General features: G+C 46.7%; 2 protein-coding genes and 1 pseudogene across 2 annotated transcripts; 2 read left to right on the forward strand and 1 right to left on the reverse strand.

The window, feature by feature from the left end:
- Positions 1-5,716: 5,716 nt before the first annotated feature.
- Positions 5,717-237,911, forward strand: Tmem132b (transmembrane protein 132B). The gene is made up of 9 exons (XM_051204993.1): positions 5,717-6,052; positions 92,703-93,594; positions 107,197-107,343; positions 160,266-160,452; positions 200,763-200,906; positions 227,889-228,094; positions 232,629-232,899; positions 235,691-235,882; positions 236,668-237,911. Exons 1-9 carry the CDS (start codon positions 5,992-5,994, stop codon positions 237,802-237,804), a joined length of 3,237 nt encoding a protein of 1,078 aa, XP_051060950.1. The 5' UTR covers positions 5,717-5,991; the 3' UTR covers positions 237,805-237,911.
- Positions 24,773-25,101, forward strand: LOC127236983 (cytochrome c oxidase subunit 5B, mitochondrial-like; annotated as a pseudogene).
- Positions 237,912-284,739: 46,828 nt separating the features above from the next.
- LOC127236950 (spindlin-2) lies at positions 284,740-285,760 on the reverse strand. The gene has a single exon (XM_051204944.1). The coding sequence runs from the start codon at positions 285,700-285,702 to the stop codon at positions 284,914-284,916; it is 789 nt and encodes a 262-aa protein (XP_051060901.1). The 5' UTR covers positions 285,703-285,760; the 3' UTR covers positions 284,740-284,913.
- Positions 285,761-288,358: the final 2,598 nt, after the last annotated feature.

Here is a 288,358-nt window from a genome sequence, read left to right on the forward strand (position 1 = left end):
ATCAGAATTTCAAGGAAGCAGAGAAGCTAGGTTTGGAGCCATGAAGTAGCCACTAGCTACTGCCACTAACAAGTGGGGATTTGAACATGCACATCTCCATGGACTTGTATTGGGCAACCCCTGGGTTGTTTTCATGCTTTGAGCCACAGTGTGGATTTGAAGCCGCACCCTGAGGCCTGGCCTCCCACAGATACACCCTGAAGGTTGACCATGCATAAGTAAAACAGCATCAACAAGGCTTTTCCCTTTCTGTCTTCCTTCCTTCTTCCTGTCCTGTGTGTTTGTGTGCTCATGTGCATGTCTGCCTGCCTGTGCATTTGTTCACACAAAGGCTGAAGCAGGACATCAAATGTCCTTCATCACTTTCCTTACTACCTTGAGGCAGGATCTCTTGCGAACAGGAAGTCCCTATTTCGGGCTAGGCTATCTAGCTGTCTCTGCCCCACAATGTTAAGGTCACAGACATTGGTGGTTACATCTAGACTTTTCCACAGGTGCCGGGGTTTCAAACTCAGTGCTTCATGGCTGCACAGCAATTCTCTTACCCACTGAGTCATCTCTCCATCACCTTTCCCTCTTTCTTTCCCCTCCCTCTCTCCTTCTGCAACTCCAGCCCCAATCTATGGCCTTTCACCAGTGAAACCTTGCAGGTGGCCCTTCCTGTCGCTTCAGGGAAACTGATTAGACTGAATAAGGACTACTCTAAGAGTAGGACCACATGCATCTTTCAGATTGCCACATAGAGAGAAATACATGGCATGAGAGATGCTCTGAATAGAATAGAGAATTTGGAAAGAAGCGAGGGGCAGGGGGCAAAGCAATGCTATCCCATGATGCCCTCACTGGGGGCGGGGGTTGGGGGTGGATATAAAATGAAGGGAGACGGCATGAGTGCAAACTAAGATACTTCAACTTGGGCCCAAGGTTTTTCTTTCTCATTGTCTGTGTCTTGAGTCTCTGTTGGGAACATGTGATTTGGAAAACTACTTAACCCTCAAAAAGTCAACACAGCAGAAGATGCTCTTTGTGTTGTATTTTCCTTCTGACTTTTGACGTATGGTTCTGAGTTGATCTGCTGGGTGCTAAGTACTCATGACTGACTGTCGATTCAGGGATCTCCCTGAACCTGCATCTATCACCCAGGCTGCTTTGGGCTGCAAGTCATGGACGCCGTCCAAACAAACAGCAAACATGTACTACTGTGCAGCATCTATCTCAGAGGATGTCTGTGTGGAATCAGCTCTGCTGCAGATGGCTAAGGATGTCAGGATCTGTCTTCCTGCCACCTGTAGCTATCATACCTGTGTACTAGCGCCCTTTCCATCACACCCTCACTCAATGAGGTGTCAAGAACCTTTGCTGCTCATTCAGCCAAGGAGAGAAACCTTTGCTCTTCCTGCCCTTTCTTTAGTTCACATTTGGGAGGTTGAGGCAAGGGCTGCAGAGTGTTGCAACTATTCAAAAGGCCCTGAAGGGAACACATCCTGGTGGTCCAGGTGGGCAATGTGAAGTTCTGTGGATTCTGCCACCTTGAGTGTGGGTATACTCTGGCCTTGTCCATGCCTGTCAGCCTCATGTTCTTTCTAGTACATCTTACATTTGTTCTAAAGTCCGAACCAGGGGGTGCCTTCACTGCTGACACTTTTCAATTATTATTTTAAAATCAGTATTTTATGTATTGATGGGTGTTTCGTCTGCATGTGTGTCTGTGCACACATGTGTGTAGTACCCACAGAGACCAGTAGAGGGCATGGGATTCCCCCTAGAACTGGAGTTACAGATGGTTGTGAATGGGAATCAAACCTGGATCTTTTGGAAGGACAGCACTGCTCTCAAATTCTGAACTCAACATCTGAACTCCAGACCCCTGATCTACTCTTTCTTATACTCCTTCTGTCCTGTTACTAAGCAGGGGAAGGGCTGCAAGGCATTTCCTGCTTAAGTACCTCACCCCCATTAGCCAGGTCTTTGTGTGTGTGTGTGTGTGTGTGTGTATGTGTGTGTGTGGTCACACTACTCTCTTCTGTGGCCTTTACATGGACTCCAATCCCTTTTGAGTATATATGTATGTATGTATGTGGTGGCTCACACCTTCAACTCCAGCACTTGGGAGGCAGAGTCTGTCCATCTCTGTGAGTTTGAGGGTAGCCTCATCTACATAGTACATTCCAGGACAGCTAGGGACTACACAGTAAGACACTGTCTTAATTAAAAAACAAAACTGTTATTGTGTATGACTATGAATTGGGGGTCGGAGTGGAGTGTCAAACCTGGTATATGGTCTAGCCAGGTCCCCAGCTATAAGAGATGAACAGAAGGTAGCATTCCAGTGGGGAGTGGTAACAAGTGTTCTGTAGGATAAAACCAGGAAGGAGACTGGGGATGTGGCTCAGTGGCTAGAGTGCCAGCCTAACATGCAGCAAACCATGGTTTCCATCCACATACATTTGTAGGTGCAAGGCTGTCACCTCAGCATTCTGGAGGTGGAGGAGGCAGGAGGAATCTAAGGCTTTAAACCCCTCAGAAAAGAAAAGAGGGTCCCTTTTCTCCCTCTTGTAGCACAGACCCTGAAATACCCAACTCATAGTGCATTCTTTTTTATTTAATTCATAAACAATCTTATTTTATGTATCAATCCCAGTTCCCTCTTCCTCCCATCTTCCCATGTCCCATCCCACCCTCCATTCATTCCTCAGGGAGGGGATCATCAAAGTCTGTCACATCATTTGGGGGAGGGCCTAGGCCCTCCTCTGTGTATCTGGGCTGAGAGAGTATCCCTCCATTGGAAATGGTCTCCCAAAGTACATTTGTGCACTAGGGATAAATACTGGTTCCACTGTCAGAGGTGAGTTGCAGGAAGAATAGAGAAGAGCAAGAAAAGAGATACTTTATTAGAGGGAGCCATTATAGGTTTAAAGAGAAATCTGGCACTAGGGAAATGTCCAAAGATCCACAAGGATGACCCCAACTAAGAGTCTAAGCAATAGTGGAGAGGCTACCTTAAATGTCCTTTCCCTATAATGAGATAGACGACTACCTTAAATGCTATCCTAGAACCTTCATCCAGCAGCTGATGGAAACAGAAGCAGACACCTACACTTAAGCACTGAGCTGTACTCCTGGAATCCAGTTGCAGAGAGGGAGGAAGGATGAGCAAAAGGGTTAAGACCGTGCTGGAGAAACCCACAGAAACAACTGACATGATCAAGGGAGAGCACACAGACTCCTGTTGTTAAGCTGGGGAACCAGCATTGGACAGAACCAAGTCCTCTGAATGTGGGTGCCAGTTAGGAGGCTCTAATGGCATTCTTGATCCCTATTATATAGATGGTTCCCAGGGCAAGAACTTGTGCTGCCTCGAGATGCAGTTCCGGCTATGGCCAAAAGATGGCAATGTTGCTCTTTGACCGCAGCCCAGTAGCATGGGGGCAGCCTGGGAGGATTGAGAGAGGACTGCCACCTTCTAGGTAGGGGTGGCTGGAGCTCCACACCTGGGGGGGCCAACCTAGATCTCCCTCCCCACACAGGTACAGACCAAAGCAGGGCTCCCACCTCTCAAGGAGCTCAGAAAGGGTTAGGAGTTTATATAAAGTCACACAGCAGCTCTCTCTCTCTCTGCCATCTCACAAAACAGACTCCTTCTTCTTTGTGGGATTAAATCATCACCTTCAAGGATCATGTGAGGAGAGCATTCCAGCCCAGGTCTACCTGGATAAACAGTGGCTCTCTGGGGTGTGATGAGGTGCCTCTGAGTGGAAGTGTATCTGTGGGAGGTAAGGCAGCTGATGCCTTCCATCACACCTGGGACTTTGTGGTCTTGCTGGGTGGATTCATTCCAGCCTTCCATCGTGCTACCCCTCCACCAATGAAGGCACAGAATGACCCCTCACCCTTTTTTATAATAATAATCTCTCTTTGGTCACAGATCCTAGCTCTCGATGATCTTGGTCAAGTCCACCCTGGCCTTCCTCTGGCTAACGTTGCAGGCTAAGTTACCTGTACCATGGGGCTGCTATTTACCCCCTGTCCCTCAGGAATGGCTGCCTGTCCCTCAGGATCTGTTGCATTCCCTTTCTGAGTTAACACCATTCAGCCCAGGCCTTGCACACAGTTGGTTCTCAACTCAGCGTTACTCATAAAGAGATGAAGGGGGACAGACGAGGTGTCAGAAGCAGCACACAGAAGGTCCTGAGGCTGGGCAGCACCCCCATAGGCACAGTCACTGACAGGGGACAGATAGGCTCTCCAAACGCAGGGAGAAGCTGAGAAACCAAACTCCAGCCATTGATGCTGTTTCCAGGAGCTCCTAGGCCAGGACATGAGCTCCCGTGGAAGGCGGGCTGCAGGCAGAGCCGAATTCCTTCCTGGTAACTAACCTGGCCTAGGACCAGGCACCTGCTTCTTGCTCTTTTCTTCTTTTATCGTGGGAGAGTCTGGAGCTGCCTGGGCTAATGAGCCCCTACTAATGAATCTGGTCTGCCAGCCCCCTCACCAGCTGGGAAGGCTGGAGTGTTCTGATGCCCGCCCTTGGACGGGAATCCGGTGCTAATGGCTGCAGCAGCGGCTAGCAGGAGGGTGCTGTCCTTGCTGGATCAGGTCAGGGGCTTCAGGTGCATTATTGGGGACACCAGCTATAGGCTGCCAGGACTTCATGTTTCAGGTTGGGAAACTGAGGCTTCTGAGTTCTGGCTGCCCTATGTTGCACAGAGGCTGAGCTATGTTCTCAGCTAAGGACTCTGGGCTGAAGTCTGCATCACTCCAGCTGACGGGTTTGAAGTTTGACCCATTTTTCCACGCAAAGCCGGGATATCAGAAACTGGTGGCAGATGTGACCAGGGTGGGTAGAGCAGGACCCAGGTAGGCGGACTCCAAAGCAACTGGCCTTGCAGCCTAGTGGAGGGAACTTCAAGGGCCTCTTAGGGAGACTAGAGAAGCCCCTGCTTCAACCTGTCTCCTGGACTAGGCTAGGAGCGGGTTCTTCCAGAGGGACAGTAGTTTCTGGGCCTCTGTTACCTGAGACTGCATTTCCACATTGGCTGAAGCCTCGCACACCTCGTGGACAAATCCGATGACCCGCCGTGGTGGGGAATTCGTGGCCTGGGCTTAGCACATTGCAGACACCCCAGCACCCTATGAGCTCCCTGGTCTGCCCTGTGCTGGCAGACACTCTTGTGGGCCCTCAGGCCGCACCTCATCCGTCACGTGCCCTGTTGCAATCTGTCCCTAGCAGACACCTCTTCTGGGAGCCCTCCAGTAGTTGCTTTGCCTCTCGACCTCAGGGACCCGCACTGTTGCAACCCCAACACACCCTGGAAACCCCCATCCACACTCTAGACGTTCTCTCTGTCCCTACCGAGGCTCTGCGCCCTCCCCTGCGAGTGAGTGGCACGTCCTGCTGCTTAACCGCTGGGTGGCCGCCTGCTGTCTTGGCCCTGGGGCAGGGGAGGGGCACCTCCCCGCCTATCCTTTCTCTATCATTTTCCATCCCCGGGTGTGTTCCTCCTTCTATACCCCATTCCTTTTCTTCCTCCTTCCCTTTCCCTCTCTTTCCCTTCCCTTCCCTTCCCTTTCCTTCCCTTCTCTTCCTCCTCCCCTCTCAACTCCATCCTCCTCCCTCTTCTAGCCCCATTCCTCCTCCTCCCTCCTCCCTTCCCCTTTTCCCTCCTCCTCCTTTCCTGTCCTCCTCCCTCCTGGCTGCTCCCCTCCTCCTCCCTCCTCCCTCCCCTCCTCCCTGCTCGGCTCGCTCACTCTCGCGCTGGCTTGAGGGGCGGCCGGCAGCTGGCGCTGGCCGAGGCGGCGGCGGGATGGGACGCGCGCTGGGGCTCAGGAGCCGCGGCGCCGGCGGGGGCCGCGCAACTCCGGCCAAGTGCAGGGCGGGCGCGCGCTGATCCCGGGCGCCGTCTGCAGCCGGCGGCCAAGCGCGGAGCCGAGAGGTGCGGGAGGCGGCGGCGCAGGAGCGAGCGGAGCCCGGCGCCGGCTCCCTGGAGGACCATGCGGGCCCCGGCCGCGTCGCTCGGGCTGCTGCTGGCGCTGAGCGCGCTCCGCTGCGCAGGTAACGCGGCCGCGTCCCCTCCCCGACCCCGCGCGCAAAGTTGCTGCCTGGGTCCCAAGTCCCGGGCGGCCGCCGCCTCCTGCTCTTGGCGGGGCTGGGAAGCCCCAGGCAGCCCAAGCCCCGTGCGCGTCCCCTTTGCCTCCTCTCAGTCCCAGTTGCCCTTCGCATCTTTTTGGGGCTCCGAGAGCCATAGGAAGGGCTCCCCGGATCCCCCTCCTCACTCGGCCGGGCTTCCGGGCCCCGGGGTTTGCGGGTGATGTCGTGGCCCAGCTCCCGTGGACCGCTCGCTGTCCTGTTGCCTGGACACCTGCGGGGCCTGGAGGTCGTCTCGGCCGGCGATGTCTGGCTTGGTCGTAGTCCCTCCCGCGCCTGGTTGTCTTCCTGTCTCCAGCCTCCTAGAGACACCCACTTCCCCAAGTGATTCCCGAAGGCAACCAGGTGACCCCACCGCTCGGCCCCTGAAAGCACAGGTTACCCCAGCGCCCTGACCCGTGGGCTGGTAGGACCCGGGAGCAGGGTCCAGCAGCCCCGGATCGCGCGGGCATCTGGTGATGTCTAAGGTGCTGATGTTCAAAGCCTTTGCCCCGGGATCGGCTAGCCCGGCTGTAGGCTGGGACCCGCGCAGCTGTCGCCTAAAGCCCGCGAACCGGGAAGTCAGAATAGTCAGGTATTTGCTGTTTGCAGCCCGGGCTAGAGTTGGCTCAGCTCGGCCACCTCAGTGTTGCTACGTGTTGGTTGTAGAGGAAGCTTATCCTAAAATGACAGCACCTCCCCCTCCCCCACCCGAGGCAAGTGGAGACAATTCCAACGGCTGGGAAGAAGCGACAGTCACGAGCCATGTTCATGTGCACGCGAGGGCTATGTTCTCCAGACCTTTGAAACACATTTTGGGAGCAGGTAGCTTTAGACTGAGAGCATCCCTTCCCGGTTCCTTAAACCAACCAACCACACAGATACCCAGAATGCAGAAGGAAAAAACGCAACCTCAACTTTGCGGTTCTGACTGCCTGGGTGAGGTCGCACTTAGGAGAAAGCCTGGATGCTGACTTGTTTATAAGGATGACTGTGCATGGGGAAAAAGTAAATATTGCCTTCCTCCCCGATGCCCTCAAGTGACCCCAAATATTTACTAAGACTTTCCGCTTGGAGAGATAGTGGCTGGCCTTGGGATTTGGCTGGGCCCTCGAAGGATGGCACCGGTCTTAAAGTGGAGGGTTCTTCCTTGGCGTGGTTAATGAGCAGCCGCGAGCTGTTTGGCTCTTGGCACTGATCTGCGGCCTGGAGTGGGGCACTGACGGGGTCCAGGCCGCTTCCTCAGAGCGGAAGCCCCGAGACGCGTTTGCCAAAGTGCACAGTCTCTGGGACTTGAAAATTGCAGTGTTGTGGCTATTTTCTCTCTCCATGGGGGTCAGCGTTCGCCTGGCTGTGTTCAAGAGCGGTTCTGGGCAACCTTGGAGGAGGAAGCTGCCTGTCTCTTGTCTTGTGCCAGAATGAGTCCCTCACCCAGTCCAGCTCCACCCAGCCACGGAAAAGCCTGTGCATGGCTCTGGGCGGCTTGTGGTGGGAGGATGTGCCATTCCCGAACCCATTCCTAGCCCTCGGAGGACACTGTCAGCATAGCCACCAAAGCAGAATTTTTCCATGCTTGGGGTCCTTAATCGCCTATGTCTTCCACCGGTTCCCACCAGGGACATAAAGAGAACACAGTTTGCTAAGTCTATATTTAGCTCCAAAGCAAGGGTGATGTTCCTGAAAGAGCTGCCTACACTTGGTTGATTGGGAGTTAACCAGCTTCATCTAGAACTGGCTGCATTTTCTAGATAATTTCTGGTCCAACCTTGGACTGGCTGAGGTCCTGGGAGAGGGGCTTGGGAGACTTCAGCTATGAGGAGGTGCTCCCATCGCACGCCGCGCTGTCGCCTGTGCCCCCTTCCTGCGTGGGCAGCTACCCCGGGAAGGAGAGTGGTGGGCGGGCTTCTTGGAGCCTCGTGAGGACTGAAGCATACGGAATTGTACTTGGTTGGAGTCAGCACAAATCCTCCAGCTTAGCGACCAGGGGAGCCCGTCATTCAAACCATGTTTATGCATGATGTGGCTTTGGAAGTTAGTGATGCAGTTACAGGACCACATCCCCTGGGGGAAATTGACAAGCCTTGCTTTGTTGACCCTTGATGCTTTTTTGGGGGGGGTGTCTGTGGAATGGGGTGGGTGGGGTGCACTCCCCAGAGCCTTGCTAGTGACAAGTTTGCAGTTGTAGGGAAGGCGCTGTTGGCTTGCAAGTCAGGGATTAGCCTTGCCTGGTCACCAAGCAGTGGCGAGTGGTCTATTGGTTTCTCATTACACAGGGTCTGGAGAAGGGGTGGCCCTGTGGTGTGGGGAAGTGGGGGTGGGGAAAATGCTAATTAAGTCGCAGCCTCCAGTGATTTAATGGCCTTGGGGGCCTTCCCAGAGTAAATCATCTGGCGCCCCTCCTCCCGCCAGTGGCAGGAACCGGGAGGCGTGGGGCTTCCTCAGGAGCTCCGCTTCGGTGACTGGAGCCAACAAAGAGCGCAGCGGTTGCCATGATCCGGACAAAAAGAAGCCCCTCATTTGCTGGCTCGGAGTCTGAGAGGGTGGTCTCGGTCAGTAAAGCCCTTGAGGGTTCCTTCTCAGAGAGCTCTCAGTTCCGGGTAGCCCTTTCTCTCCTGGTTCTTAGTTTGAGAAGGGTGGAGAGAGTCCATTTTCCTGCAGGCTATGGCTCTTGGTCCCCTAGGGCCAGTGAGGAGGAGGAGGGGCTTAGGTGCCATCCGCAGCTCTAGGTGAGGAAGAGGTCCAGAGCAGGAAGGCGCCCCTGGGCACAGTCCTGCGCCAGGTGGGATGCTGGGGCCAGGCAGAAGGTGTGAACTCAGTGAGACTGAGATTCAGTCACTGGCTTAAGCTCTCACTTCCCAACTCGTTGCCCTGGACTTTCTAACCTCACACCTAGTGCTTTGCTGGCTAAGGCGTTTTCCACTTAAAGAGTACCAGGCTATGACAAAGACAGCCCTTTGGCTGAAAATTGGCCCAAGCAGCAACCTGAAAGATAGGCACAAGAGTCAGAAGGGTGCGGGTGCTGATGGGAGTGGGAGCTCCAGGGCAGCGCTCTGTGTGACAGGCTCTTTGAGCCTTTTCTGCTAGGAGCACCAGAGAGCATGCTCCTCTGCAGGTGGGCGAGGGCCTCTATTTGCATTTATGGGTGAAGGTGTTTATAGGGGAGGCTAAGCCACACAACTTCCATTCGTGCCATGGCATATGCACCCTCCCAGATAATACTTCTTAAAAAACAAAGGGCAAATATTGGCAGGCACAGGCGTGCGCACCAGCCTCCTGGTTCTTTGTGGTTTCTTGTTCTCTGTTCCCACCCCTTTGTCGGTATGCATATGGAGGTCAGAAGTCAACATCAAGTGATGTCCTCTGCCACACTCTACCTTGCTTTTTGAGACAGTCTCTCACTGAATCTGGAGCTCACCAATTAGTCTATACCTTCTGGCCAGCGAGCCCAAGGGATCCTCTGTCTCTAGGGTGCTGGGATTACAGAGTGTGTTGCTGCACCTGGCTTTTCAGGTGGGTGCCGGGGATTGAACTCAGGTCCTCATGTTTGCCTGTAAACACTTTAGGCCATCTCCACAGCTCTGGTTTTTTTCTTCTCGAAGGTGTCCTGGAATCAGTAGGGACATAGGCTGGCTCTGCCTGTGGTCTATCCTAAGCCCTTTCTAGCTGCGGTTTCATGGACTTGCAGCAATTTCAACAATCCTTTTGGGGCAGGCACCTCAGGGTTCCATTTTGCAGGTGAGGAAACCGAGGCTGGAGAGGTGCTGGGTTGAGTGGCCACCACAGATGTTCATCCGCATTTGCATCTCAGGGTTTTCTCTTAGCTACTGTGTTCTCTATTGAACATTAATTTCAGGGTAGTTTATTTACTCTTAATTGATGATGGCTATGTGTGTGGGGCCTCAGCCACTGCAGTGCATATGTGAAGGTTAAAGGGATAGCTTGCAAGAGTTGGTTCTCTTCTTCTACCTTCATGTGGGTTCTGGGATTGAATTCAAGTCACCAAACTTGTACAGCAAGTGCCTTTTGCCCGCTGAGCCCTCTTGCAGGTCCTGAGCTTTTGGGCTTTGGTGTTGGTTTAGACCCAGGAATGTAGGTTTGTGTCTCTTCCCCAGGGGAAAGTTGTGTCTGTCATGAGTTTGGGAGAAATTTTCTTTTCTCAAGTCTGTTCAGTGGAGGCTCCCGTTGCTGGTTACAGAGGTGCCTGGTTCTGGGGAAGATGGAGCAGGTGAGGAAGGCCCACTTGTGGAGATGTTGGCCACCTTTGGGGACACCTGGCATGGCCGTCTCACTTTTTACTTGCTTGCATGGAAAAAAAAAAAAAGAATCCCAGTAAGTGAAAGAAGTCAGCGCCAGAGAGACAAATATCGCTCACTTTCTCCCATTTGTAGATTCTCGGTTTTATATGGGCACATAAAGTCATAGATTTTATACAAGCACACCAAGTCCCACCCCATGTGAGGTATGAAAGTAGAAGGGAGTCTGTGGGGATGAATGGCAATTATGAGAGGGGAAGGGGAGAAAGGGGAAGGCACATGAATGTGACCAAAGTGTAGATGTACTTATTTGAAAATGTCTATGAAAGCTGTTACTAGTTTCAATGAACATATGCCACAAAAAAAAAAAAAAAAAAAAAAAAAAAAAGAAAGTAAAGAAAGAAAGAAAAGAAATTTAAAACGCAAAATTGGTGGATGGGCATGGTGGTGCATACCTTTCAACCCAGCACTCAGGAGGCAGAGACAGGCGAATCTTCATGAGTTCAAGGGCACTGTGGTCTACATAGTGAGTTCCAGGCCAGTCAGTGCTGTACAGTGAGACCCTGTTCAAACAACAAAATCTACAAAAATTGAGGGGCTGGATAGAAGGCTATATTGGTTAAGTTCTTGGCTTTTAAGTATGAGGTCTGAGCGAGTTCCCTAGGACCCACATCAAAAAGCCAGGTGTAGTGGTATATGTATATGTAGTGGTATATGGTATATGTATATGTAGTGGTATATGTATATGTAGTGGTATATGTATATGTAGTGGTATATGGTATATGTAGTGGTATATGTATATGTAGTGGTATATGGTATATGTATATGTAGTGTAGTGGTATATGGTATATGTATATGTAGTGGTATATGGTATATGTATATGTAGTGGTATATGTATATGTAGTGGTATATGTATATGTAGTGGTATATGTATATGTAGTGGTATATGTATATGTAGTGGTATATGGTATATGTATATGTAGTGGTATATGTATATGTAGTGGTATATGTATATGTAGTGGTATATGTATATGTAGTGGTATATGTATATGTAGTGGTATATGTATATGTAGTGGTATATGGTATATGTATATGTAGTGGTATATGTATATGTAGTGGTATATGTATATGTAGTGGTATATGGTATATGTATATGTAGTGGTATAGGTATATGTATATGTAGTGGTATATGTATATGTAGTGGTGTAGTTCCAGCATTGAGGATGTGGAGACAGGAGGATCCATGGGCTCAATGGCCAGTCAGCTTAGCCTACTTGGGCAATTCTAGGTCAGTAAGAGACCTCTCAAAAAACAAACCAAACCAAAACAAACAACAAACCAAAACCCAAGGTGAATAGCACTTGAGAAATGACATCCCAAAGTAATCCTTTGGTCACCAATTGTACATGCAAACATGTGTAACATCCCCCTACACATATCAACAACTCCTTCCCTTCAACTGAAGCTATCAGTATCTCAGTTCAGGTCTGAGATTGGCATTATTGGCTTAGCCCCTTGGCCTCTCCAAAACCCCATTTCCCATTTGGAAGACTGGCCCTGAATTACTTCCTTAAGGATCTCATTATGGGACTGGGGGTTCCCAGCAAACACAAGGCTTGTGATAAGTTTACAGGAGTGAGGCCGTCCTCACAGGCAGAGCTACAGAGACAGGAGCCATAAGCCAGGAGCCAGCTACCAAGCAGCTTAAAAAAATGATGTGTCTTTGGGCTGGAGAGATGGTTTAACTATTAAAAGCAAATTTCCTGTTCTTTTGGAGGACCCCAAAGTTCAGTTCCCAGCACCCATGTTGACTGGTTCACAACTTCCTGTAACTCTAGCTCCAGAGGAACTAATGTCTTTTTCTGACTTCCTCCAATACCTGCGTCATACACATGTTTTGGCGCACACACATGCACACATGAATAAAAATAAAATATTAAAAAGATAATACTGGGTGTTGCATACAGTCGAGGCTGGCCTTGAACTTGAGAACTGAGGTTACAGGAGTTGCACCACCATGCCCAGCTCACCAAGAGGCTTCTTGATGCCAGACTTCACTGGGGGGGGGGTTCTTGAGCAGCTCTTGGGATGAGATTGGATGCATCCTAGGTAGGGTCACCGAGGTATAGGGAGTCCGAGGGATGGATGGCATGGCCCATGTGTGCAGAATGGGATGTCTTCCTTGACATTCCCGACTTCTGCCCTGATGGTACCTCCTTGGTTGGGAGCCTGCTCTGTTTCCCTGACCTCAGTCTTGGGTGGACGATGATGGGCAAGCCCAGGGATGCACCCACAGAAGTGTCTGATGGGGAGTGACTGGCTATGGACTTGATGAAATGTCTTGGTAGAAGGAACACTTTTAAAAGATGTTCATGGGGCTGGAGACATGATGTAGTAGTAGGGCCACCTTTAACTCCAGAGGCTCTAACACTATCTTTTGACCTCCACAGGCACTAGGCATATATGTGGTGCACAGACATGTGCAGGCAAGACACTTCATATGTTTAAAAAAAAATCGGGGCTCTGGAGAGTTGGCTCAGTAGTTAAGGGCACTTGTTGCTGCAAAAAAACCTGGGTTTGATTCCCAGCACCCGCATGGTGGCTTGCCAACCCCTTGGGAACCAAGCATGCAAGCAAAACACTCATATACATAAGGTGATACAAAAAATCTAATAAATAAAATTTCTTCCTTATTTTCTCTTTATTTTTATCTATCATCAATCAATCTATCTATTATCTATCATGTGTGGTGCTACAGTGCATGTGTGGAGGTCAGAGGTCAATTTACAGGAGTCAATTTTTTCCTTCTATCATGTGGGTCCCTGGGATTGAAGTGACTTTGTAACAAGTTAGCCATCTTGCTGGTCTCTCTCTCTCTCTCTCTCTCTCTCTCTCTCTCTCTCTCTCTCTCTCTGTCTCTGTGAGATATTTACCTCATTATTTGTTTATTTGAATTAATTTTTTTCTTGGCACATATTTAGAGAGGCAACAGCTTTTTTTTTTCCTGAGACCTAAATTAGCAGAAGGAACAAACTCCGGAGAAGCGTTCCAGGCAGGCAGAGGAACGGGGCCCTGGCATCTCTCTGCAGAGTGCTTGGAACACAAAGGCTCCGGATGCTGTGTCCGTCCACTCACCCACTCACTCAGTACTCACTCGATCCTCATCCAGCAATCACTTACATACTCACCATCACTGGGCACTTGGGATGACACTGGGGACCAAAGAGCTGATTCAGTCTCATGAGAGGGGCTGTCAGTCTCAGAATCAGGCGACAGAGCCAGGGAGAGATAGACACCTGCTCAGTGGCACGGGGAGGGGCAAGGGTGGGGCCACTTGGCTTCTTCACCCATCACTTAATTCTGCATCCTTTCTGTTTAATTCCAATGCCTTCTCTTTGTGCAGCCACGTCATTCTGCCTTTGGGGTGCTTGAACCTCCCTGATGCCAGGCTCCTTGGCTGATGTATGCCCTCCCTCTCCCTATGCTCCAAGGCCCAAAATAGTTACATAAGAAATCAATGGGGTCTAGTTGGGCTCACCAAGGTTTATGACTAAGAGTGATTGATTGTGAGCCTCACTCTGAGCCTGGAGTTTTAGTCTGCATTAACCCACTGAGAACTCACTCTGATGGCTGGTCCAGTCTCCTGAGCTGGGGAAGGTTGGCTTGTGAGCATTGCTCCTCAGGGTCAGCTCTGGGCTCCTGTCCTCCAGCTGGGTGGGGGGGTAGTGGTCCTGGTGTGCTGTGCCATTCTCTGTGGATGTTCCTGGGGTTGCTAAGGAGCCAGGTTGCTGGGGTGTGGGGATGGTCCCAGTTTCCGCTGGCTACCTGTGGGTGGGCATCTGGCCTGCAGACCAGTTGATGCCATTTAAGAACCAGGTGCTGTCAACATTGCAGGTTTGGGGGTTCCCACAAGAAACAGGGAGATCTGAAGTCCAGCATGGTGGGTCACTATTGTATTCCCAGTGTGCAGGGGGCAGAGGCAGGATCACTGCAAGTTCAAGTCCAGCCTGGACTACCTAGTTTCGGAATAGCCTGTGCTACGTAGTAAGGTCCTGATACACACACAGGGATACACGCATGCACACACGCAAGTGACTCAGTTTCTCTATTTATAAAGTGGGCTGCTGCCAACTTTCTTCCTCACAACCTTCTTCCAATCCACCTCACCTCTCACCCACATTCTTGTGAATTCAGATACATTTTTTTTTTTTTATTGCACTTGAGATGAGTGACGCCAGTGACAGGCCGAGGCCCCTGACTTAGGCTGCGGCATGAAGGCTGCAGGTGTTAAACCATTGATAAGTGGGGGGGGGGGCATGGCTTCCTCATAGGAGGCTCTGCAGGAGACACTGCAGACAAAGAGGAGGATGGCTTGTCATCTTCAGTGGGTTTGAACAGTGGCATTTGAGCCAAGGTCTAAGAGGAGAGTGGGGAGGCTAGGTGTGTTAATCAGGATTTCCTAGAGTAACAGAACATTCAGAGTGAATATCTATCTATCTATCTATGATATGTATCCATGTCTCTATGTATATATTTATCTATCTATTATGTACATATCTATTCTATCTATCCATCTATCTAAAGGTATTTATTAAAATGATTTACATCCAACAATGGCTGGCTGTGAGTGGAAAGTCCAACAGTCCAGTAGTTGTTCCTGCCACAAAGCTAGATGTCTCAGCTGGTCTTAAGTATACACTGGGACCCTGACGAAGTAGGCTTCAATGCCAGTGAAGGAATGAATGTGCTAGCGAGTCGAGGGCAAGCTGCCAAAGAGCAAAAGATTCCTTCTACTGTGTCCTTATATAGGCTTTCAGAAGGTGTGGCCCAGATTAAAGGAGTGTGTCTTGCTACCTCAAAGGTGTAGGCTAGGAGTGGATTCACCCACTTCAAACCAAGCAAAAAGTCTCACAGATGTGCTCCCCTCCATTTCTGGGTTGTAGCCCATTCCAGGTGTAGTCAAATGGGTAACCAAGAACAGCCACCATGGTGGGGAAGCTGGAACAAAGTGTTGAAAGGGACAGAAGGTACAGAACCCCAAGGTGGGAGTGTGCTTCGCAGCGACACAGAGCAGAAAGGAAACTGGCTGGGTTTGTCTAAGTGAGGGAAGGACAGGAGTTGGGCATGAGGGCTTTCCAGATGGCTCAGTGGGTTAGGGAGCTTGCTGCCAAGCAAACGCTTGTGCTTGCTTAGAATCCACATGATGGGAAGAAAGAACAGAGTCCTGCAAAGTGACCTCCACACATGCACCGTAACACACTTGTGCACACACACACACACACACTCACACTCACACACACACTACTACCAAAAAAAAAAAAAAAAAAAAATGGGAAATGAGGCCAAGGAGGTGATAGGGCTCAGAAGGCCTCTGGTGATGAGTGATGTTGGCAGGTGTGAGAAGGATGGAGATTGGAGATCCCCCTGGCTACTGCAATAGTCCAGGCAAATGATGGTGAAGACTTGGGTGGGAGTCACAGCTACGGAGACTTGGGCACATTTTAAAAATCAATCCTTGGATTTACTGATCAGATTTCTTCAATAAATATTTCCCTGGGTGAGCTCAGTTGGCAAAGGGCTTCTCTTACAAACTTGAGGCCTTGAGTTTGAGGACTTATGTTAAGACAAACAGACAGACTGGGCATGGTGGTCTGCACTTGGAATCCCAGAACTGAGGAAGCAGAGGATAGCGAGTTCTAAGCCAGTGTTAGACCTTGTCCCTAAAACGAGGTAGATGGCACCTGAGGCATGTGCACATACATGAACCTGCATATACTTGCACAAACATGTTCCCTGTGTTCTGGCTGTGTGTGTGTCTGTCAGTGTGAGTAGAACTGGGACCACGTGGACATGTGTGAAATGACAGACTCTGTAGAGAATCTCACCTGTGAGTCATGGTCTTGCTTTTCTAGCTATCCCCCAGAGCCATAGAGAGAAGGCTGTGTGAAGCCAAGCCAGAGGCTGGCCGGATGGCTCAGTGACAAAGAATACATACTGTTCTTGCAGAGGACCCAAGTTTGATTCCTAGCACTCATGCCATATGGCTTTTACCTGCCTGTAGCTTCAGCTCCAGGGGAACTGACACCGTCTTTGGCCTCCGCTGACACCTGAACTCACATGGTGCACATACACACACAATTCAAAAATAAAAAGATAAAAACTAAGCCAGGTGTTGTGGTGCACACCTGCAATCCCAGCACTCTGGAGATGGAGGCAGGAGGACCAGGAGTTCCAGGCTATTCTCAGTTACATAGTAAATTCCAGGCTAAGCCTGGGCCATCCACCCAACCCTCTGCTGGCCTTGGATCTTTACATATTGCTTATTATTTCTTGTATTCTTTAAACCAGGCATTTGAACTGGTGATATTGCTCAGCAGGTGGGGATGCTTGCCACCAAGCCTGATAACTTGAGTTCAGTCCTCAGAGTCCACATGATGGAAGAAGAGAATTGGGTCCCAAAAGTTTTTTTTTCCTGACCTCTACATATGTAGTAGGGAACTCATATCCAACAAATTAAAAAAAAAATTTAAATTAAAGCAGGCATTAGAACACATTAACTGCATGGACTGTTTTTGGCCCTCTACTTGCTATTTATAAATAAAGTTTTATTGGGGCTTGGCCCTCCCTGTTTGTTTCAGTACCATGGGAGTCCAGCAGTTGTGATAGGAGTATGGCCTCCCAGTAAACCACCTAGTCTCTGTCCTTTTTAAAGATGTGTTTTGCCTTACATAGTCAAGCAGGCCATTCTCTGTGTGTTCAGGGGCACTTCCACTGTGGAGAACAAGAGAGAGACCCTTTCTAACGTCAAAGAAATGATCCAGCTCAGGAGAGAGGACAATGGCTGCTTTGGTGTCTCTTGGTGGGAAAAGAACAACATATTGATCCAAAGTGCCTGTCAATTCAGCAGCTTTTGAAGGCGGGTCTGGTAATTACAGTAACATTTATGTAACATTTTAAAAATAGTAGCACATGTGTAGGCTAGCTATTTTTTACTCTGCAGGCACAGCCTGATGGCTTACAGCTCAGAAGACCCCCTCGTGGGGCTGCCGCTGCAGCACAAGCCCTGATCACGGAGACTCCTAGCCACCGGTCTCATCTTTGACCTCATGTTTGTTTATTTCTTGCTGGATTATTTTAAAGACATGCACCCCTATAATATTTCACATTTTCACCTTGGAGACTCTGGGTGTACTCTTGGAGATGGCACACCAAATGTGGAAATATGTCACCACTCCAGTCTGTACTCTGCAAAAACCAGACATGGGAAGTGCATGGTGGAAACAGTTCAGGTGTGGATGGGTCCAGGCGCTTGATACTGTCCTAATCATTGCTCCCCTCCCAACCCCTCGCTCCTTTTGAGTTCTCTTTTCGTCTTTGCCAACTTAACTCAAACCTAGGCTTGATCTTCTATATGGCCGAGTGGGCCACAGTCCTCTCTGGCGTGTCCTGTAGCCAGTGAGAGGTCAACTGTCTCTTTCTGAGCCAGCTCAGCATGAACTCCAGGTCTGCTTTGATCTGGACTGTCATGGACCATCTTCCAGCCCCACTATCAGGGACTGTGCCCAGGGTGTGGAATGCTGTGTCTGGCCAGCCAGAAACTCACCTCTGAAGGGGAAGGGGTGCTTCCTCAGGAAGCATGGTCAGCAGCCTGCAGGTAGGGCTGGCTGGGGAGGAGGAAGGGCTGATCACAGGCTTGTGCTGTCTCGGAGGCCATTGTCTACCAGGAGGTGATTCTACTCACAGACTCTGGCTGCCCCTTGGACAGACTATTGAACTGTGAGCCTCCTCCCCCACAGTGTTTGCACATGGGGTTTGACTACTTCATATAGTGTCTTAGGGTTTCTATTACTTCGAAGACGCACCATGACCATCACAACTCTTATAAAGGAAAACATTTAATTGGGGTGCCTTACAGTTCTGAAGGTTTAGTTCATTATCATCATGGAGGGGCATGGTGGCCTGCAGGCAGACATGGTGTAGAAAATTCTACATCTTGATCTGAAGGTAACAGGAAGTGGACTGAAACACTGGGTGTGACTTGAGCATATATGAGACCTCAAAGCCCACCTCTACAGTGACACACTTCCTCCAACAAGGACATGCCAATTCCACCAAAGCCACACCTCCCAATAGTGCCACTTCCTATGAGCTTATGGAGGCCAATTACATTCAAAGTACCATATAGAGTGCACAGAAAGTTTAGAAAACGGGGCTGGAGAGCTGGTTTAGTGGTTAAGAGCAGAGCACTTGTTGTTCTAGAGGACCTATCTGAGTCTAGTTAGGAGCACCCACATCAGGTAACTCCAACTTCAGGAGTTCTCACACCCTCCTGATTCTGGCACACACACACACCTGTACACACAACCTGTACACACACACACACCTGTCTACACACACACCTGTACACACATACACAACTGTCCAGACACACACCTGTCCACACATCTGTCCACACACCTATACATACACATACCTGTACATACACACATCTGTCCACACACACACCTGTCCACACACACACCTGTACAGACACCTATACATACACCCACCTGTACACACACACCTGTACACACACCTGTACATACACCTGTACACACACACACCTGTACACAAACACATGCACACACACGCAAATCTTTTTAAAAAGTTTGAAAGACAGTCTGTATCTGCCATAATGGTAGCTGTCTAACCCCCATTGTCCTGCTCCTGGAGGTCTGTACTTCAACTCAGGAGGACTCCCATGGTACCAGATACACTTGCTTCAGAGGGGTTTATCTGGTAGGGGTGGTGCTATTTGGTTTTTCCAAAAAGCATCTTTTATTACATTTTATTATTATTTTTTTAAATGGTTTGTCATGGAGTGTGTGCAGACATCAGAGGAAGACTTGCAGAAGTTGGCTCTCTCCTTTAACCATGTAGATCACTGGGACTGAACACAGATCCTCAGATTTTGTGGCAAGCACTTTTACCTACTGAGCCATCTTGCTGGCCCTATTGTCTGGTTCTTAAGCGCTCCTGGGTGCTGATATAAAGCCCATGCTGCTGTGTGTGTGTGCGTTGTTTGTGAATGTGGAGGAGGTGGGGTGGCCTCAGGCAGAGAACTGGCATTGTGGGCCTCACTGAAGGAATGAAAGGGCACTGGAAGGAGGCATCAGGGAGGGAGATAGCCAATGTCTGTGACAGGGGTTGTCCGTCACTTCTACCTTCCTTCTAGAATAAAACCCCTAGTCTAACCCCTCACTGGGAGATTCTAGGCAGTTGCTCTACCACTGAGCCACACCCCAGCCCCTCACTGGGGGATTCTAGGCAGGTGCTGTGCCACCGAACTACACAACCAGCCCATGCTGATTTTTCTTTGAGGAACCCCAGTCCCACCTGTTCCAAAACTCTGGCTTCTACGCTGCTAACTTTCCTCTCCTCTCATGGGTGGGCTCATGATTTATACCTGACCGACCGATGAGAGTGTCCCTGTTTTGGGCCTCAAGGATAGGGTCAAGGTTAGCGACAGTAGCGTGGCTGGGATGATGAGCATCAGACCCAGGAGGCTTGTTGCCACTCTGGATTGGTGCTGCCTTGGCGATCGGAGCCTGTAGGAGGTGTCCCTATCACTATTATACTCAAATGAGCACGAAGAAAGCACTTCAAGCAGCTCACACTGTGATTTCTTGGTCGGGGCAGGGTCGGGGAAGGGTGTGTGTCTTAGACATCAGGCTGTCCAGGTACTGTCAGGGTTTCTGGCTCCTTTGAGAGCTAGGTAGGAGAGGGTCAGCTTCCTGGCTTCTTGGCTGCATCTTGCCTGCAGGGGTTTCCCATGCTCAGAGCTTGATTTCTTGCTTATGGTGGTCCTTCATCATCCTCAGCCCCTTGTGCTTGCTCTGGGGCTGGGGACATGGCTGGGCTGTCAATAAAGTCCTTGCTGTGCAAGCATGAGGACGGGAGTTTGATCCCCAGGGTCCCTGTAAGAAGCTGGCATGGTGGTGTGTCCTTGTAACCCTCGGTGCTGGTGGGGGGGGGTGCTGGAGACAGGAGTGTCACTGAGAAACCCTGTGTCAAAAAACAAAAGCAAAACAAACAAAAAACAAGGTGGAGAGAGAGGTCTTGGGGAACAACAGTTTGATACTTTCCTTCCCTGTATCCCTAGCCATCTTGCTACCCCTAAGCCCTATTTTCTTTTCTTGGATCACTTTGTACTGTGTTCCCATTGCAACCAGGAAATTGTGACAAGCTTCAGGTAAAGCATCTCAGGTGGCTCTGCCTCCCAGTGGCCTTGGCCTCTCCCACTGGACCTAGCTATGGCATTATGTGCTCCACTGAGAGCCTGTTTAGCTAATGGGCCAGTCGGGCCTGAACTCAGTGAGGGCAATATCGTGTGTGGATTTTTATCTACCCCATTCCCCTAGCCTATTCCCCCTCCTTGAAGACTGCAGGGCGAAGTAGATGCCATCTGCCAGTGATGACTGATGTAAGAGTCTCTTTCATGCCCCTTCCCTCCCCTTGTCAATCAAAAGTGCTTCTTAAGTGCTCTGTCTCCTGCACCTGTTTGTGGTTGTCTCTGAATGTCAAAGATGAAGACGTTATTGACATTTGTACCTCAGGGCTCATGGGGACTTCAGCAGGCCAGTGAGTCTCACAGAGGCCCTGCTGGTTATTTATGTATTTATTTATTTATTGAGACAGTGCCTCACTATGTAGCCCAGGCTGGATTTGAACTTGAGATCATCCTGCTTCAGCTTGCCTGGTGTTGGGACATCTGCCATGATTTGGGTGGATTTTTTTTTTAATTTTTGTTTTTTGAAACAGGGTTTCCTCTGTATCCCTGGCTGTCCTGGAACTCCTTATGTAGACTGGGCTGGCTTTGAACTCAGAAATCTGCCTGCCTCTGCCTCCTGAACGCTGGGAATAAAGGCATCCGCCACAACCACCTGGCTGATTTGGGTGAGTCTTAAAAAAAAAAAAAGAAGGGAATTTAAAAGTGGTCCCAGGAACCCTAAGAACCTCTAGGTTCCACTCGTTCTTACATTTACAAAATGATCTTGCAAGTGTGTATGTTCATTGTGTGCATGCAGTGCCAATGGAGGCCAGAAGAGGGTGCTGGATCCACTAGAAATGGAGTTATAGATGGTTGTGAGCCATCATATACATGCTGGGAATTGAACAGAGGTCCTCTGGAAAAACAGCCAGTGCTCTTACATGCTGAGCCATCTCTCAAATCCCAGAATAGATCATTTTAGATTTGAGTATCTTTATAATTCCCAGCTCTCTGCAAACCCATTGTTCACCTCAGCATGTTCATTTTTCAACGACAGGATTTTGTAGTTGATTTTAGGGTCAGTAGAATGTCCTTGTAGCATTTATGTTGCCAAAGGCACAGATAAGTACAAACCATCATGTTTCCTTCACAAGCCACGGATATGTGCTGTACATGTACACTGGGATTTACTTGGTTTCTGCCTGCCCTTTTTACTTGTCCTTCTTCTCCATCAACAGATGTTGGGGCTGTACCAGGCTGGAGTCAATGACAGGGTTTTGATTACCTGTCTGGCCATCAGGTTGAGACAGGAAGATTGCAAGTTCAAGTCTAGCCTGGGCAACTCATGGAGATCCATGCATGACTCAAGATAAATCTTCAACAAAGGTTGTAGCTCAGTGGCAGAGAGCTTTCTTAGCAGGCTGGATGCCCTGGGTTCCATCCCCAGTCCTGGAAAATAATGAAGGGAACTTGAGGAGCCAGTGACAAGGAGCTGCCCCTTCTAGGGTGGGGTGGAGCTCTCAGGGTGATGGCTTTCCTGAACTCTCCCCACAGAGGAGGACTGTACAGGTGGGTGTCTCATTCCACACTTAAAGTAATCACAATTCAACAAGGGTTTACAGGGGGCGTGGCTCCGAGAGGGCAGGGCTCAGGGAAGGTATGGCTGGGAACAGTGTGGAGGTTTGTCTGATAAGCAGTGGGGTGGCTGGGACTTGGGGGTCAGTTCTCTTTGAGGAGTCCCTTTGTGGCTTAGCTGTCACCCACCTTCCCACACAGAAGAAACGGCTGCCAGTGTATTGCCAGAAGGATCTGGAGGCTTGGGCAGCCGTGTGTGTGTGTGTGTGTGTGTGTGTGTGTGTGTGTGTGTGTGTGACAGTGGGGGAGGGAACCCAGGGCACACTCATCACAGCAGCCCCGGCCTGACTCCACTTTCCAATCTGTGGGGAGGCTGGTGATGGGTGGGGCCTCAATAACCACATCTGCCGACCTTCCTCTGGTCCAGAAGGGTGGATTCAGAGTTGCTGGAAAGGCTGTGAATGTGGGGGGTGGGGGTGGAGGTGGGACCGCTTGCCCCCTACTATACCCCTGTTTCCGTTTCCTGGTCCCTTGGTCCTCTTGAGTGCACAGGTGTCCTTAGGTCCTTGAAGGAGCTCAGGAGCTTCCAGTCAGTCTCTGGGTTGACCTGTGCAAGCTGTCTAGATGGGGCACTTCATCTCCTGCCACATGCTTCGGGAGCCCAGCCAGTTTTGGGGGAGCCACTTGCCTCGGCTGGCTTCAGTGGTCTTGTGTTCTTGCTTCTCAGATAAACCCTCCCATCTTTCCTCATTCACGCTTGCTCCCCAGGGCTTCTTTCTGAGCTGTTAGCATTCCAAGGTGGCAGCAGCAGCCTTCATCAAGGCGAGAAACTTGAATTAGAATATGAATTTCACCTGGGGCCTGGGCTCATTGTTTCTGAGCAGAGCGCACACTTGCTGGCAGGAGGTGAACCGTGCTGTCTGGCAGACACCTGGGGGAGGGTGGGAGGTTCTGAAGCCCCAGCGATCTGCCAGGCTCTCTGTGGGTATCCTAAGTGCCAATGCCTTGTAGGAAGGAGTCTTTGCCAACGTCGGCTCCGAGGTAGGGAATTAGTATCTCAAGACCAGCACCGCCCCCGGGGGCATCAGACCGCTGTAATCATTTTTGAAGATTTAATGTAAAAATGCAGACTTTCTGCTTTTCTCTCAAGAGGTGCAGGCCAGCAGCACTGAGTTCTTTCAGAGTGGCTGTGGGACTGGAGGTCGTGTGTCCCCGCTCCTTCCCCCATCCCCCGCCCCTGTGCACCCTCCAATTCACTCAATGGACACACACACCCATTTACCCACAAGTGCGTGTGCATTAGTGTGTTGGGTAGTACTAATAGTTAACTTGCTACAACCCAGAGTCACTTGGGAAGAGTCTCACCAGGGGTGGTCTACCTCAGGTTGGCCCTTGCACACTTCTGTGGGGGATGGTCTTACCTGACCCAGCCCACTGTGGGCGGCACTATTTGCTGGGGAGTGTAAGAGGAGAAAACTTGTTAAAAGTAAGCAAGGATGTGTTTATTCACCCTGCACTTGACTGTGACGTGATGTGTGACTGGCTGCTTAAGTTCTTTCTCGACTTCCCTAAAATGATGGTGTGTGATCTAGAATCCTAGCTCAGATGAACTCTTTTTCCCTCCGAAGATGTTTTATGGTCAGGGTTTTTTTTTTTTTTTTTTTTTTTTTTTTTCCCCTGAAGCAACAGAAATGTAACGTAGCCACAGGATCTCCACCAGTTGCCTAGATTGGCCTTGAACTCACTCTGCTTCCACAGGGCTGCGGAAGGGACTCCAGAATACAGGAAGTAGCAATCTCTATAAGAACACAACAGTGAGGGTAGGAAGCCTGCCACATAGCCACACAGAGTGAACTGACATCAAGGTCAGGCTCCCTCCTTCAGGGCTGCATCATACCCCACCATGTATTAGGGTCTGGGATGTTACATGTGTGAAGCCCTTTGAGGCTCCTTGCTCTGAGGTGACTTTGAGGGGGGGTTGAGGGAAGGGGAGTCCCCTTCTGTGGCCCTGTGATTGTGGGCTGGGATCCTTTCCAGGTTCCTAAGTGGAGCTCGTTCAGCTTTGTTTCTGGGGTCCTAAGTCTGGAGCTTCTCTGACTCCACCTGACCCTCTTTCTAATTTAATTCAAGCCGGGTAGCTGGGTTCCCTTCATGTGCTAAGTTCACCAAACCACACAAAGCAAATGTTTGCAGAGTATAGTAAATTGAGGGGAGGGGGGATTGGCGGAAAAGGGGTGTGCATGGGTCACTGTTTCTGTTAGGAAAGGGGGGACATGAGTGGTGGGGAGAGTTTGGGGGGTCAATGATGGGGAAGGAGGCTGAAGATGACAGACGTGAGGGTGTCCGCAGGCCAGGGAAGTACAGAGGCTTTGCAGGGTTCATTTGTTCCTATTCAGGAGAGCTTACAGCAGAGGGGGCTTTCCAGGGGTGCTGGGGGCAGAGTCCCTTTCTGCCTTTCTGCTGTGAGGCTCAAGGACAGGTGGATGTGCCAGGGCTGACCGCAGGATGGGAAAAAACGGGGTTGTCAGTATTTAAGTTTTAAGCCTTTCTGATCTGCTTGTCTCCGGCGCGATGGCTTCAAGGTTACTTCGCAGAGCAGGCACCCTGGCGGCACAGGCCCTCGGGCCCGTGGTCCGTGGGAGATCATGATAGCCGCAGAGAAGGGACTGGATCCATACAATATGCTGCCCCCAAAGGCGGCTTCGGGCGCCAAGGAAGATCCTAATTTAGTCCGGTCCATCACCAACAAGCGAATAGTGGGCTGCATCTGTGAAGAGGCTGCATCTGGTTTTGGCTGCACAAAGGCGAGACCCAGCGATGCCCAAGCTGTGGAACCCATTATAAGCTGGTGCCCCACCAGCTGGCCCACTGAGCCCCCGCGTTACCTTTTCAGAGTGTGATAGAAAGCTTATCTCTAACAAAGACCCGCCATTGTGTTGGCTCCTCCCCCCCCCCCCCAAAAAAAAAGTTTTAAGCCTTTCTGGGCTCTGGAACCTGATGATTGAAACCACTCTCTAGAGTTCCTCAGTGTTAGGCACCACTGAGGTGGAACCCCCAACAGTGCCCTATAGGTGACAGCTGATACCTGTAAGTGTGCTTCTGCCCTTGCTCTATAATCATAAAACCTAGCTGCCTCTTCGTCTGGTCATGCTTTCATTCAATTCACTCACTCACTCACTCATCCACTCACTCACTCACTCACTCACTCACTCACTCACTCACTCACCCACTCTGATTAGTCTTCAGGGGAGGGAGTCACCAGTCCTTTTCTGGGCCATGATAGGAGTGGGGGCTGTCCTCAGGGATGTGGTCACTGTGGTTGGGAACTGGTGGAGACATGGCCATTTCTTCTGTGTGCTGGGTGTGTGGCTTCGGGCCGTGATTCTGGCTTTCCAAGCTGGAGGTTACCTGTACCACCGCCCCTTACGCCAGGGCACCCCAGCTTGTAACATAGGCACCCCTTGCCCTTGTGATAGGGTGGGACCGGCTGGCCTCTATTGGGAAGAAATCTCATTGAACTGTAATTAGTAGCATGGGGTGCTGGATCAGCTCTAATAAGGTCATGGTGACAGATTCCGATGTCATAGCCTGACAGTCAGACAACAGATTCTAGATACCTGGGGTAGCCGGGAGGTGGTAGCACACACCTTTCATCCCAGCACTCTGGAGGCAGAGGCAGATCTCTGTGATTTCGATTGCCAGTTCGGTTGATCTACAGAGGGAGTTCCAGGACAGGCTCCGGTGCTACAAGGAAACCCTATTTCAACAAACAAACAAATAAACAAACAGATCCCTGGGGTGAGGTGGGCAGAGGGCCAGCCACCTCAATCCCTGATTCAGCAGGGATCTGACTGGTCACTCAGCTCTCTGAGCTTCCGTTTCCCTTGTCAGTATTTAAGTTTTAAGCCTTCTGGGCTGGAACCTGACGACTGAAAGCACCCTCTTAGAGCTCCTTCAGTGGTAGGCACCTCCCTCATGTGCATGTGGCCCCAGCTCTGTCCCCAGTGCTCTAGAGTCCATTTTATGTCACACCCCTTGGTAGAGCCTATCAAAATGGACGCATCAGCTCCCAGAACTCATTGTCCTCCTGAGGCAGCCTTACCCTTTGTAGACGTTGTAGCAGGGGTCTGTGGACAGTCCATCCTGGTTAGATAATAACGATGGCAGCTACAGAGAACTGGGCGGGTGTGCCTGTGTACATGGGGTTCTTGGGGTTCCTGTGAAGCCGGCATTGGCAGATTTCCTCCAGGGAGAGGGTCAAGAGCAGGAGGTAGGTGACTTAATGTCCCCTGTACTTTGAAAAAAATCTTTGTGCTCTGTGCATTTGTTATTTAAAAATTTTTTTTTTTTTTTTGGTAAGTGGGGGCAGGGCCTTCCTCTGTAGTCTTGGCTGTCCTGGAACTCACTGTGCAGACCAGGTTGACCTCAAACTCACAGAGCCCTGCCTGTGCCTCCTGAGTGCTGGGATTAAAGGCTTGTGCCACCACTGCCTGGCACATTTGTTATTTAAATAACTGAAAAAGACTGTAAAGGGATAAAGGACACTCCCTAGTCCCCTCCCCACTGAAGGGGGGGGAGGCCTATTTTAGTGCTCTGCATAGATTGTGCCACTTGGTCCTCCCATGGAGCTTTTAGAACCGTTTCCCTTCTGGGGACCTGTGGCGTTTGCTAAATGATGTCTCAGTTTCTTGTGCAGAAATGAAATCTAAACATCTCAAACGCCCACAGCCTGGCATTCAGGGTGGAGGAGAGGGAGGCATCACCCGATCCATTTCTCCCACCGTCAGCTGTGACTCAGGGTTGGCCTCGGACCAAGACTGTGACTATAAAACCATGGAAAGGTCAGTGTGAGCTGTTCCAAGGCTGTTGGTGAAGCTTGAGGAATCCATATGTTTCCTAATCTGTACCCAAGAAAGGATCGGAGTAGGGTGTTGTTGCATCTTGCAAAGCTGGCATTTTTATTTTCTTTTAAATTTAGCATTAACCGGGAGTGTCATGCCTAGGTTTGTATGCCTAAACAAAAAACCTATTTACAAATACTCACAGTAGCTTTGTTTATAGTAGGTAGTCAAAAGGCGGGGACACCCCTGATGTCTACCCATTGACAAGTGCATTAACATTGTGGTCTGTTTAGATGATGGAACGTATGTAGCATTGAAAAGGAATAGTGCTGACAGGTCACGTGATGAACGACCCCATAGAGCACACCGCTGAGCCATATAAGTCAGGGAAATGCAGCTGAGGCACAGGGACCTTTGGGGGCCTCAGAGCATGGAAGACACTTTGTTAGGGAGCCCGTGAAGATGCCCTTGGGACAGCCTGCATTAGATAGACAAATGGCTGTCAAGGCACCAGGCTGAAGTATCTAGGAGTGTTGTTCAGTTGTGTACTGTGACCAAATATATACCATGCAGACAATTTAAGGGAGAATAAACTTCAGAGGTTTCTGTCCATGTTGGGGGGTTTGGGTGGGGTGAGACACACCAGAAATATATGTAAGCAATTGATGGTCAGTTCAGTCCTGGGTATCTTGGCAGCCAAAATGACTAAGGAAATAAATCCAGGCTTTTCATAGGTTTAGGAACTCCTGTAGCAACATGGGGATTCCCCATAGTCTGAATATTATTGGAATTCCTTCTGGGACATTGTCTGCATTCAAAATATCACAGCATAAAAAGCTCATAAGTGAACTGACCATCGATGACGGTTCCTGCTCATCATTCTCAGCCTGGGGGGGGTTGGGGTCAGGACTGGCTTGTCACTGGAGGGTGCTTCTGCCAGCTAGATGTTTTCAGCATTACTGCCCCACCCCAGGGTGATAGAAACTGCAAACATTCACACATCACTGTGAAAGTTCCCCGGTCAAGGACAGAAGGAGCATCTGCCCTTCCCCTTTCATCTTATCAATAGTCCATGCCGCTGAAAGGATCCGGCAGGAACCACAGATTCAATGGAGCTGTCTACTCTGCAGAACAGAAAGCAGATGCTAAGTGTGGTGATAAACGGAGGGCAGCAGGAAGGGATTATTAAGAAATGGCCGGAACCACAGCAAGCCCACAGATGTAGGAGGGGGCCCCCAGGACCGGAGCAGTTATCACTTGAAGGATGTGAAATCGACCTTCTGGGGCCCACTTAATGGATGGTCCAAAATAGAATGATGTACATATTAAAGGATTCACCATGACCTTGGGAAGACTGATGGTGTTCTGAGACAGTTAAGTAAAAATCTGTGCCCTGCCAATCATCTTACAGAAGTCCAAGAAGGAGAGCAAGACATTGCATCCTGATGGAAGTGATTTTGCTGGTGGGATTAAATGGTCCCCCCTCAATGTTAGACTCTTGCAGCAGTTACTGTAAACCTCAGATTGTGGGGAACCCCTGCCTTGCTGTATTGAGTCCCTGAACTTATGAAAATGTCTGGATTTGGGGAGTATTTCCCTTGTCTCCTTTGCTTCTGGGATAACTGGAGCTGAATTTACAGGTGGTCTTTTACCGTGTAGTTTGGCTGTGGCCCACCCTATGCTGTACTGAGTCTTCACTCCTTCCTCATTTTCCTCCTGCTCTGCGTGTTTTAGTCACATCAGATAATGTGACTTATTTCTGATGTGGCAAGAGGGTTTTCTTCTTTTTTTTTTTTTCTTTTTTCTTTTTTTGTCAAACAGCAGACCACAGACTTATTTGTTTGATTTTTGTCTTTTAAAGATAAAGTCCTAGTAGTCTTTTGGTTTTTGGTGGTACATTCACTGTATAGATCTCAAATCACACCAGTCAGTGTGTGTGAACATTCTCACTGCCCCAGAACTGTGTACATTAATACTCTCACCAGTGTGGTGGTGCACGCCTTTTGTTCCAGCACTTGGGAGGCAGAAGCAGGTGAATCTCTTGAGTTTGATGCCAGATCTAATTCCAGGACAGATGGAGTTCCAGGACAGCCAGGGCTACACAAAGAAAGTTTGTCTAGAAAAAAAGAAACCTAATACCAAAACCAAAAAAACCTCGCACTCACTCTTTCTCTCCCTCCCCAGCCCTTAGCAATCACATCATAGTATGTGTCAGCTGTTAGCACCTTTTCCTTTTTCGTGGCTGAGTAATATTTCGTTGTATGGGCATACCATATGTTATTCACCCATTCGTCTATTGAATACAGATGCCTGGGCTCATGAACATTTGGGTTGTTTCCATTTTGTGGCTCATGTGAAAAATATTTCTATGACCATTCTTTTTTAGAAATGTGTGAATGCAGTGTCCACAGAGGCCAGAAGAGGGCATCAGGTCCTCTGGAACTGGGGTTACAGATGGTTGTGAGCTTTCATGTGGGTGCTGGGAATTGAACCCAGGTCCTCTAGAAGAGCAGCCAGTGCTCTCAACCTCTGGGCTGTCTCTCCAGGTCTGTCACTTTCTGGTTTTGAATGGTTTCATTGTGGAAGTTTCATTAAAGAAATCTTACCTGTGAGGCTGGCATGCAAGGCAGAACAAAGTAGCCTTTGCCATGGTATCCAGGAGGCACAGTCTGCATGGCTGAGATCAAGGCTGATACAGGCCTCACTGCAGTGTTGGTCATGGGAACTGGGAAACTGCCTGGCCTTCTCAGATATGCATGGCTCTGCTACACTGTAGAGCTGGGACCCCCTATGATCTGTTTTGTTTTTAAGACAAACTCTTCCGAACTGGCCCAGGCTGGCCTTGGACTTTCCATTCTTCTGCCTTAATTCTGGAATTGCCAGCCTGTGTTACCATGCCTGGCTTTGAAACTGCATTTGGGTTGCTCATGGGCCTGTTCCTCCCACCCCTGTCCTGTGTGTGTGTGTGTGTGTGTGTGTGTGTGTGTGTGTGTGTGTGTGTAAGTTTTCTGTGGCTGACACAACAATCTGTCAAAGATCTACACTTCCTCACAACTGTGAGGCCAGTGGCTCTCTCTACCCAGGTGCCAGCTGGGCCATGTTCCCTCCATTGTTTTCAGTGTTAATGTGGGAAAGCCCAGCCCACTGTGGGTGGTGCCACTCCTAGGTTGCTGGTACTGAGTTGTATATATAAACAGAGTAAGCCATGCTGAGCAAGCCAACAAGCAGCATCCCTCCATGGCCTCTGTTTTAGCTCCTGCCTCCAGGTTCCAGCCTTACGTTCCTGTCCTGACTTCCCTTCATAATGAACCATGAGTTATAAGCCAGATAAACCCTTTCTTCCCTAAGTAGCTTTGGTCAGTGTTTTATCACGGCAACAGAGAAGCAAATTAGAACAGTTCATGTGGGAAAACTTGGGCACAGTGTTCTCAATAAGAAAAACAGAGGAACCCAATCAATGTGGCTCTTGTTTTTATTGGGGAAAGAAGCCTTTCGTGTTGTTGTTGTTTTGTTTTCAGTGTGACTTGACTCTTCCCCAAATAAACACTTTGCAGAATTGCAAAAACCATGGGCTCTTGTGCTAAGAACCAGGGTATGTTCTGCCAGCCCCTTGTCACTCTAGGAGCCCTGGACAGGGTTTGAAGTCAGTCTCTGAACCAAAAAGTAAAAAGAAAAGAAAAGTTTAAAACCCTCCCACCCATCATTTATTTGAGACAAGGTCTCACTCACACAGCCCAGGCTGGCCTCAAACTCACTCCATAGTTGAGAGTAACCTTGAATGTCTGATGCTCTAGCTTCAATCTTTCAAGTGCTGGGATTACAGGCATGAGCCACCATGCTTGGCTTGAAAGGACACTTCTTAATTTTTGTTTTTTGAGATAGGGTCTCTCTAAATAGTCCTGGCTGTCCTGGAACTCACTCTGTAGACCAGGCTGATCTTTAACTCACAGATCTTCCTGCTTCTGCCTCCTAAGTATTGGGATTAAAGGTGTTTACCACCTTGCCTGGCCAGGAGATTGTTTTTAGAAACAAACAAAGCAACTTTTCTAAATTTCTACTTTTCCCCCAATACCCTAGAAATGATCCATGGAAGAGCATATCAGCTCATGGAATTTTCCAAATGAGCTCTCAGCAATAAACACCTCCTGATTAGACAAATTATAAACTGGCACTAGGAGAAAGTTTGTCACAAATATAGAATTGACACCTGTCCGCCAAGACAGACGGGAACACGCTGTAAATATTGGGACAGGGTTAGCGTTCAAAGTCTGCACCCTGCATGCTTCCCCATCATAAATACATAAATAGCTCCCAAGCCTCTCCTAGGGACGCAAGCTTGGCTTCTCTGGGCAATTAATTAATTGAAGTATTCAGTGAAATTGTTCTGTTGTTCTTTTCTGTGTCTGGGTCTGGCGAGGTGTTATTTTCGAATCTGCTGCCTCATGAGCAGAACTTTGTGTGTGCGCGCGTGTGTGTTTTCAGTTTTAAAGTTGGAGAGCAGAGCTGTGGGTCCCCAGATGGCACCCTTGTATGCACTTGTATGCCATGTGCTTTGTTGCTTTTCCCCTTCCTGAGCAGACCTTGCCCATGGACGTTTCTTTGGCTTTTCTCAAGGTGCCTGCTCCTAGAGCCTGGGGTCAGATGGGGTAGATGGATGCTCCTCAGGTAACCCAGGCCAGATTAATTTTCAATGATAGGTCGCAGACCCAGAAGGCTACAACTTCCTATGGGTGGTGGTGGGGTTGGCCCTGGGTTGGCAGTGCCTTTGAGGTCCTGTTAATGGGACACTCATCCCAGGGCAGGCAGCAGAGAAAGCAGGTGGCTGCTTCGCACATAGTGTTCTGCCAAAGCTGGGGCCTGGCAGGACCAGACAGTGAGCCTGTAGGGCCACCTCAGTCTACCCCCTTCTCTCCATCTCCACTGACCTTGCCAACTGCCTGACCTCTCCAAGTTTCCGTGGGCTGCTCCACCTCCCACTGAGACAGGTTCTGTTTATCTCCCATGTGAACTTACATAGTGAGAAACAACAGATTCTGATCATGGAAGGAGCGGCATCGTCTGTGGGTCCTATCTGTGTGAGTCACTATTCTTGTTGCCGTGATGATATGTCTGCCACAAACTGCTTTGGGAAAGAAGGGTTAATTTTAGGTCACAGTTAGAAGTTACAGTCTGTCATGATGGGGAAGCCATGGCAGCAGGAGCCTGAGGCAGCTGGTCATGCAGCATCCACAGTCAGGAAGCAGAGAGGGATGGATGCTGGTGCCCAGCTCACTGTCTCCTTTCTATTCAGTCCTGGACCTCACCCCATGTTTGGCTGTGCCCACATTCAGGGTAGGTCTTCCCGCCTCAGCTAACCTGGTCTAGATAACCCCTCAGAGGTGTGCCTGGAGTCTTACCTACTAAGAAGATTCCAGATCCTGTTGACAAGCCATTCCTTTGTCCCTTCCCCCAGCCTTCAATGGCTATTGTCTGCTTCTGCCATGGATGTGCTCTACTTGAGACATCTCCTAACAAATGTAGCTGTAGGGTATGTGAATGTAATAGAACATTTGGGGTTCATTTACGTGTACCAGACAACTGTCCTTCCTTCCTGTTAGTGGTTGAGTAGTGATCCATGGCAGCATGGGCACATTCTGATTGCCCATTCATCTACTGAAGGATGCTTGGGGCTCCTGAGTTCTCCCAAAGAGGAAGCTAGGCCCTGCCTCCCACCTGTGTGTGACACCATCATACCCCACCTCTACGGTCTCCAGATGATTTCTACTCTCATGTAGGTCACCTCAGAAGTGCCTTCGAGCCTGGTCCTGGCTCTTGTCCCCTGTGACCTGCCTTGTGCCCCAGCATGGCTCTTCTTCCCTTTGGAAAGCCCAGATATTAGCTTTGGGGGCAGGACTTCAGAGAGCTCTTCCTGTCTCATTATCTTCCCATGGCTATTGAGTTTTGGTCCCCATATACTGAGACATAGACTTATATGCAGTAGTGTATTGTGGGTAATGGCAGGCACCATGACAGAAAGTGGAGAAGGGGAGGGAGGAGACAGTTGGGGCTTGGGATGTCTAAGCAACTGGTTAATGTCATGGCTTCTGGGGTCTAAAGATGCGGGGCAGCTGACCCACTGACTCCCAGCTTCTCCAGCAGGGCTTTCTCTGGGGGAAAGCTGCTGTCAACTCTGTTTTCTCCTGCATTCAGCCCTGTGTGCTTCTGAGTAGAAACCCAGACAGAGCAGCAGGTGCTTTTGGTGTTCAGAATCTGGGTCCACTGCTGCAGGTGCCTTCAGTGGGCTCTGAGTGGCTTTGATGCCTCTACTGTTTCCAGTTGCCCTTGGGTCCATGCCTTGATGCCTTCACTTCTCATAGGCTGTTTCAGATTACTAAAACCCAGTGAGCCTGGCAGCTTGTCTCCCAGTGTCCTGTTCATCCCCTTCATTGGTGTGATCTCAGCTTTTCCTCTTCTTTTGTGGTGCTGGGTAAGATCCTAGGGCCTTATAGGTACTAGGCAAATACCATCAAGCCACGCCCCCAGCCCCTCACTGGAGAATTCTAGGCAGGAGCTCTACAGCTGGCCACACTCTCAGCCCCTCACTGGGGGACTTTAGGCACTGGGGATTTTAGGCAAGCACTAACATTAAGCCATACCCCAGCCCCTCATTGGGGGATTCTAATCAATTACTTACCATTGAGCCACGCCCCCAGACTCCCACTGGGGGATTCTAGGCAGAAGCTCTAGGCAGAACTGAGCTATGTTGTCATCCTCAGCCTGCCAGCCAGTGATGCCTAGTTATTTGGCACCAGTGTCCCCTTGGTGGGGACCTCTGCAGTGTAGCCTTCATTGCTCTGTGCTCCTTTCTGCATCCTATGTACTGAGTATCCTCATGGGTACAGTGGATGCTGCACGGATGTCACTAAGTGAGCACACTGGCAGCCATGACTGCCCTTAGCTGTCCCGCCCTAGTCCCCAGGAACCCAGTGCCACCATCCCTGGGACTTACTTCCCCTGGGAGCGTGCCCACAGCCTGAGCTGTGATGAATACCTGCTCATATTTGCTTTTCAAACCAAGCTTGATTTCATTTGACTTTGGGGCGTCAGCTTTTTCCTTTCAAAGGGCCTGGCTGTGGAGGGTGAAGATGCTGGGGCATTCGGGAGCTCATTATCTGTTTTCTTTCACGTGGCCACCTGTTTGTGAAAATAATCTCAAAGCAGACTCAGCTCTCACTGCGCAGTGAAATTTAGTTTTCTCTCCCCAACTCCTTCTCCTTCAAGCTCCGGGCTGTTCTGCTACCGCGAATTCCCAGGAGGGCTGGGTGTTGATTTTGTGTTATTTTGTATTTGTTATTGCAGCGAATTCAAATAGCTATTTTTATAAGCCTGGTGGCTATGTTTCCTTGGGCTTGATTCTTGAGAGAGTTTTTCGCTAGGAAAACTCTGGGAGCCTGAGAAATATGAAGAAGTAAAAAGATAAGGGAAGTTGGGGGGTGCTGGGCGGAGCTGGGATAGAAAATGAGAGACATGCATCCTCAGATGACCTGCCGAATTCCTTCTGGGATGAGACAGTTGGAGTCTCAGCAGTTTAGGATGTCTATGTCTTATAGGGGAGGTGGGGAGGGAGACAACAGGCAGAGGGAGATGTGGAGCTTGGATCCTAAGGGAGAAGTATGGGATTTCTACATCTCCTTTAAAAAAATATTTTAATTAATTTCATATGTATTTGTGTGTGTGTGTGTGTGGGTATGTGCACAGGCACGCAGGGGTGAGGAGGCCCAAAGAGGGCTCAGATCGCTTGGCTCTACAGTTACAGATGGTTTTGAGCTGCCTTGAGGGTACTGGGAACCTAACCCAGGTCCTCAGCAAGAGCAGCCAGTACTCTAACCACTGAGCAATCTCTTCAGCTCTTAAAGTGTGAGGTTTCTGTGTTTGGCTGATTCAGCACATGCAGGGATGTGGTGTGTACTCTCTGATTCACACTGACTAGAATCTCATACTTAAGGTTAAGCTTATCTGGCTTTGGGGGCTATACTCTTAGAATTGTTTTAGTTGTAGGAAAAGGAAACTAAGAGAGAGAGAAAAAAAATCTTCCCTTTTGGTTGACATAAGAAAAAGTTTAGTGTTCTAGCATGGGGCATGGTTGGATCTAGGGGCTAGGGCTTAGACCATTTACACAATGATTTGGAAGGAAATGACCCCCAAAGGGAGTGACACTATTAGGAGGTGTGGCTTTGTTGGAGTGGGTGTGTCTTTGTTGCAGGAAATGTGTCACTGTGGAGGTGGGCTTTGAGGTCTCATATATGCTCAAACCATGCCTACTGTCTCAGATCACTTCCTGTTGCCTGCAAGATGAGATGTAGGGCACTCAGCTTCCTCTCCAGCACCATGTTTGTGTACAGGCATACACGTTACCATGTGGCACCATGATGATAATGGATTAATGTGTTCCTTTATAAGAGTTGCCATGGTCCTGGCATCTCTTCACAGCAATAGAAACCATAACTAAAGCAATTTATTTTCATTTCTTGGATCTGTCTTTCTCTCTGTGACCCTCATTCTCGGGCATGTGATATTCCCATAGTGACCTGGTGGGTGTCACTCATTTATGTGTTTATGCTAGTTTCCTTTATGTTCCTGTGCCAAAACATCCTGCCCAAGGCAACTCAGGGGGAAAAGGGTTGATTTGGGTTCCTTGTTACAGAGGGAGAGTCCTTCATGGTGGGGAAGGCATGGTGGCAGGAGCATGAGGCCAGCTGGTCACATTGCTGTCCCATATATCCATAGTTAGGGAGAGGGAGCAAAGAGGGCATTCATAGTTACTTCTCAGCTCCATTTCTTCGTTCTTATACAGTTCAGGTTCCCCTGCCTAGGGAATGTTGCCGCCCACAGTGGGCTATGTCTTTGCTTGTCAGTTAATATAATCAAGATAGTGCCCCTTAGACATGCCTGCAGGACAACCTGATATAGACAATCCCTCCTTGAGACTCTCTCCTCAGATAACCCTAGATTGTGTCAAGCTGATGACTAAAGCTGACTAGCATACTTGTGTTTCATAGGCTCAAGAGGACAGGCTGCTCTTTCCTGGTGGTATTTTCATCACCGTTGAGCATGCCTTGGTAATCTAGCTGGGGATGAAGCCAGGGTCACTTTCTGGGTGAAGCCTTGGCTGAGGCATGCCTGACTTTGAAGGGTGGAGAAGTGGACTGTGTGTACCCTAGTAGGGATGGCCTTGTTGTGGTGGCCTTCAGATGGTGGCTTTGGTGGCATGATTTTTGAGCTAATGCCCATGGTAACAACTTCCTGGTTTGGCTGGTGGCTTCCTCATATGAGGGACAGTGGCTTCCCTAGTGACCTAGATCTGCAATGTGGTATGACGGTCATTTCTGAAATGTGTGCGTGTGTGTGCATGCGTGCCTGCCTGCCTGCCTGTGTTTTTCCCCTCTTTTCTCTTTGAGAAACTCTTTTCTGTTTCTGCTGGCCCAAGTTTGTCTCTGTTCTCTGCAACCAAATCCTGACCAGCATGTTTAGCATCTCCAAGCTATGGCTGTCAAAACACCCAGTCTCAGGAGTGGAGAAAAATGTCTATTGTTTCCCTAGCATCTGGGGCAGAAGGTGCCCCACAGAGATGTGGCTTTGGCTGACTGCACATGCCCCAGCCACCAGCTGCCTTGAGACAGAAACTGTGATCAGATCTGATGTCTTACAGGGCTCAGAAGGGCATCTCACAGGGCCTAAGCTCCCATGGGAGAATGACATAAAGTTAGAAAACACTTGAAGGTTGGGCTCCCATTACATCACATGCAGATCTGTTCAGTTCAGCTCAGCTCTCCAGAGCCCTCACTTCCTCCCACACCAGGTCTGCTACTCCTGGTGGCCTTCTTCCTCCCTGGGGTCTGGCATTTGTTATGCTTTGAGTATAGGGTATCCCCCACAGGCCTCTGTGTTTTAACACTCAATACCCAGCAGGTGGCGCTGCTGGGAGAATGTGAAACCTTTAGGTTCAGCTGGAGGAAGAAAGTTACTGGTGGGCAGACCTTTTGGGGGTTATAGACAGGGTCCTCTTCTGACTCAGCTCTCTGCTTCCTGGTTCCTGAGATTTGGGGAATCACCTTGTAATCTCCTACTTCTGTGATTTCCCCACAAGATGGAATACACCTCACACTGGGAGCCAAGCCCTTCCTTCCTTCAGTTGCTTCTGTGAGGTATTTGGTCCCAATGATGAGGAAGTAGTTAACAACATTTCTGCAGTCGTGGTGACACGTTGCTGTGCCTCTATTTCTCTGAGATTGCCATTGTTTCCTATGCAGTTACATTGCAAAAACCATTATTAAGTAAGTCCCATTCTCTTCAGCATGGATACACATGCGATACCTGTCGTTTGGGAACAGGCTCACATCTTCATGTGTGTTGCCATTTAAAGAGGCAGCCAGATCCCCACTTCAGCCAAGTGGACAGATCCATTTGTTGATTTTCCTGTTATGGGCTCTTTTCTTCCCCTGAGAGATGCTTTGATTCTTAACTGGGAGCCACCTGCCCTGCGCAGTGCATTCCCTCTTGCTCTTTGTTCTTATGGACAGACGTGATGGATTTCACCATCTGGCAGCATCTGTCACTGTGACATCATCGGCTTGTTAGGAGTTTCTGGTGTGCTGGCTGCGACACTGGTTGGGGCTTCAGCATTTAATCACAGTCATAGCCCAGGGGTAGGGTAGAGGAAGTGGGCTGGGGTGAGCAGGAAGGGACAAGATTTATCACCTAAGTCATTACCATGCCAGGCTCCAGATGGATATTTTTTAGGAGATACTAAGGCTGGTGACAGGAACTTGAAAGGGACTCTCTCCTAACATGTGCATACTCTTTCCTGTTTGGTTGTTCCCAGTAACAAGGTAGTCACTACCTAAAAGGTCACCTCTTCCATCACAGAATAGGTCTAAGTATTGCAGTTTCTAGTTTTCTGTCTGTGTGTCGCTAGCTGTTCACCTTTGAGGTTGGAGGGTTGTTCAGGAGTCAAAGCCTTACTTGTTGAAAACCTGTTACCTTTTATCTTCAGACTAAAAAAACTCTCTATTTTGTTTTTAGTTTCACGGACATTTGCCTAGAAAAGTGTCTTATTACTGTGTGTTCCTATGACAAAAATATAAGCTACAATCAGTTATAGAGAGGGACTGAAGTTTGGCTGAGGGTTTCAGAGGGTCGCTGGACCCATGCGCTTGGGTTGAACATTGTAGTGGTTGGAACATATTATGGAGGTGGTTGTTCACATCCTGGCAGACAGGGAATAGGGAGAGAATACAGGAAGGAGTTAGAGCAAGACACAGCCTCTTAAGGACACACCCCTGATGACCTACATCCTCCAGCTGCCTCCTGCCTTCCTCCAGCTCCCACTAAGCTGTGGCACTTATGATGAGACAAGAATTCTCTGAAGATGTCAGCTGCAGCATTGCCCAGTACAGAGCCCACTGGCACACGTGCTTACATCCAACTCTAACAGCTTCCCATGGAAGGCTCTGTATTGTTTTGAACCTTGCAACATGAGTTCAGGGGGGATCTCTGGGGGTCTCCTATGATTCTGACCATCCTCTGTTCCTCCATTCCACCTGTCCTCACTCTGGACAGATGTTGGAAGATGTTCTTGAGATGATTTTCCTTTTTTTGGAGCCTTTCCATATTTTCTGGGCTCCTTCCCAGTGGTCACATTTGGATCAGGGGTGGCTGACATACCTCCATCTCTGGGTGGCAGGTGACCCATCAGAGATAAGATCATGGCCAATCAGAAACTAGCCTTTTTACTGACCAATCAGAACACAGCAAATCAAAAAACCCCTCTTTTGGAGCCAGGCATTGGTGGCATATACCTTTAATCCCAGCACTTGGGAGACAGAAGCCAGCCTGTTCTACAGGACAAGTTCCAGGACAGGTTCCAAACAATACAGAGAAACTCTGTCTCAAAAAACAAAACAAAAACAAACAAAAAACCCAAAATAAACAAACAAAACAAAAACAACAACAAAAAAAAGAAAGAAAGAAAGAAAGAAAGAAAGGAAAAACCCTTTCTTTTGGCTAATGAAAACAGGACTTCCCCTTGGACCAGTATAATTTTTTTGCTGACCAATCCATTGTCTTGGTTCAGGAGTAGGCCTGACTTATAGACAAAATCTGTCTGGGAGCATTTGGTTGTGATGATGTGGGAATATGCTGCTCCCTTCCACAAACCAGACAAACCTAGATCTCTCTCTTCCCTGTGTCCTTCCTCAATCAGCTCCCAGCCTTTCTCACATAAGCCAGTTTGAGTTGGTTTTCTGTGATTTGTTGCTGAGAGCTTGGAAGGGCTGGTGTTTCAGGACACAGACTTCCTCCAGACTCTGGATTTACACATGGATTTGGCAAGGGCAGCATGCAAGCCCACTTGAAGTAAACTCCCAGCTGGTGTGGTCTACTCTGGATGCTAATCTCAGAGGTGGTGACCAGGGAAGTAAACCTGCAGCTGTCACCTGTACACACGCCAGTGCCCCTGGCTGGGAGTCCAAGCCGGGGCTATGTAGTTCTGTGGCCATTGATCGTATTTTCTACAGTGGGGTCATTAGGAACTGATTGGGATAAAGCCACAGAGTCAAACTTCAGAGGCCCCTTCTGAGTATCAGCCAGACATCTGGTTTGCATGGTATAAAGTTCACCCCAGCTAATCTGGGGAGAGAGGCTGAGGAGGAGATCTCTGCACCTGACTTGAGTTATTGCTGTGTTTTCGGGAGGTTACCAGGGGCATCAATTACTGCATCGCACAGGTCTTTTACAACGTTGACTTTATTACCTGGGTCTGGATTTATATAGCATTTGATAGTGCTTATACTGCTAGATGCATAAAACACTGTTTGGATGTGCCTATGGCTTTGTCTGAGTGTACCCCACGGGAGGCTACTAAATTACAAGGCAATCTATCTGTTCCATTTACAGGGATGCACCAGTCGATCCGGCTCTTAGTTTATGCGCTGGGGTGCACCTTGGGCTGAGGTCTGTGGTGGGAGGGAAACTGGAATGGGAGGGGGGAGAAGTTGGAGTTAGTGTTAGGCCTGCATCACAGCTGTGTCTCCCCTGTCCTCTGCTATTGTCTCTGAAGATTCTGGCCTGAATGTATGTGCTAATAAAACCCTTGCACTCTCCTCTAGTGCATTTTTGTCCCGGGAATGCAGCCACGACTTTCCCTTGTAATAACTATCCGCCTGACCCTGTTCTTTGGAGCCATGTGGCCCAGGGAGCAGTTGGGGAAGGAGCCACACCACCTCTCTGGGATTGATATTTTTAATATTGTCAAGGGACCAGTGACAATGACACCTTTTATCAACCTTTACCAAAAAAGAGTTATTTTATTTGTGTGTGTGTGTGTGTGTGTGTGTGTGTGTGTGTGTGTGTGTATGACTACAGATGCCCATGGAGCCAGAAAGGGGCGCCAAATTCCTTGGAGGAAGAGTTAGACACACTTGTGAGCTATCCAATGGGGGTGTTGGGATTGGAACTCTGGTTTTAACTGTTGATCTGTTTCTACAGCCCCAATTCTCAACCTTTGACCATAGGATTCAAAATGATCTTTTAGACAATTGAGGTGGGGTTGTGTGTGCTTATGTTGATCTGTGGCTCTCATATTTGAACAAGTGTCTGACTGCCCCAGGGTTTTTTTTGGCCCCAGCCCAGGGTTCATGATGGAGTAGGGGCTGGGTGAGTCCCAAGGTTTTGATTTTTTGCAAGTATCCACTGCAAAGGCCCCTGACTGGAGAGCTACACTCTGAGGACCACTGAGTCACATGGCTAAGGGGCTCTTGGGTGTTCCTTGGAATCATCTTGCCATGGAACTTTCTAGAAAGCTGATCTATTAGCTGAGATTGTGTGGGCGGGACATAAAGCCCCCAAGGCACAACCCCTCACCCTGTGCTATAGGGAGCCAGTTTACTCTTGAGAACCAGAAAGATGAGATGATGTATTTTCTGTTACAGAAGGCCCCACATTGTCATTCTGGTCATTCCTGGCAGTGCCACTCAGGACTCTACCCACTTAGAAGCAGTTTGACAGCCTTGATCAGCAGTGGGGGGGACTGAGGACTGAGTGAGTTGAGGCTCTTTTGGGTCCTGAGATCTGTGATGGGATGGGGGAGTGTGATTCTGATATCATTGTTAGAAATACAAGGCCAAGAGAGTGCACAGCCTGGCTTCCCAAAGGGCCTCAAAGCTGTCTGGTTTTGAAGCTTGTCTGTCATCTTGAAGGAGCTTGGGAGAGGAGATGACTGCTGGCAGAGGTGGCATCTGACCCCTCCCCAGGTAGAACCCAGGCCTGTCACCTGTGTGTTCCTTGCACGGTCTTCTAGCCCTGTTTTCTCTGTGTGTATGTGCACACATGCTATGGATAATAACCCTTGCTATTAGCTGTCAGGTCTATTGCTCTCCACCATAGTTTTGTGAGACAGATTCTTTCAGTGATCCTGGAGCTCCCTGGCTGGGCAGGCAATCCAGTGAGTCCCAGGGTTCCCTCTGTCTACACTTCCCCATACTGGAATTACAGACACATGCTTCCATGTTTGGCTTTTACATGAGAGCTGGGGATCCGCCCCTTTGTTTGGGCAGTAATCTCTTGACCCATTGGACCATCTACCCTGCACCTGTGTTTTAGTTTTCTTGAGACAGGCTCAAGTTGTACAGCTCAGGCTGCCACCAAACTCACAACGGTCCTTCTGACTCAGCCTCCTAAGTGCTGGGATTTCTGTTGTGTCAATTTTCCATCTTGTTCTGAGAGCCGAGTCCCTTTGTAATGTGGTGTATAGTGGTGGTTGTGACAGGTGTCTGTGCCCACAGAGCCTTTGGGCTGTGCTGGGATATGCTGTAAATGAAGCCTGGCTGGTGTTTGCCTGTCCAAAATCTATGATTCAATGTCAATATCACAGTAATATTGTGTGTTTGGGTGAAGCTCACTCTTCCCTTCCTTCTTTTCTTTTTTGAGGCAGGGTTCCTTTGAATAGTCCTGGCTGTCCTGGAGCTAGCTCTGTAGATGGGCTGACCTTGAACTCACAGAGATCTGACTGCTTCTGCCTCCCGAGTGCTGGGATTAAAGGTGTGCGCCACCAGCACCTGACGTCCTTTATTTCTTATCCTCACAAAAGCTTGTCTGGTTTTTCCTGGGCCAGGACTTCAGAAAGATGAAGATGTTGAGGGTCACTTTACTAAGAAGCAGTGGGATGGGATTTGAACACCACATAAAATAAATACATCCTGTAGCCTCTTCCTTTTATGCAATTAGCTTCTCACCTCTGTTTTCACCCAGCCCGGCTCCCAAGGGGAGCTTGTGATCAATGGGGAAGGAGACAAAATTCCAGAAAGGCACACCAGCTGAGAAGGGCAACTCTAAGGCAGGTGCTGCAGCTTCCAGACACATTTGCTCTTGAGGTGCCAAGAGGGGAGCTTGGGTCGGATTTACTTGATGCTCTTTGGCTTCCAGGCTTTGGGAAGGCGGCAGAGGTACCAGCCAGCTTCTTTGAAGATTAGTTCCTTGCCTATTTGAGAGCTGGCGGCTCTGCCAGGAGCACCTTACCTTTCCCTTGATTGGAGCACTTAGGACCAGAGATAGAATCTCACTTCTGTTGAAATGCCTCCCCACTTTCTTTCCTCTGGGAATTTTGCAGCATGTCTTAAACACACAGGATTGTGACAGGCAGGCTGACGGGGAGCACCCTCCTCTGTGATGTGGGGGGACATGCAATCACAGCACTCTGTATCCCTGAGGGAGCTGTGGAACTCTGACTCATCTCCACCTTTGTCACCTGTCATCCCAGCCCAGAACAAGATAGGGTGGGGCGGGGAGGCAGCTTGCAGAGCCAGCTTCCCCGTCTCTCTCTGTGTATGTGGGTGCGTGGGCTGCGGAGCCACAGTTGCCCACTGGGGTGGCCTGATTGTGCCATGAGCTTCAGGCAATGACCAGTTCTTGATCTAACTCTACTCAAGGCCACTGTTGAAAACCACAGAAGAGTCTTCTAATGACATGGGAAAGTATACAAGCATATCCACTCATACACCAATGGGACGCCTTTTTTATTTGTTAATAATTCTCCTCCAGATTCAATCTTATGATATCAAAGTGGCATTCCTTGTTCAACAATTAGTAGAAACAGCCTGTCCTGGGTACCTACTGGAGTCTAAGGCTTGATGGGCAGGAAATGGGACCTTCATCCTTCCCTTCCCTTCCTGTTTTTGCCTTATTTATTTTTAATTAATTTATTAATCTTTGCCTCATGGGGTGGTTTGAAGACAGGTGAGATGAGGTGTTCTTGAATCATAATATGTCTGAGGGGAAATGCATGTTCCTATGGAAGTTGTCACTGCTCCTGGATCACAAGGTTTGATGGAACTCATGTTTGATGCAGAGGACAACTAGGAGCGTCACCTAAGTGGAGTTCATGCTTCTACTGTTGACCTTAATCCTTGAGGTGGAAGCCATCTGGTTGTGTGTTAAAAAGCATGCAGAGGAGCCTGGAGAGGTGGCCTAGTGGTAAAGAGAACTGGCTGCTTTTGCAGAGGACCCAAGTTCTTTCTATTTCCAGCTTTCTGATGGAGGCTCACAGCCATCTATAACTCCAGCTCCTAGTGATCTGATGCCCTCTTCTGACTTACATGCACAGGGTGCATATGCATATATGCAGGCAAAGCACCCCACACATAAAATAAAATAAATAAATCTAGGGATGGAGAGATGGGAAAGACAGCTCAGTGGTTAAGAACACTTGTTGCTCTTGCAGAGAACCAGATTCAATACCCAGTACCCATTTGGAGGCTCACAACCAACCATAATTCCAGTACCTGGGGATCTGATACCCTTTTTTGACTCCAGCAGGCGCCAGGCACACAAATGCAAGCAAAACACCCAAGCACATCAAATAAATAAATAAATAAATAAATAAATAAATAAATACCGTAGCTTGGTATTATGGCACACACCTTTAATTTCAGGACTTGGAGGTCTGAGGCAGTTGGATCTCTGTGAGTACTGAGGTCAGCCTGGTCTACACACAGTGAGTTCCAGGATAGCTAAAGCTATGTAGATAGACTCCCATGTCAGGCAATAACAACAAAAATCTAAAGACAAAAACAAAACACATGCAGAGATTCAACTATTGCACTTCACGGTAGCAGTGAAGTAGGGTCACATGATGCCTGTGTCAGGTCCTGCCATCTATCTCCAGACCGTGAAGAGCTCAGCTTGCGTATATGGGATGGCTCCCATGACCCCCCTTTTTTGTACCATACAGCAACCATTTTCTGCTGCTACCAGCTTCTGTGGGATCAGAAGTGGGCAGAGCACAGTGGGGAGCCTGGTTTCTGCCTCCTTGTTTGTGTACCTCAGCTGGAGGGCTCTGAGGTTGCTGGAGTCAACATCACCAAAGCATGGTCTACTTATGTCTGGTCCCTGGGCTGGGTTGACTGGAGAGTTATTATCTTCATGTGGCCTCTGCTTGCTACTGGGTTTCCTTACACCATGGGACCCTTTAGGCACCAGCGGGAGAGAAGTGGTGTAACCTCTGAGAATCTAGCCACCAAGACACCTGTGAACAAATGTACTTTAACAATCACAGCACCTAGGAACCCCCACACAGACCGTGCTTCTTTCTGGGATGAACCTCAGGACAGAGGAGAATGGGATGGGGGATGGTAGCTTTGCTATATATACCGTCTTGGAATATACACCTGCTGAAAAAGATAATATTAAACAGGGAGGTTGGCAATGGCTACAGTGTGGCAGCTTCTTGGGCTGGATGGTAGGTAAAAGCCTTTCTGCATTGTCACACTGTAAAGAAGCCCTTGGGAGATCCAGGGGTATAGGCTCAGACCACAGGGCATCTTTGTATCCTCAACAAATAAATGTAAGAGGAGGCATGGACCAATCAGCAGCAAAATTTAGGCTGATGAGCTCGAACACTCAATACCCCAGCCAATCAGAATGGATGCCCAACACCTCGGCCAATCACAATGGATGCCCAATACCTCAGCCAATCAGAATGGATGCCAAACACTCCAGCCAATCAGAAGGGAAACAACCATACACTGTGCTGATTGAGTGTATGTGGTGTTACAGGAAGAAAGAGAGAGCAAAATCCAGGTAAAGGAAGGGCCTGGGTTCTTTCCCATAAGCCTATGGGATCAGCCTAACTCTTTTCTTTGCTTTTACCATGTTCTGGAATGATTCTTGGTGCTTTGTCTCCTACGGGAACAGGTGCCTCTTTTGTCTTGGACCTGTGTTTTGAGTGTGCAGCAGTTACACAGTAGGTGTCTGATAATGTCCACGGAGTGATATATCTGTGAGTCATGGGCTGTCCGGCAGATAGCTCCTATTTACCATGTCTGCTGCTGCAGAATTGTCACAGGTGAGGTAATTAGATGAATGACGAAGATGTGATGACCTTCTGAGTTTGTCAATGGGATCAAATTGGAACCCAATGGTGAGGTTACTCATGGCCGTTGGTTTTTTTTATATGAAATTCTCTTTCCTTGGTTTGAAAAATGCTTCAAGAACTGAATCTGTGGAACCCTTCGTAAAACGAGGCTGTAATCAATCTCTTGGGACCGGTTGGCAATGACACCTGCCTGTTACTCAGGCAGAGAAAACAAGATGAATGGGCCGGATAATGACCCAGGGAAGAGATCAGTGCTGAGCTCATGTTTGTTTGTTTGTTTTTTCCTTCATGTGTGAACACGCCTGTCTCCAGGAGGTAAGAGGAGTATGTGACTGGCTGTCCAGTGGCTCTGGGCTGAGCTTATTACAGGACCTTCTGGCTGGTTCCCAGGGACTGATGCTTAGCAATATGGCTACATTCCAGGACAAGATCGTTTGCCTCCTCTGATGTAGTTTTTCGAGACTGAATGAGCTAAAATGTTTATTCCATAAACATGAGAACCAAAATTTAAACCTTAGAACCCACACTGAATGAAAGGAAAAAGAACCAGGATCTTTGGCATGTGTTTATAATCCCAGTGCTGGGGAAGTCGAGATGGAAGGATCCCTGAGGCTCATGGCCTCATTGGCACTGGTCATGAACAATATTTATGCCCCCCCCCCATGTTCCTCTTTTGTATAAGCCTGGTGCTACATTGGCTGCCCAGGATGGGGACTGTGTGCCAGGTAGCCTTAGGGGTTCTGGCATCATTGTCTGATGGAGTGATCATGTGCTTTCTGTCCTATGTGGATGCCAGTATTTACACACACTCACACACATGTGCATACACATGCACATACACATAATGAGACTCTGTCCCACAAGCCAGCTCTCAAATAATGACATGGAGACTTTTTATTAATTTTGAAGGCTCAGCCAAAGCCTATGGGTTTGTTCCCAACTAGCTCTTATATCAAAATTAGCCCATTTTTTTGGTCTATGTTCTACCACATGGCTTTTTACCTTTCTTTCATTCTGTACCTCCAACTTGTTCTGCATCTCCTGGCATGTCTTGTGCACCGAGATTCTCATCTTCTTCTATTCTTTCCCCTGAAAATTCAGCCTATACCTTCTACCTAGCTATTGGCTGTTCAGCTTTTCATTATACCAATCACAGCAATACACCTTCACACAGTATACAAATATCCCACGATGTACACAGGTGTATACACATGTATATGCACCTGCACACACAACTTTGGGAGAGGGATGAAAGAGACAGGGGAAAGCAATGGAGAAGAATACAGTCAAGTACATATAGACATGAATGAAAGTATCAGATGGAACCCATCCCATGATACACCAGATGCTCAAAAAAAAAAAAAAAAAAAAAAAAAAAATAACGAAATCTGATGGGGCATGTTTTAATATTTAGCTGAAAGACAGCTTTGGGGGAGGAATGTAGCACAATAAATAAAAGACCCAAAGAGATATTGGGGTTCAAACTTGAAGCTGAAGATCAGAAAAGCAAAGCAGCTGGCCACTAGCTCTTATTCTACCTCAGACTGAAAGGCGATCTTGGTTCCACCAAACCTCAGACTGCTGCCTCTCAGTGTGGCTGGAGAATCCTGAGACTTCAATGTCATTCTATCCTCTGTGTGGCTGGAGAATGAATGCTAACTCTGACTGTCACCCTGTTCCTGTATTAAATACCTCTCATGAGTCCTGGGATTAAAGGCATATGGTCCCAAGTGCTGAGATCATCATTGTGTGAGCTGTTTCTCTTTAGGACTGGATGGTTTTCTTGTAGCTCAGTGTGGCCTCAAACTACCTCTCAAGTGGTGGGATTAAAGGTGTGTACCACCACCGCCTGGCTTCTATAGCTTGTGGCTTGCTTTGCTTTCTGAATCCTCAGGCAAACTTTAATAAATCATAAATAATTATCACCACAAAGGAAAGGGTTTATTTGGTTTTTGTATTCTGAATCACGGTCCATAGAGGAAAGACAAGACAGGAACTCAAGCAGGGCAGGAACATGGAGGCAGGAACTGATGCAGAAGCCATGGAAAAATGTTGTGTGGCTTCCTCCCCGTGGCTTGCTTAGCCTGCTTTCTTATAGCACCCAGGATCACCAGCCCAGGGGTGGCACCACTCACCATGGACAGGGCACTCCCTCCATCAATCACTAATTAAGAAAGTACCCTACAGGTTTGCCTATAGTTCTATCTTATGGAGCCATTTCCTCAGTTGGGGTTCCTTCATCTCTGATGACTCTTAACATATATCATATGTTATAAAACTAGCCAGTGCAGTGCCCACTGGTGGCATTTCCTGGGATACACCATGAATTTATATCCTAGACTTCAAGACTGAATGCAGTTCCTGAGTCACCTCAGATTGTAACTAGATGTACCACTGTGCAATAGATTTTATTTGATTCATTTTACATCATCATCATCATCATCATCACACATATGTTGGAGGGCCAGGTGGACCTTAGGCGCCTTGCACCTTTAAAAAATATTTGTGTGTAAGTGTTTGCCTGCATTTTTCTCTGGGTACTACATATGTTCAGGAGGCCATGAAGGCCAGAGAAGGGTGTCAGATCCCTTGGAACTGAAGTCACAGGTGGCTGGAAGTCACCATGTGGGTGCTAGATGGTGAACCTGGGTCCTTTGCCAAGAGCTGAAAGTGTTGTTAACTGCTGAGCCATCTCTCCAGCTCCCACCTTGCTTTCTGAGACAGGGTCTCACTGGGACTGGGGATTTGTTGATTAGGTGGAGCAGGCTAGTCAGTGAGCCCCAGGAATGCTCCCCTAGTACTGGGATTAAAAATCTGCATGGCTTTTTTCCATGGGCTCTGGGGATTGAACTATGGTCCTCGTGTTTGTGTGGCAAGCACTTTACTCATCGATTTTAACACCAGATGAAACTGCGGAGTGCCTCTCAAACCAGAGGAAGGTTGGGGAACAGATTGATAGGCCTCTAGCATTTTCTCAGATAATCTGTCATCCTCATTCCTAGCCCCTTTCAGCTTTGGTTGCAGAATGATGCCTCTCAGACTGGACCAGAGATGCATTTGGTCTTGCTCAAGGATTGTCTGGGGGGAAAAATGAGTCCAGTTGGACAATTGCTCCTGAGTACTTCAATTTTGGGTATGTGTAAAAGCAGAGAAAGCTATGAAGTACAGCCTCATAGTCCCACAAATGTGGGTTGCATTGGGCTAGTATACACTCCTTTATGCAAAGCATTGGATCCCCACTTCCAAAGCAGCTCCCCCCAAGTTACCATTTTTAATAAGCCCTCCCCTGTAGCTTCCCTCAGGCTAGACAAGCCATTCTCTGTTCCCCAAACCCTGTCAAAGACTGCATGTATTTCCAGAGAACGGTGTCCCTAGTACAGAGAAGTGTGACCCTGAGAGTTTAATATTCAAATGTCTGTTGGTCCCCTGACTTCATTTGGTGTTGCTTTCTGATCCCTGCAAGGCATTTGTCTTTCTGACCCAGGATCCTGCCAAGATTCAGGGAGGGGCTTCTGAGGAGCCATTCTGGGAGCACCTTGGAGAGACAGCCAGCCAGCCTCCTGTCCCTGTGGGATGCTCTAGATTGGAGTCTGTTTCATCCTTAATGAATGAATTGAGCAGCTCCCAGCAGGGGAGGCTTTTACCCAGCAGTTTTCCACTTAAAATCACTCTTTCCTTCTCTCTTCCAAATAACGCCTTTGCTCTCAAGAATTAGCCTGTGGCTTTGGGGGCAACGGGCTCACAGGTCTTACATTGGTGGGGACAGTGATCTCCCCAGCTTGAGCTCTGTTCTTCCTTACATAATGTCTGCACCTTCTGCCTCCCCTGAGCAGAATGGATGTGCTTGGTAAAAAACAAGAGCCATACAGAAGCATCTAGAAAACAGTGACATGGAGGCTCCTGGCTAGCTCCTCCCCCCAAACCTCATTCATCATTTTCTTTTGTTCTGGATATTTTCCTCCATTTGTCTTGGTTGGGGTTGCAGGTCAGCCTGAGTTGGGGTAAAGCCTTCCTGCTCCACATAGTGGGGAAACAAAGCCATGTGGCTTGTGTGTATCTCACATCTATGATTTCTTTTAATGTGTTGGGCATTTGTTGTTTGTGCTAGCATCAGAGTGACCCGGTGCTCCCTATCTGAACCCCAACCCTCCATTATTAGTGGCACAGTAAGGTGTCAGGCACATGGCTGTCACATTCTGTCATTTCTGACTGTCACAGTCTTTCAGTTTGAAAATGAATGTCAATGGTATTGAAGATTATTACTTGGATCTTGAGCATCCCACAAAAGCTCCTGTGTGGAGGGCTAACAGTCCCCAGACTGTGGTTAGTGTGAGGCCTGGAACCTTCCTTCAGCAGGTGAGGTCTAGTGAGAGGAGGTTAGACCACTGGATGCCGAGGCTGAGGAAAGGTCATTGGAAGGGGGCAGGGTCTATCGGGAGGAAGTCAGGTCATTGAGGGTAGGTCCTTGAAAGGGTAACAGATTTAGGTTTTCAAGAAAAGAGAGACATCAAGATTGGGATGTATTTTTTATTTTTTATTTTTTTTGGAGAATGTTCTCCTGGCATGCATAAAACCCTGGGTTCCAGCCCCAGCATTGCATAAGCAAGGCATGGAGGTGAAGGCAAGAGGATCACAAGTTCAAGGTCATCATCAGCTATGTAGCAAATGGAGGCCAGTCTAAGTTATGTGAGACCCCGCCTCAAAAGCAAAACAAACAATCCAACCACACAGGGAGTTTGGGGGCAACAAGAGTAGAGAGGTAGGGAAGAAAGATCATTCTAGAGCCTTCTATCTTTTGAAGTTTGATACACAGAAACATTTAATTTATTCAACCCTTTAAAATTAACACCTTAAACCAAGTTAAAAAAAAAAAAAAAAGAAAGAAAGAGAGAAAGAAAAAAGAAAGGAGGCTCAGAGAGGGCAAAGGTTTCTTGGGTATAACACAGCAGTTGGGAGCTAAGATCAGCATCCTTCCTGCATCTCCTGGAGCGCGCTGTTTGTTTTGTTACTCTGGCAATCTTCCTACGCTGCCGCTGTTTGCTTAGAAGAGGTTGTTCGGAACTTTCCTACCTTTTAAACTAGCGAGCTGGAATGTTTTACCAGCTGATGGAATTAATTGGGTCCTCTGTGGCTCCTGCCGTTTCCCCTTGCTTCCCTGGCTGCAGCCCGGAAGCCAGACCCGCCTTCTGCAGGACCCCAGGCTCCGCGATCCACCTCAGAGCCTATTTACTGTTCCTCAGGTTGGCTTCACCACTTAGCATTTAGAGACTTGGCAGCCGCCTCGGGCCAGGTGCGGCTACCCAGTGCTGTCTTTCAGAATTCCAGTAACTTCCAGGTCTCTTCATGGCCTCACTGTCTCTCACTGGTGCCAGGAAAAAATAATGATTTTTTTTTTTTTTTTTTGGCTACAGAAAGCAAGGTGACAAACTTGGGGCCTTTGTGGAGCCAGACAGGCGGCCTTTCTAGGTCCCTGGCGCAGATGCATTTAAATGACATTTTTTTTTTTTTTTTCTTGGAGAATAAAGAGGGAGAGAGCTGGATCCTGTGTGGTAATTAGTTCTTTACCTGTGTCCCTGGTTCCTCAGCCCAGTGGCTCATCAAGACAGCCGGGGGAGGAGGACACTCTGCTTCCTAAACCGAGATGAATTAAAACTGTCACTTTCCTCAGACCAAAGGAGAGCTGCTGGCATCTGGGAATTAGGCAGTCACTCTGGGTTCCCCAGACACTGTAGACCAGCATGGGATAACTGAGGGCCACATTGCCTGCATTAGGGGTTAGTTCTGAAGGGAGGTGGTGGAGGCTTCAGAAACTGTGTGGTCTGAGCATGGGATGGTAAATTTCGAGAAAGGGGTAAAAGCATATGGAACCTTGGCAACTCGCCACTCAGGTTCCAAGTTCCCTCTAGCTCCACCATTCCTAAAGGACCATTGTCTGTCTCATCAGGATCCCAGGGGTCCTGAGTTGTCTCTCTCTACCTCTACACAGTTGAGAAGAGGGAGATGGTAGGGGGCGATGGGGTAAGCTATTGCTTTCCCCCTGACTCCCAGGCCTGCATTTGTTCTGAAAATTAGATTGTGTATAGTTGTAACACCTAGGGCCCCACTGAAAATGTCAGTGTGTTTGACATATATGTACATATTCATGTGGATCCTTGCATATGTGTGCACATGTCTGTGGAGGCCACAGGTTGACTACAGGAGTCTTCCTCTATCACTGTATACTTAATAAAAAAATTTTTGTTTCATGTGTGTTTTGCTTGCATGCATATCTGTACACCATGTGTACCCGATGTTCACAGAGGCCAGAAGAATGCATTGGATCCCTTGGAACTGGAGTTACAGATGGTTGTGAGCAGCCCTGTGGGTGATGGGTATCGAACCTAGGTCCTGTGGAAAGGAAGCAAGGGCTCTTAATTGCTGAGGCATCTCTCTAGCCATCTGCCTCTCTGAGGCAGCAGCATCTCTCATCGAAACTGAAGCTTGTTGATTGGCTAGACTGGCTGGCAGTGAGCCCCACAGATCTGCCTGTCTCCAGGTCTGCCTGCCTCTGCCACTGACAGCAGCGTTGCTGTTGCTGTCTTACACCGAACTCAAGCCTCCATATTTTGGGGCAAACGCTTTACCCTCTGAGCTGTCTCCGCATCCTGGGTCCCTTTTCTTGAGCTCGCTATGGTAACTTGACCAAGTAGAGCCTGAGTGTGTGCTTGTAATTTGTTTTGGACTGGAAGGAAGTAGAATAGGAGATCTGAGAAGGAGGAAAGGCCAACATTCTACCATAGCCACACCCAGTCATGCTCTGAGCGGTGGCATTTCAGCCCATGGTGGTCTGCAAGTCTGTGGGACACAGGTCCCATGCAGTGGCCACTTCAGTTTGTGTGGACACACTCGATGTACAGGACATCTGTCTGAGTATAACCACCATGGCATGACTGTAATAAAGATAAAAATTAAAAACACATGTGTGGAGACTGGATGGGCGACTCTCTGGGTAAGAGCGCTCATGGCACAAGCATGATGTCCTGAGTTCAAATTCCCACTACCCTTGGGGAAAAATATCTGGGCCTGACCATGCACATCTGTGGCCTCATTGCTGTGGGTTGGCAGGGCGTCTGAAGGCTAGCTGGGGCTTATTGGCCGCTATTTTAGCTCCCGTTCAGTGAGAGACCCTGTCTCAAGGGAATAAGGTGACCCCCTAGAGCTAGACTCCATCCAGTCTGGTTTCCCCCTTTGCACATCCTGTTTAGACTGATTAGAGTTGTTGTTGCCCACATCACCTTGACTCAGTGTTCAGGGATTCCATACATTTTCTGTTGATTGATAGACTGGGATGGCTCCACCTTCCGGGCTCTGATGGGCACACTGTATCCTTGCTAAGTGCTTGGCCGGAGCACTCTATCCAGTCCTTTGTGTTTCTGGGGTACATGGTGGGCGCCAACACGGCTGTGAGGACCAATGGGATGGAAACACGCTGTCTCATCACAGGCGGCCCTTTGCCAGCCTGTGCCCTTGGTTCCTGGGTGAGAGAGATCGCACAGTAAGTGCCAAGCTTCTTCCGTTGCCCGGGCAGCTCAGAGCCCACACTTTGTTGCTGGAGAACTGTGCTGTGGCACAAATAGAGAGCAATTGTGATTACATTCTCATATGGAGGGAGAAGGAGGTGCCCAGGCTCCTGAGACCCTCAGAAGGCTCCTCACCCAGCCTCTCCACTCCAGAGCTTGAGGTGAACAACAGATGCTTTGGGACTTCTGGTGGTGCAGCTGCCTTGGTGTCAGCATGCTTCTGTAAAGAACTCATCTAATAAACAGAATCTTTCTTTGATCAATTGGTGCCCTTTCGGTATGGAGCAAATAGATGTTCTTTACATGTTTCTGGGAAGTACCTGACAGAGACCTGAAAATGTCTTGTTTTTAGTCTTCATACGGTGAGATCAACAGGGGTCTACAACAAAGAGTCAGAGAAATCAAACATCCAGCAGGCGAGCTCTGCGTGTGGCGCGACACTGCCTCCTGGTGGGTATCGGCAGTATTGCAAGCTCATACTCTATGGCGCCGATCAGGCTAGCTTTGGTTCCAATCCCCTCTGTGGACTCTTGACTTCAACTGAGCCACAAGCCAAAGATGTTCCCTGGCATACAAAAACAAACTCAGAGAATGTTACAAAGTCAAACCTTTAGGATCCCCTGACTCTGATTTTAAGAGAAATGTTGAAAATTTGGAGACTATAGCAACATGCAAAGACTAAAAATTAGGGCCTGGAGAGACAGGTTAAGAGCACTGGCTGCTCTTGGAGAGGATGAATGTTCAGTTCCCAGCACCCATATGGTGGCTCACTACCATCTGTAACTCCAGCTCCAGGGGATCTGACACTCTTTTGTGGCCTCTGCAGGCATGTGCACATGTGTATACACACACACACACACACACACACACACACACACACAGAGAGAGAGAGAGAGAGAGAGAGAGAGAGTCACATTCCTGCAAATATTTTCCTAATTCTGAAGGTTCACATGTCTTTTTTCTTATTCTTCATGATATTCTGGTCACTTCCCTGCTTTCAAATATTCTTCAGGTATGACTTTTGAAGGCTGTGTAGTGCTTCATTTCAAGGGCACACTTTGTTTGGCCCTCTATTTTTGAGTATCTAGGTCATTCCAGGGTTTCAGTGCCTTAGGTGTGTTGCAGTGAACTTCCTTATTATTTCTTATAAATTCTTAGGTTGGGAGAACGTGTCTTGGTTTAAGGAAATGAATATTTTTCAATGTTTTGATCTCCGTTGCCAAATTAACTTTCAGAAAGATTATCTGTTGACATCCCATCCAACAATATGCAAGTATTTTTTCTTTGCACCTCCAGTAGTAGTAATTATTATAATTTCTAAAAGTCAAGTTGATAATTCCCAATTATCCTTGACTTCTGTGGCTGCGTGACTGTTAATGAAGCTCTGACTGGTTGGTGAAAAAGGCATCCCTGAAGTGATTATCTGCCACTCAGTCCCAGAAATGAACCACACCCAGTGAGAAGGAAGACTCAGATACCATCCATGGCTATGGCAGCTGTTTGCACTTGACATTTCATCAGAGAGTTCCCACACATCAGTAAAAACCCTTCCTCCAATCCTGATACCATCACCAGATTCCTGAACCCTTTATAGATATCCACTCTCATGGGTCTCTGCCGAGAGATCCCTGTAAAAACTACCTCCTCCTTTGCATTTTGCTGCCCTAGAATAATAGCTGTCCCATTAGCTTTGACTGTTAACTGGACACTGCCTATAGTCACGTGGAGAGGTAGGGACTGGTTTGTGGGCATGTCTGTGGGGGATCGTCGTGATTGTTAGTGGATATAGGAGAGCCAGGTCCACTGTGGGCGGCACCATCCATAGGCAGGTGCCCTTGGGCTGTGTAAGGAAGCTGGCTGAGCATGAGCCTATGAACTGGCCAGAAAGTAGCATCCTCCGTGATTGCTGATTCAAGTTTTTGCTTGAGTTCCTTCCCCAACTCCCCCCACCCCATACTGAACTGCAGCATAGAACAGTGAGGTAAAATAAAGCTATTAAATCCATTACCCTCTCTTAAGCAGCCTTTGGTTGCAAAGTGAAATGCAAACAATGTCCTAGTTTCCTTTCTGTTGCTGTGGCAAAACATTCCAACAAGAGTGACATAGAGGAGACACGGTTTAGTTTTGCTCACATTTCCCAGTTACAGTCCATCAGTGTGGGGATGTTGAGGCAGGATTGGAAGTGGCTAGTCACATCACATTCACAGTGGAGAGAATGAATGGATGCATGTGTACAGTCTGCTCAGTTCCTGCTCTTTTATACAGTGCGGGGCCCAAACCTCAACTTCTTAATCAGTTCACATAAGATAGTCCCCCATAGACATGCCCATACATTACCCTTCTCTAGACATCTCTCATTGCAGCTCCCTCCCAGGGGATTCTAGGTGCGTCAAATCCATAGTCAAGGCATCACAAACAGAATGCCCAATAGCTGAGTTTGGGGTTATTTTTAAATCCCAGCCCCAGATCTTTTAGTGACTTAATGTCTTTGGATGTGAAGTGTCCCCCACAGGCCTGGGTGTTTGGACACTTGGTTCCCAGCAGCTGGTGCTGTTTTAGAAGGTTGTGGAACCTTTAGGAGGTGCAGCCTTGGAGGAGGTGGGTCACTGGGGGCATGCTATTCTGTGGTTTGCGGGTCCTGGCCACCACCTTTCCCACCAGCATGGATTATATCCCTTCAAACCGTGAACCTGCTTTCTTGAGTATTGATTATACCATTGAGGGGATGGAGACAGGAAGATCCCAGGGACTTGTGATGAGCTGGAGGGTCTTCAGCCTTTGCACTTACAGCAGAGTGAGACTTTAGATTCATCAGGTGGCAGCTGCTGGTGGCTCACCTGAGTTGGAGCAAGATGTCCGAGGGCATCACACAGCTCTCAGGAGTCATAAGGCGTCAGTTACCACATTTTCCACCTTTGACTTTCCCTGGGTTGACTTCACGATTATTATTATTAGTTGTTTTTGCCTCATTTAAAGTATTCTCCTGCTATTTCAATTTCCTATTTAGGGGCTGGAGAGATGGCTCAGTGGTTAAGATGGCTTGCTTCTTTTGCAGAGGGACCTGTTTTTCATTTCTTTATTAGGTAGCTCACAACTGCCTGTGACTCCAGCTCCAGGGGATCTGACACCCTCTTCTGGCTTCTGCTTGTTTCAGACATACATGTGGTACGTAGACATACATGTAGGCAGAAACACTCTTATATATATTTAAAGAAATCTTATTTAAAAAAAATGTATTTAAAAATGGAGCCAGGCCTGGCATCATCCCAACTACTCAGGAGACTGAGGCAGGAGGATCATAAATTCAAGACCAGTACTTGCAACTTAGGGAAACTCTACTCCAAAATAAAGGAGTGGAAAGTGGGCTGGGGTATAGCTGAGTGACAGAATGCAAACCCTGCTTCCAACTCCAGCACCTTCCCCTGCTTTTACTTAAATGCATTTATTTTCAAAGCAGACTGATGTCATAAATAGAACCCAATGCCACACATAAACCAAGATAAAGCCAATTGCAGCAAGCCTGTGGCTCTTGGCCCTACCTCAGTTCTGGCTCGATTGCCAACAGGCGGTAGCCTCTGCTCTATAGGCCCATGATGGGGGTGGGTGAAGGAGGGCAGGACTTTGTGACTGTGGGACTTCCTGTTCTGGGACACCCTATGTTTATAACTATTGGGGCCTGGATTCATCCAGCAAGGACAGATCTGGGAAGGTCTCTGATGCCAAGTCAGGGAACTCCTGTGTTGGTGAGGGACCCACTCGATACTCACAGGTCAATTTGTACAAGCCCTCAGCAGTTCCCAGAGCAGAGTATATTGACAAACTGAGCTTGGTGGCACATGCCTGTCCTCTGAGCCTAATGGGAGCAGAGGTGTGTGTGTGTGTGTGTGTGTGTGTGTGTGTGTGTGTGTGTGTGTGTATTACATATTACAAATTGAAGGCTTGTCTGGGTTATATAGAGAGTTTGAGGCCAGTCCAGGCAACTTAGGGAGACTTTTCTGGAAATGCTAAGTTAAAACAGAGCCGAGGAGGACTTGGCTCAGTGGTAGAGCACTTGCCTAGTATGTGTGAATCCCTGGGTTCACAGCACCACACACACACACACACACACACACACACACACACACACACACACACACGGTCCCATTCCCCTGCAGTTGGTCAGAGTCAGTGGGAAGTGCATATGTCCCCGGGTGTCACCCTGGCTCTCAGTGGTTGCCAAATAACTTCTGTTTCTTGGGAGATGTCCATCATTCAAGTTCCCATGAACTCTCAGAATGAAAAAAAAAAAAAAAAAAAGGGTTGGCATTGCATCCAGGTGGCATGTGGTGGTGTGTGCAGTTGGATTATTTTTATTTATGATCTCTGAGTCACTCCCGTCTCCATGGTGATGGGTGTGCTGAAGGCAGAGGGAAGGAGTGAGTCCCTGCATTAGTAAATGACCCAGCAAGAGGGAGAAAGCCCCCCAAACACATTGATTAATTGAGCACTGCCGCCCTGTTGGGATGTTTAGCCCCCCCCCCATACTGCTGATGGTACTTTCATTTCTAGAATGTTCTAAACAGACCTCATCTCATCTGTTTGCATTTGAATGTCCTTCTTATCTCAAATGCAGTTAGATGCAGAGGGTCAGGGAGGGTCTCCTGGACAGCTGGGAGATGCTCTTCACCACAGAATGTTCCAGAAGTTCTTTCATGTTGCGGATTTGTGCAAGGATGTGTATATATACATGTGTAGTTTATTTTACTTGCCTGAATAGATACAAAACAATCTTTATGTCAGGGATGCAGCTCTTCTATGAGGGCCAGGTATCGAGTCTCTTTAGTTAAGAAAAAAAGAAACCAGCCTTGGCAGTACATGCCTTCAGTCTCAGAGCTCAGGAGGCAGAGGAAGGTGGATCTCTGTGTATTCAAGGCCAGAGTGAGACTCTGGTGTTAATGATGAAAGGGTGACATGTATATTGTGACTACTGTGTACTCCCTTTCGCTTAGCATTCCCCAAAGATAGCTCCCATTGGGACAATTGTGTGTCTTTTCTTCTTTTAAGCCCTCTCTGTGCCCTTCCTTCCCTAATCCTATTCCTTCTCTTCTCGGGAAGAGCCCCTCTGAGTCTGGTGGTCCTCATCCTTTTGCTGTTCTGGGTTTTTGTCCCTGAGTTGCTCTCATCTCTTTGTGAACTGTACATATGTGGAGTCATCGTTTGTGGCCTTTATGTGGTTCCTCTCATTGTTAGTGTAGTGTCTGGGTGACTCCTTTATTCTTATGCTCAGTGGTGACCCATCCCTTTCTCGAGCTGCAGATTGCTTTACACTGGGCAAGGCGGTGGATTCACTTTGTGGGTATACAGTTGGTGCCAACATCCTATATTCACTTCACAGGCATGCAGCTGGTGCTGGCTGACATTGCTGCCCACGTCTGCTGCCTTGTCTGTGGGAACTGGTAAGGGGCCTGGAGGACACAGTGCCACCCGCATTCCACCATCACACACCCAACATCCTGGGGGCTCATAACTTCCCCAGCCTCCCAGTGACTTGTAGGGTTCATTTGTGAGTCTAGCTTTTTCCTCTATTTCTTTTCTTTTTTCTTGGCTTCTTTTTGTTTGTGTGTGTATCTGTGTACCCCTGAGCGTGTGTACAGATGTACAAGCACCTGTGTGCACATGTGTGGTGTCTAGAAGTCATTGCCAAGTGTCTTCTTTAATCGCCCTCCGTGTTGTTCTCCAGGCAGGGGCTCTCTCTCTGACCCTTGAGCTCTTGGATCTGGGCTAGGCTGGTTGGTCACAGAGCCCCAGGGTTCTGCCTGTCTCCACCTCCCCATGCTGAAGTTTCTGATGTGAGCAACCGTTCCCAGCACTTATCGTGTTCAGGGGCTCGAATGCAAGTCCTCATACTTGCATAGTTAGTACTTTACTGACTGGCCCATCTCCCTAGGCTTTGTCTTTTTTGTTTGTTTGTTTTTGTTCTTTTGAGACAGAGTTTCTTTGTGTAGCCTGGCTGTCCTGGAACTAGCTCTGTAGACCAGACTGGCCTGGAACTCACAGAGATCCGCCTATCTCTGCCTCCAGAGTGAGCCACCACCTCCCAGCCAGTCCTAACCTTTTAATTGCATTCTCTTTTAGATGGTTTGTGAGATTGAATTCTTGCTTAACCTGAGCTCTGCTTCTGGAATCAATCCCCTCTGGCACTTTCCCTGAGGCCCTTAAGTGTCATATCTGGAATGCGCTGTTGAAGGGAACAGAACAAACCTGGGTGACAAAGGGGCCATGATGGGATAGATTCCCAGGTTACTAAGGAGACGCTCTTTGCCTGCGGAGGGCGTGGAAAGTTTCCTAGAGGAACGGGTTACTCTGAATTGGGTTCTGAAGAATGAGTAGGAGTTGAGCAGATGTTCACCCCAGCTTCCTAGCTTCAGGGATTGGCTGTTGTTTGGAAACCTTTGGATAAAAAAATTTAAGAGCAACGTCAATGAAATTGACAAATGTTCTTTTTGCACCCACGGGGGCTTGACTCTGGCAATTAAAATGTTGGAAGTAAGAACTAGGCAGTGAGGGGGACCATTCGGTGTTCTTTTATTTGAGCACATTGTCTGTGTTGCTTAGAAGTTTGAATAAAATCTAAAGAAAAACAACACAAACCATATCCTCCTGACCACAGCTTTCCTGGCTTCTGCTCTGACTTCCACAGGGTCCTGAGACTCTAGTGGGTAAGGACAGCTGTCACCTAGGGCCAGTCTTGAGGCTTGTTTTCAGACCTCAGTTCTGATCGGTGTAGACCCCTGATGATTCAGGCCCAAGTGCAGGCGAAGAGCTGTTTATCCAGCTCCATCCTAAATGCCCTCAGAAGGGAGCGATGGCGATGACTTGGGGTTGTGATGCTTCACCGTCATGGATGATGAATGGCAGGCTGCTGCTGGTGGTGGGGGTGTTCTGGGGAGGGCACTGCTGCTCTGTGGGTGGAAGTGAGGGAGGTTTGAATGGATGTGGTGGTGGGTTGTGTCCTCAGGGGGCCTGTCAGTTAAGCACGCCTTTGGCTTTGACCCAACCCTGTTGGTACCACTGTCTGTCAAATTGGCAGAGGCCCTGGTGTCTGTACTGACAGCTGCCACAATGGTGGTGGTTTCAGAGCTGAGAGGCCACTGGCCTTTCACAGATGTGCCTGAGGGTGGTGGAGGGGTGGGGCTGTGGGGTCAGGCAGGGCTGCAGCTGTCCCCATTCTATCAAGGTAGCTTAATACATCAGCTTGGTGAGGCAGATTTTGAGGAAGAGAATCACATTGCAGGTGTCCCAGGCTTTACTGAGTTTCTTTGAGGACATACATGTTCCAGGGTCTATCCTTCAACCCCAGGTCTCTCTGCAGTTGCAATCAAGGTAAGCAAAGGCCTTTTGGGCAGGACCTTATCCACTGTGATAATGTCCTTATTCAAGATGAAGACAGAGTCTGCAGTGATGTATCTACCAGCCAAGGGACACCTGGAGCCTAGGACAGAGGTGTGGGGTGGCTGCTCTCCTCCAGCACTTTCGCAGTGGTATAGCCCTGCTGGCACCTTGGTTTTGGACTTCAAGCCCCCGGAACTGAGGGATGGTGGGATGGCTGTCCTTTGTTAATGTCAGTCTTGCCAAATGCTCCCATTTCTCCTCCTCCTTTTCACCCCCCCCACCCTTCTTTCCCCCTTCTCATCCCACCTCCTCTCCCTTCTCTTCCTCCCCCTCCTCCTTTTCCATGCTGGGGGTGATGGAAGTCAGGCCTTCGCCCATGACAGGCAAGCTTTTCCACACGCAGCCTCTTTTAACTCACTCTGTAGTCTAGGCAGCCCGTGAACCTTCTGAAAGGCTGGAAGTACATGCCTGTACTTGTGTGCCTGGTCTATATAGACCAATTCCATCCTCTCAATCACCCTCAGAGGCCACTTCTGTCACCATTTGATTGACGAGAAAAACTAATGCACAAAGATACCGAGAGTACAGATACGAGAGACCTTGGGCTGCCTGAAGTCCTGGGCTCTCCTCAGCTGGGGACTCGAGTCTTCTTGGAAGCCATAACAGCCTTAAGTATTTATGTGTATGGGGTTTTGGCAACAAGTATATCTGCACCAGAGGGCCCTGTATTCCCCAGACCTGGAGTTACAGATGGTTGTGAGCTGCCATGTGGGTGCTGGGGACTGAATCCAGGTCCTCTGGAAGAGTAGCCACTGAGCCATCTCTCCAGCTTGGCCACCTGTGACCACAGATGAATTGAGTTTTCAAAGTCTCAAAGGACTAGAGCCATCCCGGGGGGCTTGCTGGGTCCTCCTTGCCCCATCACTGGTGCAAGGGCTGCTAGGTTTCCCCAACCTCACCTGCAGTCTGGTCCTAGCAGAGGCAGGGCTGCACCTCCCATGGGATGCGCTGAGTCAGACAACTGCTATCTCATTGGCCGGAACAGTCACATGACTCCAGCGCGCGCCAGGAAGCCTGGGAGCGGCTCCTGCCCGAGAGGAGGCTAGCGCGCGAGGCTACGTCTGGGAGGCTTGGAACAAGAATTTCCCCTTCCCTGCTGCTTGCTGGCAGGGAGGAGAGGAGAGGGGAACTCAACGAAGAGCAGCCTAGTGATTCCGTGAGAATGAGAAACAAAACAAACAAACAAAAAAAGTCCTGGACCCTCAAATCTCAGAGCAAAAGAAGTGATCTCCATGACAACTAACTGTTCCTCTAGAATGTAAGGCAATTCTGTGAGAGGGCGGGAACACCCTGGGGAGCTATGCTACAGAGAACCTAGGCAGGTTGGCCTTGCAGGTGGAGAGGGGAAAGTGTCTCCCCGGGCGACCAGCCCCCTAAAGGGAAGGCTTTAGCCTGCAGCCCCAGGAAAAGTGGGAGGCAGCTAGGAGGGGGAGAGAGAGGAGGGAGGAGGAGGCAGAGGCAGCGAGTGTGGGTGGTGGCCATACCGCTTACCTTTGATGTAGCTGACTCCTGGCAAGAATGGCTAGCTAGCTAGGTAAGGCTGCAAGCGAAGAGTTTTGAAATGTTGTCCCATAGAATTAAAATTCAGGAGAAATTAAAAATACAGCACTTGGGAGGTGGAGGCAGGAGGATTCGAGGTTCAAGGCCACCCTCAGCTACATAGTGGGTTTGAAGCTAGCCTGGGGTTGCAAGAGACCCTGTCTCAAAGCAAAACAACAACGATGAAACTAACCCCGAGGAGAGGCTGGAAGGACCCCCAGGTGGGAGTGGTGGGTGGGGAGGCGTAAACAGAAACCAGGGTTTGAAGTCTGTTAGAGGCAGTAGAGCTCCCAGCACTACCACTCAAGGGCAGTGTGGCTTCAGATAAGTTCTTTGGCCTGTCTGAGCCCCAGCCTCCCGCTTTAGCATAACGAGAGTCACCAGGAACCTTCCAGGCATGAAGCCTTTGGCGTCCCTCCTCTTCTTGGTCTCCTTTTCCCTTCCTTTCTGAGCGTGAGTGCATTTCATCCACTCCTGGAAAACCTCAGAGTCTGGTGTGTGTGTGTGTGTGTGTGTGTGTGTGTGTGTGTGTGTGTGTGTGTGTGGCGGCGGCGGCGGCCAAAACTAGCGTCCTCCACTTTGGGCTTGCATTCTTTAACATCTGGGTGCAATTCCACTTTGGTCAGCTTTCCCTTTCCCACGAGCCCCCTGTTTTAGACACCCCAGGGGACTTGGCTCTCAAAGCCCCAAGTGATACAGCCTGTTCTGTCCCATGCAGGCGCAGGTACCCTTTAAAAAAAAAAAAAACGGGTGCTGTTTCCTCTGCATACTGTGGGTCAGATTGCAGCCACACTTTTTGAGCCTCGGGAGCCAAGACTGGGGTCTGTGTCAACCCACTGGGTATGTTTCGCATGATATTCCGGAGACGTGTTTCCAACGTGTGAAAGTTGAACGAGAAACCCATAGTCACCTCTGTTAGACTCGGGTTCCTGCTCTGTGCCTATTAGCTGGGACGTGACCGGAAGATGCCCAACTGTCCTTGACAAAGGACCAGACGTGATAGGAACCAGGAAGATATAGAGGATGAATAGTTGGCTGTGGAAAGGCATAATTACTGTGGCTGTCAGTCTCTGTAATGAAGTGTCGATAGGGCCACATCCAGGCCATAAATTACCGGGGAAGGATGAGGCAAATGTGCCGAAGCTGTTGGCCGTGCATCTTGGTATGTGCAGAAATCAGGAGCATCCATTCTCTGTCTCAGGAGACATGGGACGCAGGCGGTGTGGCCTGGGGGGGGGGGGGGATGTGAGATTGTAGTGGAGTAGCCTGGGGAAGAATGAGACCCCATGGAGTGTTCTGGGGAGATGGTTTGATTCTGAACAACATTTACCACTGATGGAAGTTTCTAGGGTTTTAGGACAGAATTTGGTAGTAACTCACTCATTTTGCTGCTGAAGAAGCCAAGGCCCAGGGAAGGGAGTAGAGTCTCCAGACTTTCCAGGCTGGGATTCAGCCATCCCCTGTTTACCCGTGGTTATGGCCATCTCCACCCTCCACACCACTCAGGCCCACTCAGCCTTCGCACACCCCCACCCCCAGCCCCGGTTCCTAGGGCTACAGTGCTCACCCATAGGGACACACAAGCATGGTGTCTGTGTCCCATAGGTGAGGCTTTAGTCTTGTTATTTCTGTGTTTTTTTTTTTTTTTTTTTTTTTTTTTTGCTTTGTTTTGTTTTCCCCTGAATTGACTCACATGATCCAAACATCCAAGGGATGAGCCGAGGATTAGACTAGCTATAGGCACAATGTGATCATCTGTCCTTCGGGAGGATGGATGGACTGGGCATCCTTGTTTTAAGTGAAATAAGCCAGACTCAGAAAGGCAGCCAGTGTGTGTCTACCAGAGGTTCTCAACATGAGCATTATGACCCCTTTTGGGGGAGGGGTTAGAGGAGGGCATTGGACCCCCTGGATCTGGAGTTAAAGATGTTTGTGAGCTGCCATGTGGGTGCTAGGAATAAATCCCAGTCCTCTGGAAGAGCACTCAGTGCTCTTAGCTACTGAACCCTTTCTCCAACACCCCATTCCCTTGCTTTCAAGATGGGATCTTTTAGGACCTCCAATAGGTTAGGTTACCTGGCCACTGAGCCCTAGGGACCCATGTGTCCCTGCCTTCCTTCAGTTCTGAGATCACAAGCTGGTACCACAACACCTGGCTTTTTGCATGGGCCTTGGGGAACGAAATCAAGTCGTCATGCTTGCAGAGCAAACACTTCACTGACAGAGCCACCCTTGTAGCCTGGTATCATTGTCTTTCTCTGCTAGTGAAGGATGCTACACAATCCTCACACACGTTCTCTTTAGGAGTTTTGCCACATAATCTCCTATCCACCTTGAGACCTTTAATATCATAACAATATTTACAAAATCTGCTTTCCTTTTTTTTGGGGGGGGGAACAGAATCTAACTTTGTAGCCCAGGCTGGCTTTGAACTTGCCATTCTCCTGCTCTGTTTCCTAAGGCATGTGCCATTACTCCTGGCTCTGGAATTCCTTAACTACCTGAGACAACAGGCCCACAGGCATGGAGATGAACATGTGGATACCTTTGGGGAGCATAATTTGATGCTGTCTCCTGTAGTCTCCATAAGATAATTTAAATGATTGTAATATCTAGCACTTATGTGATAATGTACCATTTTCCACACTTTTAAAATACATGTAGATCAATATACCTAAGAAATCAGAGAAGGTCTTTAATCTGCTTTCCAGCTCGTCCCTGGGGATGCTTCTTCCCTCGTTTGACATTTAAACAGAAAATGCAGGCAGTGTTGGTAGGGGGATGAAGCCTAGCTCAGGAAGATGCAGTGGGAACTAAAAGCATCCTCTTCATCCTTGCTCGAAGTTAAGGGCTTCACAGCCCTACAGCTCTGTAGGAAGGACAGCAGAGAAGCCGGAGCAAACCCAGGGTCAAAGCCTTCTCTTTTAGGAATACCTAGGGACTGTTTTCGTAGAGTGTATGCATGCTGAAAGCCCAGAGATTGACCATTGTCCAAAACCTGCAGTCAGTCTGGTTTCTAGAACAGCAAGTCTCCCTTGGAAGAACACAATCCACTTCTCACACGCATATACACAGTGGGGGGGGGGTAGAAAGTTCTGGAAGGTACAGATTATGGCATGAACATGAAACAAACTGCAGAATGCATAGAATGAGATTGGTTAGGAAGTTCTGCATTCTAGACTCCTGAAGTGATTAATATGTTCAGATGTAGGGACATTTGGATGACCCAGAATAGAGTGACAGGCACAAATGAAGGCAGAGAGGCTAGGCTTTCATCGAGCGCGCACGTGTGTGTGTGTGTGTGTGTGTGCGCGCGCGCGTTCCTGTGCACACACAGAGGCCAGTGGTCAATGTTGGATGTCTTCTTCACTGTCCAGCTTTTGTTTTGATCATGGAGCTTCCAGGATCCTTTTGTCTCTGTATCCCCGTGCTGGAATTGTAGGGTCTAACCAGCATTGCATTTTTTTTCTTTTTCTTTTTAATGTGAGTGCAGGGATTTGAACTTAGGTCGTAATGCTTGAGTGGCCAGCACTTTGCTGAGCCATCTCCCAACTCTGGATTTCGTTACTCTAAAAGCAGGAGCCCGTTACACTGACACCCTTGTGGGTAGAAGCCAGGCACTTGGAGGTCCCAGCTGGGCTATTGCAACCCAGAGAAAACCTCTCCAGAGCCCCTTCATAGTCATGAGGTCATGGTCATGAAGCCGCAGTCACGGTCAAACATCCATGCAGAATGAATGCCACATCTGAAGCTGGACTGGATGCCCTCTGCAGAAGTCCTTGCCTGTGCTGCATGTGTCTTATCTGGGAGAAAGCTGAGCACTCAGACTGCCCCACGCTCTTCAATAGATGCTGCTTCAGCCGTAGGAAGGGATGGGGACAGCTTCTGTCTGTAGTCTGTGCTCGTTTCCCCCTCCCACAGCAGGTATATAATTTGTTGCCTAGGAACAATTGAGTCCCCATTTTGCTTCTGAATGACCGTGACAGAGCGATGGACAGTGGGAGCTTGAAGCTTTATGAACGGAGCGAAACAGGAAATGGTTCATTTTTATTTGTTTCATAGCCGTGGCCTCCTGCAAGAGGTTAGGTTAAATGTTTTTTGTTTTAGACCATATTGGTTGGTACTGGGTAAAAGAAGTAGTGTCTAGGAGGGACTGTAACTGCCTCAGTATGTCAGTTACAGATTCTTTTAAAAATGTTATTATTATTATTATTATTGTGTGTGTGTGTGTATACACCTGCACATTCACACTTGTGCACTGTGCCATGTTTTATGTGCGGAAGTCATAGGACAACTGTGGACTTCAATCTACAGATGGTGGCTCAGTGGTTGTGAGCACTGGCTGCTCTTGCAGAGGAACCGGGTTTGGTTCCCAGCACTCACATGGTATTGCACAACCATCTGTTACTCCGGTTCCCTTCTTATGCCCTCTGTGGTTATCAGGCGTGTGCATGGTGCACATAGACAAGTTCAGGCAAAACACTCACACACATAGAATAAAATAAAGCTCAAAGAGGAAAAAAAGCCCAAATAAACGATCCCTCCAAACATCAAAACCCAACATGAAACTCTACACTGGCTCTAGGAGGAAGGGAAAGTTCAGAGATGGCAAAACTGGATGGCCTTACTTTAAGCACAGCAGGATACATGTTCTGGAGTGACAGAGCAGGGCTTAGTCTCTTGGGTGGCCTCTCACTGAGGTGACCCTTTGAAGGAGTGGCCTGTGTCAGTCTAAACTGATGACATCCTTATAGCTTGTACCGGAAATGAGGCCCTCACTCCTTCCTTCAGCAGGCATGACAGAGACTCTCACTGGGCTTCTTTGTGTCATGCACCTGCCTCAGAGCTCACTAATGTGGGTAGAAGTGTGGTCACATGACTAGCCACACTCTGGCATCTCAGAGGAGAACTGAGGTGTGGCTAATACCGTAGCGGGGGCTGCTGGGCATGAAAGAATGGGGCTTAGGAGAGCCATGCCTTCTCTTGTTTTTATTTATTTTTATATAATGGTTGTGGCTCCGTGAGCCATGATGCAGTGGGAGATAAGTGTGAGCTGTGGTGTAGTGGCCGTGGTCCTGTGAGCTGTGGTCCTGTGAGCTGTGATATGGTAGTCATGGTCCTGTGAGCTGCTGTAGTGGTCGTGGTCCTGTGAGCTGCTGTAGTGGCCATGGTCCTGTGAGCTGCTGTAGTGGCCATGGTCCTGTGAGCTGCTGTAGTGGCCATGGTCCTGTGAGCTGCTGTAGTGGCCATGGTCCTGTGAGCTGCTGTAGTGGCCATGGTCCTAGAGCTGCTGTAGTGGCCGTGGTCCTGTGAGCTGCTGTAGTGGCCGTGGTCCTGTGAGCTGCTGTAGTGGCCATGGTCCTAGAGCTGCTGTAGTGGCCATGGTCCTGTGAGCTGCTGTAAGTGGCCATGGTCCTGTGAGCTGCTGTAGTGGCCATGGTCCTGTGAGCTGCTGTAGTGGCCGTGGTCCTGTGAACTGCTGTAGTGGCCGTGGTCCTGTGAGCTGCTGTAGTGGCCGTGGTCCTGTGAGCTGCTGTAGTGGCCGTGGTCCTGTGAGCTGCTGTAGTGGCCGTGGTCCTGTGAGCTGCTGTAGTGGCCGTGGTCCTGTGAACTGCTGTAGTGGCTGTGGTCCTAGAGCTGCTGTAGTGGCCGTGGTCCTGTGAGCTGCTGTAGTGGCCATGGTGCTGGTAGCTGTGGTACATGGTGATTGTGGTTCTTCCCCTCTAAACCTGTGGTAGATGGCAAGTGACAGGAGCAGGCCTGCACTGCTGGCCATATTGGTTGTTGGGAACAAGCCAGGGGTGAGTGGAATCGAATGTTAATTGTGTATCTAGTGACTTCACTTCTGGTATGCTGCCCCAAGGAGGTAATCTCAGATGGAAAAGCCTGAGTCTGACCTCACTGTGACTGTCTGCCTCAGGCTTGTGAAAGATGGACTTGGTTGTTATGAGCTGTTTTCTGCCAGCCTGGTCCCATAGCCCTGTCAACCCTAAAATAACACACAGAGATGCTATTAGTTATAAAGCTGTTGGCCAATGGCTAGAGCTTCTTATTGGCTAGCTCTGTTTTAAATATTAACTAATTTCTATCAACCTAAGTGTTTCCACATGGTCTTATCTTACCGGAGAAAGGATCTGAACCTCTTCTCTCATGTCCTACATCTTGACTCCTCTCTACTACATCTCCCAGAATCCTCCTTGTCTCCTAGTCCTGCCTATCTTGCTTTTCTATTGGCCAACAGGGCTTTATTCATTAACCAATAAGAGAAACATATTTACAGAATGACATCTTCCATCCCTTGGTTTTACTTTCTGTGAAGCGGGAGGAAGGTAGGTGCCTCTTTCCAGGTTAAATGAGATGCATGTCCCTGGGGGTAGAATGACTCAGAACAGTGTGATCAAAATTGCCAAGTGAGTGTGTGTGAGCTCTCCCAGCAACCAGTTACTACAGTGAAAAGAAGACAGGCAGGGTGATTCATGCCTCTGTTCTAATACCCAGAGGCTGAGGCAGGAAGGTTGTGAATTTCTGGCTAGCTTGGGTTATAGTGGAAGACTATCTCAAAAGAAAACAAAGCAAAGCAAAACAAGCAGATAAAGTAAATTTAATGTACTTTATTGGGGCTAGAAAGATGGTTCAGTGGTTAAGAGCACTGGCTACTCTTGCAGGGAGATCCAGGTTTAATTCCCAGCACCCACAAGGTGACTTACAACCACCTTGTAACTCTAGTTCCAGGGGATCTTCTGCCCTCTTCTGCCCTCTGTTGGTACTGCACATATTGTGCACAGATTTACATGCATGCAAACTCTCACACATAAAACAAAACAATTAATCTTTAAAAAAATCTAAAAAAAGTATTTTAGTGAAGCAAATATATTCAGTATGTATTTTTTCCTAGAGATCATCATATGCATAAGACTTTTGCATTAAAAAAGATTTCATTTTATTTTGTGTGTGAATGTGTGTGTGTGTGTGTGTGTGTGTGTGTGTGTGTGTGTGTGTGTGTGCGCGCATAAATGTGTGTGCAGGTGCCCTTAGAAGCTAGAAGAAGGCGTTGGATTTCCTGGAGCTGGAGTTATAGGTAGTTGTGAGCTACCATGTGGGTGTTGGAAACAGGACCCTGGTCCTCTTTAAGAGCAGGAAATGATCTTAGCTCCTGAGTTGTCTTTCTGGCCCCCTCCTTTCTCATTCCTTTTCATGCTTTGAAATCTGCTGGGGATTTGAATCTCTTCTCAAGCTCAGAGAGGTTGCACTGGCTGCTCATCACAGGCGTGGTCTCTGTCTAGGCAAAGTAGATGGAGGTTGGTGAGATAGCTCAGAGGGTAGAGGGCTTGCCGTGCAAACATGATGATCGGGGTTGCATTCTTGGAACCTATGTAAAGAAGACAGAGAAAATGAACTCTGTAAAGTTGTTCCTCCATTTCCACACCTGCCATGGCACACACCCACCTCCCTCACATCACATGCACAATAACACTAGTAAATAAAGAATAAAATAGTGGTGAATCAGGGTTGCCAAGATGGCTCAGCAGGTAGAGGTGCTTGCTGCCAGGCCCTGCTGGCTTGATCCCTGGCACCCACATGGTAGAAGGAGATTGTCCTCTGCAGATTGTCCTCTGACCCCCCCCCCCCACATGTGTCATGGTGCAGCCCGCCCCTCCACTAAGTAAATAAAAATCTAAATCAGAAAAAGTAGATCTGATGGTGTCCCCGAAGCTCCAGGCAGAGAGCTGAGTCTGTAGCCTTAAATTTATGTTAATTAGATGGAATAACATTAAGCATTCAGCTCCTGGGTCCCAGCATCCAATTTCAGTAGCCACCTGTGCTAAGTGACCTTATTGGGTTGCAAAATCATCTGGGTAGGGTTCAAGTCTTTAGTCCCAGCTGTGTGACCATGGGTGAGTTATTTAACCTCTCAGGGCCTCCAAAATGGGGGAGGGGGATTGAGAGTAATGATAACATTTGGGGTGGGGTGGGGTGAGTGGGTCTTCAGAGTGAGTATGACCTAGAAATGGGACTTCTGTGTCTGGATTTGCCTTTGCAGGTGTGGGTCTCTTGGGGTCTGTTATGGCTGCTATTGATTATGAACAGGATAGAATATAGAATCTGGAATCACCTGGCCGGTGGGTCGCTAGGCTTGCCCATGGGGGACTGTATTGATGAGGGTAGTAGATGTGGGCTGGGCCATCCCCTAGGCAGGGCTCCCTAGGCTATGTAAAACTCAGAAAGTGAGCTGAGCACTGGCTGGCCTGAGCCTCCCTGGTTCCTGTTGTAAGCGGCTTCCGGCACCGGCTGGATCTGCCATCCTGACTCCCTGCTGTGATGGACTTGAACTGTGAGCTGAAGCACATGGCTCTCCCTTAAGTTATTTTTGTCAGAGTATTTTACCGGAGAGACAGAAAGAGAAACCAAGGTCGCAGACGTCTCTGGGAATCAGGAACCCAAACTAGAGGACTTAGCTGTGTCAGTGTGAACTGGCACTCACGTGCCCTGGAGCTGGGGGTGGGGTTTTCTGTTGGAAGTTAATGATCTAAGAAGTCTTGGCATATAGGGTACCTTGAGTGAGATCCCACAAGTTTCAGGCCATTAATTCTTTATTACGTTTTCCTAAGACGGAGGTAGAGTTTTTTTTTTTTTTTTTTAATCTTATAGGCTTGAGCTAGTATGCTGTATGCAGTCAGTTTCTTAGACTTGTGCACCTTTCATTTGGGCCATCTGGGACAGGGAATGGGATGTACCAGGCTTTTTCTTTCAGTCTACCAACCAGCTCCCAAATCATGACACAGAGACTTAATATTAGTTTTGAATGCTCAGCCTAGCTTGGACATGTTCCTGGCTAGCTCTTTTAACTTAAATTAACATGCTTCTCTTTATCTACATTTTGCCTCAGGGCTTATTACCTTTCTTCTGTATATCTTACTTTAATGGCTTCTCTATGTCTGTCTTTCTGGCGTCTGGCCTGGCTTCTCACTCTGGAGTGTTCCTTGTTCTCTCCTTTCTTTCTTTCTCTCTTGTGCCTAGATTTCTCCTATTTATTCTGTCCGCCTGTCAGCCTTGCCTAGCCTTTCTCCTGCCCAGCTATTGGTTGTTCGGCTCTTTATTAGACCAATCAGGTGGCAGGCAAGGGGAAACAAACACCACACCGTCTATAATAAACAAATACAGTGTACACAAAAGCAACACACCTTTACATTGTAAAATATTTTACAACACAAATGTAAGACATGTTCACATGGTTAAAGTAATATCCCACAACATAAATAAATGTAGCACATCTTTACACAGTTACAGTAATATTCTGCAGCATAAACAAAATGTAACACATCTTTGCCCAGTTAAAGTAATATCTCACAACAGTGAGGAGCCCCATCATGTCCGAGACTTCCTGCCTGGTGACTCACCCCAGTTTGATGCCTCCTGATTGTCTTTCTTGACGCCTCAGAGCTTTGATCCTCCATCTCTCTGTGTTCCCTCCAGGACTCGAGAGGTGTCCCGCATCCTGTCATACTTTTTCAAAATCACATGTATTCATTTTGTGTGTGAGTGGCTGGAGATGGGGGCAAGCACACACCACGGTTCAAAGAGAGAGAGAATAACTTGAGGGAGTCGATTTTCTGATTTTCTCTTGCTGCCATGCTGGTCCTGGGGATTGAAGTCGGGTCAGCAGGCTTGGCAGGAAGCTACTTTACCTGCACAGCCGTCTCACTAACTCTCAACTGGTGGTTTTTCTTTTTCTTTTTTTCCCTAGAAACGTGGCTTCAGGAGGCCAGGCATTTCTCCCTGTCACACCGGAGAAGGCTCACTGTTAAACAGTGGGGAGTCCTCATGAAGTGACACCCACACTTCATATTCAGTTGATTTTTCCTGTCTAGGACCCTGTGTGTGCTAGGCAAGCTCTCTACCACGGAACTACCCCCACATCTTGGAAAACATTTCGTGTTATTTTGAGACAGGGTGTCAAACTGTCTTTAGTCTCATGTGTGTATTCAGCATGAGGTCTTGATGAGAGGCCTGGACCAGGATGGCTGTGTGGGCCTTATCTGTGCTGCAGCAGAATGGTTGGGGTTCCCCGGTGTTGGATTACCTTATGAGCTCCTTAACTTCCGACACACGCCTTGCCTTCCATTTTACATGTTATAGATGAGGAAACTGAGGTAGCTCTGAATAAGTGTGAGTTTACTCCCAGGTTCCTGTAATTCTTGTCTTAGATCCACCAAGCCCCACCCTGATGGAAGCCAAGTCCTGTTCCAGAAGCTCTGGCCATTGAGCCCAGGGAGCTGTCTCCCAGTGGTCCCTCGTTGCTGTGGCAACAGTAGCCAGTACACAGAGGAGCACCTTGTCCTTCTCCCTTCCTTGGCGTCCTCTGTGGGTCTTATCTAATGGCAGGGGATTCCGAGGGCACCTTCTGTCCGTCTGCTAATGGGGTTGTTGATTTGAGAAATGGTCTCGTGTGTCTCTGTGAGTCAGGTGCGTGTGGAACAGTTTTAAAAAGGAAAGATGATGTCATGGTTGCAGCTAGGTAACAACTCCCAGAGACCCTCTGAGGGCTGGGGAGATGGCTCAGTGGGTAAACCACTTACCATGCAAGTGTGAGGACCCAGGTTTGGGTCCCTAGCACCCATTTAAAAGCTGGACATGGCTGTGCATTCCTAATGCCCGGGCCTGGGAGGATTCTTGGAACTTGCTGACCAGCCCTTCTAGCAGAATCAGCAAACTTGTCTCAAAAACTAATGTGGAGAGCAATAGAAAAAGACATGTGGTACCAACCTCTGGCCTTCAGTTATGTGTACACACACACACACACACACACACACACACACACACACACACACACCCTATTACCACCTACCACACTCACCACCCTCAAGACCTCTTAGGTGCGATTGTTCCTGTTTTCTGTTAGGCTGTTTTGGGAAGGCAGGCTGAACACGGCTTATGTGTTCTCAGGCATGGAGTGTGATAGAGGCAGGTGTGCATGGCTATTGGCAGAATTTTTACTCAGGGCATCCGAGGTTCTTCAGCTCACCCTGTTTGATTTCCTTGTTCATGATGCACAAGGAAGCCAGGCTAGCCTGACAAAAATGGCCAGCTTGACTTTCTGGTTAGGAGAGAAGGTCTGCTGCTTAGGCACGGTGATTTAAAAGTCTAAGTGTAGTGGGAGTGTGTGTGGTCCCGACAAGCATCCTTAGGTGTCATTCCTCAGGTGCCACCCATCTCCCCTGTGAGACAGGGTCTCTCATTGGCTCACTGATTAAGCTAGGCTGCCCAGCCATGGAGTCCTAGGGCTCTTCCTGTCTCTAGTTCCCCAGCGTTGGGATTACAAACTTGTATCACCATGCCTGTTTTATTTTTGTCTTTTGTTTGTTTGTTTGTTTTTGATACAGGGTTTCTCTGTGTAGCCCTGGATGTCCTGGAACTCAGTCTGTAGACCAGACAGGCCTCAAACTCCATCCATCCCTGCCTTCTAAGTGCTGGGATTAAAGGCATGTACCACCATGTCCAGTTTATGGCTGGCTCTTTTGACATGGGTTTTGGGGATGGAATTCTGGTCCTCTTGCTCACAAGGCAAGCAGGTTACTGATTGAACTGTCTCCCCAGGCCTCAATTGGGACTTAAACCAATTTAAATACCCATGCAAAAATCTTATGAGAGAAAAGCACAAACAGTTGTCATGTCCAGCAGTTCTTTTCTTTCGCTTGCTGTGGTTGAGGGTGTGAGACAGGAGGATGCTTCAGATAGAAGTGCCAGGAGCAGAGCAGGGTCCGAGAAGGCAGGTGCTATCTCCAGGATAGGCAGTAGGGAGTCAGAGGAGTGTGGCAAAGAGGAAAACATGGTAACCCGTCTCCATAACACAGCTGCCCCAGATCCAGACCATTGCCTCATTGCTTGGTGAGGCTTCCAGCTCTCTTGGGTTGTCTAGCTAGCTCTGTGATCCCCTCTTTGTGGATCTGATGTGCTTCCTCCCATGAGTCATTTATCATTAGACATCAGATATTCAAAGTCATCTCATCCTTGGGCGGGGACTACTGCTCCCAGCGTCCTCACATCCATGGCTGCGTCCCCATCTACTTTGGAGCCTTTCCTGCTGCCTGGCAGGAGTTGCTCTGGGGTTATCTGGTGCGCTTCATGTTCTAGCCCTGGGCTCAGACGTATGTTTTGAGCTCCTGTGCTTAGAGGTTGGCGAGATCATACTTGGAGAATGGAGGACTGGTTGGGCCTGGGAGGCACTTGGGGGCTAGTGTGGTGTGGTGGGCAGCATATACAGGGCCCAGGAACCAGGCGGAACCACATCCTGTTGAGGCTAGCCTCTTCTGTGCATACTGGGCTGATGGATGACACAGACGATTAAACATCATAGATGACAGTTGTCAGGAGATAGCAGAATAGGGGCTGGGGAGATGGCTCAGCAGTGAATGAGATTTCCGTACAAGAGTGAGGACCAGAGTTTGAATCCCGAGAACCCGCAAAAATGCCAGGTGGGTGTCTGTAACCCTAGCCTCAGAGGACAGAAACAGGGGATCCCTAGAGCAAGCTGGCTAGCCAGACTAGCCATATTGGCTGGCTCTAAGTTTGACTGGGAGACTCTGCCTCCATAAATGAGGTGGGAGAGTGATGGAGGATGATTCTTGACATCAACTTCCAGCCCCCACATGCATATGCCCCCCTCACGTGCCCCCACACATGATGACAGGTGTAACACATTTGTGTGCCTACACATACTCAGGCATGTTTAATAAACATATGTGCCCATGCACATGCAGACATGTATAACACACACACACACACACACACACACAGAGAGAGAGAGAGAGAGAGAGAGAGAGAGAGAGAGAATGTGCCATCTCCAAGCTTGCATGCATATCTCAAAAGGGATTGAGTGGACTGGCTTACAGATGGGAGCTCTGCAGTCCAACTGTGGCCATCTTGCAGATGAAGCAGACATTCAGGTTCTCCATCCTGGAAGTTGGATACCTGTGCAGTCCTTGGGCAGCTGTGAGGTTCAGAAACTTCCTGCAGAAGTTTTGAGTCCAGGTAGAAAGGCTGAAGCAGCTGAAATCCCATGTCAGTGACCATTCATGCACCAGAGAAGAGAGGGTCTTGCACGCAGAGTCCAGAGGCTAACTTTAGGAGAGTCAGCCCCCACCCCATGCTGGTTCCAAGGCACTGAATTTAGGTCACCAGTCAGATTGGTGGCAAGCACCATTACCAGCTGAGCTCATTCACCTCCACCCCTGCTCCTTCCCAGGTGAGAATCTGAAACTCTGTACAAAGTCTGGGATATGGGTATTTTGACAAAAATCAACAGTGAAGGCTGTGCACTGTAATTGGGGACTCTGCTGAGCTTGGTATCAGCCACAGACAGCGGCTGGAAGGCCTTTCTCTCTTTCCTGCTCAGAGCCTCATTTGCAAGCAGAAAATGCCTTCTGCCCAGGGCAAGGAACAGGGACAAGTGCGCCTCCAGCCCCAGAGGTGGTACACGCTTTCCCAGGGGACATCTTGCTCTGCACTGAGTGGGCACCTTCTGCACACAGAGGCTCCTGAGGGGCTCAGTCCACGTTTCTTCCTAGAGCCACAGCCTGGCAGGCTCTCACAGGGAAGCTGGGAAAGGGAGCAAGGTCATGAACCTTGCCCAGGAAGCACAAAGACCTTTTCTTCCAGCCCAAATTAGTGAAGTTGCCACGGTCATTTCCCAGCGGGTTCCAGGGGTTAGAAGTTGGGATGAGAGGTGCTTTCTTCTCTGCTAATGACTACCCAAGTTGCAGTTCACTTCTTTCAGAGATTAAAATCAAAATTAGCTGAGGAATGTCTCTTTTGTGAGCTATGGCTCTGGTTGGCATCATCACTGCCTGTGTGGCAGAGATGCCGGTGTCCCGTGGGAGCCTGGACAGGGGTAAGGGTGGGTGCTGATTGCTTTGCTGTCCTCACAGGCTTCTTAGGTATGGTTCCAATGGTGAGTTTCCTGAAGGCTGTGGGTCCTTTGCATTGGCTCAGGAAGGCTCTCCCTGGGCTTATGAACTCACCAACTGTAGGAATGAGGCAGGGAATATACAGGGCAGAACTGTATAGGTCAGGGGCTTGGGGAGTTGTACCCACCTGTTCAGCTGATCATGTACTCAGGTGACCACTCAAGCCATTGTTATCCATCAGTCACAACTAGACTAGCTTCTCCCTCTGGGGATTTCCAAGGAGAGTCCCTAGGGGTGATTGGGAAGCCACATCCAAGAGGACAGTACAGTGTGGAGGCAGGAGCATGACCAGTCGGGTTCATGTTTAGACTGTGCTTGGCCTTGTTGTGTGACCATGGAATGGCACAGCATCTCCATTCCTCAGTTTCCACATAGAGCAGAAATGCCAGTTACACCCAGAGCTGCCAAGAGTGTTACAGGCAGTAAACACAGCCCTTGTGGCCACATCTGGCACAGGTGGGCATGCTGCAGGCAGGGGTAGTTGCTTTTGGTCACCTGGAACTTGCCAGCCTCGACCTAAACAGCACTCATGGGATTTCTCTAGATTACACAAGTTGGGTATTGGTCCATGCTGGCCAGCTAGTGAGCACTAGGGATGCACTTGTCAGCACTAGGATTCCCAGCCATGCCCAGCTTGCACTCCAACACCCCCTTTCTCTTAGGCCCCAGTGATCAAACTCAAGCGATCTCCCAGCCCTGGATGAGTATTTCAAACAGAGATGCTATGGGTTGTAACTGGCCTCACTGCATCTCTGTCTAGCTCTGGGTCAATGAGGTGAGATTTATCTGAGATGTGGAGAGGAGGAGGGGGGAGGAGGAGGGAGGAAGAGGGGGATGAGGAGGAGGGGGAGGACAATTACTGACAAAGGGGAGGAGTGGAAGAGGGGAGGAGAGCAGGGAGGGGGAGGGGGAGGGGGAGGACAATGACTATAACAAAGGGGAGGAGCAGAAGAGGGGAGAAGGGAGGAGGAAAAGGAATATGGGGATGGGGAGGAGGGGGAGGAGGAAGAGAAGGAAGCCCCAAGGGAGAAGCTGGGCACAGCTCCCAGGAGGGGCACCTATGCTGAGTCACTGTCCACAGGGACCTGATAGAGGCCACTTATCTCCACAGCTTGAATGGCTCTCAACAGCACCTTTTCTCCCTTCTCTGGACTCTCCCAAGGCCTTTTGTGCCCTCCGAGCCTTTGGCCTTTTTTCCCCGCTGAGCAGCCCATCCTTTCCTTCCAGGAACTCCACACAGCCACTGTATTCACAAGGCCCACGAGGGAGGCCAGTCTCTGCAGATGCCTTCACAGGCAATGGAGAGAGAGAGTCGGAGCAGATCCACAGCTGGCCCACGTTAAAGTTCGATTTATTCTGTTGGCACTAATTGTAATCTTTATTTGGTCCCAAGTGATTCATTCTTATCGTTCTTATTATAGCTGGGAAAATTAATTTTTATTCTACCATAAGGGTGGCTGTAATAATCTGGGTTCAGGGAGGGGATTGCTTTAATAAGATTTACCAGCCAGCTTCGAGACAGTTGGCTTCCATTAGCAGGTGGAGCTGGCCTGTTGCAGGATGTGGAGGGCCTCAGAGGGGCCTGGTGGGATGGCTGGGGTGGGACGGTGTGGGGAACTGAGCTAGAAGAGGAGGTTTGTCTATTGTGTGAAGGGCTCAAGCCACCTCCTGTCCTTGTCTGCAATGGAGATGTCGAGGGTGGGTAGCCATCAGAGCCCCTCCGGTTTGCATGACTTAAATGGAGATGAATATGTTTAAATACATCATGAGCTGCTGCTGTGACCCTGTGGAACTTATCTTCGGGATCCAGGCCTTGCATATATCCAGGGACCCTGAGGATGTGGAGGATCTCCACCCTGGTTAGAGGAGTGGAGAAACAGCCTTTCAGTTACAAATTCCAAGTTGCTGAGACTGGGTGCTCTTCAGCTGCTGTGATAAAAGCCATGGCCAAGGCATCGTATAGAAAAAAAAGAGGATACTGGGACTACAGTTCCAGCAAGAGTCCACCATGGTGAGGGAGGCATGGCGCCCAAAGCAGGAAACCGGGAGGTCTCCAATTACATACAGGAAGTGGAAAGAACAGGAAGTAGGGGAAGGATATACATTCTCAAAGCCCATCCCTAGTGATATACTTCCTCCAGCAAGGCTTCACCTCCTTTTTTTTGATCCGCCTGCCTCTGCTTCCGGAGTGCTGGGATTAAAGGCGTGCACCACCAACGCCCGGCCAAGGCAAGGCTTCACCTCTTGAAGGTTCCATAACCTCTTCAAACAGCGCCACCTGCTGAGGACCAAGTGCTTGAAAACATGAGCCCGTGGGGAACGTTCCTCATGCAAATGGGAAGTAGTGATGTGTCTGATTTGGGGGCTGTCACCAGTGGTCCCACTGACATTCAGAATACTGTGCTGCAGAGTAGGAATTGGGAGCCTAGGAGAGGAGATGAAGGATCTTTGTGCACAGAATACTTACTGAGAGTTGTCTGATTTTGAGGAGAGAACTTGGAGGTCCTGGTTTTTCTGTCTGTAGTATAGTTACTGATGAAATGTTTATATTTAGGGTCTCACACCATTAGTCACCAGGGAAATGCAAATTCAAACCTAGGGTTAGCATACCACTCTGAAACTGATGGAGTGACTAAAACAGTGATAACATTGAGTGTTGGCAAGGACACAGCTAAATGACATTCCTCTTGGTGGGTGTTGGGTTGTAAAATGGTGTAGTGGCTTTGAGAACGGTTGGCAGTTTCTAGCAATGTACCTCTGCCATAGGACTGGGCCCTTCTCCTAAATGTATCTGCCTGAAAGAAATGAAAACATGGGTATACATGTTCCTGGCATGGCTATCCACCATCACCTCACACTGGAGATAACACAATTGTGTACCAGTTGGCAAAGGCACAGGCACACTTGGGCACACCTATTGAGCCTGTAAATGTGGGGTGTGCTCTGGTTAGTTTTAACTGTCAATGCGACACAACCCAGATTCACCTCACTTAGAGTCTTAATGAGAAATTATCTAGATTAGGTTGGCCCGTGGGAATATCTATGGGGGATTATCTTGATTGTTAATTAATGCGGGAAGACCCAGTCCACTGTGGGAAGCACCATCCCCAGGGGTCATGAAGAGTACGAGAGAGAAGACATCTAGCCAAGAGCAAGCAAGCAGCAGGCAGGATTCATTTCTCTGCTCTTGACTGTGGATGTCTTGTGGCCAGCAGCTTCAAGCTCTTGTCACGGTGACTTCCCTGCTCTGATAAACTATAACCTGGAAGTGTGAGCTACAATAAACCCCATGTCCCATAAGTTGATTTTGTATCAGGGTGTTTTATCACAGCAACAGAAAAGACAATTAGAAAAGAGGGACTTGCAGGTAATTGCACCAGGTGAGAGGAGCCCGACTAGAGGCTGATCAGGGTTCATGCTAGGTGGTGGTGGTGTTATCCATGTACTACATGGGTGCATTTTATGGTCTGTAAATCATGTTAACAAGCCTGTTCACACATTTAAAGGCATGGTACACATATATGGTTCTAATTCAGACTATAAAACACTATAATTATAAAGAAAAGCGAACCCTATCCAACCTTAACCAATTTTTTTTCTTGCAGTCAGCTAACATTAGCCCTCTTCCTTGTGTTTAGAGATATTTTACACATGGAAAAGCATATAAATGCATTTTGTGTGCTCACGCACGCGCGCGCGCGCACACACACACACACATTATATATATATATATATACACACACACTATATATATATACACACACTATATATATATATATATATATCATATAGTATCAGGTAATTCTCCTCTATCCTTTATTTTTATCACGGGATCTGCAGTATGCTTTGAGAGCCATGATTGTGCAGTCCGACACATGACTAGCCTGTGACATGCTGGCACGGAAGAAACAAAAAGCTTGCTCTCATTTCTTCTTAACATCTCCGTCACTCTTGGCTTCCCAGTGTTGCAGTGATGCCGACCACAGGCCATACCTTTCTTAGGCAGCTGTGAAGGGTGAGCTGGTCTCAGCTTACACAACCCCCTCTACTAGAACCGGGGTGCACCCCAACCCCCAACCTGTTGACACTTACCTCCGTGGCTGCTGATGTGAAGGTTCCTTCTAGGATGAGTGTTGGGTGTGGCCTTTCACACCTGGACAGGTAACTTCACAAGAAGAGTCCTGAGAAGTGGGAACAGTCTCTCCAAGGCCAGACATCTTAATTTTAGGTGGCTAGTGGAAGATGGTGGTTTTCTGTCTTGCCTGGTACCTCGACTGCTTTGCCCCAATAAAGTCACGGATGCTATCTTAATTATAAAACTGTTGGCCAATGGCTAGGGCTTCTTATTGGCCAGCTCTGTCTTAATTACTTAACTACTAATCTATGTATTTCTACATGGCATTATCTTACCAGAGGATGCCTGGTGATCCTATCGTCCTGGTCTCTACATGGCATCTCTTTTCTCAAGGCTTCTCTCTGCCTCCTCTCCCCAGAATTCTCCTATACTTCTGCCACCTGGGCTTTCAGATCTTCATCAGCCTGAAAAGGGAAGTTTGCTGTTTTGGAGTTCAACTCAAATGGGATTCTGTACGGAATTCTTCTGAGCCAGTTCCTGCCCTATGCCCATTGGGTAGATGGTACCAGCCTGAAGTATGAAATGGGGGCAGTCTGAGGTGGTTTCAGCAGAGTAGTGATCAGCGGCAGACATTGTAGCCTGGGTTCCCATCCCACACTTATTATCTGGTACACTGAGTTCTGTGGATGAATTCTGGGGACACAGCTGCCTCTTGCTCACTATCCCCATGTTCCAGGACCATATGAGCGAGAGTACAGTAAAAACAAGAGGCCAGAGCAGAGCTGGTGCCCTGCCTACATAAGCCTTAGAGTTATCGTTATGTCAGACGTGGCCATGTGCCGTTTCTCTGGGCCAGCCAGAAAGACAGGACAGCCCATGGGGTGGGGGCATTTCACACCCCTCTCCCTCATTTTATCTCCTAATGTTTAATGTTATTACACTTGGTGTGTGTGTGTGTGTGTGTGTGTGTGTGTGTGTGTGTTTTGACATCCATACCATGGCATGAGTATGAAAATCAGAGTCAACTTCCAGGAATGGGTTTTCTCCTCTTACCTTGTAGGGCCCTAGGGATCGAACTTAGATCACCAGGCTTGGCAGCAAGCATATTTGCCCACTGAACCATCTTGCCAGGTCTCAAATCCCTTAAATGTCCCAAATGGGGGGGAAGGTTACGTGTCCCCTTTATTACCAAGATTTCCCCAAAGGGAGAGAAAAGAAACAGATGCTGGGGTAGAGGCAATTTACAAATGCCTAAGTCGAGAAAAGGACTCTGGGAGGGTGTGGAGTCTGGCCTCTCCCCACACCTTTGAATGCCACAGGACTCGTGTGCTCTGCTCTCTTGCCTTGATTGAGTGGTCTCAGGCTCGGAGATGCCCACTTCACGACTTCAGATTTGACTGCAGAAGCCACACACCCTTCTCGATGACCCGTTTTCAATAAAGACAGCATGAGCTCAAAGTGGAGCCCTCTCTGGTGTTTTGTTGTGTTGGCCACTGTGTAGTAAACATTAGCTCGATGCTGTTTTGTTGGGGTGACATGGAGGTCAGTACGGGTTGTGCTCTGAATGGGGATCAAGACTTATGCCCCATGCTCAGCTCTGGAAAATGACCACCCTGCTGCCCAGAGCTCTGGTGACTTTAGCTCAAGTCACTCACTGCTGCTAACACAGACCATGCTTATCTCTCTTGGTGCTAGCTTTAAACGTTTCCTTCTACTGGGGTCCCTCAGCACACAGGTGGCATGTTAAAGGGGAATCAGGAGCAGTTTTTAATGTTTTAAAAAAATTGAATGTTATGCATGTGGGTGTTTTTACCTGTGCACTACATGTGTGCATTTTCCACCCAGAAGAGGGCATCGGATCACATAGAACTGGAGTTATAGATGGTTGTTAGTTGCTCTGTAGGTGCTGGGAATTAAACTCAGTCCCTTGGAAGAGCACTAAGCCAGGGAACAATTTTTAATCTGGGATTGGAATGAGTCCCCTAGAGGGTCGGCATTTATGACACAGCAGACAGAATTTCTCCTGACGGGCAGGTGGATGCCTCCTGCTCTGTTCTGTGACTTCTTGGGGTGAGAGGTATGGACAGATGGAAGCAGGTAGGTCACCATCCCTGCCATTGCTGCTGTCTGTGACTGTCACCCCCAGGTCCATGGCTTCCGTGCATCTCAAGGCCCTGTGCCTGGTGACAAATGCAGGCATCTCTCCAGGACAGGGACATGGGGCAAAGGTGTTCCCTTTGCTGGGTGAAGTTTTTGGTCTTGAGGGCAGAGAACTAACTGCCCGTGATACCGTTTGCTTGTTCCTTCCTCCTAGTCTGAAGATTGTGACCCACTTTGGCCTGAAACCCAGCAAGTTGTGATTTTGGGGACTTGAAGAGACTGTATTCCTAGGTCTGCTGTGCTGTGCCCAAAGGCTTTCTGTGGGAGGGCAGCAACTAGTGTGGCAAGAGCCCCACAACCCCAAGTCCTTTATTCTCTCCAAAGCCAGGCCTCGCACCTGCTTCACTCTGTGTTGACAGTTGAGACCAGCAGGTGGCGGTATTGTCCTGTGAGCCTGGTCGGGGCAGCCAAGGACAGGCAGCCAGGGCTGCCCCTGTGGCCCACACCTGCTTGGTACTGCATGTCCACCTCCTTCCCAGCTCATGGCTGCTAACATTTCAGGAAAAGGGACTTCAGGCTTTTGGGGAAATATTTTTCCTTCTGCCAGAATTGTTTACAATGAGTGGTTTTAATTATGGTGTGGCTCCTGCCGATGTGTCTATTCTTTGCCCTCCTCATAGGTTCTTTCCCCACAGACTTCGAGGTCATAGGATCAGTTCAAGGTCTCTGTTGAGTCTCTCTTTGCTTTGGTTACAATCTGGAACCAGCTGTAGGTGGCTGGTTCCACCCCATCCCTGTTGTGTGACCTAGACTAGTTTCTTGACATCTCTGTGCTCCTACTTCGACATCATTAAAGAGCCAGGATTATATTACAAATTCATGTGACAATCACATATTGGTATTAGTAATTTGAGAAATAATGTAGGTATTTTATAGGGTTGTGCAAAAACTACATGCATGAAACCCAGTGTCTATAAATACATTTAGAGCACATAGGAACTGTGTTAATGCAGTTAGAACAGCCACAGGCACACAGTAGGTCTGCAACAACCCCTAGTTGTTATTACTATACTGTTACTATGACTGCTGGTTTTTGCATTTGTCTCTATTAATTTCCTTGAGTATGTTGGGGCATGTTTGCCACAAAGCAGGAGTTAGTTCTTTCTTACCTTGTGGGTCCCAAGGTTCAAGTGTCAAGCTTGACTCCAGGCACCTTTACTTGCTGAGCCATCTCACTGGCTGTTGTTACCAAATCTTATTCTTTGGCTACTAAATGGCCAATTTGCATCAACACCAGCCAGTGTTGCAATCCCCCTTTTGGAGACCTGGCAACACTCAAAATGATACAAGCCCTTTAATGAGGCACATTGTATGCTGTTTCATTGCATTCAATGTAATCCCAGAGACAGGGTTTCTCTGTGTAGCCCTGGCTGTCCTGGAACTTACTCTGTAAATCAGGCTGGCCTTGAACTCAAAGAGGATCCTCCTGCCTCTGCCTCCTGAGTGCTGGGATTAAAGGTGTGCACCACTATGCCCAGCCCCCCCAGTTTAAAAAAAAACACCTTTGTCTTCTCCCTGACTGGAAGTCCCTCTGCTGGGGGGGGGTGTGGAGGGGGCATCCAGGGAGACATAACGGGACAAATTCAGCAGAACTCTGCAGCAGCTTCTGCAGGGAGAGGCTGTGACTTCACTTTGCTCCCTTCCACTGCTTGCTTGTTCCCTGTGCACCTTTGGAATTGGCCCTATGAATGGCTCTGGGCCCCTGAACCAGCTGCCAAGTGTGACTTGTTGTTTATGCACATGTTACGTGTAGATTTTTAAAAAATGAGCCTCTCATGCCAAATGATCACAGAGTAGGTGGCCTCAAGCACAAGGAATTAACACTCACACATGGAGGCCAGAAGCCCACATCCTACCCATAGTGCCTCCTGCAGGCTCCTGCCCAGTCCAGAAGGGTTGGAAGGAAGGGGCCCTTGGGTATCACTTTTACCATCTTTGGTAATCCGATTTTCAGCCAGACTGCTTGGTTATTATCTGAGGTTGCCTCTGTCATCTGCGTGATGTGTATGAGACATTGGTCCGTGTGCCTTTGTAATTTGATTTGCTGACTAGCCTGCTCAACACACCTGTCACAGTCCATCTATACTCAGAGCTATTTGAAGACATTTGTGAACAGGTGGGGAGATGGTGCTGGGAATGCTCAATCCAGCTGGACCTGTAACCTGAAGCTAGTGTTGACTGACTCTAACTCTTTGGAGACCTATGTAACACAAGAGAATCATTTTGTGGGGCTGGCGAGGTGGCTTAGTTGGTAAGGGTAATTGCCACTAAGCCTAATGGCTTGAGTTTGATCTCCAGAACGCAATACAGGTGGTAGAAGGAGCTGTCCTCTGACTGCCACTCATATGCTGTGGCACATACTTGTACATACACATATGCACATACAAGAGAATAAGAAATGGAAAAGAGTTTTTGTGTGTGGTGTGTGTATATGCATATGGAGATCATGCTCCAGCTTGGTTTTGAGACGGGGTTTCTCACTGAACTTAGAGAGTGTGGATGAGCCCCAGAGATCCTCCTGCTTCTGCCTCCTGATTGCTAGGATTATAGGTGTGTGTCATCACACCAGGCTATTTATAAGGGTGTTGGGGACTAAAACTTGGGTCCCCATGCTTGTGTGATAAGAACTTTGAAAGAATCATAGATACCCCTAAAATCATTTAAAAATTTACTAATTTATTTACTTACTATTTTTATGTGTCTTGTGTATGTGTGCCTGTGTGAGTTTATCTGCACGATGTTCATGCAGTACCCATGGAGGCCAGAAGAGGGCATTGAATCCCCTGGAACAGTTGTGAGCCACCATGAGGGAACTAGGAACAGAACCTGGGTCCTCTGCAAGAGCGGTCAGTGCTCTTAACCACTGAGCCATCTTTTGAGCCCCCAGATAACCAGTGTTCATTTCAGTAATGAACACATGAAGGGGAAGCCTTGTTTCAGTTAGTGAGAAGTCCAAATTAAGTGTCTCTGTGTGACACTCCCACAGACTTGCATGGTGGCAAGTGACTTAACTTGGTCGCCTCATGGCTGGTGGGTGGAGGTGACAGAGGGAGACTGCCTTCGTGTATAAATGGAGGTGACAGGCAGCACAGGGCCTCCTGCCTGGGAACCCCTCTGCCACCTGTGGGCCTCATCTGCTTTCCAATCAGACAGCAGCAGGACTGTCAGGATCATTTAGCCAGTGTCTCTCTCTTCCTTAAACATCTCCAAGGTGCCCAATTTAGAATAAATATAAATGGAAATTAGGACGAGGTCCTGAGAACATCCTACTGTTTAGCAGCTGACAGTGTCTATAGGAGGTCAAAATTACTGTCATGAGGAGATCTATAGAACCCATTTAATGAGGCCCTTTCTACATCTGCTACTCCATGGAAATCTTTCACGTGGGCTTAACAGCCCTCTGCTCTTGTCATCCATCTTGATTTCCTCCTGGCTAAAGGCAGCTGTTTACGTTAAGTGTGAGCCCTGTGGTTTGAGTCCCGTGGTTTGAGTTCTTGTAGGAGTGGGGCCACAGCTGTCCAGACCTCAAGGAGCCACCGACAGCGCATGTGTCAGCTAGTATATTATTTACTTTCTTATTGCTCTGACAAAATAAATGGCAGGAGCAGCTATTGGCAGGGAATTTTATTTTGGCTCACAATTGGATGGTGCGGTCCATCATGGAGAGGAAGGCGTGGTGGCAGGAGCTTGAGTCAGCTGGTCACATTGTGTCTATGGTTAGGAGGCAGAAAGACATGGATGCTGGGGCTCAGCTCACTCTCCTTAACTGGATGGAGGGGTGATGTGTACATGCCACAGCCCACGTGTGGGGGTTAGGGGACAGATTTCAGGAGCTGGGCCTCATCTCCCACCTTAAGTCAGGGCAGGGCCTCTAGACTGCATGTTCAGGCTCGGTGTCCCTTGAGCTTCTAGATGATTCTCCTGTCTCTGCCACCCATCCCTCCCCAAGAGTATTAGGGTTATAGATGTATGCCATGGCATCTGGATCTTTTATTTCTTTTTTAAGTGAGTTTATTTATTCATTTTTACTTTATGTGTGTCAGTGAGGGTATCAGATCCCCGTAACTGGAGTCATAGACAGTTGTGAGCTGCCATGTGGGTGCAGGGAATTAAATATATGGACCTGGGTCCTCTAGAAGAGCAGCCAGTGCTCTTAACCCCTTTAAAACATGGGTTCTAGAGATTTATCTAGGGTTTCCAGGGTTGTCAGGCTAGAGCCTGTATCTGTTGAGCCATCTTGCTGGTCTTTCTTTTTATTTAGTCTAGGATTCCAGTGCATGCAATGGTACCACCCACATTCAGAGTGACACACCCACATCCCGCCAAGTTGGCAATGAAAGAAAGGGTCATCTTTAGCTGTTGTAAAAACTCCCAGATGTGGGTCAACTCCGTCAAAGACGACCCCTCATTTACACTCCCTTCATTCAGACATCCCACCACATCTTATCCACAAACATGCCCCCTCCATCTCTGGCTGATGGGTGTGTTCCTTTTGCTACTTTGACACTTTTCTTCCTGCCTGGGCTCTACGGAGATGCCAGGGAGCATGTGCAATCAGTCTGCCACTTTAAATTGAGTTCCATATCTTTGTTTTTATAAAGACAGAGTGTCAATATTTCTCTTAGACTGAATAAGCAACACATGTTCCCGAGAACTTGAAAATTATCCACGTAGAAGGAAATAGAAGGTTGAGAGGCACCTTGGGGCACACACCCAGAGCCTCAGCCCTGCTAACGAGAGTCTGTTTAGGCTTTGGGGTGGGAACGTTGAATGAATAATTTGACGTCAGGTTGGAAGAAGTCAGATAGCCAGCTGAGCTAACTACGCTTTGCTATGGTAGCCAGAACAAAGTGCCGCAAAGCAGGCAACTTTGACAGTAGTTTTCTCATAGTCTAGACCGAAAGAAGTCTTAGGTCATGGTGTCAGCAGGTCCAGTTTCTTCTGGGACAGCTCTCCCTGGCTTACTGGTGGCAGCTGTCTCTCCGTGTCTTCCAGGGTCCCCTGTCTGTGTCTGTGTGTACCCTGATTCCTTCCCTTTATTTTTATAAGGCTAACAATCATGTTGAGTTAGGATTAATTCAGATGTCCTCATTTGAACTGAATTGCCTCGCCAAAGACTTTCTCCAAATACAGCCACGTTCTGGGGACCTTGGGGTTTGGAAATTGTGGCTCATGATTATCTTAGTTTGAGGAGTAGAGTCTGTAATGGCACGAAGGTCCTGGTGGCAGGAGCGTGAGGCAGCTGGCTCCGTGTTGTCCACAGTCAGGAAGCAGAGAGATATGGATTCTGGTGCTCAGCTCACTTTTTCCTCCTTAGTCCATCCAGGACCCCAGCCCATGGGATGGTGGCACCTGCATCTTCTACCTCATTCAGCCTAATCAGCCTAATCAGGCCCTTACAGGCCTGCCTGAGGTTTGTCTGCTAGCTGGTTCTAGATCCTGTCAAGTTGAGAATCAACTCGAGCCAGTGTAATAGAACTGTTATATATTAAGCTATGTTGGAAAAACACACTGATTCTCACTACAAGGCATTGGCTACAGCATGAAGGTTGTGAACTTGACCCCAAGTGTGCTTTGGGTAATAGAGATACAGATGGGAAGAGGGATCAGGAGAAATGGGAAAGCATGTTTTAGACAAGATGGTTATTTAAGAGAATAGTCTCCATCATGGTCCAGGATAATGCCAGGAATAAGGGGTAAGAGTGGGGTGTTAGTGGCTGAGGGTTTGGGGAACAGAGGAGGGTGTGTGTACTTCCTGATGGGGAACATTCAACCAGTACACACAAGAACGAGGGGCTGCTGGTAAATTGACAGCCCTTCCTCCAACAACCATTAATTGCCAAAAGTCCCCCAGGGAGGGGTAAGTTGCCTCCTACCCACCCCCAATCAAGAAACTAATGATGCTCAGAGGGCCACACACAGAAGACATGCAAGTAAAAGGGGTAAGAGACGAAGCCCATGTGTGTGAGAGTGACTAAAATTCATTATATAAATGTATGGTACTGTCACAAACAAACAAAACTCCCACAAGCCTAAAGTCTAATTAGTTCATCCACTGGCTGAATCCAGGGTGTACCAGTTTTCAACATTTGTTGGATTCTTACTGTACATTATGCATGGAGAGAAATTCCAGCACAACTCAGGAAATAAATATGGGGATGGACTTGTGTGCACACATTCATGTGGATACTACCATCCACAGAAACAGGGTGCCTTAGTTAGGGTTTCTGTTGCTGTGAAGAGACACCGTGACCAGACCAACTCTTATACAAAAACACATTTAATTGGGGCTGGCTTAGAGTTTCAAATGTTTAGTCTATTATTATAATGGTGGGATATGGAGGCGTGCAGGCAGACATGGTGCTGGTGAATGAGCTGAGAGTCTATATTTTGATTCGCAGGTAGTAAGGAAAGAACTGGCTTGAGCTTCTGAGACCTCAAAGTCTTCCCCTGCAGTGACACACTTCCTCCAGCAAGGCCATGCTTACCTCCTAATAGTGCCAATTCCTATGGGCCAAGTATTTAAACACATGAATCTTTGGGGGGACATTTCTACTCAAACCACCACACAGAGTGAGAGTATAGGTGAACCTACATTATATCTTGGGGTACTGGGGAGCCATGATGACCAAAAGGCCAGTGACTTTGTCCTCTGTGCAGTTGCTTCCCTTGGACTGTCCTCTGCTGTGGCAGGCCTGCCTTGCATGAAGGTCCACCGGTTCAGTCTAATCAGTGCACTGTGTGAGTGCTGTGCTGTCGCCTCTAGGACATACAGAAAGAACCGAGTTTCTTGCTTTCATGTCATGGACAGCTTGGGCTTTTAAGAGCTGCCTTTGTTACCACCGCAGTTCACTCCGTGTGCAATTGGCTGGTGGAGTTTCTTTCTGGCAGCACAAGAGTGTTTAGTGGCAAGACTCTGCCTAAAGTTTGACAGCTTGGTTAGATCCACATTGGGCATTTACTATCTGTATGAGTTTTGGTGACCTGTGTAAGCTTCTTGAGGGTGGTGGTGGTAATGGTGGTGGTGGTGATGATGATACTGGTGATGTTAATGATGGTGGTGATGATATTGATGATGGTAATGATACTGTTGATGATGGTAGTGATGAGGATGGTGGTGATGGTGATGATACTGATGATGATGGTAGTGATGATGATTGTGGTGATCTTAACGATGTGATGATAATGACATTGATGGTGATGATGATAGTGATGATGGTATTGATGATTATGGTGATGGTGATTGCACTTTTGATTTCCTTTGCCCTTAGTTTTCTGTATTTTATCTTGATTTTGTTGCTATAGCATGCAATCACCTCTAACACTCACTGGACAAGCTGGCTTATGTTTCAAGACTGGCTATCTCTGCCTCTACTATTCACATGGTGCTCACTCAGTGCTCACTAGTGTTCTTGAGCCTTCAGAGTGGTGCCTCTTCCTACGTATGTTAATTTGAATCCTTTTGGGAAAAGACAAAAAACAAATCTGGCCTCAGAGACTGTGTTTTCTGCATCCCCGAGCTAGTGTTGGAGCTCACAAAGATCTCCCTCTAGGTCCTGTCTTCATGACCACGAGACTTGTACAAGCGTAGTTACACCCGGGCTACTCAGGTGCCAGTGGGTCACCAGCAGAAGGTGAGGGCCACTGTTGGTCACACTGGTGAGGAGGTTTTGAAAGACCTGCTAGGCTGGGTTTCTGGAGAGAAAGTTTTCTGTGCCTGGCTCTCCATGCCCATGCTGTCTATGGGAATTGGAGAAAGGGAGACTTAGTTGCACTACATCCTCTACCTCTGTCCAGGCAGGTAACTCTCGGCCACACAGCTGGTCAGTTATTTCCCACATAGGGCTGGTGGTAGTGCTCCTAGAGACTGTTTTCCAGGTCTGTGGACCATAGCAGCTTTAGGCAAGTCTGGCTTTGGGGTTCAAGGCTTCAGGTTCTACCAGTCATGACTGAGACCCATGTTCAGAAGGTGTTGGTAGCCAAGCACAGCAGGTGCCATGCAGCCACTGTCTTTGAGTCTCCCTACACCCCACCAGCTACTTCCTCATGGGCGCTCCTTCATTCCCTCCTCTACCCCAACTCGAGTTCTCCGAGTCTTTCTCACAGCCGCCTGTACTTGCTCTTTTGCATTAGGGCATCAGGAACCACAGCATCTTCTGGTACACCCCATGCTGACTCTGAACCTGGGCTTAACTTTTTGGTTCCCATGGAGGCCAGGATGAGCAGTCCTTTCTGCTGGCTCCCTGAGACCTTCCTCATTTCCTGCTCTCTGTGCCCATCTCCTGTCTTCCAATGGCAATAAGCTCTCTAAGAAAATAGCAGACCAAAAAGGACCTCCTGTCATAGTCCACACACGGGCTCGTCTTCCTGAAGGTGGGGAAAAGTATGGCCCTTCTCTATGACATTTTGGAATCCGAGGGAGGGATGTTAGCTCCTCAGGCCAGAGCTGGAGTGCTTCCCAGGACACCTCCAGGGCTTCATAAATGCTCCTAAATCAAGGTAGCATGTTTGGTTATTATCTGGTTGGAGGAGAGGATGTGGGCTCAGCTGTGGATGTCTGTGGCTGCCCATAGAGATGGTGAGATAAAATTTATGTCACATTTGCTTGATTGATGGTGGAACAGGAGTGAGACTTCATAGGGATGTGTCTGACAAAATGGAGGCTTTGCCCACAACAAAGAGAAGGAACAGCTTTAGGTTCCTCATGAGCCGATGTTCTGGGTGATGTAGCATAACCACCTGAAAGATAAAGGAATAAGCCAATCTACAAGGAAGACGAGGTTGTGAAAGTGTGTGTTTACTTTGATATCCTTCTCTGAATTTCTAAATAAATTAGAATTTAAACCCTGTTCTAGACACTGCCTGCATTGTAGGAGAAGGTATAACAAGAACCATAGGAGGGCCAGGTGGTCTCATGGTCCCTCCAACGGGGGTCATCTTTCCTTGTTCACTGTGGTCCAGTGGTGAGTTATTCCATCAGAACATGCACATGGGGTTTAATTTTCTGGTTTGGAGGGGCAAAAAAAAGTATACCCAAGGAAATACCAATTTAAATTTCATCTGGTGAAGTAATTCTAATTCCGACATGTCATGTTTTCACTCATATGTGGAGCCTAAATAACACACACACACACACACACACGTATACCACAAACACATACGCATATGCATACATACCTACATATATATGAACATACATATATATGTTCACACACCACATACACATAAACAGATGCATGCATGCATGTACACACAGTACACACACAACCTGTTTCTGCATGTGGGTTACATATTTTAATAAATCATATTTGGTTATTGTAACACATTGAAAGTAGAAATATAAATAGTAAAAGAAAATCTTTGTTGACTTTCATAGACATACAGGTTTAAATATATACATGCATATATAAATCTTAGTTTTATACTAAGTATACACATATACACATGCATATATAAATCTTAGTTTTATCTCAAATAGGGTCATATGTGAAAATCTGCTTCATTCCTATAACAGAGTACCAGAGACTGGGTAACATGTAAAGAAGAGAGGTTTAGGGCTGGTGAGATAGTTCAATGGGTAAAAGTACTTTCTGTTATGCTTGAAGACCTGAGTTCAATCCCAGGATCTATATAGTGAGAGAACCAACTCCTGCAGGTCATCCTATGACCTTCACATGTGTGCACTATGGCACATATAATCACACACATCACATACTACATTAAAAAGAATAGAGGTTTAGTTGTGTGTGCATGTCCCTTCCCATGGTGCATCTGGTTTTAATCTTACATACTCCTAGTTGTACATAGGTGGGGAGGTCTCTCTCCAAATTTACTTAAGGACACAATTTTGTGTATGCACTCCAGATTGACCTTTGCATTCTTCATACCTGGATATATTGGGGAGATATTTGAGCACTGGTGTTAAGGTGTCAGATACCCAGAACTGGAGTTACAGACAACTGTGAGCTGCCATGTGGGTGCTGGGAATTGAACCTGGGTCCTCTGGAAGAGCAGCCAGTGCTCTTAACCGCTGAGCTATCTCTCCAGCTCTGGGAAGATATTTAAATAGGAACTAAGTTTGGTTGTTGTTATGGGGAGGTGTGTAAGTGTAGCCTGAGTAGGTAGGAGTCCAAGGTTGCTGGGTGCACTGTTGAGAGAGGATTGTGCACAGCAAGCTGTCGAATGCACTGTTAGAAGAGTGGAGTGTGTGTAACCCAAACCAGGGGGAGTCCTGAGCTTCTAACTCATTAGAGCTTGCCTCCCTTGATGGGAAGAGTTTACATTTGTCTGTTTAACTCCATGACTGTTGGATTTTTGGGCAGTTGGTCTACTTTGCATTCTGTACTTGGCTTTGCTGGAAGATTCTTAGGCATCTTTGACTTTTTTCCATGATGAGAGGGGGAGAAGGGCTATGTGGCTATGGCGTACCTTGCTGGAATAGTGGGTGGAGATGATGTTATATTCATTTATTTCCTCATGTATCAGAACAGACCTTGACCCTGACCCTACTTTCCCTTTTTGTGCAGAGAGCACAGGTCGAGGCGTTGCAGACAGCCTGCAGAGGTTTGCTTCGCTGCCTGCCTACCTCCCAGCCAGCTTTCACGTCTCTGATGCTGAAGAGGCATTCTTCCTCAAGGAGGCCAACCAGGACCTCATGCGCAATGCCAGCCTGCAGGCCCGATCCGCCACACTCTTCATCCACCGAGCCCAGAGCCCTCCTGCCATCAACGCCAGCTACGGCCCCTTCTCTGTGGAGAAGACTGTGCCCTGGGACTTCCTGCTCACACCTACCCCTTTCGGAAATATGGAGAGGTTCCCTTTCAACTGGAGGCTCAAGTCCCACATCCTCGACAGTTCCATCTTTTCCAACAGACCCAAAGTGCAGACACTGTTCTATGTCACTGGCATGGGCTGGGATGACAGCGACCCTGGGGACGATCTCCCCTGTGTCAAGATGTTTGCTTTCCCAGAGGCCAGGGAAGTGGCAGCCAGCTGCAGGCTGCAGGGGGCCCCTGGACTGTGTGTGGCAGAGCTGGAGTTATTGCCTGAGTGGTTCAGCTCTGGTCTGGACCTGGAACCCGAGGAGGAGATCCCGGCGATCCTGGGTGGCACGGCCATGGAACTCTTCTTTGCGCTTTATCCGGCCAATGAGGCTGGTCAGTGCCCACTGGAGGAGGAGGGTAAATGGGAGAATAACATCCACTCAGAACAGGAGGAGCCTCAGCAGGTGCTCCCTGCCCGGGAGAGGATTGGCAGTGTGGTGGTCTACCCTACCCAGGACGACCTGCGGTGGTCCTTGGTGAACATAGATGACAATGTCGCCCTCTCCATTCCTCTGAACCTCATCCGAGAAGGGGACACTGCCACCTTCTTGGTGTCTCTGACCAGTGGCTCCGTGGCGGACCAGTTCACCCTTCGGTAAGTAGTTTTGTGACATCAGATGGGGGTGGGCGAGAGAATTGGCCCTGGTGAACCCTGAACTGTCGGCTGCTAGAATGGAGCTGCTCACTGGATCACCATCCAGTGTTTACCAGAGGTTCCTGTGTTCGATTCTAGTTAAGGTGGTGAGGATGGGTTTTATCCACTCTCTTCCGATGGACGAGGCACCAGTTCCATCTGCTGGCTGGCTGTGACTAAGTTAGAGGTCTGTCATCCCCAGAGCCTGGGAGACAGAGCCCTGTCTTTCTAGAGGATTCTATGTCAAAGAAATGGCTCTTGGGTCCTTGAGAGAGAGACATTTATGGGCTTTAAGAGGTGATTACAGTTCAGATAGGGGAGATGGAGTGCCATGTACCAGGTATGTGCAGACAGTATCAGACCTTCCCAGATGCTCTCAGGCACTTGGAGCCCATCTGTGGACAGCTCTCCATTCCTGTGGATCACTCTGGAGTTCTGTCATGTCTCAGTGCCAGGATGGTGGGGTTGCTCAGTACTGAGAGTTCTGCAGGCCCGGAGACCAGCACAGTGGGACCCTAACACGAGACCCAAGTGAGATGACAGCTGGGGTTTGGGAGATATTCTAGAAAGTGCTCAGTGGCGACTCTGCGCTTTGTGCCACCTTTTGTCCCTCTGATGATTTCTCAGCTCTGTTGTTGTGGCCTGAAAACAGCTATGATGAGGGGGTGGGTTGCAATAAAACATATTTACAAAAGCAGGCATTTTTTTTATGTCTCCACTGAATGATTAGATTGAAGCCAGAGTAGGAGAGGTCAGCATCCCCATCCTGTTTGTGTGTGTGTGTGTGTGTGTGTGTGTGTGTGTGTGTGTACACCACAGGACAACTTGCTCGGCCCTGAAGGGTGAGCAGAATTTGAGGGTGGGCAAGGGGGGTGAGTCCAAATGGAAGGAGGAGCTTAAGCAAGAGACAAGGACCATACAGATTTATTAAGGTTCAGAATCTGAGGCTGGGGAGACGGCTTCATCAGTAAAATGTTTGCTGTTTCCATCTTCCCCCAGCATTTTGTTTTGTTTTAAACCAACCCCTCTAACTTCTGTCCTCTCCATCATTACTCTGAGCTTCCAAGAGTGGGTGTTTGCAGCTCAGAGCAAGAAACCCACGTACTGTTCATTTACAGAGCATGGCTGCAACACATCAGGCCAGGAACTGAGCTGCAGACTTGGCCTTCCCGGTTCATCTTGCATTGTAGAAACTACCCCTTACCCTTTCTTGCCTGGAGTGACTTCCATGTGGCAGTCTCTGTACTAATCAGTCTGTGCCCCATAGGCTAATGCAACTGTATGGTATTAAGGAAAATGGATGGGGGAGGGGTGAAGACACACATGTGTGTGCGCTCACACACACACAGAGAAGAGAGAGGAGAGAGGAGAGTACCATTTGTGATTTGAATGAGAAATGAGAAATATTTCTCGCATCACATACAGAAGGAAACTCAATTTTGGTGCCTTCACATTGCAGAAGAACTGTTGAGAATTAATTTCACTTTGGAGCCTGGCTGGCTTTCACGGCAGCAATCTATAAGATCATGTAGAAGGTTCTGTCACTGAGCAAGTTCATAAACCCCTAATAGGACCCTTTGACCATAAGAACCACAGACCAAGCCACAGGCAAGCTTTATTTATTTGCCATCTGTATGTAAATTCTGCTGTTATGGAAATTTTGTGGCATCTAGATAAGACACAATGTACTGGAATAGTTGAGCTGAGATACAAAAAAAATTCATGTCTGTGTATAAATGTGGGTGAGAAATTAGCGTGGGATTCAGCCTCATGCCTGGGCCAACCTGTGGTCAAGAGGATGTTTTGTTTATTTAAATGCACAGTACCGGATGGTGTCTTTGAATATGCAGTATTGGGTGGCTCATTTGAATATACAGGACTCACTCAAATGCTAGGTGGGCTTGGAAGAGGGTTTAGTGCATAAATTTCTTGCCTTGCAAACAAGGGGACCTGAGTTCCATCTCCAGAACCCATGCAAAAGAAAGCAGGCATGGTGGTGTGAGATTGTAATCCCAGCACTGGGGGGATGGAGCTGGGAGGTTCCATGGGACTCACAGGTCAGCCAGGGTCTCTTCTGTATTAGTCAGGGTTCTCTGAAGGAGGAGGACTGACAGGATGAACACAGATATTAAGAGGATTTGTTAGAATGACTCAGCATGCAGTCTGGGCAGTTCAACAATGGCCGTCTCCTGACTGGAGGCTGCAAATCTGGTGACTGTTCAGGCCACGAGGCTGGATGTCTCTGCTGTCTCAGTCTGGTGCTTGAGTCCTGGAGGATTCCCGGAGAGCTGCTGGTTTTCAGTCCATGTTGGAGTCTAGAAGAAATTGAATTTAATACCAGCTACAGCAACAGGACAGATGATTCTGCTGGTGAGAGTGAGGGCAAGCAGGCAAAGAGCAAAGTCCTTTCATCTGAGCTGCCACAAGAAGGTCTAGCCCAGGTGTGGAGTGGGTTTTCCTGCTTCAAGAAATCTGATCAAGAAGATCCCTCCTAGGACTGTCCAAGAGTTCGGGTTTTAGTTGATTCCAGATGTAGTTAAGTTGACAACCAGGATCACCATCATGTTTATTTTTCAAGTTCCAGGCCAATATGTGTGTGTGTGTGTGTGTGTGTGTGTGTGTGTGTGTGTGAGAGAGAGAGAGAGAGAGAGAGAGAGAGAGAGAGAGAGAGAGAGAGAGACAGAGACAGACAGACACACACAGGGACCCTGTATCATAGCAAGGTGGTTTGTTATGAGTAGGTTTTTCCCACCGACCTGGTCCCAAGCCATACCAGCCCCAAGTAACACACAGAGATGCTGTTTTAGATATAAAGCTGTTGTCCTGTTACTAGTGTTTCTTATCGGCTAGCTCTGTCTTAAATATTAATCCATTTCTATCAATCTAAGTATTTCCACTTGCTCTCATCTTATCGGAGAGAGGGCCTGGACCTCTGTTCTCTCAAGTCTCTACATGCTGACTCCTCCCTACTTCTTACTCTCTCCTCCTAGTCTCCTAGTCCCGCCTATCTTGCTTTCCCATTGGCCAACAGTGCTTTATTCATGAACCAATACGAGGAACATATTTACAGAATGACATCTCCCATCAGTGGTTGATACCTAAAGAAGAACATCCCAGGGTGACCTCTGGCTTCCACATACCTGTGCACATGCTTGCACACACATGTGAGCGCATGTATACACACACACACACACACACACACACACACACACACACACCAGAAATGGGGGACTGAGTTTCTAGGGGTCAGAAGAGTTCATACCCTACCTTATTATCAGCCTCAGGATCCAATGTCAATCTCCACCTCAGAGACTCCCCAGGTGACTGCACAGAGGTTTGTTCCATTGTGAAAGAACACATGCTTTTGGAGTTAATCACAGCCAGGAACAAAGCTGTGCCCTCCTCTGCTTTTGAGTCTGAAAGAAACTTCATTGTCATAGGAGAAGAGGAAGCAGGACACAGGTGTATGTGGCACCTGAGAGGTTACATAATTCCCAGCCCAGGTGGCTTGTTCGGTAACTGGTGGCTGCTGTGGTCTTGAAGGGGCCCACAGCACACTGGGACACTCAGTAGGAAGTTTGACTGACTGTTGCAACAGTTTCATGTTGCCATGGTAATGGGACAGGCATTCAGAGGAAGCCACAGCCTGGTTGGGTGAGACCTAGCACTAATGCAAAGTCAGGGTTGTGTTTTGTTAGTTCAGCCTCCTCCCCAAAATTACCAGGTTCCCCAGTGATGTTGGCGATACACCAACATGTGCACACCACAGTCGTGCCCTCATGCCCAGGGAAGCACCAGCCAGGGGATGTGGAGTTTAGGTGGTACCCAGAGGGCACATGGGGGCCAGAGTTACTGAGGACAGGTGTTTGTCTTTGGTCACTGGGGCCCGGTGTCTTCCATCCCAGGTGCTTCAGGGAGATGGTCTATGGTGCCCCACAGCCACCTGTGAATCTCATCTGTTGCTTTATTGTGTTGGGAACAACAAGAACCCACGGCCCAGGCTGCGAGCCCTTGGCAGGCTGCAGCATCTGGCTGGAATTCAGTAACATTGTTCTGTTTTTATTGTACTTATTTTAGGGTTTTCTTCTCTTTATGGAAAGTGAGGCTGCTTTGGTTTTCTTTGCAAGAGTGGATGTGTCACTCTCTTCCCTGAGAAGGTAATATAAAGCCAGCCAGTTTTAAAGAAGAACAGGAAGTAATTATGCAGATGGTACCTGGGACTAAGCAAAATTGGTACAGGATGATCCAAGGGTTTCTAGGATTGGGAGACCAGAGGGGCAGTGTGTGTCCCTCTAACTCAGAAGTTCTTGACTGTGGGTTGTGAGCCCTGTGGAGATCAAATGACCCATTAACAGGGGTCATCTTAGACTATCAGAAATATCAGGTATTTACATCATGATTCATAACAGTAGCAAAATTACAGTTAGGAGGTAGCAGCAAAGTATTTTTATGGTTGGGGTCACCATAGCATGAAGAACTTTATCAAAGGGTCACAGTGCAGAAAGGTTGAGAACCACTTATCTGATAAATGGGATCGGCCTCAGACGAAGCCTCATTTGGGTTTGTTCCTTCAGAGGTCACTGGCTGGCCGAGTCTGAGATGGCCATCTGTGCCGCTCACTCAGCCACCTTCACTTGTGGCCAGCTGTCTGGAAAAGGGGCCATTTCAACTTCCTTTGTTGCAATATTCTCCCATTTAATTAATATGGGTGTTACTCCTACTTCCTGGAGGCATATGTCATGAGTCCAGAGGGAATTGCCTGAGGGGGTGAATCAAGCTTGAGGTTGAGGGAGGGGTTCACAGGAAGCTAGCTTGTTTATGGCCTGCTCCTCTTCTGAGGGTTGAAGGAAGCCTGTCATCAAATGGGGACACTGAGTGACCCCTGTGGGGATCACAGGTCATATTAGCACAGTCTACAATGACACAGCCAGGCAGAGTTTCCAGTCAGCAAGCTTGCCTGCAGGCGCACCCACACACGAGCACCTAGGTAATCTAAAGTAGCCACACATATGGCACATTCTTATTATCCTAGCACTTGGGAGGTTGGGGCCGGAGGATCACCATGATTTGGAGGCTGCCTTGGGCGGTTTAGAGAATCCTTGTCTCACACACAAAGGGAAGCACACTCCATGGAAACAGTTGGCTTCTGTGGCATGGCCAGTAGGAAAGGAACCTGAGGGGCCCGGTGTCTTAGCTTTGTTTCCTATTGCTGTGATAGAACACCCATGCTAAAAGCAACTTAAGGGAGAAAGGATTTATTGTGTTTACAATCCCAGGTTATAGTCTATCAATATGGGGGAGTTAAGCCAGCGTGGACTTGAAGCAGCCATTTACATCACATCCCCAGTCCAGAGCAGGAGGCCCTGGGTTAACACACGCATGCTAGCCTTCAACTCAATTTATCCACTCTCAGTTGAGAAGCCCCTTACCTAGAGAATGGTGCCTCCCACAGTGGGCATGGGTCTTCCCACTAACGGAGACAACGCCATTCTAATCTAGACAGCCTCTCATTAAGACTCCCTTTCCCGGTGATTTGACAGAACTAGACATCACCCAGATTTCCCAGCTATACACCCCCCTTTCTCTAAGCCCAAGCTGGGGATGATGGTGGCAGAACCCACTAGTGGATGGGCAGGTTGGTGAAATGTAGACTCATCCATATCCACACCCATGGTGGAAGAGTCCCCCAGAGACGGCCAGTAGCCTGTGTCTTCTAAATGCTATGTATGGTGCACAGTTACCCTGTGAATCCTCTGGCGCTCCAAGCATCTGCTCGTGGGAGTGCATGGGAATTCTGTGAGCCACTGTCCTAAGTGTTGTATCCATTTTACTCTAATGGGGACATGCTCTAGGTGTGTATGGGAGGATCTAAGGGCAGAGAAGAGGCAGGAGGACATTCGCCTTGCTTGAGAAGGAGAAACTGAGGCAGAAGGAACTTCATGGAGGAAGCCCCACCAAGTTTGGAGAGTTTGGATTAAAGGTCAACTGGAGGAGGGGGGAAGAAGCATTTTGGATGCTGAGTGAGGCAGCCTCAAGAACCAAGATTGGGGACAGGTGGCTTCGTTCAGCCTCCCATGCCAGTCTCCCTTTACTTAAGTCAGGATGATGAGGGATCTACTTTGAAGGGAAACTGAGAGGAATAAACAGGTTAATCTGCTATTGGCAATCTAGCTAGATGGCCTTTGTGGATCCAGAGTGACCATGGGAGGGACTTGAAGGAGAGAAGATGTATTTGGGCTGGAGTCATTACGGTGGGAGGCATGGTGGAAGGACTCACTTGGCCTAAGGCAGCAGGAGTGAGAGGCAGCCATCTATTACACAGTTCCTGACTACGAGGGCTGGAAGACGGGTGTCTCATACCTTTGGGTAACACCTCCAGCAATCCTTTTCCTCCAGAGATTCCATGCCACCTCACGGCAGCATCACCAGCTGGGGACCAGGCATCAAATGTTTGTGGTTCTGGGCATCTCTGGCTTGAGTCTCCATAGTGAAGTCTGGTTTCATGAAAAGATGGCAGAGCAGTGGGAGGTGGGGTCTGGGCGAAGGAGGAGGTCACTGGGTGTCCTGGTTTCATGTCTGTTGCTGTGATAAAACTCCCCTATGAAAAGCAACTTGGGGGAGAATTTTTTTCTCTCTTGTAATTCTGTGTTACAGTCCGTCATAGCAGAGATGTCAAAGCAGGAACAGAAAGCACCTGGTCACATCCCACCCACAGTCATTTTCACTAATGAAAATGTAAAGATGCACACCTTTAATCCCTGCACTTGTTATTAGCTCACCAGGGAATCTGCCCGCCAGCCCAGTGTGTATCCCTGCCTGGTCCCTGGAGGCTCTTGAGTTCACTGCCTTGGGTCTCAGAAGATGGGATCAGGGTGGCCTTCTGAATGTTCTCTTGGCTTCTTGCCTGGTGGGAGAAGTACCAGAGCTCTACCTTATCCTGCCACCAACCCCAAGGGACTCTGGGAGCCATCCACGAGGGTGGATGATGAGAGTTCTATTTGCTTCCTGTTCTTTGCACCTTTGTCCGAGCAGCAAACCCCAGGATCACAGCCACCTCTCTGTCCCTGTGCCAGGGCAGGAGCCCTCAGTTCAGGGTGGGGTGGTTTGAGAAGGATCACTGACTACCTGTTGAAAATGTTAGTCTGGTTAAATGAGGGTGGACATAGATTTGAATATTAGAAAGTCAAGAAATAGGGGGTGGTAAGATGGCTCTGCCTGTAAGAGTGCTTAGCTGCATGGGCTGGGTGACCTGATGCTGTCCCCAGAAGCCACCATGGAAGAACAGGCCCCTGGGAATTGTCCTCTAAACTCCATGCAAGTGTTGAGGCATGTGCCGGATTTCTCGATTTCTCCTTGGGTCATTCCATGGCTTTTAGTCCTTTCTGAAAGGGGACAAGGGGCATGGGATAATTTTGTTTGCATTTATGGGTGGGCTGAGGCTCAGTTCAGCCAGGAACATTTTATTCTTTTTTTTTTGGGGGGGGTGGGGGAGTGGGTGGGTTTTTCAAGATAGGGTTTCTCTGTGCAGCCCTGGCTGTCCTGGAATTCACTCTGCAGACCAGGCTGGCTTCGAACTCAGAGATCCACCGCCTCTGCTTCCCAGCCAGGGACATTTTGAGGATGGTTGTGTTTGGGACTCTATTTTTTTTTATTTTAGATCTATTTATTTAATTTTATATGTGTGGATGATTTGCCTACATGTATGCAAATGTACCATGTACATGAAGTGTCTGCAGGGGTCAAAAGAGGGCCCTGGATCCCCTGGGACTGGAGTTACAGTGGTTCTGATCCCTGCTGTGGGTTCTAGGAATCAAACTGTGGTGCCTGTAAGAACAAGTGCGCTTAACTCCTGAGCTATCTCTCCAGCCCTATCCATGAGACCCTTTAGAGGTGATTTCAAGTATGCATTCCTCTGTGGGTCTAGGACTTAGAAGAAAGTTCTCTAGAAGAAGAATAAGTATGATGTAGGCAAGATTCTGAAAGTGGGTCTATTAGCATGTCTTGGTGACAGTGAGCACTCTGGTTGTAGGCAGGTGTCCTTAACCAGGACACATCCCACACATCAGAGTGAATGAACCCCCTGTGTGTGTCTGAGAGAGAAGAAATCATCTTATTGTGGCCCATGAGCAGCTGTAAAGACCCCGATGGAAGACTCTTTGATGGATCCGTGAAAATGCATGTCACCAGAAACATTCTACAAATAGCAGGCTCGACAGAAAATGAGTTTAATTCCATAAAAGGTCAGGCTACTTTTGAGTTATGAATTGCATTTTTCTGTCTTAGGTTTGTTTATTAATATTTATTACCAACGTGATGGATGTGACAAAGGCAAGCTCTCTGACTGTTTCCAGAGATTTTCTTGATTTAATATTTGCTTTCTTTCCTCACAAGGATGGAGAGAATATTAAACAGCCTCTTCTCCATCCCTTCCTCTTGCCCTTGGATTGCAGCGCTAACTTTTTGTGAGACTCCTGTGAACATGGGGGTGGGTTTCAGCAGGTCCTCTGCATGGCAGAAATGGTAGAGACTGGATGGATTTTGTCAGTTGATATTCCATTGCAGTGGCTTAATGGGAGTCATTGGTTGAAGGGACTGGACAGCTCAGGGATGTCCCCAGTTCTTGCTGGATCTAGATGCTCAAATACTCACCCGGAAAACAATCTCCAGCTGCCTGTCGCCTCTGCATTGCCACTGTTTTCACTCTCAGGAATATGCTAGACACTGTTTTAGTTAGGGTCACTATTGCTATGATGAAATACCATGATCAAAACCACTTGGGGAGCAAAGGTTTTATTCAGTTCATGCTTTCACATCACAGTTCATCACTGAAGGAGGTCAGGACAGGAACTCAAGCAGGGCAGGAACCTGGATGCAGGAGCTGTTGCAGAGGCCATGGAGGATGCTGCCTCCTGGCTTGCTCATCGTGGCTTGCTCAGCCCAGGGATGTCCTAGCTGACTTTCTAGGGTGGAAGATTAGGGTGAGCAGTGAGACAAGGGAAAGCAGTGGGTTCCTATGTTAGCCCAAAGCCCAAACAAATGCAGCCAAGAAAGGCAAGCTTGGGGGAAAGACTTGCTACTTGAGGTAAGGAAGGTAAGGGTGTTATTTCTAGAATAATGCTCTTCCCTAGCAAAGGAAATTTTATTGGGGAGCTGGTACAGCACATTTTCAAGTAGGAAAGCCCTCTGGGAAAGCTCAGTCAGTTTAAGGTCAGAATTCAAGAAGGAAGGAGGATGGACACACTTCCCAGCATGCTCAGCTCAGGATCATAGAGCAGGAATGAGTTAGAGTGGGGGGAGGTAGCATCCTTTGGGCATGCTCAGTCTGATGGTTAATATTGCCAACTTGACATTATTTATCGTCACTTAGGAACCAAGGCTCTGGGCATGCCTATGATGGGGTTTTCAGATTGGGCTAATTGAGGTGGTAAAACTTGCCCTGAATGTGGGCAGCCCCATCCCATGGTCTGGGGACCTGGACTGAATAAAAAGGAGACAGTGCCCATCCATCTCTCTCTGCTTCCTGACGGTGGATGCCACGTGACCAGCCACCTTATAAAACCCTGATGCGATGTCTTCCCCACAAGGAAAATCCATTCCAAAACAAAGTATTCATATCTATACCATAGGTTGTGTCCTTAGCTCATGAATCAAAATAAGCCCCCATTTCTGCAAATAGTTTTTATGAGATATTTCATCACAGTAATGGGAAAAGTTACAAATACAGTCAGTTTGTATGACAAAGAAGGCAGATGGGAATATCACTGGCCGTACTGTTATATATATGTATATATCCATCCAGATGTGGTAACACACATCTTTAGTCCCAACACTTGGGAGGCAGAGGCAAGCAGATCTCTGTGAGTTCTAGACTAGTCTGGTCTACATAGCGAGCTCCAGGACAGTCTGGACTGCTAGATAGTGAGGCCATGTATCAAATAAATAGAACAAACTATGTCTTAGCATAGGCAGAAGGTCAACACTTTAGTACTTTCCTCCTGTGGTGCCTGCCTTGCATGACCTCCCTGAAGTGGGTATGTGTTTCTGGGGGATGCTCACACCTGTGCACAGAGACCCTGCCCATCCCCATTATCAGAGCTGAGCCCCATGCTTCTCAGAGATCTGCTTGTTCCTTAAGAGGCTCTCAATCTCTCTCTGACTCAGAGGTTAAAAATACATGTGTTTTCAGCACTCACTCTGAGAGCACAGGAGGGAGACCCCCATCTGCAGTTCCCATGTGGCGGGTGTTTGGAGGTCTCCTCACCTGGATTCTTTTATCTGCCATCTTTCAAGTTTAAATAATTGTTCAAAATGGGCTGTCAGCATGGCTTGCCTCTGCTAGCCTCCATACACCTGGTGGATTAATTCAGGCACCTGTCTCTATGTGCATGTCCATGCAGTTACCTACAGAGGCCAGAAGAGGGCATCAGATCACCCTGGAGCTGGAGTAAGAGGTGGTTGTGAACCTATTGGTCTGTGTGCTGGGAACTCAACTGAGGTCCTCTGTAAGAGCAGCAAGTACTTTCTAAATTGAGCCTTCTCCCCAGGCCCCAAGCCCTGCCCGTTGATGACTTTATTCCCTAGAAGGCTTCCTCCTTATGTGTCTCGGGACACTTTGTGGTGGTTTGTTGCTTAGCCTTGGAAACCTCCAGCTTACCACAGCAGCGGGGCCACTAATCTCATCCACAAAGCTTTGGATATTGTACTTTTAAAATACCAAGTGCTAAGAATATCCCCAAGCCTGAAGATTTTTTTTTTTGTCTAAAATAAGGTTAGTGAATATTTAAGACCTGAATTTCTCTGAGCTTAAATCACTTTAACAAATATAGCCTGAAGTTAAGGAGGATTTAGTTGGGAGACCAAGATGAAATTTAAGAAGAGTTTCATAACTTGTGCTTAAGAGATAGGTGGCATATCAACAATTTTGGCTTTACAAGTGTTTTTAATACCCAGCATGCATTTCTTCTGCTGTAACTTGAATTTCTTTTCAGCATCCCCTTCTTCTTAAACCCTCTTAATATGGGATTAACCTCACCCATTACAAACAAATTCGGCCTGTAAAAACTGGCTTAAGATTTTTGTTCTCAGAAGGGGAATCTTATTTCTATTTTTCCTTTCTTCCTTCTTCTTTCTCTTCCTCCTCCTTTTCAGCATTTATGGGATTTTATTTATATTTTTATGCAAAACAAAGTAGCCAGTATATTTATGCAGCATTTTTAAAAATTACTTATTTATTTTACATCCTGACTGCAGTCTCTCCTCCTTCTGCTCCTCCAAGTCCATCCCATTGGATGAGGATGTGGGATCTGGAACTCTCGCAGCCACCCTGTGGCCATGAGAAAACTCATTGTGGGATGAAGCCTCTTGTATGAGAGCTGAACAGGGTCAGATGTCTGAAGGATTGGGGGGTGCATCCTTTGAAAGCTGGGCAACATAAACCAGAAGTGTATACATTCATGCACAAAAGAGAAAGAGGGAGGGAGAGAGAGAGAGAGAGAGAGAGAGAGAGAGAGAGAGAGAGAGGGAGAGAGAGATTGAGAGACAAGAACACATAATTGTTTCACTATCATAACCTGGGCATTGGTTTGTTGTTTATTGTACCCTAGAGCAGCCTCAGGAGACAGATAGATTCCCTGTGGTGAAGGGAGACATTGGCTTTGCCCTGGGAGGTGGGAAGAATTTTCTGCCCAGAATCAGAACCAGGAAATATCTAGATTCTGCTTGGAGACTCAGAGTAGTGCTCAGGAGGCTTAGCAGAGGGGGATCCGAAGCCCAGCCAGGTCTCCGGAGAGTAGTTGGTACTTCTGTATTTGAATTCAACCATCAGTGATGGTCCTTCATCTCAGTATCCCGCGAGCATCCTTAATCCCCACGAGACCACTGTGGATGAAGGACTCTCATCCAGGAGAAACTGAGCCTCCCAAGCTCCATGGTGTAGCTCAGGTCTCACAGAGGTCTCCGTGGGCTAGCCTGCAACTGCTTTCCATTTTTCCTCTGACCACCAGTGGCTTGATAGAAGGGTTTTGAGCTGTCCTATGTGTGGGAAAGATCCATGTGAAGTGTTAGAATAGTGAGGACCCACAGGGCAGAGGGCACAGCTTCAATGGGAAGGACTTTGAATGTAGATGCAGGTTCTGGAACATTCTCTTCCCTTGCACCTTTGGCTAGAAGCAGGGGTGGAACAGGATGCCTCTGTCCTTGGCATGCATAAATTAACTCCTAGGATGTCATGGTGTCAAGAAAGAAAGCTTAATGGAAGACAAGATTAAGACCAGAACCCAACAGGAAGAGGGATCAGATGCAGGAGTGGGGGTGTGTGTGTCAGACAGGTGCCATTGGGGCCTCTGGAGTGCGCTGTTCAGGCTGGACCTGGGGTGGCCACAGGAAGGGAGAGGGAGGCAGAGTCTTTTCTTTGTAGCTGATGGACACATAGGGGTTGGCATCCCTGAGTCCACTCCAGATTCCTCAAGGCAGGTGACAGAACCAGGCTTCAGGATGGGTCTCGGTCCCAGATGTCATCCATGTTGCAGACCCTGCTGGAAAAGGGCAGATATCATCCCTGGGATGGATCACTTACCTATCTCCTCATTCCTCATATCATTTTAAAATTACAATTACTTATATTTTAGTGGCTATGTGTTAAGTGTGTACACCACCGTGCACCCATGGAACTCAGAGGGCACAGTCTGTTCTCTGCCTCCATCATGTGGGTTCCAGGAGTTGAACTTAGGTCTTCAGGCTTGTTAGTGAATATCTTTACCCACTGAGCCATCTTGTTGGCGTTTGCCTCTCTTTTCAATAGTAAGTGCATAAAATTATTAATTTCAAAGCCAGTGTGACAGAATGTGGAGGTGTGTGGCAACATGCTGTGGCATTTGTTAAAAGGCCAGGATTTATTTACTTGCTAATTTATTGCTGAGACAGGGTCTTACTTTATAGCCCAGTTTGACCTTGAACTTGTAGCAGTTCTCCAACCTCAGCTTTCCAGACTCGGTGTTTCCTCATAGAAGCCACCACACATGGCTCGGAACACATCAGTATTAACATATTTTCTTAGCCGGGCATTGGTGGCATACACCTTTAACCCCAGTACTTGAGAGGCAGAGGCAGGAGGATCTCTGTGAATTAGAGGCCAGTCTGTTCTACAGAGTGAGTTCCAGGACAGCCAGGACTACACAAAGAAGCCCTGTCTCAAAAAAACCAAAGAAAGTTTATCTTACTTTTTTTTTTTTTTTTTTTTATAATTTTGGATGTGTGGAGGTGGGTGCCTGTGCCATGGTGATGTGCAGAGGTCAGAGGACAACTTGAGGGAGTTGGTTCTCTCTTTCCACCGTGTGGATTCTGGATGCTGAACTCAAGTCATCAGGCTTTGCAGGAAGTATCTTTCACCTCCTGAGCCATCTTGCTCAGTCCCTAAGACCAGTCGTAGAGGAAAGCTATTCACATCCTCCGTTCCCTCTAGCCTGCAGGGAAGGGTATCTCCGCATGATACACATGCCGTCTCCCATGGACCTGTCCCAGTCAAAGCCTAATTTCTTATGCATCTCCTTTCTTCTTATGTCATAGAATCAAGGCGGCCTCGGGCGTGAAGATAACAGCCGTGCGGGTGAGCAATGAGAACCAGTGGACAGTGCAGGAGGACATTGAACAGGATGGTACACAGACCACGGCAGCCCTGTCCTGCGTGGGACACCACCCAGAAAAACACAGCAGGTGAGCACCGTGGTATGCCGGATATTAGACAGATTAACACTGGAGAGGTGGTGTGTGGAGCTTCCTTGCGACTCCCCAACCCAGTGTGGCCATGGCAAGGTGCACCGCAGCCTGGACTGCCCGTCCTTTTTTGCACAGTGCATAGTGGGGTTGCCTGTCTCAAAATGACCCTCTTTCATTTTTATTGTAGTTTGGAGTCTGGTCGCCATACTGTTATTCTTGTTGTTTCCATGGAGGTTGAAACGGGGAGAATGAACCAATTAAAGAGCCAGAGGGAAATCACTTTTTAATAAGCAGGGTTGCTCACAGCTATCAGCTATCTCTCGCTGCTCATTTTCAAATAATAATAATAATAATATTGTGTCTGTCTGTCAGTCTGCATGTCATGGTGCATGTAGAGGTCAGAGGACAGATTTCTGGGGTTGTTTCATCCCTTGTCCCATGAGCCCCCAGGGTTCACCTTAAGTCGTCAGGCATAAGAGGCAAGCACCCATACCCAGGGAACCATTTCAGACCCCTGGCTATTTAAATGAGCCATTTCTGCTGCTTGGAGCCCATTCTTGGGGGATGGGGATGGGCTCCAGCCTGGAGGGTTGTGTGGACTGGACCACCTGGGTAGTGTTGGAAAGATCCCTGACCTGACAGCCCCTTTCCAGTCTCTGAGTCCACTTTATTCCCACAATGAGAGTCTGTCTGTCTGTCTGTCTGTCTGTCTGTCTGTCTGTCTGTCAGTCTCCCAGCCTGGGTCAAGGAGCAGGCAGTGCTTGGCGAGAGGCTGCTGAGTGCATCACGGGCTCAGATGCCCTGGCTGCTGCATCACTTACTATCACTGTAAATCATCCCGACCTCTCTTCTTTCTTCTCTAGCTTTGGGTCTTTTGAGGCCCAGGAGACACAAGGTCCACAGGGATGAGTCACTGTGCTCATGGGGTCATGGGAGCGGTAGAGGCTGGGGGAGGGGTGAGTTTTTTCCATGGACTTGCTTGGCATGTGCTGTCACTTCTCATGCGACCCCAGACAACCCCAGAGCCTTACTGTGTCTCCTTTGAAGGGGAGGAGTGACTCAGGCTGAGTTGCTGTGACTCTTCCCATTTTAAACTCATCAGCTGCATCCCCGGGCGGACAGCATCCAGGATAGAGTGTGGGCTGTGACATCACATGACCAGGGCTTCCCTGTATATCTGAATGTGCCTGCCGGGTACCCTGGGTCCTGAGTTGTTAATACTGGCATAAGGGCTTCTAGTTGCAAAGCCACAGACCGTTCCCCCAAAGCGGTTGCTGTAAAGGGATTTACCGTCTCACAGAGCAAATATAGAGGTGGCTCTTCACATAGCAGCAGTCCATGTGACCTCTTGGTCACCCCCCAGTTGGTTTCCTCATGGCTGCAAGATGGTTGCAGCTCTTACAGGCACCACAGACTTGCCCAGTAGTATCTAAATAAATATTAGAAAGGACTGGAGTGTCTCCCTGAGCCTCCTTGCTCCCCTAAGCCAGTCTTTGGTTTAGATCTAGGTAACAGACAGAGGGCTCCCTGCCTAGGTGCACTCTGGGCCTGGGTGGGGAATTTCTGGTGTTGCTGTCCAGCTGTGTACAGGGGAGGGGGGAGGTAGTCAGTGTGCACAGTGGCCACACCCTTTAAAGGTGGGCTCTGCCCAGGGCTGTAGCTCTATCCTGTTTAGCACAGGGGGCTAGTGTGCAGTGGGAGAGCGCCTCTCCCTGCGGTCTGTATCTACTCTGAGTTTCCCCCACAACCTGTCTTCCCTCCCTGGTTCCGCTCTGCTTGTGCTTCCCTCCTGGGAGCAGTGTAGTGGTCAGGGGCTCCCGGTGTCCCTCTGACCACGGGGTCACTTTAGGGAGCAGTTCTTTTTCTTGCTTAAGTCTAGCTATGAGCCCCAGGATGGTTGTCCTGGCTTTTCTTTGGAATAAGTTGGATCCTATGTCCACCCAGATCAACTCAGAGCCAGGGTTTGGATCAGTGCCCCCAAGGGCTTGGGCAGAGTGAGAACATGGACAGGCTTCGGAGGCTCTGGACACTGCTGACCGCAGGAGTTAGAGGAAAGCACATCTGTCACTGTAGTGCCTTCATCCTGACACTGGGCTGGCCAGGGGAGTCCCTGGTTCTGCATCTGGGATCCTGGTGGAATATGCTGAGGAAATAAATTGTCTGTAGAATTGCTTCATTGGCAGAATGACTACATTTGTGTGTGTGTGTGTGTGGTATGTGTGCACTTGTGTGCACATAGAGGCCAGAGGAGCATGCCGGGTATCATGCTCTATCAGTCCTTCGAGACCGGGTCTGTCACTGAACCTGGCTGGTGGCCGGCAAGCCACAATGATCCTCCTGTCTCCACACCCTTACAGTGCTTGGGTTCCATGCCCAGCTTTTTATATGGAGGCTGGGGATTGGAAGTCAGGTCCTTAGGCTTTTGCAGCAAGCCCCTCTTGCCCTCTGAGCCATCTTCCCCAGCTCATGGCTGTTTCACACGGAAAGGACTGTGCTATTCCTCAGAAGTGGTTGCCACTTTTTTTTGTTTTGTGATTTTTTTTTTCCTCTCCAGAAGAAATTAAAAAAAAAAAAAAAAAAAAAAAAAAAAGCTACATGGGAAAGGCCGTTTGTAAATGAGAAGCATGCCCAACCCAGTGACTTTTTCTGTCTCTTTCATGCTCAATGCTCAACATCCTCCCCAGCATCCCAATCCCCCACCCCCTTCCCCAACTCCAGGCTGAAGAACAGCAGGGAGCCCTACTCCAGCATGGTGGTTTATACCTATGAATATCCTTCTAAAACCATTACATAATCGAATATCCCTCTGAAACCATTCCATAATCTAAATAAATAATTGCTTCTTTTTATACGTCGGTCTCATTGTGGTATCAAATGAGGTGTGAAATACAGGCTCACGCCGAGTCTGCCGGCGAACAAAGTGAATATATGAATATATCCCTGGCAGAACACCCCACAGAACACTGTAATCTCCGAATTGTGACAACCTCAAGTGGAATTGAGGTTTTTAATAGGATGTAATGTACAAACTGCCTGAAGTCCTGTGATAAGAATTAAAAATGTGTGGTGTGGGAAAGATCCAGCATGCTCTCTTGAGGGGGCAGAAAAAGGTCTTCATTTGAAATATTTTAATGAAGGCTCATGGGGAGGAGACATGAGCTGCAGAGGCACACAGCCCACAAGATAAACACCAGAGTTGCCAGCGGAGGAGAGATTAGGAAAGTAAGCAAATTTGGAAGTGTTTAGAGCAGATAACAGGGATCCCAAGGAAATGAAAGGGAGACAGGGACTGTGAGCACCGAGACCATGAGCTTGGAAGTTGTGAGCTCTCTGGGTGACTCTGTTTAGTAGGATGTCAAACCTCAGAAAACAGCTGCTGTGTTCACACGCGTGTGTGCATGTGTGTGTGTGTGTGTGTGTGTGTGTCAACCCCCCCCCCAAAAAAGGCAGGGCAGAGCCTTCAGAGATGGCTTAGTGGTTAAGAGCACTGTCTGTTATTTCAGAGGACCCAGGTTTGAGTCCCAGAACCCATATAGTAGACCACAACCCTCTGTAACTCCAGTCCCAGAGGTGATGTCCTTTTCTGGCCTCCAAAGGCACCAGACATACTCACTGTGCATAGACATGCATGCAAAACACATGTGCATAAAATAAAAATAAATCACTCTCAAAAAAAATTAAAGTGGGGCTTTAAGACCACTGACTGCTCTTCGGGCCAGGGTTCAATTCTCAGCAACCACATGGCAGCTCACAACTGTCTAACTCCAGTTCCAGGGGATCCGACACCCATGGCAAAAGGATGGTTGGGTTAGGAGATCCACAACCTCCACAGAGACCCTTTTGTCTTCTAGTGTTCTAGTGTCTGGGCACAGTTGCAGGGTTGGTGTTGAGGGAGCATGTGACCAGGGTCTGTTACACTGAGGACTCTGATGTCATACCACTGGTCAGATATTCCCCCAGCTCCTGTGGGTCATGATGCGAGAGGGGCAGAGTTGAAACAGGACTGTGGGATGGAGGAGATGGTAGAGGGATGGAGCACCTGGAGATACACTGGGAGGAAGGGCCTGTTTGGGGATCTGATGTTGGCCTGAGATAGGAGGAATGGGGATAAGTCATGCAGGAGTCTGGGGAAGAACTTTCCAGGCAAGAGAAGAGCAGGTGTGAAGGCTCGGGTGATAGTCTGTGCAGACTGGACACTTTCCCAGAAACACATCCAGTTCCCAAAGTCCCCTCTTTCTCCTGTGTCCTGAGCAGGTTTGGGATCTGCGGACAAGCTGCCACAGAGACAGTGAGTTTCCTCTCTGAAGCCTACCTATTGTTCATAGACAGGCACCTGTGGAAAGCATGGTGTTGTTTTGTGTCCAGAGATGATAAACACCAACAGGAGAACAAGGCATGGGACTGCCTAGGACCTGGAAATTCCTTTAGATAAATTGGTGGAGGAGGGCTTCTCTGGGAGGTATGAGGTGTGTCACAGAGAGATGAAGGGAAGAGTCAGCCCTGGCCCCCAGGCAACCAACTGTGGCATGTTCAAGGGTCACTGTAGAGGTCAGGGACACCATTGTGCAAAGGGGCAAGAGTAGAGACACCTGGCCAGCAAGGTGGCCAAGGATGGCATTCTCCCAGGGCTTTGTGCCTTTTGAAAAGACCTCAGATTTTATTCAGGCTAGGTTGGGCACCATGGCAGGGTATTGAAACCCAGGGCATATGGCCTGCCTTACATTATGGGAAGAACTTTTGACTGCCATAGGAACAGAGCCCAGGGGACCAAGCAGATGATCTGCTGTCATCCCTGAGACTTAACCAAAAAGGAGCACACCTCCCAGCTCATTGCTTTGGCAATGAAAGTTGCCTTCTTACTGATGATGACATGGGGTGGGGGGAGACCCAAGTCATACGTAAATGAAATTTGTGGTTGTTTTAGTCAGTTCTATTGCTGTGAAGAGACACAAGGCAACTCTTATAAAAGAAAGTATTTAATTGGGGATTTGCTTACTGTTTCAGAGGATTAATGCACGATCATTGTGGTGGGAAGCAGGCAGAGATGGTGTTGGAGCAGTAGCTGAGAGCTTTATATCTTGATCTGTAGTTAGCAGGCAGAGAGGGGGCAGGAGGGTTGGCGTGGGTTTTTGAAACCTCAAAGCCCACCCCAGTGACACACCTCATCAAACAAAGCTACACCTTTTCCAACAAAGCCATACCTCCTAATCCTTCCCAAACAGTTACATTAACTGGTGACCAAACATTCAAGCATTTGAGCCTCTGGGAGCCATTTCCAAATCACCACCGATGGCTGACATGAAGAAGGACAAGTGGGCCAGCTCTGAGTACCTGGGCAGAGAGACATCAGTCTTTCGGGCAAGAATTCTGGGGATTGTGGCCATGGATGGAGGGTGAGGATGGGAAGAGTCTGGAATAGAGAATAAGAACTGTACTAAGCATTCTCAGTGAGTACCCTCACTATAAAGAGCCCGGTGGCCACATGGTCCATCAGCCTCCTCTTCTACCTGACTCTCACAGACTGGGGCTTCCAGGATGATGGCTTTGAGGTACCAGCAACATCAGTAGCTGGCTGCCTCAGTAAGGCATCTTGTGACTAGCTGTAGAGGGGCTCATAGTGAGGGAGGCAATAACTGGCTAGTGTGGATAATGGCTTGAGACACAAACCTCGGACTGGGGCTTGTTGGAGGATGGGTAGTTGATGTCATGTGATTCTTAGGTCTTAGATCTCCTTCCAGATAACTCTACAGACTCACTGTGGTGCCTGACAGCTCTGTGTGGAGAACTGGGGTGCAGCATGGCTAGGGGTACAACATGGCTAGGGGTGCCTCTCTGGCTCTGCAACATGGGTCATGGTGCTCTGATCTGCAGAGTCTGGGGTGTGGGTGGCTGTGATGTAAGTGGGCTGGACACAGCCTGTTTGGGGAATTACTTTTGCTAATCCTGTGAGGCAGAGTGAGGTGTGATCTCCATGCTCAGCCAAGCTGGCTCCAGTCCCAGCTTGTGATCGGGGCACATGTGTGGGCCGTGTTTTAATTGGAAGATAGCCATTGTAATCACATGGGTTTGGGAGAGTGGAGACTAGAGAGTGCTTTATTTTGTTAGAGGCTAACAAAGGGTGGAAGGGCCAAGGAAATGCATGGAATTAAAAAAAAAAAAAAGATCAGTGTTAGAATGTGGCGTGTGACATTGGGGCTTGTTGCCTGCTGGCAGAAGGGCCATAGGAGTGTGAGACCCTCACCTGTGTGATGTATCAGCACAAAGGCAGGCTCTCACTTTCATCTCTAATGTATTTTGAAGGTTCACCTTTGGATGTTCATTGTCCTAAAGCCAGCAGTGCCACACTTCTTTCATGGGCACTCTGGGGTATGTTCTGTCGTGCTCAGATTCATCTCCACATCCGTGAGAACTGCCTTTTTGTATTCTCTACGTCTCAGTTCATTTTCCTGTGGCAGTGATTAAAACACCTTGACAAAAGCAACTTAAGGGAGAAAGGGTTGGTTCTTACCTCTAGGATTCTCTCTCCCTCCCTCCCTCCCTCCCTCCCTCCCTCCCTCCCTCCCTCCCTCCCTCCCTCTCTCTCTCTCTCTCTCTCTCTCTCTCTCTCTCTCACACACACACACACACACACACAAGAGAGGGAGAAAGAGTGAGAGAGGAAATGAGGAAATTCTACAGAACAAGGAACCAGATGAGGTAAACGTCTTAATATTTTGTTTAAAGGAATCATGGAAATATTCAGAATTAGTAAATACGCGTGGATAGGAAGCAGTTTCATGGTTGTGCTTGTCCAGGCTGGTATAAGGGGTGAGATGATGGGCAGTGACTGTTAATAGGAACAGAGTTTCCTTTGACAGTGGTAAGAAAGTTCTAGAAATAGAGGGTTAAAGGCACATCTCTGAAGCTGCATGCCCTGGAAAGCATTCAAAGCCAGTGGCACACATGTATTGCCATGGCCAAGATGGTGAACAAATTACCAAGATAAGAAATGACAATAGGACTGGAGAGATGGCTCAATGGTTAAGAACACTGTCTGCTCTTACAGAGGATCTAGGTTTGATTCCCAGCACCTACATGGTGTCACTTGGCATCCATGGGCACTGTACTTCCCAGAAGGCCATCCTTGCCATCTTCTTTTTGATGTGCATTCTTCCTGTTGGGTTTAAGGATCCATCACTAGTGAGAGAAAGCTCACACTATTTAATCCCTCTGTTGTTGGGAGGCAGAATTTACATTTCTCTCTCTCACTCTTTTTGAAAATTGATTCAGGTAGGGAATGATGGATGGGAAACTCCATGGTTAAACATGGGCAGATGCTGGCATAGATCAGACATAGTGATAGATCGGCTGTCGCTGGCATCTTGCTGCAAAAGGGAAGAAGTGGTATTTAATCACTTTCAGAAAGTAAAACAGGGATGATGGATTTGACAGCTTTTGGTGTGGAGTGACTCATTAGGGCCACTGTTGTTTTCCCTTAACGAAGGAGCCAGGGCCCCTTGCCTCATTTTTGATTGAAGACCTATAAAGAAAAGACATGATTGTCACCTTTTTTCTTTCTTTGAGACAGGATCTTGTATAACCCATGGTGGCATAGGATTCATCCTGTAGCCCAGATTGGCCTTGAACTCATGGCCATCCTCCAGCCTCCTGAATGCTGGGATTACAGGCATGAGCCTCCCTGGCTGCTGGAGTCTTTATGGGCAGTCCCACTGTTGATCCTGTTTGAAGGGATACGCCATGTTTATATGTTTGCCCACGCTAGTGTCAGAGTCACCAGTCCATAGATCACCCTTTATTTGGCTGGCCTCTGAGCCACCCCCCTCCCCCTTCAAGTTCATACTTGGCCTGGGGAAATGACTTAGTGAGTAAAGTGCTTGTCACAGGAATACAAGGACCTGTGTTTGGATCCCCAGAACCCATATAACGTTGGACACAGAATCTCTGTACAAGTCTCATTGTTTCCATGGAGGTGAGCTCATAGAACCTTGCCATTCATAGCAGCCAAGAAGAGAGGTTCTTTTTCAAGCAAGGTGGGAGACAGGGATTGTCATCCAAGGATGTTCTTTGACCTCCAACTACGTGAGGGCCGTGGCACATCCATGCCCACGTGAACTCACACACAAAAGTTTAAAAACAGTCTTGACTGGAAGCATAATTTCAGTAGTTTCTGGACAAGCTTGAAGCTCGCAATGTTGGGTCAGGCGAGGCTTGAGTTTGCCAAGATAGCCCACTCTGTGTGTTTTCCAGATGAAGCCCAGGCTCTGGTTTGCCACCGTTCCCTCTGCTCCCTACTGTCTCCACCCTCCAAAACAAATAGAAACAAACAAGCAAACAAATCCAAACAAACAAAAGAACCCAGACTAGGTGTTAGTTAGCTACCCTTTTCTTCTAGGAACACGGTATTTCTAGTTACATCACTCGCGGGACAGATTGTTTAACTTTTGTATCAGTTTCTTCAACTTCAAGGCAGGTGGATATTTTATGAGATCCAATAAATGACTCTCTTTTTTTTCTCTATGAAAAGCATTTGCAACATTGTCTGACATAAAATAAATGTCCTGTGAGCATCCCTGAAATTAACATCATTAGTATCCACATCTGTATCCAAAGGGGGTGGGAAGGTGGGCAGGGAGAGTGATGGTTTCCAGAGAGATGGGAAAGTGCTTCTCTTTGCAACAATGAAGCCTGTTCCCATGATTGATAAGCAAATAAAAGGTTTCCATTTAGAAAGAAACAATGGAGTATTGCCTTAGAAGCTAACCACAGCTCCTTTGTTAGCAGATGGAAAAAGGTAGGAGAAAGCCTCAGGGCACCAGGCTGGGACCACTGAATCTTCCCAGGGTGATGTAGAAGGAGCCAGCATGGTCTAGGTCAAACAGGGCTGGGAATTCTGGTGGAAATCAAATGAGACAGGTGGGGCAGTGGTGGTGCATGCCTTTAAACCCAGCACTCCAGAGGCTGAGGCAGGCTGATCCTTGTGAGTTCAAGGCCAGCCTGGTTAACATAGCAGGGTCCAGGGAATTTTATCCTTTGGTAGATTCCCACCTCCAAGGACTTTAATCCAAATGCAGGAATTTTGAAAGACAAATGTCTCCCAAAGCATGTTGTTCCCCTCTCCCCCCACCTCAACCATGCCATTAGGCAAAAGGAATTAGAACCTACAGTAGGATTTTAGGTCTAATCTGTGTGTTTTTTTTTTCTTTTTCTTTTTCTTGTCAGTAAATAAAGCACAGGCCAGGACTTATGGAAAAGCCCCAGAAGGTGTTGAGAGAGAAAATTGTTACATGCCTGTTTCCCACCCCCTGTTTCTGGAAGATGGATGGAGGTAGCCTTGGAAAGTGAGACTCAGTGGAGAGATTAGGTTTTGAGCCAGCCAGGGCTCACAGTACCATGGGTCTAAAGATTACCCATGAACTGGGGAAGTTTTATGACTTTTCTGTAATTTTCTGGAGTCTTCCATAGTTTAAGATTATGGTCCTTGTAGTCAGAATTGGGCTTACCTTACATTTAACCACATGATCCTAGACCTTTGACTTTGCCTCTGTGCCTCGGTTTCTCATCTGTGTCACAGGGAAGGGACAGAATGAGGTAGGAAATTCAAGCTAAGCTCATGGAGGTGTTTTCTCTGTCCTGTGAATGGAATTGAGCTTTATGTAGACATGATTGCTTTCATATGTACACACACACACACACACACACACACACACACACACACACACATATATATATATACATACATACATATATATGTGATTTCTGGGGCTCCTCTGGCTGTGGATGCTATTTGGCACTCGGGGAGAGGATTATGGGATACTGTTTTCTGAGAACCTCAGTGAAGTTGTGGCAGGCCACAAAGATGAAGGATCAGGGGAACACGGAAAGAGAAGGGAGGCCCTCATCCCAGAGTTTGGTGGAAGCCTGTCAATAGCTTTCTTTATGCTGAAAATTTTTAGCACAGTTAATTACATTTGCTGTGAGAGGGGATGGGGTAATATTTGCCTGGAGGGAATAATATTCCTTTACACAGAGCTGTTTGAAATGGAAGTGTTAGCATGGCAAGGAGCTTAAGGCCCATGTGTCTGACCTGAGTGAACACTCCTCCCTTCCTAGCTGTGAGCCTGCAACCTTCTGAGAATCCCACCAATCAGAGCACACAAAGAGTAAACAGTATGCTCTGATTTTCTCCTGCAGGGGTCCTGGAGATATCAGCAGCCCATGATCATGTCTAGGGCATCTCAGGAATCCACCTAGGACCTCATTTTCAAAATGAAATGCACTAAAACAAAATAAACACCCTTTAGGAACCCCTTTGAACAATAGAACTTGAACTTGAGAAGCCACGAAACAGATAAACAAGGCTGTTGTTAAGACAGTTACAGGGCTGGGGCTATGGAGCAGTTGGTAGGATGCTTGCTCAGCATGTACAAAGTCCTCAGTTTGAGCCCCAACACCTAGTCAGTGCACACCTGTAATCAAAGCACCCGGGAGGTAGAGGCTGGAGATTCAGAAGTTCAAAGTCATCCTTGGCTGCATAGTGACTTTGAGGCCAGCCTGGACCTGTTGAGAACACTGTACCAGTGTCTTGGGTGTGCACTGTCCTTTTGCTGTGTCTCTCCTATCCCTGTATTTAATCAGAATCTTGTCTTCATAAGTTCCAGTTCTTCCTTCTGATTATTGGTCCTGAGATTCTTTTCTGCAGGAGAGTGAGGAACTTAAATGAGGGTCTAGGGCACCTAATAGGTCCAGTGGTGGCAATGTCTCAGTGTCCTGTTGCTGCTTCTGGGTCAATGATCCTCTCAGGGACTTGCTTCTGACCTGCCCTCTCCATGATTACCCGAAGTCTTAGAATTTCTGTCACTTCGACGAAACTCCATGACCAATAATGCAACTTGGAGGGGAAAGGGTTTATTTGGCTTACATATCCCGAGTCGCAGTCCACAGAAGTAAGCTAAGGCAGGAGGTCAAAGCAGGGGGAACGGGAGGCAGAAGCTGATAGTGTTGTTTATAGTCTTGCTCCAGGAGCTTGCTCAGCCTGCCTGAAAACCAGCCCAGAGGTGGCACCATCCACAGTGTGCTAGGCCCTCCCCCATCCCTCAGTAATTAGGAAAATGCTCCATAGGCTTGCCTTCAGCCAGAGCTTATGGAGACTGATAAGTATTTTGAAATTCCCTGGTTGTGGGTTTCTCTGCTGATGCAATAAGCCAAATCAAACTGAATTAATAAGATCAGGTTTAATCTGAGCACAGCACCCCTGGGTGATCTCAGGGGAAGTAGGGGAGAAATCACATGGCAGGTCTAAGGACGGGGTCTTATGGTCTTAAATACTCTGTAGGCATGGTCTTGAGCTTCAGGGGAGGAGCCACCCCTTAGTGGGCTTTCTGAGAAGGGGTGGGGCTTGGAATGGGGGAGAATGAGGCTGAAGCAGGGTTCCCAGCTAAACAGAGGCCTTTTCTTAATTTGAGGTTCCCTCCTCTCAGATGACTTTACCTGTGTCAAGACAATGTAAAACTAGCCAGCACACATGTCCATTCCCCCAACACTCTTAGATCTGGGGGAAGCAACTTCAGATCACATTAGGGAGCATGGGGCATTCATCTTGATATGGGGTTGGCTTTTGGTCAGTGCCCTTGCTAACACTTTTCAGACAGAAAGCAGGTTTACCTGCAGCTCAAATGGAAGCATTGTAATTAAACATTTATAATCAAAGCAGACTTACAGCTGGCAGTGCTTACATTTAAAAAAATTGTCAACAGCTGCCACTAGAGCTAAATAACCCATTGAAACCATAAGAAAAATGTGGTTCCCCCCTAAAAATCTGTTAACAATGGTAGACTTTATTCTATTTGTTTTCTTTGGTGGCTTTAGTGACAATAAAGTAGGAAGCAGCATGTACCCTGAAACTGAGCTGGATTGAGAAGGGCAGGCAGGACGAAGGTGGATTTCCCAGCTTCTGTTGTAATTTGTTTAGCTTGCCTTCACTGAGACTGGGGAGCGCTGTGCCAACTTGGGGGTGTTCATGGATTAAAGAAGGGGTGTTCTTCATTAATTCTCAATTCTCCCCCTTGCTATGGACGATGGAGTTAGGTCTCAGTATGCATGCTGTGGAACGGCCCAAGAAAACCTCCTTATCTGAGGTGGGTTTTCTATGTGTAATCGCTCTGAGTGTCCTGGTAGTCGCTCTGCAAACCAGGCTGGCCTGGAGCTCAGAGATCCACCTGCCTCTGCCTCCCAAGTGCTGGATGTTACCACCTCTTAGTAACACTATACTTTTTAAATCCGTGCCTTGATGTTCTTATTTACTTCATTCCCTGTGGCCTCAAAGCTTTGCAAGGTCACATTGATGCTGGGGAATGGAACAAATGTGGAACCACACTTAGCTCCTGTTTTTCTGGCACCTTGGTCCTTTCCTTCCTCATTTCTTGCATTCCCTTGGGGGCAGTTTTTTTTTCTCTTTATGTGTGTGCTTTTTTTTTTTGTTTTTTAAACCACAGGTTTTTACAAATGGGATCACAACCTTTGTAAAGCTTTTGTGCGTATGGAAGCATGCATGTGCCTGTGCCTATGTATGTGTGTATGTGTGGGGCTCCTCTTCCCCTCTCAGTCTGTCTGTCATCAGTCTAAGAGGGGAAAGAGGTGAAAGCAGCAGCAGAAATCCCATGATCAAGAACGGAGACAGCCCTCCGGGAGACAGATTTTGGTGAATCAGCTCAATTTTATTCCAGAGTATAAGAAATATATAATACTGGAGAGCCTGGGGACAAACCCTAATTGCAGTAAGTGGCACACTTTTTATCACAAGGCTTGGTATGGTGGTAGTAGGTTTCTAGCACAAATCTTCTTGGCAGGGATCTGTGTCAAGGGTTAAGTTAAAGATGAATCAGGCTTCTGGTTTTAGAGACAGTTTTCAGGTAAGGTCAGTCTTCCAGGCCTGGGGACATTCTCCATATAAGGGCAGGTAGAGAGCAGGAAGCCTTACTGGGGAGGGAGGGAGTTTCTATATTGCCAAGCTTAGAGAAAGCTGCCAGGCTGTGGCAGACTGACCTCTAACCAGCCAGCAATGTATTCCAACATGATAGTTCCACCCTCCCCCACAACACTGCCCTAAATGTCTTCCATGTCAATAGTAGCCAAAAAGAAACTGGTGGCAATCATCAGTGTCAGGGCTGGAGGGGTGGCCCAGTAGTTAGAGCAAAGGCTGCTTTTGCAGAAGAATAGGTTCAATTCCCAGCACTCACTTGGTGGCTCACAATTGCCTGTAACTCTAGTTCCTGGCGTCTACTGCCCTCTATTGGCTTCAGTAGATATTGCACTTATGTTGTGAACATACATACACAGGCACACATACACACTTAAGGAAAATAGACATAAAATAAGACTACAAGATTGCTAATTATTTCCACAGCACCACATCCACAGCCTTTCCTTCACTCTCTCTTCCTGCCTCCACACTCTTTATCTGGCTTTATTCTTCTCTGCTCCCCCTGCTCTGTTTAAAGGTGTTTGTCACAGGTAAATTGTATCAGTTTTTTGTTTGTCTGGAAATGCCTTTATTTCTTCTTTTTCTGTTTCTTTTTTTCTTTTTATCCTGGAAGGGTATCTTTCTTGCTTAATAGAAATCTAAGTTGGCAGTTATTTTCTTTCAACACTTTGACTATATCATTATGCTGTCTTCTGGCTTATAGTGTTTCTGTCGAGGAGTTACTGTCAATCCAACTTTTTTTTTTCTCTTTAGGTAATTTTTCTTCTGTGATTGCTTTTTTTTGAAAAATTAAAAATTTTGAGGTGTAATTTTGATATAACAAGACACATGCATTGTGAATGTGCATGCTGATGAATTTTGATAGTTGAGTCACCTGACTAGCTTGGGGAAGAGAACATTGTGACACCGTGGTGACTTTCTCACCTTTGTTTCAGGAACTCTTTCCCATGCTTACTCTCAGGTACCGGGGACTCATCCTTCATCTCTGTACACTGTGAGTGTGTGTGTGTTCCTGTGTGTGTTTGGGTGCTTGTAGAGGCTGGGGTCAATGTTGGGTGTACTTACTCAGTTGATTCCCACTCATTTTTTCTTACTGGATTTCATGGATCACACAAGACTGGCAAGCCAGCAAGTCTCAGAAATCTGCCTGCTTCTGGTTCATTCCCACAGTGCCAGGGTTACAGGCGTGCACTGCTGTGCCTGGCTCTTTTGTGCCAGTGCTGGGGATCAAATTCAGGTTTTCATGGTTGAGTGGCAGAACCTTCTCTCCAGATTTTAACAGAGATGCAAAGGCATGCCTGGCATTATGACACTTAGCTTTAGCTGTCAGCTTGGGATAATCCAGGACCACCTAGGTATATAAGTGTACACATGTGTGTGTGTGCACATTTTTGTGAGTGTGCATGCATATATGGGTGTGCATGTATGTATGTACATGTGAGCGTTCATGCCCATATGCATTTGTGCATGTGTGTACACATGTGAGTTGACGAGCATGAAAGAATTTATGTATATTCAGGTGTGAGTATGCAAGCATGTGTGCACATGTGTATGGCTTACAAGTGGACTAGTTACTCTTTTTTTGACTCTGCCAAAATGACTTCAGAGCGGAAGGATTTGTTTTGACTCACAGTTGAGGGAACACAGAGTTGGGTCAGCTGATCCTTTGAAAGCTGTTATTACCTTGGTTGGAGGATGAGCAGTTAATGAGGTGTCAGTAGTGAATGACCGGTCAAGGGATTAACACTGATGGTATGAGTTTTAAGCAGGAGCATTTGGTGAATTGTTTTGTAGGTTTCTGATGGAAGATGCTGTCTTCTGCTCCCTTGTTTCTCTCTCCTTTGTTCTTTTCTTTTCTCTTCCAATGGGGACAACACCAGTTATCATAGGCACTGGTCTGGGGAGATAGCCTGGGCTCACGGCTGCCAACAGCCTGCCATGTGCCCATCATTTTAAGCCTCGATTTCCTCATCCTCAGGGTGATGGCAACCCTCTGTTCTCTTTAATGGCCACTTGTAACCTGTATGCTTTCCTGACACTGTTGTGAGAGATCTGTCTGATCTCCAGGACCATTTTCAGCATCGCTCAAGATCCTCAACATGAAATTAAATCAAACATTGAAAATCACAGGGCGAAGCAGAGTGTCACTCCTATGTGTCCCAGATGGCAGGTCAGAGATGCTTTGTGAAGCATCAGGGCTCTGTGACCGTGTGTGTTTGAAGGGGACTTTGTATTCTCTCTCTCTCTCTCTCTCTCTGTCTCTCTGTGGTGCATGCACATGAGTGTGTGCATGCCCTTGGATGGCAGAAGGATATAGGGAGTGTTTTTCTCCATCACTCTGCCCCATCATTTAAATCATTCATTGAACCAACAAGGTCAGTGTTCGGGCTGGGCTCAGTGGTGAGTGAGCTCTTAGGATTCAATGATTCCATGTTTGGCTTTTTACAAGTGCTAGAGATTCAGATTCAAGTCCTCACACTTAGAGAACAAGCACCCCTAGCCACGGACCCATCCCTCCCGCCCCAAGACCTCACGTTTTACATTCTTCATTCACATTCTAGCTTTGGATGTTCTCAGTGCACATTAGCTTGTTGAATGCTGCCCTTTTGTGGGGGCAGGTGACTGTCCCCAAAGCCCAGGGGTTGCAGCGATTCTTAGGATGGTGTGTGCTGACTTTGCTTGTCATCATGCCATGGCCAATCACAGTGCCCTTTAGGTTGTCCCTGCCTTGTTAATCACTGTTTGGGCAGGTTGTCCTCATGTTCTTCTCCAGGAACAGGGCCAGGCCCAACAGAAGACAGCCCTTGTCCGAGCTCAATGTATTATTGTTTCCCTCGTGCACATGGCCCTGGAGAGCTGAATGGAGCTTTCAAGTAGGGCTTGTTTGAACAGAGATGGGGGCTCTGGCTCAGACCCACCTATGTAGACTGATGCCCTGTTATGAATGCCAAGTTGCCATTAATAACCATGGCAGCCTCTCTCTCCCTCTCTCTTTTCTTTTTAAATCTGGCATCTAGAATAAGTAAGTGTAAAATATGAACACCGACAGACATTGAGTTCTTGTCAGCTCAGTTCTCCACTTCGAGTCTATATACATGCTGGGAATGATTGCACAGAGATGAGGGTGTGCCCACCTAATCCAGATGTGGTGTGTGTGTGTGTGTGTGTGTGCACGTGCGTGCACGTGAGATATTTCTGATTGTTCCTGACATTCCACTGCCAGCCAGGGTGACAAGAGTGAGCAGTCCCTCAGCATTGCAAATAATTGTCACCAGGGAGCTGGGGCCTGGGTGCTATTTGAAGGTCCTTTATATAGGCTGTTTGCGATGACAGGTTTTCTTTTCTTTGTTGCTTAAAAGAGAAAACATTTCTGTCTATAAACATGACACAGAGGAAAAAGGGAGACCATCCCCCGTGCCCTGTGTGGGAGAAGCTGAGGGCACCCAGGCCTTTACTTCCATCTTTCTTAAGGAGCCTATAAGACGCTGCGCTGGGTGCTTGTTTCCAGTCAGGTTGGAAACCGTGGAAAAGCTCTGGGTTAAGGAGCCGGGTCTCAATGCCATGCGCTGACACTTCTCCTCCCCTCTGTGAAGCTAACAAGAGACCTTTCAGTGCAGAGGTTGGAATGATCCGATGCTGAATTGCACTCATTAAAAACTGAGAGTACACCTCACCATCCAAGCCCCCGAGCAATCCGAATAGAAGGCTCCTTACGTATTAAAAGAAATAAGTACTTAGTTTAATAGAAAGGCAACAGCCAACCATTGATGGTCCTAGGGGATTCTGGAGCGATTCCTAATTGGGAGGTGGGGGGTCTGCGTGGGGGCGGCCTCTGTGCATTTGAACAGCGGGGACAATGAAGTAGGAGGATGTCAGTCCAGGAGGTGGAGAAGGGAGGATAAAGCAGGGATCAGAGAGAATGGAGAGGGAGGGTCTGGGAGTTGAGAACCAATAAAATACGGGGGTAACTGCCACCTTAGGAACTGCAGGCTGAGGGTGGTAAAGCCTGATACTTGGGGACATTTGTGGGAATCACAGCTTGGGCTTAGTGACTAAAGGAAATCAGGTTTGTAATTTTGATCAGTCCAGGAAAGCACAGGGGGTGGGGGGGATGGGGTGGATGGGGTGGGAGGAGGGCAGGCTTTCCTGAAGGGCAAAAAGAGATTTGGCAGCTAGGTTAAGACTGGGGTTTGCATAGGAAAATAATTTCATCAAAGCAGGGGAGTGTGGGGTGATGTGAGTGTGTGTGTGTTTATGTGTATGTGTGCATGGCAAGCATGCTTGTTCTTTATTTACTTTTCCAGTCTGCCAAGTAGCTTTATTGGACCAGATTATGCCATTCACACATGGGTCTTCTGGGATAGATGATTTTCAAGGGCCCTGGGATTTTTAAAAGCAAAGGGTATGTATGGTGCTGGGGAGAAGTCTCAGTCAGTGAATGAGACACGAGTTCAATGGCCCAAACCTAAAAAACAAAACAAAAACATCAAATCAAAAAACTGGGTGTAGTGGTGCTTGTTTGTAATCCCAGTGATGAGACTGACAGACAGGCAGACCCTGCAGCTTTCTGGGTAGTTTATCCTTCCTGGTGAAGTCCAGGGCAGTAACATGTGGACAGCATCTGCAGGTGACTTGTGGCTTCCATATGAACGGGCACACACACACACACACACACACACACACACACACACACGTACACACACACGTACACACACACGTACACACACTACATACACACACCACACACATACATACATAGCACATACACACATACACTACACACACAACCACGCACACATCACACATATACACCATAATATACACACACATACACACATATATACATACCACAAACACACATACACTCACCACACACACGTACCACACATACACACCACAACATACACACACACACATACATACCACATACATACACCACACACATACACACCACACACATACATACCATACACACACCATTTATACATACACACATACAGACACCACACACACACTCACTACATACCTACCACATAACACATACATACCACACCCCCCATGTACACATACAAACACATACAGACTCCACACCCCCACTACATACCTACCACATAACACACACACATTACATACATAAACACACATACATACCACACCCCCACTATACACACATCACATAGCACATACCACACACACACTTGTGCGTGCACACACCTCCACACATGAACATGTACAGACATGCACCCGTGCTTAGCATACAAAAGACCAAGGGTGCTGGAGAGATCTGGAAGGGCCCAGTTTGCACTGAATTCACTTTTGAGCTGCTGCAGCTCCAGTGTTCCCATGTTTGTGGCCCGTGAGTTGTAAGTGGCTGCTGCTTGCGTTTCTTCCACATCAGAACGTTTATCAGCGCTTTGGAACTTTCTAGACCTCTTTCCTGGGATGATTGATATTGGAGAGATGGAGCTCAGAGTGGAGCAGGCCAGGTGACTGATGCTTTGGCTTTGGCAGCCATCTTTCACGGCACACAGAGCCCCTGCTTCCTGGTAGTGGGCGTGAGAACGAGTCTGGCTGTGTGTGGGGCTTTAGTCACTGGGGGCTGGGGGTGTGACTCCATTGGGAGAGTGCTTGCCCAACAAGTATGAAGCCCTGGCCTTCATCCCCAGTACCACACAAAGCAGGCATGGTGGTGTACACCTGTGATCCCAGTGTTCAGGAGGTGGAGGCAGGTGATTCAGGAGTTCAAGGATATCCTCAGTTACATATCAAGTTCTAGGCCAGCCTGTGTTACATGGAACTGGGGAGGGGGAGGCAGGGAAGGGGAGAGTTGGAGAGAGAGAGGAAGAAGAGAGAGGACAGAGAGAGGAGAGAGAGGGAGAGAAGAGAGAGGAAAGAGAGAGGAGAGAGAGGAGAAAGAAGAGGAGAGAGGAAAGAGAGAGGAAAAGGAGAGGGGAAGAGGAGAGAGAGGAAAGAGAGAAGAGGAGAGAGAGAGAGAGAGGAAGAGGAGAGGATAGAGAGAGAGAGAGAGAAGAAAGATTTTGATTCAGTCACAAAATCGTGGGCCACATTCAGCCCATGGGATACAGTTTGTGGCTCCTTGGAGCAGCCGCAGACCACGTTGGAACTAGTAATGTGCACATAAGGAATGCATTTTTATTTTTACTTTATTTTACCCCTTATGCAGTATTTTATTTATTCTTTGAGAGTTGCTCACATACATATAATGACTTTCAATCCTATTCACCCCCTTTCCCTCCTTCAGTGTCCCCTGGACCCTCTTCCCATATCCCAAATCTCTCTCCCAACTTCATGTCCTCTTTCTTTTCCTTAAATAACCTACTGAACCCAGTTAGTGCTACCCTTCTAAGCATGAGTGTGGAACCATCTATTCAAACATGGTCAACTAACCAGGGACCACATCCTGGAAGAATACCAACTCCTCTTCCTCTGGTAGCTACTGACTGTCAACAACCCCTCAGGCGTGGGAGCTCACATACCTCTCCCACTTCATTTTAATTAGTTCATCACTTGACACTCTGTGTAAGGTGTGTGTGTGTGTGTGTGTGTGCGCGCGCGCGTGTGTGCGCGTGTGCGCACACGCGTGCATGTGAATGCATGAGTGATGGGGCACACGTGGAAGTAAGATGACAACTCGGGGGAGTCAGTCGACCTCTCCCACCTCATGGGGCCTAGGATTGAACTCAGGCCATTATGCTTGGCAGCCGATGATGCACTTGCCCTCCGAGTCATCTGGATGAGTCAACTTGTGCTTTTAAAGCAACTCTTAGCATCAGGGTTGGCCATTACCTCAGTAGACCTGGGCCCATTTGACCTCTGCAAGGTGGAAAAGAGCCATATGTGCTTCTGGCTTTTAAGAGAGTCTCTGTCTCCAGAGAGGTGGCCAGGGTGAATCTCCAGACCCATTCAGTTAAGCCTGTATCTTTTGACTTCCAGCTGTGTGCTCCTAACTGTGCTTCTCTGCTGCTCCTTAAACTGGTCCTAGGGAGCAGTGCAAACTTGTCTCCCTGCATGGGGGACCTGGAAAGCCAGGGGCATGGGCTACAGAGATGCTGGAGTCAGGACCTCATCTCTGGGGCTGGTGTGTGAAGGGCTGACCCTGCCTTCCCCGTACATGGGGCTTTGCCATGGTATGAAGAGGTTTCAGCATTGCAGGGAAGATGGAGGTAAAGACTTTTGTTTTTGAACCTCTTTGTTCACATTCTGCCCATGAGTCACTGCATTCTCCCTGCCATGGGTCCTGAGTATCCTATTTATTCTCAGTCTGCCCCACATTCACTCTGTGCTCTCTGAAGGTGGAGGGTAGGACATTTGCTTTTGTGTGACCTCCCCCACCCCCACCCTCGCCCCTCCGAGGCTGACACATAGTGGGAGCTTTAGAAACTGCACTGGTTGTTCTTGCAGAGGACCTAGGTTCAGTTCCCAGTGCATATGTGGCAACTCAAACCAACTCTAATTCCTGCTCCAGTGGATCTGATGCCCTCTTCTGGCCTCTGCAGGTACTGTAATCTCTCTCTCTCTCTCTCTCTCTCTCTCTCTCTCTCTCTCTCTCTCTCTCTCTCTCTCTCTCTCTCTCAGATAATTAAAAAGATGAGAGCTTGTGCCCCTTCAACCTCAACTTTGTGGATTTCATTCACAGTTTAGGTAGCAGTTATGTGTTTTCTGGCTTTTATTTAAAACTCTCCAATCTCTCCCAGAAGGCAGCTCTTGTCTGAAGTCACTATTCCATCTCCTTTGTGTCTATCTTTCTCCCCCCCCCAGCACCCAAACCTCCCACACTTGGGAGCAGGGCTGCAACCCCAGCTCACAGCAGATATTGGTTGTCCACTCCATGCCTGATCCTCTGCCTTGGGGCAGCTTGCACTTCTGAGCAGCATGCCACCATTCTATGGTCACAGGGGTTTGCAATCCACTCCTTCTGATGATGGAACATGGATGGGGGCAGGTGGTGGTGGCAGGAGCTGATGGGTGGGGGTGGTTGAAGAAATGCCTCTTTACCTCTCACCTCCTGTTCTCAGGGACTCTAGTTTCCCGTCAGTGTTATTCTCCTCTTTCATTGTGCCTGGCTTATGTTTTCTTCCCAACTCACATCACTAATCTGTCTGACATTGAGGTTCTGATGGGTTCATGGAGTCACATGGCTCTTCAGGCTGGTCCTCACAGTCTGGTCACAGTAGCCCTTGTATCTGGACACTGTGTGGCTCAGCCAGCGTATGTCAGGAGGGATCCCTGCAGGGTCTCAAGTCGATAAAAAATGCAGTTCCTATGTTCTGAGTATGGACAGCTCAGAGAGGAAAGGCACATGCCCAGAAGCTGATCCCCCCACCCCTTGCCCCACCAGAGGCCTGAAAAGGAAGAGCTTGAAAGTGATTTGTAATGGCAAGCTGGAGGAAGAGCTTCTGGGGATCAAGGGTTTGATGGTGTGGGGGATTGCAGGTCCAGGAAGATCTGATGAGAGCATCAGGAGCTGGGTATGGATGCAGGTGTGATGAGGAGACCTAGTTGCTCCGCCCAGGGGCTGGGACTGAGCAGAGCTGGGGCTCCACTGAGCATGTGTCATGAAGGTGCTTGGTGACATGTGAAGACCTGGAGGCAGAGGCGTGGTCTATGAAGCAGCTTCAGTGAGATTGGGCCGGTGGAATAAGAAGGTCTGCGTCAAGGGACGTGCATGTGTGGAACCATTAGAATTCAGTTAAAGTCTATGTGGGGGCAACACAGAGTGGGACATGACAGTGGGGAGACGAAGCACTGTAGACACTGTGGCATCCACCATCTTCTCATCCCTGGGTCTTGGTGACTTAAGATGTGTGTGTGTGTGCATGCCTGAGTGCATGTACATGTGTGAGTATGTATGTGATGCACAGAGGCCATAGGAGGAAATGGCTCTGTCTGTCACTTTCTTAGTCCCTTTGAGACAGAGTCTGTTGCTGAGCTTGAAGCAAGGCTGCTGCCCAGAAATCTCATCCCAGTGACGCCCCCCCCCCCCCCGCAGCCCCATCGCCTTGTGGTCACACTGTATAGCCACAACCACACCCAACCGTTTATGTGGGTACTCAGATTCAAACTCGGTTCGTCATGCGTGCACACCAGGCACTCTAACCCCACCACAGTTACCTCTTCAGCCACATCCCTGACACCTATTTTCCCTAAGGCTTCCTGAGACCACGCCCTCGTTTTTGCCATTAAATCAGATCCATCGTCTGCTTCACCCTGAATGGTGTTGCTCAACCACTTGATTGTCTCTGACCTTCCCAGAGATCTTGGCTAGTAATCTGGACTCCTAAGGAAAGGATACAGCTGAGCCATTTGGAGACCACCAAGTCCAGCTTCCATATGGAATGCTGGCACTGGATTGAAGAGGAATCATTTCTGTTGAGGGCTACTATTGGGCTACTCACCCACAGGTTGGTGCCGGGAGTTCTTACAGTCTGATGGTGGCTGTTCTCGACGCTCTTTTAATTCCTCCCTCTGAAGACAAGGAAACCTGCCGCTTGTCATTTTCATTCTGAAAGTTCCAGAAACTCCTTAATATTCTGTTCCTCTCAGAGAGTTATTTTTATCTATCTCCTGCATTTTTCATTAACAAAGCGAAGAGGGGTGTGTCTCCCCCTCCCCAATGGGATAATCTGAGTTATGAGACTGCTTATGGCAAAGGGCTTCCTGACACATTTGAATAATAGATGTGTTCAGGAAAGTGATCTTGTGGAGGGATAAAGACAGTGTTGGACTAGAGTCCTCAGCTGGGGCAGTACCAACCACATCCATGGCAGTGGAAGCCCGGAGGCTCTCCAGCTTCCTGCAAATGGGCTGTGTATTATCCAAACTCAGCCATAGATTTGAAACCTGACAGTCTGATGGAGGAGGGGGCCTCTTTGTCACACACCCCTACTCTTGCTGTGGGTAAGCTGATGTCAGGAAGACAGAAGGTGACCAGCTATAACATGAGTCACTGTGGCCCTTCATGATCTAGAGTCTTTCCCTATCTAGCTGGGGATGCCCTCCAATCACCCCATAGCTACCACAGAGGGACATGGACTCAGGGCCACTCACCTTCTGCTGGTGTGTGCTTACAGGCAGTTGTGAGCTGCTCAGTGTGGGTGCTGGGAATTGAACTCAGGTCTTCTGGGAGATCCAAGTCATGAAAACAAAACAATAATAAAAAATTGTGAGTGAAGACAATTATACCCAGCAAAACTATCTATTAAAAAAAAATGGAAGGTGAAATACAAACTTCCCATGATAGTGACAGATTAAAGGAATCTATGGCCACTAAGCCAGCTTTACAGAGGACATTAGTAAACACTCTTAAACCACTGAGCTACCTTTCCAGCCCCCGGATTAGAGCCTTCAGCCTTGGTCTTTAGAGCATCGTCATCTGTCTGCTGTAGTAGCCCTCATGCTTGGTTGGTGAGTATTTATGACCCCAGTAAGAAGTACAGTAGTCTCCTTAAGACTTCCCACCTCTCTTAACTGCACCTACTTTACTCAGATCTTATTTGAGTAGCAGGTGGGTTTTCATGAGTGCCAGGATATTTTTAAAATGTAATGTTCCCAGCCATCCATTAGCTGGTCAGAATGATGATCTAGGGACCAGAAGTGGTTTTGTGGTCTGTGTCACAGCTGTGCCCTCTTGCTGTGGTGCTGTGGAATGATGACAATGGGCATGTTTGGCAGTCACATGCCTTTCAGGGCCGAGTACCACCTCACTGGTCATTTATAGATCATCCCCTCCCCCCATGTGCTGGCAGCTCCTCAAAGTTTTGATTTATAAAATCAACTTCTGTTGCATTTTTCTCTATTTAAGATTGCAGTTGCTTGGGCTGGGTATCTTTGGAAAACCATGACTATGTATTTTCAGGGAAAATAATGAGAAAAAAAAATCAGATCCCTTGCATCAGGAAGCTATGGAGTCATGGAGCTGCTTCTGCCGCAGGGATGAACAGTTAGAGAGACAACAGTGCAGACCAGTGCAGGCCCGCTGGACCCAGGATCACTTCTCCCTCACATGCAAGCGCTTGAAAGGCTGATTGATAACTGGAGTCCGCTGACCTTCAGCCCGGGGCTGACTCTTCCTGGAGCAGTGTCAGGTGTCTGCTGAATAAGGCCAGGCTCCTCTCTCTCTAGCTTTTGGGTTGGAGGATGGGCAGGAAGGAGCCATGGCTGTGTCTCCTTGTGCTCAAGTACTTTAAACACTTGACCTCTTCAGCCCCTCAAATGCTGTAGATGGTGACATTGCCGCCATGGCTGGCTGATTCAGTGCTTCTTGTTAAAGAGTCCTTATGTGGCCCATGAGCATCTCAGGTCAGAACCTGCATCATCCTTGTATTGCTAACAGCTTCCACAGGGTCTGATGCTGAGCAGGGGGTGGTCACTGCCAAAATGCTGTCCTCCCTCCATGAGGAAACTGGGTCAAATTGTTCAACAGTCTCCATTGCTGACTGCACCAGAACATGCATTCTGGAATGGACTTTCACATCAACCTGTGAGGGGGTTAGCCCACATTCCTTTTGGGCAAGGGCTGATTATTTATTTTCCTGTGAACATGGACACTCCCTGGTTCAATCACAGCAGGTTTGTGATGAAGAAAGAGGGTACTTTTTCCATGGCTGTCCCACTTTTATTGGCCATGCTCAGCAGTGCCCATTGGTTTGAAAGGATTTTCCTGACTGTGCTTGGATGTGTAGTCGTTATGATTTGGAAGAGCTTTGGGATGGTCAGTTCTTCCTGGCCTTCTCAACCCTATTGTGGGAAAATCTTTACTGTCTTGAAATATGATTTATTTATTCTTACTCTATGTGCATCGGTGTTTTGACTGCACGTATGTCTGTGTGATGGTGTCAGATCCCTTGGAACTAGAGCTATAGACAGTTGTGAGCTGCCATGTGGGTTCTGGAAACTGAACCCAGATCCTTGGGAAGAGCAACCAGGGCTCTAACTTCTGAGCAGTCTCTCCAGCTGTCTCCTGTTTCTCAGTCACTTATGTTCAGCTTACTTCCAGTGTCTTCTGCAATTCCTCCCAACTGTCTCCCACAGGCTGAAGCTATCCACACCTGAGGGCTAGTCCTAGCTTTGCTACCAGCGATCTGAGACCCTTCCATGTATTTTTGAACATGTCTGGGCCAGTTTTTCTTGTAATGAAACTACCGTGTTCATTCTCTTATTCAGATGTCAAATGGCTCTTGATCCTAGGAATATAACAAGTAGGTTTAAACAGGGCTCTTGATGGCCAGGAGTTTGTTTTTGTTTTTGTTTTTGTTTTTTTTTTTTTTTTTTTTTTTTAGACATGGCCTTACAATGTAACCCTAGCTGGCCTGGAACTCACAGAGATCCTCCTGCCTCAGTTTCCTAAGGGCTGGGATTAAAGGCATGTGCTACCATGCCTCGATTAGACATTTGTTTTTGTTGGATAGACAATGGGCCTGTAACGTCCTCAGTAGGTAGAAGTGCTTACTTATGTGGGACTGAGGACCCAAGTTCAGTCCCTGCAACCCATATAAGCAAGCTGGATATGGTGGCACATATCTGTAATCCTAGCATATGGCAAGTGGGAGGTAGACAATGGAATTGTCCAAAAGCTCATGAGTCTGCTAGTCTGGAGAATTCAGCATGGTGGGAACAAGAGAGATTGTGTGTCAAAAACACGGTGGAAGGAGAGAATCGGCCCCTGAAAGTTGTCCTCTGACCTCCACATACACACTGTGCCATGTGAACTGCTCCCCCCCCATACACACACTGTGACACACTGTAATCAAGGTAATGGGGGTCTGCTTGAGAGCAGGCTCAGGGGCATCTCTGCAGATGGGACACTGAGGGGAACCCAAATAAAGACAAGGAACGGTTCTATAAAGTCTAGAGGAGAGATTGCAGGCAGAGGGAAGAACATCCCATTAGGGATGCTACCCCTAGGCCAGTGGGCCTCAAGGTGGTAGAAAGCCAGGCCAGCCTTCCCACAAGAGCAGGTCTAAGGCTCTCTCCTACTAAGTCACTGGTAGCAGGCAGGAGTCTCTCTTTCCCCTTCCCTTTCCTTTCTCTCACCTCCCATGTTGTGTGTGTCTTTCCCCTTCCCTTTCCTTTCTCTCACCTCCCATGTTGTGTGTGTGTGTGTGTGTGTGTGTGTGTGTATTTGTGCACACACACACACACACACCACAGCATACACATGGAAGCCAGGATTGGGTTCTGGGGGTGAAATTCTGGTCGTCTGGCTTGGTTACAAGAGTTTTTGCCTGCTGAGCCATGTTACTGACCTCCTCTTGCCTCTTAAAGTGCCATCTCACCTTAAAACCTAGAGGCATATGCACCAGGCATTTCAGACTGCGTCCTGAAGCACTTCCAGGGCAGCCTGTGCCAGGGCAGATTGTCATTCCCCTGTCACAGAGGCATGGCTCTTACTCTGAGTGCCTTACTCTGTGTTACAGGGTACACCCAGTTCCTGTTGCTGGGTAGCCTGTTTTTCTTCCAAGTGTTGGTCAGCCTCAGGGTCCCTTCTGATGCCCATCTTGTCCCTTCTGGTTGTCAGTCAGAGAAAAGAGAACCCCCTTTTGAGGGGAACCCATAGGACCATGTGTTTTTCTTTTTACTGCCACAGATTAGGAATTTACCTCTAATATTTCTACACTTTAGGATAGTTACTCATGGGGTTTGGAGAGATGGCCCAGCAGCTGAGAAAGCACCCTGCATGCTGTTCTTGCAGAGGACTTGTGTCTGGTTCCCAGCACCATGTCAGGAAGCTCACAACCTACCCATAACTCCAGCTGCAGGGGATTGGCAGCCTCTCCCTACAGACACCTGCACTCACTTGCACACACCCTAATCCACATGCACACAGTTCAAAACAAAATCCTTAAAAAAAAAAAAGACTGCTGTTCACTTAATATTTCCAGTGAGGTGTAATGGGGAAAAGGCGGGTGCTTCTGACTTACATTGATAGTGTCCTAATTGGTGGCATCAGTTGGGTGAACACAACAGTCACAAAGCAATTAATACCCTCAGCTACACCGACAGAGACTTTTCTAATGCCCATGTCACACGCCTTGCGTGTCTACCTGGTATCTAGACATTGTAAAGTCACAGACCTCCTGCTATAGGATGCCGCCCCTTGCAGAAGCTTGATGCAGCCTTGAAGAGATCTGGTCCGCTCCCTGCTGCCCTAACCTATGGCAACCTTGAATGATAACTTGATTGTTTTATCGAGTACCTTCCAGACCCCCATTCCTATCTCTTACCCTCCTGACCCCTAGCACATTGTCTAGGTCACATGTAGCACATAGGCTAGGCTAATGGCACAGAACCCATGGGGAGCGTTTCCCCTAGTTCCCTTGCACTGAAGCTCTTTCCCTAATTAGGATTCTGTCCCACTGCCTATGGCTCGATGCTGTCACTTCCCTAATGAAACTCTGACCTGAAGGATAATTCATTTCAGCACCTTCACCTGAACCTAAAGAGTTCATCTAATAGACTTGAACTGCTCAGTGGCAATGTCCTGGCTGACTCAAATCACCTGCCGAAAAGTAAGAGAAAGCCTTAGCCTCTGTTTGTCAGAAGGCTGGCCTGGCTTCCCACCACCCTGAGGCCCTCTGGCCCAGAGTACCCACATGATGGACAGGCTCTGTCTCCTAGACCCATCTGCAGTGATGCCTAGCTTAGCTTCCATATAAGCTTCTAAACCTTTATGGGTATTTGGTCAATGTAGCTTTTGGAGGGACATCTGGTAAACCTACTAATTATGACATTTAATCAACCCCTTTCACAAATCAATCAATATGTCTGTCTCTCTTTGTTTCCCTTTCCAAGTTCTCATTATGTAGCCCAGGGTGGCCTTCAGCTTGTGATTCTCCTATCTCAGCCTCCAGAGTGCTAAGACCACAACAGTGTTTCTCCATGTCTGATACAATGATTTTTCTTTCATTAGTTTCCCTGGTGCCCTCTTTTTTATGTTCTGATACTGGTCTTGCTGTCAGTCCACAGTGGGTGAAAGGTTCCCTTCTCAATGGTTTGTGGGAATGCATTGACACCAAAAACAATTATGTTGCCTCAGTTTATTTGGTTGTCCAGGCCAGTGACATGATCTGTTTTGGTGGCATCTAGCTTGAGATATCTGTTTGACCTCTCTTCAGGTGTCTGGGCAGGAACAGAGTTCAGAAGAGGGATCTGACCCATGAAGAAGCCTCTGTGGACAGCAGTGCATAGGCGATTAAAGCATTGCCATTCAAGAGTTCTTAGATTTTTTTTTTTTGTCATCATCTCCCCAAGCCTGCATTTTTCCACAATAGCAGAGATATCTGTCAGTCATTCAGTTTTTATTCCCACTTCTCATGATAGATGAAAGTCAGGTGCCAGCAACAGTATCCACTTGGGAATGGCATTGCTGTGAGAATGTGGGCACCATAGTAATCTATTGAAGAAGTTTGAGTCAAGGGGAAGTGTGTATGTGTGTATACACATGTGTTCAAAGGTGTTCATTTTGTGTGTGAGCATGCATCCAAGGAGGATATTTCAAAGCAACACTTGTTTTCTATAGTTGTTGATAACAAGAGTGGCCTCAGTCTAAGACTGAGCAGACCCCTGCTGTGCAGGTATCTTCGAAGAAGGGCTTACCATGAAAAGTGGCAGGGTGTTGAGTGCAAGCCTGTGTCCCTGGTATAGTCCTCTTAGGTACCCACGTGTCAAGATCCCTTCCTTCACAAACTCCTGGTGTTCTTGGCCCTGCTTCTGCTCAGAGTGACACAAGCCACTCCATTTTGATTCTGACACCTGTCACCTTCCTTTCGAATTTTGCCTTAGCCTGCTGGAAGCTCCCAGAACGAGTGGCCTCTGGCATGTGGGTGGAGATGCAGGCTGTCAGAAAGCAGCTCAGAGCACCGTCGAAATCACCTTGTTCCCTGTTATTAGCGGGGGAAAGGAAAAAAGAAATATAGTTCCTTCCAGCAAGCTGTCGCCAAGACAGATGGAGCACTAAAGTGGGGCTTGAGTGATGGGGTTGGATTCCTCCTCTGTGTGGCCCTCCTGCTGTGAGCATCCTGACCATGCCCAGGAGCTACAGCCAGGTTACAAGCTGCTCCACAACCAGGATGCCATCTCCACATCATGGACACCTCACAGGCTGGTGACCCATGGAGGGAAAGGTTCTTTGGGCATGAGGCTAAGACCAGGTCTCCCTGTGGCTCAGGTTGATCTAGAACTCGGGACTCTCTCGCTTCTGCCTTCTGGATGAGTGCTGGGGTCATGAATGTACACTGTCATACCTGAAGGAGCTTCTTTTTAATGGAGAAAGGTGGGTGAAAGCTCTGAATATGAAACTGGGTAACTGCAGACTCATTACCTGGAGCTGAGGAGGGTCTGTCTTGGAAGACCATGTCAGGGCTGTGCCCGCTCCAGATCCCTGTGAGCCCCTCCTTTTTTCCGTACAGCTCAGTTCATCATGTTCTGTGCACCTGCTGTTCAACTTTTAACAGTGGGAGATGTTGGATGCCCGACTTGGCTTTGTGGACAAGGTTGGCCTTGAAATTGCTTTGATTCTCCTTCCTCTGCCTCCCGAGTGTGGAATTACAGGCCGTTGTGTGACTGTGTCTCATGCTGCCTGTAGAGGATGTTGAGTATCTCTACTTTTTTGGTGATGGGACTGCCATGCTTGTTCATGGTCTAGTGTCTGAGTTCTCTCTCCATAGGGTGAGGGGATGATGTGTGGATCTATCTAGGAGAAGTGCTTTATCACACAGAAGTTGAGTCTTTATCACACAGAAATATTTTGCCTAGTTTAAGCACAGTTTAAACACACACACACACACACACACACACACACACACACACACACTCTTTAGTATTGAGAACTTGGACGAAGTACACCTTGAATGTTTCGTCAGAGAGGGTTGAGTGTAAAGTCAGGTGTGAGCCCCGCTCATTAGAGCCTGCTTTCCTTTGCATCTTGTCTTTACAGCACCCTAGCCTCAGTGCATCTTGAGTTAAATTTGTTGGCATGGCATACACCATCCATTTTGCCTCATGCCATGGGGGTCATCAACGAGGTCATGGGGTTGCACTGTCTGGAAATAAACCTTCACCTTGCGGGCTGGAGAGATAGGTAGCTCAGTCTTTAAAAACACTGACTGTTTTTGCAGAGGACCCAGATTTGGTTCCCTTCACCCACATTGAGCAGATCATGACTGCCTGTAACTCCAGCCCTTGGGGAATTTGGTGCCCTCTTCTGGCCTCCAAGAGAACCTGCATACATGTGGTGCATATAAGTACAAGCAGGTGCGCGCGCGCGCGCGCGCGCGCACACACACACACACACACACACACACACACACACACATAAATAAAAGAAATGTTTTTTTTTTGTTTGTTTTTCAAGGCAAGGTTTCTCTGTGGCTTTGGAGGCTGTCCTGGAACTAGCTCTTGTAGACCAGGCCGGTCTTGAACTCACAGAGATCAGTCTGCCTCTGCCTCCCCAGCGCTGGGATTAAAGGTGTGTGCCACCACTGCCAGGTTTAAAATAAACATTTTAAAACAAAATGAAACAAAACAAAACCCTTATCCTGCTATTTGTTGGTTGTATGACTTCAAGTCACCTGGGAGTCTGACTGTGAAACCTGTTTTGACATTTTTACCAGACCTGGGTGATTGGTTTTATAGGACCTGATGGCAGCAGCTGCACAAACTTCTGGACTAGAAAGAACATGGCTTATAAGCGTGCTGGAGATCTGTGCTGTACCTAAAATCTCCGAGAAGCACGTCAGAGTCTCAGAGGGCTGAGAGGGTGCTCCAGGCTCCCCAGCCCATGAACACTGTTTGCCTCCTAAATATGATAATTTTCAGGGCTCTGAGAGTTCCTTAGATTTCTGTTCCTGGTGCAGGAAGACAAATGGGCTCATTTACAGGCTGCCCTAAGGCCTCTTGATTGTCTTAAGAACTTCATTGGGCTTAATGGTCACCTCACTGTGTGTGTGTGTGTGTGTGTGTGTGTCTGTGTGTGTGTGTGTGTGTGTGTGTGTATCATTGTTGACTAATGTTAAATTTGTGTTGTCCACTCATCTGAAGCTAAGGGGATTTTTGAGAGGGAAATGAACAACTCCAGACCCAAAGAAGTCCGAACAATGTTGTTTTCTTCCCTCACTGGGTGGTGGTGGTTTTGACAATTACCCTGAGGTTGTAGAGCCTGTGTTCTATTTCCAATAATTGCAGGATTTACTATTCTCCTCTTTTGAAATTCCATCCAGCTACCCTCCAGAACTCTGTTATTAGGCAGCTTTTGTGGCCATTGGTTTATTTTGTCTTTTTTTTTTTTTAACATTCATTTATTTATTGTGTTAGTATGTGTGTGGGCATATTTATGCTGTGGTGTCTGTGTAGAGGCCAAAGGACAACTTGCAGGAGTCGATTCTCTCCTTTTACCATGTGGGTTCCAGGCATTGAACTCAGGTCATTAGGCTTGGCATCAAGCTCCTTTACCCACTGAGCTATCTTTCCAGTCCAGATGTTAGGCTGTTACAACAAAATTCTTAATTATTCACAGGGAAAACCAAGTATGCTCATTCTTCCCTAAGTCTGAGGATGAAGGCCAGTAAGTAGAGAGAGGATTGGGACCACTAAAACCTCCACCAGGGTATAATGATAATTAACCACTCTGACTTTACCCCCACTCAGCTCTTTGTGTTAGTTAGGGCAATTACTGTTAGCTGCTATAACGAATAGCTCAGTCTCCGTGGCTTCCCAGTTTGATGAGGCTTGGATGGGGTTTCTGAGCCATATCCAAGTCCAGGCAATGATTTTCCAAGAGACCCTGGCTGCTTCTGTCCTCTGCTTGTGTCATGCAGAATCTTTGCCTGTTGCTATGCCATCCTTGTTTCCATGGAAACCCCCAAAGAGCTGGCAGGCAGTTTTCAAAGGCCAGCCACCGGAAGTGGTTGGCATCTTCTTCAGCTGCATTCCACTGGTCAGCTTGCAGAGAAGAGGCCCAGAGGGACTCCAGTGGCACACTTCTCCTAGGAACCCACGGGGAAGAAAAGAAGTGTTGGGGGGGGGGTGCGGAGCCTGGTCAGCTCCCACTTCAACCATGCTGTCTGTTTTCTTCCCATACACTGTCTTTCTCTTAGGGCATCCTTACCTAAATGCCAACTTCCCAATTTCTCCCATCATCATCATCATCATCATCAAAGACAACATGTTCCTTTGACTTTCAGTTGCCCTTGAGCAGACCTTTCTCATTTACCACATGCTCTCAGGCGGGTTTCTTGCCTCTCTCTGCTGTCAGCCCATCAGCATGTTCTGAGAGCATCGAAGGGAAGGCTGCTCAGAGCTTGAAGAATGAAAACAGCTCTTACCTCATCGCTTATGCAGAAACTCTCAGCAGAGTGCAAACAGGAAGAAACTTTCTAAACTTGACAGGCAGACAGCGTCGCCTAGGAGTCTGAAGTAAAAATCCTAGGTAGCAGGAACTTAAGTTGGTCAGGAGGGCCCTGGGTACTGTGGGTCTGCTGTTCAGCTGGGTGGCTAGCCAAGGTCCTGAGGATAGTGGAGGATGGCTTGTCAGTGTTTGCTGCATAGAGAATCATCTCAAATGAAGGTGTGTAAGACAGAAGCCATTAGCATAAATGCCTGTGGTTTGGGCTGGACTGGCAGCCCTTTCTCTGGGCTTGGATCAGCCTACACGAGCACCTCTGATGAATGGTTTGACAGCTGAGTATGCTTTTCTTTTTCTTTTTTTTTCATGTAGCTGTGTGTGTATGTGTGTTTGTGTGTATTGGGTTGTTGGGGTCGCACACATGTGTGTGTGGAGATGCAGTGCAGGTGGTGTGTGTGTGTGTATGTGTGTGTGTGTGTTTGTATGTGTAAGTTTGACGCTGATGTTAAAATTTCCCTTAGTTGATCTTTCATGTTGTTATTCTTTGAGGCAGGGTCCCTCCATCAAACCCAGTGCTTGCTCATATGTCTAGTCTGGCTAGCCAGCTTGCTCTGGTGAACCCTGGTCTCTGCTTTCCTGGGCTAGAATTAAGGTAGACTGCCATGCTCACTAGTGCTTATGTGGATCAAAAGCCCGGTCTTTGTGCTCACACAGCACGTTCCCTGCAAGCACCCTGACTGTAGTCGTAAGCTGTTCAGTCTTGTACTACTTCCCACGGAGACACATAACTGCTGTGGGTGGGTTACGCAGAAGATAGGCGAAATCCTATTTATTCAGGGGATTTAGGATTAGAAAAGAAGGTGAACTGAAGGTACTGGTAGTAAATTTATCACATCGAAGAATGCATTTGTACCAACCAGCACTCATCCCTCCCCTGCTTCCTGTTACTAGTCCTAAGGGATTCTTTGCAGTTGTATTGGAAAATGCACCCATTGCCTTTGCTGCTCTGGTTTAGGCTCTTTGTATGTAATGTCCGATAAAAATCAAGAGAAATCATTAGTTTAGAACTTGACTGAGCCAGGTAGCCAGGATCTTTATGAGTGAGAAAGTTGAAGCCAGGAATAGTTGGGTGATTTGCCCAGCATCCCACAGCTGGTACGTAGCACAAGTCCATGGAATGGGTAGACACATCGCTACTACATAAAAACTGGGCATTTTGATGTCTGAGTCCATGCATTTCAGTAGTGTAGTTAAATGCCATATAATTTACAAAAGGAGAGGGAGCCAGCTTGAGTGGTTTCAGGTGCAAAGAGGTTCAGTGTAACAGGCAGAATGTGCCTAGGAATTTTGGACATTATGCTATGATTTGGTGGGAATGTCCTGGAGACACCAGGGACTCCATATTTCAGACGGAGTGAGCCACATCTACAAAGTATGACACCAGAAGTGACTACAGAGGTGAGGCCACAAAAGGCATGGCTCCTTCCTCCATGCCCTTTGGTCACTGATCCTGGGAGCCAGCTGCTAATGTCATGGGGCTGCTACAGCTCAGTAGAGAGGCCCCGTGGTGATGATCTGAGACTTCCTGCCCACAGCCATGGGGGTACCCTCTAAGTCATCAGATGAGCCCAAGGCTGTATGACATCTTGACTCAGAATGAAAAGACCTCAAGTAAGGTCTTTGAAATGTGGAAATAGTTGAATAGTTCATGTCTGTTTTTCAAATCTGCATCTAGGAGCAATGAATTATTAATACGGACCATCTTAAAGATCATCCCACAGCAACTTCTGTGAGCCATTATAGGTGTTAAGCTGGTGGAACTGTCTACTGGCCAAAGCTCCCTTCAGAGAGACATTTTATCCAAGCTCTCTCAGTCTGTGGCTGTGATGTGCACTGGATCTCAGACAATGCTACCTTGTACCATCAGTGTATGCATCTCAAATAAATTCTTCAAGAGTTGATGGGGCTGCAGAGATGGCTCAGTGGTTAAGAGCACTGGATACACTTGCAGAGGACCCTGGTTCAGTTTCCAGCACCTGCATTGCAGCTCACAAACACCTATAATCCCAGTTCTTGGGGAACCTGATACTATCTTATGGCTTTTGTGGGCACTACACACTTGAAGATATATACACGCAGGCAAAACACTCATGTGCACACAGTAGTTGAGAATGTTCACCTGACCTTTAACCTCTCCCACTTGGCTGCTGTATGTCTGGGAACCACAGTATTATGGATATTTTTTTTTATGCTTGCTACTGAGCCATGTGTGTCTAGGGCTGGGGGTCAGGTGGGGTGGGTGTAGCAGGGTCAGGATCCCTGCAGGCATGCCCCCTGAGAGGGAGACTAAAATTGTGAGGGTGAAGTGGAATTTGCCACAGAGACACCAGGATCCTGGTGATGCCAGGAGTTTGAAACAACCTAGTAGGAAAGCCACCTGTGACGAATGGAGCTATCTGTCCCAAGAGAATGACACTGTGGGCTACAGACAGCAAGTCCGTGGGACATACCTGCTCAGGTTTCTAGAAGCTTGCTCGGGATGCCAGGCAAGGGCCTGCAGGGTTTAATGATAAGTTTCCTGATGATCCAGTCCTACTTGGCCTGACACCCTCTCCCCCTTTCCTCTCCACTAATGGATGTTTCCTCTCTGCCATTGTGTTTTGGGGTCTGTAACATGGTTCTGATTTGTATGGGCTCATTGTTGAGAGTTTCCCTCGTGCCTCGTGTCTCAGAGGTATTTAAATTTGGACACTTTACACCAGTGCTTCTCAACCTTCCTAATGCTGCCACCCTCTACTACAGTTCCTCGTGTGGTGACGAGGCCTCCCCTCCCGCCATACAATGATTTTTGTTACTGATTCATAACTGTAACTTTGCTACTGTTACAAATTGTAATGCAAATATCTGTGTTTTCTGATGGTCTTAGGGAACCCCTTTGAAAGAGTCATTTGACACCCAAGGAGTCGCAACTCACAGGTTGAGAACCACTGTTTTATACAGTGTTAGAGTGTTAAGACTATGGGGGAATTCTTGGTACATACCAGAATTTAGCACAAGCCGGGGTCATCTGGGAAGAGGAAACCTCAACTGAGAAAACGCTTCCATCAGATTGACCTGTAGGATATTTCTTGATTAAAAATGGTACTGTGGGAAGTGCCACCTCTGGCATGGTAGTTCTGGGTTCTAAACCACAGGGAGCGAGCCAGTCCCTTCATAGTCTCTGCTTGTGTTCCTGCCTCCAGGTTTCTGCCCCAACTTTCCCCTGTGATGGACTGTAAACTGTAAGCTGATTAAACCCGTTCCTTCCCAGGTTAATCACAGTGATAGGAAGCGAATTGGGATGCTTGGAGAAGGTAGAAATGGATTTTATATTTGTCACGGACATGAGCATCTTATGGGGGAGCAGGGATGGAAGTGTCACACTTCAACCAGAACTATTATAGGTGAGGTTGCCATTGGGTAGGCGTGGTTAACTTTGATTGTCAGCTTAATGGGATTCAGAATCACCTAGGAGATTGGTCTGGTTGTGTCTGTGAGGGGCCTTCCAGAGAGGGTTAGGTAAGAGTGGGAAATGTACTATGAATATAGGTAGCACCATCACACAGGCTGAGAGCCCAAACGGAATACAAAGGTTGGAAGGATAGAGAGCCTGTTGGCAATGGCTGTCTCCTGCTCTGCTCCCTGGCTGCCTCTGTGTGAGAGAGCCTGCTCCTCCACACCTTCTCCCAGTGCGGAAGTCTGGAAATCCTGACCCACATTTCTTCTCTTCTGGGGTTGTTTACATCAAACCTTCCATCTCAACAGTGAGAGAGCTGATGGACACATCGGTTTTCATGAGGAGCTAGGGAGAGCTGTCATCCCGTGGGAAGCATGGTTCTGATGAAAGGGAGCCTGCCCAGCCAGCTGTCAGAGTGGCGATTAAGGGGAGTTAATAAATTGGATTTTCAGGATATTATCAGAAATGAGAAGGGATTTAATTTGGAAGGGTGGGTAATCCTTTGGAGTGGAGTGATCTACAATAGAGGCATGTGGCTTTCCCTGGGTTTCTAAGAGGTCCCTCATCATTCCTTCATCATCTTGCAGGACTGGGGATCTAGCTTGGGGGGCGGGGCTTAGGCCATTTGTGCTGTGATACATTCAGCAACATCTGAAGGCATCTCAGTTTCTATCTGTTCCCTGATGTGACCACTTTCCTCAGTGGATTCCTGTGCTGTGCTCCCAACACTGCTCCACACTGCTGAGACAACTAATCACACACATCCAGGCTGGCATCATCAGAGTGCCCATGTTGGTTAAAATCCAAGGTGGGGCAAGGTGGCCATGTTGACTCCGTTTCTTGCTCCTAACCCTCATGTGTCTGTCACTTCTCCAGGCCTCTTCCAAGTTGGCCTCTGCGATTCCAGCACAGGGTGGAACCATGACTCCTGGAGGCAGGTGCAGAATGGAAGGAGACTGAGGCTGCAGATGCTGGGTCATTGGCCACCTGGGGTTCCGGAGCTGGCTGAGGGCTCCAGGGTTCCGAGGACAGGCAAGGTGTGAACTAGACATTCTATTCTTGACCTCAGAGGCTTCCAGTCAAGCTAAGGACAAATTCACATGGCCAGTACACTGGATTCCAGTATATCACTGAAGGAGGAGGTTAATTTAATCAAGGAATACAGATGTCTCTTGGGAGGGACATGAATGTCACTCCAAGGGAGGGGATCCTAGGGATGACTTTACACCATACAGCTGAGGAGTCCCATTGCCTCAGGGAGTGCCACCTGCTCTTAAGGTTTGAATCTTATTTTTTGAGGCAGTGTCTTGCTGTGTAGGCCTGGCTAGCCTAGATTTTGCTACATCGACCAGGCTGCTCTCAAACTCACAGAAATCCTCCTGCCTCTGTTCCCTCTCTATTAGTAATGCCCTTTTCTACTTTCACATCCCTTTGCCCCCTGTAGGTCACAGATGTGAGAGATGTGCTTGGCTTCTCTGGTTTGCCATGATGAGATCCACCCATTTTTCTTGCAAACAAGGTTCTTAGATAGAATGCCACCTGAGCTGGTAGGACCTGCCTTTTCAAGTGTCAGAGCTGGGTCTCCTCATTTGAGGCTCTTTTCAGAAACATAAGAATGATGGTCTTTGTTTAGACCAGTGTTTCTCAGCTTTCCTAATGCTGTGACCCTTTAATATAGCTCCTCCCATTGGGGTGACCCCCGCCATAAAATTATTTTCATTGCTGCTTCATAACTGTAATTTTGCTACTGTTAGGAATCATAATGTAAATAATCTGATGTACGGGATATCTCATATACGAACCCTGTGAAAGGTTCTTTCAGTCCCCAAAGAGGTCGCGACCCACAGGTTGAGACCCACTCATTTAGAGGGTGCCTCTGGATGTGGCTGTGGAAGGCTCTTCACACATCCTGCTTCATTTATGCCGCCCACTGTGCAACAGCACACCGTGCTGAGGTGCACCAACTTCAGCGCTGCTGTGGGCCCAGTGGGGCTGTGGGGAGAAGGCGCTGGACCCCAGTTTTTAGCAGGATGCGGATAGCTTCCTCAGGTCTCATGGAATGAGGCTGAGGATCTAGCCACTCCCCCACTGGAACTTGAGGCCATTGTGTTCAAAGACAGATCTGCCCACCAAAGAAAGTACAAGGCTCGAAGGAGGGAAGTTTGTGTGGGCCCTGGTCTCTTCCCAGCTGTCAGTTGAAATGTAGTTAACAGTAGAGAAAGTCGGCACAGTTGGAGTGATGCAGGCAAAGCGGGTATCGCTCCGGTGTCACAGGACACAGCGGCCCTGCCCTCATCGGCCTTTGCAGTAAAGTCTCGTTAGCACAGCAGAGTCTGCGTGAGCCCCGGAAAGTTCAGTCAGATTGACTGCTTATCAAGGAGAACAGGTGTGTTTCAAATCTGCTTTCCCGACTGGTCCTGCAGCCCGGTGGGATGTGCTTCTATCTCCTGCTCTCGGTCCCTTCATCTCTGCTTGTTCCCTCTTGGCCCCATGCTCTGAGACAGGTGACCAGCACACAGCGAGGGCCCACAGATGACCAGCTCACCTCCCCTCCCCCCCAAAGGTCAAGTTTTCAACTTCCCAGGTCCCTCCTGTCTGTTGATTTTGTACAATGTTCTGTGTTTGTCGGCTCAGCCTTTCTCTGGGCAGGGAATAGCTTAAATGATCAAGTTTGGTTCTATTATGGTGAGCACATTCCAGTCACACCTCCCTGCTTGGTGTGACTGCCCTTGGTGATGCCTGCATTTAGGTCACTGTGCCAGGCTTTGATGTGCTTGGTGACATGCGCCTATCCTCTGAGTCACACTGACTTCCTTCCTCTTGAAGGCCAGTTGCCTTCACTGCTTAGCCTGGGCTGCCCCTTGTTGGCTCTGCTCTAGGAGTCTATAGTTCAGACTCTCTGCTCCCCTCTGCTGTTGCTCCACATGGAAACACTAGAAATAGAAGGGCTTTGAAGTCTTTGGGTGGGAAACATGTTTCACCGTATCTGCATGTCTTACTTACATTCTCTCTCTGTGTCTCTGTCTCTCTCCAAGGTCTCACTAAGTAGCTCTGGCTAGCCGGGAACTTGCCATGTAGAGCAGGTTGGCCTAGAGCTCACAGAAATCTACCTGCTTCTGCCTCTCAAGTGCTGGGGTTAAAAGCATGGACCACCATGCCTTGCTTGTTTCTCTCTCTCTGGTTCTAGAGATGACATCCAGGTCTCATGAATGCTAGGCAAGCACTCTACCACTGGACCACACACCAAGGAAGCTCTTCAAATTTAAGAAACTATAGGAATCTGGGTTTTCCTTGTAATGGTACACATTGTGTGGGATGGTAGTGTGAGGATCCCATGCTGTCATGACAAAACACAGAGGCTATTTTTATGTCGTTTCCCACCCCTAGGGGTCCAGCATACCATCCTCTATCCTAGAGGATTCTTGGAAATTTGTTTTGAGATCTTTGTGTGTGTGTGCGTGCGTGTGTGTGTGTGTGTGTGTGTGTGTGTGTGTGTGTGTATCTGATACTTACTTGGTGCCTCCCCCCATAGCCCAGAAGGGGGCATTGGATCCCTTGGAGCTGGAGTTGTAGAAGGTTGTGAATGGCCTGACATGGATGTTGGGAATTGAACTTGGGTCCTCTGGAATCGCTGCAGGTGCTCTTAACTGTTTAACCACCTCTCCAGCCCTTCAGGGGATTAAAAAATTTACTATTAGTTAGCTCTTTAACAAATTTATACATGGGTAACATACATTCCAGCCACTGTCTTCCCTCATCTTCTCATACCCATCCTCCCACCCTTCTCAACTGCCCCTCCCCCAGTCTCTTCCCAAGAGTCATAGTTTTTGGTTTTGTTTTGTGGCGCCATTTGGTTTAGCCAGAGCCATCTGTGGCTATTATAACTGGGACTATCCATCGGAGCCTGGTAATTGATGACAGATATAAGCACATATATGTAGAAGATGTTCCAATGCTGTGACAGTTAAGCTAAACAATAGAAATTAGTTCTCCCATCTAGTTTCCTTCTGTGAGTGACTCTCAGATCCAATCAGAGGGTGTTTGGTGTCTAGGAACTTTTGAACATTTGAGAGGAGAGCTGGGAAGGGAATGAACAGGGTCTTGAGCCACCACAGGCACAAAACTTCTGCTGGGCCCTCAGGAAGCAATACTCCACCTTGACTTCTGCATCTGTCTTTGTTTAGCCATGAAGTCACCTAGACTTTTGCCTTCCCAGCCAAGCACCCTTCGGTCTCTTCATCCAAAGGGATGAACTGCATTCCTGTCCTAAGCAGTTTCTATGGCATTGCCTGCCATCTCTGAAAAGCGACCATTCAACACTCTGCATTCCTTTTTGAATGAAGAATTCCACACAGCAGACCTCCAGGAGCTGGGCTGAGCAGTGGGTGGTGCCTCTAGCAGGATAACTGACAGATGCTCTGGTAAATAGGGGACATGGGTATGTCTTAGCCAATGTATAAAGAGTTTCTCTTTGTGAGTGTGAGTGTGGATCAAGAAATAACAGGCCTCATTCTAATCTTTCATGAGCTAGATGGAAAAAAGGCCCCGGAAGTCTCCCATCAGGAGCTGGTTGGTGGTCTCTGTGACTCCTAACCCTGAGGCAGATCGACCTCCTCAATAATTAAGCACTTCCCACTCCCAGTTAAATACTTTTCAAGTAGGAGATTTAAAAACGTATTGGTCAATCTAGACAGTCTATTCCTACACAACTTGCAACTTCAGGGGACAGAACTCTAATGGAGACCTGAATTTTAATCTCTGGTACTCATGTAAAAAGTTGGGTGTGGTCATGCATGTGACTCCTGTAGCCTTAGTATTGTGGGAAGGCTTCTGGTGTCTGCCAATGTTGAGTAGTCAGTCACTCCATTGCTTGCCTGTTGCGGTTCTCCACCTTAGAACATGAACTCCGAAAGGTTTTCTCCTGTGTGCCAGACAATGCTCAGACATCTCAATGAGTCCTGAATGAGGAAGCTTCAGACCAGATCCCAGACAAGATGGTACATTTGTGAGTCTCAGCAGAAAGACAGGTCAAGTACAGGCGCCAGTGAGTTTCTAGCTTCATTCTCTGTCTTCTTGAGTATGCTGACTTTGGTGTTTTGAGACACACTTAACTTCAAATGTTCGGTTCCCGTAAAAGCCTGCACATCTCCAACCATGTCTTTTTATTCTGAGTTCAGCAAGTGTGGACTCCAGTCTCCTGGCATCTCTTATTAGGGTGTGCCAGCCAGCTTCCATCACAGGGAGTGTGCATATTGTCATCTTAAGACTGAGTGGTGTTTTCGGTGAGACCAGCTTTACACATACTACATTGGAAGCTCATATTTCAACAGGGATTTGCTCTTTGTATGTATGCCAGGCCAGAGTTGCACCCTTGAAGTTAGGCCTTGTTTCCAACATATTCAAGGTTCTCCCTGCTGGTGGCAGGTGTGCAGGGGACAAACTCCTGGTGTCAGAGTTCAGCTATCTGCATGGGCCACCACACAGCCACCGGGCCCCTCATTAGTGCAGCCTGGCTTGGCTTAGCAGAGCAGATGGCACCTGCTGATCTTTTGTTTCAAGCCAATTAATGCTCTCTCCTCCAGGGCTCTGGCCTGGCACTCACTCACTCACATCCAGATCTCATTGTGGTCTTCACACACCCGCCTTTCCTCGGGGACATGCACCGGCTGACACATTTGTACATGAAGTGGATGAATGGTGGGTGCTAGGCTCGAAGCCCATATAAGCTCTGGCTGCCTTCTCTGCAGTCATAGGAACAGCTCTTCAGTATGCACACAGATGCCTTCCTTGTTTCAGGACGCCTCGTGTTTGGGACTCTGTAATTGGGTCTACAAGTGGTCTCAAGAGACCACGGGGAAAAATCCAGGTTGTTATTAGTACATTTCCTTGTTATTTCTCACCCAGGTCTGACACCTGTTGATACTGGGAACAAACTCTTCTCTTAGACTATGGCAGGAGAGGAATGGGCTCCAGTTCAAAAGCCTTCTGATAGACCATGAGCAGAGGGCAAGGGGGAGAACTTACATGTATTAGGTCCTTTCCAGTCGAGGCTGACTTAAGATCTGACTGTGGCAGAGGAAGTGACCAATAAGAAGGAGTGTGTGCTGGGTGGTGCTGTATGTGCCACTTGAGAGGCAGAGGAAGGTGGAGCTCTCTGAGTTCAAGGTCAGCCTGGTCTACAGAGTATGTTCTGGGATAGCCAGGGCTACACAAAGAAGCTCTGTCTTAGCCACCTCCCCCAGAGGATTTTGAGGTAACTGTAAATTAGCAGAAGAGGCCAAATGGAAGATGGGATGGAGTTGCTGGTCCTAATTAATTGGTGACAGGAGGATTTCTATTTCCCGAGGGACAGCTCTGCATGCAGGGAGATTCACATGCTTTGGGATGAGAGGAGCTGTGCGAGCTCCCCATTGACTTTCTGCTAAGCTGATGTTTTATTGAAAAACCATCAGGTAGATGGGAGGTTATTGGAACAGTAATCTGATTTTTGACCCAGGTGGCATTCAAAATGTCAACCTATTTTGGGACTTCTCTTATCTCTGTTAAAGCTTAAGGTTAATAAGGTTAGAAATTCTGATCAGGCTTATTTTAGATTATCACTGAATATCATCTCCCTGCCTCATGTGATTTCATCTTTCTAGACAAGTTCTCTGCTAATGGGCTGCATCCCAGTCTTAAATACAGATGTACATGCATGTATTCGAGACAAGGTCTTGCTGGGTTGCCCAGGCTGGCCTCAAACCTGTAGTCTTCCTGTCTTTGTTTGGATTTGGCTCCCTCTCTTGTCTTTAAGTTTTTTCTTTGCCCTTGCTGAGCTGAAATAATTGTTGATGTCTTGAAAGCCAATGGCCGTTTCTTGAGACACCCTGTAGAAGGGTTTCTTTTGATGCCTTCTCTGTGTGTGTACCTGTGTGTAGGTGCCCGTGCAGTTGTATGCATGTGTGGAGGAGAGAGGTCTGTGACTGGTGTCTTTTTCAGTCACTCTTCTACCAATTCAGCAAGATTAGCCCACCATTGAGGTTCAGGGATCTTCCTGTCTTCACCTAGGAACCGAGGCATGCACCATCATTTCTAGCTCTTTACAGGAGTGCTGGGGGAATTGAACTCAGTTCCTCACACTTGCACTGCAAATACTTTGCCAACTGAGCCCTCTTGCCAGCCTTCATCGTTGAGCCAGTCCCCCCTGTACCAATTTCACATGATTTCATCTCCAAAAGTGGCAGAGAGACTGTTGTCATGTTGACACCTGGACATATGGCAGTTGTAAACTTTGGAGATGTGACACACACTCCTGCCCCTGCTCCTTGACATCTGGAGAGAATGGCAAGCAGAAGCTGCAGACCCTTGGAACAGGGGACAGTGCCTTCTAAGTTTCCTGTTTTATGACTTAGAGTCTGAGGAGGGACCCACACTGGAGGCTGAAATCAGAAAATCCAATCTTGCTGGCTTGAAGAACCAGAGATCAAGTTTGGGGGCAATCACAAGGAAATGAGTAAGGACTCCTAAAGATGAAAAATTTGGGAATGAGGAGCCCTCAGATTTAATAGATAATCATTACTCAAGGCTGTGTCTGACCCTGCAGCCACTGTACATTATGAAAACCCCGAGATCATGTGTTCAGCGAATAAGATAGAGAAATAGACCTAAACTCAGAGTCTCTATGATGTAACTATCCATGGTGTCTAGATCGCAGTCTAATATTATTTGACATAGGAAAAATAAATGAAACACATATATGCCAGAGGATGAGCAAACAGTGGTGCTGGGATGTGTGACTTGCCTTGAATGCTTGAAGCTCTGGGTTAAAACCCAGTCCTAAAAAAGATATTATAGTATAACAGTCAGTGGGAACTGATATAATGAGACTAAGATTATAAGGAAGTCAGAATAATTATAAAAATTAAAGAGAATATGTCTCAAGTGGTTTAGATGTGGTGTGTACCCCTGGGGTTCAGATGTTGGGGGAGGTAGCAGCTTTGGTCTCCAGCAGTGATGGGAGGTGTTGGGGTCTTCAAGAGGTGGAGCCTAGTGGGAGGTCATAGGTCATTGGAGTACAGTCCTTAGAAGAGACAGAAGTAGTTCTCATACGACCCTGCTGCAAAATAACAAGCTTGGTGCCTTCTTATGTAATCATGTGATCTCTCCCACACATGTATCAAGACCCCCTCTGTCATGCCACTTGCCATGGGGTCATCACCAAGGCCAGATCAGTGAGATCACCTGGTCTTGCTCTTTAGTCTTTCAAAACATGAGTTAAATCAGCCTCTTCCCATCTACTGAACTCATAATTTGTCAAAGTAACAGAAAACAAACTGATATCATAGTAGAAGCAGCACCAAAGTAGAAACTATCAAAGAATAAGATTGGAATTCTAGTATGGAACTATAGAATATCTGAAATTTTTTTTACAAAGCTAGACGGCTTACCAGAAAATTCAAGATGATGGAAAAAATAGCCAGAAAACTTAAAGGTAGGCCAGTAGAATTTAATCTAATCCAAACAGCAGGGGAAAATCCGAATAAAAAAATTAGTGAAGCCTTTGGGTCTTGTGGGACAATAGTAGGCCTTCTAGATGAAATTGGAGTTGAAGGAGAGGAGGGAGAAAGGGGACTGGAAAAATAGTACAGAAGAAATGATGGTTGCAAACTTTCCAATTTGGTGAAAGGTGTGTGTTTGCTGATTGGCCAGGCACACCCGTTCCTAGATGTTTATTTAGGAGAAGTGACAAAAAGTCTACCCTAAGATTTCTAAAATGTTCACAGTCTTGTCTCCACAACCCTGGAAGAAGCCAATCACTTTTTAATTGGCAAATGGTTGAATACCCACATATACACACATGCATGCATAAACATACACACATGCGCACACACATGTTTATTATATAGGACTTATTGTGGGGAGGAAGGGCACTACTGTGTGTGTTGAGGGGGGAATAAGAGTGTGTCAACATGTCATACTAGACCCATTGTTTTGTATGGTAACTGAAAACAGTAATCATGAAAAAATACTTTCATTGGTTTAGGCTGTGACTCAGCAGTACAGCCCCTGATTTGGTGGTGTGCATGAGGCCTTGAATTCATCCCTCAGCACCTTAAAACAACAAAACAGATGAATGTATGAATGGGTGGGTGAGATGTAGATGGATGGGCGAGTAGGTGGATAGATGGACAGATGAATGGGTGGATAAGTGAATATAGGGATGGTGAATGGACAGCAGACACGAATGAAGGTATGGGTAGAAGAATGAATGGGTGGCTAGGAGGCGAATGAATAAATGGATAGGAAGACAGGTGAGGGATGGATGGGTGAATGGGTGGTTGGATAGACAGTTGACTGGATGGATGAATGGGTGGGTGGATGGATGCATAGATACATGAGTGGATGGATACATAGATGAACACATTCCATAGCCATGAACCTAGAGTATAGATGCTTTGCTACTTCGTAATTTTTCATTTTCCAGGATAGAGGGAAACTTTTTTGCAGGAAAATTTCTAAATGAGAACTTTCCATGCAGAGAGGGGGGGGAGGGAGGAGAAGAAAGGGAGGAGAGTGAGGAGAGAGAAAAGAGAGAGGTGAGGAAGAGAGAGAGGAAGAGGAGGAAGAGCAGGAGGAGAAGGGAGGGAGGGAAGGAGGGAGGGAGGGAGGGAGAGAGAGAGAGAGAGAGAGAGAGAGAGAGAGAGAGAGAGAGAGAAGTGATGGAGAGATGACTATGTAAGTTGGAAGAAGAAAGTCGAAGCTGCACTGGTGACCACACTGGTCACAGGGAGCCATGAACAAGGCTTAAAGAAGTGTTTGCTGAAGCGTCTTTAATGGCCAGACTCTACATTTCATTCCCAGCTTACTTGGCCTTCAGTGTGTTGGAATACCCTTTCTTGGTTGAATACCTTAGCATGGGAACACGGGGGGAGGCACAAGTTCCCCAGCCCCATCCTTTGATAACATAAGCATTTTAGGTTTGAATATGAACTTGTGGATTCTGTTGTGTCTTTATACCTATATCACTATACTTTGTTCTTATCCACTCTTCTTCCCCAAGGACCCCTGTAGCCCTTCCCTACCTCCAGCTGCCAAACCCCATCCTTGAAACTGCACCAGTGGGTCGATTCTGGCTCCATGAGGTCTGGCCTTTTGTCTGAGCTGTGAGCATCTCTCCTTAAATTCTCCTCTAGGTGAATTGAGCCTCTTTTCAGATCTTAGGTTCCCCAGGCAGCTCATCTTGGGCCTGACCTTTGTAGGTCAGCCATGCAGGATCCATGGCTATCTAATTGTTACAGTCCCTTTGATGGAGAGAGCCCAGTGCAGTCCTTCCTGCAAGGTGTCACGCCCATCTCAGCAGGGAAAGTACCAGGGCTGGGAATAAATTACCATTGATTGCTTTTGTGGCTGCCACCTGTGCCCTGGTGGCCAGGGTAGCCCGAAGGGTGTTGGACTTACAGGTGCCCTCCATGCCCCCCTGGAGAACCCTACAGATATCCAGCATGCACAGGGCATGACCCCAGGACCTCATTCTCATTAGCAGCTGCTTTCCCTAGCCACCTAGACTGTTAAGTATTAGAAAAAGAAATGCACTCATGGAGGTTGCTCCCTGTCCAACCACAGAGGGATAAGCAGGCTTTCCACAGGTTCCTATCCCATGTGGAGGCAGCCATTCCCCACTCCCTGTGCGTTCCTGAATCTCCCCCAATTGCATTGTACCTGGAAGAGGCTTGGGGACACCGTGACCCTGCAATGAATGTATCTGTGACAGTCATGCATAAGTGTCCTCAGAGTGTCTCCAGTGCAGCTCTGGAGTTGGACATGGTGGGGCTGGGAAGCTCCACCTGAGGTGATGTAAGTGCCTATGCCAGGACCTTGCTGGGCCTTGATGTGAGGAATGCTCACTGCTTCTATACCGAGCATGCAGGAGAGTCGCCCTTGTTGGCTGTCTTGACAGACAGAGGCAGGAGATTGAGTCTGTCATCCATGTCTGTGAGGGGGTGGTGGTGTCAGAGCTCTCATTACCCAGGGAGCTGAGGCTCTAGATATACAGGAGACCACTCATGGGGCATCATCCATGGGGAAATGGCTGACCCTCTCTGGCCCACAAGGGGCCAGCTCATGGGAGACCGAGGGTGGTAGAGTTGAGGGTCCATTGGAGAAGGCATCCACTCTTTTTCTGCCTCTTGGGTTTGTGTATGTGTGTGTGGACGTAGGTACTCATTCACTTGTATGCACATGGGTGTGGAGGCCAGAGGACATACTTAGGTATTATTCCTCAGGCACTGCCTACCCACTTATTTATTTATTTATTTATTTATTTATTTATTTATTTATTTATTTGAGACAGGGTCTCTCACTGGCCTGGATCTTGTTAATGACTCTAGATTTGCTGATCAGTGAATCTCAGGGATCTTCATGTGTCTGTCTTCCCAGCACTGGGGTCACAGCTGTGTGCCACAGTGCCTGGGTTTGCCAGGTCCTGCGTGCATGGCACGTCCCTACCCAGCTTTGCCATCTTCCCAGAGCTTAGGGATTTTGTCTCTCAGAAACACAGCCTTTATTTAACATGGGGGGGCAGCAGAAGTCAGGTCCTCAGCCCTGCTCTTGGCTGAAGCCATGGATGTCTCTCCCCTGTCCCTTTAGGAGAGTTAATGAGATTAGAGGCTCCGTCTGTCTACCATGCTGTTGTCCCGAGTCTGTCATGTTATCTCTCCTGTCACTCAGCAGTCTGGGCTTGACTTTTTCTCTGAGGGGAATCTAAATAGAAACAGAAAAATAGAACACACTGGGAAACTCACTGCTTTATCCAACAGAGGGTTTCTGCCAGGTCAGTAATGAGAGAGAGGACAGAGGAGAGAGGAGAGAAAGAGGAGAGAGGAGGAGAGGAGAGAGGGGAGAGGGGGGAGGAGAGAAGAGGGGAGGGGAGAGGAGGGGAGGAGAGAGAGGAGAGGAAAGAAGGGAGGGAGGGAGGGAGGGAGAGAGATAGAGAGATTTCAGGAAGTTGTATTAGGAACTTGGAGTAAGAGGACCTCAGTCGTCATTTCCTGGAAGGGTTTGTGATGTTGTCAGTGATGGAGAGAGAAAAAAAATAATTGTGGCAATTGTCTTAGCTGTCTCCGGGCTTGTCACGGTGATGCTGATAAAATCAAATAAGCTGGAAGTGAGGTGACTTGTTAGTGTGGGAAACAGCCCGGTGCTGGCAGCAGAGGAGGTGGAGGTGTCCAAAGTGCTTGCTCATTACTGGGATTGATTGTCTCCAGCGCTGGGAAAGCGCTGGTAAGCTAAAACAACATCTCAATGACTGACGGATGCTAGCATCCTTCTGCCGCACTGGGTCCACGGGGTAGCCACTGGCTGGTTGGCTGCTGCTGAACTGGAAGGCAGACAGAGAATTTCTGGGGATGTTTGGGCCTGAAAATGGTTTTAAGTTTTAAACAAAAGCTGAATGAACTTGGTAAGAAGAATTAGGATAGTGACCTTTTTCTTTAAAGTAAAAAATTTAAGTAAAATGTCTCTTTTCCTTTTCTTTCCTTCCTTTCCCTTTTCCCTCTCCCCTTTTCCTCCTTCCCTTCCTACCCTGTCTCTTCCCCCTCCCCCTCTAGTCTCTCTGTCTCTGTCTCTCTCTCTAAGTTCTCACCTGCTGCCCTGCCTACCCTGAAACTCACGCTGTAGCCCAGGCTAGTCTCAAAGTCTTAGCAGCCTTGCTCCAGCCTTCTAAGCTCTGGGATGGCAGGTGTGAGCCATCTTCAAGTATGCTGTTCTGTGGTTCTCAGCCTATGTATAAAGTTCTGGAATCATCAGCATTGTATGATTTGGGCGTATTTTTTATTATCTTTCCAAAGGAAACTCTCCGTTAGCAGTCAGTTCCCATTCCCCACTGCCCTGACCCTTGGCCACTACTCCCTGCTTTATGCTTGCGTTGATTTTATCTGCTATGGACACATCATACATCAGATTCACGCCACGTGTGGCCTTTTGTATGGCAGCTGGAGCCCATTCGGTTGCATGTATTCCAGTTGAGCCTTGCTCAGCAAACCATCCCTTGATTGTTAGCCCCCGGTGGAGCTGTTTGTTCCCAGCACCTGAGACATAGACCCTTAAGACCCACTTAGCACGAGTTCCTCTGAGGCCCACAAACTGCTGGCTACTCACTGAGCCTTTGTTCTGTCTGGTACATATTGGGGAGTGTTCTGGGGGGACACATTAGCAGGAAAAACAGGCATAAAAGCAAAGCAAAGCAAAACAAACAACCCCCCCAAACCCCCAAAACAAAGCAAGCAAAAAAAAAAAAAAAAAAAAAAAAAAAAACCCTTGCCTTCAGGGTACTTAGGTGCCTCTGAGTATGTGTCTGTCTGTGGTAATCAACATCAAAAACGAAAACCGCAGAGCAGCCAGATCCAGGGTGGGCAAGATAGCGGAGGAGATGAGAGCTGGGCTGTGGAGGGACCTCAGCAAACAGGCAGCATCTAACAAAGGCTGCTCTTTCTAGACGGCATCCCCTGTTCATGTTCATTCTTAGGACACACGTTTCCGTAATTTTTTTTTTGGCTTAAAATAGATTTACTTATTTATTCAACAAGTGTTTGCTGAGAATATGCTTGGCTCCCAGCTGTATTTTAGGTCTTGGCTCAAATGTCAACTCCTCCTGAGGCTGTCCCTTCCAAACCTGCCTCTGGTTTCCCTATGGTGATTTATATTAAAGTTAAAATGACTGTACATCGTCATCTCCCCATCTTGAAAAAAATTATTTTCTAAACATATGCAAAATTATTTGTATGCGATGTATCATGATCATATCCACCCCTCTATGCCCCTCCAACATCCCCCAGGACTCCCTATCTCATTAATATCTGCTCTCCATTGTGGGTTTGATGCTGCCGGTCACTTTGTGTTTTCTACCATGACTTCCCCACAACAATGGACTGGAACCTGGAATCTGTCTTCTCGGGGATGTCAGGTGGGAGCGGAGGTCCAGCCCCACACTGTGTTTGCTGTGGGTCATCTGTAGATTCCATCCTGCAGTACTCACCATAACGATCACCCATCTGTGCGCCTTTAGTTCTCACCCACTTTTTATGTTAATGTCTAGGAAAAGGGTCCCAAGAAAAAGCAAACCTGGGCCACAGACAACCTCTGGTGTCTCATTCCTAGAAATTCTCACCTGAGGAAGTTGCCAGCAACTCTGCTGCCAGCTCAGAACCATTTAGAAATTGGTGAGGAGCCTGGTGGTGGTGGCTCACCATTAATCCCAGCACTCAGGAGGCAGATGGATCTCTGAGCTTCAAGCCAGCCTGGTTTACAGAGTGAGTTCCAGGACAGCCAGGGCTACACAGAGAAAGCCTGTCTTCAAAAACTAAAAAAAAAAAGTTACTGTTGGGGACAAAACCCAGCCTATATAAATGACAGGATGTCATCCCCATTTTTATTTCTTTCTCTTTCTCTCCTCCCTTCCCTCTCCCCTACCATCCTTCACCACTGTCATCATTGCACGTGATGCAGGGGCTGGTGTCTACATGTGGTCCTGGGGACAAGCTGATGGGTTGGTACTCCCCATGACTTTCTTTCTCACACATGTTTGAGCTGCAGCCAGGTGGTGCACCTCAGACCCATCTCAGGAGTCCCCAGAGACGTAGAGAGGGCGCTAAGGCTACAGGGTGATGCTTCCCCCAGAGATGGAAACTGGTACTCCAGCATGAGGTGCTGCATGCCTGAGCCTGCCCAATACACACACTCCTGAACATCCCTCCCCTGGTCACATCCATACCCATTCTTGCACATGCCCATACCTATCCCCACATCCCTGTGCAAACTCATGCACATGCACAGACACTCCTTTGTGTGCCCACACACTCTCACATAAGCCACACATGCTCATTTCATGGGCACTTGCTGGCTGCCTTATGACCACCTTGTGGCTGGCTCTTAGATGCCCATTTCTCAACGGCAACCACCATTATTAAACTGAGCCTCAACGAACTCTTTTCTCAGTTTTTCAAAGCTTATCGAAGGTGGATTGGGAGCAGGTAAAATTAATGGTTATGAGCCAATTTCCATATAAATGAACTCATTAAAAAGTACCCCAGCTGCCTCAATTAGATTTTCTTTTGGTTTGAGGGAAAATACTTAAAACAAAACAAAACAACAAAACAAAAAACAAGAAAAACCAAAACAACCCCCCTCCCCAAACCCACAAAACAAACAAAGCCCTCATAGCAATGAGTCCATAGTGCCTGCCTTTCCATGCATTGCTGGGTGTGGGCAACTCCTGCATCTGGACCAACTCACAGGCTGGAGAGTTGGAGTGGTAGGAAGTGCATGGGTTAGAGAGTGACTCAAATGTCTCACCTGACAGGGCTGGCTTTTCTCCTTGTTCACCTCAGAGCTTTAGCAGGAATGACACATGGAACCTTTTCCATTGCTGGTTCCTCAAAGGCAGACACCATTATTAAATGCCAAGAAAACTGCTTGGTTCTGAGAGAAAGAGAAGGTTCCATCTTGTAGGATAGAGCATCTCTTACAGGAGACACATGGATAAACGCTATTGCTACATCCAAGTGTTGAATGCCCTCTTTGGAATCTCTTCAAATAGGAGGACAGCCTAGAGATGAGTGGTTTTCACTCCTTGTTTTATACAAGTTGTTGATGTGAGGAGTTGTCCATGGGAAGAGAATTATCTTGGTGGAGCAACAGGCAGCATGTTCTTTCCCCTCACAAACAGAACACCAGGGCATCAGATGCAAAGCTTGTGAGGTTCCATGAGGCAGGGCAGAGGTCCCCAACCCCTTTTAGACCAAACAGACCCAGTGGCAGAGAAGGCACAAGATGGTCTGGAGGACTCAGACTGTGTGGAGGTGGGGAATCAGCTTCCCTGATGTCATCCTCCTGAGGTCCCAGTCAAGTTAGATGCAAGGAGATAGCAAGAGGCTCATGGGATAGGGTCCACTTGCAGACCCGTGCTTTTGCAGGTTTGTTCTTCTCTGTCTTTGGTAAATGATTTCCAGAACAGTAGCCAGCCTTTGTTTTCCAGGAGCTCTCATGTGCCGGAGTGTGTGTGTATGTGTGTGGGATGGGTATGGGTGTGTGTGTGTGTGTGTGTGTGTGTGTGTGTGTGTGTGCATGCGCGCGTGCATGTGTATGTAGTATGAATTATGGCAGATAGGTGGGACTTTTGAACAGTATATTTAATCCAATTTGGGTCTGATGAAATGAAATGCGGAGTTCAGTTTAACCCTCCTGCTACTCAGTTTCTATAGTATTTGTGTTATCTTTCCTAACTGTCGATCTTACATTGATCCCACAAGTGCACAAGATCACCATCATTCTGTAAATCCTGGAGAGTTTGAGCCAGGGGCTCATGAGTTACAGAGAAGCAGTGTAGACAGAGCACAGGCTGTGCCTCCTGGACCAGAGGGGCAATGAAACTGTATCAAATAGTTCTGGGCTTTCTCTAGTGTGACCTGATGATGCTGTGGTGTGTGTGGAGGGCAGAAAGCTATGTGGGGCATGCCCAGGGATGTGACAAACCTGGGATTTTTTTTTGTCAATTGATGCAAGCCAGTGTCATCTAGAAAGAGGGAACCCGTATTGAGAGAATGCCTCCATGAGGTTGACTTGAGCATTTTCTTGATTAAAGGGTTGATGTGGGAAGACTTGGTCCACTGTGGGCGGTGTCACCCCTAGGCAGGTGGTCTTGGGGTATATAACAAAGCAGGCCAAACAAGCCAGTAAACAACACTCCTCCATGGCCCTCTGCTTCAGTTCCTGCCTCCCAAGGTCCTGTTCCAGCTTCCCTCCATGATGGGCTATGAGCTGTAAGCTGAAATACCACGGCCATCAAGTTGCTTTATGTCTTGGTGCTTGTCATAGCAATAGAAAGCAAACTAAGACAGGACGTTATTCAACAAAGGACACTTCTTTAGGGAGGGGTTGCACACTCACTTTGAGGTGCTGCCACCCATGGGTAGCCTGTGAATGAGTCCATCCACTCTACCACTCATTCTGACTCCTCACTGACGAAGAGGACTGTGGCTGCTCACCCGGTTCTTTGCTTTCTGCAGAATCACGTGCATTACATTCAACTTTGCTGCATGTCTGTTTTCCAGGGCAAATGGCTCCTACTATGAGATTCTGCAAGTGGACTTTGGAGTTGACAACAGCAGTGGCCTGGCTGGGGCCCAGCAGATCACCTGGCAGGTTGAATATCCGGTGGAAGACTCCATGAGTGAGCTCTTTGTCTCTGAGATCTTCATCAGCCAGACAACGTTTGTGGGCATTGTCCCTCTGGCCATGGTAAGAAACCAGGGCTCGTGAAGATGAGCCGTGAAGAAACTTCCTTTGCGTCTTTTTGTTTGTTTGCTTTTGTTTTGTTTTTATTTTGTTCATCTTCAGGGACATATGTGGGTGCACCTGTGTTACTCTTCTTTCATCTTATGCAATGTGTCAGGGCCTCTCAATCAAACACAGAACTTGCTGATAATGTCTACTTTCTTAAGCCCAGTTTGCTCTGGGAATCCCCTGTCTCTGCCTTCCCAGGCTAGAACTACTCTTGGGTCACCCCATCCACCAGGTATTTCTATGTGTTATCTGGGGATCCGAACTCCAGTCTACACACTTGCATGCCAAACACTTTAACCACGGAGCTACACCCAGCTCCTCCCTTTAATAGTTGCATCACTCAAAGAAACATGAAATGTTGTTGAGCCTGTCATCCCTCAAACACTTGGTGCGCAATATTTGAACAAGGGAAATATACTTAAACAGTGTTTTATTTACCTGCTTTCCATAAGGGCTCCTGGGAAGCCATTTAGGGTTTACTGTATGAATCTCTTTTCATTTGTGGTGTTGCCAAGTGGCTCCGGGGGACCTCTTGTCTTTTATCGTCTCCATCTGTGTTCATATCAGGTCCAAGTGCTGCACTTGGGGGAAGACGGTTTCACTGACATGTGTCGGGAACGCGTACTGGGGACAGAGAGGCTCTAGATGCCCAGGAACCAGCCTCTTGTCAGTTGGCACTGCCCTGAGGATCCCCAGGTGGCCCTGGGGTTGGCAAAGTTTTAAATGCAGATGGACTCAAAGAGCCTTGTTAGGAACTGACTGGCCGAAGCTGGACAGGGTCCCAGAGCCCATTAAACTACCCACATGTCTGCCCTGTTGGCATGGCAGGGATGACATTTCTTCCTCTGAGCGTGTCTGGGACCCTGTTCATATCAGACTCAGGAGCCACATTTGAGAACAGGGTCATGGGTTGAAGTCTAGATCCTCTAAAGCATGGTGATGGTGGGCACACACTGGAAACATTAATTTTTTTTGGCACTGCTTCAACCTTCCTATATTGGATCTACATGTGGGAGAATCCATTCAGATAGATACTCTGGACCACTGGTGGCTAGTTGCTGAACACATGACCCCATGCCTCCATCTCAGCCACCAGTCTCATTATGGTGACACAGTTTTGGCTCCGTGACAGCCACAGCTTGGCAGGAAATCACTTGTTAAGGAGCAGCGATGGGCAGACCCGAATTCCAGGGGAAAGCAGAGTTTTCCTGCGTCTTCTTTCCTGGGAACACATCTGCCCATTCTCCAGCCCACCCTGCACGTGAGGCTGGCGTGGCTGATCTCTTCTTAGGGCTATGGTGGTTTTGTTCCATGTATAATTGATAACACCCTGTTCCTCACAAGCTCTGAAGTCTGGGAGGGGTCGGGACTGGATGCTGAAGGTGCGCCCTCACTGTCTTCAAAGGCGGGTGCTGGTTCCCTGGGGAGCTGTGGGTTAACATTGGAATCAGGTCATCATACCAGGGTTGGCTAAGTGTGGCCCTCTGGCCAAATCCAGGGCAATGATGCTCATTTTAGCAAATCAAATATTATGGGAACATGAACCCACTTAGGATGAGTCACTTGTGGCTACTTGGGTGCTGTGATGAGGGTTGTGTGTTTACAGTCAGGAATGCATCTCTGGCTCGAGTTTTAATTTTAGCATCCTGTAATGAGTAGCACTTGGAGATGATTCCGGAGAATGGAGCTGCTAGGAGGCTCTGGGGAAATCTTGCCTCTTGCATTAGGGATGCTTTCTCGAGGAGATCTTTACCAAAAATGCTCCTACTCTCTTTGGCCAGTGGTTCATTGTCCTCTCTCATCAGGCCTCCTTGAAGCCCAGGCTGGTGTGTCACTCACAAGTCAGGTCTCATGGTAGGGCCAGAATAGAACTGGGGAGAAGGGTTTGGCTGAACTCAAAGGGAATGAAGACAGGGAAAACATATCAGTGCCCGGCTGGCCAGACACCGGTCCCTTTCCATAGCCTTCCCCTCATGGCAGCAGTCCCTCCACGTAGACGGACTTCATGGGGCCCATATGGGGCTCGTTTCTCTCCCTCATCTGTCTCCAGTGCCTCCTTCTAGCACATTTTTGAGATCCCTGCATCCCCTGGAAGTGCCAGTTTATATCCCATGCATCCTGCTCTGCTGTGACTATTCACATCTCTCTGTGTGAGTTTCACTTAGGGACACTTCCTTGCATTTGACTTTGCTTGCCATTGGCTGGAAAGTGGGGCAGCTGAATGTGTCATGTCCTGGTTCCCCGTGAAGGACTCAGGATGACTCCAGGTGGGGGAGAGGGATGGCTGAGCTTGCTAAGTAGAGTTTCCTAAGGGTTCGATGAGTTGCTCTAGGTGAAGTGTCTGCACTTATTAATATTAATATTATTTTCATAATTGTCAGCATGTTGATTAGCATATACTGGGAGAACTGCCAAATGTGAGAACAAGTGAAAGTTGAATCTCAGGCCAAGAGGTGGCCCTTCTCTTAGAGGTTTGGATGTTAAATTTCCCCACAGAATCAAGTGTGAGAACACTTGGTCCCAATTGGTGGTGCTGTTTCAGGTGGCTATGGAGCCTTTGGGAGGTGGGGCCTGGCTGGAGGAAGTAGGTTGCTGGGGAGGGAGGGCCTTGAGGTTTATATCCTGCTTCCTGTCCCTCTCTGCTGAGATGTGAGTATGGGGTCTTGAGCTTCTGCAAGCACACAATTTGGCCATGCTTTTATACATTCCTGGCCAAGCTGTGAGCTGAAAGGAGTCAATCTTCCTTCAGCCCACGATTTCCGGTTACTTTATTTCAGCGATGAACAAAAGAAACTGGTATCAAGGCCGCTCAATTTCCTGTTGTGTGTGAGGCTTTTTCTGGGGAGCCTCAACACACATGCTTCCTTACCCAGACAGGAATAAGACAAAAAGCCATGATTTCACCAGATTCTAATTTGGAGAACCGTCTCTACACCACTTCCTAACATTCTTCCCTCTGAAGCATCTTGAGCTGGGCCTGCATGTCCATGTTGCCTTCAGCACTGCTGTCTTCTGTGGCCCTACTAGGATGGCCCACTAAACCCTGCTTAAAGCATCCAACCACTATTAATAGTCAAAATTCCCAAACTCTTCCATATTTCTCCAACAAAGAGCATGGTCAGGCCCGTCAGAGCCTACTCCTGATACCAACTTCTGTCTTAGTTACTGTTCTGTTGTGAAGGGACACCATAACCAAGGCAACTCTTAAAAGAGGAACTGAACTCAATAACAACCCGATCTTCTCAGCCTCTAGAAAGAGAAGGAAATTTCTGTTCTTTATCAGGTATCCAGCCTCAGATATTTTGTTATGGCAGCACAAATGCACCAAGATGCCTGTGGTATGCTGAGGCTTGCATTAGGTTATGTTATGGCAGAATTGTCAATATCTCAACATTGACTTATACAGCAGGATTGCTTCCTGCCATTAAGGAGATTCACAGGTACTTTCCCAACTCCAACCCTCATGTTAACTCTTTTCTGTTTGTGCCTGTTTGGAGCACTATACAGTGATGGATTCAGAGGTTTGCTGAGGCAGTCTTGTGGCCATTAATCTATTTCTTCCACAGGTAGAGCATGGGTCTAGGTAATCCCTGCCATGTTCTAGACTTTCAATCTAGCCAGTTCTTTGGGACATTGTAGGAAAGTCTGTTCCCATGTCCTGGTTCCCAACTTCTTTGCTAACAGGACCCCCCGAGCATGGTCTTTGCTCTCTGTCTGACCATCAGCTAAGCAGGGTTCCCCCAAGCTCAGGATTATATGTGGATCAATCTAATTCATCAATGGGGTGTCCTCCATATGCTGGTGATTATTGTAGGGGGACTGTGTCATGGATGTTCTCTGGATAATAAAACTGCAGGGAAAGTCTGCTAAGGGGGCTGAGGGAAAGAACGGCTTCTTATTAACAGCTGGGTACAAGTCAGAGATGTCCCTGTCTTCTGTCCCTGGCATGATGGTGTGAGGGATGAAAGAACTGCCCTGAGAGGAGCTGCAGGTACTTGGGGATAGTGGAGTAGAAATAGAGAGCCTGGGGTCACCAGCTGCTGAGAACTTGTCAAGGATCTCCCAGCCCCAGCCACCTTCCTGTGGGACTATAAATGCCCCACTTTACATTGACCATAGGCTGCAAAGAAAGGCTTCCATGGGGCTCTTTCTGTGGCCCCAGGCCTTTTCCCTCAACAGTTTCTCATTCCTTCACTCAACTGGGTTCTCACCCCTTCATTCAGGTTATCACACACAGGCATGGAGGAACAAAAGTCTCCTGCTGCTGCTCCCAGGACTGGGTAGCACACCTACCTCTCAGAGCAAGGACCTGGGAAAGTGTTCCTGGCTTTGTCTGTGACAGAATGAGCAGCCAGTGGCATCTGCCACCCATGGGCTATCTTGTTCAATCCTTCCAGGACCCTCTGAGAAGGTGTATTATCCTGGGCTTCCATCCAAGATTATTCATGAAAACTTTTTCCAGGGGTCTCTGATCCTGCGTTGGGTTAGATGCTGTGGATGCCTGTTGGTTGTGTTTCAGCTTTGGCTTTGTGTTGGTAAATATATGGCTTTGGGGGTGTCCTAGAGAGTGATAAGAATGGGGAAGTCAGTGTTGGACTGGAGCAATGGTCCAGACAAGTGATTTTGCCAAGGGCAGTAGCTGTGATGATTTACTCATTTCCTTCCTTCCTTCCTTCCTTCCTTCCTTCCTTCCTTCCTTCCTTCCTTCCGTCCATCTATCCCCCATTCATCCTCATTAATCCATTCATTAATATATCGATCCACATCTATTCATCCATTGATCCATCTCTCCATTGGTCCATCAATTGAGTGATCTATCCATACCTACATTGGACCATCCATTCCTCCATCGATTCATCCCTCTTTCTACAGATGCAGTCATCATTTTATCTGTTGCTCCATCCATATACATATCCTTTCATCTCTTCATCTACCTTCTCCTGCATCAATCCATCCATTCATCCATTGATCCATCGCCCATCCTCCATTTTCCATAAATCCACTGATTGATACATCTCTCCCTCCATTGCACCATCCATTCCTCCATTGAGTCATCTGGCCTTTCTCCCTTCAACCCTCCATTGATCCATCCACCCACCTATCCATTATTCATCCATCTAATGATTAATCTATCTACTGATCTGTCCATCAATCCATTCATTCATCCATCCATCCATCATCCATCCATCCATCCATCTATCCATCATCCATCAAGTCCATACATGTATCCCTCAGTCAGTTGATCGATCCATCCACTCATGCATCCCCACGCAGCAAACACATGTGCAGCATACACTGTTTATCACTTTCCAGTAAACAGAGAGAAAATGGAGCAGGTGCAAATTCAGTAGGCCTTGGGAACAATTTTGTGCAGTATCTTCACTTCTGGAAAATCAGCCCTGTTGGTCACAAGCTGCAGAAGTCCTCACCAAGAGGTCACACAGAGAGAGGGTCACAACCCTGGGCATTGACACCACCTTCTGAAGCGATTGTTACTTTCTGCCTCCTCCATGGCCCAGAGATGCTAACAAATGTGCCCATTTCTTTTCTTGCCTTTCCTTTTTAGCCTTTCTGAATGTACATGCTTTCCCTTTTGCTTCCACCGTGTTCCCCCTTTTTTGTTTTCTGTCCAGCTACTGAGCTTTTAATGTGGAGATTTGTTCCTGTGGGTGGCTTGGAGTTCAGGGCAGCAACCCACCATTCAACTCCAGTTCTTAAAACTAAAAAGCCCCAGATCTGCACATGTAGATAAAAAACACATTATCTTTCAAAAAGGTTGGAATAAAAAAAAAAATGAACACACTTGGTGAGTTTCTAGGCAACTAGAACCATGGGCTGCGCACAGGCTGCAATAAGATAATCAGCTCCCCTTTCAGTCACGCTGGCTGAACCCTTCCAGCACGGCCTGGGCACAAATGCCTCTTTATTTCCAATGGCGTTTGGTCATGGGCAGTGCCAAGCACTGTCCCAGAGGATGGTGATGAATAAGGCAGGCAGGGTCCTGGCTCCTCAGCCCAACAGTCTCCAGATTCAGATAGTCCTTCATTTTAGAAGTGAGGAATGTTCAGGAGACTCGGATGAGCAAAGATGGAGACCGGGGACAGGCTGGTCAGCGCTGGAGTGACAGAGTCAGAATCCTCCTAAGGATTTAGCATTTGCTCTGAGAACTAGATGAAAAGGAAGGGCCAGCCATAGCAAGCTGTGGAGGAAGCGCATTCCAGGCAGAGGAACAGTGCACATCTTCAGGCAGAATTTAAGTAGGACAAAGAAGGCTAGTCAGCTGGAGTGGGGAGGGTAGGGGAAGGGGGCCAGGGACCCAGTCAATATAAGAGGAAGGCAGGATTGGGGCTGTGGGTGTTGGTCAGTATTGGCTCCCATTTCAGGGAGCTTCCTGTTATCAGTTTCTTTTTGCTTCTATGACCAATGACCTCCAGCAGAGTGGCTTCCACTGTACAAACTGACCTTGCAACCGTGGAAGTCAGAAATGGTCCCTACAGAATGTGATCAAGGTCTGGGCAGGGCTGAGTGCCTTTTTGGTTTTTCTGTGTGTGTGGGGGGGCAGGTAGAGAGGGGTGGGGAGAACCTGTGTCCCACGGTATGCTTTCTGGTTCACAGAGATTGCCAGCATTCCTTTGGTTGTGGCTCCCTTTCACTAACCACATTCTTTCTATGCCATCTCTAAGACTGGTCCTCCTGTGCCTCTCCTGTGAGGGCCGCAGGCTCATGTCCGATTCACCTGGATGAGAGAAGGCCAGCTCCCCACCTCTGCAGCCTGATACAGCCTCATCTTCAAAGATCCCTTCTGCATGTCCCAAGATTAAGGCATAGACATCTTTGGAGGAAATAGGTTTCTCCCCCCCCCCACCCCCATCAACTTCAGTGGCTTTGGGCTGTCACCTCATTATACCCACTTAACAACTGTTGGGGTGAGGTTTGCTACACCTGTGCTCTGAACTTGGGAGTTAGATCTGTAACAGTCCACTCCACACCATCACTGGCTGCAGGGAATGAGGGTCTGGGTGCCAAGTCTCACAGGTTCCCATGGCCTCAGCTGGCCTCAGCTACAAATCAGCAGACAGTGGTGGGGGCTGAACCCTGCCTACCAAGGCATCTGTAGCTCCCACTGTCCTTTGTGACTCACTTTTTGGGAACCCAGTCCTAAGCCTTTTTTTTGGATATACTGCATATTTCTTCTTTTCCTAAACTAAGTCTGTCTGAGGCACTCTTGTAGGCCTCGCCCAACACTGGCAGCTGGTGCCTAAAATGAGCTGTAGCCAGGTCTGACTTCTAGGTTCTCCTGCTCCAGGCAGAGCAGTGGGATTCTGCCCTTGGTGGCACATACAGCGGCAGTCCCGGTCACACCCACACTCTCTAACCTGATTGACCCAAGAATCTCACAGCTGAAAGGAGCAGTGTCAAGGGCAATGTGTGTTCAGCGAATGTCCTTTACAAAGACTTCAAACAGAAGGCACATGCTTATGAATGTCACAGTGTGCATGGCCTTGGCAGAGTGGGTGCCACCCATGCAGCAGAGCCACAACAGGGCATCACCCCAGGGTGTGGCATCAATGAGATTCAGAAGTGCCCATCCCATCACCATAGAGGTCCCACAACTGAGGTGTTGTCCTTTCCTGGCATACATTAAATATGCAACAATCCAAGGTGATAGCTTTGGGGGCGGATAACTGCTGTCCAGTGGAAACGATGGCAAGAACCTATCACGATGTTTGGTGGAGTCCCGTGTCTTCCCAAGAAAGCCTTTGCTGGTGTGTAATTCCTGAAGGTAAAATAGGATAAAAACTCGAGCCAGCTTAAGCAAGCTCTGGAGACAAACCCGGTTGTCAATCAGGCACAAAATGGCAGAATCCAGGCACTTGGATAGCAGGGACATGACAAGACAAATCTTTAAAGGCTCCGTCAATATCATTAATATTTATGTCCTACCCTGCAGACACAGCCGCCGAGCTGCACATCCCTCAAAGTCTCCTACTCTGGAATTGTTCAGCTTTGCTGGGTGATGGGTCTTGAATGATGAAACCCAGAGCGATTATGTGCAGGATCACATCCCTGTCTCACACCCCCTAAAAGGCAGAAAATAATCAGGAAACTGTGTGTCCAGATAATAACTTTCTCGAGAAACAACAACAAAAAAAGCCTTTGGCTACTGACAGGTGAGCTGGATTGTTGCTCACAGCTTGAGCTGTGAATAGGTAAATTGCCTGCCAGCGCTCAGCCAGATAGCCCTGTTGAGAAATAGCACAGGGCAGTCCACCAGCATATGGCTTTGTCAGACCCTGCACTGGTCCAGGAGGGGAGAACACTCTTCCATTGGTGGGAGCATGTGGACATGCATGTCGATGGTGAGAGGGCTCAGTCGTACAGTGTTTGCTGCACAGCCATAAGGGTCTGAGTTCAGATCTCCAGAAAGAACATAGAAAGCCAGGTGTGGTAGCACACACCCCTGTAATCCTAGCTTGGAGGAGGTGGAGAGAGGAGTGTCCCTGGGACTCACTGGCTGGACTGCCTAGCAGAGCCTGTGAGCCCCAGGGTTAGTGAGAGACCCTCTCTCAAAAAATAAAGTATAGAGCAACAGGGAAGACACCAGACAAAAATACCTGGCTGTTACATGCACCAGCACACCACATGTACACACCCACCCACCCACCCACCCACCCACCCACCCACCCACCCACACACACACACACACACACACACACACACACACACACGCCTACCCTCAGTTCAAATATGACCTTGTCCTTTCCTTAAGCCGTGTGCCCTTCAGTAGGATTTGCCTCATTTTGTCCTGTCTGTGGAAATGGTTGTGCAAATCCTTCTGGTACCTTAAGATGGGGTTAGAAGGAAACCATAGATGCATGGTGTTTACCACAAATATCTCCAGTAAATGTCTGAAGTCATTCTTTTATTTAATTAAAAATATGCGTGTGGATATGCATGGGCATGACTGTGTGTGTATCCATGCACCACTTGTGTGCATGGTACTTGAGGAGGCCAGAAGAGGGTGTCAGATCCCCATGAACTAGAGTGGTTGTGAGCCACCACATGGGTGCTGGGAATAGAACTCAGGCCCTCCGGATAAGTAGCCAGTGTTCTTAACCACTGAGCCGTCTCTCCAGTTCCTTATTCTTTGTTTCTAAGTGCTTAAAGGACTTAAGAGAGGTGGTTAAATTGAAAGTTTTTGATAACAGCGGTGAGGCCACTGACCAACTGGAAGAAGACACATAGCTTGTGGAGTTAATGAATCTTCCCTCAGCCCAGGGCACAAGTTAGTCCCATAAGAATCAATCAGCAAGGAGAAGCTCCAAGCCATAGTATTTGCTTCACTCACCACATAGCCAAGCAAAAACACTTTCTAAATGGCTTTAATTCCACAAATGGTCAGGCTGATATTAATTTCCCCCCCATTTGGCTTTTACTCCTTTTTTTTTTTTCCCCCCAAGGAGACTCAAAAGTGACAGCTCCCAGAGTCCCCACCAGGTGGTGCTAGAAGATCAAGTTGTATCCACAGGTGTCTGCCCTGTTCCAGTCCCTTACCCATCTCTCCAGTGACCCGATTCCTCAGGAACCTTTCCAAGGCTCCAGATCTCCAACCAACAGCAGAGGAAGGCTTCATCCTTCGTCATGGCTACCATAGCCTGGCTGTTTCGATAACTTCCTCTTCCTTGGCCAACATCCTGCCCTGTGCAGCTGTCCTGTCCCCCAAACCTTTGCTGTTCTTATTTCAAACAACACGTGCTTGTAATAAAAGAAAATGCAAATAGCACAGGGAAAACCCAGGCCGTAGCATCCCCAGTGTGACCTCCGGTCTATTTAGGATGGACACTACAGACCTAGTCTAGGTATGCACTATGCAGGGAGATGCCTGAGTAAGTGACGGGCAGCAGGTGGGTAGCATGTCCAGTAACCACCACGGAGATGTATTCTGCCTACTTGGCTTTTTCCCTCTTTGTTGTTAATAGCTAAGGCCCCCATTTATTTATACTTAAAACAAGATAAAGAATCCAGCATGAAATGTCTAACCCCTGTCTGCTCATGTGCCTATGAAAATGTAAAATAAATAAATGAACAAATAAAATCATGACAAAAATCATTGGCCAGCACTAGCAATATTGGGTCTTAAAAAAAGATTCCTTGCTATGATAAGGGGTGGGAGTTTATGGTTAAAGACAAATCAATGACTGGAGTCAGTATCTTAATTTTACTATTACCAATCATGTTAGCATGATTATTTCTAGATCCACTCTAGCTGTCACGGTTTATTCCATGTGTATGTGTGTGTACATGCATGTGTGTGAAGGCCAGAGCACACTTCAGCTGCCAAAGATGTCCCCCATCTTTAAACATTTTAAATACATATATACAGTGCATCCGCCATTACTCTCCCCTCTGACTTTCCCCAGGACTCCTGCCGCATCTCCACCCACCCCAGAGCTTCATGTCTTCATTATTTATTTATAACCCTTCAAGTTTATCCCTCCCAGCCCCTTGGCAGTATTTACTCCTAGCATCCGAGTGTTTAACACAGCTACCTGTGATGGTTTCAATTGAGATTAGTATAAAACAAAACAAAACAAAACAACAACAACAACAAAAGAGATGTTCAGCCCCTTGGTTGCACTGGCCACACCTGAAGTGGACCACTGGCCAGTGGATGCATGGGGCTGGCTTTGTTGTCCTCAGTGCAGATCCAGAATGTTCCATGGGTGGAGAGAGTTCAGCCAGACAGAATTCTGACTGTGGGGTGAATGGCACCCTTATGCTTATTCCACTCCATTCTGCTTAGATAATTTATTAGCCTCATAGATAACTAATAAAATATTGAAATGACTATTATATAATTTATGTATGTGTATTTACACTGTCAGATTTGATTACACTCACACTCCTTTGTGGAACTCTGAGATTAATGTATTATTCAGTGTGTTAGTTACTTTTCTTCTTGTCATGACAAAATACCTGACAAGAGCAATTTAAGGAAGGGAGGGTGCATTCCGGCTCAGTGTTTGAGGGCACAGGCCACCACAGCAGGGAAGGCATGGTGACAGGAGCATGGGGCAGAGGTCACCCGACACCCACAATCAGGACGCAGAGAGAGAAGAATGAAGGCCTCAGCTCACTTTCTTCTTTTCACTGCGACCGTGGGATGGTGCCGCCCACATTCAGAGTGGTTCCTTCCATGTCCGTTAACCCAATCCAGAACCTCCCCCCCCATAGACAAGCCCAGAGGCTGGTTTCCATGGCGATTCTAGATCAAGCTAAGTTGACAGTCTACTTTAACCATCACAGCCTGCTTCTGCATCAGGCCTTGGTGACCGATGTACTACAAAGACCTGGCCTCTGGCCACTGACTCCCTTTCTTGTTGAGCTCTCTCTCCTTCCTCATTCCCTTACCCTCTTTTAATGAGATCTTGGGGGGTGTGGTAGGGAGGATCAGGTGTTCTGCCCACTGGTGTGGACCCTCACATGTTTGATGGTCTGTGAAGGGGTGTCAGGTCCCCAGGGATGTAACCAGTCTTTCCTTCCAACACTATGACCTGGGGTCTGTGTGACCATTGGGCTGGGATCCTCAATGAGTGGAGGAGATTTTATTCCTGGTATTAGGGATGAAACCAAATTTCTCTGTCCAGAGATGGATAGAACAGAATTCTCCTTTGGCAATTTTTTTCTTTAACAGGGGAGGAAGGGTTTCTATTCCAGGGCCAAAGACAGAGCCTGAAACTCTGGCCAGCATCCTTGGGTGGAGTAATGCAGCTTTGTGTCTCAGAATAGAGCCCAAGGAGCTGCTGGATTCTTCTCTAAGACAGAAAAGGAGCTGAACCATTTAGAGAAGACTGGGAAAGGCCCCCGCATGGATTCTGAATGGGCTTGTCTACCTTTTCTGTTTCCTCTGGAGCCACTGTGACTGGGGATGTTGCTCTGGCTGGTGATAGTTACAAGGATCCATCCTTCCTACAAGAGCAGCTGTGGGTGGAGAGATGGACCACAGGTGGGCTTTTCATTCCCCCTCACGGTACAACTGTCTAGGCATAAGAAGCCCGTAGGGACAGATGGCACAGTCTACTTCTCTGGCTGAGGGTCGTGTTTCCTTCCACCCCAAGATTTTACATCCATACCAGTCTTTCTTGGAAGTGCTCCAGGGACCTGTTTGGGGGTTTCCATTTGGAAGGCAGCATGGTAAAGCCAGTATCATTTTCCAGGGAGGGCTTATATCTGGAAATGATAGGGACAAGCTGTTTCCACACATTGAATGTCAGTCCAACCTGTGCCCTTGACCTGCTGAGGATGATGAATGCAGGTGCTCAGGTCCACCTCCTTTAGGGTGTTGCTGAATCAGCAAGACAACAACAGACACTGCATGGTGTGGGTACCAGACAGAGCAAAGCAGGAGACATTGGTATGAGGAGGCACTGTCTCCAAGGGCTAAGGCTGTCAGTTTACCCAGTGTTTAGAGTCAGAAATATGCAGTGGGAAGCCCAGTACGCTGGCAGTTCCTAGGAGCTCCACTGGTGACCCTCCTGTCTCTTAGAAACCTGCTGAGGATAAGGCCATAGGCAGAGGCTTACAGAAGCTTGCAAGCTCCCCCCCCAGCTGTGCTGTGAGAATATACTCATCCTTGTCATTCAGTTTCTTAGGGTACCAGGATCCTGGGGAAGAATGAAGGCTTCACATCAGGGGAGAGAAGATGTGGAAACAGGGTCCACCCACTTTCCCTCAGCCCCACCCACTTTCTCCAGGGTAACCAGAGCCTCTGAATTTCAATGGCAAGATGGACATCCATCCATCCATCCATCCATCCATCCATCCATCCATCCATCCATTCATCCATCCATCTATTATCCATCGTCATTTCTGTCTGTCTGTCTATCTACCATCTGTCATCTATCTTTCTATCTGTATCATCTATCTACCACCTGCCATCTATCTATCGATCATTCATCTATCATTCTATCTGCTGACCACCTGTCATTTGTCTATTGTCTGTCTATCATCTATCTATCTATCTATCTATCTATCTATCTATCTATCATCTATCTACCATCTGTCATCTATATATATATATATATCAATCATCTATTAATCTGTCTACTATCTGTCATCTATTATCTATCTGTCATCTGTCTATCTATCATCCATCCGTTATATCTATCTATCCATCTATCTATCTATCTATCTATCTATCTATCTATCTACCTACCATCTGTCATCTATCTTACCATTCAATCATCTATCAATCTGTCTACCATGTGTCATCTATCTATCTATCTATCTATCTATCTATCTATCTATCTATCATCTATCATATGTCTGTCTGTCTATCTTCCATCTGTCCTATCTATCTATCTATCTATCTATCTATCTATCTATCTATCATCTCTCTGCACTGTTTACTGCTCTATTGCTGTCATAAAACACTGAAAAAGCAACTTGTGGAGAAAAGTGTTTCTTTCATCTTACATCTTACACTCTGTCATTGAGGGAAGTTGGGATAGGAACTCAAGGCAGGAGCTGAAGCAGAAACCATTGAGGGATGCTGCTTACTGGCTTGCTCCCCATGGCTGGCTCAGCATGCTTTCTTATTGCACCCAGACCACCTGCCCAGGTGTGGCACCATTTGCAGTGAGATGAGCCCTGTCACATTAATCACCAATCTAGAAATGTCCTATGGGCTTGTCCACAGGTCAATCTTCAGGAGGCATTTTCTCAATTGAGATTCCCTCTTCTCCAATGACCTCAGTTTTTGGCATGTTGACAAAAAACAAAACAAAACAAAACAAAAACCAACATCCAGAATAATTATCTATCTATCTATCTATCTATCTATCTATCTATCTATCTATCTACGTACACATCTATCTATTATCTATCTATCCATCTACTTACCTGCCTGCCTGTTTCTATCAGTTATCTCTATATCTGTCTGTCTGTCTGTCTATCTATCTATTTATCTACCATCTATCTATCTATAGATTCATGCATAAGGAGAGCTTACATTACCTGGCACAGCATCTGTACTCAGTAAATGTCAGTTCTTTTTCTTTACTCCAGTTGCCTAATGATATCATGTTACCAAGCAATCATTTGAGAAAAACTCTTACCATGGGCAAAATCCTATATCCACCATGGAAGGCAGAATGGTGTGGCCTCCTGAGATGTCCACAGCCTGATCCCTGGATCCTATGGCTAGCAATTTTCTTTGTAGCAAATGTTGAATCTCTTGGTGAGTGAAAGGTGTGGGTAATTATCCCAAGAGACCAGTAGGAACACAGCATCCTTTGACATTTAGTGTAAAAATATCATTACTAAGAGAGATTGATATTGCATTCTCTCTTGGAGTGTGTATGTATGTATGCATGTTTCAAAAAAACATTGAAGCATTGAGCAAGTCTCTGTAAGGGTGTTGCAGCAGACAATGCTCCAGCAAGTGCAGTAGGCCAATGTTCAAAACTCCAGTGCGTGGCGAGGCTTCAGGTGGCAGAAAGGTAAAGCCCCTCCTTATCCTTGCTTCTGGTTGCTTTTCTGAGAACTTTGCAGGCCTTGCTGCTGGTCCCTTGTTTTGTTCCTTTGGTTGTGGAGTTCTGTTCTAGATAACAGCTACAGGGAGGAGGGAGGGACAGCCACAGAGATGCTGGCTATGCGCACCCGGACTGTTTCCATGCAACTAGGGAGAGAGACAAGGAGAAGTGGGAAGATGTGCTGGCTTATTCCTGCATGGAAAAGTCTCTGGGCCTCTCATCCTGGCTATGTTGAGCAAGGACAATTGAGAGGCAGAGTGCCAGGGAGACAGCAGATGGCAGTGATCGAGGACAGTGGCCGGGAGGGAGCAGTTGGACCTTGGTCAAACCCCTGCTTTAGAAAGCCTTAGCTGTGTGACTGGGGAAGGTCTCTGACTGTCTTTGAGCTCCAGTGTTCTCACCCACTTCAGGAACTGTCTGCATATGTGACGACATTGTCATTGTTCATGCAAGCTTCTGTGACCCGTGTCTCCACAGAGAGTTCCCAGACTGTATTCTGCTTCAGCGAAGCAGTGAAAATCCCACAATAGGGGTCCTCCTCCCAGGGAAACTGAGGGCATGGAGAAGGCACCTTTCCCAGCTCGCGAATATTGCTCTTGCTTTGCTTCAGAAAAAGTGACAGCTTTCCCATGAAGGGGAACAACCATGGTGGTTGGGGGAGCGTAGCGTCACCTGTGGACGTGACCTTGGCTGCTGCCGGGTACTCATCACCGTGGTCATCGCCGTGCTCAGTGCTCCCAGTGCTGGATGCCACCATCTCAGGCAGGTCACACAGCCCTTCATTAGTAGCAGAACAGCGAGTACTTCTTAAGTAATTAACTGTGAGGCAGTCGTTTGGACAGGGGCCATGCGTGTCTCACCAGGAATTCCCTTTTATTCCACTGCTGGCTGATTAAGCCTCCATCCCTGGCTGAGTCTGCACCTCTGTCTGAGCACCAGTTCAAAGGGCAGCCCAGCACTGAGAACCAGCCTCTCATGGAGTGCAACCTCTGTTCAGTAGCTCTGCCAGGAGCATCTGGTTTCAGAAACTGGCTCTCAGGGTTGACTACACTTTTTGCTAACTCCCGGGTTGAAAAGGTTCTAGAGGCTTGCTCCGTGTCTGCAAACAGAACTTTCCGCCATGTGGCCGGAGAAGGTCCTACCGTCTATTCAGTTGCTGGGAATAAAAATCTATAGGTCACCCTAGCGCTCCTCCATTTTCATCCATCATCACAATGAGGCTGTCACCAAGTTCTGGTGGCTTCTGACCTCCCCAACGCATCCCCAATGGTACCATGCAGCGGCTCTGCTAGGACACCGCCATCTGTTACCCGGATGACTGTCATGGCCTCCCACGGGCATGCCTGCTCCGTTCCCAGCCTCTTCGGGTCCACTCCTCACATCCCAGCCAGGCTCTCTGTTTAATCCAGTAAGCAGATGACAGACACCCTTGACTGACAGTCCCCTCAGGCTTCCTGTTGTATGTGGTGTCACACTCCAGTTGCCCACATACTCGGCATAGCTTTGCTTGCTTTCAATTCTGTGCATGTCTTTCCCCGCCCCCAACCCCCGCCAATGAATTTTTTTATTCCCAACTCAAACTTCCCAGCCTGGGTTAGTCAGATTTCTCATCGACATGGCAAAATAACTTCATGTGAAAGAATTCATCTTGGCTCACGGTTGCCGGGTATTTTGGATTTGTGCCCCATGGAGAGACAGATTATAGTGGCAGGAGTGTGGTAGAAGTTACCCTTTTACCTCAAGGCAAATGGGGAGCAAAGAAAGACAGAGAAAGGGGCAGGGGCCAGTGGCGCCTTCAAAACATGTCTGCTGGCATGTAATGGATGCTGAGGAGTATCTCTTCCTTTGGTTTGGCTGCTGATAAACTTATCATGGCCACGGTCTAGTAAATAATCCACCAACTGTGCATCTGTGGAGACATTTCAGAACCCAGCCACAACACAGACATCCTGGCCTCTCTGTTTCCTAGGATGGGCCAATCTTACCCCTCACTGCAAGACCCACTGTGTCCCAGAAGGTGGCTCCTCCTACTTATACCGGTCACAGAGTTAGTAATTTCCTCTCCTTGGAGCAGCTGTGCAGTCTCCAGCCCCCTCTTCAATGTCCAGCTTTGCTCCCTCCTTACAGAATTAGTACTCTCCAAAGCCACCCAGTCACACCTGAGCTTGGCAGAGGGCCAACTTTCTCTCACTGGGAGGTGAGCTCTAGGAGGGCATGGCCTTGTTCATCCTAATTCCTTTATTTATTATTTCAAATGTCATTGAGTTGTCACCCACCTTTTTGCTTAATACACTTGCAATTCTTTTTCCTTTTTTAAGAAAGGGGGTCCCATAGCCTAGGATAGCCTCCAATTCTCTATGTAGCCAAGGATGACCCTGAACTCTTGACCCTCCACCGTCACCTCCTGAGTGTTGACAGGAATGCACCACCATGTCTAGGTTATAAAATTACCCTAAGATTTTTATTTATTTATTCTATTCTAATGTGTTTTGGTTTCTTGCCTGCACATGTGTACCACATACATGCAGTGCCCATAAAGGCCAGAAGAGGGCATCAGACCCGCCCCGGAACTCAAGTTACATGTGGTTGTCAGCTGCCATGTGGGTGCTGGGAATTGAACCTGGGTCCTCTGCAAGAGCAGCCAGTGCTCTTACTCCCTGAGCCATTTCTTCAGCCCCCTAAATTACCTTTTAATATATATATATATATATATGTTTAGTTATCACACAGAGAAGTGAGTTCCAAGGTGGTGGTGGTGTGGTCTGTGTGTGTATACACACGTGTATGTGTGTGTGTATGTATACATGTGCATGCCTGTGTGTGTATGTACGCATATGTGTGTATGTATATGTGTGTGTATGTATACATGTGCGTGTGTGTATGTATACGTGTGTACGTATATACGTGTGTATGTGCGTGTGTGTATGTATACGTGTGTGTATGTACGCATGTGTATGTGTGTGTATACGTGTGTGTATACATGTGCGTGTGTGTGTATGTATACGTGTGTGTTTGTATACATGTGCATTCCTGTGTGTGTATGTACGCGTGTGTGTGTGTATGTATACGTGTGTGTATGTATACATGTGCGTGTGTGTATGTATACATGTGTGCACGCATGTGTGTGCGTGTGTGTACTGATCTTATTCATCCCCTGTTACCTCCCCTGTCTTGTTCCTCCCCCTTGCCATGAATGGTCCTCACTCCTGCTCCCATGCCACATTTATCCCACCAGTCTCCCTTATTCCTCCTCCTCTTGCCCCCATCCCCCACAGTCTCCTTTCTGCATCGGTATCCCACACAGTAGCCATCCCTACCTTAAAATTTTCCTATGAAGTTGCACCTGTCTCCTGTCCAGATGGGACCATCACCACACGTGCCTTGTGTCAGCATCATAGCAATGCCGCCTTCTAGCAGTATGGTTTCCTCACAACCAATTCATTTCCAGGAGACTTAGTGAATGGAACAGTGTTCTTGCAGCTGGCTGCAGTGTTAAAGGCATCATGTGACTTTCCCCAAAGCTCTTGGTAACCACTCATGGCGGGCAGTCTTATTCTTTAGGGCTGAGTATTCCAAGCAGTTGAAGTGTGTGTTCTTGGGCCCCATCCCCAGATGTGGGCCACTCTGATGGAATTCGTCGGGAAGTGGTCTCTCTGTGTACGTTCTCCCCATGAGATCAGCAAAGTAGCAGTGCCCACCAGGTCCTCTAACCTCACCCCCATGCCCAGTGGCTCAAGAGAACCCTCCTGCATGCATATCAGGCATTTGTGGGGACAGACACTGGACACAAGCCTCCCCTTCCCTCCCACCACACCCACAGGCTTCTCCCACAGACACCACGGTTCCTTTTCTCTTTCTTTTACACAGGTGATGAGGAAATTGATTCAGGCTGATAATTTCATTTTTTCCAAAACATCTTCTTGTTCTAGAAGGCCTGTTATACATAGCCTTTCAAAAAATAGAAAATAAAAATAATCTTTGCTCCTATCGCCAAGAGACAAGTTTTGACACATCTATTTCTGAGCCTTTCTATGCATCTGGCTTGTTTTGAACAAGATGAAGGTTGGAGATTGCTGTTTAACCTGTTCATATTCCTGGAGATTGGACTTGGGGCCTCACAAATGCTGGTTAAGTATCCACCATTGTGCTATACATTAGATAATTGTTTACTTTTTAGTTTGGAACAAGACCCACTAAGTGGCTAGCTTTGAACTTGCCACGTAGCCCAGGAAGACTTTAACTTTGGGATCCTACTGCTTCAGCCTACTGAGTAGTTGGGATTCCAGGCCACCAATGACCTATTGTTTATTTTATTGGCCTGGTGATACCACACACTGAATTCTCCACAGTTCACAACTTAGAGCAATGTTGCTCTGCCACAGTCACGCAATAAAGTTCTGCAAAAGCATGGGGTGGTTATGGGAGCCTTTCAGCCAGGAGATTTGTGGGGCAGTTTATTGATGTGATATGTCTCTCACCCTCCTGGGATCCATGGCTGAGTATGGCCCTAGTGGAAACAAGCAGAAATGCATGGGGTCCCTTTATGGCCAGGCTGGGAATAGTCTTTCCTGCCTTTTAAAGATTTATTTTTAATCACACACACACACACACACACACACACACACACACACACACACACACACACGGGGGGGGGGGGGCCCGCAGGGAGGCATATGTACACTTGAGTGCAGTACCCATGGAGGCCAGAAGAAGGTGTAAGATCCCACCTAGAGCTGGAGTTACAGGCCACTGTGAGCCATCATGTGGGTGCTGGGAACAGAACTTGGTCCTCTATGAGAGTAACAAGTGCTCTGACCCCCGAGCTGTCTCTCTATCACCTCTTCTGTTTTTTGTTACAAGAGGGCAAATGGACTGAATTTGTGTCTCTGTCTCTGGTTCCTTCATGTGGAGAAGAGAGAAGCCAATGGTCTCTCTCACACATCTGTCTGTACTAGTTCTGCCATTGTGTGTTACATGGGCATACTACCATTCATTTAAAATACCATTCGATAAAATCTCCCATATCATTTTCTTCCCTGATGTCAATGAGGGAAAATATTATTTTTGTTATTATATATGTATTATTATAGATAAGCAATATATATAAGCACTATATGTGATATATATACATGTATATATATCACATATAGAGTTATCTACCACATAATATATTTAAACAATGTTTATATGTTTTATATGAACACTATATGTTTTATATGTGTGTCTAGTGTCATTACATCCTGATATTTCTGGCTACCAGTGCCTGTGGAAGTGTAGAACAGGTCTGCATCTCACAGAATTACAGATGACTAAGTAAACCAGGTTATATTCTCCCCTTGGCTTTGCATAAATGAGTTGGTTCTGGATGTTCACTGGTGATCATGAATGCCTAGAGTTTTCTTCTATAGAGATGGACAGGGTGTGGCCTGGGCTCAGGCAGTGGATGAGGGAAAGGGTGGGTCTTCTTGTTCCTCTGCTCCAGTCTTACCCACTCCCTGGCAGACATCCCCAGTGGAAAACCAAAAGCCAGCCATCAAAGGACACTTCAGTTGTCCTTTCCCGTCCCTTGCCATGCCCTCTTCTCTAGAGGACATGACAGAGCTCTGCTCACACTCAGGTTGCTTCCTCCAAATGTCAACATGTCATTTATCTGCAGGTTCTTTTTTTATTGTTTTGGATATTGGTTGGACACCAGGGTAGACACAAACTTCTTTAGCAGCTTTGTCACATGCTTTAACTGCCATTCCACTTTTGGTATCAGAATCTGAGTATACATAGTCACTCAGGATTGTAGGGCCAATGTCCTGGCTACTTCTCATGTCAACCTGACACAAGCTAGTGTCATCTGAGAGGAGAAAGCCTCAATTGAGAAAAATGTCTTTATAAGATCAGACTGTAGGCAAGCCTGTAGAACATTTTCTTAATTAGTGACTAATGTGGGATGGCCCAGCCCATTGTGGATGATGCCATTCCTTGGGCTGGTGGTCCTGGGTTTTATAAGAAAGCAGGCTGAGCAAGCCATGAGGAGCAAGCCAGTAAGCATCACTTGTCCATGGCCTCTTCATCAGCTCCTGCCTCTAGGTACTGGTTTGAGTTCCTACCCTGGCTTCCTTCAGTGGATTGTGTGATTCAGTATGTGTAAGCCAAAACCCTTTCTTTGATAAGTTTACTTTGATCATAGTGCTTCATTACAGCAATAGTAATCTTAGCTAAGACAAGCAATGTGGGCAGGTCCCTTTGTGAGAGTTTGTGGGAGGGAGTGTGTGATCAGATCCAGCCTGGCCATGTCTGGGTCAGACTGTGTTCATTCACAGTGGCCTTTTTTTTTTTTTTTTTTTTTTTTTTAGCCTAGTGTGTAAGACTGAGTAAGTTGTACTGTTGACAGTGCCAATTACATCCTTGACATTACTGTGAGGAATTACTAGGCCAGCTGTATTACAAACACAAGGGCCTTGCTCTCTTCCAGCCAATCAGTGCTGAAAGGGGCACCATTTTAAAATTTGCACATGGTTCTTCATGGACCAATGGCAGCATCCCCACACTGAGTGCCCTTTAGGGAGCTCCCTATTTCCCACAGCTGTTGAGCAGTCATTCAACGACATTTAACAAATGTTGCACAAGCCAGTATTAGGTGCCAATCCAGGCATACCCAGGGGGATTCAACCACAAGGGAAACCCATGTGCCTGTTTAATATAGGTACACTTTTAATTTATTTTAATTAATGAACTAATTAATTGTCTTCAGCCCTGTGTTTATTTTGAGACAGGATCTCAATGAATTGCCAAGGCTGATTTTGGTCTCAATTTGTAATCCAGGCGGCCCTCAAACTTGTGATCCTCCTGCTTCAGCCTCCTGAGTAGCTTTGTGCCAGGCTTTTTTGTGTGTTTGTTTATTTCACTGTGTAGCCCTGACTAGCTGGGAATTTGCTGTATGGACCATATTGGCTTCAAACTTACAGAGATCTGCCTGCCTCTACCTCCCAAAAGGGTGCGCAACACCATGCCTGGTTTGGCAATTAAATTTTGTTTTATCCATGACTGGCTGGACCCAGATGTGTGGACACAGAAACCATAGAAACAATGGACCAACTGTGTTCACCATTCAGGTGTCCTGGTCCTCACCTGGGTGCTTGTACCTGTCAAAAGCATTAAGCTAAAAAAAGTTGTTTTATGCAAATTATACCCTGTAAGGCTGATAACAAAATATGTGATGTGATGTTTTTGTTGGAGGCAAAATGTTGACATGGTGGGTCCAGCCAAGACTGCTTAAATTATTTTGACCCCTTTGTCCCAAGAAACTTTTATGTGACCCTAGCTATATAAGTCTATCAGAGAGGCATGCAAATCAAACATTTACTGATTAAAAAGAAAAACCATAAAGAAATTTATCTCAAAACAATTCTTTGCTTGCATATATTTTTTTAACCATTTATTAAACAGACAAGTAAATTCACACATATATGATATGGGTGTGATTGTTTATTTTCAAATAAAGAATTAGGGATTGGGAAGATGGCTCCTGGGTAAAGTGTTTGATGTGTAAACATGAGGTCTTGTCTTTTCATCCCCAGCACCCACATAAAAGCTAGGTGTGGTGGGGTGTATTTATGATGCTAGCATGGAGGTGGTGAAGACAGGAGGGTTTCTGGAGCTCACTGACAAGCCGCTGGTCATGCTGAATTCGTCAACTCTAATATCAGCAAGGAACCTGTCTCAGTAACTATAGAGGAAGCGTGTGGCCCCTGCACACATGAGCAAGTGTGGACCCATGCACAAGGACACACACAGAGACTTAAATCTCAGACAAGCAGGACGCAGAGCATCTTCAGTGACTTTCCAGGCTGATCAGTATTTTGATTTTATAATTGTCAACGCTAAGAACACACTTCATGTAAACGTAAGTACACAGTCACAGAAGTGTGTTAAAAGTCCTTTTAGAAATCGCTAGAGATTTTGTTCTAAGCCCAAGCCAAAAATCAGTTAACAGATTAAAATAAATGAAATTCAAGTCAGTAACTCAAACAGCAGTTTTTGAAATCAGGTGTTCTAGCACAGTCCAATTCAGTGATGAACTAACTTGGTTGAATGCTGAGGAATGGCAGTAGGAAAGTATTAAAAGCCTTTGTTTCCTGTCATCAAACCATTTTTTTCCTACAAGAGCAGAAAACTTTGTACGTACAGCAAAAACCCAGCCAGTCAAAACACAGAATATTCTGGAATGTGAGCTGAGCCATTCCAGGAAGCATTTGTTGCTGTTGCCTCATGCAAAGAGCACATGCATGAGTGTTCAGAACCAAGGTTTCCTTGCAGTGTCAAGACATAACATGGGCAAGTCCTGCCAGCCAGAATTACCTCTGTTCATTATACATTTAATTTCGAATTAATTGTTGACCTATTCAGAAAACTTGTATTATTGTCCGCTTTTATTGCTCCATCCCCCTTCAGTTACGATATCCCAGGAGTCTATGTGGCCCAGAGCCATACTCTAAGAACCCATGAACAAGGCTGCCCACAGTCATAAGAATTCTCACAAAACATTCTGCAAGGGTCTACACCCATTGGAAAGCCATCCTTTCATCTTAGGAAAAAGGACATTAAAAACAAAAACAAGCCACCCATCCCATCCTCCAAGGATGCCCATGTAGGGACGACATCAGCTGAGGTGGGGGATGGGGAGCCAGGTGCAACCTCCCCCTTCCCTGAGTGCTACACCTGCAAAGTTGGGGTAGAGTGATGATTTCAAAGGCAGAAGGTAAGACAGTGTCTCCTCGGATGCCTGCTTCATTCAAAAGAAGGAACGGCAGAGAGGATATGAGAGTGGGTGGTTAAAATTGACAAGGGAGCCACCAGTCGGAGAGGCTGTCAGCAGACTTTGGAAGTTGGGAGCATTCACAGACACAACAGCGCAGTGCAGCCGATGTCTGCTGTCAGGTCACGGCTGTATCCTTGCGGAATCCAAGGCTGAGTCTAACACGTGTTTTGTTCCTTAAAGAAGTCCCATTTTGGTATAAAGAAGCCGCCAGTTCAGAACCTTCATTCGAGTTGCTGTTTCCATTATGTCAGCGGTGTCTCCTCTTTGCTCTTGTGCCTCCATTCTTTACCCTGTCATTCTTTAGCTTGTGTCCCTTTTAGGTGCTGATGCCCCATTGGCCCTAAACTTTGTTCTGATCTAAGCTTCACAAGGTCTGTAGTTAGCATTTTTTTTTCAGTGTTTTAGGAATCATAAACAAGCAGTTAATTGGAGGTCCTGCCTGGTGATGGGCAGCTGCTGGCCTTGCTTCAGTGGTTTTATGGAAGTGGGGTCAAGGTTTTAGAACTCTCTGGCCCTTTCTTTACATGCATAGCTTTATAATTACCGAAGGGCTGCCAACATCTCTAGATGTACATCTCTTTTCCTGGAAGGAAGAAAGGCAAAAGAATAAGGACTTTGTCTTAATAAGGAGTTGACTTATGGGGCTGGATAGATAGCTCAGTGATTAAGAGTGCTTGCTTCTTTTACAGAGGACCCAAAGTTCAATTCCCAGTACCCACATTGGGCAGCTCACAACCTCTGTCAACTCCAGCTCAAAGGTATCTTCTGCCCTCTTCTGGCCTATGTGGGCACTGCATGCATACATACAATATATATATATATATATATATAATAAATCTTTGGGGGGGTTTCTCTATGTAACAACTCTGACTGTCCTGTAACTTACTTTGAGGCTGTAGACCAGCCTCAAACTCACAGAGATCCCTGCCTCTTTCTCCCGAGTGCTGGGACGATAGATAGTGTGTGCTGCCATGCCGGGCAATAACGTAAATTTTAATAGTTGACTTAAGTACATTATATACATTAGCTTCTTAAAACAGTGCCTACCTGAGACATACTTTATTTTTCCATAGACACACGTGTAATTGTTTTTAACCACAGGTATTTATTTTTATGCGCACACTTAGGTGCCTGTATTTATATTGATACATTACATCTTTCTACCTCTGCATTGTCATGGATGTGTGTACCTGCTTGGTGATAAGGGGATTGTCCTTGACAGTTATTTATTGTGCTCTTCTGCCAGTGTGATCCGTGGTCAGTATTGTTTTCTCTGCCACCCAGGTCTTGTAGAGTATTATTTTAACTAGGCAAAGATGTGTTACATTTGCTTATGCTGCAGAATATTACTTTAACTGTGTAAAGGTGTGTTACATTTGCTTATGCTACACAATACTTTAACGGTGTGTTACTTTTGTTTGTACCAAATTTGTTTAATTATGTAAAGATGTGTTGCATTTGTTTCTCCATGGCTGTCTAAGGTACCTGAATGGCCAATAGTGAGGCAAGAGAAAGGATAGCCGGGGATGGTATGCAGAGAAAATAAATAGGGGGAGAAGTCAAGGATCCGAAGGAAGGGAGAAGAGGACAAGAGAAGGAGGAGAGAAGGAGGGCCACACCCGGTGCAAGAAGCCAGGCAGACTCCAGACCGATAGACACAGAGAAGTAGTGAAAGTAAGATATACAGAAGTAAGAAAGGTAACAGACCTGGGGGCAAAAGGTAAGAAGGAGAAACAGGTTGATGGAAGTTAAAAGAGTTAGCCAGAAACGTGCCTAAGCTCAGCTGAGCATTCAAAACTAATAAGTCTCTGTGTCATGAACTGAGAGCTGGTTGGCGGCCCCAAAGAAGACGCCTGATGAAGGTGGCCCATTAGTTAAGCTATGAATGCCTCCACCCATCCACTCGTCAAACCTCTCTCTAGCATCTAATTATTCTGAGGCAAAGGGAAAATGAGCTAGACAAGTAAGCCTGCCTCACTAACCTCTCCTACAGGAGAACCTGAAGAAAATACTGTTAACTTCAGAAAATTCTATGTGATCGAGAGGGGTGAGAATCAGTGTCATGTGGCAGAAAGTGTCAGGGATATGGATAGAGTTGATCCTGCTTATACATTTGTTTGTTTGATGGGGAGGAGGTGTACTTGTGGATGTCAAAGGACAACCCATGGTTCTCTCTTTATACCATATGGGTCTGGGGATTGGACTCAGGTCATTAGGCTTGACAGCAAGCATTTGTTTTTTTAAACCAGTGGAACCATCTTGATGGCCCTCAGTCCTATATTTCATGATGAGGTTGTACGTTGAGAAAATATGTCTCTTACCCAAGTACACTTACATGGCTCAGGATTTTAGGTCAAGAAAGAGTTTTTCTTTTCATCTCTCCCACAGGGCATACTGCAGGAGCAGAATTTGAGTAGGAAGCACACCCAGTCGTCTCTTATTAAAATAACTAATAATGAATATGTCCCCATAGCAATACTTATTCAGATGATAGAAGACGTAGCTCTTTCCCCAGGGAATATTTTATAACCAGATCTGTGACCCTGAGCAAGCAGGATGCCCCCTGAGTCACACTGTCTTTATCTGGGTGGTGGGAACAGTCATTTCTTCCCTGCCTGCCTCCCAGGGATGCTGTGAAGCTGTTGACAGTGGGTGATAGGAATGGTGTGGCGTTACTGTGCAAACAAAATCACAGTTCCATCCAGCAGAGGGTGAAGAGAGCAGGTGCTGGCAGGTGTAATTAGGAGAGAAAATTATTACCATCCATTTTGCAAATAGATGTGGTGGTCCCGGGGTCCTGTTCTAGCTGGGAGCCTTGGGTTTATCTATAACTGAGAATGACATCTTGTATTAGGGCCATAACAAAACATCACAGGCCAGGGGGCTTAAACCATGGGATTGTATTTCTCACCTTTCCGAAGGATGAGAAACCCAAAACCAAGGCGCTGGGGAGGTATGTTTCTTTTCTTAGCTGGAGGTTGATGTCACTAGGTGCCCAAGAGGAGCAGGTGAAAGGGGCGACATGTCCCAAAAACTCTTGAGTGTCATTTTACTTGCCAACAACAGAATGCAACCCAGTCCCTTTTAATGAGTTGTTTCTGAGCTTGATGGAGGCAGGTTGGTTGCTGCCATGCTGGAGAGGGTCCCAGGGACCCACTGTCTAGTCTGATTTCCAATCCCGCTTTAATAAGGATTATAACTGCATAACCATGGCCCCAGGACAAAAGCACTGATTCAAGTCATATTCACAGGTTAGGCTAGCCCCTTCCCCTGGGAAAGGTTCCGTGGCAAGGAGGAAGCTGTCAGTCACAGGAAGCCAGATCCCATTGGATCAGCTAGAGTCAGGTGCAGGACTTTGAGCCAATTAGAGGAGTCAAAGGAATGCCAAGTGCTGATTGGTTGTTGGATGCCAGGGCATCCTACTGTTAATCACTTAACACGCAAGGCCTGAGCTGTTGTGAAGCAGTCTTCCTCCACTTTCCACTCACTCAAAGCCAGTGTCACAGTCTAGAAAAGCTGGACATTGGTGACACACGCTTTTAATCCCTCACTCCAGAGGCAGAGGCAGGCAGATGTCTGTGAGTTCGAGGCAGCTTGCTCTACAGTCCCAGGATGACAGGCTCCAAAGCAATATGAGAAACCCTGTCTCAGAAAAAAAAGTGTGTACATCCATCCATCCATCCATCCATCCATCCATCCATCCATCCATACATGAAAAGCATCTAGGGACAGGTAAAAATCAGCATTGCCTCCTCTGTCTGGAAGTAGACAGCCATTGCTTATTCTTTGAAAGCCAAAAGTCAATCCCCTAGTTTTTCAGGGTTTGTGTACAGTGGATGTTGTAGATCTTACTTACAAGAAGGAATCACCACCACAGAGAAGCAATCATTTGCTTTGCAAGCTGGCTTTTATAGGCAACAGTGAATGTATACATTAATTTCCTCAAAGTAGTGATGGCTTATTTATGTGTTTTTATTTTTTATTTTTTTTATTTTTTACCTAATTTATTTGTAATTTTTGAGAATCTCCCTGTGGCCTTGAAGCCTAGATCCTCTGACTCCTGACTCCTGAGTATTGGGAGTGACTAGGCCACTAGTTCACATCCCACCCCTTTCTTTTCCTGGGATTCAGTCTTAGGACTTTGTACACAGATGTATCCCACCACTGAGCTACACCCCCAGCCTTTTCGTTTTAAAATAATGCTTAAAATGGAGCTTCTCTGTGAATAACAGGTGAGAGCCAAAATACTTTGTTGGTTTTTTTTTTTTTTTTGACATAAAGGTAAATGCTTGTTGTTTTGTGCCTTATTTTATATTCTCTTGCAAAATAAGCCCTATTAGAGGGATGGCTCTGTGGTTAAAAGCAGTTACTTTTCTTGCAGAGGACCTGAGTTTGATTCCCAGCACCCATGCTGGGCAGCTAATATGTGTTAGGGCTCTGTGAGCAACTTGCTCTCATATGCGCATGCCCACACACAGACACATTTTTAAAAATAAATCTAAAAATATAGGGAATAAGACCGATTTTTAAAGAAAGATTCAGTTTTTAACCTGCTAGGATCTGTGGGCATGGAACTTTTACTTGGAAATGTAGCCTCTAGGTAGTAATCAAATACTTTGAGAGAGTCCCTCTGGGATCAATGGTAGTGTTAAACCTACGAACCATTGTTATTATGAAAAAGGAAGCTTAAAGACACACAGAAAACAAACAGAGCAGAGAGCCATGTGAAGAAGGGTAGAGTTGAGGAGGATGCTCCCACGAGCTAAGTGTCATGTGGGGTCATCAGGCTCTGTTAGAAACTAGCCTTTCTCCCTTAGAGTTTCTTGGGGGAGTCTGGCTCCACCAGATCCCAGACTTCTGGACTCTAGAACCCGGGAGGAGTAAGTTTTTGTTGTTTTGAACCATTAGGTTTGTGGTAGTTTGTCATAGCAGTTGTGGGAAGTTTGTCTGAACTCACTCATGTGCTTCGATCCCCGGGCAGGGAAAGCTATGTTGGGATTTGATGGAAGGAAGCCAAGAAGACAAGGGTGGGTTTGCAGGCAGCACTACCATCGTTGTGAACACTGAAACACATTTCAGAAGCAGCATGGTTCTTACTCTGAGTTACAGCCACAGAGAAATTTGCTTATTGTATGTATTAGCCTCAGAACTTATCTAGTAAGGTTGGATGCTGCATCAAGCAGACCAGGAGGAGGGCTTCAGTTCTGGTGCCACACATTTGTTCTTGGCATGTTTACTATGGAAAAGAAGAAGAAATCTCACGAAACAACAGACTCGGATGTAATTTTCAGAATTCTGCTTCCTGCTACCTTCTTTTAGCATCTCAAGATGTAAATTCTCAAATACTTTCTCTCAAGTTTGCCCAAAAAGGTTGGATTTCCTCTTCACAGATTCTTTTTTAAAGAAAGTTTTTGATTATAATAGATAATAATAGAGAATTCTTCTGAGGTGACATAGCTTTTTTTTTTTTGTGTGTGTGTGTGTGTATGATGTGTGCACATGTCTGTGAGGCAGTGTGTACATCCACCTAACTATCTGTCCACTCAACTATCTTTTCATCTATCCATCCATCCATCCATCCATCCATCCATCTCTTGTCCATCTATTCATCCACCTATCTGTTCAACCATTTGTCTTTCTGTTATTTATCTACCCATCAATCCATTACTCTTTCTATGCATCCACTCATTTATCCATTTGTCCATCCATCCATCTATCCATCCATCCATCAATCCATCCATCCACTTATCCATCTATCTATTCATTGTCCACCCATCTACCCATCTAGCTGTTCATCCATACATCTCACCATCAAACCATCTGTTTATCCATATATCTATGCAATTATCATTGATTCATTCATCTGTCTATCCATCCATTTCTCTGTCCTTCTATTCACCCATCGACACAATTATCCATCTATCTACTCTTTGTCCACCCATTAACCCTTCCAGTCATCCACCCATTGTTCATCCATTCACCTACCTATTTGTTCATTTGTCATATATCCACCCATCCATCTATTTCTCTGTCCATACACTATCTGCCCCGTCTGACTGCAGTAGAGCTGGCCCCAGGTGCCTCCTCCCTCCCATGCTCATTGTGGTCACCAAGCATCAGGCAGTTCACATTAACTGTTCAAGAAGGTGTATTTATGTTTAAGTGAAGCTGTCATTGTGGGCTCAAGTCTCAATAGTGCTGTTCTCAGAACTGCCATCAGCCTGATTTAGAATTTAATCAGACAGATGCCTTTGTTTGCTAGTCCTGTGGCAACTGGAAGTTGTGTTAGATTTTAATTTAGCTCAAACAGGCTGAGATTCCCCCTTCACCCAAGACAATGAAGAAACACTCTTAAGTGGTTACAATTGTAATTAAGGGAGTGCTAATGGGTAGAAGGGGATTAGAGAAAAATGCATGTAATTATTATGCAGTGTAAGAGCCTGCTCTGTGGATAAACAGGGCACCCCCAAATGAGGAGCACAGGAAAGAGGCTCCCCTGGAAACCAGGCTGGCTCAAACTTCCTGTGGCTCTGTCTTCTGACACTCACATGCCTAAGGTTTAGAGTTCTCTGTGCTTCATCCAGCTCACATGGGTTTCTGTAAACTTATGAGTTTCCCTGATCCCGGGCATATTTTTCCGTGTCTCAGGAATACTGCTCAGCTCTGGCTGTTCACCCTATCTTGAGATGGACCATGTCCCTGGGATTCTCAGATTCACACCCGAGACTCAGAACCACAGGGGTGTTTTATGGACTCCTGTTTTCTGATTTCCACCCTAACTTCCTCTTGAGGGGATAGTGGAGGGCTCAGGGTACCAACAGAACATCACAGTGTAATGTGGCCCCTTGAGTCAAGGGTCCTGTACTCCTCTGTGTCATGGCCCAATTGAACCCAGGAACTGGCAGGATAAAGATCATTCACTGCCTCCAGCTTCACCGCCTCAGATGTCAGTTTCCTACCATGTGCTCTGCAGCATGGGGAAGAGCCTGTGCTTTGGAGTGGGTCAGATCCCATCTCAGTGATCAGCCTGGTGGTGACTTTGGGTAAGCCATTACCCGCCTTTGCAATGGATGTGCTGTTGGCATGCTCCACTGGGCCTATTCTTCTTGTTTTGCTGTACATATGGGATTCTCTGTTTCTAAACATCTTCTAGGCCCTCCTTCCTTCCTTCTTTCCTTCCTCCTTTCTTCCTTCCTTCCTTCCTTCCCTCCCTCTTTCCCTCCCTCCCTCTCTCTTTCCCCCTCCCTCCTACCCTCTTTCCTTCCTTCCTCTTGAGACAGAGTTTTTATATGTAGCCATGGTTGGCCTAGAACTCACTATGTAGATCAAGTTGCCTTCAACTTCACAGAGATGTGCCTGCCTTTGCCTTCCAAGTGCTGGGATAAATGGTGTACACCACCAAGCCTGACCATTGGTTTTTCTTCTACTGAGGTCCCCGCCCCCAGCCCTGTCCACTCAGCATTGTCACACCCCTTTTCCTCTAACATGTGTGCCTTTACACTGCAGCCTTCTGACCTTAGGGAAGCTGTCAGTTCGGATGTTATTGCTCAACTTGACAGAAGAGATTATTGTTGGCTTGTGGTCATTAAAGAAGCTGGTGGCAGCGGCCAGGTCTCTTGACTCTCAGTTCAGGGTCTTTTCATATTGGCCCATTCCACCCACCTACCACTCAGGTCTAGGACCCTGCTGGGAAGGATGCAGGCTTCCCTGTTCAGTTCCAGTTACTAAAGTGAAATTTTGTGGGACTGAGCATGTCCACTGCTTTGGTGTGACTTTAAAAGGCAGAGGATGAAGGGACGGCTCAGTTTGTTTAAGTGTTTGCCACACAAGCACGAAGACCTGAATTTGATCTCCTCCCAGAACAGAGGTAAGAAAGTCAGTCATGGTAGATGTGCTTGTCATTCCAGCACTGAGGAGACGGAGACAGGGAGATCCCTGAGGCTCACTGGCCAGTCAGTCATCTTCAGGCCCATGAGGGATTCTGTCTCAACAAGCAAGGTGCACCTGGGGAATGATACACAGGGTTTGCTCTCTGATTTGCACACATGTGCGCACATGTATACACACACACACACACACACACACACACAATGAAAACCCTTTTGTCAGGCAGCTCATCTGTCTTCCCTGTAGGACCCAAGATACAAAGGACATTGTCATCCTTAGTGCTCTTTGGCCACAACTCCTTTAGTAGAGTCCTAGTTTGCTTTTCTGTTGCTGTGATAAAATGCTGGCCAAAAGCAAATTGTAGAGGAAAAGGTTTATTCGGATTACAGCTAATAGGCCACCAAAAAGGAAAATCAGGGGAGAAGCTTAAAGCAGGAACCCGGAGTTAGGAACTGAAGCAGGGGCCAGGGAGGAACATGGCTTTCTAGCTTGCATCTAGCCTCAAGCTCAGCCACCTGTTTTTACACAGCCCAGGCCCACCTGCCTAGGGATGGTGCCACCCACCTGGACTCTCCTATATGAATTAGCAATTAAAAAGCCCCAAGACACTCAGTAATTCCATTCTGATAGAAGACATTCCTCAATTGAGGATCCCTCTTTCCAGGTGACTCCAGGTTTATGTCTAGTTGACAGCTAAAGCTAAATGGTGACAAGCAGCAAGTGACAGAAAGTCACCCAGCAACAGTGGGAGCCCAATGTGGGGATTCTTTGTAAGGACGCAGTGTGTCCAGGCATGTGAGGAAGAGGAAGGTGTGGCATGTGAGTAAGGACTGGAACCTCTGCAAGAAGCCTCCACCTTTCATCTCTGTCCCTTCCTGCCTGCCACTCTGCTGGCAGAAATGCCTTGTCACTGCCTCTCAGTTCAGCTTCTCCTTTCTGGAAACAAGCTGTGCAGAGGTCAGAGTTTCTTAGCCCTGGTTCTAAATTGATTTTCAGGAGGCAGCTCGTTGGCTCAGCATGGACCATTGCTCTCATCTAGACCAGCCAACAGTGACTATAAAATGCTGACTTGGTGCCTTGTCTCTGTTGCCATGGCAATAGGTAGCAGAGGAGGAAGATTTCCACAAATGGTCCTTACATCATATTGGATTGTTTTGCCACCACCAACTCCACAGTCTTTGAGATCTTAATATACTCCAGGAAGCATGGGAAGCCATGGCAAAGATGGGACCATGGATCCTGCTCCTGTGGTTTTATGTGGTTCAGGTCCTACTCCCTGTAGAACATTTGCATGAGTAGGGGGCTGGTTGCATCCCCCACACTCTTTGTATCTTGCTTCCCTATGGGCAACCTTTAGTTTCACCAGTCAGTTAATGTACTCAATTGCTCTCAGCTTTTGGTGTGAAGGGCCTGTCTTTGATACTGGCTGGACAATGGCCAGTCTAATTGGCTTTCCCCTCTTTCCTGGAAATGCACCTTGGAGATTGCAGCCCAGCCCTTCACAGGAAGCCACCTTGACTCTCTGAGGCCTGTCCTGATTGGAACAGTCCTATTTGTGCTGCTTAAGAACTGGAGAAGAGCTGACTTCTAACATTTCTTATTGCCTTGTGGATAATAAATTACCACCATCTAAAAATAGCGGGGGAGCTGGACCTATCTCAGAGTTATATAACACACAACACTGGATTGAATGTTGTTAACTAAATTGGAGCCTGTGTCCTTGCTGGTTTCTGAGTGAAGTTTGTTGCAATTCATGGTGTCATTAGGTTCCTACTCAGAATGCAGGACCAGAGTACAGAGGAGGCCAGGCCTCAGAAAGGGTGATCCAGAGCCTCATGGGCTGGGGTTGAAGCTAGACTAGAGCATTCCAGAAGCCATACATGGTCTCATCTGCCTCTTTGAGACTACTCATCTGGTTTTTTATAAAAACCAGATGAATATTCATATCACATTAAGAATTTTCTATTTGTCATGTAGATGTGGTGTAGGCATACATGTGTATGCATGTTTTTGCATGTATGAGGGTACATGTGCTTGTGAGGCTTAAGGTTGACATTGGAAGTCGTCTTCCATTGCTTTCCCACCTCATTCATTGAGCTCAACAGTGTGACTAGTCTTACTAGTCAGCTTGCTCTGGGGACCGCCTTTTCTGCCTTTGAGGCTAGAAATACTGGCTGCCCTCCATTCCCCCCTAACATTCATGTGGATTTCTGGGGATATGCACTCCAGTCCTTAAGCTTGTGTGCCAATCAACTTTGATCACTGAGCCATCTCTCTAGTCCCTACATAACCTATTTGTGAGGGGTTTTGAAATCAACATCTGTACAAATCTCTCTTTTATCCTTAAAGCTTCACTTGGAGTTAGGACATGGAATGAAACTGAGGGTCCATTGTGTATATGAGCTGAGAAGACCAGTTAAGCACCCAGGATGGGAGCTGTGACATCCAAGAGCTTCTGTCCTCATCCTATCCCTGTTGCTTAGCAACATCATGATTCCAGCCAAATCACTGAACTCCTCTGAGTTTCTGTTCCATCATTTGTGCAATAGAGACACAGATAGTCACTCTCCAGTGGGATTATCTCAGGATTAAATAGCATGTTAATAAAATCAATGCATATTATCAATAGAAAATGATTTCTATGAATGGCAGAAATCACTTGTCACAGTGCCTGGTTCTCATGTAATATTTAAGAAAAGCATTAACTATATTTAGTTATATTCATTAGGCACTTGAACCCTTTATCTATGCATTTATTCTTTTATTCCTTCTTGATGTATTCTTTTGGTCTTTTGATTGGATCCGTAAGTCTGAAGAAATGCCTTTCTCACATTCCTCCTTTAGCATCTTCCAAGTGTTAGTGTTTTCTCTCAACACAAACACCTGGCATCACCATCATCATCATCATCATCACCATCATCATCATCAGTATTATTATTGAGACAGGGCCTTACTTTGTGTAACCAGCTTACCTGGAACACACTATATAGATATGTTGGTCTTGAACTCACAGAGACATACCTGCTTTTTGCCTCCTGGGTGCTGGGATTAAAGGCATACACCACCACACACAACCAAACACTATTTTGAATTGCTTGAGAGTGAGTTACATACACGTTGGCCCTTTTTCTCTAGATGCTTTAATGAGGTCGTGGTGGTTTGGATGAGAAACGTCCCCCATAGGAGCTTATGTTTGAACACTTTGTCCCCAGAAGGTGGCGCTGTTTGGAGTGGTTGGGAGGTGGACCCTTGCTGGAAGAAGTACATCACTAGGGTAGATGTTAAGGCTTTTTAGATTGGCCCTACTTCCTTTTCTCCCTTTGCTTCCTTGACTGCCAGGTCCACCTAACTTGCTCAGTGCCATGCCTTCCCATCTAGTACTATAAGCCTAAACAAATCCTTTCCCCCATAGGTTGCTTTCCATTGGGGTATTTTATCACGCCAACAACAAAGAAGTAACTCATACATAGAGTTTTCCTGGAGTTCTTGAGTGCACAGATAGACAGTTCAAAGCACAATCATCTCATCTCCAAGCTTTCCCCACATTTTATCATTTGTCTGTTTGTGGCCATTGCAGCCAAATTATTTTTTCCAGTCTAAGGTCTTAGTCCAGGACACTGCACGTGTCCTGCATGTAATTGATAGTACTTTCCCATCTTTACCTTTCAGACTGTGACATGTTTATAAAGCCCACTTGATCTGTCCAATGCCTCCTGGCTGGGTTTATTTCACATATCTTTATTCCAAGTTCAGTTTATACTTTAGAGATGGCACTGTGTCCTTTTCAAGATCCAGTGTCTCTTCCCTTGTGAGTGACCATCTTTGATCAGCAGGATGAGGAGGGGCGTGCCAGGGTCTGCACAAGGAAGCTGCTGTTGCTTTGTTTGGAAATCGTTACTTCTCCTGCTCTGAAATACTGTGGCACTTTGCAAATAACCAGTTTCTTAGACTTCAAGTTGGCCGTGGAATCCATTAACGATTCTTACCCGAGACAATTAAGGCATAAATGGTGGCTGCCAGGTGGTGGGGTTCTAATTTCGTGACTCCTTTTGCATTTGTGAGTCAGAATGCCACCCCAAGGACCCAGCTTTCTTCTCCGCTGTTTGTTTAATCATAGTGGTATGGATTCAGAAACTCATTTTCTTCCATAGATTAAAATCGGCTGCTGTGATTGTTTACTGGGATGTTAAACTGTCCCAGGTCGGCAACCAACAAGCTTCATGCCATCTCCTGTGTCCCTTTTGACATTTCTGTTGTTTGAGAGCTTAGTTACCTCCTGGCTGTGTGAGATATTTTAGACTCCTTCTCTCCGCTCCTCACTGCCTATCAGCCTGCCATTTTTCCATGGAGTCCTGTTACCTTCTTATCCAGAGAAAGCTATGTAGATTTTAAACCCCAGCACTTGTATGTAGAACTTAAACCCACCACTTGGTGCGTTGGTTGCTGAAGGAGCAGTCTGATGTTTGCATCTAAGGTCTCTCAGAGAACTGAAATGAGGAAAAGCCTCATGTATACACACACTAACACACTGCCTACTGTATACACATGAGCACAGAAAGCCCAGCATATGAGTTTTCTCACTGGTTCTCTGCTGCATCAGAGTTCCTGCTGTATCTCATTTCCATTTTAAGACTCAGTTTTCTAGTGGTAAGAACCATGGCTCCCATTACCCAGCACACTGAAGTGGTTTCCGTGGCTAAACCACCTGCTAGGCTGTGAAAGGCAAAACCTAACCAGGGCTCAGTGTGTTTGCAGCAAGTTTTGAGTCTTCACTCTGAGAGGTTATAGTCAATGTGTCAGGAGGTCACTTGCAGCTACTGTTAAAAGCTTTGTGCATCGGAGGTGCATTGCTCACGCTGCATGTCACATATGGGGCAGCTGCAGGACTCTTCTCTGTCATCACCCTGGGACCTGGCTAACAGGAGACGATTCTCTCTTTCACCCTTCAATCATTTATTAATTATCTTTCTATCTATTTATCTATTGGTGTCATTTGTCTATCCACTCACCCATCTATCCATCCATCTACCCACCCACCCATCCATCCACCCACCCAACTGTCTGTCTGTATATCTATCTATCTATCTATCTATCTATCTATCTATCTACCTACCTACCTACCTACCTACCTACCTATCTATCTGTCATCTATCATCTATCTATATAGCTTGTCTTAGGGTTTCTATTGCTGTGAAGAGACATCATGACCACAGTAACTCTTATAAAGGAAAACATTTAATTGGGAAGTGGCTATGGTTCAGAAGTTTAGTGCATTATCATCCTGGCAGAATCATGGTGGAGTGCAGGCACACATGGTGCTGGAGAGAAATTGAGAGTTCTACATCCATTTCTTCAGGCATTGGGAAGGAAGGATGAGCCACTGGGCCTAGGTTGAGCTTCTGAAACCTCAGAGCCTATCCCTGGTAACACACTTTCTCCAACAAGGCCACACCTTCTCCAACAAGGCCATACCTCCCAAATAGTGCCACTCACCATGAACTGATGGAAGAGCATTTTCATTCAAACTGCCACATATCTATCAATCGTCTATATGTGAATATCAATCATCTATCATTTATCTGTCAACTATGCATTCATTTGTCACTTTGTCATCTATTTATGTATCTTTTATCTATCTGTTAACTACCTATATATCTCTCTGTCAATCTATCATGTTTATTTGTGTATCTATTGGTCTTATGTATTTATCTCTGTGTCTATGATATATCTATATTTCTATCACTCCATGTATATCATATGTTTAGATTTCTATTATTCCATTGATATTTCAACTTCTGTATCTGTCAGTGTATGCAGCTATATGTCTATTATTCTATTAAGTGTTGTCTGTATCTATCTATCTATCTATCTATCTACTTATCATCTATCTTTTATCTATAATCTCTGTGTATGTCACCTTTTCTGTCTGTTATTTCCCAGGAGTCAGCCATAACCTTTAAAGCTCCTACAATAATCTCATTCTTCATGTTTTCACCATAAGATTTTTGATCAAGGGTTGTCCATGACCTCCAACAGCTCTGAAATTAAACAATTGCCCATAACTCTGTTTGACAAACATCTTTGAGTAGAAGGCTTTTCATGGGGTGGCCCTGGACTCAGGTTACACACATCTTGGCAGACAGGTCCTCCAGGGAATCAGCAGACAATCCAGCAACAATAACTTGTGGTTTTGGTAGGTCTCCAGCTCCACCCCTCCAGCGGTGTCTATACTGCTGGTTTTCTTGTGAAGGTGAGATGTTAGTTTTCAAAACCTTTATGGCTCTGGAGAGGAGGGAAGCTCGGGGTTAAATGCCACTATGTTCTCTGGTTTCCTTTTTATGAAAAGCCAATATTCTGCACTTCTTGAATAAATGCTGTCCCAGCCCCACATACATTTGAAATAGTTGTTTCCGATGGTATTTGTCAGCTCTCTTGTTGCTTTTCACAGGACAGAGAATCTTATGCCATTCCCCGTGATGTCACCCTGTTGAGCATTGATGGAAATGCATTTCCGAAAGGCTGTCTGTACACTTTGGTGTGAAGTCTACCCCCCTTATGACATCAGGAGCTGGGGGGGCATGTCTGTTAACTGTTGACCTTGTGTCTTTGGCAGCAGATGGTGTTGCTGTGATGTTGAACAGGACAGTTTCTTTTTTTTCAGTGGGTTGAAGGTGGGGGGGGGAAATCACCTTTGGAAGTATTAAGATGGTTGTCTGTGGATAATGGGGAGAAAGGTACAAAAATCTATGCCACTCATGAAAGAGTTGAAATGTAGAAACAGCCACTAAGCTGCTTATAACCGGGTTGTAAGTCAGGGTCAGCCATGATTCGCTTAGAAAATCTGTGCCCTTGAAACTCAGTCTGGGAGACACATCAGTGTCTCCTCCAAGGACTTCCCCAGACCGCCGATGGAGCATTAGCTGGCTTCTTTCTCTAAAGTCCACTCTGTCACCTGTCCTCATATAAAACTTATCGGTTGTAAGGGATAAAACCCAGTTCAAACTGGCTTTAGGAGAAGTTGAAATTTAGTAAAAGCAGAAATTTATTAAATGTCGGAAGACTGTGACCTTCATGTGGGACTGGATTCAGGAATCCAGAAATCTTGACCAGGAACTTGGTCTTGCTTCTGATTTTTCTTCATTCTGGACACAGTGTTGGGGTATTTTCCCTGTCTGTTTTCACAAAGCCTAATGGAGTCAGGCGGGATCAACTCTAGCCAAACCAATATGTCAAGAGATTGGCAGATCTAGCTAAATGAGAAACCTTCATATCCCAGCAGTTTGCCAGAGGGAGAGAGGAAAGCCCCCCCCCCCCATGCCTGGATTGGAGGGAAGTCTCTGGGAGAACTGGAAGGTCAGGGGCAGGAAGGCCCTGGATGTAGCTGGGGTGGGCAGGAGCTTACATGTGGCCAGTTCTCTCTGGCTCTTTGTGCCATGTCTTAATTTGAACCCCATAGGAAGTCTGTGAAGTCCCCCAGATGAGCTTTCACTTTCCAAATGATCTCAAGCTAAGACCACGATACTGAAGAGAGTGGTTTGCTCAGTGACAATGTGCCTGCAGGTGTGGGATCCAGACTTCAGTCGCCAGAGACCCTATTCAAAGCTCACCAAGGTGGTGGTGTGTACTTGTCTTATCAGTGCTGGGGAGGCAGAGACAGGCGATCTCTGGGATTCACTGGCCAGACAGCCTTATCTATTCAGAGAGCCCTAGATCCCAGTGAGTGATGCTGTCTAAACAAGTATGGTGGATAGTTTCAGAGGAATGATCACTGAGCTTTTTCTCTGGTCTTCCCTCTCTCTCCAAAAGCCTCCCACAAATCTCCAAAACCACACGTACACTAGCAAATTAATTAATTAATATTGGAGATAATTCTTGTGCCCAGTGACAGTCATGTCTGCAAGATGAGAAAGGAGGTAGAGCTCTCCATGTTGGATAGTGCCCCCACTACTGGGGACTAACAAGGGTCTAGCTGTTGAGCTTAACTTATCTTCAGTGTGAGGTGGAACCCACTCAACTGTCTGGAACTTTCCATCCTCCAGGAATCCATCTCCTCTGGGTAACTCTGGGCTCCGCAATGTCCCAAACAGTGCCAACTGCTGCTGGCCGTTAAATATAGTAGAGTAGCTGTGGAGGGTTTGGGAAAGGAAGCCTACTCATCAGGAGAAAGGGCCTTGAGACCATTACCAGACCTGGAGGTGGGAGGGAGAGCAGATGGAGCTAGTATGATATATGTGACAGACAAACATGACAGGGGCCTTAAAGGGAAGGAGATGCTTCTCTTTAAAACCTGGAGAGGAAATTCAGAGAGAGAGAGAGAGAGAGAGAGACAGAGACAGAGGCAGACAGACAGATGCAGAGACAGAGAAACACATAGAGACAGATGTAGAGACACAGAGACACAGAGAGGTACAGAGACATAGACACACAGTAACAGAGTCACAGAGAGACAAAGAGACAGAGAGACAGAGGGAGACAAAGAGATAGATATAGAGAGACAGAGAGATATAGAGACACATAGAGACAGAGAGATAGGCAGCTTCTTAACTCTTGTCTCAGGGAGAGCTGCAATCAGGGGTGTTGTTTGATTTTCACTGTGGGATTTTGCCTCTTAAGGGTGACTGCTATTTTAATATAAATCTTAAAATTACTTTATTTAATGTGTACGAGTGTCTTGTCTGTGTGTTCGTATGTGCACTATGTGCGAGCAGTACCTGTGGAGGCTAGGGTGTGGGATCTTCTAGAACTGGAGTTACAGATGGTTGTGAGCCACCCACACCTTGTGGGTGCTAGGAATTGAACTCAAGTCCCCTGGGAGATCAGCTGGTGATCTTGACTGCTGAGCCATCTCTCCAGCCCAAGAATGACCACTGCCTTAAAGGGGCAGGCCCATGTTCTAGCAGGTATCAAATGTTCAAACATGCGAACCTGTCGGGGAATATATCACATTCCTAACAGGGGTCCGGGTGATGGGTGGCTCACTCAGTCACCACCCCCCTCCTCCTTGGCTCACTCTTGTTGCCTGTCTTGTTCAGGACACAGAAGTTTTGAACACTGCCATTCTCACCGGAAAGCCCGTCTCCGTTCCCGTCAAGGTCGTGGGGGTTCAAGAAGATGGATCTGTGGTGGATGTGTTGGAGTCTGTGGAATGCAGGTCGGCCGATGAAGATGTTGTGAAGGTACTGGAGACATATGCTCGTGTGTCCCTCCCTCCCTCCCTCCCTCCCTCCCTCCCTCCCTCCCTCCCTCTCTCCCTCCCTCCCTCCCTCTCTCCCTCTCTCCCTCTCTCTCTCTCATCCTCTCTTTTCACCTCCAGTGTGTTCTGTCTTAATGTCCTTCATTTGGAGGGAGGGTGAGCAAATGACCTCACAGAGGAGGAGATCAGTGTCAATGGAGATGCTGCCATTTCCTTCTCTGGTTCTTGGTCTTAAATGACAGCCTGGTCCCTTTCACCTTCTCCCTCTTCTCCCTTCCCTGTCTTTCTCATAAGCAGGCTGCTTCCTTTACTCCAGCAATCCATCCATCATTTCAGTTTTTACCAACTGTCTATGCCCAGTTGGGTTATTTACTGAGTGTATTTTCTTCGCCTGTCCTGCTCTCCGGGAGCAGCTGTCTGCCTCAGCTGGCTGTAGTCTGGTGCCGATAAGTGCCTCCTTTCCTCAAGCTTAAAAACTAATTTAGGGTCATTATAAGATAATAAAACCCACGAGCTTGATGTGTTAAAATTTTGTTAATATACATTAAAGTAAATGACTATTAAAATAATAATAAAAATCCTCATCACGCACCTCCTGGCTTAATTTGAATACCACCAAAGGGACACGCAGCTTGCAGTTGAGAAATCTGGACACAGGGTTCTTCTGCCTGATCCTTTTCATTACTGATCAGTGAATAGTTTGGCTCCAGATTCTTCCAGAATCTGCCAGGAGTTTAATTGTCCTTGCTGTTTGTGAGGAAACTTCAAGATTTAGTGTTGCTGTTTTTGTTCCCTCCCTCCTCAGCGCATCCGTTGCTCATTGCCTTTGCAGCAGAGATTGCAGAGAGGAAAGAGTCCATCGTCAAGTCTCTCAGAGAGCTCCCAGTTTCAATCTGCTCAGATAGATTAGGGAAATCCAATGCACCCACAGAGTCAGTCCTGCCCTTCACACCAAGTCTGCTTCTGTTCAGAGGTGAAATGAGACTTGGCCTCTGGCTTTTCAAACTTGCATTAATTAATTTAATTTCTAAATGTGTGCCTATGCAAGCAGATGCGCTCATGCACGTGGAGGTCAGAGGACAGCATGCAGAGGCACTCATACACATGGTCAGAGAACATCATGCAGATGCACTAATGCTTGTGGAGGTCAGAGGACAGCATGCAGAGGCACTCATGCATGTGGAGGTCAGAGGACAGCATGCAGAGGCACTCATACACATGGTCAGAGAACATCATGCAGATGCACTCATGCATGTGGAGGTCAGAGGACAGCATGCAGATGCACTAATGCTTGTGGAGGTCAGAGGACAGCATGCAGAGGCACTCATGCATGTGGAGGTCAGAGGACAGCATGCAGAGGCACTCATGCATGTGGAGGTCAGAGGACAGCATGCAGAGGCACTCATGCATGTGGAAGTCAGAGGACAGCATGCAGATGCACTCATGCATGTGGAGGTCAGAGGACAGCATGCAGAGGCACTCATGCATGTGGAAGTCAGAGGACAGCATGCAGATGCACTCATGCATGTGGAGGTCAGAGGACAGCATGCAGAGGCACTCATGCATGTGGAGGTCAGAGGACAGCATGCAGAGGCACTCATGCATGTGGAAGTCAGAGGACAGATTTCTGGAGTCACTTCTCTCCTTCCACCATGTGGGTCTCCTGATTCGAACTCAGGCCATGAAGCTTAGAGGCAGGTGCCCTTTACTTGCTGAGCCACCTCGCCAGCCCTTGCTACCAGTCTTGGACACTTCCTGGTGGCTAGCAAGGAGAAGTCTAGAAAAGGTTGATGCTTTCTCTGTGTGGCCTGCACGAGACTGTGTTTTGGTCCAGAGTATATCTGATAAAGAAGGATGTTGGATCCATAAAGTCTCTTTGAACAGCTGTGCATCTGCTGGTGCCTCCAGCATGACATACTTTGTTTCCTGGGCTTGGGCCATGAATTCTCCCCAAAGACAAAAGCAGACTAGTTTAAAACCTACAATATGGCCTCACCCTAGACATGTGGCAATCCTTGTGTTCTATGGGCAGGACAGATTAAACAAATTCAAGGGCTTCCACATTAGCAGTATAGAAAACACCTGAGTGGTTACAGGAGGTAGGCACACATGAGGCATACTGACACTGTATATGTACACACACACACACACACACACACACACACACACACACACACTCCACCTTATTTTTCAGACAAGGTCTCTCATTGAATCAGATGCTTACTGATTTGGATAGACCAGCTGGCCAGCAAGTCCTAGGAAATCCTCCAGTCTCCACTCCCTGGCGCTTGAATTATAAGTACACACCATACACCTGGTTATTTACGTTAGCGTTGGGGATCTGAATGCAGGTCCTCATACCCTTTAAGGACTTTACCAACTTAGCCATGTCCCCAATATATTTGTTTCTCTGTCTCTACATCATTCAAGAAAAAGCAGACATTGACAGTGGCTTAGGGAGGTGGTGTCTGAATGCTTTATGCTGACATGGGCCCAAACAAATGACTTGCTTTGTTTCTCCTGAGCCTTTGGGCCTCTCCCAGGAGCCTTGTGGAGTCCTGCAGGATGGGATCCTTGTTCTCTTATCCTGGAGAATTCTATTTGTGAATCCCATTTCTGTCATATCCATAGTTGTTCCCATGCACAAAAATGAATTAAAACCAACCACTCTCTGCCCTTCCTGAAGGATACGATATTTTGGAAGATGAATTTCTTTTTTCTTTTTCTTTTTTTCTTGGCTGTCTTGTGTAAGCCTCATGAGGTAGGGTCCCCTCTTTAGAGGACACAAATAAAGCGAGTTGTCAGATCATCCAGCCCAGGGCTACATTCAGACAGGCTTTGCTGGAGACCCTGGGATTTAATTAAGTGGCTCCGATGCATCTGCTATGGTTTCCCTGTTTGTATTTGTAATATATTTTGCTGCGTCTGGAGGATGGATGGAATTTTCTAGAGGACTGTGCACTGGCTTCAGTGTCACCCCAGGGGTTGTCGTGACATGACAAAGTCATTAGCACCACCAGAAGGACCCATGCATCTGTTGCCCAGCCATTTCGGCACAATGGGTCTGGGACTTACAGGAGTGGGTGAAGTGTTGACTTTAAGAATATGGGAGTTGCGGAGACAAACAAGCTCACTCCTGTGACCTGGGGATTTTGTGACTTTCAGAGACCAGTTACAAACAGCCACTACATCTCTTGAGAGTGGAGAAACTAACACAAACTAAGGAAAACAGGAACAAGACTTATAGTTGTGACTCTCTCTCTCTTTCTCTCCCTCTCTCCCTCTTTCTCTTGTCTATATGTGTCTCTGTGTGTCTACATGTGTTTGTGTGTTTATGTCTGTCTGTGTGTGTCTACATGTGTCTCTGTATCTGAGTATGTCTATATGTCTGTCTGTCTGCAAGAAACCTTGGTCTTTATTATTAGTAGTGAGATCCAACAGGCCTGCCAGCTGCCAGGGTTGCTATCTACAGGTGGTTTCACTGGAATTGAAGAATGCACCTGTGGTTCACATAGAGCAACAGAGAGGCAGTCGTAGGGCCAGACTTAGCCTAGTGGGGTGTAGGGATGTGTGTGTGCACATTCATACATATGGAAGTTGTTTCTTTTCTTTCTTGTGCGTGTACATTCATGTGTATGAATGCAGGCTGGCAGGTGCCACAGGATGCATGTGGAGGACAGAGGACAACCTTGAGTGTCAGTCCTTGCCTTCTATTTTGTTTGAACCAGGGTCTCTGTCGTTTTTCATTCCTCAGTCCAGGCTAGCTGGCTAGCTAGCTTCTGAGGAGTCTCCTGTCTCCACTTCTCACCTCCTGGCAATAGCACTGGGGTTGCAGATACTCATATCCATCCAGATTTTAAGTAGATTCTGGAGACTGGAGCTCAGGTCCTTACACTTTTGTGGCAAATGTTTTTTACCAAAAGCCGTCTCCCCAGCACATGAATTACTTATCATTATTATTATTTAATTTGTTACCTTTTATATTCGCCAGAGTTCTCTGGAGTAACAGAATTTATAGACTGACTCTCTAGATATAGAAAGGGGCTTTAAGAGAATGATTTATAGGTTGTGGTCCAGCTAATGCAATAATGGCTGCCTGTGAATGGAAAGTCCACGGAATCCAGTAGTTGTTCAGTCTAGGAGATTGGATGTCTCAGCTGGTCTTCAGTGTACACTGGAATCCCAGAGAAGTAGGCACGATGCCAGTGAGGGAATGGACTTTCCAGTGAGAGTGAAGCGAAGAGGCAAGGAGAGAGAGTTTCCTTCTCCCATGTCCTTTATACAGGCTGCTAGCAGAAGGTGTGGCCCAGATTGAAGATGTCTACATGTGGAGTGGGGTGGGGTAGGAGGGGAGGGTGGACAGGGTGCATGTGAAGTAGGGGAGGGAGAGGTAACTGGGATCAATATGTAAAATTATAAAAATAAATAAAATGTACCTCATAAAGAAAACAAAAACAAACAAACAAACAAACAAAAAAAAAAAAAAAAAAAAAAAAAAAAGAAGAAGCAAGAGAAAGATGGCTCTTGGATCTGGATTAAAGGTTTAATCTTCCTATCCCAAAGATCCAGATTAGGATCCTGTACAGATGTGTCCAGTCCTTAGGATTTTAGTTCGTTCCAGATTGGTCATGTTGACAACCAAGAACAGCCCCCACACCATTATGAAAAATTTGGCAAATTCATGTAGAAATCTGTATTTCTAGCCTGTGAAAACCCCCAAGGTTGAGCGGCCCCAGGTCCACATCGCTTCCTCTGAGACTTTTCTGAGGTTGAGTAGAGGTTATTTCTTTGTGGAAGGGTCCATCCTGCTCACTGCAGCCCCCACCACCCCCCTTCAACTGTGGGGCTGCGGGGATGTCACACTTGTGTGCTCACATTCTGATTTTAGATATGGGAGGAAAGTAGAGATATGTTTTTGTACTCTGGTCCTCTCTCTTAAAAAAATAATGCAACAATACCACAGTCCACTCCATCACTCTGATGGCAAATTCTGTCTTTGTAGAAACTGAAAGGGAGCTTTGGGAAATCTGTGACCGGAGGAAGAATGTGAGGGGATGGAGGGTTCTGGAAATCAAACCATAGGAGAAAAGACTGGAGGAAGTGGGAGGCCAGCTGGGCCGCGAGGTGGAGAGGAGGATGGTGCCATTGCATCTGTGAAGAAGAGGCCATCATAGTGATCTTTACATCTGTCAAGGGCCACTGTGGGGAAGATGCAGTATGTCCTTTCAGATCCTCAGAGTGGAAGTTAAAGGACACTTTGGGGCACTGATATTGCAATAGCAGAAGAGATCCTTGGTAAGCATCATGCTCATATCATCAGAAGAGAGGCAGGTATGCCTGTGTGGATTGCCATCACAGCCTGGCAGATGCATTAGCTCCCAAATCTGCTAGTCACGAGGCTTCCCCAAGGGCCAGTCATAAGCGTGGTGTTACATCAGTGAGACTTGTTGCTGACGTTCTCGGAGGCATGCCTACTCCTGGATAGGGTGAGGGTAACACCAGGAACCAGGCCATCCATGGTTCTCTATGGCTTGGCTATCTCAGGGGAGAGTCTGCCAAAGCTTGCACTAGTTGCTTGGAGATTTTGTGGCTGAGGCAGGAGCAGTGACTCTGGCAGCAACTATGGCTGGACTGATCTCTGCAGCCAGAGCTCAGGCTCCTCAGCGATTGTAGAGTATTGGGAGAAGGGGCAGCTTGGCTGACAGACAGCTCCTGCTCCAGGCACAAGGGTGCGGGAGTTGTTTATCAGCTCAGGTCCATCCTCCATTTTGAAAGACTACAGGGTTGCACCCTCTTATTCACTGTCCCTCTCCCCCTCACTCTCCTTTCTGATTACATCATTGCACCTTCTCCTTTGACTCTGACCCTTCCACCTCCCCTTATAAAGGCCCTTAATGTTGATATGGGGTATTGGTGGAAGAATCCATCCTGCAGGGAAACTCCTTAATATGGGAAGTTAGCAACTCAAAATAGCTCAGGAAGTCCCTGAAACTGACCAGATTCACTGTGCCCCTCTCTTTTCCTCCTCCTCCTCTTCCTCCTGCTGTTCCTCCTTTCTCTCCTCCTCCTTCTCCCTCTTCTTCATTTTTTGAGACAGGGTTTCTCTGTATTGCTGGGATCCCCGAGTGCTGGGATCAAAGGTGTGTGCTACCAACACCTGGCTGGGCTCCTCCCTGCTAATAGTATATTAGCAGTAAAGACGGCTGGGAGATCGTCACAGACCAGTAGAGATGCTTAGGAGAGGCTCAGACCAACTGAGCCACCAGGAAATGACACTATCCAATCCATTGAGCTGCCCGAAGGATGCATAGTGAGCTCCAGGTTTCCAGATTTGTGAGCTGTTCACCCATGCTGTGCTTCGCTCTGGTGGTTTAGCTGTCTTTGAGTCATTTCTGCTCCTATAAATGTCCTCTCACCCATATTCCTGTAAGTAACCCCAATAAAATTCATTGGCTCACCTAGTTGAACTTTAATCTATTGTTAGTTCCATATCTGGGCTGAGTAGACCTTTGTTCTCACACATAGGGGTGCCCAGACAGGACACTTCAGAATTGTCAAAGGATCTTCAGAACCCTTTGTCCAGTGCATTAATTTCAAGAGCTGATGTGAAAAGCTGTGGTTAAACTGGGCACCTGAAAAAGGCTGTCTTTTAATCTGAGTTATTGAGAACAGGATCTGGAATAAACATGTGGTAGGGCCCTGCTTCCTCCAGAAACACTGGGAAAGGTGTCTCCTGGCATTCTTTGGCTTGTGTGGTTTCACTCACTATCTTCATTTCTGTATGGCCTTTCTTCTACAGGGGTTTGTCATTGAATTCAAGGGCCATCCTAACTTGAAATGACCTTTTCTTGAGGTTGTTTTAAGCTTCTATCTACAAATACCTTTTTTTTTTTTTTTCTGAACAAGCTCCCACTCAGTGGGGGTTTTAGGATTTGGACATCTCTCTGGGGTGCCCTGGTTCCCTGCTGTACTGTGTAATATATTCACAGGTTCTCAGGATTAGGACTGGGTTACTTGGGAAGAGGCTTTGCATTTCAGGCTACCCTGTGTGCTTCCCTCCTCCCCCCCCCCCTCCCCATTGTTAAAGAGTATCTTTAAAGGTCTTCAAAGAATGGAAGTGAAAGGCAATTTCCATATCATAATTATGATTTTATCATCAGGCTTCTATCTTTCTGTCCGATGGTTTTATGTTTGTTACATGTTTGTAGTTGTATAGTATATTAGTTTCCTGTTGCTGTGTTAAAAAAACACAACAAGCAAATAAACAAACAAGGAAACAAGCACCATGATAAAAGCAACTTGAGAGAAAGGGTTTGTTTTGGCTCACCAGTTCAGAGGGATGGGCTCAATAATGGCGGGGAAGGCATGGCATCAGCAGCATGAGGCTGGCTGGTGACATATTATCAAAAGTCAGGAAGCAGAGAGAGCCGAGGAAGTTGGGCGAGTCTATAAATACTTAAAGCCCACCCCCAGTGACATACTTCCTCTAGCAAATCTCCTCCTCTTAAAGGTTCCATAACCTCTTCAAACATGCCACTTGTTGGGGACAAAGTGGTCAAATATGGGAGCCTGCGGGGGACATTTCTCACTCCATCCACAATGTGTTCTATGCCAGTAGCTTCCAGAACCAACCAGAGAAATTCATCATCATCCATGGTGGACAGATTCCCACACTTACGGAGAGAGATATGTGGGTCTTGAAGATGGCTCCTGTAACTTTTGGCCGCCATAATTACATTCCCAGCTTACCGGTATCAGGTGGATTCAGTGATGAGACCTTAAAAGGCTAATCAAAAGGCATTGACATTTTAAACACTTCTCTACCCCAGGGAACTGAAGAAGTTGGTCTGTGGGAGAGGGAGAGAGGAGGAGGTGAATGTCAGAGAAAAGGATAAAATGTTCCATGGCTTGCTGAGCTGTGTGGGGGAGTTGGTCACTGGAGCCCCATGGAAATGACAGTGTGCTCCACCGTAGCAGCTTTACTTGGGTCAGTGTGTGCCACCCACAGCTGTGTGATCAAAGTCCCCCCCTAAGTAGCTGGGCTTACAAAGCAGATTAAGTGGAAGGCAGCTGTGTTCTAAGCGGGCTCCTTGGGGAGACACACTTGAGTCGACATCACCCTTCAGGCAGTGGGAACTGGCCAGGTGTGGCAGACGGGAGGGGGGATTTGACAGAATGAGGATGAATTCTGGCACAGGCAACTATTATTTTCATTGTTGTTTCAAGTCATAGAAACCCAAATCCACCGGCCTCAGACTGATGTGAATTTTACTTGAAAGAACATGGAGAGACGGAGAAGAATCAAAAGAGATTTAAAGCCATTTCTTTCCCTCTTATAATGCACAATGCTTCCCACAAAAAAATTCCCTATAAAAAAGCCCCGCTGTTAGTCTATTTCTGGGCATGAATTTCCTTCCTTCCCCCCCATTGCCAGGAGCCATGCAGCTAAGAATAAGTTGTCAGGCAGTTTGGCTGTTATTGCCTAATTCTGTCCTTCTTTATGCTAGTAATTTGGACTTTTATTGTTGCATTTCTAGTTGGAGATGTGTCATGTATTTCTTGTTGGCCGGGGATACACACTGCTGTATTCTCAACCTTTTGTTCTGTCAACTTCATTACGCTTCCAATATCAATTAGAGCATTTGTTCCTTTCTGTCTTTGGCATCTCTAATTAAGAACTAAGCATCCTGGAACCACTTCTGCATAATTCTGGGAGATCTTGGAGTGAGCCATCTCAAACCTACATACCTCCCAGCTTCTCCCAGGAGCTATGCACCCACACTTCCTGCCTTTCCTAGCAGTTGAATACCTGCTGCTCTCCTTCCGTAGACAGAGACCTGGGTAGATATGGTTGCTGGTACCTATGACTTCTGTGGATACATTTATTGTCTCCTAGAACTCGTGCTTTCTGGGAATTCAGTGGGAAGGAAGGAAACTGAATGCTTTTTTGGTACTTGTCTTGAGTGTAATTAGGTGTTGATGGAGCTATCAGCTTTACCCTGGCATCCACTGGCATCCTCAAGAAACTCGGATGATTGAAACAATTTTCTGAGCTCAACCAGGTCACACACATGTTAGATCCAGTTCCAGGTAGATACAGATCTGGATACAAAAGCTCAGTAGCAAGGCAAATGTCAGCCTTTGCCCAGGTCTTCCTAATGGCTTTTCAGAGCAGTGATTGACTTATAAGAAATGTGCATCTCCAAGTGAAAATGTGACAGGTTTTATGTTATATTATAGGTTTTATATTATACCAATTTATTGATGTTATGTAAGTTAGGAACCATCACTGTCACAGTTAGCATTAACTGCCAACCTGACCCAGCTTAGATGTGGATAAGAGTCTCAGTTGAGGACTTGTCCTGTCATGGTGATCTATAAGCATGTCTGTGAAGGATTGTCTCGAATCTTCATCAAGTGTTAATCAGTCCCAGCCCACTGTGGGTGGCATCATTCCCTTGGCAAGAGGTCCTGAGCTGTGTATGAAAGCCAGCTGAGTGTGGTGAAACTGTGAGAAAGCCAGCAAACAGCATCCACTGTGGTTTCTGCTGTAGGAGCTGCTGGTATCTTTAAGGAAAAAAAAAACAATAACTTAAACAGGTGCACACAGATTGGTTCTTGTTGGGTCAACAGCCAAGGGAGTGTGAAGTATAAAAGGATGCACTTCCAGGGAGGCCAGTGTGTGTGGCTCTTCACCTTGGGCCTGTCCTGTTGTAAGGACAGACTCTATTGGGGATATTACAATGCAAAGAGCCAGAGCACTTCCCCTTGATAGTATCTCTGTGCTGAGTTCACTGATTTTTGTTTGGTCTTGGGAGAGGGTATATCTCATCCTTCATATGTCCTAATGTCACAGACAGTTAGTAAGTTCAAACGTGGTAGAGTCAAGTTGGTGCCAAACCCAGACAGCACCTAGATGATGCCTGGTATCAGTCCAGCCTGTTTTTAAACCTGCTACAGTGGGAGGGTAAGATTATCCTGTTTCACTTAGCAATGATTTTTCTCCCACCTGGGCAGATCTGGTGGACAGTAGGCTTTTTAAAGAATTTATTGAAGGCACAAACTGTGGAAACATCTAGGAGTAATACCCCAAGAGACAGGAGCCGGCTGTTGCGCTCCCTCCATCCTCTTGTTCTTTTGGATTGAGAAGAACTCTCTAGAATGTAGGTGGTGTCTATAATAGCATGTCTGTAATTGCAAGCACACCTCATTGGAGGACTTCAAGCTTTGAGGTGCTAGTTTAAAGTAGATGTTGTGTGCGGGAGACTGTGGGGTTAGCTCCAGTACTCACAGGAATCCTTAGGGAGCCAGGGGTATCGGCCACCTCAAATGTCAGACTCTCACCAGCACCATCAATGAGGCAGGTGGTTTTTGTGTATCGGCTGCAGCTGAAAATCTGTTCTGACTCTGATGATTTCACAATATCTCAGACAAAATGTTCCATCTGACACCTCGTTTGGAATGATGGATGAATTCCCTGAGGGCCATAGACATGTCTCAATTGTCACCTCCCAGCCCCCAGAACCTTCCATGGTGCCCAGCAAACTCAAGGCTTGCAGTAAGTGCTATGGGGAAGAATGGGGTTTTGACATCACCACAGCCAGTAGGGAGGCCCAGACGGACTGCAGCATGGCTGGGTCTTTCCTTAGATCTGCTGTCTTCCTGTCTGCTTCTCTCCCATAAGCACACACAAGCAAATGTGACCACAGGTTTGTTTGATGTCCGAAGGGTATGCAGGAGAATACTGGCTTACTTGCCATGTGAGCACTTTTCCTTTAGAGCGAAGGCTCTGTGGTGAGGTGGGGACCTCTCTAACCTTTCTTCTTGGTGTATCTGGGTCACATATCACCATGGCTGACATTGTGCAAGTGTTCTATGGACAGAGCCCTAGAGTGGTCTAGTGGGGCTAAGGTGCTGTAAAATGATATCATGGCTCAGGGAAGACAGAGGCTCTTTGGAGTCCATTGAACGAGGGTTCTGAAAGGACCCCAGGCATCATTCATCATTCTCCTGGGATTGTGGGACATCCACAACCTTAGGCACTGGCTTTGTGTGTGTGTGTGTGTGTGTGTGTGTGTGTGTGTGTGTGTGTATGCATGCATGTTTTTGCATGGGTTCACATGTTTGAGTGTGCGCATGTACTTAGAGGTGGAAGATCGATGTTGGGAACCAACCTCAGTCATTCCCCCACCTCATTCACTAAAGCAGAGCTTCTCAACCAAACCCATCCCTCGAGAGGGCAGCGAGCCCCTTTAGCCAGTGCGCCCAAGTTTACGTGGGGTTCTGGGGATCAGATCTATGGGGCATACACCTGCAGAGCAAATGCATTTCACCCACAGAACTGTCTCCCCAGTCTCTTAGGCATCAACTTGCATGAGATAAGAAATAACATTTACTGTGCACCAGGCTCTTTATGCTTATCAATTCCTTCAGTATTTTAAACCCCTCAAGGCTTGGCTGTTAAACTCCACACCTACTGATGAGAAGCCGTGTAGGGCAGCTGTGAGATAGGTGTGGGGCTGAGCTTTGAGCCTTGGAGCTCTGACCACTGTATTAAAAAGAGTGCCCTAGATTCTCAGGGAATGCAGTCCCTGCAAAGGCTTTTGACACTGACTCCAGGCTTTTAATCCCCCTCCCACTCCTGGACTGTCCTCAAATTGACTTCTGCCAAGCGTACCCAAGCGTCTTTTACAGACGAAAGTGTGTTCCTTTTCTCTTAAATATCTCAGATGTCCACAGGGAAACCAAAGACATCAGGGACCAATGGCTGACAAGCTCTTTTCCTGCACGGGAGAGGTGATGACTTTAAACAAGAGACAGCGAGACTCTCACGTCTCCCCCAGACACTCAGGGGATTCACCGCCAGCAACTCAGTGCCTTATTGATGCTTATCAGCAGACTGATATGGATTTTATAAACGGATGCTGCCTTTGTAGCTGGTGGGAAATATAAATTCTGTCTCAGCTGAGAGCATCGGGATGCGGGTCTTCAGAGCAGAGGGGTGGGTTCCACAGCCTCCCATTGAACAGATGATGCTTCTTATTCCCGTCACGTGGTCAAGATGATAAGGGCCCAGCAGGGAAAGCTCATGTTTTTTTTTTTTTTTTACTACCCACTTATATGTTCTGGTGTGTGTGTGTGTAGGAGATAGGTTATGTGTGAGTAGGATTGTGCTTGCAGATACCTGCATGTGTATGTCAACTTCAGCTGTCATTTCTCAGGTGTCATCCATCTTTAGCTTTCTTTTATTCATTGCTCATGTATATGTACATGTGCCCTCGTGTACATATGGAGGTCAGAGGACAACTTGAAGGAGTTGGTTCTCTTTTTCCACCCTGCAGGTCCTGGGGATAAAACAGCCTTGGCAAACAGCCATCTCACTGGTACTGCCAAACCCTTTTAAAAATGCAGAGGCCTCACACAGCTCAAAGTGACTTTCCTGGTGGGAGTCACCTTGCATGGTTTGGGTTAGGGAGCATTTCCCGTCTTCACAATTTTCAGAAATGTCATTCCCAGTGACATACGCCCCTGAAAACATGGAGGCTAGTATATCTTTTGGAGATATCCTGACAGCCTTGTGCCTAACCATGAGTTAGCACATGGATGGCAGCCTGGCTTATTTCTCCATGGGTACAGTGGGGGAAGAGCCCTGGATAACTGCATGCTGGGATGGCTATATTTGAAAGCCATGTGGGATGATGGACATATGTGTCATTTTGTTGGCTGAGCTCATGGGGACAAAACAGTGCTCAGGGTCCTACAGAACTTACCGGCTCTGATTTCAGAGCTTATACCATGGCTCTGCTGAGGGGAGTGAATCTGCCTCACTGGAGAAAGTACTTTAGCAAAGATAGTATGGTACAGGGCTGGAGAACGAGGCTCAGCTGGTAAGAGGGCTCCTCTGGCATGCATGGTGTCTGGGTTAGTTTCTCAGCACAGCACCAATTAGGAGAAGAAACATACACCTCTCTGCAGTCGTGTCTACAACCCCAGAGCTCAGGAGGTGGGTTCTGGAGGGTCAAAAGTTCAAGGTGTTGGTGTAGATGCACAAGTCTAATCTCAAGGTCAAAGAATAAAAATATAGTTTATTCTGGAGCCAAATATGAGTGGCCATGGCCTGGGAACAGAGTCAAGTTTCCTCAAATGCCAGGCTCCATGTGGCTATTTTACACAGTGAGTATTAGGCCAATTTGGGATGCATGAGACCTCATTTCAAACAAACAAAAACCCCAACCAAACATAAACAATAATACAGAATAAAGAAAACCCATATTTAAAACACCTTGTAGAGGGGGTGGAAAGATGTCTTGGTGATTAAGAGCACTGGCTGCTCTTGCAGAGGCCCTTAGTAGGGTTCCTAGCATCCTCATGGCAGCTCACAACCATCTTTAACTCCAGCACCAGGGGATCTGATGACTCAGAAAGCTTGAGTACAGGTTAACCACTGTGCTCTGTCCCTGCGAATGTGACCTGGGTAGAGTTTAGGGGACATTGATAGGTCCTAAGGATTTATAATCAGGTTGGGGTATTTGTGGTATGCATGGCATGGGAGGATGGTAGGAACTGAGGGTAGCATCACATGTATGGGTAGGGACAGATGACCATTGTGATGAAGAATGCAGGGGTTAATTAGAAGGAAACTCTGGCCTTCTAGAAATATCTACAGCAGTGAGCATATTGAACAGATGGCAGAGTGAGCAGAATGGAATCTCCATAGGGCAGCTGTCCCATGCTATTCTCCTATGAAGGACAAAGCGAGCACACAGAACAATATGGTTGAAGAACTAGAGATGTAGCTAAGTTGGTAGGCTGCTTACTATGTGTGCATGGGGCCCTGGGTTCCATCCCCAACACCACATAAACCAAGCATGGTAGTGAACACCTGCAACCCCAGAACTCAGGAGATAGAGGCAGGAGGAGCAGATATTTAAGGTCCTCCTTAGCTACATAGTGAGTTTGAGGCCAGCCTGGAGTACATGAGACTTGCCTCAAAAAACAAACAAACAAACATACAAACAAACAAACAAACAAACACCAAGCCAAACCAAACCCAAACCAAACAAATCAAACAAACCAAATCAAAACACAACCTGGAGAGATAGGGCGAAATATATTTTAGTGCCAGCAATAGTGTCCCTTAGTTGAAGTCTGAGGTGATGACACATGTCCACTGAAACACAGACTGTGGATTTGTTGAAGAATCAGTGAATTGACTTCACAAAAACTCAGGGACCAGGCCTGTCAGGTGACAGAGACAGACAGCTGACTGCAGCAATGAAGGCTCCTATTATTTATGAAGGTGCTTTCAGGTCCACATCTGCAACATTAAATTTCTGTGGAGTTACCTCAGTGAGTAAGGGTCGATGGACTCTGAGGGAGCCCAGAGCAACTTAGATAGACAACTCCCCAGTGTATACCCAAGGGACTCTACATCAGCACAGCACAGAGACACTTGCTCATGCATCCTCATTGTGGCTCAGTTGGTAGAGCATTTGCCTGGCATGAGTGGAGCCTTGGGATCCATCTTCAGCACCGCATAAACCAGGAATGGTGGTGCACACCTGACTCTCAGTGCTCAGTGGGCACTGAGTTGGCCTAGGTGTCCATCAACAGACAGAAGGGTAAAGAAATGTAATGTAGCCACATGCAATGGAGATGTTTGGGTGTTGGATATTCAACACAAGACACTGCACAGGTTAGGTATGTTCTTTGCCATTGAACTGCATCCCTAGCCATTATGCAATGAAATTTTGGTCATCCATAATGGATATTACTCAGGGTTGGCTTGTGGACTGACACATAACCATCTCCCGTGAGCTCTGAGCCTCAGAAACCAGAGGAAGAACTACTTGTGTTCTCCAAGTCTCCTGGTTTTAGGTTGGGATGACTGAACCCTCAAATCCTCTCTGCATGCAGGGGGGGCCGTGGCTTTCATAAGCCAACTGTAGGAAGGTTGGGGTCAGATAATGCCAGATGCCAGGATGCTGTCTCCTTCTTGTTTTCCTGCACTACTTCCTTCGATCTTCTCCCAGCTGTGACATCTCCTCAGAATGACTGGGTACCCCTGTGAGGATGGAAGTGAGGGGGGATCTTTCCCATTTCCTTTATTAAAAAAATCTCTAGGAAGAGCTCAGAACTGATTGACACAATCTAACCCTGGACTTAGTGTTATGATTTGTGTCAGGCATCAGGGATCGGGGTGGACAGGGGAGGGTGAGTGATTTGGAACATACTGTGGAAATTGGAGGTCATGGATAGCTATAGCCTGTTCTTCTAGGTCAGAATTTAGGACAAAGAATGGGTCAAAGCCTGATGAACAAATCAATGCAACAAAATCCTCCTTGGGAAGATTGCTACCTTAGGTATTAGAGATGTTAATGTGTTTTCAAGTTAACTACCAAGTCTTGGAGGACTGAAAAGAGAGGCCCTGTTTATGGTTACCTGAACTTTCCTGCACAAGGCAGGTGTAGGAAGAAAGTAGGCTGAGCATGGACAGCTGCCAAACTCTGTTAGCTGAGTTGGGGCACCTTAGCTTTGGTCCTGATGGCTATGGGGCAGCTCACCATGGAAACAAAGCTGGAGAGCACCCTCCATTTGTACAGAGAAGCCAGCAAAGCTTAGCACCCTGGCTGAGGGAGTTCTGGGAGGAAGAGGTGAGTCAGGGTCAGGTAGGAAGAACAAGTTGGGCCTTGACCATGGTAGCCATTTTGTTCTGTCCTCCCAGTACTGATAGATATTTTACTGAATGAAAAACCAAAGCCATTAACTGGGAAGGAATGTGATTTTGGCAAGTGAGAGGGGTGCATTAGAGAGAACCCCTTCCATCTAGTCAAAACCAAAAACCACTGGGAAATTAAGGTAAGCCCATAAAAGACATCTGAATGTGTCACTGAAAGAATCAGGGTAAGTGGAACCATGCTGTGTGCAGGATCTCACACCACCTGGAGGAACCTGATCTTTGGTCTGCCTCTTACCTGGCCTCACACCTCTTCTCTCCAGTTTCTTATCTTCATTTGTGCCATTTGCCAGCATTTGATAATACCATACTTATCAGTTGACCTATTACTCTTCCTTTGTATTTCTGTTTCTCATAGTAGAACGAGCCCGATGAAGGTGGAGACTCCATCTCCATCACTGACATGTGTACCTACAGCATCTCATCCTGAACGTGTTAACTGGACGAACGAATGAAACTGGACCCATTGACCCAGTTTTTAATGCAGCACTAAGTGAATGACCATTATGTTCATGTGGAAAAGGGAATAATTAAGTGTTTGGTGTTTGAGGATTTTCTCTCCATGGTCCACTTTGTCATATGAAGGGACACTATATGAACCCACAAGGAAGCATTTGGGCAGGGGCTTTGTGGGGCAGGAGGCCAGGAGCCTTGGTGATATGCTGGGATTGCTAAGAACAATGTCCTCTGGCCACAGGTGTCCAAAGGAGAAACCCTTCAGATGTGATCACTTGAGGACAGGGAAGAGAACTGCAATATATAATGGCTAGGAATTCACAGGGCTAGTTCTGCCCCTAAATTGTGGCTGGTAAAGTTAGCAGCACATACGTCCATAACCAGGTCTTACCATGGTGGCTCTAGAAGATGGCCCACAGAGTCACAGCCCATGTCTGACGCCCTCTGCTTCACAACAAAGGAGAGTTTGTGCATAGAAGAGTTTGGGTGAGAGATGTGGTGATTATTAACTGAGGAGAGAGAAGTTTGGACTACGGGAACCCAAATGAGGAAATGCCATGTGTTGACTCTTGGCTCCCAGGGAACATGGTATCAGTCCCCACTAATGAGAAGGCAGCTGGTTTGAAATTCTCACTCTCTTAATTATATCAACATGGTGGACACCTTGTGGGCTGCTTTCCCAGGTTGGGATAATTATCCTTCCTTTTCTGATTTTTCTTCCTTTCTGATAATTCCCTCCTCTCACCTCTCCTCACACATTCGAGTGGGCTGCTGGCAGCCATGTTTACACTTGGAGCCAGCTGAGTTGGCCAATCTGATTCTCGCAGGATTTGTGCAGTTAGTATCCATTGTAACTGTTAATGGGTAAAGTGCCCATCGCAGGGTGTGTGTCCCGGAATGTGGGAGGTAGAATTAACCATTGTACAAAGTGGAAGGAGGGAAGTAGAAGGGATAGAACTGAGGCAGGGGGACAGGGCCCATGCCCTTCTGTTTCCAGGCTCCAGTTCAAGCCTGTGGTTTGTACAGAATCCAGTAAGCATGAAAAAAATCTCTCCTGAATTTGCAAGCTTTGTAACTGAAGAGCACTAAGTGGGTTGAGGAGATCTCGTTCAGACCCCAGAGCCCATGTGAGGACATCAGCAGGGTTGCACACACTTGTAATCCTACAGCGTGGAAGGTAGACATGGGTGAATCCTCAGGGGGTCCACTAGCCAGCCAGTCTAGAGTGTGTACAAGTGATTGTAAACATGGGTGCATGTAGTACCCACACTCACACACACACACCAGACAGAGAGAGGGAGACAGACACAGAGACACAGGGAGCAATAAAATGGTGGTAATATTTAGGAACAGAGTAAATATGCAGCAGAATGAGGGCCTGGAAATTAAAAATTAAGCCAAAGGTCTCTTTGGAAATCTTCCCCAAGTCTGTGGGTCTGGGCATCTAACCTCCTCTTGGCAGCAATAGACAAACTTGGCCCTGCTGGGTTTTTGAGCCAAGGCCTTTCTGTGGATGCTCTAAAGCAGGTGAGGGGTAGGTTGCTGTTTGTGCCGAGTTTTCCTCTTCAAGTCTGGAGAGAAAAGCTCTTGGCCACTGAGACTTGAACTCCTTACCTTCACAGCTCACAGTAGTTTTTGGCAAAAATTTCTTTTCTTCCTGTGTGTGTGTGTGTGTGTGTGTGTGTGTGTGTGTGTGTGTGTGTGCGTGCTCATGTGTGTGCAGGTGCAGTGCATATGTGTATAAGAGTGTATAGAGTCCAGAAGACAACCCCAGAAGCCATTCCTCCTTAGCTGCTATATAGACCTTATTTTATCATTTGTCTGTTTTTAAGATGAGGTCTCTCACAGAATCTGGAACTCCATCATTCAACTAGTGACTGACCAGTGAGGCCCGAGGATCGTCAGCGTCACCTCTGTGATTATACATGTATGCTGCTTCATGTGGCTTTAAAAAAAATGGGTGCTACGGTTCACTCACATCCTCATGCTTTTATGCAAGTAAACTACCAACTTAGGCATCTCTCTGGCCCAGAAGCTTCTTCTCCTGAAATCAAACAATACTTAAGTAGTCTTTAAATGATTTAAAGATGCAAACTCAGAGAGTTCTCTTCCCCCTTTCTCCTTCATTCCCAGCCCCATCTCTCTCCTTCCTCTCCCCTTTCTTGATCCCTCTAATCACACCCCCCCACACTCTCCAGTGTCTCACTGTGTAGCCCAGGCTGCCCTCACACTTGTGGCAATCCTCCTCCCTCAGTTTCCTAAATGTGGGGGACTGTAGGCATGTACTACACACCTGATCCAGTTCTCTCTTTATCCGTTGACCTGAACACACCTCCCCGAATGGTGAGGTGTCAAGTGGGAGGACCTAGGGTGAGAAATAAGGAAGACAAAAGCAATAACTAGGTTCAGGAAGCCTTGCATAACCTGATGACTTAGGCCAAACAAGTTTATTAAGAAGTACAGCATCATATATACAGTTGCAGAAGTTGGAATGACCAAGGTCAGCAGAGAGTGAAGTTAGACAACGTTAGAAAGAGAACATGGGTTGCCTCAGACACAGGGCTACAGAAATGTTTGGAAACAAAAGATACCAAAATTTAGATAGAAGAAGGTCATACACCACAGAGAAGAGAAACACAAGCAAAACTTACTAGGCATATGACGTTCAAAGACAGAGAACAAAGAAAATCCTCTTAGGTGACTGAGCAGGGTGGTAGTGACAGCTGGCTTGCTGTGGGGATCTGTAGCCTTGGTTTTCATGATCTACCATTTAAAATCAAGGCTCTCTTGGTGACCACTCACCCTGTGATCAGTGAAGTAGTGTATTATCTACTTCTCTATAGTTCTGATGAGTTCACATGGTTTGATGGTGCTGTTTGGGTCATCTCTATCTACTGAGAAATGTGTGTTAATGTCATAGTGGTGTAATTTCTCTATTAGCTTTAGTTTCTTCTGCATTGAAGCTCTGTCCACTTATACCTATGTATCTGGAAAACTTTAACAATGTTTCTTATGTATGTGTGTGTTTATATGTTTCATGTGGGTGTGTACACATATGCATATGAATATATGTGTGTGCACCTGGAGACAAGAGGTCAGTATCAGATGTCTTCATTAGTAATTCTCCACTGTAGTGTTTGAGGCAGGGTCTCTCACTGAATCTGGAGCTCATTAATTCAGCTTGATTGGCTGGTCAGCAAATCTTGGGGATCCTCCTGTGTTACTTCTCAGTGCTAGCATCACAAATGTGCCATAATTCTATGAGGGTTTGGGGATCTGAACTCAGATCCTTATGCTACTGTGGTAGATACTTTATTAATTGAACCATTTCCCAGGCTCCTTGCCTTTATGTAGCATCTCTCCTTATCTCTTTCGGGATTCATACAGACTCTGCAGTTCAACTTCATTAGGTCTTCATGGTGGATCTTTCTTTCCTCAACTATCTTTAGTGTCCCCATGCATTTATACTTATACTGAATTTCTTGAATAGACCATTGGACCTGGGTTTTTAGAAAACAGCTTGGTGATCTGTGTACTAATTTATGCATGCAAATCATTCATATTTAGAATTATTATCTGTAGGATTAGATTGGAAGGTACTGTCCTGCTGTTATCTATTTTCCCACATGCTCTCCATTTCTCTCCCCCATTTCTGCTTCTTGTATGGCCAGTCGAACACTTCATCTCAGTTTATGAGCTGATTGTTTTTATCTTGTCATAAATAAAATGTTCATGCTGAGGACGTAGCTCAGTGACAGGATGCATGCTCAGCACATGCAAAGTCTGGATTCTATCTTTGGCATCAAGGTGTTTAAAAAAATTTAAACACTTGTTGTTTTATGTGTTTCCATCACAGCTGGTATTTGCAATATGTGTCAAAGAATCCGAATCCACCTGTAGGTAAATAACTGCTTTAGATGTATTAATATATAGTCCATGAAATCTTATATTCCCAATTACTCCTTCCCATCTGCTCTAGTTTGCCATCTATTTTATATTTGCCTCAGATGTGAACATATTACTATTATTTTATGTTAAAGAGCAATTATGACTCTCAAAAATGTTAATTTTAGTCTTGTTTAAGTTACTTTGTTCCTCATGCTCTTATTTCTGCCTCATTATTTCTTCTCCTTCGATGTTTATTCCTCAAACATCCTTTTCAAAGTCTTCTAGTTTTTAATATTTAATTATCTGTATGTGCATGTGTGTCCCCTCAATGTGTGTGTGTATGTGTGCATATGAGGGCAGTGCCCAAGGGAGCAAAAGAGGGGTGACCGATTCTGCTGGAGATGGAGTAATAATAGGTGGTTGTGAGCCACAGGACATGGAAGCTTAGATCCCAATTCAGATTAAAAGCACATGCATTCCTAATTACTGTGCCATCTCTGTGTCTCCCCCTCCCCCTTTAACATTCTTTCAATTAGTTTAACTCATTAGCAAGTCCATTAGTTTTTGTCTGGGGAAAAATATTTTAAAAGTTTTATTTTTGATAGACTATTTTTTCCCTGAGCATAGAATTAGAACGTAACATTTATGTCAGAAGTGAACTGTGGTCACCCTGCTTATTTTCAGCATGTGTGGCTTCCATTCTTAACTGCACCTCTGTATTCACTTTCTGTTCTTTTTCTTGTTTTATTGTTTTCCTTTCAAGCTCTTTCCACGACCAAGCTCTTTATTATAAAACTGTGTGATCCTTTCAATTAAGCATCTTTCTCAGGCCAGCTTTCAAATCCCATGAGTGTGGGGACTGTGTGTGGCCTTGCCCTGTGTTCAGCACCTAGGGCAGCTCCTGGGTCTTGACAACATTGTTCAACAAAGGGGCTTTTTATTCTTATTTTATAGATGAGATGCCTCAGGCAGAGAAAGGTTATCTGGAAGCAGAACACACTGGGATTTCTAACTTGGTTTATGAGAGACTGTGTGAATTTAAGACAGAGTTGGAGAACTTAGGCTCCTTGGGGTCATTCTTGAAGGCTCTTAGCCCCAGAGACTCAGAAGTCAAGTGTTCAGCATGGTGACAGGAAGACCAGATAAGACCTGCTGGGCCCCAGACTATCTGCTCACAGCAGGAAGAGAAGCTTTCCTGAAAGAGTGCTAAGGTGATTAGAGTCTTGGTCTGATGTGGAGGAATAAATGTTGAGGATAAATAATTTTTCTACAGTTTATAACTATAAACTCAGGGCAATTTTTGTTTTTGACACAAGGTTTTACAATGTAGCTCTTGCTGGCCTGGAACTTGCTATGTTGACTGGGCCAATTAGAATAGAATCTTTAAAAACTTTCCTGGGGGGGGTGGGGAAGCAAATGCTAAACTAGCTTGGGGGTGGGGAGTGAGGAGCCCTGGTTATTGTTCTGCCTCAAGAGACCTTGCCCTGAGAACCCATACAATTGTAGTAATGCATGGAAGAAGTGATTAACTGCTATTGAGCCTCCTCTAATGCTCTGGCTAGAAGGAGCCAAAAGAAAGCTTGGGGCCTCTATATAGCCAGGCAGAAGCAAGGACTAAACTTGAAATAGTGATAGAAGGAAGCAGAGATAAGAGCGTGTATCCCGATTCCATCTGCATATTTTAGAAAGCAAAATCTAGTCATAGTAGTGAAGGCACTTGCCACCAAGCCCGACAACCCGAGTCTGATTCCCAGGAGCGACATGGTAGAAGGAGAGAGTAGAGCATCTCAAGTTGTCCTTTGCCTTCCGTATGCATGTTTGCATGTACGTGAGCACACACTAAAAGTAACTTGTAAATTAAAGATAAATAAATAAATACCATCTGCATCCCTGCTGTATCTTAGTGGATTTTGCAACATGCAGTAAGACCTACAACAAAGTGTTTGGTTTCTATGACAACTGATCCTCTGCCTGTTTAAATCTGGAATCTCTGGATTTTTCTGTGAATATTTGTAAGCAGTAATATCTGTAGTATAGGCACAGTCTTTGGTTTGGGAAAGGTCACAGCAGACCACATATCACCCTTCACTGTTCACAGCCTGATGGACAAATGGCGGGCTGGGTGCAGGATGGTAGGTTTAGCTTACATCCTTCCTGCTCTTCTGAATGGAGAATGAAATGAGTGACTCCCAAGATCCCCTGAGGAGCCATCCCCATGTCTCAAGGCTCTCTTTTGTGTCTTTTATCCCAAGATAATGGAGTTGCAGACGTGTAATAACTCGACAGTAAAAATATTAACCACTAAAGGCAGCTTTCCCAAGATGACATTTTACAGGCTGTTTTACACACACTGGAAGATGAATGGGACATGGCTCAGTCTTTTTCTGATCTCCGTGCTCCTGGCCTCTGCTCTTCTTATATGAGACTGGATAGCACTTGGTTGTCCATGCTCCTCTTGGGGTTCAGAGAGCCCTGAAGGTGTCATTTCGATGAGTGATGGAGACTGGAGAGCCAGCTGACAGTTACGAGCACTGGCTGCTCTTGCAGAGGACTTGAGTTCAGTTCCCCGCTCTCACATGGCAGCTCACAACCATCTGTGGCTCCAATTCCAGGAATCTGATGCCTTCTTCCAGCCTCTGTAGCCTTCTTCCAGCCTCTGTAGGCAATGGACCCGTGTGGTACACCTCCATACGTGCTGGCAAGATACCCATATGCATAATAATTTTTTTAGATAGATGAATACTGAGACTTGGAATTTGGATTTTATGTTGTCATATCTTCTCTACCTAACAGGTACTTATTCCTTGTGGTGATCTCAGTTCCAAGTCAAAGGCTGATACTGAGTCCTGGAGTCCCAAGGTCACATATGTTCATCAGTTTTGAGTTCCCATACTTCAAGCCCTGTGTCTTTCCCTGATATGTTTCCATTCACGATATATGGAATAAATTTTACTTATTTTTTAAATCATATCAGGTGTGTGTGTGCGCACATGCATGTGTGATGTTGAGAATAGGTGTGTGCACATCATTCCTCAGGTGCTGTCCAACTTGTTTTTTTGAGGCAAGGTTTCTCATTGGCCTGGAGCTTGGCAAGGAGGCTAGATATGGCTCTCAGATCCTCCTGTCTCCATCTTCTCCACACTGGGGTTACCAGCATGCGCCATGATGCTTTTATTGTTTTATTCTAATCTATTTTTAAGTGTGACTTCAGTGATAAAACTCATTTCCTTACACTTGTGTAGCAAGCACTGAAGGATGGAGCTGATTCCCCAGACCAACTTTCACGTTTCTTCATGCCTTAGCAGGAGGACCTTGCTGACTCATCTGTCCATCCCCTCTTACCCAGGCACCATTCCTTGTCATGGCATCCTGGGTGGAAGGGGTTACCAGGGGCAACAGCTGTGACATAGTCATACCTTAAGCATCCTCTGCATCCTGTGCTGTGTTGGGGACAGATGTAGAGCAGTGTGTGTGTGTCCCAACAAAACCACCAAGGGCACTTTGAGAATGTTTATCATTGCGAAGTGAATACAGGTGCCCAGGCTTGGCAGCAGTTACCTTTGCCTGCTGAGCCATCCTGTTCTTCCGCCTGCCCTATTTTGAGACAGAATCTCTTACTGGCCTGGAACTTGCCAAGTAGGCTAGTCTGGCTGGCCAGCAAGCCCCAGGAATCCTCTTTTCTCTCCCTCCACAACTCTGGAATTATGACTATATGTCACCACACCTAACTCTCTTTCTCTTTTTAAACTTTATTATTTATATTTAATGTTCGGTATGTATATTTTGCCTGCATGTATATATGTGCACCGTGTGTGCAATGTTCATGGAGGCCAGAAGAGGGTGTCAGATTCCCTTGACTTGGATTACAAATGATTGGGAGCCTCCATGTGGGTGCTGTGAACTTAACCTGGGTCCTCTGAAGGAATAGCCATAGCTCTTAACTGTCTTCTTTTTCATGTTGTAAACTGTAAGTTCTGAGAATTGATCTTGGGTCTTTGTCCTCAGCCATTTGATTTACGTTTTTAAGATAGAAGTTCCCAGGGCTAGCATGTCACTGATGGTTGGATGCAATCAGAATGATGATTTGAGGTGGGATTTCCTGTGGGTCTGTACAGCTGGCAAGGAAGGGTTAGGGATTACTTACAAACAGAGGAGAGTTGAGGTCTGAATTCTAAGAAGGGGTAATTAGAAAAGTCCTGGAGATGGGTGACCAGTTTTTGAGGCAGGAAGAAGGCAACAGTTAAAGTCTCTGGTGTCTGCTTTGGCTTGACTTCAGATAGGATGCCATGTTCTCTGGGGTGGAGTGAGCAGAGTCCAGCAGGGATGTCATGACCTCATGAATCCAACTTCTCCCAGCTCAGGGCTCATGCAGAAGGAGAGGGCTTTTGTGACAGGCTTCCATCCCTCCCTGAGAATCTAATGGATGGAAGGCAGATGCTGCCATGGGCATTATGGAATATAAGAGCAGTCTAATGGGCCTCTGGTAGTGGATCAGTATTTATCCCTAGTATATGAATGGACTTTGAGAGCCCATCCCACATAGAGGGATACTTTCTCAGCCTAGACACATGGGGGGAGGGCCCAGGCCCTGCTCCAAATGATATGACAGACTTTGAAGATTCCCCATGGAAGGCCTCACCCTCCATGGGGAGCAGAAAGGGGATGGAATGGGGGTTTGTGGGGGAGGAGGGGATGAGGGAACTGGGATTGACATGTAAAACAAGCTTGTTTCAAATTTAAATTACACACACACACACACACACACACACACACACACACACACGCTAGGTAGCCTTGTTCCAATTGTTCTCTTCTTGATTCTGGGCTCAGCAAAACATGCTTAAGTCTCTCCAACATGCCCTGAAAGACAGCTGGCTTTCTTGGCTCATTGTTGTATTTCTTCTTTTTTAGAAAAGCAAAGAGAAGGTTGGAAAAGACTATTCTTTTCTTCTAAAGTTGAGGAGTTAAGAGAAATCGCCCTGTTTTAACCCCTTGCTGGGATTATAATGTCAAGAGAGAACCAGCTACTGCTGTCATTTAAGAATGTTGTTCTTTTAGTTGTATAGATATGTGGGTAAGTGTGTAATAACTTCACACTTGTGTGTAGTGTGTGATGGTCAAATGGGAGCTTCAGGCATTTTTACCTCCTGAAACATTTAAAAAAAATTGTTTCACACACAATGGTTTTGTGTGTGTGTGTGTGTGTGTGTGTGTGTGTAGGCTGGGGGTGGGGTGGGGGCAGGTCACCCCAATACAAATCTGATAACTCCAGTTGTATCTTATTATCATTGCCATGTGGTTGAAGCCTGCAAGTTTCCCTCTTTTGGATACTTATAAAATATATAACAGGTAATTTGAACTGTAGTACGTTAGCTGTTCTGCGGAAGAGTGGGGCTTAGTGCTCATATCCAGGCGTGTTCTGCCACACATTGTCTAACTTCCCATTATCTCCATCCCTGAGTAACTGAAGCCAGGTCTGAAGTCCCTTTACTCTCGGTCAGACCTTAGCCATTTAAGGTCCCCTTCTCTTCATGACCTGCTACTCTGAACAGCAAATCTGTACTAAGTTGATAGGGGGCTGTTTGGTGGGGGGTGTCATAGTTGAGTTTTAAAGTTCCTGTTTATTCTAAACATATATTATTCCTTCAACAGAGTAATAATTTGCAAATAGGGACCAGGGAGATGGTTGATTTGGTGAAGTGCTTAGTCCATAAGCTCAAGGACCTGAATTCAGTCCTCAGCATCCATGCAGAAAATCCAGGTGTGGTGGCTTATGCTTGTGATCCAAACTCTGGGGAGACAGAGACAGGAAGATGCCAAGGGCTCAAACATTGGGCAGCCCCACCAAATCAGTGAGCTCTGTAGTGTAATCAGACACTCTGTCATAAAACACAAGGTGAATGGTACCTGAGGAATAGACTGACATTTCAGGTTGACCCCTGACCTCTACATATGTGTGTGTGTGTGTGTGTGTGTGTGTGTGCTCATGAGCACGTGCATGCACACACATGTCCCCTTCCTTCCCACCCTGAAGTAGTGTGTGCCTCTGGCCAGTCATGCCACATTGAAACTTTCCTTAGTCTTCTTGTCTCTAAATGAAATCACAGGATCCTCATAGTCTGTGGTCCACAGTGCTTTCTGGTCTTCACTGCTTACCCGCTCCCTTGAACTTCACACAAAGACACATTCCTGATGGAGAGCAAGACTGCAGCATCTTATTTGCCAGCCCAAGAGATGGGACACAAAGCAGGGAGTTGACATGCCTGGCAAGACCCCACAGGAGCTGGTGAACTAGAGCGCCTCCCACGTGCCGAGAAAGAGACTACTGTGAAATGCCACTTCCTCTCCAGCGTTTGGAATGGCAGTTTAGTGTGTGCAGTATTAATTCCATCCATGTTTCTATCGCATTCCATGAGCACTTAGCCTACCAGGATTTTAATCTAGTGCAGAGCCTAGATTTTTTTTTTTTCTTCAGATGCTCCATTTTATGGCTGGAACAAAGTATTTTCTTAGTAACATTAAAACCTTTTATGTATCTTCAAATGTGGTACAAGCGTGGAATAAGATACACCTGGGGCTTGATTAGTGGTGGTTTGAGCACATAAGAAAAGATAAGATAAAGAAAACAGCATGCTCCCAAAAGGCAGGCGAGGTTACACAACTCCATTAAATTATGTTTATGGTTTAACTTGTCAGTATTTTGTAACACAAAATGGCTTTCCTGGAGTCTGTCTATCAGCTATCTGTCACTAATTAGTGCCTACAAATTACTCTTTGTACCTGTCCTGCTCTTCCAGTGCCTCAGAAATCACAACTGTCAAGGTTCACAAACTTCTGCTGGTCTCTTGCTGATGGGTCTCTGTGTTCTTGATCCCCCACCCCCAGGTCTCCAACACCTGTGATTCCATCTTTGTGAATGGGAAGGAGATGAAGAGCAAAGTGGGCACGATCGTGAACTTCACCCACCAACACTTCACCTCCCAGGTGGAGGTCACCGTCTGGGTGCCCCGCTTGCCGCTGCAGATAGAGATCTCAGACACAGAGCTGAGCCAGATCAAGGGCTGGAGGATCCCAGTGGCCTCCAATAGGAGGTGAGGAACAGGAGGCCCCGCTGTGGGTTAGAGGCTGCTGGGGCCCAGGTGTCTATGGGAGGCAACATCTGAGGTGTGTTGTCATGGACTGGCTTTGGCTTCCCGCAGTGCTGCTGCGGATCTGACTTGGATAATTACTGGTGGCTGGACATGAGGACATTGCATCAAAGACGATAGTAGCAACATCAGTGGTGATGCTGGTAGCCTCACAGAGCAGTTTCTGGGATGCAGGAAGGTGATGTGAGAGCTAAGAAGGACCTACATAAAGCCTGGCACTCGGAACATAACTACTTCCCACAGTTTGTCCTGTGATTGTCCACCCCTTTGTCACCCACTCTCTGTCCTTACTGCCTGTCATCACTCATGGAGATGAGGTGTCATGTGGTTAAGACCATATGGTTGGAAATGAGACTACCTGAGCTTTAACTTTGGTTTCTCCCATATACCACCCTGTGACCCGGTGATTTCACCTACATATTCTCCAGTTCCCTCGACTATATGTTGGGAACAGCAGTGTTAGAAGAAGTCTGGAGTCCAGAGAAATGATGTGTGCCTCAGGGGGATGCCCTAAGGTCAAACCCCTCTGGAGGGTCCCCATCTGCTGCTCATTCAGGTGTAGCAGTTTGAATGGGAATGTCCCCCACATGAATGAGACTGTCCCCTACAGAGTCATGCGTTTGAACACTAGGTCCCCAGCAGGTGGCGCTGTTTGGGAAGTTTATGGAAAGTTTAGGAGGTGGAGTCTTTCTGGAGGATGTATATCCCTGGTGTGTGTGTGTGTGGGGGGGGGCTTTGAGAGTGCACCCTACTTCCTATTCTTGCTCTACTCTGCTTCCTCGGTATGTGTACAATCTGATCAACCATTTTCTTTTTTTAACCCTTGCTCCCATGCCTTTCTCCCCATGATGAACTGTATCCCTCTGAAACTGTGAGGCAAAAACAACTCCTTCTTCCCTAAGTTGCTTTCCTCAGGATATTTTATCAGAGCAACAGAAATGAAACTAAAAATCCAGTAGAGCGTTAATCTGGTGCTGCTCTAAGGAGACTTCACAGATGCAATTACAGCCAACCACCAAATCTATCTTAGGATGTGGAGATGATCCGGGAGGGCCAGAGTGTCCCCTCCAGCGGGTGGTGGAAGGGCATCGGAGAGGTCTGAGGCTGAGGACCACTAGACAGAGGGATGCTGGCTTTGAAGATGGATTGAATCATGTACCATGGAAAGTGGATGGAGCCGTTGGGATCCAGGAACCCTTCATGATGGACACAGGCCATTAGGTGTCCAGGCTGACTGTAGAAACTGATCACTAGAATACCCTAACCAACCTGACTGTCTAGATGTGAACTCTGCCCTTCAAGTGAGAGCCTGGCTGATGTGGTGATTTCAGCTTCTGAGTTTCTGTGCAGAACTCCAGAGCGTGTGTTTTTGAGTCTGCTTGGACCATGAGTCATGGAACTGCAAGCAAGCAAGAAAGCAAATGAATGGTGTTTTGAAACTGTGAAGTTTGTGGATATTTTGTTACACCACAAAGGAAGGAAGTGGCCCAGATACTGTTACCCACTTTGGGAGTGCAGCTGTAACACCTCAGGGAGGGAGTCTTTGGAAGCCAACGTGGGCGGAGGGTGCAAGGATCTGGGGGAACATAATGGCCTTTGGCAGACTCTTTGTAGGCTCATGGGTGATGAAGGTGTTGACAATGAGCTTGACTGCATGAAGCATTGTGAGAAAGCTCCCATCACCTGGTTGGAAATAGAATCATCCTGAACAAGTGTGAACTTGGAAACACCAGTGGTGAGCGTTCAGAGGGCATGGGGAACACGGATCCTCATTTGACTGCTACAGAATGCCAGTGTGCAGTGTCCTGAAGGACATGGAAGGCAAGCAAAGCTGGCCATGGAGCTGAGATTCCCAGGCAAAGTGTTGAGTGTTTGCCTTGGATTCTTCTTGCTTTTTACAGTTAAATTTGAGAGGAGAGGTAAACAGAGGCAACGACTGTTAGACCGAAGGGAACAGGTACCCAATGGTGTTGAAACAATCAACTTTTCCAGGTGACAAGTGATGGGGAAACTCAGGCATGCTTTGAAACATAAGCTTAGGGTACCACAAAGGCCCAGGACTAGACACCAAGCTCCTCCTCTGAAACAGGGAGGATCAGCATAGTGAAGAGATCCCACCTGTGTGATTGACACCTTCTGCCTATTCCCTTGAACAAGGAGGGGCACCTTACCCCTTGAGAAAAGTCAGCAGGGACAGAATGGGAGCCAGGATATCAGGAAAACCACTAAGACCAGAATGCCATTGATGGCTTCTAAACCCCCAAACACCATCGAAACTGGAGCCTGTGTGCCAAATCAAAACAGATTTAACTGAAGTGCATTCCTGGCAGCATCAGTGTTTTTAAAAATCATAATATAAAAAACACGTGGATTGTAGTATTGAAATCACTTGTTATCTTGGGTGTGTGTGTGTGTGTTTGGCACAGAATCCTAAGTAGTCTCCGCAGCATTGAGAATGTGAACAATCTCGTCAAGGAGAAATAACAGGAGACACCCCCCCCCCCCGTGGATAGGCTCAGTGGCTCAGGAAGGGTGGCAGAATAAGGCCAATGGATGGAAGATAATATTCAGTCTAAAATAACACCAAAGAATCAGCTGGGCAGAACACAAGGCACCTGTGGCACCTGTGGGACAATGACAAAATGTCTAAAATGCCTGGAACTAGAATCTAGGGAGAGGACAAGGAATGTGGGACTGAGCACGTAACGAAAACTGACCAAATCCGGCAAAATACATAGAACACAGAAGCAGACATCCGAGGAAACCACCAATGAGACAAAACCCAAGAAATCTGCACGACAGCGTATCGTGGTGACAATTCTGAGATTGAAAGACAAAGGGGAGATCTTAAACACGACAGAGAATCACACTGATGATCGACACAAACCATTGTAGTGTGATTCTCTGGCGTGCTTAAGGTCTCCTTTCAATTCTATCTTACTTAGTTAAGGGGAAATTCACATCACAAGCACAAATTACCGAACACTATCATTTATTATAAAATGCATTTACTCTAAAAGGCAATACAGAGAAAGCATGGACATGTTACCGGATGCTGCCACTGTTGCATGGGGTCTGTGTGGGTTTCTTCTCTGAGGGAGATCGGCACGTGTCTGGAAATGGTCGATGATACTCATGCACCAAACAGATACTATCTCTGTGATGTGTGCAGAAGGACTGAAAAATAAGAGGATATCAGGTGTATACCACTTATTGGTTACTTTTCTTGTTGCTATGACCAAATATGTGATGAAAGCAACTCCGGGTGAGGAAGGGTTTGTTTTCATTCATGGTGGAGAAGGCATGGCAGCGGCAGCAGAAGGCTGCTTGTTCACAGCAAGGGAAATCAGGAAGCAGTGGGGACTGACAGCAAGGATGTGCTAGAACCCCCCCACCCCGCTTCCTCCAGCTAAGTGCTGGGGCTCCACAACCTCCCAAACATGAATATCTGCTGAGGGCCAGATACTCAGACGCACAAGCCTGTGTGGGAGATGTCACATGCAATCACAGTGAGAATGCCCCTCTTGTCTTTTTTTTTTTTTTTTTTTTTTTTTTTTTTTGATGTTACATCCTTTTGTCCCCACAAAGCCATCTTTCTTATCAGTAAAGATAACTCGCTGCCTCTTTGGGGACCCAGAATTGCTCCAAGACTGTGCTGGAGAGTTGTTATATACCTTCCTATTGTTCTCAGACCTTAAAGAGACAGCAGATTGTTTCAGCACTTGGTGAGTGCTATGAAAAGCATAGTTTACCCACAGCCACCATAAGGAAGGATGGACTGGACCTAGAAAAGAAGTGGGTACACATTGTGGCAGGTAGCTTGGCCTTAGCTTTGTTTCTGCAGATGACCAGTTTCATGGCTTTGATCTGAGGAGCCTCTGCTGTTCCCATCTTGGTTTCCAAGAGTTAAACCTCAGTCTCAAGGTTGTGGGAAGGTTGAACGAGTTAGTATGTGTGGCCACTGTGATGCCTGTCTGTCTGTGTGTCACAGGGGACAGAGCTCATGGTAGTCTGACTCAGTGCACAGGGATGTCAGCTGTCACTCTGGGAGAACAGGCTGTGTTCTAACTCTGCATGCAGGAGGTATGGTTGTGGTTGCTGCTCTATTCTTCCTGACATGGTCTCCATCCACAGAGCAGCCAGCAAAATTGTTCCCTGGGAGGTCACAGGGCAAGTTCTTCTCAAAGGGAAGGTTCTAGAATCAAAGAGACAGATTTCTCTGAGCGAGCTGTTGACAATTAGGGGCAGAGGAAAATGGAAGTGGGGGAGGAGGAAGAGAGAGAGAGGGGCATGGATGAATGAGTGAATTCATTCATTCATTGGATGAGTGAATGAATGAGTGAATAAATCAATGGATGAGGAGACCTAGTAGGAGAAAACCAGCCACACTTCCTCCAACAATCAGGCAGAGTCAGGGGCAGGCAATGTTTCCCACTAAGGAGGAGGCTTAATTTGTTTTTCTTTTTTGGTGCTCCAGGCCCACCCGGGAGAGTGATGATGAGGAAGACGAGGAGAAGAAAGGGCGAGGATGCACCCTGCAGTACCAGCATGCCCTGGTGCGAGTCCTCACCCAGTTTGTAGCTGAGTCACCTGACCTGGGTCAGCTGACCTACATGTTGGGCCCTGACTGGCAGTTTGACATCACCGACCTTGTAACTGAGTTTGTGAAGGTGGAGGAACCGAAAATTGCCCAATTACAGGATGGTAGGATCCTGGCAGGGCGGGAACCAGGCATCACTACTGTGCAGGTATTATGGGGTGGGGTGGCTGTGGGGGGTCTTTGCTCCTTTCCCCCTAACATCAGCAATTCCCCAGTTAACTGTCATATAGCTCTGTGCATACATCACATACCAATTTGAGTCAATTTACATTGAGTCAATTTACACAGTTTTATAGCCCAGAACTCAGAGAACATGGACAATGACAAGGAAACAGTATTTTCCAGATACAACAGGGCAGATGCACATATGAACTCTCAGTGGTTAGGCAGCATGTGCAAGACCTGTGCAAGCTCAAGCCAGACAGAATCCCAGCAAGGAGGAAGTAGGTAGGCATAAGGTCCAGCCCCTCACAGAGGAACTGTTGGCACCTGATAGCTGCTGGGAGGAGTCTATTTTCTCTAAGCATGTGGTCCCTGGTAGCTCAATCACACTCTAGTGGAGATCACACACCCAGTGATATATAGCCAGCACAAATTAAACTTGGATTAAAAAAAACAATAAAGAGGACATGAAGTTGATTGGGTGGGGAAGAGGGTGGATCTTGGAGGATGGGGAGAGGTGACTATGATCAAAATACATTACCTGAAACTATCAAGAAGTTATCTTAATTTTTAAAATTCTTTTGCAATTTAGAGTATAGAGAAGTATCTCCTTTACTAGAGAAAGCTAAATTATACAGTATCAGAAGTGACTCTTTTCGAGATGAAAACTTTTATATGTCTTAAAAAATAATTTTATTTATTAATATTGTGATTGTGTGTATGTGTGTGTGTGGGGGTGCCACAGAGTAAGGGTGTTTGCAGGTGCAGGTTGGAGGATACCTTTTGTGGAATTGATTCTTCTGTCCCACCTTTATGTGGCTTCTTGGAATTGAACTCGTCACGACCAGGCTTGCACAGCAAGTGCCTTTACCCACTGTGCCATTTTGCTGGCCACAGTACTTTATTATTATTATTTTTTTTTGCATAGCAGAGTAGATTAGTAAACATCCTCACAGCTAAAACCACCCTCAGCTTTCAAATTTGACCATTGTCTGTGTTATTATACCCAGAATAGTAGACAAAATGAAATTTAAAAGAACAGTTTTATCATGAGAGATTAAGAAGGACTGTAGCTGAACAGTCTGTTACATCATAACAAAAACATTTTGTTGCCAAGTTTGGTAAGATCATTATGCAGAATTTTTTATGTTGATTTAAAATATTATTGATCGCAGTTAAACCATGTTTTAGGTGCTTTCCAAGGTCCATTTTTGGTGCAGTGGGACAGAGTGGGTTATATTCTGCCTTTTATTTCCACCTCACAAGACACCACATGTTTACATCCTACACAGACACCATAGATTTATACCTTACATGGCCCTCATTCCCTCAGTGGTGACTCCACAGGCTAGGACACTAGGTGGGTTTGACTGGGCTTCGTGTAACAGCCCAAGGCTGGAGTCAGTGTTATCTGTAGCCAGGGAATTTGAAGAAATGTGAGAAGACACAGCACCAATGACTCAGGCACTGGGAGTCAGTGAGTAGCAGAGCATGCTGCAGGCTCGTTTATTAAGGAAGTCAGCCTTGTCTTTATCCCCCCTCCCAAGGTCCTATTGGTTCAGGCCGCTGACTCTGCTGCATTCTTTTCCTCATTGGCGTCTCTGGGCATAAAGGCAGGCTTGGTGGCTTGGTCAGGGAGGAAGTGCCTGCCAGGCATGCTCATTCCAGCTGGCCTGGGCATGGGGGTGGGGCAGGGTGACTGTGGCTTGGTATAGGCTGGCCACAGTTTCTCCTACAGGGAAATAACTTACTCCAGATCTTACTCACTTTCTTGAGAGAGCTTAACTCTTTCTGCTTCCTGCCGAGGCCCCTGTACTGTCCTGGATGCTGTCAGGCAGGAGCCCTGTGCATCCCTTCTCATGGAGTTCCTCCACTGTCAGTAGAGACTCTGGTGTCCCTGACTTCCTTGTGTCACTGGCTGGGAACACAGTCTCTCCCACCCAACCCAAAGAGCTCTGGTGACTACACTGGGTGCCTTGGGTGATTCGGCCCCATTTGGCTTTCAGGTCGCTATGTTTTGTGACATTGAAGAGTCTTTATTTCTTCCTTCCTTCCTTCCTTCCTTCCTCCCTTCCTTCCTTCCTTTCTTTCTTTCTGCCTTCCTTCCTTCCTTTCTCCCCCCCCCCCACAAGTTCCTGGATGGGTGAAAGGAGAAAGTCTTTGGGGAAATATTCCAGAAATAATTCCACCTACCAGGTGTTATCTCTGGAATTTAGCCCACACCCTGAGCTGCACACTGGAAGGTGTATTAGGAGGGATAGCTGCTTAGGAAATGCCACTGAAGCTGGTTTATCCAGTGATGACCCAAATGGCCTGTGTGGTGATCATTGGTGCTCAGTGGTAAACACCCGCTCACTAGAAGGGACGTGCACAGAGAGCCGGGCTGAGTGCCACTTCCTTGGAGACTGTGTCACCAATCCAGCATGCTCAGAAGCTGCTGAACAGCGGTTGGAAAAGCCTCCCTCTTCCATCCCTATCACCCAGGTAGAAACATTCAGTGAGGGCTACTAACCTAACCCCTCTTTTTCCTTAGAATATAAATGCATTCTAGTCACTGTCATAAAGCAACCAGAAGACTTGAACCAAGGTGTTCTTTTTTTTTTTTTTTCAGTTGTCTTTAGTCTGTGCTACTGAACAACCCCAGACCCACTTAAATCCCTGTCCCTGTGTTCCTTTACCAGGACACTCGACAGTCACTGATAGATGGCCCTGTCTACCTGGGAGTAAAAGGTGTTCCTGTGGGGCAAAGTCACAAGCTTTCTACCTTGCTCTCTCAGGTCCTCTCCCCTCTCTCTGACTCCATCCTGGCTGAGAAGACAGTGATTGTCCTGGATGACCGTGTCACCATCACAGAGCTGGGTGTGCAACTGGTGGCTGGCCTGTCCCTTTCCCTGCAGCCTCACAAGGCAGACAAGAGGGCCATCGTCTCTACAGTGGCAGCTCATGATGTTCTCCAAGCCCCTCAGCAGGTGAGATTACCAGAGGCCCATGTTCTGTGCATGAAGTTAGCTCTGCCCTCTGTTATGACTCCTTGCACAGGAGGCTAGAAGGGCATCACAGCCAGGCCTGGCAGCTCTTGAATCTCCTTATCTCTCTGTCTCAGGGCTTATTGACACCTTCCTGTGTCATTTGCTTTCCTGTGGGCTGATCTGTGCTAGGCACAGATTTCTGCTACTAAACCATGCAAGGGATCCCCTGTTCTCTCTCCTGCCAAACAGAGAAGAGGTGATTTTTTGAGGCTTGGAAACTCCATTTCAGTTACTTGAACAAGAACAGCTAATTGGTACCAGATTGTCCTATTGATGGCAGGTATTGCTAGTGCTAAAACTCCCCTGTGTCTTAAATACACACAAAATATTTATAAATGAGATAGGGGCATGGTGGCATTCAAGCAAACCACCTCCCACTACCTCATTTACCAAGGACTTCCTCCGAGAGTGGTTTTGTTGGCTCAGCAGTGACTTTCTGATAAAGGCTGTTCAAAGTGACATCATCTTGAATTATATCCTGATTAGTTGCATCTGAAATTGATTCAGATAAATCACCCGATCTTCCTGAGTGTCTCCACAAAGGTCAAAGCCACACTCCATGGGAAGGCATGCAATAAATTTATTTACACTCTCATGTGTTCATTGAAGTGCTTTTCTGGTACTCCATGTCTATCTGCAGATGCCAATAATGTCCAGAGGAAATCGTGTTTGTAAGTTTGAAGGAACTCAGTCATAATATTGTGCTCTGGTTTCATTTTCCTTAGGAAGCCATAGTCAGTTCCTGGATTTTGTTCAGTGATGGCTCAGTAACACCTTTAGACGTTTATGATCCCAAGGATTTCTCATTGACTGTTTCCTCCTTGGATGAAATGGTGGTATCCATCCAGCCAAACCTTCAGACCAGATGGCCAATCGTAGTTGCGGAGGGAGAAGGACAGGGGCCCCTGATCAAGCTAGAAATGTCCATCAGTGAATCTTGTCAGAAGAACAAGAGGAAGAGTACTCTTGCTGTGGGTAAAGGAAACGTCAAGGTCAGGTTTGAACCTGGGATGCACGGACAGCAAGGAGGCAGCAATGACATCGAGGGCATAAACCGGGAATACAAAGGCCACCTCAGCAATTCCATAGAGCGTGAGGGAAGCCAGGAGCGGGCAGCCCAGGAGTGGTTCCAACATGGTGCACCAGTTGGCCATGAGGACAGGGCCAACAAAAGCACAACCCCACAGTCTCCCATGGGAGGAAAGCTACTCAAAGGTGGAGCAGATGCCTTCACGAGCTTCCCCACTCAAGGGAAGTTTCCAGAATCCAATAACCCTGGTGACCTCACGATGACCTCCAGGGGGTTAACAGATTTGGAGATTGGCATGTATGCCCTGCTTTGTGTCTTCTGTCTGGCCATCTTGGTCTTCCTGATCAACTGTGTGGCATTTGCTTGGAAGTATAGACACAAAAGGTTTGCAGTGAGTGAGCAGGGCAATATCCCCCATTCCCATGACTGGGTCTGGCTTGGGAATGAGGTAGAACTTCTGGAGAACCCTGTGGACATCACTCTCCCCTCGGAGGAGTGCACAACCATGATTGACAGGGGTCTGCAGTTCGAGGAGAGGAACTTCCTGCTGAATGGCAGTTCCCAGAAGACTTTCCATAGTCAGCTGCTTAGACCTCCTGACTATGTGTATGAGAAAGAAATGAAAAATGAACCCATGGGTTCCTCTGGTCCAAAGAGGAAGAGAGTCAAGTTTACTTCCTACACTACCATCCTCCCTGAGGATGGGGGCCCGTACACCAACTCCATCCTGTTTGACAGTGATGACAGCATCAAGTGGGTCTGCCAGGATATGGGGCTGGGGGACTCGCAGGACTTCAGAGACTATATGGAAAGACTACAGGACCAGATGTAAAGTCCTTTCTTAAGTTCGTATTCACCTTTATGCCTTCTGTTTTCTGAACGGTGGAGCAGTGGGTCTGATTAGCAATAGGGGGTGACTCAACAAAGTGTCAGGGTGGGGGGGGTCTGGGGGATCCCTCTCTAAGTGGGTGCCAGCAGTCTAGAGAGCTGGGGCTCAAGCTGGGCGATGTCTCCAACACAGTGGCTCCCAGGGATGGGAGACATTCAGAGGCCGGCAGCCAGTGGTAGACACGACCCTACAGACACTGTTGGTCACCTCATGACCAATGGCCGTGTGTAATTAGGAATGTTCTGGATGGTGGTTTTTTTCTATTCCTAGCCCTTCTAAAGCACAGTGGACACTCATTACGCGTGGCCTGAGTTCGGATCTCCGTGGCGGAAGATGACTGAATGTAGCTTTCTTAGTTGTCGGGAGTGAGGCTCATTATTTTTATATACATTTGGACTCGCACCTGTTCTTTTGACCTTACATTTTTTTTGAGGGGGAGGGGTTGTTTCAGAAACACACAAAGAAGAAATATGTTTGATGTTTCTATGAGTTTTATTCAATGGAGCTCATCATGTCCTGCCATTTCTAGGTCTCCACACCACAGGATACCCTTTTTTTTTTTTTTTTAAACTTTGTTGCTGGGGGTGCTGTTTAAGCAACGTATTCTCATGCTTTGTCTCCTTTTTCTTGACATTGAACTTTCTTATTTAAGTGACAGAGATGTCCCCGGAGACCCAGAAGAGACAGCACTTTTTTTCCTTTCCTTTAAAAAAATCATTTTCTACGTGAAGTTTAACAAATCTGGAGAAAAGTTGTGTCACAAGCATCTGTTTTCATTGTCTACTTGTTAGTTATCTGAAGATCTCCTGGGGGTACTGTTCTGAGGGCAGAGAGACTCCAAAATCGCAATATGGGAACAAATCCTTTGTGCTCAACACAGTGTATTATTCAAACTAAATAAAAAGGAGGATTGAAGGGTGGGGGAGGTGGCTTGATGGTTAAGAGAACACTTGCTGCTCTTGTACAGGACTTGGAGTTCAGATCACAGCATCTACATGGTGGCTCACAACCTTCTGTAACTCCAACTTCATGGGATATGATGCCTCTTCTGGCCTCTGTGGGTAATGCACTCATGTGCACATACACAGACACACATACACATAACTGGAAAAAAATCTTTTAAAAAGCAAGATTGATCTATATAGCAAAGAAATGAAGAAACAGCTTCTTATTCAACTCTCTACTTTGCAGATTAAAAGAACCCAATGTTTCAAGTTAGCAATATATAGAAGTCATCCACACAATGACTGGAAACAAATAAACAAACTACCCTCAATTGTCACTTTGACAGAGAAGAAACCTCTCAAGCATCTTTTGGTAAAGAAAGCAATGATTTTTTTCTAAATCCATAACTTTAAATAAATGAATGTCCCAGAGCCCAAAATCTGCTGTACAAACAAACTATGGTATTAAATCAAAGTTGCAAGAGAAAAAGATTTTTTTGCATAATTTTTGATAAACGTGCTACTTACAAGCATCATGAATAGTCTCAAGAAAGGCAAGGATTTTGTTGGCAAAATGTGGCATTTTTGTTTATCATAATGATGTAACTAGAAAACCAGACACTTGTCTAGAATGCCTCATTGTGAACTAACAGTCATTGTCAAATTGTCAACTCTCAAAAAAAAAAAAAAAAAAAATGAAAAAAGAAAAAAAGAAAGGATTATTTTCAAAGGCCCCAAACAGGAAGCACATGCACCAGGTCACTGATGTCAAAGGGCTGCTATCTGAGCCTCTCAGAGATGTCTTCTCATCCCTCTGCTCTCATTTTGTATATGTCCAGGCTGGAAACATGGCAGCCTAGCCTCCTGTAGCCACGACAGGACAGCTAAGACATTCTCCCTGCCTCTGCCACCCCCAGCACTGCAGTTTGTTTACAAACAGGGTTGGGCATGCAGGCCATGAGCTTCAACCTCTAGAACTATCTGCACTTGCTTCTGTTGTTTAGAATGGCTCCTAAGAACCGAAACTGCTGGGGTCCCCAACACCTTTGACTAGAGAATCATGAAGGTATTGCATGAGCTTTGCTGACATCTACTGCTGCTAGAGCCCTCTAGTTAGCCAGCTGCTTCTGGAAAGGTTGGAGTGAGGGCAGGTGGCACCAGACCACCTGTACAGGGATCAGAGTCCCAGATAAGTGAAGCTCCCTTTATGAGGCATTTAAAATCCTATCTCCCATCACAGAAATAATGGGACCCAACAGTAAGGCACCTATCTGCAAGCAAGGACACACAAAACAGGCTGCCTCTTATTGGTCAGATGGGGTCTTGGGCTTGCCTAGAGCTTAGCAGGAAGCTACCAGGGGGCAGCACAAGTAAGGATTTCTCCTGTGATTGCCATGCCCAAAGCAGGAAGGGAGGAGCTGACCATGGTGCTGAATATGCCTCCATGGGCCTCTTAGACACACTCTGAATTGGCCTCAGTGCACATTTCTCTGTGTCTTTGTGCTAGGCTAGCATCAGTTCAAATCAAAGCCAAGTGTCAGATTATGAGGGAATTGACCCTTTTAACATGTGACACGGTTACATACATACAGACACAGCATATGCACACGCATCCACACCTCATGGATTCAGGCATTTGGTGGGGATCAAGAATCATTCCCAGATTCGGCTTGGACAGGACTCAGCATCACAGTGCCATGGAAGTATCCTCTGCTCTAAATATCTCCTGCAGATAATAAGCTGTGGCTGTCTCACCTGATTTTTCCATCAAGTAAGCTATGATGTTTGTGCTAGCCCCTAACATGAACTAGAATGGGGGAGATGGCATAAACCTCAAGCCTTAAAATCCAATTTCCCAGGGCTGTGCATTGTCCTGGACTAAAATTTTCATGGCTGAGATACCCAAATTATTACTCTTGATATATTTCATTTATATTTGTGATTATTTAACCTGAGCTAGACATACATCATCAAGTCCCTTGCTCTGCCACAAGAATGATGTTTATGCTCACATTCATCCTGGGCTAATCAGGAGAGAGCAGCAGGATATAAATTCTTTGGGCACTCACAGGGAGGTTGAAATACAAGATGGACAAAGGTAGTGTGACCCAGGACATTCAAAGACAATGATGCCACTGTCTTCAGGTTTTGCATGTAATGTTTTTGGGGTCAAGGCATAAGAACTCAAGTGGCAGTTGCTACACCAAAGAACTGGAGCTGAATGTAAGGTGTGCTGGATTTGAGAGATTCATAAATACAGTGGGAGCCTTGGCCAGAAGAGCAGCATCTAACTAATGTTAGAAAACTGTCTGCCATGCTGGCCAGGCTACATACCCAGACTATAACAATTCTTAACTGTCTAGGCAGAAAGTTTCTATTTATAGACATGAATGCAGCCAAGACATGCATTGATTTTATTTTATCCTTTGCCCACACCTATGGATGAAAGTAATTTGTAAGTCATTTAAGGTTTAGGAAGCCACCTTTGGGTGTTCTGATCAAGATTCTTTGTTTCACTCTTTTCGGGGCTGGAGAAAGAGAGAGAGAGCTCAGTCTGTAAAGTTTGCTGCATAAGCCAGAGGGCTGGAATTCGACACCCAGCACCCACATAAAAATCCAGGTATGGTGGTGTATGCTTATAATCCCAGCATGGGGGAGGTGGGGACAGACAGGCACCTGAGGCTTCTTTTTCTGCCAGCCTGGCCTAATAGGCAAGTTCCATATCCCAGTCAGAGACCTTGTCTCAATATGAAGGCAGATGGTGCCTGAGAAATGTCGTCTGAGGTTGACTACTGGTCTATACTCATGCTTCAGTGTGCACAAACACACACACACACACACACACACACACACACACACACACACACCACAGAGAGGGAGGAAAGTGGGGAGAGAGAATTAAAAAGAAAGTATTGAGGCCACAGTGAAGCTGTGTTCATCAGTGAGAAGTCCTCTGGTCCCCAATGGTGGCCACAGGCTGTATTTCTGAATCCTATTGGGTTTTCTACTCTGGTCATCGAAAGAGAGTCACATTTCTTCATTCAGGTCTCTGTAAATGACACCATAGATGGTTTATGGATTGCACATTTCTCCTCTATCAAAATCATATATTCATATAATGTAATGCATCTCATCTGTCACATAGAGGGTGGATGGTGGGACAAAGCTTTGCTGAAATACAGGCAGCAGATATTTTTGTATGTAATATAGGCAATATAATGAAACTGTGAATGGTGTATTGGAATAAATACATTAAAAATAAAAGCATGTGAAACTGTAGCTCTTAAGTGTACAGACATCCAGCTCAACAATATTTAAATGGATGATGGGAAAGCACTGGGGCCTGACATTGAAAAATACACCCAGTTAGGAATTCTGACATGGAAAGGACAGTGTGGCTCATGCTGCGATTGTTGATGGAATCTTCCAGAACATTTTGATCTTATTCTTCAGTACTTTCTGAAATTTTTCTTTTTTCTTTTCCCCAACTGGAACTATTTCAGAAATAAAGTGACTTCATTTTTTCAGCATAAAGGTATATTCTAACCACAGGGTAACTCATCATTTTTAACATGGAAATAAACATTTGAACATTCTTCAATTGTTGCATTATTTTGGTTGTGTGTTGTCTATTGAGTTTTAGCATTCAAGTAATGGGTTATATTTATATATGTGTTTTATTTTTCTTTTCAGTCACAGAGTTTAACAGTCAAGTTTGCACTACATGAGCATAAAAAGAAAATGTTCTGTGGGACTTATAGAAAGCCTTTACTTTAAAAAAATACTTTATTTTTAAAAGTATGTTTGTGTGTGTGTGTGGGGGGGTTGTGCACATGAGTACAGTACCTGTGGAGGCCAGAAGGGGGCGTAAGATTCTCTGAAGCTAGCATTACAGGCAGTTGTGAGCCACCCAGAATAGATGCTGGGAACTGAATCCATGTCCTCAGCAAGGTCTGAAAGTCTTCTTAACTGCTGGACCAATTCTCTGGCTCCTAACCTTTATCTAAAAAAACAAAACAGAACTCCAAACCTAAAAGCCTTCTAGGGCTTGAGAGATGTGTTTGTCTCTCTCTGTTGGTGGGGATTATTTCTTTAGTCTATAGCTCTTCTAAGTGAGCTATTTGTTGTCTAAGGGCCATGAGAATCTTGAAACTGCCCCATTTCCTTCAGGACGAATGAGGACGTCTCCTGACAATGCCTTGGCAATGCCTCATACTACATCCGATCTTTTATCGGGCCCCGAAGACATCAGTTAAGAAACTGGATAGAGGCGCTGGCTTCTGGAGACTTGGAGTTGCATTGTTCTTGCTTCTAAAATACTGGCAGCAAATGAGCTCTCCCAGGTACACAGGTCCATTTGGGGTGGTTGCTTCCCACTAACAGCTTTCTAGGAGGGGTGAGTCACAGACCACTGTGCTACTCAGACCTCAGAGTAGATGTGCTGAGTTTGGTAAAAAAAAATCATCTCCAAAATGAAAAGAAAGCATGAAATGAGATGGGTCAAAGGAAGGACTTTTATGTTTAGATTTTTTTCTATGCATGATGGCAAAACACAAATACTGTTTTCAGATTCTTTTGGTGTCGAAATCTTCAGGGTCTGCTCATTTCTTGATGGTGTGTACAACTATGACAGGCAATGCAGCATCCTTGCTTTGCTTTTTAGCTATTTCTAGGAGGAAAACAGGAGTACAGGGATATCCTACTTGGTCTCTGGCACTTACAGATTCCTCTGGAGCTCCAGCAGACAGGAAACTACCACTTTCTAGATGGAAAATAATGATTCCCTTGGGGAAGTCATCTTCCCAGTTCAAAGAAGCAATCATGGCATCAACTCACAGCACTGGGAAGGCTTTCTGTTTTAGGAAACACCTCTAATCTGTCTTGGGCTTTCACTGTTGGTCTTGGTGGGTTGTGAGATACAACTTCATCATTTTCTGTTGAGGGCTGAACTACCTACCCTTAGACACATGAACTCAAGTAGGGTGAATTTTCAGATATCATAATAAAGTGCTCTGTAAATATGAGCATGGATGCTATTTCAGAGTTGTATGGTTGGTTGATGGTGATTTTCTGTCCATTGGACAATATTACATTTGGGGTGGGGTTTCAGTGCCTCCGAGAAGATGGATGAGATCCCAGGAGGATTTGCATATAATGTACACATACCCTCCTTCAGGTTCGTGACCACCAATGCATTACTTACTCTACATGATGGAATGTTTGTGTGCTGTCAGGGGTTACTGGACTGTCTTCTTTAGTGAGAAGAAATCTACATGCATTGTACAGATATCATCTGACTATGTCTAATCTGTGGCTGGTTGAGTACATGGATTTGGATTCAGGATGCAGAGGACCCGTGGTCCTTGTGGTGACTTAACTTGCTTTTAATCTGACATTTCTCCTTCATTTCCCCAATTTCCTTCAGCTGGCAGAACCATGACATTTTATATTTTCCATTCAGGAATTACCTGTTATTTTAATGTGGCTTCCTCTGGTAGAAGCAGACTCTCAGAGAGCAGTAACATGGCCAGTGGAGATAAGGAACACAGGCTGTGGTTACTTTGCTTTGGGGTACTTCCCCGAACCTCTGATTTCCTTCTCCATCACAGCCACCTGTGGGTCTCCATCTTATCCATGTGAATTGCAATGCAGTCATCATCATCTCCCTTCTGTTACCGGGATAAGGCACCCTGGCAAACATTAGTGTAAGGGAGGAAAGGGTTTATTTTTAGCTCACCATCCTGGGTGATAGTCTGTCATCGTGGGGAAGTCAAGGCAGGAAGTTGAAGCAGCTGTCACACTCACCATCAAAAGCAGAGAGAAGTGCATGCATAGTACTCAGCTCGCTTTTTCCACTCTTAAAATCCAGGATCTTAGCCCAGGGAATGGCGTCTCCCACAGTGGCTTGGGTCTTCCCACATTCTTTATACAGGCTGCCAGCAGAAGGTGTGGCCCAGGTTAAAGGTGGATCTTCCCACCTCAAAGGATCTGAATGGAAGGTGTGTCTTCCCACCTTAAAGGTCTGGATTCAAAATGGGTCTTCAGATCTTAACTGATGTAATTAAGAAAAACAATCCTCACAGGTGTACCCAGCTGTTAGGCTTCAGATAGTTCCATATGTACTCAAGCTGACCACCTAGAGTAGCCATAATACTGGGTAATAGTCTGAACATTCCATACACACAACTGTGGGATTAAAGGAATGCCAAAGCAATGGAGCTGGAATGAGAGCTGAGACAATGGTTCAGTTGGTCCAGTGCCTGTCACACAAACATGAGGAAATGAGTCCACCCCCCCCCCCAGTATCCACATAAAGAGCCAAGAGCCCCAGTGTTCACCCCAAATCTCAGTGCTGGGGAGACAGAGTGTATTAGTCAGGGTTCTCTAGAGTAACTGAAGTTACAGAATGAAAGGAGATCTATTGGAATGACTTACAAGCTGCAGTCCAGCTAATCCAACAGTGGCTGGCTGTGAACGGAAAGTTCAAGAATCCCATAGTTGCTCAGTCCTCAAGGCTGGATGTGTCAGTTGGTCTTCAGTGTGTGCTGGAGTCCCGAAGAAGTAGTCTCCAATGCCAGTGAAGGGATGGATGTACTTGCAAGGCAAGTGCAAGCAGGCAAAGAGTAAAAGCTTACTTTTTCTATGTCCTGTAATATGTAGACTTCTAGCAGAAGGTGTGGCCCAGTTTAAAGGCATGCCTTCCCATCTCAAGATCCAGATTGAAGGCTTCAAAGGTCTGGATTAGAGGTGGACTCATTGGCTTGATACCAAAGCCGGGAAAAAAAATCTCTCACAGGTCTACCCACCTCCAGTTTTTGGATTGTAGTTTATTCCGGATGTCAAGATGACGACTAAGAACAGCCATCACATGGGGACAGGAGGGTCATTGAGGCTCATTGACCACCCTGTGTAGCTGTATTTGTGAGCTCCAGTTTCCATGAGAGACCCTGCCTGAAAAGATAAGATGGAGGGTGATTGAAGAAGACACCTGATAGTGACTTCTGACCTCAGGTGCTTGCACACCTATGCATGTATTTACATATATGAGAACATATATATATTTCATGCACCACACACACAATTTTATAACAAGAAAGATGAGTAAGAAGCAAATAAAGAAATTACCAATCCTGGCCTGTTGTCTTAAGCCTGTCATCCCAGCAACTTAGGAAGCTAAGACAGAAGGACCTCAAATTCAAGGCTCATGTAGTATATATTCTGATTGCGTTCAAGGTCAACTTGGGCAATTACATGAGAATCTGCTTCGGCATAGAAGTTAAAAGAGTGCTAGATACATAGCTCAGTGAAAGAATGCTGAATTACATTTCCGGCAGAGGAGAAAGAGATAAAGATGGGGATGAAAGGAAGAAATGATTGAACCCATAGGAAAGGAAGTGACTGAGAGACAGTCGTTTGCCACACTGAATCTTATCCAGCTGATCCCCATTTCTTTGGAAATTGAGGGTTATGATGCTGCTTACTTGTAATGCCTGTGTAAAGAACTTGTCTTGGATTTAAGTCTGTGTCCTAGCCATCAATCCCCAGCCTCAGATTCTCCTTAGGCTGAAGTATCATGTATTTACTTTGCAGAATATAGAGAACAGTCAAAGCCACACAGCCAAGCTAGCTGTGTCTGTTGGGGCAGCTTCAGGGAAGCACACGGTAGGAACAGATTTTTTTCTAGAATTTGTTCTCAATTGGACTTTGTCTGGTTCTTTGGTAAATACGAGATGTTATGAACTAGATACTCTGTTACAGCACTTGTGTGCAAGCATGTGTGTATGTATGTGTGTATACATACATGTCATGTGTGTGCAAGTGCCTGTGGGACCAGAATTGGGTGCTGAGTCTCTGGAGCTGGAGTTTGTGGGTGGTTATGAGGCACCCAAAGGTAAGGCTAGCATGACTTCTTTCCTCTGTAAGAGGGATATTTGCTGCGGTGGGCATATTGTGTTGCTACTCACCGTTTACGCACACCGAGTTCATCAGTAGACAGCTTGGGTGCACACACACTCGGAAGGTTTGCATCTGCCTTGTCTAAGTGTGTGGAGTCAATTCATTGGTGGTAATGATGATTGCTCGTGGTGCCTTTGGGAGCTTATGGGAAGTACTATTCTCTACACGTCATTATTTTTGCCTCTGGCACCATGTTGGTATCTTCCATCCAGAAATGATGATAGTGATGGTGGTGCTGATGGTGCTAATGATGATGGTATTGATGATGATGATGGCCATTATGGTAATGGTGATGATGATAATGGTAGTGATAACAGTGATAACAGTGATGTTGCCATTGGTGTGTATTGACTCTTTGTCCCAATAAATATCAGTGTGTAATTTTTTTGAAGCAGAATCTTAAACTGTCCTAAAATTCATAATTTCCCTGTCCCAGCATCCCAAATGCTGGGATTATAGGTCTGTGGAATCCTGTCTGATTCAACAAATATTTACTGGACACTGCAATGTGACAGTCAGTGTTCCAGACATGGAGGATGGAGAATGTGGAGAGAGACAATAAACAAGGATCTGTAGAGGGTAAAGAGTCACAGAGAAAAGCCTAGTAGCAGAGCGGTGGAGCCAGTGTCAAGTAGAGACACGTGTTGACAGGATACTGATAAACTGGCAGCTGAGCATGAAGGAGTGAGTAGGGTAAGGATGCTAGGGGATAGGATATTCCAGAAAGAGAAGAGGAATGGCAATGGCTCTAAGGCACAGGAGTCACTGTCAGCTGTACAAGGAACATTTGGAGGCAACAGGTGAGGGCTTTCTAGGCAGGTGAGATGGGTTCCATAGTGGAATCTTGGTGGCTTGGACAATGCTGGAAGTTGTCTGCCTACTTATCACTGCAGGTTCCCCTCCGAAAGGCACCTGTGTCTTCTTTTCAGGGTTAGTCATCCGACTCAATAGAATTGAAGAGGTCAAAAGCTATGATCTTAGCGTATTTCTGGTGAAGGGACAACTGGAAACATCCTGCAAACCAAATTCCAGGATGCTGAGATCATCATTTTCTATGTGTGCACATGCTCTTGCTGATAAGCCTAAACGATCTTCACTCCTTGGAGAATGCTGCCCTAGAGAAATAACATAGCCAAAATATAGAGAAACAGCATGGCCAGGATATAGAGAAATAACATGGACAGGATACAGAGAAATAACATGGCCAGGATATAGAGAAATAACATGGCCAGGATATAGAGAAATAACATGGCCAGGATATAGAGAAATAACATGGCCAGGATATAGAGAAATAACATGGCCAGGATATAGAGAAATAACATGGCCACGGCAGCCTGAGAGTTTTGCGGCAGTTGATAATCTGATCTCTGCTGCCCTTTCTGTGACAATTATTGTTGAACTTTGGGGAATTCTGAGGTGAGTTTTGTTACGCTGACTGACTTGAAGCAGAGAGTGTGGGCATCATTAAGCTACACAGAGGTGGCTCATGCTTCACAGGTGATGGATGTGGCATTCCTCCTAGCTGCCCTTTTATTGTCTTTGGTGCTGTGTTTCTCTCCCACACCCAGCAAGCTTCGATGCAGGGACACATTATATCATCTCTTTCTCCATAAAAGGACACCCAGTTCCGGTTTAGAAGTCAAACCAACAGCCATGTGTGCCATGGGGAAACAATGAGGACAGATTCCTTACATATGCAAATGTATTCCGAGTGATACTTTAGATTTATAATTGTGAGATTATTACCAGGAGGTAATGAAATTAAGATTTAAATATCGTGCTCCATTTAAATGGCAGTTAAGCTTTTGGCTGGATCAGGAATCAGCACGTTGTTGGGTAAATACTAATCGGGCTGTGATGACATTCCATAATTAGTTAGGGCTTGGGGGAAAAATACGATTTCCTTTGCTACCTGCCGTTGTAGCTCCTGGTAACCTCAAGGCTGCTGGGGAACTCTCCTGGTCTCAGGACAATTTCTTCTAGGAGATAGATTGTGGCAGCAGATCTCCCAGCTCAGGGTGAGAGTCTAATTCTGGACCTCGGTAATTAGATCAACAGTTAAGTCTAACTGCAGACAAACAATAGAATAGAGTTCAGGCCGATTAGCCACACAAAGCTGTTATGTGGATCAATGAAAAATAAGCATTTCTCTTCCTGAGCAGAAACTCCGCTCTGGAGCTGTGGGTGGGTGGGCCTAGGCATGTGTCTCTGCAGGTGTTCTCTGAGTCACCTGCAGGTACAGGATGGCAAACCATTCCAGCCCCAAGGCTACAGTTTAGAGGTACTTGTCTTAGGGTTCTATTTGCTATTAAGAGACACCACGACCATCACAACTCATATAGGAATGGATTTAACTGGGGCTGGCTAACAGTTCAGACATTTAGTCCATTATCACCATGGCTGGCGGCATGCAAGGCATGCTGGAGAGGTAGCTGAGAATTCTAAATCTGGATCAGCAGACATTAGGAAGAGAGTAAGATGCTAGGCCTGGCTTGAGCATCTGAGACCCAAAGCCCACCCCCAGAGATACATCTCCTCCAGCAAGGCCACACCTACTCCACCAGTAGTAACTCCATTGTATGTGTGTACCACATCTTACTAATTCACTGGTCAACTATTGAGTTGACAGATGCTCAGGCTGATTCCACAGTGTGGCTACTTTGCATGGTGCTGCAGTAAGCATGGTGGCAGGTGTCCTTTGATGTTTTGTCTCTCAGTCCTATGGACACAGTGTCCAAAGGCTCAGGCTGACTGCTGTCCACTGTGAAGCTCTGAACCTGAGTTGCCTGCTCTCTCTGCTGATGGGAACTTCACATGGGATGAGGTGTGTGTGTGTGTTTGTGTGTGTTTGTGTTGTCTCTGTGTATCTGTGTGTGTTTGTGTTCTCTCTCTCTCTCCTCTCTCTCCCCCCTCTCTCTCTGTTGGGTCACAGCAAGAGAGAGGGTGGAGTTAGCAGGGTTTCCAGGATTCTCTGAGAACTGGATATTTGAGTATTTCTTGGGCTCTTGGGTGCAGATAGGGCTGTGTGGGGTCATTTGGTTTCTGGTCCTTTAAGTAGTGAAGGGCTTGGAGTGGGAGAGGCCACTCTAAGCAAACTGGACAAAGACCATGTTTCCCCTCATTTGGAGTCCTAGAATTCTTTAGACCCATAGTACCATTCATTGGGTGCATATGGCGTTGTAGAAGGAAGCCTGAGGAAGGACAGACAGCCATGAGCTTCGCTGGATGAAGAGGAAGAGGTACGCCTCTCTGTTAGCCAACAGATTGACCAGGACAGTGTTAAGCAAACAGGCAAACTACATTGAGCCATCAAAACTTGAGGGATCCATGGTGAGTCTAGGATGGAAAGTGTCTTCCCTGTTCCAGGATTCCTGAGGGCTGCTGGGTCATTTCAGACACTCACTAACACAGCCATAAGTGTCAGAGCTAAGATCCACATCCCAAACTAGAGACATCCCTCAGTTTCCCCCTGGTGGAAACACGCCACTGTCTTTGGCATATGTAGTGGGCAGGGCCAGCATAGGCATAGCCTTCATCCCAGCTGCCTTTTCCAGTGTAAGTGATCCAGTGATGATGAGTGGACTGTGTCCCTGGGTCATGGTTACTCTAACACAATCACCACAGGAAACATCTGTTGTTGGACATAGCCCCATAGGCATGGCCATGCCTGGTTGGTTTCTATTAATTTCATTCATGAATCAGAGGCTAAAGTGGACGGAAGAGTGAAAAGGCTTGTGGCAGGGGGCCATTTTCCTACTGGGGAATTGTCGGAACTATCTCCATCCCTGATGACTGCCTTCTCCTGAGCTCTCCCATTATGTCCTGTCTAGTTAAGGTGTTAAATCACAGAGAATGTATCCAAGTGCAGTCCTGGAGGCCATGGCTCTGACATCACAGAAACACCATGTGGTTAGCCCACATCTGCACACACCCTGTGTTCTCATGTTCTCCTTCAAGCCAGTGGACTTTGCCCTGAGCCCCCCTGGCTGTTGATTAGTAAGGGAATGCAAGACAGAAAGGAGGCAGGGCCTGCTTTATTGCCTTGTATGGGGTGACTGGAAGACAGCAGAGACTGGAAGTCTTCCTGCTAGCAGAGCCTACTTTGAAAGGACTCAGGCACCCAGGCAGAGATCCAGCCGGTGTGTTGGGGATTTAAATTCTGGTCTTTGGGTCCCTAGTGTGAAGAGCCCTCTCCTAAGCCTCTGATGTTTCATATGCAGGATCTGCAAGTTGTGTGTTTATATATGTAAGCAGTGTGGGGGACTGGGAGAGGAAGATAGTCTTTGCCTCCTCTGCCTTCCTTTTTTGCTTCGGGTGAGGCTGAGACAGTGGGCAGGACACCCTCATCTCTTTTGTGATCTGTAGGTCACAGGACCTTGGGGAGGGCTGGATATGGGTGTTTCACTCTGCAGGATGCTCCTGACTGCCCACAGTGCCCAGCCTGGATTCTTCCATGTCCTTTGTAGCAGGCGAATGGGCACCTCCCATTTACTTCACAGGTTGGAAAATCAACAGGCTGGATTGTTGGGCCAGCACCTCCTGTCGGTCTATGGGAGCCCTGGAGACCAGCAGTGGTGGGGAGACCAAACAACATTCTACCAGAGCCTGTGAAGTTCCCCTCCCACTCATAGACCTCTACTCAGGAAAAAAAAATCCCAGCAAGAATCAGTATGAAGCAAACTCAGTGAGATTATTACATAGGAAAGATGTCAGCCAATGTTTTTTGATGTAAATGTGGGCATTTAGAGCAAGTTTTATGCATAATTCTATGGCTTCTCAGGCTCCATTGTTCAAAAGGTATAAGTTTACAGCAAGACTGGAGGATGAAGCAAAGTTTAAAAATTAGGTAAAAGTATAATTATTTAATTTACTTGTTTTTCCTTAAAAATATAGGTGTATTTATTATTTTATATGTATATTTTACCAGCATGTATGTATGTGCACTGCACACATACAAGATACCCTTAGAGATCAGAAGAGGGTGTGTGATTCCTTGGAGCTGGAGCCACAGGTGGTTTTAAGCTGCCATGTGGGTGCTGGGAATTGAACTTTGGTCCTCTGCAAGAGCAGCCAGTGCTCTTAATGACTGAGCCATCTCTCTAGCTCCTACATGTTTTTCTTAAGGGATTTTCTTTTTGTAAATAAAGTTCTAAGATGGTTTCATGGGTTACATTGTTTGGGTTTAGGGATGAGAGAGGCTCAATAACCATGCAAGATTCAAGGTCACGTATTTCCTGACCCCTGTAAATACAGTGTGTGTGTGTGTGTGTGTGTGTGTGTGTGTGTGTGTGTGTGTGTGTGTGTGTGTGTGTGTGTGTTCAGTACAGCACTCTTGGAGGCCAGGAGAGGGCATCAGTTCCCTGGGAGCTGGAGTTACAGGCAGCTGTGAACTGTCTAAAACAGTTCCTAGGAGTAGAACCTGGGTTCCCTGGACTGATGAGCTCTTAACTGATGAGCTACCACTTCAGCCTCGGGTGTTACTTTTCTCACCCTTGCTTGAGATGCCTTTAGGAAAACACTCACTATCTCTACAGGCATTGTTAGCTGGATCAGTTGCACGGATGTCTCTGATGCCAGGCCATCAGGAGATTTGGGCTAGACCCCAGAGGACAGGCTTCTTTCCATCTCAGTTTTACTCTTCACTTTTCCGACTTTTCATCCCATCTTGCTCAAACCCCAGGCATGCTGTTGCTCCTCCCAGAACTCTGGAGGGTGCACCCTCTCTTTGTCCTTGGTTCTAGAGGGCAAAGCTGAGAGGCTATGGATAAGATCAGAGGTGACTCAGTATCTGCTGTACCATTTATGAAATACTTCGAAATAAGGGCTGAGGCTGCTTCAAGTATGTAAATTAGAGACAGCCTCAAAGTCCCTTGAGCTGAGTCTCTCCTGTAACCCTGGAAACTCTCTGGAAAGTAAGCTACTAACTCCACCAACTTTACCCTTGAAAGGAGGGTGGAAAACAGGCTTTGGGGTTGAGATGCCTTAGCAAGCCATAGTCCGGTCCTTGTGACATTTCATGCCTGTTACATCTTTTCAGCTTGACATCACAGGCTGGAGGGAGGAGAGATGGGAGCTCATTATCATGGGTGTCTTGAAAAGTTTGGGGGCGAGTTCTGCATTAACTAAGCCTCATTTGAATAATGAGCACATGCTATTTATTTTCTTGGAGAGCTGCTATGAGGGAAGCAGAAAGACTCCTCCTGCAGGGAGCCTGGTGGCCCGTGGGCCTGCTGCCTATCACTCTCGCAGGAGGAAGGGGGAGGTAACGTGCTATTTTAAACTCCATGTTATTGCAGGAAACACCCATAGCTGGAACACTTGGGGGCGGTTGTCAGCTGTTTCTATGAGAAAAGGCCTGGGGTCAGCCAGCATCTTCTCCTGCCCTCTCATCACAGTTCTTTGCTGCGCATATGAGATGGTCCAAACATCTGCCCATCTCATCTCCTCAAATTATGTGTCCATCGTGGTGCCAAGTGGAATGGTGAAGTTGCGATCATGTGGTCACCTCACTGGTCATGAGGGGCTCCACAGGAAGAGAGGTGCTCTGACCCCAAACACTCAGGTCTGCTTAAAGTCATCCTGGGTCTTAGAAAGAACAGGCATCTCTGACCTGGAAAGCAATTACTGGCATTCTCCAGTAGCTATGGGTATTTGAATGTGATCAGGGCTCACAGTCCAGGCTGGGGAAAACAAGTGTCCCGTGTCCTTTTTCCCTGTGAGTTTCTGCAAGTGGCTGTGTAGAGTGACTGTGTCTGTCACGCGGAATGGAAAGAACCGAGCCAGGTTCCTACAGCTTTGTAATTAAATCACACACTTCCACGCTTTTGGCTGCATCCAGTAATCTTCCTTCTCAAAACCTCTTGCCCATCAATCCAGGCCAGAGTTCAGAGCCATAAGCAGAAGCACTGGAGACTCAGGCCTGGTCTGTGAGTATGTGTCTCAAGAACATGCACATGCCAGTACTCAGGAGACAGCATTGGAGCTGCACACCACAGCGTTAGGATGCTGCAGAGAATGTGTGGGATTGTGCACTTCAGGGAGATAAACACTCAGCATTCAGGACTTCATATTCTTGGGGGCTTGTCCCAACTAGTGTTCTTCAAGCAAGACTTTAAAACAATGTTGCAATTGCCATATGCATGAAGAACCCCGGATTCAAATGTCCTCCATACCACCACACCTCTGCCTTCTACAATGGCCCAACCCATCCCTTATCTGGTCAGTCCTGGCTGCTTCTCTAGTCTCCACATAATGGCTCAAAATCATCTGATAACTAGTTTCAGGTGATCCAATGTCCTCTTTTTGGCCTCTTCAGACACCAGGCATGCATGTGGTACACTTGCACATTAAATAGTACAAATAAATTAAATTAAAAAAAATATACAGGCTTTGGGCTTTGGATTCTGGGCATAGGTGATGGTGAGTGGATCCCAACAACTTTTTTAGGAGGGGGAAGGACACCAGGAGCCTTGGGAACAGGGAACACTGCATAATTGTGTCAGTTCAATGCCTCCTCAGTCAAGGATGCTCATTTCTTAGATCTGGTGGTATAGGGGTAAATGGAGGCAAAAGTCTCAACACTAAGCATGGGCACAGTTAGTTCAGGGGAAGGCAACAGGAGAAAAACTGTTCTAATACAAAGAAAAAGATTATTTTTTTTTCTGTTTTTTTTTTTATCAGCATAGAATTCTGAAAACCCCAGTAGTCCAGATGAACTTAATTCGAAAGCCATTACAATTGAGATGGGGTTGAACTGACAGTTCATTAAGGAAACATTTGATGAGCCAAGGAAAATTGCCAAAGTTAACATTATAAACACGATTAATGAGCAAGGTTACTACAAATTCATAAAAGAAAAGTAGCATCATGACTCTCAGGCCCTCGTCTATGTTGGCCCAACAAGCTACTGACAGTTCATCTTGATTTGTCTGTGCTAAATGGTTGAGGTCCAGGTTTTCCCACATGGCTGATATTATCTCTGATCCGAATTTGACAGGAATAACTTTATACTTGTGTACACACACTCCTAATGCTTTAATCAGTTTAGTTGGTGTGAGCTTAGGGATGAAGAGGTTTAATGTTTTTCAACTCTTAAAACAAAAACAAAAACAAACAAACAAACAAAAAACCCCCAAAAAACAAATACCCAACAAATGATTTTAAAAACCCCAACAAATATTCACTAGAAAAGCAAACTGGAATTTTGTTGACTCATGGGTACTTGTTAGTCTCTCTGGAGGCCTGTTATATTTTTCAGGGTTCTCCAGAGGAACAAAACTGGTAGAATTTATTTGATTGGCTTACAGGACACTGTCTGGATAGTCTAACCCTGTCTCCCATGGGAGGCTGAGAATCCCATGGCTGCTTGGTCTATGATACTTCCATGGCTCAGCAGTCCCAATCGGGTGCTGAAGGCCTGTGAGTTTCCTGCAGGTTTAGGTCTTCGGTCTACAGTGGGATTTCAAAGAGGGTGGGCGGTTCTAATATTGGCAAAGGAATGCAGCAGCCACAGGATAGATGAACTTGCCAGTGAGAGTGAAGGCAAACAGGCAAAAAGCAATGCTTCCTTCTTCCAAATCCTTTAATCTTGGCTGCTGGCAAAGGTATCACCCACATTTAGAGAAAGTCTTCCCAATTCAAATAATCTAATTAAGAAAGTCCCTTACAGGTGTGCCCAGAGACTTGCATTTTAATTGAATTCAGACCTGGCGAAGTAGGCAGCTGAGATTAATGATGGTGTCTGTCAACTCTTCCATAACGTCTATCTTTCCCTTTTGCCTTAAAATTTGAGCTTGAGGTTAACAAAGCCGTGTCATATTGCTTAGTCTGAGAAGCATTCCTCTTTGTTCTGATCACAAAACAGAAGCACACTGCATGCTCACTGCACTCCTAGCTATGCTCTGTGTCACCCAGGAACCAGCCAGCCTGCTGTCACTAAAGTCTCAGAGACGGAATGGCAGATAAAGAGGTTGAGAGTCTGTGAGCAGGGCCCTGGCAGATTTGCTGAAGGCTGCCACCTGGCTTGTAAATGGAGCTTATTCTCCTGTGGTGGGAAAGTTTAGCAAGCTCTCTGGGGTTTCCTTCATATAAGGGCACTAATCACACTTAGGAGGAGTCTATCTTCAGGACTACTGAAGTCATCCCCTGTAGTGGGATATTCACTTTGTCTCCTTCTGTGGCACTGACTATACCCATTGGGGGTGGAGCCAGGGGCGGAAGTAACCTGGGGAACTAGGTCAGAGAAAATCCAGATCCCGCTTCTGACACCAGATATCGTGGTTTAATAAGGATCGGGATAAACAATTAGGCCAAACAGATGTTTATTCAGGGAGAAATAACTCACAACATAGACAGGTGAACACCAACAGGTTCCTGCTTCCAAGAATTCCTCTAGAAGTCCTCCTGTTCCCGTGCGGCTTGCAAGAGACTGCTCTCCCGCACCTCCTCCACCCTAGTCACCAGAAACTCTACAACATTTTAAATTCATTTGCTAGCTAGAGGAGATGGCTCAGTTGGTAAAGTGCTTGTTGAATAAACATGAGGACCGGAGTTTGATCCCCAGAACCCACTTAAAACCCAAGAGTTGTAGCATGCACATAGAGATAGAGGTCTAGGGATCTCTGGGATTCACCAGCCAGTCCACAGTCAGCAAGCCTGTTACGAGTAGTTTTCCTTGCTGCCGGTCTGGTCCCACCATCATGCTAGCCCCAAATAACACACAGAGACTCTGTATTGATATAATGCTGTTGGTCATGTACTAGTTTCTTATTGGCTAGCTCTGGCTTAACTATTAATCCATTTCTATCAATCTAAGTTTTTCCATGTGGTCTCATCTTACCAGAGAGTAGGGCTGGCGGTTCTGCTCTCTCCAGTCTCTCCATGTTTACTCCTCCCTACTACTTCCTCGAATCCTCCTTGTCTCCTAGTCCCTCCCCTCTTCCTTTCCTGTTGGCCAGCTATGCTTTATTCATTAACCAGTATGAGAAACATATTTACAGAATGACATCTCCTGTCAGGTCCCAGTGAGATACCCAATCTCAAAAGACAAGATAGGTGCTAGCAAGATGGCTCAGCATGCAAGGGCACTTGCCACCAAACCCGACTACCTAAATTTAATCCCAAAGACTCACCAGGAGGAAGAGAGAACTGATTCCTTCAAGTTATCCTCTGGCCTCTACATCTATGCTTTGGCATGTGTGTACCCCCCCCCAAAATAAGTCAATGAAATTATTTAAAATATTTAATAAGGCAGGATGAATGGCTACAGAGGAATGATGGATGGCCAAGGTTGTCCTCTGACCTCTGAATGCATGCACACATGTGAGTAAACACACACACACACACACACACACACACACACACACACACACTACTTGTTTGGGTACCCAGGCTCATCTGGATGTTTTACTAGATAACATTTCTCTTTAGCTCAGTTCTTGTCTTCCTACCCAGAGAGAGACTCATCACTGACAGAGCCATGTCAGCGCGTGGCTTTCTCCATCATTATGGTTCCTAATTTCAGGATGAAAATCTATGCATTTTGACCTTGCACATTCCCACTTATCTTCAAAAGTGACACCCTTTGCTGTATCAGTCAATGGGAACCGCCAATGTGACATAGGCAGATGATAGAAAACCTGCTACCTGACTACAGACAAACCCACAGCTGTGGTAGGGACAGCTTCAGAGGGAAATAAGCTTAGGTGTCTTAAATGAGAAACAAGCTTAGCGTGCTTTGTAGGAAATAAGCTGACATAACATTGGGTTTCTGTTGGTTTTGCCTTGAATTAATGGTGACACAGTTTTCAGCTTCCCCTAATAGGTTTTGGGTTGTCCAGAAGGTTTTAAAAGCTGTCAAATGTTCTTTTTCTTTTTAATTTTTTTTAAAACTTTCTCTTCTCATAGCTCCAAATTCCCACTCTTTTTGTAACACCCTCATGATGTTTAAATCACACTAGCCAGGCCATTTATCTTGTTAATAATATATATATTTTTGAAACACACTGCTTGGGATGGGAGTGGTAGCTCAGTGTTCAAGCTGAGGACTCAAATCTGAGCCTGGAAACCACATCAAAAATGGAGCATGTATATATGTGCTTGTAATCTAATAGCTGGGGAGGTGAAGATGGGAGAATACCGTCAGCCATTCTGGCCTAATCAGTGAGATCTAGGCCAGAGAGAGACTCTGTGTCAAAATCTAGGTGGTCCTCTGACTCCGCATCACAAGCATGAACACATACATGCACCCATGCATATACATAAACGCACGAATGGGAAAAACAGGTTATCAAACATCCGTGCAAGTAGTGGATTTTCTTCATAAAAATTCAAAAGTATTTTCTTTAAATAGAAGATAGTTGGGAAAACAGATGCAACGGAGCACCAGTTGTGGAGCAAGCCTGGCACCTCTTCATTATGTGGGGACATCAGACACCAGAGTGTGAGGAATGAGCAGGGAGAGACTGAGACATACAGAGCAAACAAGGACGTCCCCTTGCAGCGTAGCCTGTCCCCAAATGACTGGGAAGGGAAGACACTTTTTGGCTGAGCCGCTAAACTCCATTCAAATAACATCGGCATCCAACTGGCCTGTTACCTAAAGTTATGTCTGCTACTACCAGACCCATGAGCCCTATGTTTTATGGCTGATGATGAACCTTCATTCAATAGAAAGTTTTGTCTGGCTATTAGGTGTGACTGTCTACCTATCCCTTTATCCATGGTGGATATCCCAGTTAGTCTGAATCACTCACAGGAGCTTCATTCCTCCGTGTCAATCACTGGTGTTTGGGTGTATCACATGACTCACTGAGACACACCAAAAGTCTTCTGATGAAAGATTTTCTGTCAGAAGTGAGAGCTATGCAAGACAGTTCTGTCTCTGTCCCTTTTCCTTCCATCCAGTGTTTTGAGTTCTGTACTGGGAGGGTGTGATGTGGTGTCTGATTAAGCAGCAGACATCTTGTGACGGTGAGGTAGAAGCCTGCACACTATAGCCAATCTGTCAAGGGTGTAGGATAAACAAGATGGATGGGCTGGGAGCCCCGTGGCATTGCTGGACTGTTGAACCAGCTGTATGTGTGCTTAAGTGTTCCCTCTCAAGTCAGTCATAGCCTCTGGATTCAGGGATACTGATCATGTTTTATATTACTGAGGCCAAACACATTCCTAGCTGATATATTTATTCTGTTTGCCCTTCTAAGGCCAGGATTATTGCCAGCTTCTCATTTGAACTCACCTGTTTCCTGCTATCCTATGCCCCCTTTCCCTCGACTTCTGCTCAGTCCCAGCCATTCTCCAGGACCTCCTTAGTAACTAGCCACCACACATTTGAATTGGACTCAATTTCTCAGGGCATCAATGTCCCAACAATTAATGACACAACAATGAATGCACACAATAGCAAGGACAACAGGACATCATTTAGAATATGTTTGACCAAAGAAGAGGGAAGTCAATGTAATTTCAAAGTTATGCTCCCTTATATTCCCCTGTCTGTTAAATGTTTGATAGTTACCTGCCCCCAAAAAATGACTGTTTTCAGGATTATACAAAATGGATATTCACCCCTCCTTATCTTCATGATCGCTACGGTGTTGGACCACACAAAATAGACATCCCTTCATCTTCATGATTGCTATGGGTGTTAAATTACATGTCTTGGCTTACAGGTACTTCCTTTCTGGAGTGTAAGACAGATAAGGTTTCTGATAGCAGCTTTGTACTCTACTAGTGCAAAAATGCTGCCCAATTGAGAAATAATGGAAAGTGAGTGAAAATGCACACATTTCTCCCTCTTATTACCTAGTTCAACATGGCTTCCTGTCTCCTGACTAGAAATTTAACTTACATGGCATCAACATGGAAGGAACATGTACTATAAGGAGAGGGTATGAAGAAATGACTTTCAAAGAATCTTATTTGAGAAGATTCTTGGGCTAAGGGGGTGGCTCAGCTATGCAAGTTTGAGGGTCCAAGTTAGACCCCTAGCACCCACATAAAAAAAAAAAAGCCAGGCATGGTGGCCTGGAATCCTGGTCCTAGGAGGGTTTCAGGGAGGATCCCTGGGGTTCTCTGGCCAGCCAGCCAGATTTGAGTGTTTTAGGTAAAAGTGAGAGGCCCTGTCTCAGGAAAATAAAACAAGGCTGGCAAGGTGCTGTGCTAGTGACTTCCCTTTGTTGTGATAAAATGCTGGCCAAAATCAACCCAGGGAGGAATGAGTTTATTTCAGCTTACATGTTGGGATCACTGACTGTCACTGAGGGAAGTCAAGGCAGGAACCTGGAGGCAGGGACTGGAACAAAGACCATGGAGGAGCATTGGTTACTGGCTTGCTCCCCATGGCTTGCTAGTCCACCTTCTTATATAACCCAGGACCATCAGCCTAAGGGTGAAACTGCCCACAGTGGGCTGAGCCCTCATAATCTGTCATTAATCCAAAAGATCCCATAGATTTGCTCACATGCTAACCTGATGGAGGCAAATCCTCAAATGAGGGTTTCTCTTCCCAGATGTATCAACATGACAACTGTAATAGTCCTTGACTGAGGAAGACGCCAAAGATTGACCTCTGACCTCCCATGCACATGCACTTCCACACAAACCCATAATACACCTGCACACACGTCTGTATTCATTTATTTAATTCCAAAGTAGGATAGTTGTGTATGAGGCAGAAAGAGTGGAAATTGGGGCAAGTAGGTTAAAGAAAATCAGGTGTTTCTCAGCACCCTGGAGAGCTCCCTTCATTCCCCTCAGAACAAAGGAGACAGAAGCCAGTGTCCTCTGCCTAACTCTGCTGGGCTTCTCAAGCACAAACTCCTAGACAGCAGCAGTTCCCAAGTCTTTGTTCCCTAGGGCACTTCGATGAGCAATAAGTGGAAAAACAGGATTAAAGTACAGGAGAAAGACGAAAGCAGTCTTGTTCTAATGAGAGACACCTGTTTATTCCTGTTTGCTAAATGTTCATTCATCCAATAGATAGGATTTTTTTTTTTTAAAAAACAAAGTAGAAATAGAATATGAAAGGAAATGAATTAAATCAGAAGTGATGGCGGGTCCTCTGGGAAAAGGATAGAATCAGGCAAAATTTAGTTCTTGGAGAGTCATGTTGTATTTGGTGACTTGAGCTGTGTGTTATTTTCGGTTTCTCGGGAGCTTATTTGAATTTTGGGTTTGCACACAGGTACCCAAGCACTCTGGCTGCCCTTTGGTCTTGCAAGTGCATTCTTTGTGTTTCACACGCCCAGACTGCTCGGCATTCCTCTGACAGGTGCACATCAGCCTCTCCCCAGGTGCTAAGCACAGGCAGGTGATGGGTTCACACATGATCCCTTCTCTGGTGAGCCTGTGTGAGAGAAGGAAACAGGGTGAGCTGATAGTGTAGACCCTTTCATTCAAGCGACAGCTTTATCATGTTTTATTTATTAGGAAAGGCTATTTAACATTTATTTATTTTGCATCTCTCTGTATGTATGTGTGTGGCTCAGCACATGTGTGGAGGTCAGATCACAATTTGGAGAGTTGGTTCACTCCTTTTACAATGTGGAGCCTGGTCCTCAAGCCCTGGCAGCAAGGGTCTTTACCTGCTGAGCCATCTCACCAGCTTGGAACACAAACAAATACCAAAGGAAGCAATGGGCCACTTTGAGTGAGGTTTTTTTTTTTTAATCTCTTTTTTTATTGTTTGAGTTTTATATATGCATATAATGTGTGTCGATTAAATCCAGCCCTAAATTCCTTCCTCTCCAATTCCTGTTTTGAAAAGTCTGAGTGTTAAGGTTTGGATGTGGCAGAGCATTTTGGTAGATGGGGACAAGAAATGCTGAGAAAAACCACATCATGCAATAGACCTCACACATGAGAATTATTGGTGGGGGGAGTTTGTCTCTGAGTGGGGATGAGAGAGGGGGGCTGTGATGGTAGGGACTTTATAAAGGGTACTCAACTGATGTTGATGGTGGAAATGTGTTACATTGGCGGCTGGTAATGACTTGGCTGCTGGCGCCAAGTCACTGAAGACAGGTTGGGGGAGCACCTGGCTCTAACCCTGAGTTACAGGAAATGTCTACAGAAGTGGCTTTGGAAGCCCCAAGTCCAGTCTGAGCTGCTCACACCGGCCATTAACAAAATGCTTCCAAGGAGACCTGGTGATTAGCGGGGCCATTAGCCACTTAGTGGGTGGAAAATGCCCCATTATTTCTTTTTAAAATGTCTAAATAAGCCCCATGGGATGCAGAGGGACAATCTGATCGTTTCAGAAATGCCTTCAGTACCCTTGACACCTGTCTTCAGCACAGTGCTCAGCCTAGAGGGCTCTGAGTTTTGGTGTGGACCATTGCGGGTGAGGTAGGGCATTTCTGTATTTGTGTGAAGACATGTCTCAGAGGTGTTGGGGGCTCCTGGCTTTTCAGATTTCACAGTGAGAGAACTCTAGTCTTTTTTCTCTGCACACTTGTTCGACAGGGTGTCAGAGAGGCTATTGGCGTTCCCATTAGTGGCTGATTACTCCTCCTGGCTCATTACCTTCTCACCGGTCTAGGAGTCTAGCCTCCAAGGTCTGCCCTTCAGACTCTTTGTCTTTAGTACAGGGTGAGGGCAGAGAATGGGTCTTAAAAAGCAGGAGGAAGCTGTTGTCCTGAGTCAAGGGAGAGGGCGAACTTGGGCCAACAACAGAGCTACCTGAATTTACCTTCTCTGAGATGTCCGGCTCTCTGAGATTTCCCCCTCTTCCCTTCCTGGCCTCCCTCCTTCCCCACTTCTTCTCCACGATGAGAATACTTGCTTCATCACGTCTTATTATTAAATACAACAGAGTCGAAGACAAATGTAAGTCAATGGAACCTTGTGGCCACCTTGCATGAGGAAGCAAAGACACTCAACAGATAGCAGAGGCAAGTCTCTCCCTCTGTTCTAGTATAGTTTGGATGTGAAATGCCCCCTAGAGGCTATAAACACAAAACACAGCTCTCACCTTAAGGGACTAGATAATGTATTCTAGAGCTATTTAGAAAGGATGTGGCTTAGGGAATGCAGATTGAGGTTACCCCAGATCCCATGTTCTAATGTGTCAGCCATTTTATGCAGTTTTACAAAACACAGTCATAAATCAAGGCAAGTTTAAAATACATTGATGGGTACTTCAGAGAGGCGGTTACCACAAGATGGGGGAAGTTTTCCTATAGGCCCAAGATGCTATCTGATGACATTCTCAGTTTTTGGATTGGTAGTAGCTAGGGATCTGCTGAGTTACTAGATTCCAAAAGGTTTTTAATCTATGATATAGGATGCTGGTTTTGACATAGAAGTGGGCAAAAAATTTTGGGGCCTAAAAACTAGCCCAAAAAGCACACATGGGGCTGGAGAGATGGCTCAGCCATTGAAGGCTAGGCTCACAAGCAAAAACATAAAAAGGCACACATGTTTAAACACTCAGACCCAGTTGCTGGAATCTTTTTTTGTCCCCGGAGAGATGGTGGAACATTTTGAACATGGGGACTAATTGGCAGACATAGAGTCACAGGGTCAGGGTGTGAGGTTCTTAGTCTGACCTGGTCCCCTGTCTCCTGGGAGCTCTGTGTCTGGCTGACAAAGGCTTGGCCACCCTTTGTTTCCCCTGTAATTGGCAAACCACGAGTCTTAATCAGCCTCTCTTTCCTTAGGTTGCTTCTGTCGGGTATTTTGTTACACCAATGAGGAAATTAATTAGCACAATTAGCAGTTCAACTAGAATCAGCCTTGAGAGCCTCCAATAGTGTTCCTGGCTTTGTGCTGGGGGTCAAGACTCTGCTGTCTTCTTTCAGAATGGTGAGTTGAAATCTTGCGCCCATGTGTCTATGTGTGACATTATTTGGACATAGTGTCTTAACCATTGTAACTGAATGGAGGCTCAGCCCACCTGGACTGAGGTTGGTTCCTGGTCCACTGCTGATGACTTCTGAGACCACGTGAAGAATGGGAAGCAGAGGAGGCCACTATGTGACAGCAGAGGCAGGGATGGAGGTTGTGTCTGCAATCCAAAGGATAGAGAGGTTGGTGGTAACCAGTAGAAATAAGGCGAGGGGCGAGGAGCTATCAGAGTGGGCCCAGCACTACTGACATATAGATTTTAGACATGCACCCTCCTGAATGCTGAGCAAATGGGCATCTGTTGTGATGTATGGGCATGTGTTGTAGCCACTTTAGGATACTCATTATATCCTTTGATGCTCTTAACTTGGCCAAAATTGAGGCACGCAGGTGTGTGTGTGTGTGTGTGTGTGTGTGTGTGTGTGTGTGTGTGTGTGTGAGAGAGAGAGAGAGAGAGAGAGAGAGAGATGAAATGGCCACAGAAAAGAGGAGATATCTGTCCGAGATGCCCCATGTAGGGACTGTCACAGCTTGCCCCTTTCTGGGTTATATTTCCCAGGGCCTCCCAAGAGATGATAGCCAAACAGGACAAAACAAGGTACATAAGACAATGCAAAAAGCCCTCCTATTGAGGCTGGATAAGGAAACCCAATAGGAGGAAAAGAGTCTAAGAGCAAGCAAAAGAGTCAGAGACATACCTACTCCTACTGTTAGGAGTCCCACAAAAACACCAAACTAACAGCAGTAACATCTGATGAGGCTTCCCCTGCTTCCATGTGTAAGCTTAGCTTTTTCCTCTCTGGGATTCTTGCATCTCCTCCTTCAAGGTTGGAGAGCTGGGCAGAGATCCTGGTTGCTTCACACAGAGTGCTTTAGGCTTTAAGATGTGCTGCTGGGGAAACAAAGGCCATTCCCAATAATACCCTCTCCTTTAGCACAGGGACCTTTGGGGACATTTGGCCTCCAAAGTAGGACACTCAACAAAAAGAGTTTTGATCTGGCTTTAGTTTCATTGCCTGAGTGGATGTTGTTTAGGACCTCTGGACATTTATTTATTTGTGGGTTGTGTTAGGACAATGTCTGAATTGAAACATTTGCTGCTGGAGGGAGGAAGGACTCTCAGAAGGTTCAGGAAGGTTAAGAAACATACAGGGCTTAGGATTCTCAGAATGTTCAGACTCACTGGCCCCTCTCCAAAGTTATAAGCTGAGAACAATTGCCTTGGTGGGGTGAAGAGCAGCCAGGATGAAGCAGGATACTTGGATGGAGCTGCCTAGAAGTTGGGCTGAGAGCCCAAGAATGTTGCTTCCTTGAGTGTCAGGGTGGGCTTTCCACTGATGCAGTTGTCATGTGAGCAGCCATGATGAACTGGACTTGGCTGGAAAGGTTTGTTGTTGATGTATGTGAGGTGAATGCACATTGTTCAGGTCTGCCCGGGAGAAGTCATTAACACAAGCTGCTAGACATTTCTGTAGGGTAAAACATAACAGAAGTTGTCTTATGTTAATATAATGAACTGTGTAGCTACTGAAAAAAGTGATGTTGGCCCCCTTGTCCCTTGTCCACAGAGCGAAGCTGATGTTGGCTGTTGCACCTAAGATCTAGAGGACACTGGGAAGGAAGGGTGCTCCTCCTCCTTGTCCCTGGTCCCTGCACCCGTGTGCTGGTCTGTACATCAGCAGGCAGACAGCCATCCTACAATCCACATCTATACTGAATAGCTTTGGCTGGATCAATACTCCAGTAATCCACCCTATGGTAATGACCTCCCTGGTTGCAGGGAGACTGCAGCTAGCACAGAATATTGCTTAAAGTTAAAAGAAATTGTCACAAGTGTGGGGAGAGGGTTTTCCCACTCTCCTGGATCCTGAGCTGAGTTCAGGGCTCCTGGGACCCACTTCCACGCCCAGTGAAGTTTGGGTCAAATGTAGTCACTGGTTACAGCTCCCTTCTGTGCTACCTAAAGTGATGCTCTCTTAATTTTCACTACGGCAAAATTAACTTCATTACAGTGGCACATTTTCCATCTTGTGCTATGCAGTTCTGACCTGTGAAGGCACATGGAAAGTGTAAACATCTGTTTCCACCTCTCTGCTGGAATATGATTAGTGTTTCCTATGGGGAAGTTGTGAGTCCCCTTTTAATACAGGTTATGTTCTGATAGGGAAAGGAGGCCCCCAGATTGTTCTGTATTACATGCATTCCAACTACAATACTCTGTGTATCATCTCTCTGTATATCTGTCATCTGTCTGTCTGTCTCATCTATCTATATATCATTTAGTGTGTGTGTGTGTGTGTGTGTGTGTGTGTGTGTGTGTGTGTTCACTGAAGCTACTGACACTTGTCCTCTACTCCATGCCTGGCCTGCTTCTCATGTGCCGCTCAGATGGAGCTGGGTATCTTCTGATTCTGGTAGGAAACCATGGACAGAAAGAGAATATGATCATAGACTAGAGACCCCAGCAAAGTTCATATGCACATGGTGGGTGTGGCTCTTGACTCATCGGAAGCAGGTGCTCTGGCCTCTTGACCTCCTGCCTATGAGCCAGAGAAGAACACCTTGCCTCTCTTCTCTCACTCCCTGGTTTCCATGAAGTTACCTCCCAGGGCTGCTAGGAGACCATTCCTGTTGTCACAATAGACAAAGCTGCTCCTGGACAGGCCAGTGGGCAAGGTGTGTGTCTGCTGTCCCTGAAATCCAGGTTGACACCAGCACTCCTGCCGATCATGGAGCAGAGCTGTGCTGAGTTGTTAGGGACATAATTGATCACTCCCACCTGCCTTATAAAGTTGGGGCCATTATCCTTCTGGTTCAGGCTTCAGATAATGGCCATACAGTGAGTTTTGCTACCACCTTGCCCTGGGAGAGAAATTTTTTTTTTAGTAGATATTATTAAAAGGCTTTTAATCCATGAACGTGTAACCAGCTGAAATGGGTTGAAAGTGCCATTGTGACTGAATGGAGGATGTGCGCAGCATCTTTATCTAATAACCACCATTTGCCATAATAAAGATTTCAGATCAAAGCTGATGAATCACGTTTTTTCCTTTAAATCTGTTTCTACCAACAACCCTACACATCTATAACCCATTTTACTGCCATCTCTTTCTCTGAGAGCTGAGGCAGAGGCTTTCCTTTCCCTTCAGTGTCTCAACAGACTCTGAGTCGATTCTTTTTGACCTCTCTATATAAAGGTACTTTTAAGCCTAAACTCTCGGGCATGTTTTTGGGGTTTCTACAAAGGGGAATGTCCCCATTGTGTTCAGCCTGGGCTCAGGTTTTGCATCATTTTTTTTTTAATCCACATGCTCCCCCCACCCCAAATCACTTAAGACAGTGTTGTACCTGATCTTGTTCATTCTCCTTTTGTCTCTCAGGCTTCATAGAGAGGGGCTCACCCATAAGTTCTCTGAAATAATGACAGAAAGAGCACATCATTGGGTGAACAACAGGTGTTTTCAGAGCTAACTAGCACATCTGATGGAGTATGACAATACTTATTAAATCATAAATCAGACCCAGGACTAAGACATGTGGGATAATATATGAGGGTAAAAGAAAGAAAACCAGATTAAATAAAGGGTCACCAGTACCAAGACACATATACACATCTCTGTGTACACCCTTCTACACAAGTATACACACATTTAGGCACGCATAGTTCACATACAGGTGTCCTAGTCTTTTATGTACTGACAGTGCTCACCAATGGCTGAATTTGCTACGGTAAAGACTGCCCATTTGGTTACTGAACACTGCCTTTGTCTCCTGGACCCCTAGTGCAGTGATATTCTGGCATCCACTGACTGAGTCCTCATCAGTGGAACGGTTCTTGTGTATGGCTAACTTACTGGCAGTCTCCTGGACAGCCCTTCATGTACTTTCTCCCCTCATCTCTTGGCTAGATGTTTGGGTTCTTAGGCCAAGAGGAGGGCTATGAGGAAGGGGAAACCCAGGTCCCAGTGGATAATTGCAGCCAGAGAGGAGGTCTGGCCCTGGTTTGGCGGTTTGTATTTGAAAGGCTCTTAGCTGAGCCCTTTGTTTGCTTTCTCTTCAAAGGCAGCCATTCTCTGGAGAAGCAATGCCCCCTCCCAAGCTGTGTGTATGCACAGTTGTGCACACATATATGTGGGGGTTGAAGGCCTGGTACTCTCAGGAATGATGCCACCCACTTCACTTGAAACAGGGTCTCCCACTGGCCTGAAGCTCAACAGTTATGTTAGATAGGCTTACAACAAACCCCAGGACTGTCTCTGAATACCAGCATGGGATTAATAATATACATCACCGGTGCAAACAAGTATTCTCTCTCTCTCTCTCTCTCTCTCTCTCTCTCTCTCTCTCTTTCTCTCTCTCTCTGTCTCTCTCTCTTCCCTGTCTCTCTCTCTCACACACATACTCACTTCACCTGCCATTTCCTTCAAAGCAAATGCTCACTGAGTAGAAAGTTCAGGAAGACTAAACACAGTACTTCTGTGGCTTCCATAGGGTCTTCTCCTCTTCCTTCTTATCCTATGATCTTTTTAATATTATTGTATATGTAGGGGTGTTCTACTTGCATGCATATATGTGTACAATGTGTGTTCTTGGGACTCAGGGGAGCCAGAAAAGGGTGTTGAATCCCCTGGAACTGGAATTACAGATGTTGGTTAGCTGCCATGTGGTGCTGGGAATTGAACTGGAGTCTTCTGCAAGAGCAATGAGTGCTTTTAACTCCCAAGCCATCTCTCTAGTTCCCATGGCAACTGGTTATTAACTCCTTAGCTTTGCATGCATTTCTTTGGGTTGCTGAATATGGTAGGGTGTGGATGCCTGGCTGATCACAAGAACAGCTGAATTAGAGAAGAAGGGTGGATGGATTAGCAAACTCTCATTAACAACCTTTCCCACAGCCTACAAGAGAGGGACACCTAGGCTTACAGTTGAAAGAGGAATAGTTGGGCATCAATGCATGGCCTCATGCATACGTGTGTTAAGTCACTTAGAATAAATGTCACTGCATTTTCCTCTTATTGGCTTGACAACACTAAAGTAAATGACCCATGAAGAAGAAAGAAAAAGGTTTCCCCTGCTTTAATAAGAAAGGACTCAGATATGCAAATGTTTCGACAGTGAGCTGGGCAGGTAATAAAAACCAACTTGATGCCTGTTTTGACTGCAGGCTTGCAAGGCTTCTGCAAGAATTTGGGTTGGTGCCCAAGTTTGACATTTCATTTGGTTACCTCTGTCTCTGAATTGTCTGGTGATTCTGGCTGCTTGAGTGCCAACAGCCTTTGCAGAGAGTGTTGAGATTAAGGTGGGGACATCAGGAACACTCAAATCCCTTAGTGACCAGAAGTTGGAGATGGGTGGTGACACAGCTGTGATCCTTTTAATGAAGTCTGGAGTTTTCCTCGAGTTTTGTTCTTTTTACAGTAAGAAGTTGAATTTTGTGTAGCAGGCTCAATGTTTCCTTGGGGGCATGATTGCAGTCTTTGTTGTCAGTTAAACAGCCACTTTACAAACAGCAGACAATTCCCCAGTCTTAAGGTAGTCTCAGGGTCTTTGCTGGGTGTGGAGCAGCTGAGTCAGAGGCATTATGAGGTGCTGGGTTTCATCTTGTGTCTCTGTTCTTTCTTCTTGACTTAGAACCTTCTGTTTGGTTGCTAGGTGGGGGAAGGGAGCTTGTTCAGGAGTCCAGCTTTACCTCTGCCTTCCCCTCATCTCGCTGACTCTGGGGCTGCTAATTTCCATCAGTATTAAATCCCTCCTCTTCTTTTTTCTGTTCTCACCTCTAAACTTCTTTATAACCCACTGGGTCTTTAACACTACTTCTTGTACATGGAATACAGGCAGAAGCGACCCCTGTCACTTTTCAGATAATGCGGACCGTCCACATTCCTTCTCTTGTGCCTGCCTGGGTCACCTTAGCATAAGAGTCTGGCAGAGCCGGAAGCTGCAAGCTCAGACACCTGTGAGCCTGTGAAGTACCAGCCCTCCCACCAGCTCCAGGAGTCTATACTAGTTTCCTTTTTGCTTCTGAGATTAAAAAAAAAAAAAAAAAAAAAAAAAAAAAACCAAAAAAACAAAACAAAACAAAACAAAACAAAACAACAACAACAAAAAATTCCGATGAAAAGCAGTGTAGGGGAGAAAAAGGTTTTTATTTGACTTCAACTTTCAGGTCAGTGAGGGAAGTCAGGGCAGGAACTCAAGCAGGGTCTTGAAGCTGAAACCATGGAGGGACTCTGCTTGCTGGCTTGCTCCAGATCAACTAGCTTTCTTATACTGATCAGAATTGCCTGCTCAGGGAATGGTGCTGCCCACAGTGGGCTTGGCCCTCCTAAGTCAGTGAACAATCAAGGCAATTCCTCATAGACGTGTCCATAGGCCAACACAACAGGACAATTGCTAAATGGACTCCCTCCTCCCTCTTTTCAGGTGATGCTGAGCTAATCAAAAGTTATGGCTAATGCTAGCCACAGCATGTATCTTGCTTTCTTGATTCTGTAGATTCACAAGCAGAGAAGGGATCTGGCCCATGCGTCTCACCAGGAACTGATTTAGATGAGGTTTTTGATGTGGGAACGAGTGACTCAGCACTCTGAAAGTATTTGGCTGTGGAAATGACAAGTGCTTTTTTGGGTGCCAGAGGGTAGACTTGGATTGAATTGTGTTCCCTTAAAAAAGATACATTGACATCTGTTATATAGATGGTGTGGTGGGTTCCGTGGAAAGAAAGTGGAGAGGAATTATCGTTTAGAAAGAACTTTATTAGGAAAGTCAGCATCGGGACCATTACAGCTATGATCAGGCCCCAGAAGCAGGAGAAGGAACTTCTGGGCCTGACAGGAGCTTAGGAAAGATAGTCGACAGGAGCTGTTTTGTCTTCACTCTTGTGGTTTATGTGTCTCAACACATGCATCAACAGTGTATTTCCTGGGGAAAGTCAAGTCTAACAGATTCCCAGAAGTGTCCCCTACTGGATCTTATATCCTCTGGAAGTCCAGTCTTGCAGCCAGGCTGTGGCTGGTCCTAGTTGGGCTCTGCTTCCTGTGGAGACCAGAATCCTGTGCATAGTGTGGTCAAGCCCATCCTCCCTCTTGGTTACTGAGTGAGGCCTGAGACGTGGAATCTAATCCCACATCAATTGTTTTAGAATTGGTTTTTCTCATGTGTCGGCTTAGAACAGGCCTGTTTATCAAGGACCACTGGTCCATGTAATTTATCAGCTAAGGAAAAAATGCTCAAATGGCTTTCTTTCAAAATAGCAGGATTTTAAGAGGCTGTTATTTAATTACAGGCTACTCATGAGAGGGACAGATAAGCCTAATAGACCATTTTATTTCATGGGTAATGCCACCTGGGGCACAGCAGACAGTGTGTGTGTGTGTGTGTGTGTGTGTGTGTGTGTGTGTGTGTGTGTATGTGTGTGTGTGTGTGTGTGTGTATGTGTGTGTGTGTGTGTGTGTGTGTGTGGTGTATGTGGTGATGGCAACACTATCAATTTCTACCTGTCCACTTTCTCAGGTTCTTTACTCACTTGAAACTTTTAATGTGACTTTCCACTCCTTCTCTCTCCCTGACTCCTTCTCTTCCCTCCCACCCTCTCTCTTTCCTTTTCTCCCTCCTTCTGGGAAGGACAGGAGTTCTCAGTTCAAAGCCCAAGACAGCCTGAGTCTTTAAGGTGCAGCCAGGCTCTTCTATACCTGACAGGCTGCAACCAGAACATGTCCACCTCTGAGTAAGAACTCCTGATGAACTGGAGATTAAGGATGCATTTTTGGGTAAGTAGAGATTGAGACAGGATTTCTCTGTGTAGCCTTGGCTGTCCTGGAACTAGCTCTGTAGACCAGGCTGGCCTTAAACTCACAGAGATCTGCCTGCCTCTGCCTCCTGAGTGCTGGAATTAAAGGCTTGAGCCACCACCATTGGCTTCAAGGATGCTTCCTGAAATCAGCCTCGAGCCTCCACACAAGTGTGCTTGCACGAGTGTGTGCATATGTAGAGGAAAAGCATTACACACCTCTTTCTCATACACACACACACACACACACACACACACACACACATACACACACACACACGGAAAAAAGAAAGAAGAGGGAAGCCTCGACAGGATGGACAAAATCAGAAATAACATGCTGTGTTGGAGCTCACTGTGGAGGAAGAGGTGGACAAGAGAAGAATTAGGAGTATGTTTGTCTTCTGATGCCAAATCATAAAAAGACATAAACCCTGTCCCACCTCCTCAAAAATCTCTCCTTTCCATACCGCACCTCACCTTGGGTCTTGGGAACAGGATTAGATAATTCAACCTTATCAACATTTTCAGGGAAACTAAAACTCTCTCAATGGTCAGCACCATCTTAGTGCTCTGTACTCTGTGAAAGAATGGACGATACCGGGTGCAGTTCTAAGTTACCATGAAATGCTTCATTCTATTTTCAGAAATTTTGAAATGCCATTTATAACCAGCTCTCCAGCAAGGCTCAGAGCCCTGAGGGAGAGGGGACAGAAAGTCTGTAAGAGCTGAGGACTGGGAAGAAAGATGCTGTTTTCTGGACACAATGTGGCTATCGAACACATCAGTTCACAGCAGCTGCATAATACCTGCATAAGATCAGGGGAGTTAAAATCCCAATCTAAAGTGGGGAGGGGCTGCTGGAGCCACAGTGCTAGCTGAGATGCTATTGGTCATTGATGGCTGTTGCCACTGCTGTGTGCATGTATGAGTGTGTGTGTTTAGTCACTTTTGGGGACAAATGTGGTCACATGCCCCAGTGGATGACTTCATGCCTATGTATGCAATAATTGGACTCCTGGAGTTTAAAGAATATTGTAAAGGAGAATGCAAAGTTTAGTGGGCTATCGGTATGATGAGGAATCTTGGGAGTAATTGGAAGGAGGATTAAACAGTGGGTAGGATTCAGATACATTACTTAAATGCGAAAAATTTAAAAAACAAATAAAAGAAAAATAAATGTTAACAAATATTCTTTGAATACCTTTAAATGTAGAAGGTAAACAGGTCATGAGTCTGTGAACACTTAAATCAAAGCTCTCAGTACCTAGGGGTAACAAACTTCCAGAAAGGAGTTCAGTGAGGCTGCCTACGTATTTCCTTACATCACAAGGACGTTTTCTACTGGAGATATAATAAACACATATATTTTAGAATATACAGAAACTGGAAAAATGGAAATGGAAAAAAATACCATTACTGACTTTGCATTAAAAAAAAACACATTTATTTTAGAATTTTCTAGAATAGTTGCAATTTCCCATACATCCTACACACGATTTCCATATATTAGCATCTTACATAATCATACAACAATAATCAGAAGAAATTAACCTTGGTGCATTAGTATCAACTAAAAGATACCACATTTTAAGTTTTTAAATTTTCATGCGTCTTTGTGTGTGTATATATATATATATATATATGCAGCGTGGAGTGCAGTACCTGTAAAGGCCAGAAGAGGGAGTCAGATCTCCTGGAGCAAGAGTCAGTTGTGAGCCAGGGGATGAGGGTGCTGAGGGTTCTTAATAGCTGAGCTAGCTGAGCCATCTCTCCAGCCCCCAAATGACACAATTTTGTCACAGTAAGGAGAAAAATGGATGTAGCCACTATTACACCTTTTTCACACTTTAGTAGTTAGTAGTTGAGAGTCCTGTATTATATTACAGTTTTCTTACTCCCACTTTTGGTACTAACCAGCCCTTGGCTTTCCCTAGTCTTTGAAGGTTTTTAGGGTATGAATGTCTGCCTCCCGATCTTCTGGGCTCTTTGCTATTGATCTGCCTTTCTTGGTCTCCTGGGCTTCTAAACCCTGTCTTCTACACCTTTGGTCTTTGAAGAGCCTCCTTTCCTGTGGATTTATGCCTTTGAACCCCGATTTACACTTCATCTGGCTGGCGTGTCCTTGGGAGGGGTTGAGACTAACTGATTTCATTCAATCTGTTTTTAACATATAAAGATTCATTGAGTTTTTAAATATCTATTTGAATAATTTAATTTTCTATAGTTATATAGGACCCCGTCCACAAGATCGGCACAGACAAATCCCAGAGTGGATGAGGGAGATGCTCATGAGGTCCCATCCCTAGCTGAGAGGCTATTGGCAACTGACAGCTGCTGGGGGAGAGGGTGAGTTTTCTTCAAGGACTTTGTCCTTGATTGGCTATCAATGCTCCAGTGGGTGTTTGTCCCTAACTGTGCTCATAGTCTGCACTAAATGGACTCACTGGGTTTTCTAAAAAAGTGCACACAGAGTTAGGAGGAGAAAGGGATGAGGGAGAAAGGGGAGGGATTTGAGGGAAAAGAACTGGAGTGGATTTGTTCAAAATGCATTCTATGAATTATGAAATTCTTAAACAAAAATTAAAACAAAGTAAAAACAAATAGTATGTGTGTGTACATGCACATGCGTGAGCTGTGTTTGTGCTTGTATGTAGTACTCTGCAGTTAGAGGAAGGGGTGTACAGTATCTTCCTCTATGATTCTCTGTCATGATCCTTATGGCAGGGTCTTTGAGCCGATGGATTTTAGTGTCAAACCCTGATGATTAATCCCTAGATTGAAGCCCCATAACACCATGATGGATGGCACCATGGTTGATAGGATAGGCAGAGCTTGCAATTTTTTTTTCTTATAAAATCAACCCAGTAGGGAAATAATAACAGCAGCTCACATATATAAATAAAAGAGCCTTTCACATTGACAATTGTAATTATTATGTATATCTGAGTTCTTTGCATTCTGTCTTCATTACTGTGGTGATAGTTTACAGTATCACTCACTACATAGAAAACTATGTATTTTCTACCCCATGTAGCATTTAGGGTACACTTTGTGAGCCAAAGACTAAATCAATCCATCCTGAAGAGTTTAGCTCTGTTCTGCTTACAAAATTGAAATTAAACCATGTTCAAAAAGTATTTCTCGCTTGACTGGTTCGGTATCGTTAAGGTTTGAATGTGAAATTTCTCCACAGGCTCAATTGAGTTAACACTTTGTCCCAGCTGATGGCACAGTCTAGGAAGATTCTGCAACCTTTGGGACTATGCCCTCGTGGAAGTAGGTCAGTGGGCATGGGGGCTGCTGATTCTGACCTCTCTCTCAGCTTCCTGATCCACCCAAATGTGAAAAGGCCCCATGCAGGGTCTTGTAGATGAAGTTTCTGTCCCTCCTGATTCCACAGCCATTCAGTCCAAAATAAACACACAGCGGCATACAGTAATTATAAGTGGTTTGGCCAATGGCTCAGGCTTCTTATTGGCTAGCTCTCTCTTAATTATTAACACATTTCTATTAATCTGTGTATCTCCACATGGTTTTTGCTTACCGGCGATGCCCTGGCCCAGGTGTTTGGCTGAAAAGAGCATTTTTTAAAATATGGTAATTGGAGTGTACTCCACTGGCTGCCATTGCTCCTTCTCACTTTCATGATTTGTAGGAGCGTAAAAAATGTTTGGGAAAGTTGAATGGGATTATGCAAACTGCAGTCTAGGGTCACATTCTATAATGTACTTGTATATGAAGTTTGGTGCCAAAACTCTTCAGTGGTCTTTAAAGGGTTTCCATTGAACTCATTCTAGGCTATTTTGTTTCCCATAAAGGTTCCCATGAAGTACATAATGATTTGTTCTTAGAAATAAACCAATGTCTTGAGCTTCCAGATGGGGTCATGGGCTTCAGTTTGCTTGAAGAACTTTGACCTCTTCCCATCAGTCATCTGCTCCTGGAAATGCATCCTTTAATCCTTTAGCTCCTCCTGTCCCCATGTATGTTTTCATATTTAAAATTGTTCTGAAGTTTTGTTAGAGTTTCAGTACAGTCTTCACTTTCAGGGAGAGGATCTTCCAAATGCACCTTCCTCTAGTCTTAAGAGATGAGAAGGACCCCGGTAGCATGATGGGATGCTAAGAATGTTAGTTGATTCCCTCCAATACTGTGGACTATACTCTATAAGCTTGGATCTGTGTACCTGCCGGGCAATCCCCTGTATTTGAGCCCTGTATGTGGAGGTTAAGTATGCCTTGTTTTTGATGTTTTATATAGTACTGAGCCTCTTTTTCATTTTATTTTTCCTGCCTCACTAGACGAAAATGTTCTGCAAGGTCCTTCCGAATGGGAGTCTTGGGGGGAGAAGAGAGATTCATAGTAAAAATAAAACCAAGGCAGAAGTGACAGCCGTCTATGTGATACCCCATAGCTAAGGGGGAGAGGAAGCACACAGATGGTTTTAAAACTTGCAAGATTTGGTTGGCACTCTTTCCTACACAAAGCTCATGTGATTTAGCACCAAATCTTCAGGTCATATAATGGATGCCTTTCTGCAAATCCTCCATAGCTGGGGTCTGTGGGGTGTGTGTGTGTGTGTGTGTGTGTGTGTGTGTGTGTGTGTGTGTGTGTGTGTACCTTTCTGAGATTATCCACAGGGACTATTCTGTCTTTGATGATTTGCTGTGATAAGCCCTGGAAACAAGGCTGGTCTCAGGAGCGGTTTCCCTCATTGCTGGTCTTTTATGGACAAGTATTTTGGATTCTTCCTTCTCTGTTTTGCAGATTTCCTCTTGTTCATTTTACCTCACCCCACATCCATGCCTTTCTTGTGTTTTACATTGTTTTTGGTTTTTCCAGACAGGATTTGTCTGTATAGCTTTGGCTGTCCTGGAACTCACATTGTAGACCAGGTTGGGCCTCAAACTGTTTCCCCAGTGCTGGGAGTTTTTCTTATTTTAGCTTGCTCTTTTGTGTTAGAAACCTCTGAGGTTTCAAACACACTTCCTGTGGGGGGTTTGTCTGCCTGAGAAACCACATAATCTGGAAGCTTGTGCTAAAAACAGCCACTAGACACTTGAAACTATTGATTTAAGTAGAAGTTATGTTTAAATTTAAAAATAATTTCCTCATTTGTGTCAGCCACATCTCGTGAGCTCAGCAGATACCTGTAGGCAGTGATTATTGGTTGACTGTGGCGTAGCAACATTCACTTCGGCCCAAACACAGGCCTTGACAATGATTGCTTCCAGTGCGGTGTGATTTTTCTTTTCCCCAAATGATGGCGCTGGCTTGAGCCATTTCTGGTGCCATGCTGTTACTCTCACAGAGCTTCCATGATGTAGTTCTGGTTTCTCACAGGTTTCCATCATCTACACTGAGTCTTGACATGGGCCATTTGGAGCATGTCCCAGAGTTCCATTGGGCTGAGCAGAGGGATCCCTGTGTTTGACTTTTTTTCTGCCTAAAGTGTGTGAGATTAAATTCGCAGACCCTACGAGTCTATACTGGCTTCTGTGAAGTCTGTGTTATACTATCTTTTCAAATCCTCTTAGCTCATGGCTTCCTCACTGATGGCTGCCTCGGTCCTTGAACCAGCTGCCATTGTTCTATTACAGCTATCGATCAGTACATGGCCTTCACTTTTCAACTTTCCTTGCTCTGTCTTCCAAGAAAAGCTGCTTCCTTCTGTGGGCGTGGTTTCAGAAGTTGTTGGAGGTTATCTCTAGGAGGTCTCAGGCCTTTCCCTTGAGACTCTGTGTTCCTGCAGACAGGGAACCAAGGCTTTTGAAACAAAATGCAGTACCTCCATGGTGGCTTTTTCATGCCTTTTGAAAATCTGAGGACCGCTCTTTTCATTGGCGTTACAATCTCTCTAAATCAAGAAATCCAGCTTGCGTTTTTTTTTTTTTTTTCTCCTGATACCAACACACACGAGTTACCAGTATGGTCTTTATTGAAAAAATCGAATATTGAGTTCTGACACTCCTTTATCTCTTTCTAGGATACTACTTTCCCCCTCCAATAGGTAAAATTTCTAATTTTATTCAAGTCCCTTTTTAAAAAAAAATCCACATTATCCTTATATTTTTGATGGGAATGACTTTAGTCATCTACAAACTGACCCTGCTGGTCCAGATCCCTTCCACGGATAAAATGAAGACTATTTTAAAACAGTTCTGCCTAATGGAAATGCAGTTATTTCTTTTGTTGAATGTCATTTCCTGACTTCAGGAATTTTTTAATACTAATAAGGTATAGAAAGCTCCCCAGATGCCTCCTTGCTCTCCATATTTCTTTGTTCTTTTGTAGATGTGGAGTGAGCCCCTCTATGTCCATCATTATCAAATGCTTCTTATTTGACTTGTGGGCAAAAGCAATCTACCTTCTGTCTTTTTCTATCGGTATCCCTTTCCAGGAGACTAGAAATGCCATATCCTGCCAGAGAATAAGAGTTCTTCAAAAGTCTCATCTCCTCCTGAATTCTAATTTCCAAAGCCAGCATTTATTAAGGTAAATGAATATGAGTTTGGTATTGGCATTTGGACACACATTTGTTTGTTTGTTTTTTCCTCCTTTGTGATTTGAGGTGTAAGTGACCCACATACAAAAGGAAATTACTTAAAACAAGTTCCCTGCATCTCATTCTGTGCCAGTTGAGATTCCTTAAGATGAAGAAGAGAATAATGTGAGATGCAATGCGTTTGCAGATGCTTTACACATACTTCTTAGAGCAAGAAGTAGGAAAAGGCATGTGCTGTGAGCTTAGGTATCAGGTGAACCAAATGAAATTGCAGGGTCCCTGGCTGAATCTAAAATACTCATAAATAAGGATTGACTTGTGTGTGTGTGTGTGTGTGTGTGTGTGTGTGTATTTGTGAGTGTGCATTTATGATGCATGTATGCATATGTGAATGTGTATGAATATGTGTATGTATCAATATGTGTGGTCTGTTGGTGTATATGTGTGAATATTTGTGAGTGTGTATATGTGAATGCGTATGAATTTGTGTGTATGTATGTGTTTGTGTATATGTACGTAAATATCTGTGAGTGTGTATGCTTATGTGAGTGTATATGAATGTGTATAGTTGAATATGTGTGTGTCTGTTGGTGTGTGAATATTTGTGAGCATGTATGTGTGTATGTATATGTGAGTGTGTGTGTGTGTGTGTGTGTGTGTGTGTGTGTGTGTGTGTGTGTGTGTGAGTGCAGATACCTGCAGAAGTGGGAACCAGACTGTAGTCCATTATAAGAGCAGCAAGCTCTCTTATTGTCTGAGACATCTCTCCATCTCTTTTGAACTTATTCTTCAGACTGTTCAATGGACAAAAGGTAACTTTTGTGAAATAAATAGAGAACTATTAGAAAAATAAGCAGGAATATGTATGTCTTAATTTTTATTCTATTGCTGTAAAGAGACACCATGATCAAAGCAACTTACAAAAGGAAGTGTTTTATTGGGGGCTTGTTCACAGTTTCAGAATGAAGTCCATGACCATTCTGAAGACAGCACAGCAGCAGGCAGGCAGGCAGACAGACATGGTGCTGGAGCAGTATCTGAGAGCTCCCATCCTAATAGGCAGACAGCAGGCAGAGAGAGAGGTGGGGCTTGAGGGAGAGGAGACAGGGAGAAGGAAATATGGGGCTGGTGTGGGCTTTTGATACCTCAAGGCCCACCCCCCAGTGACATAGCTCCTTCAACAAGACCACACCTCCTAATCCTTTCTAAACAGCCCAGCAACTGGAAGCCAAACATATTCAAATGTAAGAGCTATCAGGGCTTCACTTATTCAAGCCACTACAGTATTTAAAAAAGAAATCAAGTAGCAACTGTCCATCCCATTTGGTAGTGCATTTTTTACTGTTATATTTCATCTCTTAGGGGTTAGGGTTATTTGCATAACAAGTTTCCAATCAGCCATCACTCTTGCATAAGCCAAAGGAATCCTAACATCCCCTTGCTTTTCTACTTGATTATCCACATTGGCGTTACTTGTTGGTACGGAAACATATCTCTTCATCCTGATTTAGTTCAAAGCATGAAAACTATTGATGTGAAATTAATTGCTATTCATGGTGGGATGAAACAGAAGCCAACATGATTGAGCCAATTGTTGCTGGGGGCTGAAGATTTCCTTTCTGTTTAATAAAACGTGACAAATATGATTTTAATACAAGCCTAGAAACCCTGATGAAGCCTTTAGTTCTCACTCTTTCAGCATTTTCAGAGCATTTTGTGCCGTGAACAAGAGCTAGAGGAGGAGAATTGTGGAGCCACCAGATACACAACCAACCAAGGTTTCATTTGCACAGGAAGAAGATACACCTGCCTATGGTATCTCTGGAGGGTTGGCTCCAGGGTCCCCAGTGATCCAAGTCTTCAGGCCCCTTGGCTAGAATACCATTATGTTTCCATATACCCGATGCAGTATTCTTGTACACCTCTTTATGTGTGTGCATGCTATATGTATAGACTTGTACATGTAGTGCAGAGGCCACAGGAGGACATAACATAACCTGTCCTGTTCCTTCACTGTCCATTTTTCCCCCATGACAGGGTCTCCTGATGAACTTGGAGTTAGGCTGGCTGCCAGCAGGCCCTGGCGATCCCCCTGTCCCTGTCTCCCTTAGCACTGGAGTTATAGGTACAAATGTGAACACACACTTGGCTTTTTATGTGGGTGAGGGGGATTTTAACTCGTGTCCTCATGCTTGTGTAGCAAACACTTTACTCCTGCGTCACCCCCTCCCCCAGATCATCCTACATTTTAAATTACTTTTGTATTTAATGCAGTCCAATTACTCTACAAGGAGCTGTTATTTGGGAAGTTACAAGAAAAAACGGTCTGTATATGTTCAGTACAGATGCAGTATTTTAAAAACCACTTTTGTTAATTCCTCGAGAACTTCTTACGGTATATGCTGATTGTATTCACTCCCAGCTTCTCTTCCCAACTCCTCCCAGATCCGTCCCCACCTACCCAGCCCCTCCCAACTTCACATCTCCTTCCCTCTCCTCCATATTAACCCACTGAGTAATTTATGCACACTGGAGCATGTCCAGCCTAGCACCAGCCACACCTTTGGAGACCACCCCCTCTCCCATCAATTGTCCGTAGCTCTTCAGCTAAGGGTGAGGGATGATGAGGCCCTCCCCACTTTATGATGGAGTGTTGACTGGCTTGATTTTGTGCAGGCAAACACAGCTGCTGTGAATTCAGCAACAGTGGTCCTGTCATGTCCATAAGACACATTGTCTCCAGTTCTCACTGACCTCTGGGTCTTACAATCTTTCTACCCTCTCTTCCTTGATGGTTCTTGAGACTCTGCCCCCCCCCCATGTTGTAGATGTTCCATTTCACAGTCAAACCAACACATTGTGGGTCTTTAAAACTGACTGCTGATAGAGTCTCACCCCAGACAATATGATGCAATACAGACATGATGTGACTCAGCACCAGAAACAGGAGATTGTTAGAAATCTTCCCAGCTGCTTCTAGTGCGAGGCAAAGTTTAAACCTCTGCCAACCTGCTGGGCCTGTCCTCCAGGTTTCTGACACATGGATGGGGACTAGGGCCCTGAACTTGTATCTCTAAAAGCTTGTGGGTGGTTCTGAAGCTGTTTCACTGGAGGCTTCCCTTTAAGAACTTCTGGACAGAGATGCCCTTGTAGAGATCAGAGGGATCCCATCTCTGGGATTCATGTGATGGATGCTGTTGTGATTTGGGTTTGAAATGTCCCCCAAAGGCTTATATGTTGAAGGTACCAAACCTCCAGTGCAATATTCAAAGGTAATTGAACCCAGAGGGCTGTAATCATTGAATTAATATATTAATGGATTTGTGACTTGATAGTGTTTGGAGGTGGGGAGAAACTTGAAGATAGGGGCTTGGTGAGGGAGTTGTTTATCTCGGTAAATAAGGATCAGGATAAACAAATAGGCCGAATAGAAGGCCGGATAGATGTTTATTCAGGGAGAAATAACTTACAACCTAGACAGATGAACACCAGGAAATTCAACCCGATCCTCTCCTGTCTGAGTCACGCCAGAAAGAGAGCGCCTTTCCTGGCCCCCTCCGACCTCCTTCCACAGGTCGCTCCGCCCATGGCTCCACCCCCCAATGGGCGTGGTCAGTGCCACAGAACTATCTCACTACAATTCCCCTTTTAGTCTAAAGAAAAGATTTAGGCTTAATACAAAACTATATACAAAACAGTGAATAACAAGTGTGCTCTAAGAAAAGGAAAATCGAGAACAAAATGACCTACATATCTAGTCCTAGGGTGAGGGCAATATGGAGTTTACAATAGAGTTGTCCTAAGCTGGAAAACATAAGTCTAGCACCTAATATATCTAACTAGGAAGAGAGAATAATAGTTGTGATAGTTTAATCTTTAACCTCATCCAGACCTGAGAAGGAAATTAATACTAGAGTAGACAGGAAATGCGGATGGACACCTTCCAAAAGGTGCAGCAAGGACAGAAACAGCAAGCCACCTGAACAGTCACCCTAGGTCTCACAGCCACGTTGGTACACCCAGATTGGGCTAAGGCCAAGAGAACTTGACAGACCACAACAACAGCAGGGAGGTAGAATGTCTGTCTTACCCTGACTTGGCAAGGTCAAGCAGTCTTTTATATTTGTCTCCTGCAAGCACATAGGACTGCATGTCCAAATCAGGTCACTCCGCCCATGGCTCCACCCCCAATGGGCGTGGTCAGTGCCACAGAGCTATCTCACTACAGTTGTTCATTTGGGACATGGCTTTGGAGAGTATTTCTTGTCTTTGTTCCCTTCCTGTGTTTGTTTCCTGCCAATGAAGTGAACATCTGTGCTCCATCATGCTCCTTTCCATGGTCCATGTGACCAATGGACCAAAATACCAAAATACGTGAACCCAAATAAGTCCATTTCTTTTTAAGTTGCCAGATACTTTGTGACAGTGAGAAAAGGGTGACTGACACAAACGTGGCCGTTAGTGATGCTGACTGAACAAGGTCAGATCTAGACTTGATGTAGGAGGAACCATGGTTTTAATCTTTTCAGCTTTTTGTCGTAAAGCTGCAAGCTTAGAGCTAGCTCAATATTCTCAAGTGGTTCTATCATGAAGATTCTGCCAAAATATCTGTTGTCTGAGTGACAACAAGAGCCTTGTTGCTTCCCACTCTGATCTTTCCCTTGACTTCACATCTGTATTTTAATAGACTTCAATATCACATGAATTAGTGGAAAATGTGTATAAAAAGGAAGCTGTAAATTTGCTTTAAAAGTATTAAATCACACACTTAAATGGATTTTTAGTATGTAAATTATGCTTCAATAAAGCTCCTGAAAAGGCTGGGCCAACTGGGGTGGTTGTCTTGTGACTTGGTATTTGTCATAACTTTGTAATGGGTTTTATTGCAGATGAGTCAGACTGCAGTGCAGCCACAAAGGGAGGACACACTGTTCCATAAAGATCAAGTCAAATGGATCTCTCAATGAGGGTTTGCTGGTCATAGCTGAGTTGACTGGCAGTTGGACAATTGGCTGAGGACAAAGATGGAGAGAGTGTGGTTCTCAATGTTTATTGGGACAACTGAGGATTGTACTCATGGAAGGGGTTAAGTTTTACAAAGTACAATGGCAGAAGCCACGAGGATTTATGGAGCAGAGGCATAGAATCCATACAAGACTCGCTTTATATAGTTTGTACTGTCATGTCTGAGTATGAGATAAGAACAGAGTCATAGGCTTTGGGAAAGGGCCATGTCTCCTATTGAGAGATGAAATAGGTTGTGGCCTTTTGGTTCTTTGGTCTACTCTGACCCATTAAATGCCCAATGGCCAACTGGGAATTGGTTGTGTTGGGGTGTCTCCCAGTAAGTGTAGTATACACTAGAAGGTTTATCACTAGGGGACAGGAGGCTGTAGAACTTATTCATTTTTCATCACACACCATTGGGTACTCACTTTGGTGACAGTAGCTTCTCCTCACTTCTTCCACACAGGGAATCGGATGCAAAGACAGAACAGAGGGGCTGGTGGTGTGTGTGTGGAGACTGCAGAAATGTGTGACATGAAGTAAGATAAACATCATTGGGTTTTGTCATCTTGACAATCTAGAGTTACCTGAGAAGACAAAACCTCAACAGGAGAATTGCCTCCACCAGATTGGCCTCTGGATAAAGCTATGGGACATTTTCTTGAGTAATGATTGATGTGGGAGGGCCCACCACTGTGGGCAAGGTCTTCACTAGTCAGATGAGGCTGGGCTGAGGAAGCCTTGTATCTGTGGTGGTTTGAATAAGAAGGGCCCTCAGACTCTTACAATTTTAATATTTAGTCACCAGGGAGTGGCAGTAGTTTCAAGGATTAGAAGTAATCATACAAAACAATGGGTTTTATGATGTTTTCAGGAGTCTTGTGAATATAGACTTAGCTTTGGATTCATTAGTCTGAGTTATTTTGATCAAAAGTCTTTGTTGGATGCACGAACCCCACACCCATCTTCTGTAGTGACTGACGGGTTCTGTGTAGAGTCAAGAAAGCCAATATGGGTATGGCCCAAGTTCAACTCTTTCCAGAAACTCCCTGTTCTCCCTGGGTTCCCTGTTTCACATCCCCTCCCCCCAGATTTTGAGAACTCCTTCAGTCATTTCATCTTGGAATTCATTTGTCCTCAGTGTTCTCAACTCCCCTATGAGTCCTTTAATTCTCCCCAGATCACCATCAATTCCATCTTTGTATCATCTCTATGAATATTGGATTTGTTTAAGAGACTTTAGGAGGCTTCACAGATGGCTCAGTGGTTCAGAGCACTTTCTGCTCTCACAGAGGACCCGCACTTGTTTCCCTACATCCATGTCTGATGGCTCACAACCACCTGTAACTTCAGCTCTGAGGGACCTGACTCTGCTCACCTTTGTTGTCACCTGTACCCACATCCACACACCCTGCCCCCATCCATATAATTAAAAACAATAAAATAAATTGTAAGAGACAAGATGACTTTCTTTATTAGCCAAATCAAACCCAGTTTCCCCCGATTCTGAGTCTATGCTGTGTCCTTCTTTGATCAGCTTATTGTGCTTCCCCAAAAGTCTCAAGATCCCACTCTGTTATCTGTCACTCCCTTTTCAATTGTATGTTCGTTCCTTCCTCAAACTCCACCCCTCCCCCAGAGAGTCTATCTCTTTCTGGCCCCTCTCCATTGATTCCTATACAGCCATGCTGTCTCCCCCAACCCCCACCTCCAGCTCCCTGTTCTAAGTCCTGTTCTATTTTTAGCCTATTGTGACATTAGATGTACTGTTCATAGCCTGAGTTGACATGTCTCCTCTGATGTCCCATCCACCAGACACACCCCATCTCTTTTCGTGTTCACAAATTTTTATTTTTAGAGTAAAACAAATTCCATTGGAAAAGATACCAGGGTTATTGGAGACCCTTAGGCATCTGACACCGAGAAAAAAATCAAACATTCCCCCCTCCCCCCACAATTCTATGCGTTATACGTCTGTCTTCCCACACTTCGTGAATTTCTCTTTAACGGATCTTTTTCACCAAATCGTAGACGTAGATATGGGTGTCGTCATCAAACTTGATGAAATGCACAGAAGGTTTGGCTGGAACTTGGTAAATGACCTTGCCGGTCTTTTTGGTTCCATCGCCTTGGGTGTACTGTACGGAGTTACCTGTCAAGACATCACTGCCTACTTCTGACTTCACCTCTGTTGGAAGAGACTCTGGCATGATGCGGAGGTTACCATCAATGTAATCATCTAGGAGCTGATAAATGTACAGGACCGGATCTTTCTCGTAGGTGATGTAAAACCAGGTCTTCATGATGGGCACCTGGGCCAGGACCACCCCCCTCCACTCATCTTTACAGCCATTTTTGCCCTCAAATTTGTGCTCTACTGCTTTGCCAACTATGGTGTTTTCGAGGTGGGTGTCTGTCACTTGAGGAAATGACACCTTATTAGGCAGGATCTTAAGTTTTGAAATCCTTTCGTCGCTTTGGAGCTCCAGGCCGTAGACACAGTCGATCCCATCGTACTTCACCAAATAGAGAGAGGGATTTGTCGGCAGTTGGTCTAGAACAATGGCCTTCCATTGGGTGACGGGCTCATTTCCTTCTTTCCATCCATGAGAAATTCTGCAGCCGATAATGTTACTCAGGGCCAGGGAAGGCCTGGCTCTCTTTTGCTTCTGCAGAGATGGCCTGCCCTTCTTACTCAGAGACATCGTGGTCACGGAAGCAGACCTAGTGCGGTAGGCCACAGCACTCCTGGTCCACTGTCTTGTGGCTATCTTTCTGTGCTTGGGTTTCATGCTTGCCCACTGTCTGGGTTTGCTTACACCAGACACAACGCCATTGCCTCAGCCATATGAGTGCCTGCAAGAACAAGAAGGGAAGGATGCTGGGCTAAGACTCTCTTCTAGGAGAACTTCCAGGCAGGTGGGGAAGGCAGCGCTAAACAGGTTTTGTCATAATGAATTAATGGGATATGAACAAATGATTCGCTACAGCTCACGATAACAGTCTCAGAAACAAGTTTCTTCTGTTTGGGGGCAGTTTGCCTCTGCTGAGGACCCTCTCCCTGACTGGCTAGGTCAATGGGCTGGGGAGGTGGTGTGCCTGTTTCCCAAGAGCTGAAGCAGGATCACAAAGGCACCAGAAGGGTGGCCATACCTCTCCTTCACCCTCAAGCCACGAGTTAGATGGCTGCGCCCGCCCCCCTCCCCCGACACGCCCAGGGATGAGGCCCTTCTGTTCACTGGCCCTCTGTATTGTGTCTCCTGATCCAGCCCCAGGTTTATTACATAAAGCCGTTCCGAGTCTCCCATTACAGGAGTACTGCGAGCCCCACTGAAGCGAGAGACTCATTTGTCTAGGCAACAGTAGCCATTTAAGAAATAATTACTATCTTATAAAACACATACGGACAAAGGAAAACACTGTCATTTTAGTGGAATGAATTTGATACTGCTATAAACTTAGAAGAATGGGCGGTCTAGACCATCCCCACAGCTACCAAACGTGGGAGGCAGTAACAATATACAAGGTAGATTCAAGAGTTTAGAAGGAAAACTTTCAACTTTCTGGTACTACAGAGGTCCCAGTTACTTCTTAAACATATTTACCCAAAGAGAATGTCTTAGTTGTTCAGATTCTGTCTCCTGAAAACGTTCAGGCGCCAAAAGCCCGTTGAACAGTTGCGGGGCTCAGGAGCTGAACTGCTTCCTTGGGCCGCCGCGAAGATAATGAGCCCACCTTCAAGCGAGTCTAGCTCCTCTATGCACGAACCACGCCCACTGCTCTGTGACATCACTGAAGCTCTGCTGCGTCATAGAACCCCCCATAGGCTGGTTTCTTCCCTAGTTACACACAGAAACGTCCGGTATCCAAGCCCTAGAAAACTTCTCATTACAGCCATCTGAAGGGAGACCCGAAGTAAAGTCCCCACCCAACCGTCCTGATGACTTATTTGAGTCACATTCTGTCCAAGTAGCTCACTCCCTCTGTGTGTGTGTTTGTGTGTGTTTCTTTCTTTCTGAAAAAGTCTCTGGTTTCTGAGCCACCAACGCACTTGAGGGTTATCTTTAAGCCATTCTCCGTATTAGAAATGTTGCCAGCCTCTTGGAGGCAGCCCACTGGATAACACACCGAAATTAGCTTTATTGAAACCCATAATTTGAGGAGGGCCAGTTTTATTCAAACAAACCTGGAATTTGACAGGATTAAATACCTTGTACTGAAGTCAACGGCAATCGCGAATTATGGATCCTTTGCAAAGAGCAAGGAAAAATTAGGTCCTGGGCCTGCTTCCAAAGTCAGGGTAAACTCATAAGAAATCCGTTATCGAACAATCATATTTTAAGCGCCTTTAAAATTCACCAGCACTTCTGGTTACAAGGAATTTATTAGATCAAATGCAGTAAAACAGGATGAAATAGATGAGGTAATTTCATTTTTGAAATATGGGAAGATAATACTGGGTATAGGTAAATGTGAAATTTACTTGCAAATTATAGAGGACACTTTAATGATTCATGCCACATAGTTCTTCAGAACTTCAAAAAAAAAAAAAAAAATTCTTCCCAGTGTCATCCTCTGTCCCCAGTTCACCCTGCCCAGCCTTTCTTCCCAAGTAATTCCCTTCTACTTTAATGTCTTAATTTTTAAAAATATACATATTCAGAGTTCACTGACTTAGGGTAACTTTATACATCTGGCCACTTTTATGAGTGTGACTTCTCCCTTTCTTTACGCTATCTCTGTTGTAAGCATGTTTCCCCTCATACGCTGAGTTTTACTCTTTCTCTGCTCTTGTGGTCACCTGCCATTATGTGACTGTTGGTTCACCGTGTGGATGATCTCAACCTGGTTTTAACTCAAATGTCATTTTTTCTCACCCCCCCCCCAACAAACTTCATCTTCTTTCTCCAGGCACCTACTGAGATTTACAGCCCGGGGATTTTTTTTTTTTTAAGGCTAATAAAATTCTCCTGGAGAGCGCGTATGCGCATACACACACACACACACACACACACACACACACACACACACCATGAGAGAAAACATCTAATAATAATAAACAAATCGAGAGGGTTTTCAAAGGACGAAGTACAAAGAGCCAATGAATACAAGAAAAATATGCTAATCGTAGTCACCAGCTTGGGAAGGAAAGGGTTTATCTCACTTCATACTTCCAGGTACTAATCTGTTACTGAGGGAAACTCAAGGCAGGAACTGAAGTAGAGTGCACCCAGGGATGCTGCTTACTGGCTTACAACCCATGGGACACTCAGCTTTCTTTACTTTTCATATAACCCAGGACCACTTGCCTAGAGGATGACTCTGCCCATGGTGGGCTAGACCCTCCCATATCAACCATCAAAAAATATATAATGCTAACAGATATGGCCATGGGCCAATGTGATGGAGACATTTTTCATTTGAGGCTCCTTCTTCCTAGGAATCTCT

The sequence above is a fragment of the Phodopus roborovskii genome, unplaced genomic scaffold (assembly GCF_943737965.1).
Source record: "Phodopus roborovskii unplaced genomic scaffold, PHOROB, whole genome shotgun sequence".
Lineage (NCBI taxonomy): Eukaryota > Metazoa > Chordata > Mammalia > Rodentia > Cricetidae > Phodopus > Phodopus roborovskii.

What these genes read in the sequence shown, in the direction of transcription:
- Tmem132b (XM_051204993.1), top strand. Translation starts at nt 5,992, where the DNA reads ATGCGGGCCCCGGCCGCGTCGCTCGGGCTGCTGCTGGCGCTGAGCGCG. An exon ending in GCGGACCAGTTCACCCTTCG is followed by an intron (nt 93,595 to 107,196) that starts GTAAGTAGTTTT and finishes CTTATGTCATAG; the next exon opens with AATCAAGGCGGCCTCGGGCG. An exon ending in CCAGTGGCCTCCAATAGGAG is followed by an intron (nt 228,095 to 232,628) that starts GTGAGGAACAGG and finishes TTGGTGCTCCAG; the next exon opens with GCCCACCCGGGAGAGTGATG.
- LOC127236950 (XM_051204944.1), bottom strand. Translation starts at nt 285,702, where the DNA reads ATGAAACCCAAGCACAGAAAGATAGCCACAAGACAGTGGACCAGGAGT.